This window comes from Lynx rufus, unplaced genomic scaffold (genome assembly GCF_022079265.1).
Source record: "Lynx rufus isolate CCGP_SWC_20201006 ecotype Redwood Valley unplaced genomic scaffold, mLynRuf1.p SCAF_10, whole genome shotgun sequence".
In the NCBI taxonomy this organism is placed as follows: domain Eukaryota; kingdom Metazoa; phylum Chordata; class Mammalia; order Carnivora; family Felidae; genus Lynx; species Lynx rufus.
The window spans coordinates 10,266,017-10,509,809 of NW_025814824.1; the positions used below are offsets into that span (position 1 = coordinate 10,266,017).

The window sequence follows — 243,793 nt, forward strand, 5'->3', positions numbered from 1 at the left end:
ATAGATAAGGAAACAGAATCCAGAGAGATTATAGGACTCACCCAAGGTCATTTAACTAGCTAATATTTACAAGTTTTGTGTTCGCGCTGTTTTTTTTTTTTTTTTTTTAAGAAATCCAACATTATTTCCTTTGTTTATAAATCAGCTTTGTGTTGAACAAAAGCAGGTTCATGCTGGCAGATTTCAACGACCCACTCAACCATTTGTTCTAGAAATAAGGCAAAGATATCTATTGGGAGTTGAATTGTGTCCCCCAAGAGCTCATGTGTTGAATTCCTAACCCCCAGGGCCTTGGAACGTGGCCTGCTTTGAAAGTGCGGTCAATGCAGGTGTAATTAGTCAACTTGAGATGAAATCGAGCTGGCGCAGGCTGGGCCCCTAATCCAGTACGACTGGTGTCCTTATCAAACGGGGAAATTTGCATACAGACATGCACTCAGGGATTAGGCCGTGTGAAAATGAAGGCGGAGATCACGATGATGCGTCTACAAGCCAAGGAACAGGTAAGATTGCCTGCAAACCGCCAGAAGCTAAGTAAGAAGCTTGGGCCAAGATCCCCCCCCTCCCAGCCTCAGGAGGAACCCCCCCCCCAGCCTCCAGCACCGTGAGCCAGTATGTTTCTGTAGCCTAGGCCCCCTACTTAGAGGTACTTTGTTTGCAGCCCAGCAAACGAATACAATACCCAAGACTGCCGGGTATCTAATGAATTTGGGAGGCCACAAATAATGTGATCACGTCTTCGGAAAAGGTAGGAGAACCTCCCTGAGCCCACAGACACCAACTATTAATATGACAGCAATTTGTGGCTGTGGACCTGAGTGCCACTGATTGCCAAACTACCAATTATGAAGGTTTCCTAAAATCCAATGTAATATCAGCCTGCGGGGTTTCTAGAGACCTCCGATTGCCTGGTCTGCCCAACCGTGGGGGTGTTACAGATCAGCTGTGCTGCCCCATATAAAGCCGTTGCAGAAAACCAGGGATGAATTTAAGCATCCCGATTTCTACGTAGTACGGCATAGGATGATGATGTTACGTTTTGTTCCTTTTCTTTCTTGAGAGCCATGCCCTTGTATTATGGGAAAAGCCATATTCCCGTTCAGTTTAAAATCCTTCTCTCCTAAGTTGTCATTTCCGTTAGCATGTCCCCAGCATGTCACTGCAAAATCGAGGGAGAGGACAGGTGGACGGCAAGGGGAGGGGGACGTTTATCTCCTTTTAGGTCCAATCACAACTGGACGGAGGAAAGCATAGGATGTACGAGCAGATATAACCACCCTTCTCTTCCCAAAAGTACCGCCGGGAGGTGAGCCTAGGGGAGCGGTGACGCTTGGCTTATATGACAAAATCGCTCTGAGGAGGGCTCAACATGAAAATACACAGTCTCAGCACAAAGGCAGGTACGGTATAACCTTTCGAAGCCTTTGTCCCGTTAAAGACTATTTACCTGAGCTGGCAGGTAAAATTATGGCCTGGAGGTGAAACTCTGGAGGGCAGCAAATGAAAGAAATTAGTGCACTGTTAAAATTAGATTTGCCTTTGAAGCAGGGAAACCTTTGCCCGCTGGGGCTGCTGAGGGCACCCTCCCAGGTCTCTGGCCAAGGACACTGCCACGGCCACGGAGGAGGGGATTTTTAGCCCATTTGAGCGAGGGCCCTTCCAGAGTCCACTGCCATGTTCTAGCTCAGGAAGGGCTGGATTCTCGGAGAGCGAGAGCGCTGCCCAAGTCCCCGGGCCCATTTCCTCACCTTTTTTTTGTTCTGTTTTGTTTTCCTGTTTGGCTCCCATAATGATTCTGCTTATCAGACCACTTCAGGTTTTGCCCCCTGGAATGCTTTTTTGCCTTTCAGAAAGCGAGGAAATTACCAAGAATTACAAAAAGGCAAGTCAGAACCATGGCATTTAGAAAACAACCATATTACTCTGCCCCGCATGGCCTTCGGAGAGGGAAAAATAATCGAGTCGGCGACTTTGAATCCTGAGCCGCTTTGCATGACTCATTAAACTGCCATTTTGAACACTTTTGCCTCATGCTGTAAGAATGATAGAATCCTGGAACAATCTGTACGTTTAAACTCTTTTATATCTGAAAAGCCTCATGGCACAAGTGCCTTCAGACGTGAGCACAGACATCAATTGAAATACAAGACAATCATAATAGACCTAAATTTGATAAGCCATCCGAGCATGACCCAGGCAGTGCGGACTCTTAAATCAGGATGCACAATTAATTGCTATTCTTTTATTTATTATCTTTAATCCCTCCTTGGATACAGTTGACTTGCTATTTCCTGGGATGAAGCCACAGCATAGGTGGGAATGAATAATTTTAAAATTACGAAGCAATTTCTTTGTTACAAACCTGGGTTCAGACAATGTCAATTTCCAGTGGCTTCCTTTTCCCAGTGCCCTTTGAACTTGGGAAGGGCATTCATTTTTCCTTCCTTCTACCTCCAGTGGGCAGAAAGTCAGGTTCTTGGAGGCCAGTTCTTGGAGGCCACTGGTGTTTTCCTTACCCTCACTAAGGACTTTGCATCATTTCCCAGAATCTCCTTCTCGACACCCTACAGGCTCGTTAAAGACTGATATTATATTCAAAAGAGTAAAACTCTCTCCTGGGTGAACTTGCCCTTTCTACAGCCCTCTTCCACCCCACCTCCAACCTGGTGTATTCACTCCTAGTAACTAGGAGATGAGGATTTTGCACTTTGAACCTTTGGTGGTTTTGAGCTGAGTCAGCCTAATGAATCACCAGGATGTGATTTCAGAAGCATTAGGAAACCACTTTCCCTCCTGCTTATTTAACAGTATTCTCCACTGTCTAGAGGTGTCTAAAATTCTACTGTTAGGGATGTCATCCTTTGCCTTTGTTCCCTGGTGAAACATATTGTCGCGGGTAGCATCACATGTTAAGCATTAACAGTCTTTGACAGTTGAGCCTGAGTAAATGACTTCATAGACTCCTACCTTGAAAGGAAGCCAAGTAAGGGAGAAAGGAAGCAAGTGACAAGACAGTGGTTCGGGAAGGGCCACACACAGTGGGGACACCAAGAGAACAAACAACCCTCGAACCCCCACTTTGGAGTAGCATTGGCGCTAATGTTGGGAGAAAAGGATTAGGATTGTTTGATACGTATCCATATTTCAAGATCCTTTTGTATTAAAAAAAAACTATTGATTCCTGATCATAAAAGTCATTGATTCTTATTATAGAAAACCTCATAAAATATGTAAAAATATAAAAATGCTCGGGTGCCTGGGGGGCTCAGTCGGTTAAGCATCTGACTTCAGCTCAGGTCATGAGCTGACGGTTCATGAGTTCCAGTGCCGCATCGGGCTCTGTGCTGACAGCTCAGAGCCTGGAGCCTGCTTGGGATTCTGTGTCTCCCTCTCTGTCTTCCCCTCTCCCATTTGTGCTCTCTCTCTCTCTCAGAAATAAAATAAACATTAAAAAATTTTTTTAAATATAAAAATGCTTGGGGCGCCTGGGTGGCGCAGTCGGTTAAGCGTCCGACTTCAGCCGGGTCGCGATCTTGCGGTCCGTGAGTTCGAGCCCCGCGTCAGGCTCTGGGCTGATGGCTCAGAGCCTGGAGCCTGTTTCCGATTCTGTGTCTCTCTCTCTCTCTGCCCCTCCCCCGTTCATGCTCTGTCTCTCTCTGTCCCAAAAAATAAATAAACGTTGAAAAAAAAAATTAAAATATAAAAATGCTCATAATCTTATAATCTGGACATATCTAATATTTTGTTGTCATTTTTGTGTCATTAATAGCATACATTATGTACACTTGTTTTTGATTCTTTCTCAATTAACACTATGTTGTGAGCATTTTCTCACGGTGATTTTTTCATGGCTACGTAATATTCCATTGTTTATTTCACAGTTCCTCTATCCATCTCTGCTGTTAAATACGACAACGGCCAACATTTACAAAGCTTTCTCGGTCCTTGTCTACATGGCTTACGTGGGTTAATTCACCTCATCTTCACAAGACCTTAGTGAGGAAGTCCAAGTATTATTCGTATTTTAGAGATGAGGAAACAGGCGCGGAGAGGTATCTTTGTCCAGAGTCACAGGCCAGGAAAACCCTGGTGCAAGTAGGACCTCCAGGGCCGGGGCTCCTAATATTTCTGCACAGGTGTGATCATTTCTTTAGTAGAATCTCCAGGTCAGAGTTTCCCTTTTTAAGGCTCTTGAAACATTGCTAAATTGCTTTCTGCACAATCCACTCTTTGACAATGAGTTTCTATTTCCCTTCCTTCCTTGATGTTTAAAAACAAAAGTGAAAGACAAAAACACCTGTGTTGCTATGGCTGAATGGTTCTATTTATATCCTGCCCCACCCCCCAAACCCCATCCCTGAGCTGGCAGCAGGAGGAGGGACCCAGGAAACAGCAGTTAGTCTGCACAGGAGACCCACAGTCCTTGAATTCTGGCAGCTTTGGGGATTTCTGAAAGCACATGCAGATCAGATGCTTCCTGGGCCCCGCCCTCCCTGTTCTTTGAGTTGCCTTGGAAACGAGGCAAATTATCAGTGTCCCTCCTTGTGGGCTGCTTTTCTAAGCACGGGTCGGGGAGTCAACCACAGGAGACTTTCCAGCCCTCTGTCTGCAGAGTACACAGTGTGCCTGGGAGACCTGCATCCGAGTGGGCAGGGCAGCTTGGAGGGGGCAGCTGGGTGAGCCGCAGCTGCAGCTGGGAAGCCCTGACATTCACACCGTTAGGTGTTTGTTTACGTGCTTGATGTTTTTGATAGAAAAGGCTTCTAAATGTTTCCATAGAAGATGGGTTAAATAAATTATGGCATACCCACTTAATGGCATAGTGTGAATGAAATAATCAGTATGTAGGGACGTGGAAAGATGCCCAAAGCATTTAGTTAGGGGGAAAAAAGGAAAAAAAAAAAAGAACAAATTACAGAATTGTACCCGTTATCCATTCCCATTTCAGCATATATACAGAAAAAAAAGATTTCTTCTAGCAACTGGGATGGGAAGGGTTTAGGGCCTTCTATTTTCTATCTTACATATGTTTATATTCCTTGAAATTTTCAGTGAACATCTATTATTTTTAAAATTAATTTAAAACCAGAGCATCTGGGTGGCTCAGTAGATTAAATGTCCAACTCTTGATTTCGGCTCAGGTCATGATCTCACAGTTTGTGAGTCCCAGCCCCACATCAGGCTCTGCGCTGACAGCACGGAGCCTGCTTAGGACTCTCTCTCTCTCTCTCCCGATAAACGTAAAGAAAATAATTAATTTAAAACCAATAGAGAATTTGCAGTAAGGTAGAATACCCGGGGTATGAAATTTTAAAATACACAAACATATAAACTCACATTTACAAGGAAGGGAAATACATAAAGAAGAAACCGAGATCTAAGGCTATCTGGTACAATTAATACAAAAGGACTCATTGATCTGGTATTTGGAAAATGGAAGTATGTTTTTCCTCATTGTGTTTTCTAAATGTTTGCTTGGTGTAATTATATAACTACTTTACACACCATTTATATAGTTGCAACGTGGATGTAATGGAAGAAAGCACAAAACTGTATTAAAAGTAAACCAAAAAGGCAACTCTACACGGAAAAGAGAGAGTATACAGGAGCAGCAAGAGTGAAGCCTAGGATCCAGATACCTACGTCTCCCCCAGGCTTGCTGTGTGGCCTTGGGCAAGTCACTTGGCCTCTCTGGGCTTTGGATTCTTTATCTTAAAATTTTTTTTTTTTTTTCAACGTTTATTTACCTTTGGGACAGAGAGAGACAGAGCATGAACGGGGGAGGGGCAGAGAGAGAGGGAGACACAGAATCGGAAACAGGCTCCAGGCTCTGAGCCATCAGCCCAGAGCCCGACGCGGGGCTCGAACTCACGGACCGCGAGACCGTGACCTGGCTGAAGTCGGACGCTCAACCGACTGCGCCACCCAGGCGCCCCTGGATTCTTTATCTTAAGCCTGGCGGTTCTCAACCCTGACTGCACATCAGAACCCCCTGGGTAGGTTTTAGAACCGTGTCCTAGGCTTTTCGGGGTGGGATCTGGATAGGCCTCTTGGTGATTCTGGTGAGCACACAAGGGTGAGAACCCCGATAAGCCCGTGCTCAGGGAAGGTCGGTTCACTCGTACTGGGGAGCCTCTTGACCCAGACCCAGAAGCGAGGAGCAGTCATTTAAATACGTAAATAAGTAGATGTTTACGCAGCTCTCGGAGAAGAAAGTTTTGAAAGGCATCATTTGGCTGGATCACCTCTTGGGTTTGAAAAGTGGCCGCTCTTTGCGCATAATGACCACTTTCTGTTGGGATTTTCACTCGGCATTTGGGTGTAAAGAGTATGCATTTTTAAAGCTGTCCAAATGCCTATTTATGCAATAGACCATAACTCCTCTCTGGATAAGCTGCTATGCTTTATCAAATAAATGATACACATTTAAAAAACTGTCTGAAGGGGCATTTACCTGAGGGAGTGTTATTGTGTTGGGATTTTTTTTTTTTTTTTGAGCCCTTACGGTTCATTGGTTAAATAATACCTTTTAACCAATTTTTAAACAGATGTGTCTAAGCAAGATGCCATTGAATCAATCTTACCCACTCTCATACTCTTCAAAGAGGGATCTTTTAGGTTGTTTTTATTTTACCTATTTATTAAAAATGTTTATTTTTTTTTGAGACAGCACATGTCGGGGAGGGGTAGGGAGAGGGGGACAGAGGATCTAAAGCAGGCTCTGACCCCATGTGGAGCTCGAACTCATGAACTGCAAGATTACAACCCTGAGCTTAGGTTGGATGCTCAACCAACTGAGCCACCGAGATGCCCCTAGGTGGTTTTTATTTTAAATTTTACATTAAGATACTTTACCAAAAAAAAAAAAAAAAAAAAAAAAGGAAGAAAACAAGAAAAAGGATCAGGTCTTTAAAAACTGAGTATTACGGACTCCTGGCTGGCTCAGTCAGCTGAGTGTCCGACTTCAGGTCATGGTCTGACAGTTTGTGAGTTCAAGTCCTGTGTCAGGCTCTGTGCTGACAGCTCGGAGCCGGGAGCCTGCTTCAGATTCTGTGTCTTCCTCTCTCTCTCTGCCCCTCCCCCGCTTGCACTCTGTCTCTCTGTATCAAAAATGAATAAACATAAAAAAAACACTAAAAAAAAAAACTGAGCATGAAGAAGGCACCTGGCCTTGGACTTTTCTCCCTTCTGGTAGATAAAAAGACTTTCTTATAAGTTTATTTTTTTTCTTCAATTTTTGGAGAAAGTGGGGGGATTGGAACTGTTCCAGAACGAGAGGGAGTTATTGAGCTCTGATTGTCGAACGAAGAACATTTGGTGGGGCGGGGTTTGCATCAGCATGAGTCACGGGACTTGTGCAAGCAACAGAGCCAGGGACGGAGCACTGCCCTGCAGACCCCCAGCGAGGAGACGGGAGGATTCGCTAGAGAAATACAAGAAGGCTTCGAGCATCCGTGCAGAGGACCAATAGCCTTCTACGGATCAGGGCTCTTAGTGGCAGACAATAGGAGCCACTCGAGCTCGTTCCAGCAGAAAGGGGTTTACCAAAGGATATTAGCTGATGCACAGAACCTCCAGCAAGGCCACACAGGCTTTTATACACACGGGAAATTACACAAAGTAACAAGGCAGCCGGCAGGAGAAAGGAGGAATCAGACCTTAAAAGGGTAATGGGGGGGGGGTGGAGGGCCTGGGTGGCTCAGTCGGTTAAGCATTTGACTCTAAAAAAAAATTTTTTTTTAATGTTTATTTACTTTTGAGAGAGGGAGAGAGAGAATGAGCAGGGGAGGGGCAGAGAGAGACAGAGACACAAAATCAAAGCAGGCTCCAGACTCTGTGCTGGCAGCACAGAAGTTGGATGCTCAACCGACTGAGCCACCCAGGCGCCCCTAAAAGCACATCTGTTTGAACACATTCCATTTGCAGTCAGAGCGAGAGCTTCATACACACACCTTTATACTTAATTTACACCTGTCCTATTAGGTGACATTGCTGTGGCCGTACCGACTGTAAAGTCTAGCAGGGCGCTGAGCCGCAGCGGGGACGTCTGTGCCCTTGGCGGGATCCGCGAGCCCCCAAGATCCAGGTGGCCGGGAGGATGTCCCTTCAGTCCCGCTCTGGCTGACAAACGCTTCCCCTCTCGCCGTTCAGCTCTCAGTTCAAACATCATCTCCTTACGGAAGCCCTTCGCCAGGGCCCCAAACTCGTGTTGCTCACCCCGGAGGTCACTCCCCACCACCAGTGTCATTGTCTCCTCAGTCCATCTCACTCTTTGCAATGAGCTCATTGATTTGTTCAATGCCCTTCTCCCCACCAGAACATAAGTGGGAAAGTGACTCGCCCACCTTGTCACCGTGGCGTCTCCCTGCCTTCCCTACCCGCTGCCCAGCAGGCTCCAATGACTATTTGGAATAAGTGACGAGGCACCGTTAGGCAGCCCCAGGACCACAGTGCCCGCGTCACAGCTGTGGCCGGTGAGAGAGGCAGTGTCAGGGAACGTGGTTTCTCTAAAACGTGTGGGGGTGCTCCGTCTCTCCAGAGATAGCCTGATGGACTCGCAGGGACAGAGGAGAGGGAGGCGCCCCATGGAAGGGCCATCTTAGTCACTCAGTTAGAGAGGAGTTGATTAGGGCCAGAACGGTTGTCCCTTCTTCCGGGCTGCTGCTGAAGGTGGAGATCGGCTGCTGTCACAGTCACGGAGACCACACAGGTGGCACCTTTCTGACACGATGCTCATCACTTTTGCGGAAAACCTAGCTCATAGCGCTCAGGTGTCCAACCCCGGGACTTGGTTTAAGTTAGCTGGACACAGCCGATTGGAAGATATTTGTGCTGTCTTCTTCATAGGCAGGCTTCTGTGTTCTCATCCCTAGATGGTTGTTCGCGTTATCTCGGTTAATTCACTTTTCAAATCTATGATTTAAAAAACTTGGACATTGATGTACTCTTTCTCAATGGAATTAAAGTTTTACCTTTCTTAGAAATACAAAAAGCAAACCTTGTCCACACCGAAATGCTCTGCGCAGAGGTGGTCTGGTGCCTCTGTGGGGGTCCGTCTACGATGCACTCACCTTCTCAGCACCTTTAGTGTCCTTTGCCAAACGAGGAAGATGAGAGTCAGCCTATTGGGCTTTGTGTGACAATAATGAGCTACTGCACAGAAAACTATATAAAGCCTGGCCCAGAGTAAGTGTTCAACTGTGATGGCCACCTTGGGGCAGACCAGAGGCCAAGGTAAAGGTGTTGCACGGGAGGGAGAACGGAGCAGCCACTCTGGGACACGCCCCTGATGCCCAGGCAGACTTGCATTCCTGTGATTAGTCACTGCGGTGTCCCCAGGTTGACTACTGTCCCCTAAAAGCCATGTGCACCTAGAACCTCACCATGTGACCTCATTCAGAAATAGGGTCTTTGCAGAAATAATCAGACGAGTTAAAGCGAGGTCACAATGGCCGGTGTCCCTGTCAGAAGACGGAAATGTGGACGCGGACCCACAGAGAGGAAGGTCTGGAGTAACTCGTCGGCGAGTCAGACTGCCGGCACCCACCGGAAGCGACAAGAGACAAGGATCCTCCCCTAGAGCCTTGAGAGAGAGCGTGACCCCGACCACACCTTGATTTTGGACATCTAGCCTCCAGAACAGCTAGAGAATACATTTCTGTTGTTGCAAGCCCCTCCTGGCGGTGTGTGTGCCTTCCTGTATTTGCTCGCCACTCGGCCGCTGGGCGCCACGGAATGATGACATCACATTTGGAATAAGATCCACTTCCGAAAGCAAGCTGGGGTGGCCGAGTGAGAGACAGGTGCTCCAGGGACAGAGAAATCCAGAGATGGAGAAGGAGGCAGACTTGACCGTGGTGTAGACGATTGGAGAGTCTCAGTCTTTTTTCAGGGGTGAAAAGCCAAGCACGTCTCCTTCGATGATCACATCAAGCTTCCGGTCAGGGCTGCTAAGTGTCACGGGAGGAAGCGCACCTATCCCGGAGGTCACCTACCTCCTTCTGGGCTCTTCCAAAGACTTAGGCTTCCTGATTACAAAGGCCTTTTCTCTTTGAATTCTGTGGCAGAAACCAAGGCGCCTGCCCGTAGGAGGAGCTAGGATGGCCTTGAACAGCATTGCTGCCCTTCTGTGTGGTGGTGGTCTGACTGACTCATTCACCTTGCCTAATTCCTTTGGGATCCGTGGTGGCCGTGGACCCATCACCACTGTCTTAAGTCACGGTAACACCCTCCTCCCCACCACCTCTCCCACCCCAGCAGAAGAGCTTTAAAATTCCAAGTCCCAGGGTTGGGCAATTTTTTAAAAATTACATAAATTGGGGCGCCTGGGTGGCGCAGTCGGTTAAGCGTCCGACTTCAGCCAGGTTACGATCTCACGGTCCGTGGATTCGAGCCCCGCGTCGGGCTCTGGGCTGATGGCTCAGAGCCCGGAGCCTGTTTCCGATTCTGTGTCTCCCTCTCTCTCTGCCCCTCCCCCGTTCATGCTCTGTCTTTCTCTGTCCCAAAAATAAATAAACGTTGAAAAAAAAAATTAAAAAAAAAAAAAAAAAAAGAATGTAAAAATTACATAAATTGGAGCACGTGGGTGGTTCAGTCAGCTGAGTGTCCGACTTTGGCTCAGGTCACGATCTCACAGTTCGTGGGTTCGGGCCCCACATCAGGCTTTATGCTGATAGCACAGAACCTGCTTCAGACCCTCTGTCTCCCTCCCTATCTGCCCCTCCCCCGGCTCGTGCGCTCTCTTTCTCAAAAATAAATAAACATGAAAATAATTTTTAATTACGTAAATAAAACGAAATTGCAAATCCCCATAAAACCCTCTCAATATGTTTCTGTCGCTGGTCTGGATGCTTATAACCAATTATATCTGAGTGCTGGCCAACGGATCCTTCCAATGGGCCTTTTCCTCCCGGAAAAGCTGCCAGGTGTGGGATTCCGTGCTAGATTGGAGTTAGCAAGCCAGTGGCGCCAACCCCACATTATGGAAGATACAAAGTCTGGCCTTAATGTCATGCCCAAGAACACACTTCGCTCGAGATGTGATTCCTCTGTAATCTCCACGCGGGTTGCTGGGAGTCAGCGATGGGCTGGAAACCCCAGTACTGAGCCGATAAATGAACCAAAGCACCTCAGTCCACCAGCTCTCATCAAGTTGCCAGTCATGGGGGCCCAAGTCGCCCTCTTCCTATGTAGTGCCACTGTTGGCCCCTCTTCTCTTAATATTCCCCCGTCTGCTTATCTAAGCTCTTATTGTACCCATAATTTGTTTACGTCTTTCTTTCTTTCTTTCTTTCTTTCTTTCTTTCTTTCTTTCTTTCTTTCTTTCTTTCTTCTTTCTTTCTTTCTCTTTCTTTCTTTCTTTTTCTTTCTCCTTTCTTCTTTCTTTCTTTCTTTCTCTTTCTTTCTTTCTCCTTTCTTTTCTTTCTTTCTTTCTTTCTTTCCTTTCTTTCTTCTTTCTTTCTTTCTTTCTTTCTTTCTTTCTTTCTTTCCTTTCTTTCTTCTTTCTTTCTTTCTCCTTTCTTTCTTCTTTCTTTCTTTCTTTCTTTCTTTCTTTCTTCTTTCTTTCTTGGTTTAATTCAAACCTGTACTTGTACTTTTTAATATGTTGATTCGCAGACTACCTTCTTGGTGCACATGTATCAGCAGTGAGAACAAAAGGCGAAAAACTGCACTAGTATAACTCAGTCCTTCCTATCACAAAGGATGGAAGTAGAGAGAAGTTTCTACTTTCGGGGGCCAGAAGTGCAACCTTACTCTGTACCCAGAACAGAAGAAAATCAGAGTGCTTAGTGAGCGAACATCATCAGCGGTCCCCACACTCTGACTACCTGGCGGCCCAGTGCCCGGCTCACCCTCCCGCTGGGCGCAGAATATACTCATCCCTCTCTCCCGCCCCTTGGAGCCCAGATGTCCCATCCATTTTCAGTCTCCAGTTCACAATTCGGGGTCTCAGGACAGCCTGTACTTTAGTGAATGAGGTGCAGTCTTATCTACCTGGAAACCAGTGAGCAGGAAAGCTGGGCTAGCTGTGTCCCCCACCCCGTACGCAATGGCTGTGTCACGACAGGATCCGTGCACTAACCACTCCTTCGGGAAAGGAAAATAGGAAGTGCACCGCAGTCCCCGGTCAAGAGGAAGACTGAGGGCGCACAGACATTCTGAGAAGCCCCCACTCCTCCACCTCGGCAGGGAGAGCGTCGTTCTTGAAGGGCCCTGATTCAGCTCCCTGGAGCCAGTTCCCTGTCTGTGCTGCCCCTGGCCTGCGGTTCGGCTTTGCTGTTTGATCACTCTCCTAGATGTCATTTGAATAGGGCACTAGTAGAGGCCATTCTTGGGGGAGGGACAGCTTTGTCAGTCTGCTTGCTCCTCAAAGGTGGTGGAGAGGACCAACGGTCATTTAAAGTCTCAAGCAGGGTGCCTGGGTGGCTCAGTCAGTTAAGCGACAGACTCTTGATTTCAGCTCAGGTCATGATCTTGCGGTTCGTGAGTTCGAGCCCCGCGTCAGGCTCTGTGCTGACAGCTCAGAGCCTGGAGCCTGCTTTGGATTCTGCGTCTCCCTCTCTCTGCCCCTCCCCTGCACTCTCTCTCTCAAAATAAATAAAACATTAAAGCAAAGAGGATGGGTGAATATTCTTCCTGGGTTCCCCAAACAAGCCCTCAGCCTTGGGGCACCTGACTCAGTCCCCAGAGAGAAGGTCTGGCGCCCCGCAAGCTTGCACCCTCCAGTTAATCAGACACCCCTGCCTTAGCAAAGTTTTCTTCCCTCCCTCCTCCATCCTCTCTACTTCATCTTTCATGCTCTCCTTCCAGCCAAATGATTATTAACATTTATGTTTTTATCTCTAGTGCCTGGCAATATGGTTGAAATATACCTACAATTTCTCCCCTACTATCAAGGATTTTCCTGGGCACTAGGGATGTAAATCTTAAATGAGGGTTGTTCTGGGCCCACGGGACATAAATATTAAATGGGACACACTCCGTGCTGGATAGCTCCCCTTGCCCAGCCAGATCGGCTCTCCACCTCCCCTCCCTGCTCTCTGCCAGAAGTGTGCTTGATTCTGTGGACCATCTCCCTGGACTCCTTGCCCTCTGGCATCGGTTCAGCCCATGGGGAGCCTTGGTAGAGACCAGAGGGCAGGAGGGGGGTGAGGCTGGGGTATGGATTCCCCTGGACTGTCCTTTCCTGTCCCTGTATGCTTGGCTCGGGCTGTTTATGTCCCTCCTGTAAAGGAGACCCTTTTCCACTTGATTGTCTCCTTCTGGCTTTACTGGCTCTGGGTACTGTGGCATCCTCTGTGGTTCCCCCTCTGCCCGCCTTTGTCTTGCTGAATTGTCCCTTATTAAGTTCCCATGGACTTTCCCAACTTGGCAGTGGCACCTGTTTCCTACTGAGACTGGTCCATGGCTCTGTCCTAATTGGACATGAAAGTGACAGACAGGTAAACATATGCAATACTATGTTGTGACGATAACTCTAATACAAGGAGCTGGGGGAGTTAGTGTGGGTGAGTACGGGTAAGAGAAAGCTTTTTTTTTTTTTAATGTTTATTTTTGAGGGGGTGGGGTAGGGGCAGAGAGAGACGGGGGCAGAGGATCCGAAGCAGGCTCCATGCTGACAACAGACAGCTCGACGCGGGGCTTGATCTCACGAACTGCGAGATCATGACCTGAACCAAAGTTGGATGCTTAACGGACTGAGCCACCCAGGCGCCCCTAAATTATGATTTTTCAAAGATTATGTATTAATTTTACTCCAGAAAATATCCACGAAACCGTGAACAATGGTAATCTCTGGGTAGTGAGGATATAAATATTTTTTCATATTTTTATTATCTAGTTGTATTCGCTACCTATTGCTACAGAGCAAAGTCACCACAAACTCTGTGGCTTAAAACAACACACAGTCATGACGCCACAGTTTCTATAGATCAGGAGTCCAGGCACAGCTGAGCTGTGTCTGCTGCAAGGCTGTAATCAAGGTGATCACTGGGGCCGTGGTCTCATCTGGGGCGAGAGTGGGAAAGGATATACTTCCTTGCTCACGTGGTTGTCAGGAGCATTCTGTTTCTTGTGGGTTGACAGACTGAGGGCCTCGGTGTCTTGGAGGCTGCTGTCCAGAGGCCACCCTCAGCTCCTTGCCACGTGGGTCTTGCCAACATGACCACTGCTTCCTCAAAGCCAGCAAGGAAAAGAGTCTCCTTGTAAGACAGGCATTACAACCTTATGCAACGTGATCACAGAAGAGACATTCTATCGCCTTTGCATTCATGTATGGGTAGAAGCAAGTCACAGGTCCCACCCACACTCAAGGGGGGGGGCATCACAAAGGGGTGAACATCAGGAGATGATGGGGACAATCACAGTGTCTCTGTCACAATTGTTTCCTGATAACAATTTACAGTAAACCTATAGTTTCTGTAATCATGTACTATTTTTAAAATACTGTATTTTAAAATTTAAAAAGCAACAGAAAAAAAGATTATTTATAAACAAGCTAAAAGGTATTAACTTAAGTTAGGCTCTGTTCCGATTATGTTTCCTAAAGTTGAAATCTGTTTAATGAAGTTAATATAAAGGATAAGACCACTGTTTTTTTGTTTTTTGGTGTGTTTTTGTTTTTGTTCTTACAGAAAGACCCCTGAACCCTTATTTCAAATTGGAAGGTCATCGAGGATTAAAGGGCATACAGTAACATACCAACTGCCCATGGGGCCGCATCTGGAAGATGACGCCTCCTGTCCAGCTCATCAGAACTTCCTGGGGGTTGGTCTTCTCAAAAAATCTGACCGTTTCCTCTAAAGGCTGCTCTTTACCTGGGGCCGTCGTGCTGTGTTGGAAGAAAACCTCAACCAGAATGTGGAGAGCTCAGGTTCTAGCTTAGAACACATTATTTCTGTAACGTCCACTGAGAAACCTAATTTCTCTGGGTTTCCATTTTTGTCCATTTGAAGGGGAATAAAAATGATACTTGTATCAGCTGACTCCTTAGAGGCAGATGGATGAGATAAATCAGTCCACACCCATCTGGCTTTCTAGAAGCTCATTGGTTAGAGTCTGGCAATTCCAGCCTAGGCGTTTCCTGTTGAAGACCTAACTCGGTATCAGGAGGGTCCTCCCCACCCATAGCCTGTTGCCACTGCTACCTGGTTCAGACTCTCTTGTGTGCAGTAAGCACCCTCCGGAATGTCAATCCAGTTGACACGGACCAACCCCTTCCTGGTCTTCCTTAACCCACAAGCAGACCCTTGGCCGGATGTCTGGACGAGGGACGGGCTCAAACCCAGCTAGGCCAATTGGTTTTGTATCTTTAGGAATTTGCAATGGGATTTCCTGCCCTTCATCTCACTGGGTCCCTCAGAAGAGGGACTTAAGTTGGACAGATGGACCCATCTTCTTCCCAGGTTTGTTCCGTCTGCCGTTCTACTCATTCTTTCATCTGTTCAGGAAGCATTCGTTGTTGTGTGATTTGCAGGCACTTTACCCCATTTCATTTAATCTGTGCAACAGCATCGCACCCATTTGGCATTCTAGAAGTTCAGTGGCCACGAGTCTGAAGGCAGGCATTATTACCACCCGCATTCTACGGGTGCATAAGCGAAGTCTCACAAAGGTAAAATAACTTGCTCACAGTGCCAGGTGTAAAGGGGGAAACCGGGAGCCTAGGTGAGGTGTGGTTCCAGAGTTCCTGCACTTTCCCCCTGGAGCCTTGAAGGTACTTGCCAAGTCCCATGGAGCGGGCTCGGGCTGGGGTTGGGTGTCTGGTGGTGGACAGGAGGGAGAACTCCACCCTTCTCAGACCACACTGGGGACAGTGCAGTATCCAGATGGAGACACAAGGTGGCAGAGAGCCATAGGACACGCAGCTCCCCAGGCCAGGGCTGGGACTGGTTCTTGCTTCTGCGTTCACGCATTCTTTTACATTAAGGAAAGGATATGTGCAACTATTCCATATATACCCAAACTATAAATGTTTCATAATTCACTACAAGAAATAGAGGGAGAATCATAGAAGGAAAAACAAACGTAGGGAGAAAAAAAAAAAGCAAAAACACCAGTAGTGACAGGTATCAGCATTGTAACAGGCAAAGATTCACTTAAAATTGCTTTTTTTAAAAAAAATATGGTTGTTTAGATGAAACCTAGCAAGAATTTATTATTAAATGGTATATTAATTCCTACCTAATTTTTGAGACAATAATAGACCTCTTTAAATTCTCTTTTCCTTAGTTTTACTGAAGGGAAGAATATCTTTCTTTTTTTTTTTTTTTTTAAGAGAGTGAGCATGAATGCGAGAGCAGGGGAGAGACAGAGAGAGAGAGAGAGAGAGAGAGAGAGTGAGAGAGAGAGAGAGAGAGAGAGAGAGAATCCCAAGCAGAGAGAAAATCCCCACTGACAGAGTAGGGGCAGACGTGGAGTTCAATTTCACAACTGGGAGATCATGACCTGAGCCGAAATCAGAAGTCAGATGCTCAACTGACTGAGCCACCCAGGTGCCTCAAGAGTTTCTTTCTTCTAATTATGGAGCGGGAAGGGCATCTGATCTCATTTTCTAGGAAAGAAGTCTACTCAGATGGTGTTTTATTTTAGTCTTACAGGGTTTTACAACGTTAGTACGGAGACTTGAAATCACGTTCTATTTCTACGACTGCAGGTGGAAATGGGCCCACAGAGCAGGTGAGGTAAAGGGGAGATTTGGTTTAGCTGGTCCAGGGAGCCCTCTTCGGGCCCTCACCTTACTTGATGTGAGGTACGGCACGTCCAGAGGCCTACAAGGGGAGAGAGTTTTGCCTTTTTCCAAAGTAGTGGAGGGCACGCTTTCAGAGATGAAGACTTTCTACTTTTTTTTTCTTTTCTTTTAATTTTTTAAAAATAATTTATATCCAAATTAGTTAGCAGATCATGCAACAATGATTTCAGGAGTAGATTCCTTAGTGCGCCTTACCCAGTTAGCCCATCCCCCCTCCCACAACCCCTCCCGTAACCCTCAGTTTGTTCTCCATATTTATGGGTCTCTTCTGTTATGTTCCCGTCCCTGTTTTTATATTATGTTTGTCTCCCTTCCCTTATGTTCATTTGTTTTGTCTCTTAAAGTCCTCCTATGAGTGAAGTCATAGGATATTTCTTTCTCTGGCTAATTTCACTCCAGTTCCATCCACGTAGTTGCAAATGGCAAGATGTCATCTTTTTTGATTGCCGAAGGCTCTCCCACTTTTAGCCATAATGAGATCCGAAGCCTTCTTCCCTGCGTGCCGCCATGTCTGGTCACGAAGCTCCACCGGTGGATAGAAACACTCAGCATTGCAGGTGTTAAGCGTCTGGTGTGTGAGAAATGAGGGACCACAGCTGTCAGCCTCAGAACGGAAGCAGGGAGGCCCTGGAACAGGACCAAAACTGGACTAGTGTCTACTGACCGCCTTCCCTCCAGATGAGTGGACATGAAAGGCGTGCACTGTTCCGGTCCATTCTGATTGTCTACTAATACGCCCAGGGGTACGGAGAAGGCCACCCCTCAGAACCTTGGCGGGGCCGTGCTTCTCCTCGTGGCACAGACACGTTTGCTTGGCAAACAGACCAGCGTTTGGGGCTCAGAAGCGCGAGAGAAGCCAAGGAACATCAGCTCTTTGTCGAACACGCTGGGGAAAGGTCATGAGTAACGTAACTTTGTGAAGGTGGGTGACATGTGTGCCTAAGTTTGAGGACCCTGTGGCAGCTTGGTCTGGCAGAGTTGGGGGCTCTGGGGATGCCTGAAACAGGGAATAATAGGACCATCAAGAGGGACAAGACTGGAGGTGGAGACACCAATTCAGACACTCTCCTTGCAATCCAGGCCGTCGGGGGCCCTGCGTCAGGGGCCAGCGGTGGGGGCAGGGGACGCACACATAAGCTGCTAGGTAGGTCGAACGGGTGAGCTTGCTGAGGACCTAGCTCAGGGGATTTGATGAGGTGATGCCCGGGAAGTGCTTAACACAGTGTCAGCCTCGAGGAAGGGACCAGGGACCGGCAGACATCAGCTGCTGCCTTACGGGAGGAGGGGTGAGTGCGTCGTTACAGAGCGGGGACCTGAACACTGCAGTGCATCCGGGGAGGGGGGAGTGTGGAATCAGTTTGTCCGACATCGAGAGGAACACGGGAATGAGGGCCCCCCTTCCTCCTCGTGCCCCACAGACAGGCTGCAGGTTCCACAGAGAAACCTTCTCGCTGCCCAGTGTGGGCTTTTTTTTTTGTCCGAGACCAGCCTGCCTGGGGTCAGCGCTGCAGAGGGCTCTCCAGACGGAACATGGGCATCTATAGTTTATTCGTTTATTTTTTTAATTGTTTTAAATGTTTTTATTTATTTTTGAGAGAGAAAGACACACACACACACAGAATCCAAAGCAGGTCACAGGCTCTGAGCTGTCAGCATAGAGCCCGATGCAGGGCTCGAACTCACGAACTGCAAGATCATGACCTGAGCCGAAGTCGGACGCTTAACCGACTGAGCCACCCAGGCGCCCCTGGACATCGATAGTTTAAATGATTGCCCAGCTGCTGTCCATGCTCACGGGGTAACTGGGAAGACATTGTCTTTGGGTGAGTGCCTGGGTGCTCTGGGGAGGAATGCCAGTGACTGAAACTTGAAATGCAAAGCAACCCAACCTTGGGGAAAAAATGCCCTTCCCCTCAGTGAAATAGCTGACCAACTGCTGCAGCGCTCGGCCACGTCTACAAAACACCCTCACAAGCATGACCTCATGTGATTCCTTGTCCCTTGTTTTTCCAGGTGTAAGAGGCTTGGAGCAAAGCAGCTACAGAGTCTTTTTGGCTTTCCTTCCAGAAGTTTCTCTCCTCCTGGCCAAGTCACATGACCTGAACGTAACTAGGGGAGGCTGTCAGGTGCGCGCGTGGCTCTTCTGGGGTCTGCGCGTCACTGGCAGGGTGCTGTCGCTCACAGGCGTTTCCTACTTTCATGAATCCTTTCTTGGTCTAGCTCTGGACAGGGCTTAGGCTCCATGAGGACTCACAGGGACCGGTCTGTGAAGGCCTCTGGGCAAGAGGGGGGCTGGAGTGGGGCTGGAAGGTGTTTGAGCTCCAGAGAGCGGTTCTGGAACTGCAGTGTCCAACCCGTGGCAGGAGACACAGTTCCCTCTCCTTGACTGTCTCACCCTGATTTCTGTGGCACCTTACCTCTGACGTAGGAGACGTTGGCTAACACTGTTGGGTGGGGAAGGTTGAAGGGAAAAATCTCAAAATGGCTAGACACATGAAGGAACAGGGCACGCGTGCCCTGTCTTGCTGTTTTCACAGTCTGTGCCGCAAAGGAAATGGCAGAGGCCAGCAGACTGGTTGCTTTCGAAGGGCACCTTGAAGGAGCCTTATCAAAGCTACAGCCTGATGCTCTGTGGCGGGTAAGGAAGTTCTGTTCTTGTTGACTGATCAGCTGAAGTCCTTAGACTACTGGCGGAAACCACCCACAACCTGGAGCACTGAGAGAGCCACACTGCAAGGGCACGGAGTCCCCTGGGGCTTGGACCTTCTAATGATACATTCTCTCAGCAGTGCCTGGAAATAAACGTCCTTGCTTATTTTGCTGGACACAGCAGGCCTCCCTCCTCTAGTCTCCCTCCTTGGGGTGGGAGCGCTTTCCCTCATCGCCTGCTTTTCCAAGTAGAACAGACTTGGAGAAAGCCGCCGTGCTTTCGCTCTTCGTTCTAGAAAGGTCTGTCTTCCTACTCGACAGGTCACGTGATCTAAAAAGAACTGGGACAGGGTTGTGGGTGCTTGTGGGACTTTTCTGGGGTCTGCAGATTACTGGCCCAGCCCTAATTATAGTGGCTAGGGTAGGCTGGAGCGTGAGACCCGGACACGTGGAAAACCAAGTAATTGTACTTACTAGGAGCAATCACATCCCCAGAATGAGACTTCTGTGTCTTTAAGTGAGCAAAGTCTAGAATTTTTTCAGGAACCAATTTTGGGCCCGAAGGATTTTCACCTGCCCTGTAGTTCCTCGGTCATTTGGTCAAGGGAGGAGACTTTCCTCCGAGACCCATGCAGAGTTTGGGGCCACAGACATTTGCTGAAAAAAGTGAGGTGTAACTCAATTTGTAATCTTTTCCCTGGAATAAATTTGCCCTCCCCAGTTAATCTCAGAGGGCAGCTTGACTGATTTCCTCTCTGGAATTCAGGTCTCTAACACTAGAAATGTAATCCCACTGCATGTACTGTTTTGGTGAAGAATGCTTTTCTCTCTGTAACAGGGATAGGGATTCTGGAACTGGGTTCTGGGCCCAGCTTTGTCACTTAATAGCTATGTGATGTTGGGCAAGCTGCTCTCTGCTTGTTTCCTCATCTGTAGAAAAGGGGACGGTTTCCAGTAAGGAGAAAATGAGTCAATATGCCTAAAGCACTCAGAACAAAACCTAGTATGCATTGGTATATAAGAAATTGTTATTTTTCACCATATGAAACCAGAGCAGAATGTGAAATGAAGGGATGTCGTGTTGGTAACTTTAAGTAGTGACAGTCTCGGCCTAGGAGGCAAGAGGCCTGGAACTCTCTAATCAGGCTTCCCATTAAGAAATGGGGGAATTCTGAGCTACTCAGTTCCTTTTTTTTTTTCATTAAGAAAATATTTTTAACGTTTATTTATTTTTGAGAGAGTGAGCGAGAGAGGAGGGGAGGGGCAGAGAGAGGGAGGGAGGGAGAGAGAGAGAGAGAGAGAGGAGGGGAGGGGCAGAGAGAGAGGGAGACAGAGAATCTGAAGCAGGCTCCGAGCTGAGCTGTAAGCACAGAGCCTGATGCAGGGCTCGAACTCATGAGCTGTGAGATCAGGACTTGAACCAAAGTCAGACGCTTAACCGACTGAGCCACCCAGGCGCCCCCAGTTCCTGCATTTTAAAGGGAGGTGGTGGCAACAAGCCCATCAAGAGATAATGGATAAACATACAATGCACCATCACTCAGCCATAAAAATGTAGTGCTGACTCTCGCCACAACATGGATGAAATTTAGACCTTATGCTAAGTGATATAAACCAGACACAAGCAGACAAATTGGTTGCGCTTATGTGAGATATCTAGAAAGACAAATTCACAGAAATAGAAAGTAGAACCGGGGCTACCGGAGGCGAGCGGGAACGGGAGGTGGGTAGTTAATGCTCAACGGTTAGCTCCTGTTTTGGGTGATGAGGAAGGTTCTGGAGATGGGGGGTGCCAATGGTTATTCAACCGTGTGAATGTACTTAAATGCCCCTGAATTATACGCTTAAAAAGAATGAAAATGGCAAACTTTGTATGACGCGTTATTTTACCACCGTGAAAAAAAAAAATCAAACAAAAGAAGCCAAAATAAGAGAGGGAGAGAGAAGCTTTGAAAGAGAAAGGCACTTGCTATCAACTTTGAACTTGTATAGTCCGTGAGGCCACAAATATGGGCTACCAGGGGAAAACATGAGGTGGTGACATTAGCCCCAAAGCCCTTTCCAGCCTGAGCCTGCTGTGGGCAAACTCCCTTCCTTTCGGGCACTTTCAGGCCCTTTGCTTCCTTCGGGACACAAGTCTGGACAAATCTTCCCAGCCCCCGTTCTCTGTCCCGGGAGCTCCCCTACCTACTCTGGGCTCCACCAACCTGCCATCCCTTCCCAGTTGCCCGCTGCTCCATAACTTGCTTTTCTTTACTTGTGTGCGGCTGTTTGCCAACTATATTGTTAGCCCCTCCATGGGGAGGGGCTGGTCTTCCCCTACGCAGGGCTGTGCCCCAACCCCAGTCCCCAGTCCCTGACTCAGAATGAGTCACAATGGGTGCTTGACAGGGTTCCTCCCTGCATTCCTTGTCGGGAGGAACTACAACTACGACGGCCTGGCTGCATCAGGTTTTGGACCTGGTTTTTGCAAATTCTTAGACTTCCGTTCTACCCTCTGTAACCAAGACCTCTTACCTTGTGACCCAGAACATATGTGTGTGTGCACACACACGTATGTATATAGTTTCATGAACTATTACTAACCATTGCTCTATGTGGTACAAACTGAAATTCTGGATTTATTCGATTTTTTAAAGGGCTTATAGTAACAGGGATTTTGCCACCATGACTGCGTGTGTTGGAAAACACGATCCGGGGAGACTGGCGAACGCTTGGGCGTGTCCACCACTGGCCGCTAGGGGGAGCTGACAGGCCAGGCAGTGCAGGGCACGAAGGGACAGCGTTGGTGGCTTAGACTGAGCAGTCTCAGTGCTGGTGGGACCTCAGGATGCCCACGCGAGCTCTCACACCCCTTCACGCCAGCGGAGCACATTCTGACTTCGGTTGACTTAGCTGAAAGAGCGGTGTCCTGTTTCACCCTCTCCTGGGGGGAGCCATTTAAATGTGTACCGTGCTGGGAGTAGGATTTTTGGCTTAGCGTTGGGACCGTCCTTCTCTGGGAGGACGGAACCCCTCTTTCTCCCTTTTTGCCCAACTGCCCTTTAGATGTGTGACTGGCCGCCTTGGGCTCTCCACGAACACCCTGCAGAATCTGCCTCACGGGGCGGGTTCTGAACCATACTCGGGCACCCTCCTCCAGACTGCGGCCAACAAGGCCTCTCCTGATTGCCGTTTTGGCTGTGGGGACACCTGGCCTGGTCTGGGCTCTCTCCCTGAAGCAGCCACGAGAAGTCCACCTTAGCCACAGGCCATGGGACGTTCCAGCCTTCCTCTGTGAGGGCCAGGAGGGTCAGGGCATCGTCATCAATGGGGTGCCCGGGGTGTGTGAGTTACACGGTTCTACTTGTCTATGAGGGTGTTTCTTATGCTCGATCAAAGTTTTGATGCAGGCGGCTCGACCTTCCCAGTGGAACCCGGGAACACGTGCCTCCATGTTTTGAACAGATTCAGCAGACATTTTAGACACAGAGTAGCCAGAAGGGTTAGAAGGTGTGTAGGCAGTGAGGGATTCCTTTCACATCACTGGCAAGTGGTAAAGCTCTTCTCTCTGCCCACCGCCTCTCCCCCAGCCTCCACATGCACACCCCCTCAGTCGGCACAGCCAACGCCCCAGCAGCGTGGGGTACGTTAGGCTGGGAGCAGCCCCCAAAGAGCGAGGGTAATGCCCTTCAGGAGCTGCCCCGACCCTGAGCCAGACTTACCTGGTAAGGCCTCAGAACAATCCCACGGACAAGAATTCAGAAAGGATTGCGGAGCCCCTTCTGTTGGCCACAGGAGGTAGCCATGGCCTAGGGTAAAAATAATGCTCTCGGCTAGGACCTGAAAGCCATGACTCATGCCAGTCCCCTCTTTGTTTGTGTCAGCAGGAAGCCAAAGGCTGTGGAGATCAGACTCCCCTACCGATTCCCCATGCAGGCGCCTGGATGAGGACGTGCGGGAGCTGTTGAGTTCCTTCCTCAGTCATGTCTCACCTTGACTGATCCTTCTCAAAAACAGCATTTGAAACCGGCTCCCGAGACTCTTAGGACAAGTCCTCCCTTCCGGCTGCTGCTGGGTTGCCAGCCCCATCATGTCCGAGCTACCGCTTTCTGCCTACTGCTGGAAGTTCACAGTCACTGGACGCTTTCGGCGGGTGAGTCTAGTTAGGGGCTCCCCTAGGGCGATGCTCATGGTAGAGATGATGATATGGCTGAGAAGTGACAAAGGCATCCACCGTGGAAAGGACTCTACAAACATCAGTTAGCCTCAAGGAGGGACCAGATTTATGGTCTCCACCCTTTCTCACAGGTGTTTAAAGGGGACCAATAGGTCTCCAAATCCTGGCCAGAACCACTTAGGGGAAGGATCTCACTGTGAAAAATGTATTGCATTTGATGGTTCCAAGTCCTTCATTCCTTCTATAGCCAAACATTCTGACTGTAGCATCGAGTGCTACTCTCTAAAGAGGCAGGACCTGTTTCCCAATCTCTTTGAACCTGGGCTGCTCTTGTGACTTGTTTGGGCCAAGAGAATGTCATGGAAACGATGGGGAACCAGCAGTGAGCCTGAGCCTGAAGAAGCCTTGTCTGCTTGTTTGTCTTGCTTCGTTGTCATGGCCCCCAGAACGTTCTTGGGCTATTCAGCCAGAAGATACGAGTCACAGGGCTGAAGTCACCTTCTGTCAGCTGACAGGTACAAGGTGAGACTGGCCAAGGTCAGCAGAGCTGATGGTCAGTGGACCACTCAGACACTCAAGCAATAAATGCTCATGGTTGGGGCGCCTGGGTGGCTCAGTCGGTTGAGCGGCCGACTTCAGCTCAGGTCATGATCTCATGGTTTGTGAGTTCAAGCCCCGCATCGGGCTCTGTGCTGACAGCTCAGAGCCTGGAGCCTGCTTCCGATTCTGTGTCTCCCTCTCTCTGCCCCTCCCCTGCTCGTGCTCTGTTTCTCTCTCTCTCAAAAATAAATAAACACTAAGAAATTTTTTAATAAAAAAATGCTCATGGTTTTATGCCATGGGGGCTTTGAGGGCTGTGTGTTACACAGCATTACTGTGGCCACAATAACTGACATGCCCACTTATAAACCAGAGAAAGATGCACCCTTGGAAGAATTATTAGCAGCAACTTTCGCCTTTCGCTGGTCTTCAAGTCTATAGATGTGTTTAATATCTTCGTAGAGACCACAGAACGAGCACAAGAAGCGAAAAATCATTCTTTATTAGGCATCAGATCGACAGAGGTAGGAGTAAAGCCAAGAAAAGTGACATTGCATTTCTGCTGCTTCTGGATAATACGGGATGTCCCTATCCAGACGGCGTGGTTGCTTGTAGCAGTTACTATTCTTCATGTTGGCATCTGGATAAAAACTCCTCTTCGTGTAGAGGTCAGTGTGTGCACAGATCATTGAAAGGTAGCCTTTATGAGACTTACTGGGAGGCAGTGGCAGTGTTTGGCTTCCTGAATTTCAACGTGGATCAGACGCACAGATAAGAATCTGGCCACACAAATTCATGAATCCAAGTCTGTTGTTCCAGCAATCGTAGGATTATTGGCTTCCTGAGCTGGAGTCCCCAAACTCTTAACACAGAAAGATAAATTGAAGTACTCTGTCCTACCTTTTGAAATATTATGCAGACCAGAAAACACCGCAGGGTTTTTAAGATCAACATCAAGCTTCTGGCTATTTGGTTATATATCTGATCATGTATCCTGACAGTGATTGAATGGGGCATATGGAGGAACTTCATTAACGTTCTCTGGTCATTCAAGGCCTGCCATCAGTCAGTGTCAGCAAATGCACTTTCCGAGAGTGAGTCTTGTCTCTCAGGGATTAATTTATAGATGGGGGAGGATAGAAACGAGTTGCCTCCAGTTTCCCTGGGAAACACTAATTTCTCCTCCCTCTTCTTACTCATCTCTACTCGATCTCCGACCCCAGAGCCGTGGACACGCAGGACACGTGCCTCTGGGTGGGGAGATGCCTCGAGTCGGCCCCAGGGGCCCCAGGGGCTTTCCCTCACAGATGTCCCTGTCTCTCAGACCTTGGCGTGAATGACCACAGCCCTGGCTCTGAGAAGGGAAACCATTGTGTGTCTCTGCCCACTGCAGACCAGCAACAGAGGGAGGAATTCAGGGACAGCAGCTGGAGGCACCAACACAGCACAGCCTGTCCCTGGTGCCTCGCTGGCGTTTCAGCGGGAGACGGTAGTTTTGAAATGAGCATTCACGAGGGAGCCGACACAGAGACTCAGGGGGATCAGCGCGAATAAAGATTTCTTTCTCTCTAAGTGTAATGTGTGCATCATTTTTCTCGCAAGACTGCAGTGATTCAAGTCAAGACCTCTGGCCGTATTCTAAAACCCAGTTCTGCAAGAACACCGGATTTATAAACCCTCAATATATCCCACAAGCTCTACAAAGAAAGATCTGCCATTAGGCAAATGCAACTTTGTAAAATTTGTGAGCAAAAGGTCCACGGTGAACAAGCTAAGTGCTATGTCTCAGTCACGGGAAATCACGAATATTACCGAGATTAAAGAATATGGACACTTCGGAAGCCTATCCAGCAAGTACTTGTGGTTGAGATAAGAGAGTCTACTTATAACACTCCCTGCCCCTGAGGAGTGGTTCTCAGGGTGTGGTCTCCAGACCAGCAAAATCAGCATCAGTGGGGAACCGGTTTAAAACGCTCATTCTCGGGCCTCTTCCCAGACCCACCGAATCAGCAGCTCTGGGCTGGGGCCCGACAATCTGAGTTGTCACAAGTCCTACCCGGGATTCTGATGTGTGCTCAAGTTTGAGAAGTACACGTTTATGAGATACCATCTGCCTCACGAGGTACACGGGATGATGGCTTTCCTTCCCAGACATCTAGTCCTTAGTGCCCTAAGGCATCTGTGTAACGGGTCACCTTCTCCCTGTGCATCTAGAAGCCTACTGGCACGTAGTAGCTTTGGGAAAATAAGGAAAAGTGTCGAATACGTTGCTGTGTTCTTGACTGAGTCCACAATGCGAGTGTTCTTATTGTCCACAACTCATCTACCAAGCCATTCGGTTAGAGCAGCATCTACCTCCCTGAACCAATTTCTGTATCAACAAAGAAAACTTCAGTCATGCTGTGGTGACAAATCGCCTGCAAACTCCCCTCATGTAACGTCATAAAGGTTCACTGATGGTCACAACACACCTGCAATCAGGTCGGCAAGGACACTGTACCCCACGCGACACTAGGGGACCCAGGTGACACTTATTGCCATGGACACCATGATGGGAGAAGGGGGCACAGTGAACCACGCACTGGCTTTTCGAGCTCCCACCTGGAACTGACACGTCACCTCCGCAAATGTGTCATTGCCAAAGCAATCACGTGACTGAGCCTAACTTCAGAAAGAGGCAGGGAGTACCCAGAAAAAGAAGGGGAACATCTGAGATCGGCCCAAGTGATGACAATCCAGGGTTATGAGTGGGCCACAACCCCCATGTTGTGCAAAGCTGTGTTTTAACATTAAAGAAACGGTCGGGGGTGGGGGGTAGCACTTGGGTGGCTCAGTCAGTTAAGCGTTTCACTTCAGCTTGGGTCATGATCTCATGGGTTCGAGCCCCGCGTCAGGCTCTACGCTGACAGCTCGGAGCCTGGAGCCTGCTTCGGATTCTATGTCTCCCTCTCTCTCTGCCCCTGTCCTACTCACATTCTGTCTCTGTCCCTCTCAAAAATAAATAAACATTAAAGAATAAATAAATAAATAAAGCATAGGTTAATTTCGTACTTAATAGTGAATACAGAGTAATTTTTAAAAATAGGATTTGTTTCTGGGGCGCCTGGGTGGCTCAGTCAGTTGAGCCTCCGACTTCGGCTTGGGTCATGATCTCATGGTCTGTGAGTTCAAGCCCCACATCGGGCTCTGTGCTGACAGCTCGGAGCCTGGAGCCTGTTTCAGATTTTGTGTCTCCCTCTCTCGCTGACCCTCCACCGTTCATGCTCTGTCTCTGTCTCAAAAATAAATAAACATTAAAAAAAAAAGAAAGAAAAAAGGTGTTTTTGAGAGTGCACACATGTGCACATGTGGGGGAGGGGCAGAGAGTAAAAGGGAGAGAGAGAGAATCCCTCTGTGGTATTAGCACTGGGCCCAATGTGGGGCTCAAGCTCACAAACCGTGGGATCGTGACCTGAGCCGAAATGAAGAGTGGGACGCTTTACCCACTGAGCCACCCAGGTGCCCCTGAAGGGTGACGTATTTTAGATAGGATTGAGGGACTGGAGTCCTCTGAAGTCACAGGGATCCCATCCAATTAGCGACTTGTCTTTATCACCTGTTTATTCAGGCACATGATTACACAGCGAGGTGGATGGATCACAGCCAGAGTCCCTCTGCTGCCTGACACGTGAGAAGCGAGTGGCCCCCCCCGGGCGGCACTTGGTGTGGAGCCGCCTGACGACACTGGTGACAGAGCGGCACCTGACAGTCTGGGCTCAGGGGTCTCCTCTTGCTCTCCACCACACAGCCTCGTCCTTGCAGGTAGTTCTAAGGCGGGACGAGCTGGATCCTTCCGGATTGGGGAACGGGGAGCAAGTATAAAATTTATTTTGGCTCAAACACAGGACTGGTTGTTTGCTCTTTGGAATACCTCCTATGCGACTTCTGTCATCGGAAAGTGAGGGATACGGTTCCCATCCCTATTCAATTGCTAGGGCAGCTGGTTGCCTCAAACGCCAGCTCCTCCCCCGATGTCCAATCGGACGCCTCTGTACCAGCACGTGGTATTTTGCGCTCTAGCCGCTCCACAGAATCCTTGCTGGAATTCAGGCCGCGGGTCCCAGGGACACGACTCTAAGTGCTAATTCCACCTTTCACACTTCCAGAGCTGACTGTGACTTCCCAATTCCCAGCCCCCCTCCGCACCCCGGAGAACCACCGGTGACTTTGGCGGGGAGGGAGCGTGAGCACGTGCGGCCCTGGAACACTGTGGCCACCGGCTCGGCCACATCCTTTTGTGGTAATCGTCTTTGGCAAAACGGACTGTAAATATATTTTTATAATCAGCTGGCTTCTAAATTACAGCCGTGTGGCGTAATGGCAGAGTAAACATATGATTAGTAATTTCCTTATGGCAGAAAGTAGAACAGTCTCGGGCTGAGTCTCTGGCTAAGGCCCAGGGCTTAAAAAGAATTGTTCTTTCAGTACAAGAGAAAAGAGAAAACTCTCTTTCTTCCAAAGCCAAAGCAACGGGTCACGGCCTTCTTCCTGTGTGGAAACAGTTCTCCTTCCCGAGGAAGAGGGCAAGAGCAAGATGAACTTGGGAAAATACTCCAAGTGCGGTCTGCACGTTCAACCTCTGTCCCTGAAGTACTGCCTTCCCCATGGCAGCCATGGTTCCTGGCCTTCTAGAAACGACTGCTCCGGAGTTACAGAAATGCCATCCAACACGGACACACACAGACTACCATGGCTCCTTATACACCCAAGATAAAAGATGCAGCATAATGCTTCTTGTTTTGTTACTGTTGTCTCTGCCCCCTCCAACTTGTATACAAAAGAACTACGGTAGTTCTCCTAATTTGGGACGAAAACAATTCTCAGTGTGGACCAAAGGCTGTGTTGAGAAACTCTTGGGCTGCTGCTGCTTCGGGTGAAGCTCAGAATGGGCATTTTCCCCAGGTCCTGCAACCATTTCTGACGCGTGCCATGGACGCGGAAGTTCCCACCAAACAGGCAAAAAATTACTCATTAGGACCTGATCCCATCTGCGAGGGTTACCATACACCTGCACACCCGCGAATCTTCCCGCCACAGGACTGGCAAGTTACATGCCAGAGCCCCAGAGCCCAGCACTCCACTTATTTGGGGGGGGGGGAGGGCTGGTCTAGAACGCACACTCCCCGTAACTTTCTCCAGCAGCAAGGCTCCCCCGGCCCTCCCCACCCCCACACAGGGTTTAGTCCATTAAGCCACGGTGGAGCAGGACAAGTTGTATTCAACGTTTTTGTTGTGTGTTTTTTTTTTTAATGTTTTAAATTTATTTTTGAGAGAAAGAGAGAGAAAGCATGCGTGTGAGTGGGGGAGGGGCAGAGAGAGAGGGAGACACAGAATCTGTCAGAATCAGGCTCCAGGATCTGAGCTGTCAGCACAGAGCCCGACTGGGGGCTTGAACCCACAAACCCTGACATCATGACCTTAGCCACAGTCAGACGCTCAACTGACTGAGCCACCCAGGCGTCTCTTTGTTTCCTAATGTTAAAGTCTCAAAGTTCCCACTGATCTACCCTTTTGTCTAGGGGTGTCTTCAGCTTCTAATTTTCCAGGGTAAGAAAACAGAGGCTGTCACTTACAGGTTTAGGCTTCTCGTCACATCTGCCAGAAAACAAGATCGGGAGTCTCCAGCCCTAGGCCGGCCTCCCGTGGGGGAACCTGCCCCAGTGTCCTGTCACACATTCCTTCATAGCCTTGTGGCTCAAGAAACTGCAGCTACACCAATGGGGGACAATTAGGCTGGTTTATATAATGTGCCAAGATCCCAAGATAAAAAGCCTTGTAAGTGCCCAGTGTTAGCAGAGCAAACAAGGCACAAAGCAGAGCTCCCGGCAGCTAGATTCTGTATTGAGTTAAGACCACACTCCATGATAAAACACTCACTCGTTTTCTTTTGCAAAATTTAGCATAAGAAATCTGCAATGAAGCACAGACGTAGGAATTTGTTTTCTCATGCACTGACATTATTAATGACTTCTCTTGTCAAACAGAACAAAACTCCCAGGACCACGAACCAGCAGAGACGCAGCCCTCCCTGCTCAAAAGGCACGTCATGCCATTAAAGGGTACCGAACTCGCAGCGCCACTTTTCTTCACACACACAACCTTCTGCTTTCATTTATTGTGCTCTTTCAGGGCTGAAGGAGCTTGAATAACTGTGCGAACTGAAATTTAGGGCCAATCCCTGAGCTGGCAGATCTACCCCGGGATGGACAAAGATGTTCGCGTCCCCAGGCAGCTGTGACTTCACTTCCACGGTTCATGGAAGAGGACGGTCCTTCTGCCCTAGATGTCCCGGCATGGGACTTGGGGGCCATCACATACGGCCCCAAGTTGGCCTCAATTCCCAGTGCTACTTTTCAGAGCTCCTCTGAGTTGTTCTCTAAACAACCACACCTCTAAGCCTGTGAAACAACAGGCTTTCTAGGACAGGCATCGTGGTGCACACCTGCTGGGAAAATCTGTTCTCTGGTCTCTTTCTCAAGCCCAGCAATGAATGAGCAGAAGAGAAGAAGGAAAGAGGAAGAAGGGAAAGAAACGTGCAAGAACCCGCGATGATTCTCCGGTACACGTGACTCTCATAAATGGCCTGGGGTAAAATTCACCGCTGGCAACCGGGCCCAAGTACCTCATTTGCATTTTGGCGGCCACACTTCTTCATTGAAACGAGACAGACTGGATCCCCTTCACTTTGCAGAAAAGGCTACAAGGCAGGTGCAGTCACCCAGCAGCTGTACCCGAAACCAGGACCAGAGGCCTGACAAGAGCTAACTCGTCGCCTCCGCTCGGAAGTTACCTGTCTGATGAGCTGTGTGCCTACTAAGGCCTTAAATTTCCGACTCCCGACGTGCAACCTGAGTAACGGGCAGAGCCATGCAAACGCAGTGCTCTCAGAAGGTGTCTCGTCTCGTCCAAGTGCAAGACCAGCGGGCCAGCAGTCCCTGCCGGCACAATCCGTCACCTTTTGCTGCCACTGCTGTAAGTCAATAGGATCGGGCAGACAGCTGTCAGAGATGAAGCCGGGACAAGCAAGAGCACTTAATGAAACTTTATTTTGAAAATATGGCAAGAGTCTAAGGCACTTCAAACATTTAAATACATTTAAGACCAAAGTAAACGTGACATGGTATAAAGGAATCCATAAATACCTGGAGAACTACGCTATGTTTCTCTAGAGGCAAATATATAGCCAATTCCTCTAACGTGATTCAACCCTGGACATTAGGTACAGATTTGTGCAATTATTAATTAAAAACATGGTAATGTTACACGTACTTCTTCATGTCTCAAGGACGACGGAATATAAAAGGTGAAAATACTGTGTCAATTTTATATAGATGCCTTTTATATAAAAAGTCATATAATACACCCACCCAGATAAACCCAACCGAAAAGCTTTCTTTTCATTAAGTTTTGTACTTTCTGAGAGTTCTGTCTTCTATTTTTAAACCAGGAATCTACCAGGCCAGGCCCAAGGTGCTGACGATTGGTCATCTCCACTCCCTCACTTTCCAACGGTGAAGACAAAAGGAAAATCAACAAAACCCTCCCGGAATGGGATTTTCAGAGCTTTCCAATGGCTCCACAAGGGGTAAATATAAATACTTGCGGACAATTGTAAGACCGCCAAGCCAGTGAGAACCTGACGCTTCTTGGCAGTGGCGAGGGCGGGAGAAGGGAGTAGGGGCTGCCCGCTCAGGTCAGGTCACCGTATCCTACGACTGTACATAACGGAGCAGAGACTCGACAGCAACAGAGACGGGGGTGGGCGCGCCCCCGCGCACAGGGAAGGCGGCCAGGTGGGAGGCGGGGTGTGCCGGGCGGCACGCCCCTGCTGGCTCCGCCCCCACCGTGCAGCTCCAGGCTTCCGCCCTGGCTTACCCGTTCTGTTTGCTGGTGAGCTCAGGCACAGCACGCATACATTCAGTATCTGTCACCCCAAGAGGAACAATTAGCAGCTTAGTGGTGGCATGTAAATGGACGGCTATTTGCATATAATCAGTCAAATGAACTCCGGTGGGTGGGGCCAGGAGATGTCTTCCTTCCAAGCCTGGGGGTGCCCTAGAGACCAGGAAAGGAAAAAAAAAAAAAGGAGGGGGGCAGTTAATGAGTGACCTCAAGCAGATGTGTCCTCTATAACAGGGGCTGTGCCCGCCACAGCTGACAACCACCTGTGAGCCAGCGTGAGGGCAGCTGGGACAGGGGACACAGACCCACCAGCGGGAGCTGCTCTGAGCAGCTGTCCGGCTGTCCTGGGAAGTCGCTGTCCCGCTAAGAGTGGGCTCTGGGAACAGAGGTTGCCGCTCACTGTCTGCTTTAGGAAAAATGCCAGGAACGTAGCAATATGTACTCACGGGCACACGATGTGCCACTTGGATAATTCTGTCCAGAAATAAACCCTTCACGTGAAGAGGGCATAAGCGAATGTTTGTTTCCCAAGGACAAGCAGGTGCCCAGCCTCTGTGCTGCTAACCATCAGCACTCCTGGCCTTGTGGGCGGGGCAAAAATCATGAACTCTCAAGTTCCAGACTAAAACTCCCATTTTCAGAATCCTCAGAAAACCCGCACTGCCTGCTAGCTCCCGAAGAGGGGGGCCGGCCAGCCTGCTGGATTTCGGCCTGTTCACAAATGTCAAATGCACAACACTGACCGGAGACTGGGCCTTCGCGAAGTTGACATGGGCGTAGAGGAGAACGGCGATGTCCTTGTGTCCCGCCTCCAGGGCTATCGAGAGAGCCGTGCTGCCGTCCTTGAGGAAAGAACAAGCCAGGCTGGGTTTCTCACACTTACGGACAGCCAAATGGGAGCAAAACAAATACTTCCCAAGAATTGATAAAGTTCCCCAAATTTGTTCAGTTCTTCAGGAGACTTTTCTGGACCTCTGTGTGCTAAGCCCTAAGGACGAATGGGGCACAGCGTCCACAATGGGGAAGTCCCAGTTGGAGAAGAATCACCTCATCCCCTCTGGCTCACGGTGGTTAGAGTGTAGATGTGTGCACAGTACGTGCTCAACAAATGCAGGCTGCCTGCGAAGAAATTTCTCAACTATTCTTCCCACCAGCTGGGGGCTCTAGGGGAAGATGTGGGTGGAAACATAGTTTCTTTTTTCCTTATATTTCCAAGGGAGCAGGCAATACCACAGTGTGTTCTGACACCGTGCAATTTGTCAAAGATCTTTTAGCTTTCCTCTTCCGGGAAGGAGTCCCTCCTCCAGCCCTGATCACCCCCAATCGAATGCTGTGAATCCTGCTGCCTTGCAGAAATACATCTTATGAAAACATGGGGGTGGGGTGCCTGGGGGGGGGGCTCAGTTGGCTAAGCTTCCGACTCCCGCTCAGGTCACAGTCTCCCGGTTCCTGAGTTCGATGCCCGCATCTGGCTCTGGCCTCAGAGCCAGGCTCAGAGTCTGGAGCCTGCTTTGGATTCTATGCCTCCCTATCCCTCTGCCCCCCGCCCACTTGCACTCTGTGTCTCTCAAAAATAAACATTAAAAAGAATTTTAAAAGAAAAGTATGGGGGGAAACACTAAATATGGAAAAGTTAAAAAGTTTCCAGTTAAATGTTTGGTTCCCATTAAATTGCAGGCATTTAGAGGATGTAAAGGAGGAATACAGCAAAAAACCAAAAAACAAACAAACAAAAAAACCAACACAAATTATTTTCCGTCTGATCTTGGCATAAGGATTCCCTTATGGTCCCTAGCAGCAGGAAACAATTCCCATGTGGCTGGCATCTATGGTCCTTCCCTCCCACCCAGAATACTCGGAGCGACTTGTCCAGGGGAGGCCAGCTGCACACCCTCGTCTTCCATTAAGCATAAGGAAGCAGACAATTAGTTGAGGTGGCCAGCATTTCCGGAAGCCACTGCGGTTCTCTGGCCTCTTCTTACCACATTTACAGGCTGTTCTTTGCTAAGCGAAGAGTAAAGTAAAAGCAAACGAAAAACAAGACACATGAAACACAAACTGCTCTTGAGGAAAGGGGAGGTGGAAGCTGTCTCCCTGCTCCAGCGGAAGGCGTTCACTCCCAGGGAAGTGCGCGCATCTGCGGAAGCCCGTCAGCCCTTGGTACCAGTAAATACCTGCACGGGTTTGCTCTTCCTGCTGACTTGGGCCCACAGGAACCCGACATTAAGTGCAAAAAAGGATATTTTCCTTCTAATGTTTTAGTGTTTTGAACTGAAGGAAGCTCTGGTCCAAACCTGTGCTCCACAGAGACAAACTTTCCAAAACAGAACCAATCCAGCCTGACCTCTGTGACCTTTGCACTTGGAACCACATCACCACCCAAATATTAGTTCCTGTGCCTTCACCTGTTGGTACTCCTCCCCTTTGATCCGGAGACATCCAGAAGCTGCAACTTTCCTTATGACGTGTCCTGGGCAAGGGGTTATCTCGAACAGGGACAGCTCAGGAACCGGGAGAACGGATCGGATGGGGAAGATGGAAAAGCAGAGCAGGAGTGGGGGAGATGTGCTCAAAGGAGCCGGGATGGTCTGGAGGGCCTATAGCTGAGGAGCTGCATGAATCAGCCACTCTGACGGGCCCCAGGGAAGGGCAGGCTTGCCTTCATTTCACGGGTGGGAAAGCGTTTCAGTGTGCTAACAAGTGGTTCAAGGCATGCAATAACCCAGCCCGGAACAACTCGCAGTCCAGATTTCCAGGACTGGGGACCTGGTCCTCTCTTCTTCGTGGGCCTGCAAGTTGCCCACGCTGGCTCTATTCTGTGTTGTAAATCTGTTTATGGCCCTTCGGCAAGCTGGTTCTCATCCATGCCCGTCACCCCTCCTCCTGTAATGAATGAGGGGGCCGAGGCCCGCTGACCTTCCTGCCTTCTGCTCTGGTTGAATCAAGTGTCAGTTTGCACACGGTAAACGGTGCCAAGCCAGACAGGGAAAGGAGGTGGCCCGGACCACAACAGAAATCCCCAAGGGGCATCAGGGAGGATGTGCTCTTTCCCTTCCCCGTGGCCCCTGCAGGGCCCGTGGGAGCCACTTACGTTGTCTTCCAGGTGGCCGTTGCAGCCCGGCTGGGCCAGCAGCAGCTTGACGATCTCCACGTGCCCGTGCTCACTGGCACACATGAGGGCGGTGGAGCCCTCGTCGTCCTGGATGTTGACGTCGGCCCCACAGGCCAGCAGGCCCTTCACCATGTCGATCCGCCCGTGACTGACCGCCAGCATGAGGGCTGTCTGTCCCGCCTGTGGGGAGGCACGGCGGGGCGCTTCAGCAGCACATGCTGGCAGAGGGGGGGGGTGGGGGGGGTGGTGCCGGACTGGGGCGGGAGGTGGGGGGATGGCATGACGACACAGGGAACGAAGCACATGTGGGATTAACGTGGGGCTGTGCGGTGGCAGGCACGGAGGGAGAAAGAGTTTCTCACTCTGAGCTACGAGCTAAGCAACGTCAAGTAATGGGTCAGTTTTCGCCTGTCGCTTGCAGGATCTATCTGGTTACAGCAAGAAGCTGGCAAGTTCAAAGGTGCTTCAAAGTCCAACTGTGAACACATCTGCACCGCGCACGCTCTGCTTACGATATGGAGACAGTTGGGAAGCAACTGTCGCTGAGCAGACGGTGGAGACTCCCGGGCCCCCAGATGCAGGCTGACCTACGGTTTACATGCACATGCTCCCAACAGAGGCAGCGCCAAGGCCGGGGAGTGGGGAGCCTGCAAGGTGAAGCTGAAGCCAGTACCTCACAGCTCTGCCCAGTCGCTATGGACCGCCAGGCAGCCACGCGGACACGAGGCCAGGCCCCAAAGCGCGTGTTCAGTGACGGGAAGCACGGCCATGGCCCGCAGAGGTCAGAGCTGCGGAAGCGCATGCTCAGCAGCGGCAGCGCGGCACGGTCTGGAGCGCATGCTCAGTGTTGGGAAGCAGGGCCCCGGGCCGGCACGGGTCTAGAGCTGCGGGAGCGCATGCTCAGCGGTGGAAGGTGCGGGTCAGAGCTGCGCAAGCGCGGGCCCGGGACGCACGCGCGCTCACCTGGCTGGCTTTGGCATTGACGTCCCCGCAGCCGAAGAGCTCTTCCACGACACGCATGTCCTTCTCTGCTTCCACCGCGGCAAGGGCTGCCAGCATGATGGGGGTGTATCCCGCCTTGTTCTGGTGGTCCACGTTACACACGTCTGCAAAGACACGTGTCCCTTTAGGGAGAAGCCTTCCAACAGCGTCCCTTCTCCCCAGCACCTGAAGGAACGGGGTTTGGAGGAGGCCAGTGAAATGGCCTCAGGTGCTCCAAGTCCCAGAGTGACTCAGACGGAAATGCAAAATACGTTTTCACGTCAAACCAAGAAAAAAGGTCTCTTTGGTACTGTGTGAGGCCAGAAGCAGCAGAAGTGACAGTAAGCTTCCACGGCACCTCTTGTTCCCAACTACTGGCTGACCTTCAGAAGCTCTGAAGTCAGGGGGCTTGGTCTAGGAAATGGTTGCTTTGAAGGGTCAACAAAGATGTTGGGATGTGGATATTAATCTATGTTAAGGGGACCCCTGTTTTGCAATGAAGAAGGCAGTGAAAGCTACAAATACTTAGGAGGGACTTGTAAAGGCTTATGCAGAGAACACCATGGTGTTACCTGCTCAGCCATCAGTACCTGTTCTGACACCCTGATTTTGCTACCCTGACTTGTTGGGGCCCTTGGAAGCCGGACTCCAACCCCACGACACCTATCAAGCTGTTCTAGGAACTTGGTCTGAGAGCAAATGCAGTTAAGAAACCGTGAGGACTGAGAGACACAATAAACCAGACCGTTTCCGTTCCTGTAATTCTTTTTTTTTTTTTAATATATATATTTTTAATGTTTATTTATTTTTGAGACAGAGAGAGACAGAGCATGAACAGGGGAGGGTCAGAGAGAGAGGGAGACACAGAATCTGAAGCAGGCTCCAGGCTCTGAGCTGTCAGCACAGAGCCCGACGCAGGGCTCGAACTCACGGACCACGAGATCATGACCTGAGCCGAAGTCGGACGCTTAACCGACTGGGCCACCCAGGCGCCCCAGCCATTCCTGTAATTCTTAAGGAGGCTTTGGGGGCTCAATTACCCTTAGGAAATTCCTTTAGCACTTTCTAATAAAATGAAAGGAATGGAGAATGCAGGAAAGCAGCTTTCACATGTGACCAAATATAGTTAAAATGTTCAGGATGTTTCATCGTTAAGGGGTGAAAAGAGAAGGTACTACCACAAAACGTCCCTTGAGTTCTAAAATAACTGCATACCAGGAACATGATGGTATTTACACAAGGGCATGTTTTTGTATGTAGAAAGGGAAAAAGAAAAGAAAATGCTGGGTGATGGAGAAGCACGTGGGCAAACATGCTCTCAGAGGCTCCTCATCTGTGATGTTCACTCCCTCACAGATGGTTGCCGGTCACCCACATTCACCAACACACCGTATGGAGCCCCAATCACAGCCCGTAATGGTGACCAGTACAAAGCTAAGTAAACCCAGAAGGGTGACTAACCAAAGCCATCCAACAATGGAGTTGAAATCATTTGGTTTACCAAAATATCTCATCCACACAAATTTTCCAAGGGTAGATTAAACTGTTGCTTTCAAGAGCAAAAAATCTGTTTAGCTTTTCTGGATATTAACCACTTTTCTGTTGAGACAACAACGTGGCCTGACAGGACCAGCAGCTCTGTTTATCCTCTGGGAAGGAGGCTTGGAATTCCTTCTCATTAGATGGAAGCAGTTTTAGCCTCACATAGCCCCATTTGCTGGGAATAAGCAAACTTAGAAAAGACGATAAATCTGCCCAGTTACTTCTCTGCATTAATTCAATTTCCCCAAAACAGAGTAGAAGAAATTGGAGAGTTGAATCAAGAAACAGTACATGAAAACTGGACAATTTTATTGCATACTCTAAGTCAAATGTTCACACTGTTCTCACTAATTAGACCAAGGTACTAGAAGTTCTGTATCAGTCACATACTAAAAGTAAAAATACGTATTTCAAAAATAAATCAGAGTCACTTGGGGACTAGGTGAACCACTGGCTGCTCTATTTGAACAAAAAGTTGGAAGCTCCCAATTTTCCAAGGGGACCCCTTCTATCTAGCACACCCTCGCTTCATGTTTAATACACGTCAGAGGCTATATTCTGGGATGGGATATTCCAGTTATAAACAAGATTTGTCACTGTCCTCATTACTATGGCTCAGAGAGAAGAATAACAATTTCTTCACTCTATGCTGAGTTGTCAATAACAAGGTATATTTTGGTGGGAATATACCATTGGTGATGATTCTACTATAATCTGGTATAGTGGCTTTGCATGGTCCCCGTCTCGGCTAACTGTACATATCTGTGAGGCAGTTGGATGGGGTCGGGGAGCCAGGACAGGAAGAGCAGCCTGGGGACACCAAAGCTGTGACTCTGGCCCTACGAGCAGTGATCTGTCTCCTGAGAGCGCACCCGCCCAGCCTGCATGACTCAGCTCAGGAGGGACCCTGAGTCATGTTCACCTCCAGGGATATACCTCGCCTGAACGCAGCGGAACTGCAGCAACACTATCCTTAAAACCTCCCCTCCAAACAGACCTGGAATCTGTGCCACCCTGCTTTGTTTCCATTTCACGCCTCCCCTCAGTGACTCAAGGATGACATTCTTGGCCACATCATGCGGAAAAGCAATGGAAAGGGTGTTAGGGTGGTCACAGAACTGAGGTGTGGCTCAACCAGCCTCTCTGAGATGAGTCACACCCCAAGTGCTGAGGGGAAGAGACCAGGACGGCCAACGCACCGGCGTCCAAGAGCAGCTTCACGATCTCGAAATTGGAATGTGACACGCTGTAATGGAGGGCCGTGTTGCCGTTGCCATCCGCCATGTTGATGATGTGGCGCAGGACGTCCGGGGAGACGGCCTCAAAAGCAGCTATGTAGTCCCCCACCATGGCCGGGCAGGCCGACTTCTGACTGGATACGCGGAACCACTCGTGCTGCAGGGTGTTCAGACAGGACCGCTGCCAAGACACCAGCAAGGGGCATTAGTTCTGCTATTTATAGACCTTTCCGAGACCCAGCTGCAAGCCCAAGAAATGAGGCCTTTTATAGTCAGGGTGCGTGCAGTGAGAATTTGCTCTCAAAGAATGACTAATGAAACGCAGAGCCCTAAGAGAAGCCTCAAACTCCAAACTGGAGCGTCCCTCCTGCTTTTCAACGACGGACACGTTCTAACTTCTAAAGAAGAGGTCAGACAGCAACACTCAGGAGCTCCACCAGCAAGGTTCAAAATCTGGCTCTGCTACTTGTGGGCCGTACAATCCTGGGAAAGACACTCATTCTGTGCCTAAGTTTACTCATCTGCAAAACGGGGATGGTAAGAATACCTTTGCCCCACAGCACTCGCCAGGAGGACAAACGAGGCAATACACATGAAAACGCTCAGGCCTGGCTCCATTGATTACCGAACTATTAATATTACGTAATTGTGCTGGCCCTGCACCTGATTTTCAGAGTAGTCAGGACAGAAGAAGTGACCTCACCCACACTTGATGATGCTGCTTTCTTCCTATACAGACCAACCTCAACTCCTTCAACATCCCCACAGCACTGGGCTGGGAGACTGTAAGCGTGTAGTCAGTTCATTGTCACTCCAATCCCAGATACAAACGTTCAACCACGGAAAGGGCTTAAAAAGCAGGTCCCAAACAAATGACATTTCTCATTTAGGATCCTCTGCATCTGATCACGAGCCCCAGGCGCCCTCCCTTGGGCTGCGGACACATGAACATGGCGTTTGTTTCCTGGGCAATCGGGTCAATCCCAGACCGTATGAAGTTCAGTGCAGACTGTGGGTAGCCACTGCTGGTGATGGAAAGAGCTACAACACTTCTTCCATGAGCCCTCTTTTACATGAGTTTACCATCCATTCATTTGTGCTTTGCTTCTTCTTCTTTTTTTTTTTTTTTAAAGTGAGTTCTGTGCCCAATGTGGGGCTTGGACTTGGGACTCGTGATCTCACGATCCCAAGATCAAAAGTCACGTGCTGTACTGACTGAATCAGCCAGGTGCCCCTTGTTGCTCACTCTTTAAAGACTTCAAAATATATCAGAGAAAGATGGACCGCCTCTGTCAAAAGCACCAGAACCCAGGAAGTCCCCTTTCTACAGAGGCTGGAGCTGGAATTGTACAGCTTCCGTATCTTTATCATCCTGCTACTGATTATTCAGTTTTAGCCCATTCAGTCGTACTCTGGGCCACCTGGTAAAAAGGGTACTGGGCTGGAAAAAATGCATCACGTGTTTCTTCTGCTCACTCTTTTACGTATTCAGATTTCCATTTCTCTGGAGTCCATCATCACGCAGAGGGAAGGGAACTGTGTCGTCTGGGTGGCGACGTCTGTTACGGATATGCACGTGCTGTCCTGTGATGGTTACCTGGCCCCGGCCATGTCATCATTCAGGTGTCTCCCACTTTTCACAGAACAATGCTTTAAACACTTTTTCACCAAGTGAGTTCAACTTAACCAAAAAGGTACTGAGCACAGAGTGTGCATGTGACAACATGCTTGGCAACCTGGGGCCGCAGCACCAGTATTTTGGGAATGGTAGAAGAAAAAGTCTATTATGGCTATAAGACCTAGGGTCCAGAAGCACCAGTTTTTAAGTTTAGGTTAAACCTTGTGGGAAATATTAACACTGCAGTGACGTTTCCTGGTTTTGCTATTTGTAACTGAAGCACAGACAGGGATTTAGTTTATGCTGATGGAGTTTAACATGTGGTTCTGTGATCCCTCTAGGTCAGGGGTTTTATTTAGTATTTCCTTCTGTAAACATCACCGCCGTGCTCCTTCCTCAGCACACTAATTCAATGTCAAGACACAGCTGGCTCTGATAAATTTAAGTTTCTATAGCAATATAAACAAATGGGTGAAGAAAACATAATTTAACAAAAAGGATTCAGAGAGGAGAAATAAAACACGGACCAGGACTTGAGACAGGTAAAATCTAGCCCCAGTACTAACTAGTAGCTAGTTAACTAGCTCTAGACGAATCTCATAATCTTTAGGGCCTCAGTTAAGACAGGATAGACCAGAATACAGTGGCCTCACGGGTGTGCACGCCCAGGGACCTCTCATGCCTGTGATGGCTGTCACCAGGTCTTCTTCAGATTGTGTGTGTTGTAACATGATGAAAACTGTGCCTTTCCAGGATTAGGCAGCCCCTGAAGTCCCTTCTTGTTCTAACATTTTGGTTTCATAACTTTATAATCCTCTGAAACTTAGAAATCAACTTTCTCACTGGCTGCTGACAGACGCAGCATAAAACTTCACATGAACAAGATGCAAATATTCAAATGCAAACTGTATCTAACGTAACTGAGAATTTACATTTTTCTCACTGTGCTGCGAGAAGCGTCCATCAGAGGGCCAGTCTGACTGCGAGAGGAGCTGCACCTCCAAACGTCACCAACACACGAGGGAGCGACGAGCTCGGCCGTGGTATCAGAGGCACCATCGCCACGGAAACGCTCACCTGTCCTGCGCTGGGCCATTCATGTGCCCAAAGCGACCCCCAGCTTCTCTGCCACGTGTTTCCAAGTCTCTCAAAGTGTGCGACAATGACAAGTACAGTCACTCCTAAGTTTAAAAATAGTGGCTGCCTGCATTCCGCATCAGAACTTAATACGCAGTTTCATAATTGAAAGGAATGCTGACCTCGGCCCAGAGAGGTTGCTTTGAAAAACACACGCCAACTTGAAAAAAAAAAAAAAAATTCTGGTGACTCTTCTCCCTGGATGACAAGGTTCTGTGAGCAGAAGCAGAACCTGTAGAAAGCTGACGCCTGACTGCAGTTCGCCTTCCGTTCCATGGGCGTGAGGCCCACTCTGCATACACGAGTGAGAAATAGTTCGGGGAAAGGCACACGAGTGACAACAGCTCAGGGCAGGCTAGAGGCACCCTCACAATGGGGTCCACTCGGGTCCTTTGTACGGACTGGGGACAGTGTCTGTAGGGAAGACTCACCATGTCCTTGCTGGTCAAAGCTTTGGGGTCATTTATGTTATTTTTCAGTAAGTTGCATGCAGATAACATCTTTTCACTTAATTCATACCTAAAAGGGGACAAGACAAAAGAGAGCTTATGTTTGGCCACAAAAGGAAAGGCATTTTTATTTCCAACTCTACAGTCCTTTAAAACACAAGAGGCCCCAAGTTGACCTGGAGCAGGTCGTGGTGGTATAAGGTGCTTGCCTGGAGGTCACACAGGCGTCCCCAGGCATCCAAGCATCGAAGCCACTGCACAGAGCCAGTGTGTCTAGCCAGAGCTCAGCTCTGGCCATACGGGTAGCTTTCGGCTTCACCTGTTTGGCCTTTATGATAGTGTGGACTAACATCTGGAGATTTTTCCCTCCTTCTGTTCTAAGTTCTCAAAAATATTTTCAATCGTAAGAGGTTGATGCAGTCTGTGTTACCAATATCCGTTATGCTGACCAGTAAACCACGCCTGTGAACTCTGCAAGTGTGGAACCCTCCTGAAAATATCAACTTAAAAATTGCATGACACATGGTACACAAATTATATCTCAATAAAGCTGTTAAAAAAAAATCTAGATGATAAGATCCTGAGCCACGTGAAAATACTTGGAAATATAAACTAGAAACACTTACCTCGTATTCATGTAGTCAAACTTCCATTTGCACGATTAAATAGAAGTTTAATGAAATGTTCTATTTATACCTCACACAGTGGAAAAACCATCTTGAAATTCCCATCTGTTCTAGTCTCTCCTGTTTTATAAGCATTGATTCTCTATTTGCTAACAATCTATAAAATCTGCTGCATCGTTAGATACATTTCAATCAGAGTATCTATTTGATATTTTAGCTGCTGTTCGGGATATTCCCAAACCCATTCTTGTGGTGTTCCTTATCACTCACTGAGCAACAAAATATAGACATGTGACTGATTACATCATCTTTACGGTGAATGTGGTCCCTGAGGCTAAAACACTGTTCCTCTTATGCACAGAGATGTTACCATAACAATACTGACACCAGTATCCAGAAAAATGGCTAATGATATAATCTGAAACCTTGAGAGAAATGTGCTGGCCACACAAAATTCTGATATGCCTTTAAATATAAGGTGGGTGGTCCAAACAATGGAAACCTCAGTGGCACTTAATAGTTCTGTGGACAGTGGCTCCACATATAAAATTAGATCGCGAATAGGTTTAATTTTTTTTTTTTTCAACGTTTATTTATTTTTGGGACAGAGAGAGACAGAGCATGAACGGGGGAGGGGCAGAGAGAGAGGGAGACACAGAATCGGAAACAGGCTCCAGGCTCTGAGCCATCAGCCCAGAGCCTGACGCGGGGCTCGAACTCACAGACCGCGAGATCGTGACCTGGCTGAAGTCGGACGCTTAACCGACTGCGCCACCCAGGCGCCCCAGATCGCGAATAGGTTTAAAGGAAACAAAGGTGACAGGCTGAGGAGTCCTTCCCTTTGCCGCTCCTCTGAGAGACCTAGAACTTATCCCCCTCCACCTATATTTATGAGCAGCAGACGCGATGGTCGTACCTCTGAGGATGAAGTTTAGCTTTCCTTTGGGGGTCAGAAAGACCAAACCAATAGTTATAATGGCAAAATCTCCTAACTGGACAGCTCTTCTGCCCAAGCACATTGAACGTGGGAAAGGTTAGGGAGGGGAGGGGAGTGTACCACACCTCTCTCTGATTTCCACCTTCTCAGGTTCACGTTCTGGAACCTGCATTTCATCTTCCACCCTGGCGGACTTGAAACCTTCCATATTAACTGCATGGTGCCCTTCCGCCATTCCCCGAGTGTCTTCGTCCTCCTCTTCCTCCTCCTCTTCCTCAGGAGGATACTCAATGACGTCACACTCGTCATCTGACTCGGAGGAAGAGCTTTCATCTGAGCTGGAATCATCACTTGAAGTTGTTTCATACCTAGGTGGCAATTGGGAGTTCAGGAGATGCAAGGCGTGCCGGGAAAGACCCCGTGACAGAAGTTTTTATGCAGGGAAAGCTAACTGACTCCGGACATTTCACCAGTGGTTTTAGACCCTGCATTTAGAAGTTCAAAGTAAGTTCTATTTAAAAATCTGGTGGTTTTGAATGGGCTCTGACTTAAAAGGGATAACTTGGGTTCCCAATCGGTATCATTATACACTTGTAGGAAAAAATATGTATGAATACAGCACCTCTGGCTTAGCAGAAATCAAAGGAAACTTAACTTCATGAAAGAAGTTAAGGTCTGCAGTGGTTCATTTTTTTCTGTGCCTTTTCTTCTCCCTTACATTCTTCCTGTTTTGCTTCATTAACTGTACCAGTGTTACGGTGAACCGATTATGTAAGTAACCCATAGTTTCTCTGGTCCATATGTCCTCCAAGACCTCCTGGGCCACATCACCCAATACGACTTCAAAGATTCAGAAAACAGGCCTCATTAAGTTAAATCTCTACGGTACACTTTGCTATAAATATTACCTCCAATAACTGCCCTACTGCTTTCTTGTCGAGGCCATATATGGATTCATAGATTAGCTGCTCTGATTCAACTGTAGGAAGACAAATTGGCTGCACTACTTATCTGGCTCAATGAGAAACAAAAGAATAAACAGCTAATAAACACTCTATTTAGAGAGTCAAGAAGTGACGCACGGCTGGATTACTCATCAAGTGAAAGGCCCTACAATTTTGTTTGTATGCACGGAGAGCTAACAGCCCATTCTCAACGAGTGGACGGCCATCACCGGCCCGTGGAGTGATGCTCTCTCGCCTCTTTCTGTGTGTTTCTGAGTCTCATACAGGTAAGCACAAGTTGGCCAACACCGCGGGACACCTGCTGCCTGCTGCTTTTGTTGAAGACTACCGGTTTCAGATCAGAGGTGAGAAGATGTCAATAGCTCAGCTCCGTCAGGTGTCCTTTCAAGAGTGAGTGGCATATCCTTAAAGAGAGCGAGAAGAGGAGAGGACAGAAGCCCAACTGCACCTTTCTGAGGGGATCTTCCATCACCAAAATGTGGCAGCAGCCCAGACTAGCCACCTTTGAATGGGACTCGAGGAGGCAGGAGGCAAAGTAGACAGACAGACCATGGAGAGACGCTCGGACCGCCATCTTCCTTACCCTCCGTTAATGCCAACAAACTGCAGATTCTTCTTTGCTCCATTTGAATCTCTGTTGCCATCCTTCTTCTTCATGATCGACTTCAGCGTGCTTTCACTGTTGGTACATACTGTGAAAAAAGGAATCGAGGCGATCGAAATTAACATAACTCATATGCGCACAAGTTAAGTGAGCGAGAAATCTCTCCTCACGTATGTTTGGTTTTTCACCACATTTATGTCAATCTAGATCTTGGCATGTACATATGAGAAACTTGCACAGAATCCAATGGAAAAAATGTATGCACACAAAGAAAATAATTTCAAGTTTTTTAAATGGAAAAAAAAAAACCCATTAGTACTTCCAGACATAACAAAAGCAATGACAACTAGCATTTGTATCAGGTTTCACTGTATAAAGTGACGCTGTATCTCATGTGGGCCTCAAAAATCACTTAGGCACTAAAATAGGGATTGTTATTATTCTTTTCCTTCAGCTGAGATGATCTGGGAAAAGTTGCTGCCTGCCAGACTGTGGAAGAATGAAATGGTGTTTAAAATATTTCATAATTCACAAAATTAGATGAGTTTTCTTTGGGGATAGCACACCTCTTTCTTTGGTAAGTCTTCGTAAAAGATATTCTAGGCCTACCTTCCTAACGTTTGGTTCTTAGGTCAGTGGTTATTCCAGGCCAATCTAGAAGGCACACTGACACCAGACTGGAACGCAGGCAATGCCGGTCCCAAAAGCCTGCGGCTGAGAGGGACCAAGTGAGGGGAATTACCATAGAGGCCGGCGGCTATCTGGTCGTCGGTCAGGTTCACGGGAGACAGCGCGCTTTCCTGAGAGGGGAAGGCGTCCTGGCCGCCGAGGGGTCTCCCTTCCGTGGTCCCCGCTTCTTGCTCATGCCGGGATGTCTGGGTGTTGAACGGTCCTCCTGACTGAAGGCCTCCGCACTTACAGGGGTATTCCAGACTACTGCCTGTCAGGAAGGAGACGGGTGCACGAGTGTGTGATGTTAGGACCAAACGAAGTGGGTTCAATTTTTTTTTTTTTTTTTGAAGATTTATGCAACTCATCATCTTCTCAAGGGCTTTTCTCCCTACATTTTCTTTCTGCATATATGGCAGTACCGTGCAAGCTGCCAAACTCAAACCCCAAGGCCGCCTTCACCCTCAACCTTCCCTTTGTCACCACATCCGGGTCCGCCCGGGCCTGTCCTTCCACCTCCCTCCCTTCTTCCTGGCCTGGCTGCTACCACCCAGCCCGGGTAGAACCAGCAGCGTAGGATCCTGACTGCCCTCTTGCTCCGCCACGCGCCTCGGGCACACTGCTACAGAGCAACAGCCCGGCCCCTGGAGTCCCGGTGGCATTCCGGCTCAAATGCACCTGAGCAAAGCTAAAACACTCCCCTCTGCTCAGGAAACGCGGCCCACCCTGTTTAGCCACATATTCTAGGCCACCCACAAGCTGGCACATCTTATTTCCTCTCCACCTTTGTTTCCCACCATGCCCGGGGTCCCTGTGGAGGTGAGGACTGCAGCCCAGTCACTGGGATGCTGAGAGTGGGCGTCTCTCATTCTCCTGACAGCACTTTGTACCTTAGGAACGCTCCTTCCTCCCCCCTCACAGGGTCAAGCCCTCCATCACCCCCTCTCCTGAGCCTTCCCTGACCTCTCTGAATAAAAATGACGTTCCTTTCTCCGTGACTCGCACAGCCCTCTTACCTCTCGGACTCTCTTACAGGATCTGTAGTAAGACAAGGTGCCAGATAATTCCTGGGACCGTCTAAGACTCCCTTCTAGTCTGTGAGTATTCTGAGGGCACGAAACCATTCAAATCAACTCTCTCTCCTCACATTTACTACACTGCTTTTGTGTAGTTGGAGTGCCTAATATTTGTTCACGGACTCAAGCGGAAGATGTGGTTAAATGACTGCACATAATTAACGTATACAGGCATAGCACAGTATTTTCAATGTGGCTGACAAGGAAAAGATGTTTACAACATATGATTAAATAAGAAAAGCAGATAAAATTCTACATATGTGATTCTATTAAAATACATATAAATACACACATCTGGAAGCTATGCAGATGTTAACTTTTCCCTGTGCTTGCCATTTTTTAGAGTGACTATTAAGTGTGTTCAAAATCTCTTTCTTTCTTTCTTTCTTTCCTTTTCTTTTTTCTTTTCTTTTCTTTTTTCTTTCTCCCTCCCTCCCTCCCTCCCTCCCTTTCTTTCCTTCTTTCCTTACTTATTTATGAGACACACAGCATGAGTGGGCAGAGGAGTAGAGAGACAGAAAGACCGAACTCAAAGCAGGCTCCAGGCTACGAGCCGTCAGCACAAAGCCCAATGTGGGGCTCCAACTCAAGAACCGTGAGATCGTGACTTGAGCTAAAGTCGGACACTCAAGTGACGGAGCCACCCAGGCGTCCCTGTTCAAAATCATTTTAAGAAAAGAGTAAGAAAATGCTTTGCCTAGCAATTTGTTTCTAGAAATTTTATCCTAAGGAGGTACAAAAAGATACAGAAGGATGTTTATTGTCTGCATGAGTAAAACAGTGAAGAGGCAGATACCGCAGTATGCCAGTAAGAAACCAGTGAAATAAGCTGTGGTATGTTGACACGAAGGAATTCTAGGCAGCCATTAAAAATGTTGGTGCAGAGGGGCACCCGGGTGGCTCAGTAGGTTGAGCACCTGACTCTTGGTTTCGGCTCAGGTCATGATCTCATGGTTTGTAGGTTCGAGGCCCACATCGGGCTCTGTGCTGACAGTGCGGAGCCTGTTTGGGATTCTCTCTCCCTTCTCTCTCTGCCCCCCCCCCCACCTCAAATAAACTTAAAACAATTTTTAAAAATGTTGACATGGGTGGACATTTATTAGCACAGAAAGATAAGCATAATGTATTAGCGAAGTTTTTTTTTTTTTTAACTTTATTTATTTTATTTTGAGAGAGAGCACAAGTGAGGAAGGGGCAAGGAGAGAAGCAGACAGAGAATCCCAAGCAGGTTCTACTCTGTCAGTGCTGAGCCCAATGCGGGGCTTGAGTCCACAAACTGAGATCATGACCTGAGCTGAAATCAAGAGTTGAACGTTTAACCAACTGAGCCACCCAGGTGCCCCAGTGTGTTAGTGAGTTTTAAAAATAAGTTATTAAATTGTTCAGAGAAAATAAACTTATTTTGGTGCATGATTATACATATACATATTAGAAGAAGTCTGGAAGGATCTAGAATAAACCTGCTTAACACTTATTTTCCAAGGCCAAAGAATTATAGGTTGTTATAATTTTTTCTTCCTTGTGTTTATTTCCTAAATTATGTGTTGTAAACCTAACTTACTAATACAAATAAAAAATTTAAATCTACCCACAATGTGCTATGGTAAGAATTTGATCACAACTTTCTCTCTTCAAGCTCTGAAATCCCTTAGATCCTTAGAAGAAAAGATATTTAAATACTGATTGTATTCTAAGTCAATTAGGAAAAAAAGAACCATGATAGATTCTACAACTGTTCTCTTCAAACTCCACTGTTGATACCAATCATCTGGGATATCTATTAAAGTGCAGGTTCCCAAGCACCTGCTGCTGTGACATCATTCTGCAGAACTGGGATGGGGCCGAGTGGTGGCCATTTCTGACATCTCCACGGTGCTGTCCCAAGAGACTCTGGTGCAGGTGGCCCACTTTCAAAAGTACTGGTTTAAAGCAATGACCCCCTAATAAAAAAAAGTGGAGGGAGGCAAAATAGTCACAGTGGGGCATTACCACCTCAATTTTAACTGTCATTTATCCAAGCTAAGAATTCTGAAAGCCAGGGACACTTGTTGACTTCAGAGCTGGACCAGAACCCACGTTTCCTAATTCTGTCCGTGAATCAACAGCACCAGTGCCCTCTGCTATAGCTCTGCGGGCATGGGGCCTCCCTCGGGGACTCCACAAACCCACCTTCCTCCCCTGCATACACAGGCAACATTGAATGCAGCCTTCCAAATCATAGTGCCCTTTTGACCTAATGTGCTCCCCCAACATCAAACAGGAAACGTCTAGAGCGCCTCTGACTTACTTTAAGTGAAGTAAACAACGCAGGGCCTTTGCCTCTGTCCCTCCTTCTCCAACCCCACTCATCACTGCTGCGAAATTACTGCAGTCACCTCTCCCACATCTCAGCAGTTATAATCCCCGAGTGCCAGCACACTCTTCCTGGACAAACACTCACTAAGCACGCTCCTATTCAAGAACCAGTGAGGACTTTTACAATGCAAATACACCAACAGTTTTTTATTATTACTGAAACCACAAGCACATATAAAATTAGACGCCAGTAGAACAAATCCTTGCGTGCCCATTAAGGGCTTCAACAACCGTGGGAGCTACCTGGCCCCACCTAGACTCCTCCACCCACACTGAGGATTACTGGGATGCAAAAACTAGAGGGCTTACCACTCTCATCCATAACTATTTTAGTATACGTTCCTAAAATAAAGGGCTCTTAAAAATAATTACAGCATTAAAACTTTCAAATCTGAAATATTTTAAACAAAAGCTTATTGCAGGGGCACCTGGTTGGCTCAGTCAGTTAAGTGTCGGACTTCGGCTCAGGTCATGATCTCACCGTTCATGGGTTCGAGCCCTGCGTCAGGCTCTGTGCTGACAGCTCAGAGCCTGGAGCCTGCTTCGGATTCTGTGTCTCCCTCTCTCTCTGCCCCTCCCTCACTCTCACTCTCTCTCTCAAAAATAAATAAACATTAAAAAAATTTTTTAAAAAGATTATTGCATATTTGCTCAGTATTCAAATTTCTCTGATTGTCTCTCAAAAAACTTTTGTAAGGTATTTGAATTCAAATCTTTGTCATAAATTTCCACTGGCTACTCTGGTTTTTAAGTTTTTGGATCCATAGATTTCTTTCTTCTTTTTAAGCACATCTTTCAAAAAATATTTGTAACGTGAGGTATAATTTCAATAGAAGAAAATGCACCACCGTGTAGTCTGACGAGTTTCGGTACACGCATACACCTGCGTAACCACTTTCCTCCGGAAGATACAGGACATTCCTAACATGGAGAAAATCCACGCTGCCCATGCAGGCTTTTGTGGACAGTCCGCCCACCAGAGGCCATCGCTCCTTCTCACCAGAGCTCAGACGTGTAGACAAGGGCTTCGGAGAACTTCTCCCGTGCAGGGCCAAGCCCTCAGGTGGGCATGTGAGGGTCCTTTGTAATGAACGGGCGGCTTCATCTTGCCTGTGGGAGTTCTACTGCTCAACTACTCCTACCCTCTAGGTGTTCACAGTGCTCGTGTGATGTAATCACTCCCACCTCTGTGCCCTTCTTTACTAGACTATTCTACAGGCCTGGAATTTCAGCGACCTTCACCACCTGAACCCCGACCATACACCTTTCAAGGCTCGCCAGGATTCTATTTCTAGAGCCTCTTTCCTCTGGTGCTATCCCACAGAGGTCTCTTTTCTCCCTCAATGTCCTGCAGCGCTCGACCGTCCAGACCAAAGTATGCCCGTCCTCTGTTTTACACGTGTCTCGTCCACGAGCACGCCAGCTCCTGGCTTCATGCTATCCTCTTAGCTGCGGTCCCATTCAGGGCTGAGAACAATGCTGGGGAAAGGAAAGCCTCCAGCAAGTGCCCGCCTATATCATTTGATGGGAAGTCACGGGGGGTTCTGTTCAGACTAATCAGCAAGCCAAAGAACAACATTAAATGCTAAACTAGTTCTCATTTGCTGAAACCGGAAGGAAGGTGTCACTTCTATGGCCAGAAAACGCTTTTCAGAGAGGGCTGAAAACTCTGGCTGCTCTTGAATGACCCATAAACAACTGTCCGAACTTGATAAGGACCCATGGTAGTTAGAGGGCACACACAAGGACAGGCGCACCGGCACAAGGCCGACAAATGACTGCTGTGTTCAAGTACAACGCAGGAAAGATGCAGCCAAGAAAACCAAAATACAGAGAACAACAAAATGCAACGGCCTCGACCCCGGCTACGCTTCAGAATCACCGAAGTTGTGGATGGGGCTTTAAAAAATGCAGATATAATGAGGGGTGCCTGGGTGGCTCAGTCGGTGAAGCGTCTGACTTCGGCTCAGGTCATGATCTCACGGTTCATGGGTTCAAGCCCCATGTCAGGCTCTGCACTGACGGCTCGGACCCTGGAGCCTGCCTGAGATTCTGTCTCCCTCTCTCTCTCTCTGCCTCTCCCCCACTTGTGTGCTCTCTCACTGTCTCAAAAATACATATTTAAAAATAAATAAGTAAAAAATACACAATGAACTATCTGTAGGTGGGCCCAAGTATTTATTAGTACCTTTTAAAAGCTCCTCAAGTGATTCTAATGTGCGGCCAGGATTGAAAACCACTGAATTAAATTAATGGGTACAAAACCTGAATGCTGAGGGGCACCTGGCTGGCTCAACCCACACAGCATACAACTCATCTCAGGGTCACGAGTTCAAGCCCCACCTTGGGCATAGAGCTTAAACTTAATAAAAACAAACTTGACCGCTGAACACAAGAGTTTAGACTTTCCTCTGGTTAATTTAGTCCATCAAGTTGGACCATGTGAATTCTTAGGAATTAGTGGAGTTTACTTAATAGTTCTGGACCATTAATTGTAGAAGTCCATGACTACCAGTAAATGCTACCCCAACAACATGGGCAAAACGACAGGAGTAACCACAAAACACCTGCAGAATTCCAGCACTGGGGCCTAGATGCTCAAAACTCCCACCAGGTGGCAATGGTTCCTACAGGAGGCACCCCCGGAGAGTTAGGGACCAGGCGGGGAGGTAGCTGGGCTTCAGTCTTTAACTCATAATGACCATCAATGCCAATAATGCATGAACCTCATTTGATGATTTGACCAGAAAAGTGGTAACTAAAACACAGTGAGTCACAGAAGTCTCAAGGTTCTGAAAAACAAGAACACCTGGAAATATTAATTCTAATTCTAAAGTACATGTAGCATTTAATATATGGATAATTCCACTAGCTAAGGCAAACTATAATGAAAACTAAGTCACATTATTAAAGAGAAAACTTTCTGCATGTTCCTGACTTGAGAATGTTTAGAAAGTAACATTTAGAAATGCTGAAAGCAAACAATTTTAAAAGAGAAATCTTTTAATGAAAAACAGAGCTGGAGGAGTGTTGTTTTTTTTTTTAAACAAGATCACCCTCTCCAGTTTCCTCCGTGACATTTCTCCATCTAGAATTTATATTAGTTCTTGGCACATAGCAATGTGTATATTTGTTAGACAACTGATTTTAAAGAATAAAATTGATTTAAAAAGTTGCTGTTAAAATATTCCAATTCTTCTGCATGCCAACCAACATTTTCATTTACAATGCCAAGAGCGTTCTGAAAATGCAACTGTGAACACTGTGGCCAGGTATTAAACATGTTATTTTGCTAAAATTTCAGCTAAACATTCTGATTTGAGCTTATTTGTCAGGAAGAAGGCCTGAAATGTCTGAATCATTATGGAGGCCATGCCATCATCTAGGTATTTTCCCCAAGTAAAACAAAGAATTCAAAGGGATCTGAATATGTCTAGCTTTTCCATAAAGAAAGAAGCTTGAACACAAATTTACCCTTTTCAGCCCACATACTGGTTTGGGGAAATTAGTAGAAATTATTCATGAAGGATCACCTGGGTTTTTGTTTGTTTTTTTGTTTTTGTATATACTACTTTTGGGAGAAGGTATGTATCTTTGATAGAGGAAAAAGGGCAATCCCGTTCTGAATGAGGCTCAATATTCGGAACCCTGCCTACTAAAGACCAATGTATGTGGCTACCAACAAAGTCAACTTGAACTGGAGAGCTTCAAGGATCAGAGCTGCTTAAAAATTTCTAGGGCCATTTTAATATCTCCCTGGGAACATTCCAGACAGCTGTCATGAATGTATCTAAAAGTGGGTACTTAAAATGCTAGAGTGGAGGAAAAATCGGATTCTCCTTCACCACAAGCCCACCCACATTTAATTACACACCATCCCAAGACTTGACCCAGAAAACCCACACTGACAGGCTGCAGTGACTAAACTTGGGTTAAGCATGTGTGTGCTTCTAGATACAGCCAAGGACCTCATCTCCTCCCCCAGCCACAGACGACTTGACTGCAGCTGAACCCTTGGAGCATCTTTCTATTTGAACATTATTTGGTGGCTAACACACAGCGCCATAGGTGATCATTCATATTTCTGGAATACATATCTTGGCTTCCCAACTGGACTGCGAGTTCTTCAAGGCAAAGACCACTTTACACACTTTGCATAGAGCTGGCAATGAATGGATGGCTATCAACTGACCTGAACAGACAAGGGGGCAGGGCAGGCTGTAAGCATCTTTACTGAGATATTAATAACTAGCCGCTTGGAGGAAGTATGAACTAGTAGCTAGTAGCTACTAGTAGCTTGGAGGAAGAATGAACAGCTGTGACGACTGTCCAATATCAACAAATTCACTTCATCGTTTATGACTGAACATCCAAGAACGCACTTCAGGTCTCAAAAACTACCAATCTGCATGCTTGGGCCAGCAATGAACTGCGTATTTTAGGATTCAGAATATAGGCTAAAATAAACTTGTATCTGTTTCAGGAGTTCCCTGTCCATTCCACCAGCACCCGTTTAAAATAATAAAGCATCAGTTTAAGAGGGTAAGATTTTCAAACACGCGTCAGCTGAAGGGTTCACAAAGGTGGTGGACAGATTTTAAACCTTTATAAACGATTTTCCTTAGGGCTGGAGTACTTAAGCGCCAGGTTTGTAACAGATGTCCCAGACCTGCAGTTTCAATTTTTCTGAGCGTAAGCTACCTCTTTTGAGGATCTGAGAAAAATCACGCAGTTTCTTCACAAAAATTCCTAACACAAAACAGTTCATGAAGCAATGGCCCCCAGATTAAGAGGCCTTGCTCTAAGGCTGTTTATTCTAACATTTCCCTGAAACAGGGCCTGGGTGGCCACCACCAGGCGGTGGGTGGTGCTGGTGGGAGGCAGCAGGAAACCCATGAATTTTAGAAAAAAAGGTTCCCAGCTGAATCTGATGGGCAGCCTGGCGAAGAGGTACGTTAAGAGAATAATTCTGCTCAAAGGGCATCAAGCGAGAGAAACCGAATCCAAACTTCTCAAACTTCTCATGACACCGGAGGGTATGGCAGCCTCCTGGCTTCCTCTCTCAACCGATACTTCCAAGTTCGCGAGCAGCCACTTCCGGGTCAGCTCTTCAGACTTCCGGGTCAGCAGGGCCTTCCCTCCATCATGCCATCAGACACCCCAGGGTTTCAGGAACATTTTGTCTGGATTACATGACGCTCTGGTAACGCTTATTTTAAAAAACTGCATTTAAAAAAAACCCCAAGACCTAGGACAAGTAGATGGTGTATTAGTTGAGCTAAGATAAAACCAACTAGAAATAGTTACTTCTGTGACGACTTTATTTCCCCGATTTTGCTTTGGCTCAGATCTCTTCTACAAAATTACTTTCACAGTTATGGGAATGATTTCAAGTTCATACTTTTTTTTTTTTTTAACCCAAGATAACCAAGAGTTCAAATACAAAGCTGATTTCAAAAGCAGTTCTCCCCCTACACAACTCGTGTGCATGTGCTGTCTCTCAAAAATGAATAAACATTAAAAAAATTTTTTTGAAGCAGTTCTTCTGAGTATAAGAGTTGAGTTTTCTGTGAATCGCGGCAGGCAGTTAAGTTCCACTGTTAGAGGTTTGTTTGTATTTGCTCAGAGACAAAATATGAAGTACATGAAACTCACACTACCAGCAATCAAAAAGGACTTTATAGATATACGCACCCTGATGTTCACTGTAGCACTATCAACAGCAGCTAAATTATGCAAACAGCCCAAGGGTCCATCAACTGATGACTGGATAAAGGAGATGTGGCTTATGTACAGCATGTAATATTATTCAGCCATAAAAAGAATGAGATCGTGCCATTTGCAGCAACGTGGATGGAGCTAGAGGGTATAATGCTACGTGAAGTAAGTCAGAGAAACACAAATACCATATGATTTCACTCACACGTGGAATTTAGGGAACAAAACAAATGAACAAACAAACTAAGAGACAGACCAAAAAAACCCAGACTCTTAAATATAGAAAACAGATGGTTCCCAAAGGGGAGGTGGGTGGGAAGATGGTGAAATATGTGAAGCAAATGAAAAATACACTTATTGGGGCACCTGGGTAGCTCAGTCAGTTAAGCATCGGCTCTTGATTTCAGCATAGGTCATGATCTCATGGCTTGTGAGATTGAGCCCTGCACCAGGCTCTGTGCGGACAGCACGGATTCTGCTTGGGATTCTCTGTCTCCCTCTCTCTCTCTCTCTGGCCCCTCCCCTGCTCACTCTCTCTCTCTCAAAAATATAATAAATAAACATTAAAAAAATACACTTATCATGAAGAGCACTGAATAATGTATTGAATTGTTGAATCACTATATTGTACAACTGAAATTACTTGAACACTATATGTTAAGTACACTGGAATTAAAATTTTCAAAAAGACACATTGAGGAAAAATAGTGCTTTACAGAACATCTTGGGTCATCAACAAATGGCGGCTGCGTCAAAATTATGACAAGGTCTCTTGAATCCTAGAAGAATGTTGGTGACCTTCTATGTGAAAAATAGAGTATGTACAATTCAACTTTTGTTATGAAATTACATCTCTAAAATACAGAGCCACACACATACACACCTGTATACACCAACCACACAAGGGGTTACCCCAAGAGAGCACGAGGAGACTTTCCCTTTTTATTTTGTGCTCTTCCTGAACTGTTAATTTGTTACGAGCACATATTTCAGTTATAACTTTAAAAAACTGAATCGGGGTGTTAGGCATTATGGGGCTACAAAAAAGAATGTTCTTTCACTGTGAAAAAGTGATGCCCTCCAATCTCCAACCTAGAAAAATGGAGAAGTCTCTGGACTGGGCACGAATACACAAAATTCAATTTAGGCTTTAGCTTTAGCTTTTATGCAGACTCTGAATGACTCAGAATTGAACACTGATTCTGTTTGTTTTGTGTTTTCCCATTGTTACCGGTATCTTTATCTTGGTAAAACTGTTCGTTGGGGAGGCATAATAATTGAGGGAAGAAGGTGACGGCCAGAATTATGAAGACAAAAACTTGGATTAGAAACAAAAGGCCATTTGTACAATTTGCATTTGGGCCACTTGTTCCGTATCTACATTTCCATTTCTGGAAGTACTAAAACAGCAATGACAGCCAGCATTTATTGATCATTTACACTCTGTGCTGCAGACTATTCCAAAAGCTTTCCTCCTATTGACTCATTAAATCTTCATTTCAACCCCACGAAGGAACAAAGACAAATTGTCCTAGTGGCCGAGAAAAGAATCTGAAGGCAGAATGTCCGGCTTCAGAGCCAAACTTAACTTCTTAAAGTACTAGGTTCATGTAAGGCATCATTTCTATGCTCTTTTGGTGATGTCAAACTCAAATTCCACATTGTTTTCATTGGAGGGAAAAATGCCTATGCTCTACATGAAATGTATTCTAGACTGGGCGTGAATAATATTCTGTATCCTACAGAGCCCGCGGTAAGTCCCAGTGATTCTGACACGTCTTCACTCTTCACAGCCTGCAAGTGCTGAAAAGCTCTACTGTAACAAGCTACTTTAATTTTCAGTCCATATAACAATAACGAGTAACAGAAGCTTAATGCTCTGGGTGAGTCCCTAACCGGACTCCTTCTTCACTAGAACTTTAGAAGACAAATGTGATGTGAATTACAGAAATACTTTATTTTTAAATGTTTTTTAACATTTAATTTATTTTTGAGAGACAGACAGAGACGGAGTGTAGGCAGGAGAGGGGCAGAGAGGGAGACACGGAATCCAAAGCAGGCTCCAGGACCTGAGCTGTCAGACAGAGCCTAAAGTGGGGCTCGAACTCATGAAGTACGACATCACAACCTAAGCCCAAGTCAGATGCTCAACCAACTGAGCCACCAGGCGCCCCCAGAAGCACTTTAAATTTGCTCTTGTGTGCTGGGAGGGAGCTGCCACTATGACCAAATAAGTGCTATTAAAAATATTCATACTTTTGTTCAAATGCTGTAGGTCTCCTGTATTTTAGCTGATCAAATTGGTGTTCGTTTGCGGGGTCAGATCTAAACAGGGATGTCAAAACCTTCTCCCTGTTCCTGATGCTCACGGTGTCAGGCGGGTGACTGCAAGGGTACAACTAAATATTTTTGGCAGGAATGTGAAACAGAAACCCCAGTTTGGGGAGGAGGGAGGAAGCTGGCAGGAAAATGTTCTTATAATGGATGATGCATTGTACCATCTGTGTCTGGAGGTATTTAAGAGTTTTATTTTGACTTCACATCTGACATCATGATTTTTAAAAAGAAGCAGAAACAAACATATTATTAGTTACTTAAGACTACTTCAGTCCACGTATCATTTTAATCCTATTTACTCTAAAATGACCCCTCTGTACATTTACTAGGCTTGATTCTAAAAGGCAAAAACCCCACACATCGGCTGTCATTGCCATGTTCATTTTTTTTCTTCTATGATAAGCTATCTCTTCCACAGAACGTTTACTAGAAACTAACATTAATTCAGGTTTGAGAGTGAAAACCTAGGAACACATAAAAGTAATCTATTTCAGCCTATTTTAATCATTACTCTTTTGACGGTAAAGGGAAACAAAGAATTAAAAATTTTTGTTAATGGTTTACTTACAATTCAGTCTATAATACATGTTTTCATATCAAATTAAATGCACACCATACAGTCCGTTTGAAGCATTAACATTCATTTTACCTGAAGCATTAGTCAGAGTAGAGAGTGTGGGTTTTTTTTTTTAATTTCTTTTTTAATGTTTTATTTCTTTTTGAGAGAGAGAGAAAGAGCATAAACAGGGAAGGGGCAGAGACAGACACACACAGAATCTGAAGCAGGCTCCAGGCTCCAAGCTGTCAGCACAGAGCCCGATGCGGGGCTCGAACCCACAAACTGCATGATCATGACCTAAGCTGAAGCTGGACGCTCTATCGACTGAGCTACCCAGGGGCCCCAAGAGTGTGTTTTTAGTAGCTTTCCAAACCTCAAATACAGTTCAGCATGTCAACAAAAGAAGCCACACAGGACACACACGATTAGCACCATCACCAATGACAATAAAGGCTTATCCCGGGCTCACCGTGTGCCCGCAGTGAATACAGAGGCAGCCTTACAGGATGGGTGTCTGTTCCCATTTTACAAATAAAGGGTAAAGAAGGGTGACTCTGTCTCCCCAGATCATGCTGGTTTGAGAAGGCTGGAGAACCAGGAACAGAACCCTGTCCTACGATGATAAGATGCACAATTAGAGACACATGGCAAAGGGAAGTCCTTCTAACAAGGCCTGCTGGGAAATACCGTATGTCCTAAAACCTTCTGGGGTAATTTCTCAATTAGCTTCAATTTAAAGAAAAGCTGGGGTGAGCAGGAATCCCCCTGAAGAGAGGAGGGGAAAGACAAAAATGTAAGCATCTATCAAAATGAACCATGGGAAAGGCTCTCTTCTCTGAGTTCGGGCTGCGGACGCCCTTATCAGAGCGGCCTTTCTGGACCACCCCATTTCCAAGAGCTCCCCCGCCCCCGGCCCCAACCATCTCCACTCGCTATTCCTATAACTGGAGTTCTTTTCTTCATAGCATGGATCATCACCTGACATCCTTCAGGTCTACTGTTTATTGCCTGTGCCCTCAACAGGAAAGTAAGCATTGTGATGACAGAAGCCTCTAACTGTGCTTGGAATGGAGTAGGAATTCAATCATTACTTGCTGAATTAGCAAGTGAATTCATGGAATCGCTCTCCCTTGGTAGAAGTTTTTAAGCTTTTTTTTTTTTTTTTTTAATGTTTGTTTATTTGAGAGAGAGAACACGCATGCGCGTGATGGGGAGGTGGGGGTGCGGGAGACAGAGAGAGGGAGACCCAGAATCCCAAGCAGGCTCCAGACTCTGAGCTGTCAGCACAGAGCCCGATGTGCAGCTCAAACCCACAAACACGAGATCATGACCTGAGCCAAAGTGGGACACTTAACCGACAGCCACCTAGGCGCTCCATACCTTGGTAAAAGTTTTAACGAGAAACATTTTATGCCAGTATGTGTCATTGATCACATACAGGTAACTATGATTACAAACTGTGGGACTTTTTCAGGTTGTCCTGTATAAAATGAGCAAGTAAGTAACTAGAAGATGTCGTAGCAAACCGGTGCGTCCCAGAAGACAGCCACTAGGCCAGCCAACGCTAGCTTGCTTTTCTGCTCCCGGCCACAGTCCTCAGCCAGAGGCCAGTGAAACCACCAGACAACGAGAATCAGCAGAGCTGTTTCTGGGTTTTGATTCTTGCTGCTTATGGGTGTTCCTGCTACGCACTACCAATCTAAAGCTCTCTCCACGGTTCCAAAAAAAATGGTTCCAGCAATTAAAAAGACCCATACCTCCTGGAAGTACATTATTATTCCCACCCTCCCTCCTCCCTGGCTCCCTCAGAAACCCACCTACCTGTGACTTTACCCAGACTCATCCTTGGGAAGTCAGGGTTCCTCAGCTCCTCCGTACTTGCGGACTTCATGACTGAGTTGATCGAGGACAGGGTGCTAATGAGCTGCGAGTTCAGAGAGCCGATCTGCGAGTGCGGCTCCCCAAAAGCCTCTGCCAGCTCGCTGTAGTTCTCAGCCAGCAGTGTCTGCTGCTCAGCCAGCAACTTCTGGACCCGCTCAATGTAGTGATCCAAGCCGGTCACCATTCCAGCAGGAGCCTGGGGCAGGGGGCTCTCCGCGAACTCGCCAACAGGCCCATCGCCTACGCCGACGCTCCTCCTGCTGGCTGCCAGCCCCAGAGTCAACTGCGGAGGGCCACAGGCGATGGTCCTCATTTTGAGACCAACCAGATAATTGTCATTAATATTTATCTGCCCCACGCCTGACTCTCTGGTCTTCACGGCCGACGGCCTGTCAAACCCAGAAGTGCCAGAGAGCACGGTTCCAACTCCGATGGACCGTGTGTTGGTGGAGGAATTGATATCCTTCACGCGCCCTTCTCCTACGGCCACCGTCCGCATCTCCACGGTCTGAGTGCTGGTCTGCTTGTCCAAAGTGCTGAGGGAAGTGCTGGTGCAGGATTCCACAAGGGTAACCACCTCGGTGTTGGTGCACCGGTCCACCTGCTCCCAAACCGTGCTGGTGTGCCGGCTCGCGGTACGAGGCACCGCCATGACAGCAGCCTCCACCAGGCCAGCGGCCTCCGTGTTCACGCTCCGGGACGTGAGCTCCTTCGGGGGGCAGACAGTCACGTCAACGGAACAATCCCCGCAGCCGATGGATCGCACTTCTTTGAGATTCAGGTTGGTCTTGAGGAGCGACAGATCGTGCACGGACTCCTCCGTGTTGCTGCCCGTTTCGCAGACGCTGATTTCCACACCCACGCTCTTGTCGCACGTCTCCACGGACCTCCCAGTACCCTGCTCGTGCGTTTCCACCCTCTCCTTGACAATCCACCAATTCATGGGCAGCTCGGGCCCCACGAGCCTGCTCTCACAACGGGGCCGGCAGGAGACGCCCAGGCTGTGCATCTGCACGGCGCTCCCGACACAGGCATCCGCCAGGTCCACGTGATGGCCAGCCGTCTGGTCTCTGGTGGCCACCACCGCCTCCACCATCTTGCTGAGAACCAGCGGCTGGGCCGTCACGGCTTTGTCCGCCTTCTTCCTCGACCCCGCGGCCTGCAGCTCTTGCTTGAGTCTAGTCATCTCGCGGTCATGGGTGGTTTCTTTCAGTTGCACTTCCAGGCGGTAGATCTTCTCCTTCAAGGCCTCTATGGTCTGCTGCTGCAGCTCTATTTCCTTGTCCGCTTCCGTGGTCACGCCAAGCATGGCCTCTGTCACGCCGACCCCACAGTTCCTCGACTCGGTGGCCGTCCCGACGGCGGCGTCCTTCCGGGACGCGGAGCCCCTGCGGTACACGACCACGCGGTCCATGGTCTCGTCGGCACCCACAGCCACGGACCGGCACCCCCCGTCCTCCCGGGGCCCCGAGGAGGCCTCGCAGCTGCTGTCCTGGATCTTCCGCTCCAGGGCCTGCATGTCTGCCGCGAGCTGCCGGAACTCCCTGATGCTCTGCGCGCTCTGTTCCACGCGTTCCATCTCGTCCTCCTCGTAGTCGATGTACAGTTCACCTCCGCCGCTACTGCGCCGGGCCCTGGAGAGCCGCTCCAGCTGCGACGCGTTCCCCGCACTGTAGGACCGCTTCCTCACACCGCACGCGTCGTTCTGGGCTGTCGCTCTCTGGTGTTTCAGCTGCGAGGCCAACTGTCTTTTCTCCTCTTGCAAGACGGAGATCTTCACCTGGAGCACGGGGATGGTTTGCACCTGCTCCTCGAGCTCCTTCAGGCGCTTCAGGGCAATGGCCATCTGCTCGCGGATGTGCTGCAGGTGCATGGGGCTCACGTTGGTCACTGGCGTGGAGATCCCTGAGCTCAGGGGGCTGTGGCGGATGGAGCTCCCCATGGACGACGTGGTGGCCACGGCTGGGGCATAGCCGCTGTACTCGCCGTTGCCTTGGTATCCATTCTGAAGCTGGTGCGCGGCAGGATTGTGGTTTCCGGAACCCATGAAGGAGGAGAGCGAGCTCGTGGAGCCCATGCCTCCAAAACTGGCCAGCCTGGGCCTGCGGAACTCACCCGGGGCCACCTGCATGGTGACTCTCTCCTGTTCCAGTCTCCTCCGGGTCTCCATCAGCGTCTTGGTGACATGAAGGTTGTGCTTTGGGAGCTGAGGGGAGGGTGGTGGCAGCTGTCGACTTTCTGGGACGGTAAGGAAAGGGGGTGAGGTCTCCAGAGGGGCAGGGGCCCTTGGGATGGGAGTCGACGTAACGTGGCTTCTGGCTACCAGGAAGTGAGGACACTGCCTGTTGTCATCACTGTTGGAGGACGAGAGGGATTCCGTGGAAGTCCACACAGCCTGCTGACCGGGCACGGCCCTGCTTTCCGGGCATGGCACCGACGGCTTCCGCCTCTTCTGGATGTTGAGTTTCTTGATGGTGTTTCCTTTCTGTATGTCGTCCACGTACTTGAGGAAGTCTAAGTCCAGCTGATAACCATAGGGGGTCTCCACAAAGTAAGGATCTTTCTGTTCCTTGTCAGGATCTCCGTTCAGAACATCATCTGTTTTTCCTAGGAGAGTGAGAAGGGAGTATTATAATGCCATGTGATACACTCAGTGATAAAAACCAATATCTGTATATTCGGCAGTGTGGCAAACTAGTGTGATTTCAGAGTTGACGGACTTCTGTCTGTTCTGATCCTGGATCTACAACCTGACAGTTGGGTGAGTAAGCGAGTATACCCCTGGGAACTTCAGCTTCTCCCTGAGTAAAAATGGAAACAACAAGTATATTTACCTCAAAAGGTTGGTAAAGAATGTAATGAGACTGTGGTTTTAAGGATCCCAGGGTATATGAAGTCCTTACCAACTACTTTTAGTTTTGGAAAGAACATATTGAAAAGACTTGTGTTTTCAGGGAGATCATTTCTTTTGTTGTCTACAGGCCACTGAGGTATAGAGAACAGTCCTTAAGCCTCCTATTTTCGGGGTGCCTGCGTGGCCCAGTTGGTTAAGCGTCTGACTTCGGCTCAGGCCCTGATCTCACGGCTGGTGAGTTTGAGCCCTGCGTGGGGCTCTGTGCTGACAGCTTGGAGCCTGGACCTGCTTCGGGTTCTGTGTGTGTGTGTGTGTGTGTGTCTCTCTCTCACAAATAAAAACATTAAAAAACAATTTTTTTTTAAAGAGTCCTATTTTATAAAGTGAACTATGAGGCACTAAAGGTGAAAACGCTTAGAATAAAGGACCACATCGGTGCAGATCTAGGAAGCCCGGGACGTGAGTTCTCCCCACCACTGGTCTTTTGCAGACACTGCAGCCTTTCTAAATGGTGGCCGAAAGCACCCCAGTGCCTGACCACCACCATAAGATCACAATTTGCCTTGACCCTTTCCTTGCTGAGAAAGCAGGGGGCAATGAGTGATTAACTCTAGCAGCATGTATGTAAGAACACAGAAGGCAGACTTCAACTCTTCATGCCTTCCCATTTAAAAACCACCACCACCACCACCACCACCCCTGTCCCAAACGGAGAACTTTTCTCTCTTGGATTTCTTTTGGACAAAACATTCGATCTCCCAAGAATACCTCCTTTTGTATTTGTAACACGTCCAAACAGATGCAGAAGAGAACGAAAATAAAAGCAAACCTATACTCTAAACACTGGATCATGTGGCATTCAGTAAATGCTACTTGGGGCTAAACCAAACATTTAGAAAAGGAAACACAAGAACTTTTCAAGGCACAGACCTTGCTGCTGACCTGAGCTGGGCATTTCAAATAGAAAAGCAAGGCCGTTTTTGTTTGTTTAAATTGCAGGATTAAGTAATGTGTTTTCCTAGAGTCATAATAACAAACTCTGCTTTTTTTTTTTCTTTTTTTGAGCAGTGGAAAGATCCCAAAACCAATGAGTGAAAATGCAAGCCATGTGTACCCCTGCTCCTATCCTGGGTGTAAAAACCCACCACATTGCCGGACAAGCATTTCCAGTTCACTTTATAAAATTTGGGTTGCCTGCCTGTCCTTCCTAGTCCAATCACTGCTGGGCATTTGCACCTGATAGGGTGAAGGCACTGAGTAAACCTTTTGCCTCCTCTCTCTCTGAAAAGTTGGAAAGAAAAGTACAAAAAGACTGCCAAGCAGTGGAGTAGAAAGGTTATGTATTCTTCGTGTCCTGATTTAAAACAATATTAAGCTGTTCTCCCTGTTCCTATTTAGACACTGGATTTCATTTCTAAAACGTGGAAATTCTATTGGAACCAGGTGCTCAGCTTTAATCCTTTTCTAACCTCGGGGTGAGCTGATGAGGGGCCGGCACCCGAATACTTGGGCTCACGCTAGCAGAATGCTTCCTTCCCTCTTTCTTTCCTTTTTAACTCCACACGGGCAACACCAACACGCTCGCTCAAAATATGCAGCCCGACCTGTTTCCAGAACTGTCTGCGATTCCACAAGCAGAGAGAAGCCGCCGGCTCGGGTGTCCAGAAAAAGCAGGCAGATCTGACCAACGGGATCCGGCGATTCTAAAACCGGGCCACCGCTCCTGCAGGCCACGGGGAGCGGGTGCCCAGGCCGGAGACTGAGCTCCGCGCGCGCATGCCCGCCGCGCTCCGCTCCCCGCCGGGCCCGCTCGCCTGCCCGCCGCCCCGCCACCAGGTGCCCGCGGCGCCGCGCTCCCCGCCGGCCTGAGGCTCGCCGCCCGCCGCCCACCCGCCGGGCGCCCGCTGAGCTCCGCTCCCCGCCGGCCGGCTCCCCTTGTCCCCGCACACCCACAGGCCCGCTCTCCTCTCTCCCCGCCGGCCTGCGCCCCGCCGGCCGCCCCGCTCACCGGCTGGCTCCCAGCGCGCCCGGCCCTGCCTCGGGCGCCCTCGATCGGTCTTCACCCCGTAAGGAAAAGAGGTTCAACATTCGTGCACACTTCGCCGGGCCACGCGCAGACACCATAGGCCCGGTGCTCGCCAATGAAGTCTCCCTCCGGCTCCGGTGACACCGCCCCCCGCACACACTCAGCTGCTCGGCATTCCCTGCTTTCTTAATGAAAACAGGAAACCGGCAGCTTGTGCAAATGTGGGTTCTCCGTTCCAGTCGTTGCCAGGCATAAAAATAAAGCCGGCAATTTAAACCTCTCCACACAGAGGTTCTGTGTCCGCCGGACCAGCCACTTCGTCCCCGAAGAGTTTGTGCGCCGGTGTGGAAACTAAGCAGCCTGGGGCCTGGGTCACCTGAGGAAGTTCCAGGCACAATGGGCGCCACTGTCCCCTGCGGGAAATCTCAGCACTGGGCTCATAACCAGTGACAAGCAGTTATCCTTCGACAGTATTAATCTCAACCGCGCCTTTGCCACTGATGAAAAGCTCTTCAAAAACAAACACCACCCCCCACCTTTTCCCAGCTACAAAAGTAGTCCATGCTTATAGTAAAAAAAGTAATAATAAAAAATAAAAAAATCCCGTACAGGCCATTTAAAGAATGAAAAAAGTCACTCTTCTCTCACCACCTAGTGGTAATATCAATACTTTGGTTTAACTCCTAGATTTTTCTGTGTTATCTCTTAACATGGTTATTTTACCCATCTGCAGTAGAAAAAGGTAATTTTTGTGTTCTTTTCAAAAACGTTTTTCTAAAATGCACTGATTTAATGTCAAGATTTGGAACACAACCAAACACATCACATTTTTCAGCGAAATTTAACTGCCTGGCTCATTTTAGTTGTTTCTTAAATGCACACTGAATTATCCCCCAGATGAACTCTGGACTTCTAAATCTGGGAGTCAGGAAAGGTTAGAATTCAACCACGTTAAGGTTTGATCATTTCCTAATACTGCTTAAATCAGACTACCTTAAGTGACTTCTAATCCAAATTTTATCCTCCAGCAACTAAAAAAAACAACCCGTGTTTCTCAAGGTGTCATTTTTATAACCTACTGTCCACTGTGTATTTCTTCTACAGTTAAATAAAGATACCCAGGGTCATTTTTTGTCTCGTGCTTTCACATACAATACCACAGATATGGCACTTAAAGGACCCTGAATGTTTTCCCAACTTTTCCACACGTGTATATCCTATCCCTCTGTGCTAGACTTTCATGTATCTTGAGCAACAAATTTAAAAAAAATTTTTTAATGTTTTTTTTTATTTTTATTTTTGAGAGAGACAGAATGTGAGCGGGGAGGGGTCAGAGACAGGGAGACACAGAATCCGAAGCAGGCTCCAGGCTCCGAACTGTCAGCACAGGGTCGGACGCGGGACTCAGGAACTGCGAGGTCATGACCTGAGTCGAAGTTGGATGCTTAACTGACTGAGCCACCCAAGTGCCCCAAGAGCAACAAATTTAATTTTAAAAATTTCCTTCACTGCTCCCCCTTGCCAATCATATATATCAATTAGTAAGATGTGGAGAACAACATGGATGTTTAAAAATGTTTACTGAAGGAATCCCTGAATATACAGTATTACTTAATGAATTTTTAAGAACATCTTAATACTCTGTAGACAGAAGTTGTTTGTTCTACATAGCGTTCAAAACAACTCTTCCATGAAGCTGTTTTCGGTGTTTTTTGTTTTTTGTTTTTTTTTTTAAGTTTATTTATTTATTTAGAGAGAGAGCACAAATGGGGAAGGGGCAGAGAGAGAGAGAGGCAGAGAGAAACCCAAGCAGGCTCCGCACCACCAGTGCTGAGCCTGATGGGGGGCTTGAACTCACGAACTGCAAGATCATGACCTGAGCCGAAGCCGGACGCTCAACCGACTGAGCCACCCAGGCGCCCATCAGTGGTTATTTTTACACTGTAGAATCATGAGTGGTTGTATGTTGTTCTTCATATTTTATAAATTTTTACAACACCTACATATTCATCTTTTTAAAAAGAATAATTTATAAGTCACTGTTTGGAAAGCAGGAGAAATATATTGAAATCAACTCCGAGAAAAATCATTTGGGAGGGGGATGAATGGGCAACCATGGCAAAGACAGCTAGGTGTTCCCCAATATGTGTTATTCCATTCTTTGACACTAAAAGAACTCCTGGTTTAGCTAGGCATACATGAAGATTGTACTTCCCTGGCTTCTTTTACTGTTAGTATGTCCATATGCAGAAATGTTATGAAACAGCGCCCCCCCCCCCCCCCGCCCCACCCAGAACCTCCCTTACAGGACACAGGAATAGCTCTTTGCCCTTTCTTGTTACTTCCTCCATCCTGCTGCCTGGAATGCAGATGTGATGACTGGAACACTAGCAGCTTCATTGGACCATGAGTTCACACATGTACAGATGGAAGAACAATGTGCTAGAAAGAACCTGGGTCTCTAAGAGCTTTGTGGATCAGAGCTATTATACCACCCCTGGAAAGCCACCTCTATACTTCTATGTGAAAGACAGATAAACTTCTCTCCTGTTTAGCTATTCGATGTGTTGGGTCTCTGTTACTTGGAGCTAAATGGAATTCTTTTTTTTTTTTTTCCAACGTTTATTTATTTTTGGGACAGAGAGAGACAGAGCATGAACGGGGGAGGGGCAGAGAGAGAGGGAGACACAGAATCGGAAACAGGCTCCAGGCTCTGAGCCATCAGCCCAGAGCCAGACGCGGGGCTCGAACTCACGGACCGCGAGATCGTGACCTGGCTGAAGTCAGACGCTTAACCGACTGCGCCACCCAGGCGCCCCGCTAAATGGAATTCTAATGGATACAGCAGTCTCTCTCCCACAAAAAAATTAAGACCAGGGCAGCTGGGTGGCTCAGTCAGTTAAGCATCCCACTTCAGCTCAGGTCATGATCTTATGGTTCCTGAGTTGAACCCCGTGTTCGGCTCTGTGCTAAGAGCTCAGAGCCTGGAGCCTGCTTCAGATTCTGTGTCTCCTTCTCTCTCTCTCTGTCCCTCCCCTGCTCACACTCTGTCTCTCTCTCTCTCTCTCCCAAGAATAAATAAACATTAAAAAAAAATAACTAAAGGCCAGATCTTGAAAAGAAGAAAAATGTTAAATGATTAACTGGGGAGATGTTATAATAAAACATTTTTATTATAAAAGTTTCGTTAATTCAAGAGTAATTAGGAAAGTATAAAAACAACAGTTTTAAAAAAATCTCTAAGTGGGTTATAAAGAGACTCTTAACTGCCTGAACACTCTTTAGGTGGGGGGTGGGGGGACTAACAGGGTTATGTCTGCTTATATATAGCCAAAAACCACTGTCTATGTCTGCAAATGGAATCCTGAAAGTAACAGTTTCCAGCTAAATATTCTGGAATCAGAGGTCTGTCCCTGGGGTTTACAAGAATTTTCTAAATGTCTGGAAATCCAGTGGTGGAGACTGATCCAGGCACTACCTCTGCCTTCATTATATGGCATTTATTAAAAGCTTAATTGGGTGCAGAAAATGGTCCTATTCAGTGGAAAGAGTAGGAGGAAGGATTGTAAGAAATAAAAGGAGGTATAGTCTCGCTGGGAAATAAATGCCAAACATCCTAAACATAACGCTAATTGAGATCAGTTACAAAAGCATATTATGAACAAGAACAATATGATAGTATGTGAATCATTAATCAAAACAGAATGGAGTTAACCGAGGGCTGAGTCTTTCAGATAAGGTAAGTGATGACAGAGTGTTAAACAACAAGAGGTAGACGATAAAGAGCCAGGGCAGAGGCTGCTGGTGCAGCTGGAGGAAAGGGGTAGTCAGAAAAGAGGAGGATGGCTGGGCACCCAAGAGGCCACCAGACTCAGGCGCCGGACCGGGGCATCTTGTCTACTTATAGTCACCCTTAGTTTGCACACCCAGCCCCGTGCTAATGGTTAAAAGGCATCAGTAAAGATTGTCTTGACGCTGTGTGTGGATTAGACCAAGGTAGGCGCAGAGTTTAAATTTAAGGGGGCCAAGTGGAATGATATAATCCCCAAGTGTGAAATGCGGGCCAACCAAATAAAAAGGTATTCCTACATTCGGCTTACAATATTGATAAATAAAAGCAATCTTAGTCCTATCTATCCATCCACCCGTCCATCCATCTATCTATTGTCACTTACTATTTACCAGGCACTGTTCTAAGAGCTGGGAACACACTGTGATGAAGGCTTACGGTCGGGGCGGGGGGGGGGGGGGGGGAGGTCCATGGGGAAAAAAACAAATGAAATGCAAGGCAGAAATGAAGAGGTAGAAACACCAGAATCTGTACTGTTGTGTCCAGGTAAGCAGATGGGCTGCTAAGAGCAGGTGCCCAGCTTCTTGGGTTCGCATCATCTCTGAGCTGACCTACTTGCTAAACATCAACGGTATCAGAGTCCCTCTTCCCCCTTCTCTCTCACGACCCAGTTTGTACAGTTTGCAATTTAGGGTAACCAAACACCAAATGTGACAGCACCAACTAGAGACAATGAGGCCAAATTCCCTTGTGTTCAGAGAGAAGCTGAAATCATCAAACTAAGGGTAATTCTACTCTTTATTTCTACATTTACCACCTATCAAACTTGGTGCTCCATGAGAGTGGCCCAATTTATGGCCTCCGGAATAATTTAAAATTTCTTTGCAGTTTTTCAGCATTAGTCAAGTGAAATGGAGATACGGATATCTCAAAAATAACTTTTTTTAAAGTAAGCTCTATGCCCAACTTGGGTTTGAACTCAAGACCCTGAGATCAAGAGTCGCATGCTCTACTGACTGAACCAGCCAGGTGCCCCCAAAATAATTTATTTTATTTTTTTATTGAAAACATTTTTTTTAAGTTTATTTATTTTTACGAGACAGAGAAAGACAGAGCGTGAGCAAGGGACGGGTAGGGAGAGAGGGAGACACAGGCTCTAGGCTCTGAGCTGTCAGCATAGAGCCCGACGCGGGGCTCGGACTCTGGAACCATGAGATCATGACCTGAGCTGCAGTCAGATGCTTCACCGACTGAGTCACCCAGGTGCCCCTGAAAATAATTTCTTTTAAATTAAGAAAGAATTATATGACCTTGATTTTTCTTTTCTTTTCTGGTGCAAAAAGGTGATTTTATTGAAGCACGGGGACGGGACCCGTGGGCAGGAAGAGCTGCCCGATCTTGATTTTTCTTTTAAAAATTTTTTTTAACGTTTATTTATTTTTGAGACAGAGAGAGACAGAGCATGAACAGGGGAGGGGCAGAGAGAGAGGGAGACACAGAATCGGAAACAGGCTCCACGAGGACTTCTTTGTGCCAATGTCATTGCTGCACACGCTCAGCCCAATCACCGACTGACGAACCCCACCTTGAGAAATAATTACACCCATGTGCCACCCTTCCACACATTTTATGGATTTTTCTTCACCAGATACTCTAACGTGACGGTTGAAAATGAAGAACTTTGCTAATTCTGGTAACTGTACCGTCTCTCCTCCCACAAAGCATGAAGGCTTTGTCCAAAGAGCTGAGTCAGTCCCCGAAAAGCACATAATTATCCTGGATTCCCGTGTTTAAAAGCAGCAGAGGGGCGCCTGGGTGGCTCAGTCGGTTAAGCGTCCGACTCTTGGTTTCAGCTCAGGTCAGGATCTCACGGTTTGAGAGTTCAAGTTCCCCATCAGGCTCTGTGCTGGCAACCGGGAGCCTGCTTGGGATTCTCTCTCTCTCTCTCTCTCTCTCTCTCTCTCTCTCTCTCTCTCGGCCCCTCCCTTGCTCATGCTCTCTCTCTCAAAAACAAACTAAAAAAAAAAAAAGCAAGCAGGGTTGCAAGCATCCTATTGTTAGAAGCAGTAAAAAGATTCCACGTCAGCCAAGGCTGAGAGGCAGGAAAGAAAACCAGTAGGACGAACTCAGGGAGGGGTGGTGGGCAGTGGGGGAAGTTCTAGCCAAGTTAGTTACTCCTAGCATGAGAGCGACTGAGTTCCAAGTCAACTTTCCTAGGCTCGCATCAGCGGGACAGAGAAGAGAGTGAAGTGGAACAGATCCTTCTGGACGGGTTTAACCGGAAAGTTCTCCAGATGACATTGTTGGCATCAAAACTTTCAGACCCAAGGACCTTCCCTGTACCAAATCCACAAGAAACACTATTGGCAGAGAGAACACAATACAAAGGAGAACAACGTAAGTGTTCCTCATTCTGCTTTAAAATAACGTGTGACAGATGAGATTTCCTCTTGTTCTTTCATTCCCCCCGAAGAGTTACTTTGACACCAACGCTCTGTCCCTCCCAGTTAACAGACCTATCCGTCCTTCCATTCGCACGACGACGAGGACCTGCTAGGAGTCAGAACCTGTTTTGTCAAGCCCGAGTTCCTGTTCCGGGGACCTGCCTGCCTCCGCCCTGCCTTCTCCAGGTTGCAGCTGTTCTGAACAGCCACCCCAAGGCTTCGGGCACACGGGAAATGACAACGGTAAAGAAAGCGAAAGTGTTAAGCCACAAGTTCACAGGAAATCCCAGGCCAAAGTGAGCTGCTGTACAATGAACTGCAAGTGTACAAATTATACAGGCTTGGCTGGGTGAGAGGGCTAGGTTGTGAGATGGTGTGGTTTCTCGTGTCCGTAACTCTTTGCAACTCCTGTTGGCTTCTCCCTCTGAACGTTTAGACTTCCTCTCGCAGCCAATCTCATCTCTGCTTTTTTAACCTGTGCCCGCGGACACATCTTCCACGGTCTCCCATCACCACCGCTTTCCATCCCGGCTCCATAATCCCACACCCCATCAAGGGCAGGCTGATCGAGAGCAAATGCAACAACCAGACTGAAAGAAGGATTTTATGCTTCCGTTTGGCGAATATTTATCAAGTACCTACGATGGGCCAAACCCATGAGCTAAGCACGTTAGACACAGAGCCCGTTTGGGTCAACCTGGGAAGCACCGGCGGAGACGGAAGAGATCGGGGGAGGAGTGTGGCACGAGAACACCAAGGACAGAGCGGGGACCCCACCAGGAGGGAGTCTGGAGCGTTCCGCCACAGCGCTGTGCTGAGGACCCCGTGCAGGGTGTGTGTCTGCAGGGTGGAGGGGAAGGGGGTGGGAGAAACTCTAGATAAAGAAACCGCACACCCACAACCTGCCACTTTCAGGCACTGAACAGAGGGGCTCTGCCCCAAGCGAGGCAGAGAGGGGACTGCGCCCCAGCCGTGCAGGGCCCTGGGAGGCACTCTTTTCCCAAGTGCCCTGGGAAGCTATAGAAGGGTTCTCAACAAGGGAGCGAACTGCTCAGATCTGCATTTTAGTAAGACTGCTCCGGCCACATGCTGGAGTACGGATCGCAATTCCCTTCAGCATCCTGCATCAGGTTTCCGTGGGTGGCTCTCAAGGCCCCCCCGTGAATTTTTCTCTCGGTATCACACGTTCCCTTGCACGGTGTGAGTTTTTTTTTTATTTATTTTTATTTTTTTGCACGGTGTGAGTTTTAAAACAACTCGATGTAAGTGCTCGCCACAGTGTTAAAACCACGAGAACCTACAACGTGCGTGTGGGGACCTGCGGCCTACACCTTCCCCAGAAATCCTGAGGAGGGAACGGAGAGGGTCCGGCAAATCTCAGCCACTCTGGGCTGGGCTGGGCTGGAGACCAGGGTCGGCTCTCGGGGACTCGTCCCCTGGAGCTCTATCCATGACCTCATTATGCTGCTCAAAAAGAAAATATTTTTCTTCAAAGCAGCGGATGACTCACTGTGGAGAAAAATGATAGGATTTCCTTTTCTGAAAGTCACTAAAACATGATAAATCTAACCTGGGGGGGACAGGGGTGGCACGGGGGAGGGTCCGACTTAACTGGCTCTGAGATGCAGGGTACAAACTTGGTGTGTCCTTGAAAATCTAGGACGGGAGCAGCAGGGACTTCAACGTGACTGTGAAGCGAAGACAGCACTGCCCCTGACACCAAGCAAGCGTCTCCGTGCAGGAGGGAGAGCGAGAGAGGAGACAGGGCAGCGTGTTATCACCTCCCCTTAGTGCTCCCGTCCCAGCCGATACTTTACCCACACCTGGCCAGGGGCCGGCTCACCTAACAGGGAAGGCTAACGACAGAGAGGACAGAGTCTGGGAGAACGTAAGCAATGCTCTCCAAAAATCCAAGACTTCCACTCACTAAGCTGGTCTCCGACCAGCTCAACTTCAGGTCCCTTGAATCACCTGTCATAGCCCGCCTGCCCGACAAGGATCTCGCTGCAGGTGGCCCCTCCCTGTGGCCTGAGGTGCGTATAACATCTAGAACTCAGAGAACACGTGCCACCTATCAGTTATTCTCAAATGTCGGTGCACCTCAGATCAGCTATTCATTTATTTATTTTTTATTAAAAAAATTTTTTTTAACGTTTATTTTTGAGAGAGACAGAGACAGAGTGCCAGCTGGGGAGGGGCAGAGAGAGGGAGGGAGACACACAATCAGAAGCAAGGTCCAGGCTCTGAGCTGTCAGCCCAGGGCCCGACGGGGGACTCGAACCCACGAACTGCAAGATCATGACCTGAGCCGAAGTCAGATGCTTAACTGACTGAGCCACCCAGGCGCCCCAGTTATTTATTTATTTTTTTTAATGTTTATTTATTCATTTGAGAGAGAGACAGAGAGAGGCTCAGAGGGAGAGGGAGACAGAGAATCTCAAGCAGGTTCTGTGCAGTCAGCACAGAGCCTGATACGGGGCTCAAACTCACCAACTACGAGATCACGACCTGAACTGATATCAAGAGTTGAATGACTGAGCCACCCAGGTGGCCCTCAGATCAGCAGTTTAGAGACAGCACCCACCTGGCTCAGAAGGTTTCTTCTGGCTTCTCACTGTCCCACTCAGGGAGAATTTCAGCATCAAAATATTGTGATTGATGATACAGCAGATTACACCCTGATGAATAAACCAGGCACCTCCGAGGCCATGATGTTCTAACAAATACACTTGAGTGCCAACTAACGAATAATGGAATTATGAAAACAAAATCATCACTTAACAGCCACTATAACAGTGGCTGATTTGGGAAGGAATCCTCACCACTGGACATAAAGCTTACGAGCAGAGACTCTGTGCTGAAGAACAGGGTATTGGAATGGCCTCTGACTACCTTCCCAGAAAACACTTATCAATCACAAAGGGAAACAATGGTCAGTCTGTGGTGCAGGAAGCTCACAGACAACCTCATGGACCAGGCGGTCGAGGCTGACGTCACGTGACCCTGAGGGCATGCTCTTTCTCCGGTGTTCCTGCCTAGAAGGCATGGTGTGAGTCTGGAAACGTGGATGGATCCTACTTGAAAGGCATCCTGCAGAACAGAAGGTCTTTCTTTAAAACCGTCAAGACGGGGCGCCTGGGTGGCGCAGTCGGTTAAGCGTCCGACTTCAGCCAGGTCACGATCTCGCGGTCCGGGAGTTCGAGCCCCGCGTCAGGCTCTGGGCTGATGGCTCGGAGCCTGGAGCCTGTTTCTGATGCTGTGTCTCCCTCTCTCTCTGCCCCTCCCCCGTTCATGCTCTGTCTCTCTCTGTCCCAAAAATAAATAAAAAACGTTGAAAAAAAAAACAAAACAAAAAAAACCGTCAAGGTCATGCAAGAAAGGAAAAGGCCAAGAACTCTTCCAGGTTGAAGGAGACTTACAGAGACAAGGTATACGCATGACAGACATGGAAAGAGACGAAGCAAATGTGGTAAAAGGCTAACCACTGGGGAATCTGAATCTGGGTTGAAGGAGGAGTGAGAATTGCTTCGTAAATTTTCCATAAGCGTGAAGTCCTTTCAAAGTCAATCACACACATACGTGGCTGCATACGCAGAGTCTAGAGAGGACAGTAAACTCTCTTCGCTTGCGTCTTTAGGGACATGAGTACAGACAGCCAGTCACCTGTCTGTCACCTGCCAAGACTCTGCTCATAGATGCGAATGAGGCAGGCTTGCTTTTTTTGTTATTGTTTGGTTTGCGTTTTTTGTTTTTTTGTTTTTTTTAAATCGGGGCCTGATGCCTCTGCTGTTCTGTATGACATATCCTTTGACCAATTTTACATCTGCTTGAGGTATCCCTGGCAACGCAGAGGGCTTCTCAATGATTAACCTTGCAGACTGATAGGTCAGGAGCCCCATTAGAGGGAAAAACGTCTAAAAGCTCCTTTCTGTGGCGCTGAAGAGTCTTCAACAGTTTGGCCCCAAACCACCACCTCCCAGGTTCCTTCCCACCCTGAACCACAACCCACGGAACAACCTTCGAGCCTAACCGCCTTCGCTCGTTCTGTTCCCTCCACCCGCCCCTGCCCTTCTCATCTGTCAGAATTAGCTGTGCTGTCCTGGCCCAACCCAAACAGCCCATCCTTTGTCGAAGCTTCGCTTATCCCCAACTGCTCTGCCCTGGGAGGAACTGGTCACTTTCTTCCTTCTGTTCTAAAACACTCGGCCTACACATGCGGATTAGCAGGAGGGTCTTCCCCAACCAGACGGTGTCTCGGGCCGTGGAGGGCGGGCGGTGGACAGGAACGCAGAATTTCTTTTTTTTTTATCCCTGAGTGCTTGGCACACAGTGTGATCCATATATGTCGAAATGAAAAACTCCACATCTAGGCATCTACAGATTAATGAGGACCGGTGGAGGAAGAGACGTCACGATTAAGAGCAGGCACTCTGGGGCCAGACTGCCTGGGATTGAATCCTGGTCCTGCCACTCTCCAGCTGTTGGCAAGTTAGATCCTATTTCGGCCATATAATTGGGAAAATAACAGACCTGCTTCACAATGCTGTTGCAGACTGCTTAGATCGATGCCTGTGGTCTGTTATTATTTACTATGACTGATCACCCTCTGTGGCTGGGTGAAGCATCCCAGATGATCCAGAACGCCTCCCCTTCACCCTGCTTCTTCTCTCACACTCCATGAAGCTAGGGTTTGAGGTGTTTAGCCAATGAGTTTGCTAAAACTTTGAGGTCTATGTTGGATCTGGCTTCCGAGAGTGGATAGGGGAGATGTTGGCTGGGTCGTGCAGGGGATGTGTGTGTGGGAGCACAGGGACACGGGGGGCATGGAGAACAGGCACCAGGTAAGGGGGAGAAGTCCTGGGCCAACACCAGTTATGCAGGAAGGAGGTAACATAAAACAGGAGCAAAAGTAGACGAACACCCCCAATCTTCAAAAATAAATTATGGCCAGGGGCACCCGGGGGGTTCAGCAGGATAAGCGTCCGACTTCGGCTCAGGTCCATGAGTTCGAGCCCCACATCGGGCTCTGAGCTGACAGCTGAGAGCCCGGATCCTGCTTCAGATTCTGTGTCTCCCTCTCTCTCTGCCCCTCCCCTGCTCACGCACGCTCTCTCCCTCTAAAATTAATGTTAAAAAATTAAAAAAAAAACAAATAAATTATGGCCAAATTAAAACATTCCTTCCTCCTAAGAAGGGGACATGAGTAGGCACTAATTTTTTTGAACCATCTCGTGCTTCCAGCTCTACGGCAGCCCTAAGAGTAAAGCCCTCTTTAACATGCTGTGCGGAGACGTGTGCTTTCGGACCACGGGGCACATCTCTGTGACGGTCTAGGCTGGCTTGCCTAAATTGGGGAAGATATACTTTTCAATAAAGAGGAACAGGAGCTATAAATATTTCCCAGGTCACTAACAAGCAATGGGCAGCAGGGGCCGGGGACCGCACAGGGCAGAGATAAGCGTTGTATGCGTGAAATGAGAGGGCTGGTAGGACTCTGAGACTCCATGGAAGTTTCTTCCAGACTATGACCCTGTGACCGTACTGCACTCACAATGTCACGACACCGCACGCAAGGTGCTCAAGCGAAGAAAGTGGTTAATGGTGGCAGGTGTCAGACCAGATGAGCCCAGACAGACAGTGCCCGTGGCCTCTTTCTTTGCCCCTTTCATCCCGTAGCACCTTCCCTGATGTGTCACGTCACCCGGCACGGCCCAACCGGCCCCGAACGCAGCCCCCCTTTGCTGCATCTTCAGGTCTGGCCCGGGCATGTCGCCAGAGTCCAGAAGCCAGGCTACAGGTGAGCGGCTGGGTGGGAAGAAAGCGGAAAGGGTTACGTTCCTGGGAACGGAATGGGCTGTGTCTTAATGAAAGGCACTTTGTGTGAAGGGGGCACGTGACACTGCAGGGGCCCTGAGGTTTACACAATGGCCCTCTTCTCCAGTGCTCCGTGCCAGCGCTCAGAGGCGACGACTCGACCCCAAACGGGTCTCGAAGTAGGGCCCTTCACCCACGGAGGCACTGCTCTCTAATGTTCACCACCTAACGTGATGAGACGTTGCTGAAATGCAGCCTGAAATATCTGTCACACATGCACAGGAGAGAAGTAGCCTGGGGACTAAGGGCCGTTTCTTCAGAACTTTCTTCAGAAACAAGCATGTCGTGCTAAGTGTAAATATAGGAAATGTGGCAGTTCAAAGGGTAATTCTGTGGAAAGCAGAGGAGTCACACAAGCCCAAACACTGGGCTTTTCTAACAAAACAGCATGGGTTTGGGGCGTGGGGTGGCGGGGGGACAGAACTGAGGTAAACCATGAATCACAGCCCTTACTTTGTTTTATAGTGTTTATATAAGAACAAGAAGCCAGCTTTAAGGCACCCAGAACGGTTCCCCCTTCGAAACACAGAGCTGAAAACAAATGACCAAAAATGGATTTAGCAACAAAAAAGGAAATTCTGGAATTGAAATACACCATCAATGCAGAAACTCAAACCGTAGCATCTACGTACAACCTTTCACTCCCACGACAATGACATCTTTATGTCGAAGCCACAGCTAGAGCTGAAATGATCAATGAACCTAAAACCAAGTACCGAGTTTTCATTTCCAGCTTGTAATAAAAGCAAATATTTGTCATAACCTCTAGCGCCCCCCCCCCCCAAACTTCACCCTCTCCTCTTTTTTTCTTCTTTTGGGCTTTCTTACTTACCTACCCAGGAACAAAATAACTATGATTTTCAGCAAGCAGGAAGCCAAGCCTCCAGCATACTTCCCTCGTCATTAAAGGAACTATACACATTAGCAGGCAGACGGCCCAGGAGCTGCTGGAGAGAATTTATTTATACCCATTTGGAATTTCCTGACCAACTAACAGCCTGCTGGCTGCGGGGTTTAATTCCAGCACTCCAGGCGTCAGTGAGACAGCAAAAACTACCACCCAACAAAATCGCCAGCGAGGATCTTAACAACAAATAAAGAGGTGGAGACAGACCTCTCCTGTGCCCCTTCCTATTTTTCAAACACGCTATCCTCATGTTCTTTAAACATGTGAAATGCTAACCTAGAAGTATAGCTGCAAATCAACTAATTCTAGGAAGAAGTCAGAGAAGCAGCAAATGTTTTCTGTGCACCACCCCCCACCACCCTAACTTATTCCCTCCCCAAAGCCTCGCTGCTAGAAGAACTTTGAGCTATGGCTCAGTAGCCGTCTGCTGAAGGAAATGATTCAGTCGAATGCTGAGCCCAGGCTGGGCTGGAGGCGAGTGGTTCCCCCGCTTGGTTTATTCTTCTGTAATGCAACATGTAATTTGAAGGCTAAAAACACTCCCGGTTGTAAACCACAGACCCAAGCCTTTTTTTCAAATCGCTTTAGACATTTTTATCCAAAACCAATCATGTGACTTTCAAAGACACAGACTTAGTTCCCAAACAAGTGCATTCTGTCTTAGGATGGTAACATCTCTCAGCAACCTTTTGTTTCTGTTTTAAAACCTAAGAATGATGTGCTCCTCTAATGGAACATTATTTCTGAGAGAGAGAGAGAGCGAGCGAGCAGGGGAGGGACAGAGAGAGAGGGAGACACAGAATCCAAAGCAGGCTCCAGGCTCTGAGCTCTCAGCACAGAGACCGATGCGGAACTTGAACCCACGAACTGTGAGATCATGACCTGAGCCCAAGTTGGATGTTTAACTGAATGAGCCACCCAGGCACCCCAAGAAAAGGTACTTTAAAACCTGCTCTTCATTTGTTCCTAACAGCACTGGATAAATTGACACTAGTAGGGGGCGCCTGGACATCTCAGTCAGTTAAGTGTCTGATTCTTCGTTTCAGTCAGGTTATGATCTCATGGGTCGCAGGTTCGAGCCCCACGTCAGGCTCCACGCTGACAGAGCAGACCCTGCTTGGGATTCTCTCCCTCCCTTTCTTTGTGCCTCTCCTCTGTTCTCTCACTCTCTCACAATAAATAAATACGTTAAAAAAAATAGTGACTCTAGTAGAACAAGATTTACTGAACTCTGTCTATGGGGCAAACAAGCAAAACCCGTTCTAAACAAAAAAGAGAGATTAACAAAGATTAGGGTGACTCCAAATCACCTGCTTTGCAAAATTCCTAACAGCGGACAGCTATGCACAGAAAAGCCAAATTTTTTCAAGAATCCACTGAATTCGCCTCGTGTGACTGGTCCATCTGAGTGCCTGTACACGTCCTGAGTCTCACTCCATTTACCTTCTTGTTCCACCCTCCTGGCACACGGCTGGTGGCTGGATGGTTATCTTTGGGACATACACCTTTCTGTGTGAAGCTACAAGGACTCAACTTTTTTTCAACGTTTATTTATTTTTGGGACAGAGAGAGACAGAGCATGAACGGGGGAGGGGCAGAGAGAGAGGGAGACACAGAATCGGAAACAGGCTCCAGGCTCTGAGCCATCAGCCCAGAGCCCGACGCGGGGCTCGAACTCACGGACCGCGAGATTGTGACCTGGCTGAAGTCGGACGCTTAACCGACTGCGCCACCCAGGCGCCCCATGGACTCAACTTTTTTAAGAGGGTGTGGGACTCATTTGTTGGGCTTGTTTTACGACAAATGAAAAAACGGATTAAAAAAAATGAAGAACAAAGCTTCGAGTGCCAGACAGTCTGAAATATAGGGTCCAAATAATTCCAAATTATTTTATCCAAAAACAGCTACATTAGGTGAAAGATTTGAGTTACGGGGCATCGGGGTGGCTCTGACACGCTCTCTCAAAATAAACTTAAAAAACAATTCTTCCTCTTTGGTGAGCTTCAAAATGAGCTTATTGAGATATTTACATACCATAAAATTTACTGATTTTTAAAAGTGTATATATAGTTTGGTGAGTTTTAGGAAACGTATACAGTGTGGCATCCACACCCACAATCCAGTTTTAGGAAATGTCCATCATCCTAAAAATTCCCTTGGGCTTGTTTTAGCCTTTGCTTTTAACAGAGAGACATTTTTCTCCGGACTTAGGAGAAAATTCTGGTATTATTCAGTCACACTATTATATTCCAAACTAGGTATTATGATCAAAAGCCTTGTTCTTAAGAACTAAATGGATGAATCTGAACGTAGTGATTCTTAATCCTGTGAAAGAGGATTCTGCTCCATTTTTATTCCATAAACGTGTTCTGGTTAAGAATATAGCTTATTCTAGAAGCAGCTGAAGAAGGGAGCCCGGGTGGCTCCGTTGGCTAAGCATTCGACTTCAGCTCAGGTCATGATCTCAGGGTTCTTGAGTTCAAGCCCCACACCCGCTTCAGATCCTCTGTCCCCCACTCTCTCTTTGCCCCTCCCCCGCTTGCGCTCTCTCAGAAGTCAATAGCTGAAAGCAATTATTTCCTATGTGTGCTTCCATTAAGCAGAAAAGTCATAGTATACAGATACATATCTAGTTCTTTATGACGGATGACAGAGGATGGAAACGGTGAACAATAAAAACAGGAATGCTTTCTGCCTGGAAAGTGCCAGTCACACAGGTTCCCTCTGCCGGGAGAGAAACACACCTGTTGGCCTTCACTCTCTTTTAATTTATGTACAAAAGAAGCATCCAAGCGAACCCTGGGAGAACGGGGATGTACTTTCCTCTGATAGGTGGAAAGCAGCCGGAAAGGCTGACGGCCAGCGTGAAGGGAAAGAGACTGTAGACAAAAGCCTTCTGTGACACCAGGCAGGCCGAGGGCACTGACGGTCTTTGTCCCCTGGGTGGCCGCTGCGGGGCACGGAGGCTGCAGTCAAGCATATCTGAACCCACAGTTCTAATGCTTACTTGGCAGGATTACTGCATCGAGACTTTTACCTCTGGGGGGGCCTGACCCCCAGTCTAGAGATAAAACCCGAGTTAAATGAAGTAGGGAGTGGTAATGGGGAATTATACTTCGGACATTTTAAGATGCAGATTTCCTGACACATCCTGCGTATACCTTCCTCCCCCAGTACGTTCCTCTTCTCCCGGTGACTGATTACTAACGCGCTCCCGGCCTCACAGACACGGCACTGCGCCCCCATCTATCCCGACTGTCCAGTGCACACGATTCTTCTGGACCACACTGTTCGAGGCAGTTCATACAAGTGCGAATGCATTTCAACGTCACCACCACCCTGTGAGCTAAGTATGGTTACTGGTATTTTACAGATGCAGCTTACGTCATCTATATTGCTCACTCCTCCACGGCTGTGTGAGTACTACCCAGTACTGAAAAGCCACTTACAAAGTATAGTCTTTTCGATACCCCAGAGGGCAGAGAAAGATGGGGGCGGGAGAAGGGAGCGGGAAACTCTGAAGGGTAGGGAGAAGGAACATGCTTTGGCTTGGACTGTTCCTTCCCCTTCTGTATTTACATTTAAAAACTATATTCCCCCCCCCTTTTTTTAAAAATACTTTTAACGTTTATTTCTTTTTGAGAGACAGATGGACAGATAGACCAGACAGGGAAGGAACAGAGAGAGACGGGGAGACACAGAATCCCAAGCAGGCTCCAGGCTCCGAGATGTCGGCACAGAGCCAGAGTGGGGCTCGAACTCACAAACTGAGATCATGACCTGAGCCGAAGTCAGATGCTTAACTGACTCAGCCACCCAGGTGCCCCTGGATTGTTCCTTCCCCTTTGATGTGTTTTCCCGGCCTCTCAGACAAAGTTCTCCTAGGTTGCACAGACCAGCTGAAGTTATCAGTTCTGTCTGAAGCTGGCCCTTACCCTCCAGCCATGTCTTCTCTGCACGCTTGCAGAAGGCCTGTACCTCCCTCTGCCCCTACTCCTGCACACACCTCACACCTCGACAAACTTAGGGGAGCCATGTCCTCTAAATCTCCATGAAGTGCGTGTCCCCAGAAGGGCAGGCGCCCAGAGCCCAGCAGGCTAATTTCAATCCTTCCAGAGGACCCCAACTCCGCGTGTTACTCTTTCCTTTTAAACAGATGTACGCACCTGTCAGAGATTGAGCCCATGCCCTCATCTTACAGCTGAGTCAGGACTCTGGGCTGGAGCGGTCACGGCGCTAACATCACTTTTAGCTTTCGGGGCAGAAGTACCAACACTGGGACGTCCCAGACCAGCACCCTCCGTGCCAGAAGTTTTCAACCCCACTGCACAATTAAACTGCCTGGGGCTGTTTTCAAAAAACGCTGAGCTGCCCGCCCCCCACCCCAGTGAATCAGAATCTCCTGGAGCAGAGCCAGAGGCATCAGCATTTTTAGAGGTTCCCCAGATGAGTCTATACTGAAGCCAGAAATAAGGTCCTCCGCTTTAAGCCAAACAAGGTCTGCGTCTCAAAGTGTGTCTGGCTGAGGGCCTAATTGGGGGCAGCCCCTTAACCATACAATCACCCTCAGGGTCCAGGCCAGTCACTGAAAGGAGGGGTCCAGGGCAGCTGGGGTGTGTGGGGGGGGACCAGCGAGCACCTGTTCCCTCCAGCTCACTTGGCCTGGGGAAGAACACACCCAGCAGACATCTTTGACCTTTCAAGAGAAGCTGAAGAAATTAGTATTTTTATATGAAATCACCGAATTTTTAAAATCTTGGCAATTAAATTAAAACAAAACCCTGGGTTGGCCAAACAGAACTCACTCCCAGGCTTCAGTGTGACCCAGCACGGGCTTCATGGTATCCACCCGGGATCCAATTTCATCCCTGGTCCCATTCCTTTTCTTTTCCCATTTTCCAGGTGACCAACTATTTTTCTTTCCCATTTGATTATTTTTGAAAGATTTTATTTTTAAGCAACCTCTATACCCAACGCGGGGCTCGAACTCACAACCCCGAGATCAAGAGTCGCACGCTCCACCAAATGAGGCAGCCAGGCGCCCCTTCTTCCCTTAAAAAAAATTTTTTTTTTTACATTTATTTATTTTTGAGAAACAGAGTGAGACAAAGTGTGAGCGGGGAAGGGGCAGAGAGAGAAGGAGACACAGAATCCGAAGCAGGCTCCAGGCTCTGAGCTGTCAGCACGGAGCCCGACGCGGGGCTCGAACCCACAAACTGTGAGATCATGACCTGAGCCGAAGTCAGACGCTCAACTGAACCACCCAGGCGCCCCCTTCTTCCCTTTTTAAATTAACAAGAGTCCTTATTGGAGCAAACCATAAAACAGATTAGAAAAACAATGTTAATTGTGCTGCATATTAATTTAATCACTTTATGTTTCACTTAGCTCTGTTACTATTACAATGTTTCATTAAAAAAAAAAGATACAGGAGTATATGGGGGGCTCAGTGCATTGAGCATCTGACTTCAGCTCAGGTCATGATCTCACAGATCATGGGTTCGAGCCCCATGTCGGGCCCTGTGCTGACAGCTCAGAGCCTGGAGCCTACTTAAGATTCTGTGTCTCTGGCTCTCTCTGCCCCTCCCCTGCTCACATTGTGTCTCTCTCTCAAAAATAAACACACACACACACACACACACACACACACACACACACACAAGATGAAGACAACAGCCTGGGATCCTTACCACCATTCCTCATGAAGGTAAACTTAAGGTGCAGGAGTGCTACGTATAAGAATTCATCTTAAAAAGAGACACACTGAAATCAGGATGCTGTGCTATCACTCTTGAGGAAGGCCGGGGTTATTTCTGCGATACTGTAGATGTGCCTCCCTCCCAATCCCTACAGAATTCAAACTCCTTACCATGCTTCTTCACCCTTCCTGGGCTCTCAGAACGGAGATGGACTGACACACAAGCTGATGTCTAGGCGGACTCCAGGGAGGGAGAGCCGTGGGAGGAGCTCCCTTCCACATCCCTGCCAGCTCCTTCTCCACCCACCTCTGCCACAGCCCTTGAAGGGGATTACAGGACAGGTCCAGCGAGGGCTTCTAGCTCTTTCTAGCCCTGTTAGGTGTGTGCAGCGTTGGGGATTGCAGGAGGGTTCCTCCTTTACATGCCTGGATTTGAAGGATGTGCTCTTTCTAAAACTTACGTGATTTAGAAAGGGGAGATTTTCCAAAGAGAGGCCACAGTCACCATGAGGAGGGTGTGCCCAGCAGAAGTGTGGCATTCTGGCCAGGAGAGTGATATTAGGATGAGGACACTGTGGGTGATGGGCCTATGCAAAAAGGCCCAAAACCAAAAAAAAACAAAAACAAAAAAACCAAAAAACCAATCTTTTGTCTTTGTTATACCTTACTCAACAAAGTGCATTTCCTCGAACACATGTAAGTCTTAACGCCAGAGTCAGAATGATTTTCTACACGACAGGCTTTCTTCACAGTCTGGGGTGCCCCATGATTATTACTTTCCTCAAACTTATACAAGAGACTGTCTCACGATATACTTTCACCTAGGTCTTGAAATCAGCTTTGAAAACAGCCCATGACAAAATGGATTGAGAGGCGTGAAAATAAATAAGGAGATTAAGACTTTAAAATAGATTACCACAAAGACCATAACCACCTCAAACAAGAACAGTCTATTTAATATTCATTTATAATTAAAATTTATAGTTGATAATGATGATAATTTATTAATTATAATTTATTTAATAATTATTTACTATAATTAAAGAACCGTTTATTTCCTGCCACCTAAAAGGGGTCAGAGATCTGTAGACACCTCCCCAAGAGCACCGTGGGAAGAAGGCGGGCCGAATGACCAGCCGTACTCCCAGCCCGAGAGGCCACCAACTCGGTTTCCCAACCATGGTTCCAACCAGCCTGCCAAACCAGACTAGGTAACAAGCCCGGGGCAAAAGGAAGTGACTGGAGCTTAACATCCTCTCTCTGGCTGGATCCTCTCTCTGGCTGGGTCGCTGACAAGAAAGAGGCCATGGAAGCTAGAAAGAACTTTCCAATGGCCTTTGACAATAATCTTCCCTGGACGACCACATTATATCTGCTCACCTTGCCCCGGAACCCAAGGCACTTAACAGACAATATCATTTCACACCGACCTTAGAGCACGTGATGGGGAGAAAGGAGATACGAGAACTTGCACTCAGTGGTGAGGTAAGAGGAGGAAGCCTGTAAACGAGTGTATGCCACAGACTGACAAACAGCCAGGGGCCCAGGCTGGGAGAAAACCGTAAAAGGCGTAACGATGTAAGACGGGCAAACGGCAGGGCTCAGTTCAATCGCACAGAGACGCAAGCAGGCCCTGTGCCCGTGTCTTGCTCTGCATTCGAGGCCCAGTGTCATGCCAGCACAAGACAGGTGCGCTGCAAACAGGTGCTGCTTGAACGTGGAGCCCGAGCAAGCCACAATGGGCACACCTAGCTGCAGATGACGTGGCTCTTGCCTCTGGAGGGCTCCAACCTGACAGACGGGTGAGGCCCACAGCCCTAACTCTTAATGAAAAGACAGGGCTCTCCAGGAATAAAGAAGAGGAAGGGGTGAGGTCCTCCTGGGAGCAACTGAGAACACCTGTTAGAAGAAATAAGTGAGGAAGGTCTTGAGGGAGGAGGAGTAGGGACGGGAAAGAAAGCCAGAGCAAGCCCCTAGGAAGCGAACAGAGCAGGTGGGCAGGAGAGCAGCAGCGGGGACGGTCAGAAGCCCCGGCCTGTTCCACAACTCTGCCCAGAACTGGTCTCTGGCTGCCTGGGGCCCCGGAGGGCTGGGAAGGCGCCCCATGATTTTCCCAGGCATCAGGACCGAAGAAACAGAAACAGATCATGATTTCTATCCAAGGAAGGCCAAAAACAAAAGCCCAGAGTGAAGAGGAGGGAAGAGAGATTAAAGTTCGTGAAAGCTAACATGTTTGGAGAGACAGAAAGAATAATAGAAGTATAGAAAATCCAATGATCCTTAATCTGGCCAGCCATCCTTAACAAAACAGAATCACAAAGAAGGGAGAGTAAGGCAAAGAAAGACCAACTTTCACAGGACCTCAGGGCTGGTCCAGGTCACTAAAAAAGGGAAACAGCCGTCCCTCTGCCAAACGAATTTCTGTGTAGTCATTTAAAAGTGAGCTACTGGGGGTGCCTGGGTGGCTCAGTTGGTTAAGCCTCTAACTGCGGCTCAGGTCATGATCTCGAGGCTCGCAGGTTCACGCCCCGCATCAGGCTCTGGGCCGACAGCTCAGAGCCTGGAGCCTGCTTCGGATTCTGTGTCTCCCTCTCTCTCTGCCCCTACCTTGCTCATGCTCTCTTTCTCTCTCAAAAATAAACATTAAAAAAAAAATTTTTTTAAGTAAAATAAATAAAAGTTCGTTCGACTGAATGAACGAACTCATTGAAGTATTTTTACTCAGTTTTCTATCATTCCTTCTGGTTGTTCCAAAACTGCACCCTGATTTATATTCACCACTGTCTGCGAAGTATTTTTTTCATATGAAGGTGGCCAGAGGACAGAAGAGCAAAGAATAATGCCCCAGAGGGGAAACCCCAGCTTTGAGGCCCCTTTACCTTTAAGGAAGATTTCCTGTCCGGGGTTTCTTCATTGAAAATCAGTTGGCTGAGGGGCCGTAAGTTCGAGGAGCTATTTTCTAGCGCCCCAACAACGTCCAAGCAGCCCTGTTCAGGGAACCCACAGCTGCTGCATGTGTGAGTGATGCATGAGACTGTGGAAGAAGGTGCCCAGGAACTGGTGGGATTCCTTCCCACACGGGGTGACAGGGAGCCAACCACAGAAGCTTAGGATGTGAGGTGACTGCTTCCCCTTCACACTGCCAAGCTGCTGTCCCTGGGACAGACTTGGAACCCGTGTAAAGCGTGGTGCTAATGGAAAAAGTTGGCGGTACAGGGCATCGGTGTTTTGCAATTTTTTTCCTGTAAGCTACATTGTTGGAATGGTTTGACATGCAAACCTCTCCCTCCACCCCTACCGGCCCACAGACTTCCAGGTCTCCACCCTGGTACGCGACAACAATCAGCACATCATCGGGCTGACTCACCACCTACAGGGGCGGGGTCCCGGCTGGGGTCCCCGCGGCATAAAGCCCACAGGTATCGATGCCTCCTTGGCCAGCTCGTGGGAAGACAAATCAGTCTTTGTTCTCCCAGCTGGACGGGAACACGCCAGAATGTGCTGCCTCCAAAAACATCTCCGCGGCGTGTTCCTGAGATGTGTTAATACATCCCAGTCAATCAATTCGGAATGCTGGTGGAAAAGGAAATCAATCAGCCATACGGGGTGGGCGCACGGACGTAGCCGAGGAGGACACTGACAGCAGAGGAAGAAGGAACATTTTCGGCTTTAATCAGAAGAAAGTGAGAGGTGACGCATGTAACTAAAGGTGTAAAGATATTATGCAGCTGGGCTAATCAATGGTTAGAAACATCATCTCTCTCTCTTATATTTCATGAGTCCGGGGACATCCTTTTCCTCTTCTTCTGGGAGACCTGGTGTGCCTGCCGAACAGCAACACTTAAAATGCCTTCACTCTGTGGGCAGTTAATCTGAGAGAAAAAAGGCACTCAGAAGTGGGCAGGGATGGGAAAATCTGACAGCACAAGCTGAACCAATGTTTTCACAAAATGGTTTGCAAAGCTGATGGGATTTATTGACTGAACCAAATATTGTGAGACTAAATTCAGAAAAATCACATGATGACCTCTTGATTCTACCTAAAAGAGAGCATGTCCAAAATACAGAAGATCCCTCTGGGGAGGCAACTTGTTCACTTAGATAAGATCATGAAAAAAGACCTAAAATACACACAGTACGTGTGACTCTTCATAGAAAATTGCTTCCATAAACATCATGCTAAGTAGCACCTCCTTTATTTTTTTAACGTTTGTTCATATTGGGGGAGAGGGGCAGGGAGAGAGAGGGAGAGAGAGAATCCCAAGTCCCAACCCCAAACTGGGTCTCGAACTCACAAACCGTGAGATTATGATCTGAGCTGAAATCAACAGCCAGACACTTAACCCACTGAGCCACCCAGGTGCCCCTAAGCACCGCCTCTGTTAAATAAGGGCTCACGGGGGCACCGGTTAAGTGTCTGACTTCGGCTCAGGTCATGATCTCAGGGTTCGTGGGTTCGAGCCCCACCTTGGGCTCTGTGCTGACAGCTCAGAGCCTGGAGCCTCCTTCAGATCCTTTGTTCCCCTCTCTCTCGGCCCCTCCCCCATTCACGCTCTCTCTCCCTCCCTCTGTCTCAAAAATAAATAAACGTTAAAAAAATTAAAAATAAATGAATAAATACGAACTCACAAGGTGAAACTTTACCATGCCTACAACCTCCAACCCAGCTGGGAGAAAAGTTATGGGTCCCTCAAACCTGGCCCGTCACAAACAAGACAGAGTAAGTGCACACAGATTCAACTTCTGGGATAAGAATGCTTCCTATCAATCCCATAATCTGTCCACTGACCCAGTTTTCATTCATGGTCATAATCTGCTTTTCTTATCTGTTGGTCAGAAAGGCCTTCTGAATATTACAGAATGTTATTTAACCTCATTCCAAGAGCTGCTAAGATTAGAAATCTGGTCAGTATTAAAAAAAGAACCCTCACGAGAGCGGAATACTTATTTTTAAGTAGTGAGATCACTTGTGCACTTAGAACTACCAGCTGAGATCATGAGGAGACACACATGGGCTGCATGTTTAAACATTTCTTGTTGCCAGGATTTACAGCGAACTGCAACCCAAACCAGAACCAGGCTTAGCCTCTAAAACTGCACACTGGGGCACCGTGGTGGCTCAGTCGGTTAGGCGTCCAACTTCAGTTCGGTGGTGATCTCGCGGTTTTTGAGTTCGAGCCCCGCGTTGTGCTGTGTGCAGACAGAGCTTCAGATTCTGTATCTCCCTTTCTCTCTGCTCCTCCCCTACTTGTGCTCTCTCTCTCTCAAAAATAAACATTTATATATATAACATGAGCATACTTTTCCTAAAGCATATGGAAATGAGTAAATCAGCTGCAGCTCATTCCAAAAATATCCGGCAGAGAAGCCAAGAGAGGAAAAACAGAATCAACCAACATTTTTTCCAAGTGAGAATTTCTACAAGGGTTTGAATGAATCCTATCAAATCTGATTTCCCGGTTGGGTCTCCTAGGAGGTTTTGATGAGAAAAGTCTACTCAATGCAATTTTTAGGTATGTTGCCAGGAAACAGCAAGAATTTATAACCTCTGTGAATTCGAGAACCATGCTGATATTCTTTGTGCCAGAGCAAATCAAACAGCCCTGTACAGAGAAGGACCCCAAAGCAGCAACTGCGAGCGGAAGTCGCTCATTTTCCAAGCCCACACAAACCCTTCTCGGGAGCTGCACAAAGGAGATGAACTGGAATTATCTGGGGCACAGAAGGCAAACCTGTGGAAAAGAGGCTAATGAGCTAGACTCTGGATGGGGTGGGCTAGCCCACCCAAGCTCTTCAAGAAAGAGGGAAGTGCAGAATCAGAAATAAACGCCAATACTCACGATGGGAAGTCTGGGGGGTAAGCAAGGCACAGAATATTCAAATCCTGTAGGAAAGGCTGTTTTAATCCTTTGCCTCACTCTGCAGCTTTAGAAAAGAGCAGGAGCTCAAGTTTTTAATGTAGCGCATCTCCCTGCTGGGCTTTTATTTTGTGTGTGTGTGTGTGTGTGTGTGTGTGTGTGTGTGTGTGTGTGTGTTTCCTTTCTTCTTGGCACCCAGAGAGCATCTGGGCAGAAATCTCCAAATGGAGGGTGTATTTGTGCCTGATGCCGGGAAGAGCCGGGATCTACCCTTCCCACATCCACGTGGGCTGTCTCTCGCTGCAAGATAAGGCATCTTTCCTTGGCTTAACCAGAGTTTAATCGCCTGTCTGAAACCTGAATGATGCTTAACCCATTCTGACTCGCTTGAGGTCTGGAACCACAACGACCATAAGGTGAAGCTGGCTGCGGGTTAAAACAGAAGTGTTACGAGGTGAAACAAGCTAGCCCTGAGGAGGGAGGGACCCTTCAGAAGCTCTCTGGGGGCCGGATGAATTCTGCGGTTCTGATTTAACCAGACAGGTGGAACTCTGAAAGGCAAGGCCTCCTATTTGTAGTGATCTCAGCATTTTATTTGTTTATCTTTTCATGTTTATTTAATTATTCTGAGAGAGAGACAGAGCAGGAGCAGGGGAGGGGCGGAGAGAGAGGGAGACAGACAATCCCAAGCAGGCTCCGTGCTGCCACGCACACCCCGATGCAGGGCTCGAACTCACCAACCGTGAGATCTTGACCTGAGCCGAAACCAAAGGTCAGACCCTTAACCAACTGAGCCACCCAGGTGCCCCTCGGCATTTTAAAAATTAGGAAGTTCGAGGGTAACTACTACTTTCTTAAAAAAAAAAATCTTCTGGGGCGCCTGGGTGGCGCAGTCGGTTAAGCGTCCGACTTCAGCCAGGTCACGATCTCGCGGTCCGTGAGTTCGAGCCCCGCGTCAGGCTCTGGGCTGATGGCTCGGAGCCTGGAGCCTGCTTCCGATTCTGTGTCTCCCTCTCTCTCTGCCCCTCCCCCATTCATGCTCTGTCTCTCTCTGTCCCAAAAATAAATAAACGTTGAAAAAAAAAAATTAAAAAAAAAAATCTTCTGAAACACCATCACTATGTAGGAAAATACATTATTTCATTTATAAACTCCAGGGTGAAATTAGCCTTTCATAAGCTAAAAACTAAGTTTCATTTAAAGTTGAAATGTATAAGTAAGATCCAATTATTAAACACACCAGAGGAATGGTGCTGCATGCTATACTAAATACGAATATGCCTGTTACTTTGACTCTTAATTCACAGTAAGAAAAAATACCTTTTCACCATAACCTCTATCAGGGAGGACATTTTACTGGTGACTGGCCTACTTTTGGGTTTCACGTAGTTTTCTCAACTATATACCTTCCCCTTGATCTGTTTAATCAGAACATCACAGACTCTACGCTTCTGATTTTTTAATGCCAACAGAATGCGGGGAACAAGGAAAACCGCTCTCTGTGTTCAGCTTCCGGCTTAGCCATTAACTAACGGTGTGAGTTGGGCAACTTGTGTTCTGTGGTCTGAAAGTGGGGACAAGTGGAATCAAAAAGATCCCCGTTGGCCCTCACCTATGCTTTTATGTCAGACAACTTTGTTTCTTCCCTTTGTTCTTCTGATACACCACTCACAGGAGACCCCAAAGGACTGATCAGAACACGCATTTAATCCTTGTGCCGACTTTTCCAGGATACCCTGAAAGGTCATGGAGGGCAGCCCCAGCCTCTCATCAGCTTCCGTTCTGCCTTCGGAGAACAGGACTAAGACCCAACACCACAGACACACACAACGGGTCTCGCGCTTGACCATCAGCAGGCAATTTCGCTATCGGGTTCACCGCAGTGGGCTCAGAGTTCTGTTTGAGAAATGCTGCTGCCCAGGAAAAATATTTACACAATCGAGTGGGCTGCACGGCACGGCAGTGTTCGACCTGCTCAGCCAGGAGCCTGTCTTATCAGCGGCCTTTGTACCTCATTTAAGATCCACATGGCGACAAAATCTGGAGCCAGGTAACTGACCAGAAGATCAAGGTCTTATGAAACTGATTGTATGAATTTAAAATGACCACCAAATTTTTAACGCAGTTCGGTAAGTATTGTAAATAAGCAAATATATAGCTATCTGGAAAAAATAAAAAAAACAAAGGCAAATGTTAGCAAAAATAAGGCTGGGTGATGGGAGGCATAAAATGCTACTCTCTAATACTCATCTGTTGCTTTCATTTATTTAACTTTCATTAACCGTAATATAAGTCTAGCCTTAAAATCACCGTATCTATGCACCCCAATGTTTAGAGCAGCACTATCAACAATAGCCAAATTATGGAAAGAGCCCAAATGTCCATCAAGTGATGAATGGATAAAGAAGATGTGGTTTATATATACAATGGAATACTACTTGGTGATGAAAAACAATCTTGCCATTTGCAACAACGCGGATGGCACTGGAGGGTATTATGGTAAGTGAAGTCAGTCAGTCAGTCAGTCAGAAAAAGACAGGTATCGTCTGTTTTCACTCATATGGGCAATTTGAGAAACTTAACAGATGACCATAGGGGAGGGGAAGGGAAGGAAAAAATGAGATAAAAACAGAGAAGGAGGCAAACCATAAGAGACTCTTAAATACAGAGAACAAACTGAGGGTTGATGGGATGGGGGGGTAGGGGAGAGTGGCTGATGGGCATTGAGGCGGGCACTTGTTGGGATGAGCACCGGGTGTTATATGTGAGTGATGAATCACGGGAATCCACTCCTGAAGCCAAGACTACCCTGTATGTTAGCTGATGTGATAAATAACACACACACACAGAACAGGAGAATACCTCTGATTATAGGAAAGAAAAAAGGGAAAAAAAATCACCGTATCTGATGGGACCTTGTACAGCGGCACCTGAACAGGTGCCTTTCGGACCAGGAACTCACAAGAGAGTCAGCAGATCAAGAAGGGCAGTGATTTCCCCTGACATCCAACCAGCATTTTATACCGTAAAAAAGTGTTTTTATGGCTATTATTTTATCTCTCCTTCACAACACACCTGTGAAGAAGGTAGGGCAGGTATTCTTATCTTCATCTGACAAATAAGCCACCTGTCATTTAGCTTCTGAAGAGATGCTAAGCTCTAATTAAAGTTTTACAACAGCAATTAGTGTTTACAGAGGTAAACAGTGCGTCCAGTTTACAGCATTGCGTCCAGTTTACAACATGATTTCAGAAACCTGAGAAAGAGCAGACTGTCCCCATCCCCAAAGCGCAGAGACACAGCCATCCTCCTAACCAACGACCCTCACTTCCTTCGTAGCTGGCCCCAAGAAAAGGGGACAGTCACGAGCAATTTATAAAGCTTGTACCTTGTCACGCTGACAGGTGGCCTTAGGGTGTTCTCTGGAATACCATAATAAAGGGGTTTTCGTTAATGAAATCACAACTGGACCAGTCAACAGAAGTAGGACAGAGATCGTGTGGAAAAGAGGTCACACAGAAACAAATGACTGATACGGACAGGGTGGCCTGGAGGAAGATGAGTCTGGAAGGGGTACCCAGGCGAGACTGTCCTGTGTAGCAAGTAAGAACAGAGGACACCCGGCTAAATTTGAATTTCAGATGCACAGTGCATACTTTTTTTAGTGTGAGTCAGTCCTCTACTTTATCCAGAGGCTCTGTCCACAGGAACCCTCAGCTTCCACTAGACGAAAGGTCTTCGAAAGCAGGAGGTGCGTCGACCGAAGGCCTGTTTTGTTCCCTGCTGCATCCGAGTCCCCAGAACAGTGCCTGGCCCGCTGGATGCCCTCCATAATCTTTGCCATGAACTCGTCAAGTTTATTTCTGAAGCCAGGTGCTATGTATGCAGGTGCCTGTCATATCACCTTTATGCATTTTGTACGCCTGGAATTTATTATAATAAATTTACAAATTATAGCATCAGCTAACTGCTCTTATTTTAAAATCAATACCTTTTGGGGTGCTGGGCGGCTTAGTTGGTTAAGGGCCTCTTGATGTCGGCTCAGGTCACGATCTCATAGTGCGTGAGTTCGAGCCCCGTGTCGGGGTCCGTGCTGACAGCTCAGAGCCTGCTTGGGATTCTGTCTCTTCCTCTCTCTGCCCTCCCTGCTTGCACCCTCTCTCCCATTCTCTCTCCTCCCCTCTCTGTCAATATAAATAAAGTTAAGAAACAAAATAAAATAAAATCAGCTTTTATTCTAGCTAACTGAAGGACTCAGTGGGGAAGTCCAAGTGTAAAAGGACTCTGAATAGTCCCTTACTCAGTTTCAAGTCTCAAACAGGGACACGATATATGATGTCAGACCTCAGATGTGCTGGCAGCCAAGGGCACTGCTTGGCCAAGTGGTGTTTTTCTCAGCTGGCTTCTTCTGCTTCTGCTTTGTTCCTAAGACCATGAAAAGCATTTCTCGTGCCAATGCTCTGACTCCAACCTCATATGGGACTTTTCCTCAGGTTTTATGGAAGCCCAAAGCCTTGATTTTTCAGGGGAAGGGGTGGGCCAGACTCCTTTTGGGGCCATAAAGCCCTCTTTAACCCATCTTAATCTGCAGTCTGCAAATGTTTTTATGTTAATTACATTTCAAAACAGTATATTTATAAACAGCATATACTTCTGCATGTTTGAGTTTGGCTTTTTTTTTTTTAAACAATGGGCAGGCATTTCTTTTGCAATACAGAGCAGGAAAACAAAAGGTAAAAATAGTGATTTTTATAAGCATTATCTCAACTGCGTAAAATATTTAAAATTTAAAGACCATACCAAAGGGGCGCCTGGGTGGCTCAGTTAAGCGTCCGAATTCGGCTCAGGTCATGATCCTGTGGTTCCTGAGTTCGAGCTCCACGTCAGGCTCTGTGCTGACAGCTCGGAGCCTGGAGCCTGCTTCGGATTCTGTGTCTCCCTCTCTCTCTGCCCCTCCCCTGCTTGTGCGCTCGCTCGCTCTCTCTCTCTCTCTCTCTCTCTCTCAAAATCATAAAGGACATTAAAATGAATTTTTTAAAAACTTTAAAAAATAAAAATAAAGAAATACCATACAGAAAAGGAGCACAACATGTATTTCTGGGTGGGGGCATTACCAGTAATTCTTGCTCTATTTTTTAAGAAAACGTTAAACTTTTATATCTTAGAATTTTCTAAAATGGGCCTTATATGTATATATGCATGCATATACGTGTGTGTGTGTGTGTGTGTGTGTAACTATAGTAATTATGTATGGCTGAGCCTCTAATCAGATTGCTTACAGAGGTCATGGCGACTAGAAAAAACAAAACTGTCCCTTGCCTGGTGCAGACACCTGTCTGCAGTAACTAATCATACCCTGATAACCCAGAAGTCACAAATCATAGAGCTTCCCTTTGTTTCTGGACTCAGTGCCCAGACCTGCTAGGCAGGGGGAAAGGTTACAGCTGGGTCATCAGACTTTAAGAACCAAAGGAAAAGAGACACTCCAGAAGAGTCAGGCTGGAGAAGGAACTGAGGGCAAATGGGGTAGGTATCTAAACCCTTGAAGACAGGAATGTGCTAGACACGCCAGTGGGTCAAGGTCTAGAGGCACCACTAACTCCAGCCCCCCTTCCTCTGAACGTGTGGGAAGTGGGGGCAGGAGAGGGAAGGGAGGAGCATCACAGGAGATTGAAACTCACTCACAACACTCAAGACATTTCATGTTTCAATCTCCTCCCTCAGCAAGTATTTGACTCGACACGAGGAGTGATCCTGACTTTTCTTACTTAGGTTAAGGGACTGAGGTTCTCTGCCATCACACGGGGCTGATAGCGATGGTGAAGGGGACAGTGTCATCTCACAGGATTACGTACGAACTAGGGATGGGAGTAGAGACAGAGCAGCTTTGGCATCATGGTACGCCGTGAGTGTTCATTTAAAGGCTAGATTTGTGTCGTTTGTATTTTATTTTTAAGCTTATTTATTTTGAGAGAGCAAGCAGGGGAGGGGCAGAGAGAGAGGGAGAGAGAGAGAATCACAAACAGGCCTCGCAGTGGCGGCACGGAGCCCGACGCGGGACTTGAACTCATCAACCGTGACATCATGACCTGAGCCGAAGTTAAGAGTCAGACGCTTAACTGACTGAGCCACCCGGGCGCCCCCAGTTTTCCCTGCCGACAGCAGTCCTGAGCAGAATCTCTACAAGTCCCTGGCAGCTGGCAAGTAGAAGGGACCAACCGAAGAATAAACAGAGAAAGATCGGTCGTCCCAGAATAAACGGAGTTTGGCTGGGTTGGGCCTGGGGCAAGAAAGCTACCGCGTTCTTGTCAGAGGGGATGCTTGCAGCCAGGACTGCTAGAAGGAAAAGTCACACGGGTGGGCTGGGGACACCCCCCACAGAGGGCTCCTCCTGCTGCAGTCCTTACCAGAGCTTGCCGGCTTACCTGGCACTTGTAAGTCCGCTTCGGGTGCTCCCGTGGGTCTCAACCCTGCAGGCAGACACGTTTACTGATACCGCACACACAGAACAACAGTCCTGCCCCCTATTTCATGGTTAGTGCTGGAGCTGGGACTCCAATTCAGGTGTCCTGATTCCAACTCCACATTCCTTCCATGATCCAGTGTTCAGAGCAGCAGAGCCCCGACCCCATTTCAGACACCGCGCGACAGTTCCTGCATACATACACGGTCACCGTTCTCGCACATTCTGCTCTTTGGCTGATCGCTCAAGAGAGGGACGGACGCTCGGCGTACCATTGGGGGCAGGTGGTCGTCTCTCAGGAGGACTTCCTCTGCATTTGTTCTATAAATTTCTCCCACGTCTTATATAGGCAATACCGGACGAGCTATGCAACCTGTGTAGGTCTCTAACGTAACTAGAGTAACAGCGAGAACACAAATCTTTATGATTCGTGATATGGCTTGTTGATTATTCCTCTCTGGGAAAGTTGCTCTAGCAAGCAAGCTCTTCCCTAGCCACTCTGTCCCTTTGTGCAGCAACACGAAACAAACCCTGCTTGGGACCGGAAACTAGGAACTGGTTTTAGGCATCCAAACCTATCTCCTCTCGCATCGCTCAATCCCTCATAAAGAAGGGCAAGAGGAATGCCCATTATCCTTGGATCAGCACTCGGGATTTTACATTGATCTTTCAACACTTCAACAGTATTGACTTGGGTAATAATTTACCTAACTGATTTCTGCACATAAAGACTCTAAAGATAAAAGCAAATTCTCTAAGAGATTTTGGAAAAAACAAAAACGAAAACAAAAAAATTAAAAAAAACCAACCTAGCTTCGATGGATAGAAAATTGCTTTCAAAGTCCAGTTACCTAGGCAACCTGCTATTATCTACCCATTACTGAAAAAGACATAAGAAATCAGTTTGAGCAAAGGCATACACACACACACACACACACACACACACACTCTCTCTCTCTCTCTCTCTTTCCAGAGTTGAGTTACCTGAGGCACAGCCGTTAACCTTTGTGGCGTGAGCCATGCTGGCTGGAGTCCAATGACAGATCCAGAAAGGAGTGAGGAATCATGCAAATTTTATGCATCAAGTTCCCAAACGCGATCAACCTGAAACAATGAAGACAGCCTCATCAAAATGGATCATTTAAAAATATGTACAACACTAAATCTTAGACGTCTGTTTACAAAGATGGCTGCTAATGGAGAGAGCAAATCGGGAGTCGGGGAGAGATGGCCTGTGGATGGGGGTGATGACGGCCTGGCCCCGCCACTCGGTGCTGAGATTCATGTACCCGCAGATGTGCCTGTGGACGGGCACCCAGAGCAGGGCTCTAGACACGATACTCTTACCAGAGATGGAAATGGTTCTCCAGAAACGTGACATTTTTAGGAAGGTGGCCTTCAAATACCAAGGGCCTCCTCAGGGGCATCATTCCCTAGCCTACCGCAAATCCACTACAAGCCATTTTTGGTACTTTACAAAAAAATTTATTTATTTTTGAGAGAGAGACAGAGAGAGAGCGAGTGCACAAGCAGGGAAGGGGCAGAGAATCCAAAGCAGGCTCCAGGCTCTGAGCTATCAGTACAGAGCTTGATGCGGGGCTTGAACATGCAAACCTAGAGATCATGACGTGAGCTGACGTCGGATGCTTAACCGACTGAGCCACCCAGATGCCCTGACTATTTGTGGTTCTTAAACGTAACGTCTTTTCCAGATGCTGGCTCAACACCTTCAAGGTAGTTGCTGTTGTAGCAAGCCTTCACATTTTTAAAGGATTGATTCACGGGAACCCTTCTGAGGTATCTCACAGTCTTTTGCCTACTCGGTCTTTTAAAACATAAATCTGAGCCGGTCAGCTCCCCTCTTACAAAAGTCTTCAATATCTCCCACTGTCCTGTCAGATATCCTTCAAATGACAGCATGGCACATGGTTCGGAAACATTAGGGGTCACGATGGGCACCATATTTCTTACTTTATATTGATCCTCTATTTAAAAGTTAACTGAGATTACTACTATAAGACATAGTAGAAACACAAAATTTAAAACAAAAAAGAAACAAGAATAGTAACAGGAAGGGAACATTGCTCTAACCTCTGCTTTTTCAAAACGCCTTTTGAAAAATGCTGGTAAGGAAAGCAAACAATGGTATAGAGGAAAATAGTCCATTTCCACTGTGCCCAGATCCTAACTCTAGACCCACAAAACCCGAAGAAACCGATCTAACAAATTCCAAGTTGGGAATTCACGTGTCGGTTCAGAAACCCGCAGTGACCTCCCCAAAAGAACAAAATGCTGGGGCGTAGGGTGGCTTAGGGGGTTAAGCGTCCGACGTCGGCTCAGGTCACGATCTCACGGTTTGTGGGTCCGAGCCCTGCGTCGGGCTCTGTGCTGACAGCTAGGAGCCTGCTTTGGTTTCTGTCTCCTGCTCTCTCTGTCCCTCCCCACGTGTGCTCTGTTTCTCTGTCTCTCAAAAATAAATAAATGTAAAAAAAATAATAAAATAAAAAAAAGAACAAAATGCTAATACATACGCATATACACGTCTAATGCAGCCAGTGAAATCACTTAAGAGCTTTCAATAATGTAGTAAAACACTCAAAGAACATCGATAAAAATTGTATTCTGTCATAAACCCAATTTTGTGAAAAATATGTATTTACACATTGATTTAAAACCCCAAGAAATAGGGGCGCCTGAGTGGCGCAGTCGGTTAAGCGTCCGACTTCAGCCAGGTCACGATCTCGCGGTCCGGGAGTTCGAGCCCCGCGTCAGGCTCTGGGCTGATGGCTCGGAGCCTGGAGCCTGTTTCCGATCTGTGTCTCCCTCTCTCTCTGCCCCTCCCCCGTTCATGCTGTGTCTCTCTCTGTCCCAAAAATAAATAAAAACGTTGAAAAAAAAAATTTAAAACCCCGAGAAATAAATACACCAAAATGTTCCTTATGGTTGCCCCTGGCTGATGCAATTAGGGAGGAACTTAGCTCCTTTGTTAGATTTGTAATAGTAACTATTAAAAAAATAATAAAGATTGGAGACTTCCCGTCTCTGGTTTTATTTGCTTTCAAGTGCACGGGAGAAAGAAGAAAGAATTTTCAAAACGCAACGTGAAAGGGAACTATGAGGCCACGGTCATGGACAGTGTAAGAAGTGAGAAATCCAAGTACACAGAAGGCAGGCACAGGAATTGGCTGATCTCTGTGATCACACAGTGACAGTCACTAGCTGAAGAGCTAGTGAAACTGTCTTCGCTGCCTGAATGGGTTTTCGCTTGTAGTTCAAGGCGAACTATTTACTGTTCCCTTGCTTGGCTTTTCCAGCTTTGGGGACTGCCACTCCGCCGGCAGAGACCGGATTCTCAGCCTCCCCCGAGAAGCTCCCTGCTGGTCCCCACTTGGTGTGTGACAGCACACCAGGAGGAAAGGATGGCTCTAATCTCTCTGCAGTCACCTGACATTCTGTTGGAAACAGGCACTGGTCCGGGTCCATGGCATTGAGCTTGGGAAGCAGTAACCTCCGTGCGGGCAGAGCTGGCTTTAGGGATACAATGAGCATTACCTTTAAGAATAGGAATGACGACACAGGTCTGGCAAATGTAGCTTGGTTAAAAAAAAAAAAAATGTGGGGACTGGGAGAGAAGAAGGAAGAGAGGGAACAGGGAGATAAGGGGACAGAGGACTTCCTGTCCAGCTTCTGAAATTCTTCAACTGATTACACTTTTGAAAGCCAACAAAAGCAAATCTAAGCTGATTCGTGACCCCTTTCTAGATCGGTGCGCTGGGCTGGTGCTCTTGCTTCAGAATGGCTTGTAAATACCACCCCTTAAACTCGTGAGGGCAAACAGAAGGCAAGAAGAAACAGGCTGCATGTGTTATGGGTGCATGAAGTAGGTGTCAAGGTATTTGGATGGAGATATGCCCAGAATCTCCTGAGTGAAGCTTCATAAACTTTGGTCCAAGGTCCCCTCCTGTTAGTGAACACCCTTCGCCTGGCAGAAAATCTTTATGTCCGATCCAAACTGGTCTCTCCCACCCTCCCCCAAACCGAACGATAAAATCAAAAGGAAGGAGAAACCTCAAAAAGGGAACAAGCATGCCACTGGTAATATAATAAGATATGTGTCACCGGGTGTGGATCCGGGTAGTGTCTATGCAAAAACAACAGTTTCATATGGTGTATTGATTTTTCCCAGTTATTGTTCATGCCTGACAGGTGGCCTCAAACTGTGAGGACTTAGTCTTCTTAATGATATGCAGATTCTTATGTCAGTGCATTATATAAACCAGAAAAGGGTTGGCCATGTTCCATTCTCTGTTACAGATCAATAAACTGCTTCTTTTCTTCCCCAGAGAAGGCTGCAAACCAGTAAATCTTAAGCGGTACAATGGTGGCTTAGTTGAGCTCACTAAGAAAAAGCACTCCTTTGAAAGCCTCTAGGGAAATACATCAATACAGAAAATAAAGAATTTGTCGTCTTCTCTATTTCAAGCGACAAATCTGAAGAACATTTTAGTAGCTCCCCGAGCGCAGCGCAGAGAATAATGTAGACGTTGCATGAATTTATCCCATAAACGCATGACATTAGTTCAATATGAAACCAACGGGAGGAACAGCCCACTGGGTCTTCTCTAAGAAAGCATTAGTGAAAACAGATAGATGAACTTGAGATTTGACATATGCCCTAGACTGGCTCTGGCAACCAACCAAATGCCACTGCCTTGGTTAGAGCCCAGATAATGACCACGAGGACACTGCTGATGACCAAGCAGATGACAGCTGGTATTCACAGAGCTCTTACTCTTATCAGTTATTGAGATACAAATGGTATCCATTCTATGGTGCACCATTACTTTAAGTAGCACTGATTAAAAACTAATGTTGCTAATTAAACAGTCTTAAAATGCTTATTAAGATTATATTAATTGTAGGATATATCCTCATCTCAGAAATGTTAGAATAGGGGCGCCTGGGTGGCGCAGTCGGTTAAGCGTCCGACTTCAGCCGGGTCACGATCTCGCGTTCCGTGAGTTCGAGCCCCACGTCAGGCTCTGGGCTGATGGCTCGGAGCCTGGAGCCTGTTTCCGATTCTGTGTCTCCCTCTCTCTCTGCCCCTCGCCCGTTCATGCTCTGTCTCTCTCTGTCCCAAAAATAAATAAACGTTGAAAAAAAAAAAAAAAAGAAATGTTAGAATGTGAAAAATGTGTGTCTTAGAATTTGTGAACTTATGTTACATTCAGGGCATTTAGGTTTTTTAAAAATTTATTTGGGGGGGCATGAGTGGGAGAGGGACAGAGAGAGAGAGAGAGAGAGAGAGAGAGAGAGAAAGGTGGGGAGGGGGCAGAGAAAGAGAGAGAGAGAGAGAGAGAGAGAGAGGTGGGGGAGGGGGCAGAGAGAGAGAGAGAGAGAGAGAGAGAGAGAGAATCCCAAGCAGGCTCTGAGCTGTCAGCACAGAGCCCGATGCGGGGCTCGAACTCACAAACTGCAAGATCGTGACCCGAGCTGAAGTCAGACACTCAACCGACTGAGCCACTCAGGCGCCCCCCTGAGGTTCTTTCTCTTCAACATGTGAGGACTCTATGTGTATTTTTGTCAATTCAACACGTTTTAAAGACCTGCAACTCTTAGAATTGGTACCAGCCACTCTTCCTTTTCTACTTGGAGGCAGCAGATAAACGAAAGCTCTGCATCATTCTCAGAGGCTGACGCACTAGTGCCGGAGGCAGACAGACACACAAAGCACAAAGCACTCGAACTGCAGTGTACACGCAGTTAATTCTAATCCACAGCAAGATGGTCTTACCTTGCCCAAACAGGCTGTGAATGGCCAAAAATGTATTCATAAGAGACCACGTGGCCAAAGTCTTAAAGGATGAATGAATGTTTTCCAGGGTGACAAAGAAGGGCATTCTCGACAGAAGGAACAGAGTATGCAAAGTCAAGAGATAAGGAAGTGCATGGTGGGGTGCCTGCCTGGCTCAGTCGGTGGAACATGCAACTCTTAGTCTTGGGGTTGTGACTTTGAGCCCTACGGTGGGTGTAGAGATTACTTAAAAAATTTGGGGGCACCTGGGCAGCTCAGTCAGTTAAGTGTACAACTCTTGGCTTCAGCTCAGGTCATGATCTCACAACTTGTGAGTGTGAGCCCCGCTCGGGGCTCTGTGCTGACAGCTCCGAGCCTGCTTAGGATGTTCTGTCTCCCTCTTGCTCTGCCCCTCCCCTGCTCTCCCACACTCTCAAAAATAAATAAATAAAATAAAATAAAACCTTGAAAAAAAAAAAAGAATAGAGTACATAAAAAGTAGGGCTGTGGCTAGAGCAATGTCTGTTTCCATAGGGGCTCAGTTATGGTAAAACAAAGAGGACTAAGGCCTGAGTGCTCAAGAGAAAGCTAAAAACAATACAGTCTACAAGCCAAAGTCCACACACACACACACCCCTTTACCCTAATAAAACATGCAAAGCTCATTTATTTCTTTAAATAAGGCAGTCTTTCAAACAACCATCCAAAAACCTGTCTAACTTATTATACACCCTCGATGACTGCCCAGATATTTCTGTCCAGAGTTTAATTAAAAGTAACTTAATTAAAAGTACTTTTGAGTGCAAACTTTGGCCATCGTTCATTATCAGATTATCTTCTGGGGGTTTCTAGTATTGGCTCCTACCACAAGAGTTGTGGCGGTAATGTTAACCAGCTCTTGGTCACTTTCCAACCAAATTACCTAATTATGACCCAACCCCATTTACTCTTCTCAAATACAGGGGATAATTTTCTTGGTATGGGGTTGGGGGTGGGGGGAGGGTTTGCCGGAAGGAAATCTCAATTATCAATCAAGATCTAAATCAGAGTCCTGAATGCTAGTTTCATTTATAACATAGAAAGGCAATTGCGTTCTCCCCATTATAAAAATTTTATGCTACCCTTGTTCAAACAGTTATATTTACAATCTTATTCTCTGGGGTGATATTTAAGAGGCCAGAAGAAGTGTTTCTGTCTCAGGAACAAGTTGAAATGCAGACATTAAAGAGAATGTATGGAGGAAGCAATAATAAACACATTCATTTATTCATTTAACAAGTGCCCTGTCATGTGCCAGTCACTGTTGTTGGCACAAAGGATACAGCAAGGAGCAAACAAGACACCCACCTGCCCCCATGCCCCAAACAGTCTAACTGGATCTGTGCTTTGGGTTGAAAGAGACTTTAGATTTCAGAGTATGTTTAACAGATGAGCTGTACGAACAGCCAATTCCTGACTCCTCTTTTCCGCGTTATTTGAAAAGAATTCCCGTGTTAAGACCTGCCTCCTTGTGCCCCAAAGTGGGTATAGGCGTGTCCAGCCCTCGCCCAGACCCCCCCCCCATCCACATCCACTTTCTGCGAGTGTGTTTACAAACAATGCTCCTCCAACAGGTTAAAGGCACCTCAGAGCCTGCAGACGCTCAGAGCCCAGCCTGCTCCAGCCGGGTTGCTGGAATCCACACAGCTTCCCGAACACTTGAAGAAAATGAAGGTAAATTTTCTTTCCAGGAAATTTTCAGTGATCAGAGTTTATCAGATCATAACCACCTAGGCTGAAAACTAGCTGTTTTTCTCTGCAAAACAACGGGGCAACGGACGGGCAGACAAATCAGAATCAGAAGTGTTGAAGCTGTTTTTTTTTTTTTTTAATTTTTTTTAACGTTTTATTTATTTTTGAGACAGAGCATGAATGGGGGAGGGGCAGAGAGAGAGGGAGACACAGAATCGGAAACAGGCTCCAGGCTCCGAGCCATCAGCCCAGAGCCCGACGCGGGGCTCGAACTCACGGACCGCGAGATCGTGACCTGGCTGAAGTCGGACGCTTAACCGACTGCGCCACCCAGGCGCCCTGAAGCTGTTTTTTTAAAGCTTATCACCTTTATGTTTTTTGTTGACTTCAGAGGAAACTGCTTTTATGACTCCGCATAGGCACACGAAATAGAACTTAACCGATTTGCTGTGGTTCATCTCTAAAGGGTGTAGGGAAAACAGACCACAGCAGAGACCTAACCCTTTCATTTATAAATTTGTTCTCATCAGTGAAATCTTGCTCTTACTTAGCAAGCATCTCCACTGCTACTGGTTTTGAGTTAAAATGTCAGTGCTTTTGCCGATTCAAATATTAAAGGACCCACATGTGATGGCCACAGCTGTAAGAGAATTAGTTTACTGTCAATCAAAAGGATTTTGTTCATTTCCTATTTTAATTTTTTTTTAATGTGAAATTCTCATTTATTTACTGCTGTAGCAGGCATGTTGCCTCGAACTCCTCTGGGATTGGATTCTTACAGGACATTCTCTGTGATTACTCTGAAACTGATCAAAAGTAATTGAATGGTGAGTTTAAGGGTGCCTGGGACTGTCACTAGGCCAACGGGGATAACGCATCTTTAGTTGCTTCATCTTCAAGCAAAAGGCTCTCAAAGTGTGGTTCCTTGGCAGCAGGATTAGCTTGGATGTTCTGGGAACTTCTTGGAAATGCATCCCAGACCTACTGAATCACAATCTTTGGTGGGGTCTGCATCTTAACCAGTCCTCCAGGTGATTCTGTTTCAGGCCTAAGGTTCTCAAAACCACTGCCTTAAAAGGTGGGTTAACTGAGAAAAAATAAATCCTAAGGCTCCAAGAGCCAGGAACGTCCACTGATTTAATTTTTTAATTTTATTTTGAGAGAGGGAGAGGGCAAGAGCAGGGGAGGGGCAAAGAGGGAGGACAGAGTGAATCCCAAGAGAGCTTCATGCTGTCAGTGCAGAGCCTGATGTGGGGCTCAAATACATGAACCGCAAGATCATGACCCGAGCCGAGATCAAGAGTAAGACGCTCAACTGACTGAGCCACCCAGGCGCCCCAAGAATGCCCACTGATTTTAAGAAAATGGCACCCACTGATTTAGAAAACATCCCCCAAGGGGCACCTAGATGACTCAGTCAGTTAAGCATCCGACTTCGGCTCAGGTCGTGATCTCATGATTGCTGAGTTCAAGCACCACATCGGGCTCTCTGCCGTCAGCACAGAGCCTGCTTCGGATCCTCTGTCTCCCTCTCTCTGCCCCTCTCCCACTTGTGCCCTCTCAAAATAAACATTAATGAAAATAAAAATAAAACATCCCCAAGAGGCCTAACTTTTTGCCATTCATTTACCCCAAAAATAACGATTGGGCGCTCAGCATGGAAGAGGCACACTGCTGGAACTTGAGGGGTCAACAAAATAAACCCAGTTCCTGCCTTCTTGGGGCTTCGAGGCAGGAATTTCACACACAGTGACACACACACACACGAGGAAATTATTAACATTACGCTAAATACCACAAGGGAGGAAAAAAGTAGGTGTTGAGTGAGAATACGAAGGCCAACGTTTTTAGGGTTGAAGATGAGGACAATGGAGCCGGGTGGGATGGGCGGTCCTCAGAAGCATCTCTAGGGAAACGTCACTGAAGGTGAGGAGTGAACAACAGGTAAGGGCCAGCTGGAGGAGTATGGGAAATGAGGACAGGGCCCAGAAGCAGCCAGACACATCAGTGCTCCCACCAAGTCCCACGATGGCGTATCAAACAACTCCGTAAAGGAAGGAAAATCTTTTCAAAGAACAGCAAATGGCCACTTAGAGGTAAAACAAAAAACCCTGACCTCAACGTTTCACCTCACACCAAAATCAATTTGACAGGACCCACAGTCTTGAATGTAAAACAAAAAACACCTTCTAAAACCTTTAGAAGAAAACGCCGAAGATCTTCAAGACCTAGGGCTTGGAGAGGAGTTTCCAGAGGACGATGAAAGGTCCATAAAAGTAAAAACTGATGAAGTGATCTTCATTAAAATTAAAATCCGCCCCCCCCTTTTTTCCGTGTAAAAGCATGGTCCAAAGGCACTTGGGGAAAGAAAAAGCTCTATAGATTTGAGCAACTGAGTTTATTTAAGAAAGGTAAAGAGCAGAGAGGTGAACAGAGGCTAAATGAGAGGACATTTGTTGGGCCTTGCTGGACATGGGAAGGAGAAGACGTTTTATTTTTTTCAAAGTTTATTTTGAAAGAGAGTGCACACGCACGCGTGCATGCACACACACACACACGCACTCACACAGACATAAGTGGGGGAGGGGCAGAGAGGGAGAGAGAGAATCCCAAGCAGGCTCTGCACTGTCAGCCCAGAGTCTGATTCAAGGCTTCATCTTAAAAACCTTGAGACCTGGGGCGCCTGGGTGGCGCAGTCGGTTAAGCGTCCGACTTCAGCCAGGTCACGATCTCGCGGTCCGTGAGTTTGAGCCCCGCGTCGGGCTCTGGGCTGATGGCTCAGAGCCTGGAGCCTGTTTCTGATTCTGTGTCTCCCTCTCTCTCTGCCCCTCCCCCGTTCATGCTCTGTCTCTCTCTGTCCCAAAAATAAATAAACGTTGAAAAAAAAATTAAAAAAAAAAAAAAAAAGAAAAAAAAAAAAACCTTGAGACCTGAGCCAAAACCAAGACATGAACATTTAACTGACTGAGCCACCCAGGCGCCCCAAAGTCACTGAGCATTTTAATCCCAATGAGTAACACAAAATAAATTATCTTACTTTCAAGTATTTTGCTTAGGCTTCTTACCATTTTAAGGAATGGTAGGTTGGGTCTTCTATTATTCTTATTCTTATTCTTATTCTTATTCTTATTCTTATTCTTATTCTTATTCTTATTCTTATTCTTATTCCTACTACTATTGAGAGAAGACAAGAGATGTTCCAGGAATGGTTTTTTCAGCCTTCACAGAAAATTTCCTCTCTGAGTATACTTTGACTTTGAAAATTTTTACTTCAGACTCTTTCACAGAGAGGCACAGCCATGCCAAGCAGACATTTCCCAGAAGTTCTTGCGGTCTTCTCCAGAACATACAAGTTCCTACTTATTTTAGAGAAACTTAAAAGATGACAAGTACACAGCCCACAATGGTACATTGTGTTATCAATAGAGCATATGCACTTCAATTAAAAATGGTTACAGGAAAAGCTGGAACCAGAAACTAAACCTAGAGACTTGGGAAAAACCAGCTTCTGCTGTGCCCCCGGACACCCTCAAAGTTGCCCTTATATGTCCTACAAACTGTTCCGGCAGGTCTTAGATGTTGTTTTCTTTAGCTGAAACAAACCTCACTTAAGCTTTTCCCTTTTGAATGCAGGAGACTCAAAACATTCACTGCTCTTTTATCGTCTCAGGCTTTCATGCCGGGACAAGCACACTGCTTTCGTGACTCTGCAAAGGTCCTGCTCACGTTCATCTACCCATGGTAGGTGAGTAAACACCAGGGTGTAGGGTGGGGGCGCTGGCACCGGCCGAAGCGGAGAATGGAAACGCTTGGATCTAGCCAGCATCTCATTCCACTGAGGGATGCTTTGGATAGGAGCAACAGAGTGAAAGCCTGACCAATGACAGGCCACACCTGAGCCTTGTCTCCTGGTCATCAAGGGAAGGGCAGACCCCTGGCGTCATTCCCACCAATTTCAAATGGTCAGAGGGCACAGACACGTCCTCTGGGGGCGCGTTCGAATGCCATCACTCAACCTGTTCAGCTGGGAAAGGCAACAGGCCTGGGGAAGGCGACTCAGCAGCGGGACTTCAATCCCTGCCTCCTTGTGCACAGGTCCTGCCTCCTCCAGGCCCTGCCTCTCTGTTCCTTCTTCTAGAAGGCTCTGATAGCAACGGCTCAACTCTCCCACACCTGGAAAAGTGCGAGAGGAGGGAGCCTGTCCGAGACAGGCTTCACCCCTAACCCAGGACAAAAACGCTGGGCTTGAGTCAGAAACACAGGCTGAACTCATGTCCCCAGAAGGGCAGCTTTGGAGGATGAGAGCGGCCATCTGCTCCCCTGGGGGCCTTACTGAACATTTGGCCTCCTGGGTATTAACACCTCGCGGGTAGGAGCGGAGACAGCCGGGAGGCGAGAAGGCAAGGTCCCAAACTCAGAAAGGCAGCGAACACTGAGATCCAGCTACAGGGGGGTAGAAAGGTCTGTTAGGGCATGTGTATCACACCGAAGCAAAATTAATTCACAAACATTTTCGTGAACCTACAGGAAGGGGGTAGGGAGAAGCCCAAACAAGAATTTCTAGCCATCAAGGGAAGATAAATGTTCATTAATGGCAAAGTATCTATTATTTCTAATTTAAGACGTCTAACATCTCAGGGACATGTTTTTATTAGGGTTACGCTGTTTAATAAAATAAATATAGGGGTATCTGGGTGGTTCGGATGGCTGAGCGTCCAATTTGGGCTCAGATCATGATCTCCCAGTTCATGATTTCGAGCCCCACATCGGGCTCTGTGCTGACAGTGTAGAGCCTGCTTGAGATTCTCGCCCTCTCCTCTCTTCTCTGCCTGTCTCCTGCTCATGATTTATCTCTCAAATAAATACACTTAGAAATAAATAAATATAAATTACAGGTTGATAGGCAGTTACAGGTGTTGGCTAACAGCTTCTAAGCCCCCGTGCTGTTCCAACATGTTCCGGGTCTATATTGCTTGTAACACAGTAAACACAACACCAAAAACTACGCATCCGAAATCTCTCTGCACACAACTGATGTGTTTTCAGGAAGTTTGAAATTAACATGACAATTTTCACTGTTCACTAGGGGATTCTCTGCTTATTCTTCAATCTTGGCTCAAAGTAACTCAGGTTTTATAAACTCAGTTCCTACATAGGGTATTAATGTTGTCGCTGGGGGTAAATTTATCAAAAATGTTTAATTCTTTCATCCGGAAGTCCAGGAAAGAGAAATCCTTGATTGACTTACAGTGGCTCATTACCTACTACATTATAAGAGGCTTGATGTGTAACTGACTGGTCAGAACAGAGATGGGAGTAAATTCTAGATTCCTGTCCTAAGACTGAAGAAGTCGCTGTAGTCAAGTACATACACTTGGAACATGCGTACCTTCTGGAATAGGCTCTCAATTATCCTTTTAAGGAGGTATCTAATGCACATGTCCACACCCAGAATAATCAGATGGTTCGAGAAAGTGCTGGTAAACCACAGAAGAAAATTTAGCTATTGCTGCCCTTGTGAAGTCAGAATCTTTAAGTTAGTCTCATGGAAGGTGAATTTAATACAGTCAACTATGAATTCCGTAAAATTTTTTTGAAGCTACGAAACAAAGATGTTTTGATGTGTTTTGTTTTTTCTTATTTTGGAAAGAGGGGCAGAGGAAGAGAGAGAAAAAGAAGGAGAGACTCCCAAGCAGGCTCCACGCTTAGGGAGGAGCCCAACACGGGGCTCAATCCCACAACCCTGGGACAGTGGCCTGGGCTGAAATCAGGAGTCAGACACTCAATTAACTGAGTTACCCAGGTGCCCCCAAAGGTTTTTTCTTTTTTTTTAAAGAGAGCCGAGACTGTAGGCAAAAATAGAAAATATATATGTTGACACTCAAACATATTTTGGAGGTGCCCTTATAGAAATAAAACCACACACAGCAAGTGAAAACATGTGAATAGATTACATATATAATGCTGTGTGACCACGAAACTCTTGGTTGCTATGGCTTAACAACCAAAAGGGCTCTGAAGATCACCTACATTAAGATCCCGTTTGCTTTTGTAGAGGAGAACGTTCTGTGAAGTAACAGAGGCGAAGAGGCAGAATAGAGTCGGAGAAACCAGTGAACGGTGGCCCCGCGTCCTTACGGGTAAAGAGAGGAACAGCTTCTCTCCTAGAATGGAAGCAAGAGGGGATGGAACTTTCCTTTCTGAACTTCCTCTAGTTTCCTATTCATTTCCTTAGACTTCTGTCCTCCCAGCCCTCCACTGATGTAAAAGGAGCCCGTGTTTGGAATTCTAAGCCCACAAAATGTGCATGTCTGTATTTTATTGGCAGGAACACTGGGCCTCTGTACAGGACACGTTATTTAAGAGTTTCGAAGACACTGGGAACCAGAGGTAAGGTGCCACTGGACGGTTCTTCCTGCTCTAGCCTCTGCAAAGCACAGCAGCTCGAGACAGTCCAGGGTTTCCCCCCCACCCCTCACCCCCCCCATGTCACTCTAACTTGCCTGCAGTGCAACAGCGACATCCAGAGTCAGAACCAGCTGAAGCACCCGTGTCCTGACTCCCCGCGGAGCCGGTCAGAAAGCAGTCTGGGGCTCCCCGTCCCAGCCCGAGGACATCGGAATCTGCATCTCCACAAGAGCTCACATTCAAGTGTGAGCAACACTGTTGTTTTTTTTTTAAATTTTTTTTTTAACATTTATTTTTGAGACAGAGAGAGACAGAGCATGAACGGGGTCAGAGAGGGTCAGAGAGAAAGAGGGAGACACAGAATCTGAAACAGGCTCCAGGCTCTGAGCGGTCAGCACAGAGCCCGACGTGGGGCTCGAACCCACAGACCGCGAGATCATGACCTGAGCCAAGGTCGGCCGCTCAACCGACTGAGCCACCCAGGCACCCCAACACTGGTTTTAACAGAGATCTTTATACCACGTCTGACCTCTCTGAAGAGTGGGCTCTCTGGGGAGAGCACCACATTGACTGTCCCATCGGTTTTTCTTTCTTTTCTGACCTTGTGCTTTCGCTTTTCAAGACTTAATTCCTACATATTTCTTTAGGGCTCATGAGCAAAGAGGCCAAGCCCAAACTCCAGTACAGCTGTCAATGGAGAAGGGCGGTTATGCATTGCTTTTAACCAACCACAACGTGCACTGAACTTTTCGGTCAAGTGCTCTGCTATGAAAATACTAGGATCACAGATACTAAGATAGTAGGGGAGCCTCTTGACCTTTTAACAAATTCCACATGATTGGTGGTTGGTAGGAAGGGACAATTTCACTCTGTTACAGTGAGGGTCGCAGGGGGGGGACGCAGAAAGTGGCACCCACCCCCTTGCACAATTTTCTCTTTAGGCTACTGCACCTTACGGTCCTACCTTCTCATTCGGAGAGGAGCAGGAGGATGTGGGGGACACGCCGCCTTGCAGGCCCACCCCTGGGAGCCGCCTCCCACTCACACCCACCCCCTGGAGTTATGCCACGAGAGCTGCAGGCACTAGACCTGCTTCCTAAACCACCCCCCCACCCCGGCTGGCTGCCATGGGTGAACAATGGTCAAAACCGAGATGGAAACGGGGGCTCCCTCCTGGCTCAGGCGGTAGAACACGAGACTGCTGATCTCACTCATGGTCCTGAGTTCAAGCCCCACAGTGGGTGCAGACGTAACTTAAAAAATACCAAGATGAATACGATCTTAATGCAAATCCTCACATCAATGAACACCTGGGGAGGCCTTTAAGAAGGAATGTGAGCCGGGGGTGCCTGGGTGGCTTCACGGTTTGTGAGTTCAAGCCCCGTGTCAGGCTCTGTGCTGTCAGCTCAGAGCCTGGAGCCTGCTTTGCCTTCTGTGTGTGGGTCTCTCTCTCTCTCTGCCCCTCCTTCCCTCCCCCTCTCTCTCAAAAATAAACATTAAAAAATTTAAAAAAACAAGAAAAGAAGGAATGTGAGCCTTCAAGCTCCAACAAGCCAAGCTAGTATGGAAACTGACACGGAGGGTGTCAAGGCTACCGTTCTGAGCCACGGGGCACAAACACACGTTCTTGTCTGAACAGCTCTCAGTAGGGAACCTGCTGCGATGTGTGTGGAGGACCAGGCTCTCTGGACTTTCACCTGCAAACTGCATTCCAGGACGTTATGGGACCAAATCCACACTCCCGGTCAGTGCAGTGACTGAGGTCAGTTCTCACAGATCTTTACAATTCCACTAATTTCATTTTTTTAAATGCCTTGAACCAAGGCATTGAAATTTCCTCCAAATTTCGTATTTCTTTTCTCTTTTCCTTCCTTCCTTCCTTCCTTCCTTCCTTCCTTCCTTCCTTCCTTCCATGCCTTGAACCAAGGTGACCATATATAGCTTATGGCCCAACTCAGGGCACTTTTGAGAGTGCGAACACGTCGAGTAGATGGGGTGTTGGAACAACAGACATCAACTAGGATGGTCCCGGGCAAACTGAGACATGTAATCTCCAGGCCTTTAAAGAACTAAAAGAAGGAGAAGGAGGGGAATACCAATACGTAGAAACACTGAGAGACTGCTATAAAGACCCTAGAACTCAACCATAAAACAGGCACCTTGTTCAGATCCCAGGGCTGCGAGGCTCTGTACGTTCTTATTTGTGGGTAGAGTGAAAATACACCGTGGGTGCCGAGAAAGGCCGACGGCAGCCAGTGATATCCAACAAAGCCGCACTGTTCTTGCCGTCCTCACCACTGGGCCTCACGTCGATAATATGATTTTCTAGAGTGAGCGGCTCTGAATAATACAACCTCTAATGTTCTCCGGGGAACTGCACTCGACACTGATGTGCATTGTTTCCCCTTAACTCACAATCTCAGAGCTGGATTATCTAAATGGTGTCAGGACAGAAAGTCTCCCACCTTCTATTTTAAACCACACCTGACAACAGATGGGGTCCACGCCGTACAATTTTACAAGGTTTTCACACGCGTTATCTTAGCCGAGCTGCAAAACAGCTTCGTGAGATTTGTCCCCCTCCCACACTCCCCGTAATAGATAAGGAGACTGGGTTCAGAGAAGCGAGCTCCCCTTGGCGCCTGCCCCCGCAAGGGCACTTGCCAGCAGGGTGCTCACGGTCAGGGTCCCGCTGCTCCTCCCCACTGGGCTGTAAGCTTTCCAAGTGCCATGATTAAATCGTCCATGTTTTCTGAGTATCTAGCACTCAGAGCCTAGGACAGCCAATGTCCAAAATTATTCTTAGTTAGCTAATTAAAAATTATTTTTTGAGGTAATGAATCAATTGCATAGGAAAACGAATTGGTACATTTCGATTCTTGTGTCTGTGTTCTCATTTTATGACCTAAAGAAGGCAAATACTGTATACATACAATATATTTTTTAAGTTTATTGATTTGAGGGGGGGGGGGAGAGAGAGAGAGAGAGAGAGTGGGAAGGGGCAGAGAGAGAGGGGAAGGGAGAGAGAATCCCAAGCAGGGTCTGCACTATGAGCACAGAGCCTGACACAGGGCTCAAACTCACGAACCGTGGGATTGTGACCTGAACTGAAATCAAGAGTTGTATGCTTAACTGACTGAGCCACCTAGGCGCCTCTATAGGTAGAATATTTTTAAAGAAATATGGAGATGATCCTGTTAAAGAGAAAAGAGGGGTACCTGGGTGGCTCAGTCAGTTAACTGTCTGACTTCAGCCGAGGTCATGATCTCACAGTTTGTGAGTTTGAGCCCCGCGTCGGGCTCTGTGCTGACAGCTCAAGAGCCTGGAGCCTGCTTCGGATTCTGTGTCTCCCTCTCTCTCTCTCTGCCAATCCCCCGCTGTCTCCCTCTCTCTCTCTCTCTCTGCCACTGCCCCGCTCACACTCTCTCAAAAAAGAATAAACATTAAAAAAATTAAAGGAAAAGAAAGAAAAGAAACACAGGACTTACTACTATGTAGTTAACATGGTTTACAGGAGAAGGAGCGTCGGAAATGGCACCTGGAAGCAGAAGGCTGAAATGTCTTAGATCAATCAGATCCTTTAGCTCTGCCCTGATTTCCACGGACTTCAACAACAGTCCCATGTAAAACATTTTTCCCAAGCTGCCCACTGAAGGTTTTGGATCGGGGCTGCTGTTTCCGGTCTCTGCTATAATAAGTATGGGCCAGAAGAAAACCTGAGGTCATTCAGTGCCTTCTTTAGTGTTTGTTCTGAGTCAACAAGGAAAAAATAGTGTGGAACACTTTAGGAGATTATGGTGAGATCCTAACATTTCCCGTTTCAGTGCTTCTCCTTAGCTGACACCAGGGGTGCCCACAACTGTATTAAGAGCTTTTTCTGCAATACCACTCCCATAAAGCAAACTGGAATGATTTAAGAGAGGAAGGAAGGAAGGAAGGAAGGAAGGAAGGAAGGAAGGAAGGACGGACGGACAAAGAACCCCCAAACAAGACATAGAGTGGGGATTAAACACACATTTAATGGAGAAAGCGTGTGGACGCTAAAAACCTACACTTGTTTTCTGTAGTTTTAGCTACCTTGAGACCTGACCAGTGCCAAAATCAATACGTACAATGGATTAAGTTTCGTGGAATGTCAGAGGAAAACACACAGATGTCAAAGTGACAGTCCTCTTATATTTAAGCTTCTGTAAACTGCTCGTCATATTTCATCAATATAGTGAGAGTACATTACAACATCTGTATGTAGGACACCACGAAATATTGTAAAGCATCCTTATGTGATAATGACATACCTACCCAGAATTTAGGTGTCTGCTTGGAACCCTAATGAGAATAGAAAATAACCAAATAAACAATAAAAAATAAATCGATGAACTTTGCTTACACCGAAACCTTAAACCCATGGCCAATTTACTCTTTTTCACGGGGGATTCTATTAAATTTGGCTGTGTGCCCTCCTTCCCCCACAGCCCAGATCAGATTACAAATTCGGGGGATTGCTTCAGAAAGTCATAGTAACTCAAAGGCAAATCCCAACAGCAAGGGAAGAGATGGTAAAATGATGTTGAGAAAAAGCAGAGGAGCGCCTGGGTGGCTCAGCTGGTTAAGCATTGACTTTGGCTCAGGTCATGATTTCGTGGTTGGTGAGCTGGAGCCCCGTGTCAGACTCCGTGCTGACAGCTCCGAGCCTGGGGCCTGCTTCAGATTCTGTGTCTCCCTCTCTCTCTGTCTCAAAAATAAATGAACATTAAAAAATATGGGGCGCCTGGGTGGCGCAGTCGGTTAAGCGTCCGACTTCAGCCAGGTCACGATCTCGCGGTCCGGGAGTTCGAGCCCCGCGTCGGGCTCTGGGCTGATGGCTCAGAGCCTGGAGCCTGCTTCCGATTCTGTGTCTCCCTCTCTCTCTGCGCCTCCCCCGTTCATGCTCTGTCTCTCTCTGTCCCAAAAATAAATAAACGTTGAAAAAAAAAAATTAAAAAAAAAATATGAAGAGAAAAAAAGAAAAAGCAGAAATTCTGGCACAAAGCCCTGTAAGCTGTAAGGTCCCCAGTGACATTGCTATTATTACAGCACAACATACTAATTATGACTTATGGCAACAGACCTAACTTACTAACAGAAGCTTAGATCACGCTCAACAGATTGCTAAAGAATGTGTCTAAACAGGTCATCAATTTCAGAAAGTTTTCAAACCATAACGGTCCGAGTGAGAGAAGACACCATCACAGGGACAAATTCTGAGCCATTTGGAAAAGCTCAGTGACATTCACATTTTCCCAAGGGACGTATGACTGGTAAAATAGCCATCCCAAGCGAATGGAGAAAACCATGAAAGTAAAACAAAGCCTGAAGCGATGGCATTATTAGGCTACTGTCGTGCCCTGAATTGTTAGCCCCAGGGGATCTACCACGATGCTTCAGTCTTCTTCACTCCTGCAGTGGTAGCCTGGCTGGGGCTCAGCACCTGGTAAGGGTTCAGTAACTGGCTGTTGAAATCCCTATCGTAATTCTGTAGCCAAATCAGATCATTAAGGCCAAAAATGTAATCTGTGGTCAAATCATGAAATGCTCTCTTTAAAAACAACAACACAAAACCCTCTTAACCCTTTACCTTTTCTTTTTGTTGCCAAGACCAAGGTGCACGTATGAGTTTTTAAACATTAGAGATTCCATTTCTTAAAAATGTGACCTCTTTTATTTCTCTGATTAACTTAAGACCTAATTCTTAAGCTCCTAAAAATGCCAGAGGAGAACTCAATTCCTTTTTACCCAGGTTAATGGGTAACGATGCTTGTTCTCAAAACAGCAGCACACACACAAAACTCACAGGTACCTATCACCTTGAGTCAAACCACAGTGACCACGTAGATTTTAAAATAAAATCTGTGCTTCCTTGAACTGCTTTCCCAGAAGACGATACAACCTAGTCTCCAGACCCACCAGGCCAGGATCCTCTCTAGTACATTATCAAGGTTAAGAAAGCCTGGTTTTACCACAGACACTGCATGGACAGGCACAATACAATTGTGGTAAAGAACATTCCATGGTCTACAGAGCATGCATCACAGACTGCCCTTAAATACCCATTTTCCCACATGCAAAACACATCAAATCCAAGTCTCATCCGTTTCTATTAAAATCCCTTGCTTTAAAAAAACATACTCATGGGAGAAGCCCCCTAGAAGAATGCAGATTAAAATTTTAAGTGGACAGTAAATTAAACCAAACAAAAGATGAATATATTGCAAAAAAGGATTTTATTCTGCAAAGGAAGCATTTAAAGAGTTAACTAATATCGGAAGTCGTTTTTTTAATAGGGAAGAGCAGATCTCAAAACAAATATGTTAAAAACTTATCGTCAAAAAGGTATTTTAAAGCAGTGGCTTTGAAAAGCTTATGAAAATTACAGACCTTATCACCAGAAAGTGCAGATATGCGTACACACACCCACATACACACACACGCGCGTGCGTGAGATTTCAAAGGAAGATGGAGACAAAACATGCAAGACTGTCACCCTCACCCTCAATGAATTCACGGTTCCAAACTTTGGTTCCGAAGTATGAGATCTTCCCAAATTGAGAGCTAAGCAGACACTTAAAAATGACCTTCCCTTCACTCTTTGTTTCTAGAAAGGCTCTCCTCTCCTCTTTTTTTGTTTTGTTTATAAAGAGGTTCTTAACATATTAAATATGGGACTGTAAAGTAGGACAAAGAAGATAAATTTACTCGGGCATAAACTGCATCAAAAAAATCTTCTACAACACCGGAACACTTACCCGCACCATCATTTCGACACTGGCTTACGGACAGGAAAGTCTGCCAATCGGAGGCACAAAAATAAAACTTTCAAAATACCACAAGGAAGCACTAACTTTCTTCCGGCTACAGAAACTTACCAGATTTAAGAGAAAAAAAAGAAAGGTAACGAGTACCTATTTACCTTGAAGGACGTACAAAGAAACAAATTTGTCTTCAGAAATTCAAATAAATTTCAAATAATAATTACCTGCCATAAAAGTTCTTGTCTAGCTTGAATTCTTCTCCCCCGCAAAGAAGGTGAACTCTATCAGTTGGCCCTTCATGGAAATACAAACCACTACTCAGTTCTGGTGGGTGAGTATGTCCATGATCCCAGAATTTGGGGTATGAAATGGACAAAAGCAAGTCTGTGCATTGCTGGGATTAGCAAAATCCCAGCAAAACCAGACCTGCCCCTCAACACCACTCTCCTCAGTTTTTGTTTGCCCAAATGTAAATTAATTCAGAGAAGTTGCTGGAAAAATAATGTCTGTTGTTTTAAGGGCAGAGAAGAGAAGCAAATGGGTCTTTACATGTTACCCTCCAAGAGAAACGCCATTCTCTCCCCCTCCCTTTGTGAAACACAAACGGAGGGGCCCGAGGACGCCTCTGTTCCAAGTTCTTTCAGTGTGGCGCCATGGGCGTCAAAAATCTTTGTGACCCCAATGCTTGAATTCCATGAACACTGCTCCATTTACGCTTATGATGGTGGTGGTGATGATCTCATTAGTCATTTCATGGACTAAACCCATCGCTTGGTAAGCACACATAGGGTACCAAGGAAAAAGGATTACCAGGATGGATGTCCTCCTTTACTTCCAAAAACCAAAGCAAACATGTGACAAGGTGGATTCTAACACAGGAAATAATTTACTTAAGTAAAAGACTTTCATTTGTTTATCTGATACAGACAGAGTAGATACATACATGCCCAGACCACCTCTGGACATACTGTGCACGTCTAATTGCATTAATTATCACTTCCGTGGGGAACCTGGTTTCTTACAGCTCAAGTCCTCACTCTGGCAGGGGTTTTCCCCACGCAGAGCTACATTTGCAGGCTCGAAGCATCACTGGTTGTAAACGGGAAATTGGTTTAGGCAATCAATACGGCTCTCGACAACATCTATGTAAAAAATGACATCAGAATTGAGCACGCCCTTCTACAAAACATCATTATAGCCCAGGCAGACATTTTTAAATGCTGGTGCGTACCCCAAAAAGGAACTTCCATTCAAGCAGACTGCACCTGCCTGAGTAGTTAGGATGAAGGTGAGTGGCCGAGAGTCGTGCATTTCACAAAGCACAGGACTGGGGAGGAGAGTCGTTGGGTCCTTAACTCGGGTGTAGAATGAATTCTAAACCGGAGCTGTGTGCAATGAGATCTAGAGACCTTACTACAGGCTGAAACAGACACACAAACACTCTCTCTCAAGAAAAGCAGAAGGGTGTGGCGCTGTGTGGTAAAATCATCCAAGATCAAATCTCCAAATGGAAAGAAGGTGGGTTCTTGAGAAACTGGATACGGCCAAAGATATGAATGAGATAAAATTAAAAGGGAGGTACATATTCAACTAAAATGGAGAGAATGTAATCTTAAAGTACAACGACAGCTAGAAGAGAGCTGGTGGACGCTGGTGAAGCCAAGTGTTTAACATCACGTCTGTGGGGAAAAGTGCATCCTAAGAAGGCTTTTATGAGGCTCCGTAAGGAAGGCAGAACTTCTATCGAGATACGGTTTTGTTTTGTTTTGTTTTTTAACATACCACGCACTTTTATGAAGCTTCTAAATCATTAACCTTGTTTAGATGAATGTTTTAAAACACACAAAAACAGGGGCGCCTGGGTGGCGCAGTCGGTTAAGCGTCTGACTTCAGCCAGGTCACAATCTCGCGGTCCGTGAGTTCGAGCCCCGCATCAGGCTCTGGGGTGATGGCTCAGAGCCTGGAGCCTGCTTCGGATTCTGTGTCTCCCTCTCTCTCTGCCCCTCCCCCGTTCATGCTCTGTCTCTCTCTGTCCCAAAAATAAACATTGAAAAAAAAATTAAAAAAAAAAAAAACACACAAAAATAGGCACCCCTGGGTGGCTCAGCCGGTTACGGGTCCGACTTCGGCTCAGGTCATGATCTCACCGTGCGTGAGTTCGAGCCGCTCCAGGATCTGTACCCTCTCTCCCTCTCTCTCTGCCCCTTCCTCACTCATGCTCTCTCTCAAAAATGAATGAATGAATGAATGACACAAAAATAAATGTAGTCAAAACTACTTGCTCAGCCTTGGGTTAAAAGAAGCAAGCTGTCTCTGAATTGCGGACATCATTATGCCCCTTTTTTTTTTTATTTTTTTTTTATTAATGTTTTTTATTTATTTTTGAGACAGAGAGAGATAGAGCATGAACGAGGGAGAGGCAGAGAGAGAGGGAGACACAGAATCGGAAGCAGGCTCCAGGCTCTGAGCTGTCAGACCAGAGCCCGATGCGGGGCCTGAACTCACGGACCGCGAGATCGTGACCTGAGCCGAAGTCGGACGCTCAACCGACTGAGCCACCCAGGCGCCCCTCGTTATGCCCCTTTTTATACCTGTTCCTGCCAGTGGCACGAGGTGAATGGTAGTGGAGAAATCAGAAGAGGAAACGTCACGACTCTCGTCGGTTTGGGGAGCAGAGAAACCTACAGAGGAGAATTACAAGAAACCAAGGGCTCCCTCAATGACAGACGTCAAGTTCATCACGTTTACAGAGGCCAACAAAGTCAATCAAGTTTGAAAGGACAGACAGCTGCCAGTCTGCCCAGTGGCATAGACGGCCCCCCACTATGCTTGCCAAGTATTCTGCCTCTAGCTGACAAGACACCCTGGGGACGCTTCGCGGAGCTGGTGGCAACAAGGTAATCTGAGCCCCAACGGTTAGGAAATATTTATGTGAGGCTCTGTTTACCCGCACATCCTAAGTAAAACCAGCACAGCCCCGACACAGCAGAGGGGCCCCATCACAGCTACCTTCGTGAAGCGCCAGACTGTGGCCGAGGGAGGACAACCTCAGGAAAGGTGCAGGAGAGGAGAAAACAGAAGTGGCTTCTAGGGTACAAGATCTGAGCCGTGGGGGCTCTAGCGGCACCACGGGTAGGGAAGGCAGCAGAAGCAGGGGGCTTCTGAGCAAGGTTCCCATTTGGTCAAGTCCTGTTTGCAACTAGCCTCTGGCACAGAGGGCGGCTTCGTCTGCAGTTTCCTGCTGTCATTTTGGACAAGCCAGGGTTCCAGGCAGTGACAGAAGCCTGGCGTCTTTCTTCGTGATACTGGTCTTCCCAAAGAATCACTGGAACCGGAAAATTCTGCGATATACCTTGAAAGTACAGAAATGTTTAAGAAAAGCCTCAAATAATTACAGTGCAGGGGGAGAAAGAACCACAAGGGTATACTTCTTGAACGACCAATGTCTCCATCTGCCACTGATGATGGAGAGCACAGAGCTAAATTAACGTGGCCCTCGGGATGCCTGGGTGGCTCAGTCGGTTGAGCGTCCGACTTCAGCTCAGGTCATGATCTCACGGTCTGTGAGTTTGAGCCCCGTGTCGGGCTCTGTGCAGACAGCTCGGAGCCTGGAGCCTGCTTTGGATTCTGCGTCTCCCTCTCTCTCTGACCCTCCCTCATTCATGCTCTGTCTCTCTCTGTCTCAAAAATAAACAAACATTAAAAAATTTAAAATAAATAAATAAATTAATTAACTCGGCCCTCAGTGACTGCTGTGCTCGTACCTTAATCACAATACTTGATAAGAACCCCTGGATCTTCCATTTCAGTTTCCCCAACAGTCACCACCGCTACATACATCAGCTAGGCTACAGAATAGTGTGTATCTGGGTATGATCTGGATGTGATGCTCGGCACTTCTGCAGCCGTTTTGCCACCATGCAGAGCAAGCCTGAGGACCAGGAGCATGTGGTAGAAAGCAGAGTGGAATGACAGTAAGAACCTGGGTCTTTGCTGGTATCACCGAATCCCACGTGAAAAGAGATGGTCCTCAACTTATGATGGTTCGGCTTGTGATTTTTCAACTTTACGCTGGTATGAAAATGATACGCATTCAGGAGAAGCCACACTTCGAACTTTTAGTTTTCATCTTTTTCTAGGCTAGCCACGTGTGGTACAATATTGTGGGTTTTTTTTTTTAACGTTTATTTATTTCTGAGACAGAGAGAGACATAGCATGAACGGGGGAGGGTCAGAGAGAGAGGGAGACACAGAATCGGAAACAGGCTCCAGGCTCCGAGCTATCAGCCCAGAGCCCGACGCGGGGCTCGAACCCACGGACCGCGGGATCATGACCTGAGCTGAAGTCGGACGCTCAACCGACTGAGCCACCCAGGCGCCCCACAATATTCTTTTGACTCTGGGCAGCAGCAGCAAAAGCCACCAACCCAGGCAGCCACGTGATCGTGGGGGGAAACAGCTGATATACTGACACCCGTCTGTACCCTCCAACCTTTCTGCACATTATTCAATAAATTACAGGAGATACTCCACACTTCATTACAAAATGGCTTTGTGTGAGATGATTTTGCCCCACTGTAGGCTAATGTAAGTTTTCTGAGTACATCTAAGTGGGCTGGGCTAAGTGGTGATGTTTGGTAGATTAAATGTACTACATGCGTTTTTGAATTACGGTATCTTCAACTTACGATGGGTTTATCAGAACGTAACCCCATTTCAAGTCAAGGAAGACCTGCCCACTTATTCCTGGCTCATTTCTTGGTCCCACAGGACAGTGATTCTCAAAGTATGGTCCCCAGATAAGTAAAAGAACCACCACTGGGGAATCTGATACAAATGCCAATTTTCAAGCCTCACCCCAGACTTACTGATCCACAAGCCGGAGGGTAGGGCCCACCAATCTGTGTGTCAATACGGACTCCTAGTGATTTGGATGCACTCTGACACTTACGAACCACTGCCATAGGAAACACTACTTATGATATCAGGTATTAGTCACTGTTAGATACAATCAAATGCATGTTGAACCATACAAAGTGGGTTAAAGACGTACAGTTCTGGGGCACCTGGGTGACTCAGTCAGTTGAGCATCTGACTTTCGATTTCAGCTCAGGTCAGGATCTCAGGGTCATGGGACTGAGCCCTGCATTGGCCTTCATGCTGGCCGTGGAACCTGCTTAAGATGGTCTCTTCCTCTCCCTTTCCTTCTTCTCCCCCCAGTCATGCTCTCTTTCTCGCTCGCTCTCTCTCAAAAAAAAAAAAAAAAAAAAGTATCGTTTTAGCCTCCGTTTTCTCAACAAAGAACATACTACAGGTGGCGAAGAAAGGTGAGAGACAAATGGACATTCAACAAATTCTCAAACGAAAGCTTTCACATCGTTATTGTAGAGAGGGAATAAGAATCTTTGCTGGCTTCCGAAGAAAGCAGAAGTCCCACAAAGAGCAGATATGAGAAAGAATGGGGCTGGGAGGAACAGTTATTGCGATTAGCCAGGACAAGCCTTCTTCCCGATGAGAGAGAGACTCAAGAGTTGCTGGAGGAGGGGAATACAGAAGTTGTCAAAAAAAAAAAAAAAAAGGGCATACAACTGGATTAAATAAACATAAATACTCGATAATCGGACACGAAGCACACCAAAAAAAGTAAGCACATATGCCTTGTGTGATCAGACATGTGAAAAGAAATAATAAAATGTGGCAGCAATCTGGGCAAGAACTCTGAAAAGTTTGAAATTATTCTGATAATTCTCACCATGAAGGGTTTTGCCAATGGACATGTAACTGTAGAGTTCTCAGCCCAGCTGCCCAGTACAACCTCTTGGGAAATTCTTAGATCCCATTTTATGAAGCTACATCAAGCCCTATCCCGGAACTGGCAATGAATCTTTGAGGATGATTTCAGATGTGCATATTTTAAAATTTTTTTAATGTTTATTTTTGAGAGAGAGAGAGAGGGAGACAGAGACAGAGCATGAGTGGGGAAGGGGTGGAGAGAGAGGGAGACACAGAATCCAAAGCAGACTCCAGGCTCCGAGCTGTCAGCACAGAGCCTGACGCGGGGCTTGAACCCACAAACCGTGAGATCATGACCTGAGCCAAGGTCAGACCCTTCACTGACTGAGCCACCCAAGTGCCCTTAGATATGCATTATTTTTAAAAACCTCCTCCAATAATGATGATGTATACTGAAGACTAAGAAGCACTGTCTGAGAACATCAGAAAAACAGTAAAATTTTAAAAATCTGAAGCCTGTTACACCATCGCAGAACTGGGTTACAACTGTCCCTTACAAAAGAGACAAAAATCAAAACGAGTGGAGGAAGAATATGAACATATTGTGAATGTTACTTTCACGTCTTCTTGTTCTACTAATATGGAATTCTTACTTATCTAATAATGGAAAGGGATGACTGTTCTATTTTAAGGACTGGCTCCAGTCTCAAAGAGGCTAAGATGTTAAGAACACTTCCTTCTGTGGGTTATGTTAGAATTAGTAACATTTTGGGGAAAGGGTTTGCACAAATAAAGTCAGGGTTTGTGGTTCTCTGAAAAGTACACTAGGGAATAGAGACAACCACAGACATGCCCCCAGGATCTCAGAATCCAGCTGGAGATGTGACCTTCACACAAGTGCAAAGTGAGCAGAAGAGAGGGAGGGCAAAGAACGGTTCACGGAGCAGAGGGAGCTTAGGTGAGGACCTAGGGGGTGCCTAGGATCTGGAGGTGCGGCGGTAGGCAGGCACAACTTTGTAAAGCCACCAAGGGGAGGCCAAAAGGGCAGGGGGTGGTTTTGGTGGGTTTGGGGAGGAGGGATATACAATAGGAAGGAGGAAAGCCCCTGAGTCCTCATGGTGGACTTTCCACCTCTGTTCTGGCCAGGATGGTTACCACAGTAACCTCCTTGTCCTTGCCGGTGATTGGTTTAGGAATGGACATGTGGCTCCACTCTGGTCAGTGAGATGCAGAGACATTCTCCAGGGCACTTCTGGGCAAAGATTCCTCCACTCCTTAAACACACCCACAATGCCCTATCTGGAGGTGAGGCTTCATGCTTCTGCAGCCATTTTGCCACCACCAGGGGACGCATCAACCGATGGCAGACAGTGCGGCAGAGGGCCACCAATCACCGGAGCCTTTGAATCAACCAACCTCAAGAGCTGTGCTGTAGACTTAGGTCATGAAAAAGACTAATCTTCCTTATCACACAAGGCACTATTGACTTGGAGTTTTCTTGGGTTTTTAGTTGTACCTAAAACTTACTCAAATAGTACGAAACTGGAAAGAGGAGTTAGGATGAACTCTTGAGGGCTCATAGGCTGGGTTCAGTACCCTGGATCTTGTGCCGTGGGCAGAGAGATTTTACTAATTTGGAGTCTCGTAAGAGGGTCACTGTTGGTAGTGAACGGCATGAAAAAGAGCAGGGTTACTTATTAACAGTTCATAAAATATCTCATTCCCTCATTTTCTTATGGGACGCTAAACGTGTATACAAATTCAAGGTTGGGCAGAAAATGGTATAGAAGCTGTAAAAAAAAAAAAAAATCCAGCTGCTTGATTTTGCCTGAAACCTCCATCTATATCGGTTATGATACACGTAATAAGCAATTATCTTCTCAATGTTCCCAATAATTATCTTCTCTAACCGGCTTTTAAAATATTTCCCATTCAACTTTTAAGAGGAACAACATAATTACCAAACCATTGATTCCCTTAACTTCTCTTAGACACCCAAGGCAAAAGTGCAATTATCTTGACAAATAGGGACACGCAATGGATAGGCGTCATCCCAGAGATCACAATCAGGGAGCGTGGAATTTCAGGAATATTTTTGGTCATGAAAATCTAGAAAAGCTATCTGCTAATACCTGAAGTCAAAGGAAAATATGAAATCTGACTTAGAAGCTCACTGCTACCTTGTATTGCTTGGTCAAGTCTTGGTTATCCTTAAGTAGACCATCAAATGTCACCACCTTTTCATTCCCATCTTCCAGAGACTGTTAAGGGCCAGACACAGTGTTTGTCTTAGGGAGACGGGGATTAGTGGTACAGCCGTGGTCCTCATCGAGCATGGAGTAAGAGAAGGGAAGTTATTATGACATATTTCAATTTAACCTCATGATAAGTACTTACCCGAAAGGTGTGAGCGGAGGGCTACAGGAACACAGGGGCGTAGTCGATAATCCAAACTGAGATGTGGGAATGGGTTATCAGAGGGCATCACCCTTGGAGGAAGTCTTCCAGATCAGTGAGTTGACCCTCAAGGGGAGGAAGTATAGTCTTCTAAGAAGGCGGGCACGCAGCAGACGTAGAGGCAAGGAGAGCCCACAGGACGGGGTGTGCATGACAGAGTTGTGGGAAACCAAAAACCCCCAGGCTGGATGACGAAAGGCTTGATGTGTCAAGCCAAGGAGTTTAGATTTTGTTTTGAAAGTAACGGGAGTCAGTGAATGTCACATGAGCTCAGAAGCCACAGGACTGGGTTCATTCTTAGGAACTACTGCTCTGGCTGAGCTCAAGAAAAAGGCCTGCCTAGGAGAGGAGCAAGGACACTCCTTCGGAGCTGTTCCATCGTGGAAGTATAGAGCAATGATGGCATCTACAGAAGTGATGGAGGCAGGAGCGAAGTCTGGGCTGGAGCCTGGTGGTATGGGGCAGTGGGGCCCAAGGGTATAGTTGATGGACCCCTGAGAGAAGGAAGTGGTCTTGGATCTTGGAGGGTAAATCCATGAAGCAGAACCCTGGTTAGGGTTACCCAGGGGAAGCCCCAGTGATCCTGGGATGTTAATGAGGCCATACAGCATTTCATTTGTGTGTGGACCACGTAACTTTCACAGATAATTCTGTTTGCTGGGCATGCACTGCATAATTAATCTGTTTCCGGCTCAAATTCTCATTTCATGCCCTTTATCTCAAGGACAGAGGCATAAAAATCTTATGTGTGGGTGGGTGGGATTCAAAACATGGGATCAGAAGCAACAACAAAGGGTCCATATCGCTCTCAGAACTGCTTACAAAGCTCCCATCAACCAGTCACGCCTTGACTTTGCCTTGACTTTGCCTTTCGGGCAGAAACCCTTCAACCACCAGATTTAGGACAAGCTCTCTGCAGCCTCTCTCACTTCCCGTTTCTCACCTTCACCTGAAATGTGTTGATGCTCCCGATTGCTACCTTTTCATTCCCTTTGTTTATTCCCTTTGTTCTTAAAATGAGCACTCCTAGTCCACTGACAGATGAGCTAATAATAATATACACCAAGAGCCTAGTGCAGGGCTTGACTTATAGAGAGAGGGCACTCGCCAAGTTGTCTGCTGGCTACAACACTCTCCCTTCTCCAAACACAAGCCTTGAGTCCAAGTGCCCTCTTTGTCACCCGCCTCTCTCTCTAGACGGTACAGCATTGTATCGGAGACCGCAGCTATGAACCTGTCGCCGAGAGAGAATGGGGTATCTATTCGGCACCTTCACCAGGAGAAGGGAGAATCAGCTATTTGTTACTCATGTTTGCTCCAGAGACCAATGCATTTTCTCTCCAAACACATGTTTGGATATTTATAATTTGTTTGGCTCCTACCCACCCTAAGGGAGGCAGGAGAGCAGTTAAGTTACTGAATCAGAAAATGTCATCACTTTTCCTAGCAACGCATCCGAGCAGATGGCAAACGGCTATTTTTACAGCTTGTTTCTCTATTGCACGTAGAAATATTGGTTAACATTGTATTTCTGTCCTATGTGGGCAACAAGCAAGAACCTAAGTTAGGCGGCCGCCAGGAAGGCTGGGGGGGAGGCTCAGTGAATGGTGGTGATACATTCCAGCTTTACCGTGGCAAATAAGCAAGCCTCAGCCTGTGCCAGGCCGGGGAGCTGGGAGCGCCCACTTCTCCCGAAGCCAAGCAATGCCAAGCAAGGCAGCACCAACAGCCACCCAGAGTGACTCTCACCGCCTAACACCACACCACGTTCCATCAAATGTGCGATGTCACCATCACAAGATGGGCATTATTCTATGGACCACCGACAAAAGAAAGGCACCCAAAGTGGAGAGTTTAGGAGGAGAGCCCCACGTGAAGCGAGGGTACCAAAAAGCCACAGAGAGGTAAGCCCACCATGCTGAAAGGGAACTGCAGAGAGACCTTGGAACCGAGCGTGGAGGAAGGGGGACTCTCCCCTGAGGATGTGAACTGCAACCAAGTGCTCCGAGCGTTTGCCTTCTGAATTCCCATTACCAGCGTGGTCCAAACATCCTCAGGCAGGGATTGCAAACCTTGGCCTGAGTTTGGTCGCGCCCCCAGTGACCTGTAGACACAGACTCTCAGGAAGAGGACGTCAAGGGGGACCGGAAGGTGCACCTCATTTCAGATGCGTGAACGCCCAAGACCATGTGCACCTGGGAACAAAACTACAAGAACCTCCCCCCACGATGAGGGTCATCCCGGGAGCTATTCAGAATCGGCAGCTGAGAACACCGCAACCAGGAAGAGGGAAGGCTGAAACCGAAGTCCAAAAAGCAAGACCAAGGTTGAACAGGCGACCAAGGGCAGGGAAAGGCAGCACACGGGAGGCAGGCCGGCCGGCCAGGTCGGCGGCTAGGAGCAGGTCCTCAAGAGCGGGCTGGGGTCTGGGGCTAAGCCCCCGTCCGCTGGCTGTTCTCCAGGCCTCAGGAGCCAGGAAAGAAGCTCTCCCAGCTTCAATTCACGGTCAGGAAAAGGCAGAAAATACCTTCTCTAGGATGAGTGAGGACATGAAACAAGTGACTGTATTTTAGAAGTGTTTTGTACACCATAAAAGCACCGTGCCCGTAAAAGTTTATGGTTTTCTCCTCCTCGGATGAGCGTTCTGAGGGGCTCCTTCAGTCACAACCCACATTTTCTAAAAAAATGAAAAATATTTTGTTGGAAACTTTCACTTAGCAGAGGGCTGTGAATAAAGCAGGGCCTTAACAAATCCTTATGAAGTGAATAAATAAGTACTGTGAACATCTGGCCCCAGCCCTATTCAGCCCCAGTTCCTGAGGGTCCGTTGCTGTGGTGGCTGCAAGCAGAAAAGAGAGGGAAAAAATAAAACCCACTCGCCTGGGATATGAGGTCTTTGTGCCGAAACAAGGATCCCACACACTCACCTCTGGCCTCCCTGAAACTCACAACGAAACCAAAACACTAGCCGGGAGGACAGCGGTGACTGAAGGCAGGTTCCAGGAGCCAGCTTTACAAGGGGGTCAATCAGGAGAGACGACAGGGAGCTTTCAGAATGGCAGGGTTGCTCACCGCTGGCAAAAAACACCCTCAGCGTCATCAAAAAGCCCTTTTGGCGGGGGTTGGGGGGGGGGCCTGGGTGGCTTAGTCTGTTGAGCATCTGATTCTTGATTTGGGCTCAGGTCATGATCTCATGATTGTGACAGCACTCAGCCCAGAGCCTGCCTGGGATTCTCTCTCTCCCTCTCTCTTTCTGCCCCTCCCTGGCCTCCTCTCGTTTAAAAAACAAAAAAAGGCCCTTTAGGAGATGAGACCAATGACTAGGTGCCTTAGAACATGCTGGCATCAGCCTGTCAAGCTTATTAACAGGGACCAACAGAGAAAGGAGGTCCTTGCACAGCTGGAATTGGGGGGGGGGAAGGTAGGCTGAGAGTGAGAAACCCAAGGTCAAAGGCATGGGTTTCGATTTCCACCGTGAGTGGTCCTGAGTGTTCCAAGGGCCTGTGCTTTAGGAAAGTAGGAGCACTCTAGAAATAGGGCCAAATTCTCAGTCTTCACATACAGAGCATTATGCTCAAGACAACATTCAGAAGACTGACCATTTTTTATTGATCTTATTTTTAAGTAATCTCCACACCCAACATGGGGCTTGAACACATGACCCTGAGACCAAGAGTTGTGTGCTCCACTGAGCTAGCCAGCCAAGCACCCGGGAAGACCAATCATCTTATTTATTTATTTATTCATTCATGTTTAAAAAAAATTTTTTTTTTACATTTTATTTTTGATAGAGACAGAGCACAAGTGGGGGAGGGGCAGAGAGAGTCAGAGACACAGAATCCGAAGCAGGCTCCAGGCTCTGAGCTGTCAGCACAGAGCCCAACATGGGGCTTGAACTCACAAACTGCGAGATCGGGACCTGAGCCGAAGTTGGAAGCTTACCTGACTGAGCCACCCAGGCGCCCCTCACTCATTCATTTTTAAATGTTTGTTTTTGAGAGAAAGACAGAGCGTGAGTGGGGGAGGGGCAGAAAGACAGACGGAGACACAGAATCTGAAGCAGGCTCCAGGCTCTGAACTGTCAGCACAGAGCCCGACGTGGGGCTCGAAATCATGAAAACGTGAGATCATGACCTGAGCCAAAACCAAGAGCTGGACGCTTAACTGACTGAGCCCCCAGATGCCCTTTTAAGTTTACTTATTTATTTGAGAGAGAGAGAACACGATCAGGGATCAGGGGAGGAGAAGAGAAAGAGAATCCCAAGCAGGCTCTGGGCCCTCAGTGCCAAGACAAACGCAGGGCTCAAACTCAGGAACCTGAGGCAAAACCAAGAGTCAGACGCTTAACCCATGGAACCACCCAGGCGCTCCAGGAGACTGATCATTTTAAACCATGGTCCGTGTTTGGTACAGGATGCCTGAAACTTCTTTGCATTCATTTTATTCTGAACACTTGTTTCAGCAATGATTTTAGAACATTTCTAAGGGGGCTATTTTATTTATTTTTTATCAACTTTATTTTATTTTTTTGGTATTTATTTTTTTTTTTTTGAGAGCGAGAGAGAGACCACGCACAAGCAGGAGAGGGGCAAAGAGAGGGGGAAACGAAATCCAAAGCAGGCTCCAGGCTTTGAGCTGTCAGCACAGAGTGGGGCTCAAAACCACAAACCATGAGATCATGACCTGAGCCAATGTCGGACGCTTAACTGACTGAACCACCCAGGTGACCCAAAGGGGGCTATTTTAGTTAATAAACCAGGAAAAAGGCACAGAGCTGTTCAAAACACTAATTTAAAAAAGGGACTAGACAGTCTCACATTCTGGCCTTTTCCAGACATTCCTTACAGAATCAGGTATACAGAAATACAGAACTTTTAACAATGGACAACTATCACAAGACCCAACCTACAAGTTTCCTGTGGATTAAAAGAGGACACGGACACACACACACACACACACACACACACACACACACACACACGCAAGCACGCCTGCACAAAGGCCTGAGCTGAGCGCAGTAGAAAACAATTTTTCTGGGAAACTTGGGAACAAGGTTTATTTCACCTCAGGCTGTCAGCCAGCATTTTTGTTGGACTCAAGTTCTTACAGATTTAAATAGTTCCTGTTCTCAATCGCTGGCTTGGGGCTAAATACTTAAGGGTTCTTATCTAGGTGCCCTACTTGATAAGGACTTAGGAAAACATACTAAAAAAAAAAAAGTTTTAGTCAACTTTTTCATGACAGTAGCTGTCTTTTCCTCCCTGAGGAAATCTGGCTCTTATCTACAGGAATTTGCTGCCAAAGAAGGGACGCCTCTGCGAGCTTAGGGGGTCTGTACAGACATTAACAATCCTAAATGCCATATACCCTTGGTGGGACACTTCTGATCCCTGAGCACCTTAGAGACGCCAATTTTATAGACTCTGATGATAGGTTCTGCTGCCATTTTATAATTTAGAAATTAAGGGAGAAAAAAATTAAGTAGTTTGCCCAAAAGCATAAAGTTAAGTCTGTGTCAAGATCGAAGCATCAGACTCAAGACTGTCTGGGTGCACACCTCTTTTTTTTTTAATTTTTATTTTTTTAACATTTATTCATTTTTGAGAGACTGAGAGAAACAGAGCACAAGCAGGGGTGGGGCAGAGAGAGAGGGAGACACAGACTTTGAAGCCGGCTCCAGGCTCCGAGCTGTCAGCACAGAGCCCAAGGCGGGGCTGGAACCCACAACCCCGTGAGATCATGACCTGAGCTGAAGCCAGATGCTTAACCGACTGAGCCACCTAGGCACCTCTGGATACACACCTCCTGACTCATACTTGAGAGGTAAGACGGGCTTGGTAAGAACATTTTCTGTATTTTTATTAAGTTATTTTTATTTTTTTTTTTAAATTTTTTTTTCAACGTTTATTTATTTTTGGGACAGAGAGATACAGAGCATGAACGGGGGAGGGGCAGAGAGAGAGGGAGACACAGAATCGGAAACAGGCTCCAGGCTCCGAGCCATCAGCCCAGAGCCTGACGCGGGGCTCGAACTCACGGACCGCGAGATCGTGACCTGGCTGAAGTCGGACGCTTAACCGACTGCGCCACCCAGGCGCCCCTATTAAGTTATTTTTAAAAGGAGATTTGGTTTGTTGTTATTTTTTAATGCAAGTGTTCAGATGCTTCTGTGCAGCTCACCAGGTACACACGAGATCCATTTGAAATTAAGCGATTATTTACGCATTTATTGTTTGCTTCCGTTCGAGTGTAAGCTTCTTCCTGAGTAGGATTCATGCCTTACTTTTCCACGTGGCCATCTCTCCCTACACCTAGTGCACTGTGCCACCACACAGAGCCCGAGAGGGGCATGAAGTAATGAGATGCAAACGCGGCCGCCTTCGTTTTGCTGCAAGACAAGTCTTACCTAGACATTGACAACCCGAGTCATCAATATCAGATACATATAATCAGGCTTTAGGTATCCAGCTTGACTGGCCCAAATCACACTACTGCTCCCTTCTTCCCTTCTCATCTTCATCCCTGGTAAAGTCCCATGACCCAGCAGGGCAACGGAAGCTCTAAAAGCACACTGTATCTAGAAGCTTAAAGAAGGGTCGAAGACAATTGTAATGAAAAACAAACTTCATATTAAAAAAAGGAAAATGAGTACATTCCAATCTTTAAAGTCATGATTCAGCGTGTCTCTGAACATCATGTAAGATTTGCATGGTCTTTCTCTATCATAATACGGAGCTTATGTGTATAAGTTTATATGCGTAATATGAAGCCTTAATATGTAGTTTCTGCACAGCATGTAGAACAGTGAGTCATGAATCCAAAAACCCCAGTTATACGGTCTGAGCTCTGTCAGTAGTAATCTATGCATTACTCAGCGTCTCAACTTGTAGAAACCCCTTACCTCTTTTTTTTTTTTGCTTTTCTATTTGAAAAGACACATTCCTTTTGTCTTTCACTTCACAGGACTAGTGGAAAAAATACCTCAATCTACATTATGCTTCAAAACATGAAATTTTTACACAGATTCTTATACTAGTAAAATGAGTATGATTGGTAGACTAGGCTTTTACAGCTGAGATGTTACTACCCAGACGTAACCATCCAAGAATCCAATAGAAGTCCAGAATTGTTTTTTCAAATTCCCTTCTCTGTTGTTCTGTACCAGTGAAATCTGTTCACATGTACATGTATCATTCTTGCCAAACTGATAGGTCTATTTTTTAGATGCAGATTTTCCGGGAAAAGAAAAAATGGTGCAAAGAGATTGGAGACAAATTAAGAATCTCAGGATACTGAAAAACGGGCTGACAGTATCCATGGGGACAGGGATTCAAACCAGGTGGGCTAGAAAGGGGGAGGGGCAGAGCCTTGCACGACTCAGAGTCCCTGGGGCCGAAAGGAGCTTCAAGACATCCACGGGCTTGGAGGTTGGGCCGTCCAGTGTTTGCCCCTCAGCGCTGTCACTTGCTGCGTGCTTAAACTTCTCTGAGGTTTCCTTCTCCGCAAAACAGTGACTAAAAGCATACTCCGCACGGTGATGATAAAACACAAAGTCATATACACAGCACCACGTACCCGGGGAATGTTCTGTGAACGGCCGTGGCTTAAATACGAGCAGAAAGAAGCCGGGGCTTCCTAGAGCATTTATAATGCCAGGTGGTAACTGATGTCTACGCTGCTGCCTCCACCAGGCCGTGTAAGCTCCTGGAGGGCCGGCATCCATGCACCAGGTCGGCTGCAAATTCAGGACACTCTGATTCCATAGGTCTGGGGTGACGCCCCGGCAAGCAGATTTGAAATGAGCTCAGGGGTTCTGATGATACACGGCCGGGGTTTAGACACACTAACCAAATCCAATATGAAATCCCTGTCTGCTCGGGACTGAAGAGGCAAGGTGGTACCCAACAAATGGGTTTACGGTTCCACGGTGGGGAGAGAAATCAGTCAATAACTAGGCTAAGTTTACCAGCTATGGAATCACGCAAAGCCCTGTTATACGCTGAGTGGAAGCCGCAGAAGCTTCCCCATGCCTGGGGAAAGACAAACACACACCTAGAAAACCTCTCCCCAAAATCTTTCACCCCTTCCCTTACAGGCTTTCCCTCCAAACAGGTGAGGAGATTCACTATTAGCCTGACATGCTTTGAAATGGGTACAAAGCCAAAGAACCCAATAAGTAAGAATTTTTAGCTGGAACCTGCCTGTCCCAGTAGGGACAGCCTGTCAGTTATTCTTTTCTGAGGTTTCTGAAGGCAGCTTTGTGGGTGTGTTCTCTCTCTCTCTTCCCAGGAGGCTCGGGCAATACAAGAGGTCCCCAGCGCAAACCAACGCTATCTGGCAGAGGATTTGGGTTCCTCATCCCCTGTGTCTGGACTGCATCCTCTCCGCCGGGAAGGTCACCAGCAAGATGCCACAATGGGCAGTGGAGGGACAATCAGGGGGAGCCCGCGTGGCTGGAACGTGGGATGGGAGCACCCACGGCAGGGTCCGCTTCGGAAAGAAGAGGGGACCCAGGCTCTCACTGAGAGAAGAAGGAAGAAACCCACTCCGGCTGCAGGAAGGTCTGGCAGCCATGGGAAAGGACGGGATGGGTTACCGCGGGGCTGGGACATTTCATCTGCAGCTGCGTGGGAAACGCCGCTCCTTGAGGATTTGATGGCAGAGATTTACCAGATGAAATGAAGGAGGCCCGAGGCCTGGGAGTAATGGTTTCCGTGGTCTGCGACCCCTGTGTGGACTCAGATCCCTTTGTGTCATGATGACTTAAGAATTTCCACACCTGCTAAGTCAGTATTACGTGGAACTCAAACCTGACTCAAATGCACCTTGAAGCCTTTGCTGACACTTGTTTTACTGTATTGTCAGTAATGCTTCATAAAGCTCAAGTTTAATGACAGAAGTTTGGCAGAACTGATATATATAGTTCAAAATGATTAATTTATCTTTGATCGCAAGGACTATTCAGGCTGCTAATGCATTATCCCTAAAGTAAAATTCTTAGCCAAATACACTAGGTTCCCCAAAGGGTCTGGCGGATTTCAGGTAAGGAGAGAGAGAGAGACTGAATTAAATACCTTAGATTTCTGGTATTGAGCACTCTGGAAATATTCGTGCAGTTTAGCCCTTAAATGAGGACTGAGACAGAACAGATGAGAGACAGCAAATTACAGAATTTGACCCAAAAGGCTTACCTGGGGTAAATCAAATGACGACTCATTTCCAACATGGAATTAAATCAATTCAATTAGGGGGCGCCTGGGTGGCGCAGTCGGTTAAGCGTCCGACTTCAGCCAGGTCACGATCTCGCGGTCCGTGAGTTCGAGCCCCGCGTCAGGCTCTGGGCTGATGGCTCAGAGCCTGGAGCCTGTTTCCGATTCTGTGTCTCCCTCTCTCTCTGCCCCTCCCCCGTTCATGCTCTGTCTCTCTCTGTCCCAAAAATAAATAAAAAACGTTGAAAAAAAAATTAAAAAAAAATCAATTCAATTAGCAAACGGGTATCCTATCTTTAGATCCAGAGCAAAACTGTTAATAGGGCTGTGCTCACTGAAAAAAGACACGACACTTTTTCTTCCTTCAAACCTTATATTGCTAATTCTATGCCTCCCGGATCATTTTTTTTAACTATGTTTTCTCGCAAAGAATTGCTTGTTGCTCTCCCTGGCCTCTGAGATCAGGTTTCAGATGAAGGGTAGTCAAAGAGTTAAGGATCCATTCCAAGACAGGAGTGGGATGTGGTTAATGACCCTGAGTAATACGGAGGAAAAGCATTTCAGAAGACACCAGGGCCCGCAGAAAGTCCTCCGGCCTACCCAGACCTGACGTAGGTAAACAGGCGCACAGCAGGAGACATTAAACCAGCTAGATAAACGCAGCGAAACGATCCCACCTGAGGGAGAGTCTCTTTAAACTATTTTCAAGTTATGGCAAATTGCTAATATTTTAACATGGGAATCTACTGTATCCAAAACCTTTGAAACTCCCAGCAAGGCTGGCTTGAAGCAATCTGTGATGTGTACTCTGTGTGCACCCTACAAACCAAAGGCAAACTTACTTGTGGATCCAGAAAGGTCTTCCTCGACTCTGTCCCTAGCTGAAAGGTGGAAAGCTACTATGATTCCAGAGCGGTTCATGTGATTCTAAAAGAATGGCCCATTTAGCTATTCTAAACTCACATCACCTCTTCTGTGTGTAAATACTCATACATTTTCTTTCAAATAATTTTTTTAATCTTTATTTATTTTTGAGAGGGGCGGGAGGAGAGGGAAAGAACAGGAGCTGGGAGGAACAGGGAGAGAGGGAGACACAGAATCTGAGGCAGGCTCCAGGTTCCGAGCTGTCAGCACAGAGCCCGACGCGGGGCTCGAACTCACGAACCGCGAGTTCATGACCTGAGTTGAAGTCAGACGCTTAACCGACTGAGCCACTCAGGCGCCCCAATACTCATAAAACTTCAAAGCATAAAGGCAACTGGGCTCACCCAAATTTGATGATATGCAAAGGACCAATTACACCTAGCATTAGAACCAAGGAAGAAGTTGCTATGACACCAGCCGGCTAATACTGTGGCTATGAAGCCTACCTCATTCTTTCCCCACCCCCAACCTTCCAGCCAACAAGTGAGATTAAGCATTGTGCCTCTAAGTACTGGATGGTTTGAAAAATAATTCATAGAAACTATTCTCAAGGCATAGATAAGACACCCTCCCACCCCCACCAAGCCCCCAAATTCAAAAGTACTCTAAGTCTCTCCTACTCCTTTGAGACAAGTATTGATTCTAAAGAAAGAACTGAGGAGTCAGCTCTGCAAGGGAACTTTTAATGGACAGGGTAAGCGTTTCTTTATAAACTTGCACTTAGTTACGGCCATTTTTTCTCCCAAGGGTGCTGTGGATTTTTATCAACAGCTGCTGGACATAGGTTCGGAAAAGGTGAGATCGCGTTTAAAAAGGCTCTAAGTCACAGGGAGAAAAGTTTGGCCATTAATTCCCTACTTCTTTTCTGGAACAAATTCACTCTCTGTTTCCAGGTGACACATTAAGTTTGTTCAAAGTACTAGAAGCAGCAGAAAGTACTTGGGATAATAGGCTGGAGCCAATTTTGCCTCAGGACAGACAAGAGCTGGGAGGAACCAGAAGAAAAGGTCTGCCTCCGACCCAGGGTGCACAAGCTTTCCTACAGAACCAAAGCAGCTCTTCCTGGAGGACAGATCTGGGTGTTGCGGTTGACAATTTTTTTTTTTTTAAACTGAGCAAGCTTGGGGCGCCTGGGTGGCTCAGTCGGTTGAGCGCCCGACTTCAGCTCAGATTATGATCTCATAGTCTGTGGGTTCGAGCCCCGCATCAGGCTGTGTGCGGACAGCTCAGAGCCTGGAGCCTGCTTCCGATTCTATGTCTCCCTCTTTCTCTGCTCCTCCCCTGCTAGCTCTCTCTCTCTCTCTCAAAAATAAATTAAAACATTGAAAAAAATATGTGGCCTGGAACTGAGAACACTCTGCCTTTCTCAAAGAATGCCACATATTTACAGCACAGGAGGTCTAGAAATGCCCATTTCATTCCTGGGAATGTTCTTTACCCAGAGGAAGCTGAGCTCCGGGAGTAATGTTAGTAGAAACAGGCTTGAGGATGAGGTCTTCCGTGCAGGGTGGATAAAAGCAGGAGGCAGGCGGGCCAAACACATTTCTTTGATAACCGCCCACAACCAGCTCAGCATCCGGAGGGTGGTTCCATAAACACCACTGACTGACAACAGCCAGGATTCACTTCTTCCTCCACTCTGCCCACACCCTCTTTCCGTAAGATATTCCACTATATAAATATGTGTTGTCATTTTGGCCAAAGTGATGTCTTTTTTTTTTTTTAACATGTATTTATTATTGAGAGAGAGACACAGAGCATGAGCAGGGGAGGGGTAGAGAGACGGGGAGACACAGAATCCGAAGCAGGCTCCAGGCTCCGAGCTGTCAGCACAGAGCCCGACGCGGGGCTCGAACTCATGAAGCGTGAGATCATGATCTGAGCCGAAGTCGGACGCTCAACCCATTGAACCACCCAGGCGCCCCAACAAAAGTGGTAAGTCTTAAGCGGGACCTACTCTGAGGGAAACCTGAGCAGGAAAGTAAAAAACAGGGGAGTCTGGGTGGCTCAGTCAGTTAAGCCTCTAACTCCTGATTTAGGCTCAGGTCACAATCTTCCTATCGTGAGATTGGGCCCTGCGTCCGGCTCTGTGCGGATAGTGCCAAGACTGCTTGGGATTCCGTCTCCCTCTATCTCTTAAAAATCAATAAATAAACATTAAGAAAAATAAAACATCTGCTAAAAAAAAAAAAAAAAAAAGGAAAGCAGAAAAGAGAACAAGCAATTCTCACTGCCTATAGGTACATGTCCAGAGCTGGCTTGTTTGGTTGAGGTTTCGACAGAGAACATAGGTACAGAACATCAGCCCATCTGCCCTAAGTTGGTGGTGGGAAAAATTCAGCCCAGGAAGCGATTTTGTTCTACCAGCCCATTTTGCTTGTGCCTCTCCCATGGCCAGATGGAAAAAGAATCACTATAAAGGTGACCTGGGGCCCCTCCTGCCAGGCTGGCTTCTGGCCCAGCGCAGAAGTAACTTCTCAGACTAAACAGATAGACCCACAGAAGCAAGGGCTGACAACTTTGAGAAAATTAGTAAGGAAATAAAATCCAAGATATGAGACACCTGCCATCCCATCTCTTCTTCCTGATACCTCCCCTCAACTGACTCCATTTGCCTTGTGAAGACAGTAGACACGTTTGGTTTTTGAAAAATAAATGTTTAACAGAAAAGTCAACAAGTGACAGTTGTAGAATACAAACTGTTAAGCCACTGATAAAGAACTGGACAAAGTAAAATAACTTCGATGTTAGGGTCGCCTGGGTAGCTCAGTTGGTTGAACATCCGTCCGACTTCGGCACAGGTCATGATCTCACGGTTTGTGAGTTCGAGTCCTGCATCAGGCTCTGTGCTGTCAGTACAGAGCCTGGAGCCCGCTTCAGATTCTGTGTCTTCCTCTCTCCCTGCTCCTCCCCCACTCATGCTCAGTCTCTGTCTCTCAAAAAATGAATAAACGTTAAAAAAAATTTTTTTAAATAATAACCTTAATGTTAAAGATAGCTCAAACACATAACTTTTAAATTATACTTTATTAGATTTAACAGATTGTTTGCAGGAATGGAAAAAAAATCAACCTAAATGACCCACCATTCACTTATGAAAGTATATTTGAAACATGAAACAAAAACTACTCTCTTAGAATATTATGACCTTGTAGGGTAGGAATTGCATTTTTAGATATGTGGTGGTGGCATTACTCTTCGTCAAAATTTCCCACCCCTTCCTAAGGAGGTCACATGATTTGCTCCTGGCAATGACCATGTATCACTTGCAGGAGAAAACATGAAAAACTGGTGTGAACCTTCCTTCACCTTGCTCTCTCTTCCTCCTGCTCTGAAGAGTGACAATGATGTAGACAGAGACTGTCCCATCAACAGACTGGGGTCAACATTGAGGACAGTTGCAGCTAACCCACAACGAACGTGGAACACGAATGAGAAATCAACACGAAAGCCACTGAGATTTGAGGTCATGCAGAATAATTACTGTCTTGATTGACTTTGAGTGCTACTTACATAGGGCTCTTCATAAAGCTTGGGTGGATGTCTGGAAGACAGGAAGAATTCGGAAACTCAATGGTGAAATTTGGTAGGTGTCAGGTGAACAGAAATCAAATATTTCTTTACAGGGTGTGGAGACAAGAAGCTTTAAGCGACAGCTACAGGAGGAGCAAAGATTTTGTGAACTGCGATTAAAACCTGGGTTATGCAGTGTGACAGCAATTTGAGCAGCACTATCTAGTCTAGCAATCAGCACAAGATCTGCCATTTTAATCCAGCGGCTCCAGACAGGAGCAGACCGAATATCAAGCAGCTCCTGACAAGTCACCGAAAAAACCGCCAAAATAGCTTCACTTTAGTCCCCGTGGATTTAAATTTCTAATATGGTCATTCCAGGGAATGGATCAAAGATTGCCTAAACCTTAAACACACTCAGTGCTGGAAGAGCCTCGTCGGGCCAAGATGATCAACTGGGGCACAGAACTTGGGTCATCAGTTGGCACAGCCTTCAGAACTTGGCACCCCATGGACCAGAAGCAGGCTCATAATCTTTCCTTGGATTTGGCAGTTCTCTCCTCCTCGCTTTTATGACTCCCTTGGGATCCCCTCTACCCCTGTCTTCTGTCTTCAGACGTCAACCGCAAGATACAAAATTTGCTCCTGATGTCTCAGCCATACCCTATGGTGCCCTAACCGACATCCAGAATCTGGTATTGACTGGATCAATGCGAAGACCAAGCAGGGAACACAGCCACTAGTCAAGCCTTTACCAAGAGGACTGGCCTGGTGGTAGGCACCATGAGAACATTTAGGAATCCTCAAGTCCAGGTCTTAAGCTCACAGGGGCAGTTTTTAATCTAGTTGAGGAGAAAAGAAAGAAAAAAGAAAGGAAACACACCCTTCTCAACTAGCCCAGTTTACAAATGAATACCCTGTGGGTAGCAAACCATCACTCAAGGGCAGATGAGATCAGAGAGAGGGAGAGAACACAGGCAAGCCTTCCTCTCACCCAATGAAACACTCAAAGGAGGGAAAAAGACTAGCAAAAATGGAAGAATCTAGGATGTCAGGACTAAAATAGCGAAGAATAGAATTCACCCTTAAGTTATTTGTGTGTTAAAAGTTTCAATTGAAAATGCAAAAAGACACTTCCTAGTTCTTTTTTTTTTTTTTTTTTAACGTTTATTTATTTTTGGGACAGAGAGAGACAGAGCATGAATGGGGGAGGGGCAGAGAGAGAGGGAGACACAGAATCGGAAACAGGCTCCAGGCTCTGAGCCATCAGCCCAGAGCCCGACGCGGGGCTCGAACTCACGGACCGCAAGATCGTGACCTGGCTGAAGTCGGACGCTTAACCGACTGCGCCACCCAGGCGCCCCATGACACTTCCTAGTTCTTAAGAAAAGGATACTAAAATTCACCTGAGGGAAAAATAAATGCTTGGAACTTAATTTTTTTTAATGTTTATTTATTTTTAGAGAGTGACAGAACATGAGTGGGGGAGGGTTAGAAAGGGGGGGGGCGGGGAGGGAGACACAGAATACAAAGCAGTGCGGTCAGCACAGAGCCCGACATGGAGCTCAAACTCATGAACCATGAGATCATCACCCAAGCTGAAGTCAGACACTCAACCCATGGAGCCACCCAGGGGCCCCATGGTTGGAAATTTAAAAGTGGAGGTGGGGGAGGGGGGAAGCAGGGCAGAGGAGAATGAATTATCTGGATGTGATGCATGGGCTAAACAGAAAAACAAAGGGTCCAAGCAAAGTACACGCTGAGGTTATAGGGAAAGCATACCAAAAAATGATACATGTACAATTTTATACTATATAAAAACTGTGCTCATGTACAATGGGCATGACAACCCATAAATAATGCAAACGAGTAGAAGTTAAGGTGACATGGTTGTTGGTTGTGGGGTTTTTTTTAATATAAAAGTTATTTATTTCGTTAAAAGAGCATGCCCAGTGAATTCCACAAACCCCACAACTTTCCCAGAACCCTCCAGTCTGCAGCTCCCCCCACCACCCCAGGCGATACCACCTCCCCGGCCTTGCCCCCTTAGGGAGGCACAGGGACGTGTATGTTACCAGGTGGTCACAGCGGCTACGGACGCTCCTGGCATTTCATGGACAACGGCCAGGGACACGGATCACCCTACAACACATGGGACGGTCCCACACAACGCACGACTGTCTTACTCAGGACACCAGCAGAGTTGCTATAAATAAAATACCCCAAGGAATAAGACAAAGACCAGTCTTTCTAACACTTGCTACGTGAGATACACTATAATAAAATCCCAAACATCAACCAAGGGCCTTTAACTTCCTATCATTATGATTTTTTTTTTAATTTTTTTTTCAACGTTTATTTATTTTTGGGACAGAGAGAGACAGAGCATGAACGGGGGAGGGGCAGAGAGAGAGGGAGACACAGAATCGGAAACAGGCTCCAGGCTCTGAGCCATCAGCCCAGAGCCCGATGCGGGGCTCGAACTCACGGACCGCGAGATCGTGACCTGAAGTCAGACGCTTAACCGACTGAGCCACCCAGGCGCCCCTATCATTATGATTTTAAAACAATGCTACCTTTTTCATTAAAAAAAAAACCATAAAAACCTGAGAATATAATCTCTCGTCAAGCAAATGGGCGACAGAGTTTTACATCATTAGAAAACAAAATTACATTTCCTGAGAGAGATTATATTGCAGTGACGCTAGATACGATGTAAGAGTAAGCACTGAGGGTCTAACAATTATCCCCGTGTGCTAAACACATTACTGCACCCTTTCGGGAACCATTAGCCCGCAGCTGGTCCAGAACTACTGGGACTACTGGCCTGTGACATGCGGGGGTCCAAGCCGGACAACGGCTGGAAACCGGAGCTGACCGCACTGGTGAGCAATTTGCTTCTTGCCAAAGGTGCTCCTCTGGGCCGCCCGGATGTGCCTGCAGTAGTAAAGACGGCACCTTCTCTCTGGCCAAAAAGAAGAGAGGAGGAGGAAACAGAGAAATTCCTTCTCACCAAGGGTGTAGAAAGGAGATCCTGAATGTTCAATGAAAAGGCTTTCCTACCTTTATGATTTTCAGTCCTCGGGGAGACTCCTGGGGAGAATCAACTTCCCAAAGGGCTGCTGACACTGCCATCTAGTGAGCACAGTCCTTTTTACACCAGAAAGTTGGAAAAATTTAAGAGCTCACAGACCCATGCTTTCTTAAGGTCAGGTACAGGAAGTAGAAATAGCTTGTTCCTAAAAACATTTAAAGTATCACTTATTTTATGGGGCCCCCGGGGGGCTCAGTCAGTTAAGCCTCCGACTTCAGCTCAGGTCACGATCTCGCGGTTCATGAGCTCGAGCCCCACATCAGGCTCTCTGCTGTCAGCACAGAGCCCACTTCGGATCCTCTGTCCACCCCCTCCCACCCCTCCTCAACTCCCTTCCTCCCTCCCTCTCTCTCTCAAAAATAAATATGAAAAAATAAATAAAAATGAGCAAAGAGGCATAGAGGCAAATTCCGTTTTCCCCATAAAGTATGCAGGCTCGGCTCTCTGCCCAGCAGTGGCTGTCCAGGTCCGCATGTCAACAGCACGGCCACTGACCCCTGTGTGGGCGGCACCTGCACTCTTCCCAAGTAGTATGCTACGTATCTGCTCATCGGCTGTTAGGCACCCGGGAGCCCAGTCCGTTCCGAGCCTATTTACAAGACAGAACATGCTGTCCCTACCTTCCTTCCTCACTCCCTCTTCTTGTTATTCCCCTCTGTCCCAAGATCCTCACCCACGGATTTCTAATTTTATTTTGCATGCCTTTTTAAGTCCCCATGAAGTGTTTTCTACAACAAGACTGGGGAGGTACATAAACGAAGTCCGCTAGTGTTGCCGTTCTGGGTACCACGCGCTGCTGGGTCCACGGGTCAGCAAAGGGAAGGGCAACTTCACAGGGCCCCCGGGGTTCCTGCCTTCTGGGACCCTTGGGGCTCCCTTCCCTCTTGTTCATTCATTAGCAGAACTGCTGACGGGCTAAGGCGGGGTTCACACTAAGTGCCATCATCCAAGACGCTGCTCGCTTATAAGTGCCATTCTCTTCACATTCCAGGATGGTCTTGTAAGGTGTCTTCACCTTGGGATTTCAGGCTAAATTCCCACAGTTTCTTCAACTGAAGGCACTGCCTTAATTCCCATCCCACAAATCGACCATGTCTCACCGTGTTCGCACCTTGCCCCTTCCCTAAGTAAATGGTCTATGTATTCCAACTTAGAGCGTTTATATGAAAGGGTTTTTGTTTTAGTTTTAAATGCAAAAGCTTGTTGGGAGGCAGAATAGAAACTGTTATGTGCATGAAGCAATGTGCATGAAGATAATCCCCAATCCCAAAGGCTTTCCCTCCTCTCTCAAGAACCACATTGGAGGGACTGGCTAGCTTATCACCGCCCAGGCGTATACGGTACTTATCTCCAACTCTGGCCTACGTGCTGCTGAACTGCATTCCAACGCTGTTGCCTCCACACTGATACCCCGTGAGCGTTCATCACTGGGACATCTCAGACTTGGTACTGAAATTCCCTTTCTTATTTCTAATAATTGGCTTGTAAAAAAAACCAAACAAACCAAACCAACAACAACAGAGACTGTAAAAATTACATTCTCCATCCTACACCCAAGAGTTACAACATCTGGCTGTGTATTTTCTCGAGAACTTCCCAAAGCACAACACAACGCCTGATATCCTGTTAGCAAAGCAGAGCGTAGGGGGTGGGGGGTGGGGGGTGGGGGAGGGAGGTAGTATAGGCAATATGTGTGTTTGTTAAACAAATAAAGGCAGGTGTTATTTTCCAACATCGTAGTTTTCTATGGACAGGTGCACACCAAGTTAGATGGTAAAGATGATGGGGATAAACGAAAAATTACTGCGAAGATAAACTATCAAAAATGCCTCAGAAAGGGAATCTGAAGGTCAGAGAATCAGTATCCAAGGTTCTGAATTTGAGACTTGACTCCTATCTGATGAGATAGACTCTCTCTTTCATTAAAAGCTGAAGGGAAGAACTTTTTCGTGGCTTCTGTTTGCAATTCAGCCTCTGTGTAGGCTGAGGACAGAGGACACAATGTCTCATGGCTTTTATTCCAATTTTAGTCATCACCTGAAGCCCCCACCTCTTCCTCTCTATGTCCTAGATAGAATCTGGAAGGTAAGTCCAGACACCCAGTTTTACGAGTTGGAAACTAAGGCAGAGGGGGTGAGGAAGCCGGCCCAGGAAGCAGGACTTGGTTCAGTAACAGCTGTCTTACTAAAAGATTCTCTAGTTTACCTACTGTTTTTACAGGTAGAAAGCTGTGGATTGGGCCCAGTGCTAGCAAATCAAACGCTGGGGACTGACAGCCAACATCTCCAAAGGCCAAAAAACCACCACACATGTCAGGCCAACCTTCCCTTCAGGTGTGGGGATGGAGACAGGGCTGGGGGACAGAGTGGCAGTAACCTACTTATACTCAGGCCAGGGTAGCAAAGTAAGCGAACACATACGGGACACGGAAGATACCTCGTTTCAAAGGCAAAAGATCCAAAACAATTCAACAAAAAGAAAAAGAAAGAAAAACAAATGGGAGAACACCACGGTACTATTTTCCTGTAAGCAGACAGAGGAAATGAACACAGTTGTAAAAAGCAGTCTTATATATTGGTTTCTTTCCCTTTGCTCAGCCACATTTCCTAGAAAGGTGGAAAAGACGTCAAACGTGATTTCTACCTATGGGTCCAGAAGATGCAATCAAATGTCAAAGACACCAGGGTCACGGACGTGTAGCCAGGAGCATGTTTTTCCCTAAACACAACTGAACTGCTCCCCTCACACCCACCCCCCAGCTTTCTGTCCGGTCAGTGCTCTTGGGCCTTGGGTATCCAATTCCTCTCTTATCTGAAGGGATTCTTCAATGGCCCTTACACCCAGGAGCGCTGGGGCCTGCTGCCTCCAGCCACCTCTTGAACACAGTCAAGTGGGCATCAACACCACGAATACAGGAAACTGCACTGTGTCCAACCAGCAGCTACAGAAAACCAACAATGGGTAACGTCTCCGAAGAGGGAACTGCCTGGATTCCGTTTTCTGAAATCGGACAAACCGGTACTTTAGTTTTTAAATACCTCCCACGGTCACCACTTCTTGATCATTCCACTCATCAGGACCATCTTTTCTCGCCGCACATAACCTTTGCTTAAGGGCTCACCGTGGCTCCCTTTGGAAGCATCTTAACTGTATATACGTCTCTACCATTCTACCTTATTAGGGTGATCCTGTAACTGCTTTGATAATCTAGAAACCGTCTTTGGATAATTATAAACACCTTAACTAATTCAAATCACGTTCGTACTTTTGACCTAGTTATTTCTGTGAATTTATCCCAAGGAAATAAGGTTTTACTGTCATGGTGTCTAAAGTATCAAAGAATTAGACATAATTAACATTTTTAACATTAGGAAGATGGTTCACAAATTATAGCACATTAATGTGATTCAACATTATTTATTATTACCGTAGAGGCTTTGTCAAAGAGTCGGTAAACTGGGGCACCTTAAGTAAAAGGAGTATTCGAAATACGCCACATAAATAAAATGAAAACTAAAACACGTAAGATGAAAACACGTTTACGTGAGAGACAAAATCTGTAAGTAATTTGAAAAGATCTTGTTGGTTTTAACAAATAAATACAAAATACTTGCTAACCAGGAGTGTGAGGAAAATTAATTTTGCCCCGATTCCAAACTAAGATATGGACCTACTTCTCCTTCATTTAGAGTTAACCCAAGTGGAATTTATAAGCTTTCCTAAATTTTACGGGAGTCTACTAAAAGAAATGAAAGTACCACCAATGGGTTAAAAGACAAAAATGGCAGCAGCATCAATATCTACTCAATCTCTTTAAAATGGACTTGAGGGGCGCCTGGGTGGCTCAGTCGGTTGAGCCTCTGACTTCAGCTCAGGTCATGATCTCACGGTTCATGAGTTCGAGCCCCACGTCAGGCTCCGTGCTGACGGCTCAGAGCCTGGAGCCTGCTTCAGATTCTGTGCCTCCCTGTCTCTCTGCCCCTCCCCTGTTCATGCTCTGTCTCTGTCTCTCTCAAAAAGAAATAAAAACATTAAAAAAAGTTAAAAATAAATAAAAAGTAAAATGGACTTGAGATTGCAAGGATTCACAAACACACCCCTAAAATGCATAAGCCATAAACTTATCAAAGTACTTCCCAAATTAAAACACTGCAGTGGCATCATAACATCACCCTAATTATCAGTTTAATAACATGGTGAATTTCCTCTGGTCAAGACCAAATGCTGTATGTGTGGACAGTCCATTTTTTAAATTTTAATTCACTGTTGCGGCCAACTTTCTGAAGGGGTAGGAGTCAAGTTTTCTTCCCTTTGGGTTTTCAGAACATAAACATTTTCAACCATCTTAAAAAGGCTCAGGTCACGAAAGGTAGCTGGGCAAGGACAGCGGGAGGCCAGCCGTGACCCAGAAAGCTAACAAGAAGCGTGAGTGTGTGCTCATGTGTTCTTTCCCATGGTTCCATCCAAGAAAACGCTGAACTGAAGCGAAGGGTATGAATGCATCCATTATCCCACTGAACATCTTAACACCAGTGCAGTTCACTCCCTTGGAGACAATCTGGGCCATCAACTGGGGTGGAGGCCCTTGAGTAACTTGACGAGTTGGCTTCATCTAGGGAGCTTCTCAGGTGTGGTTCAACAGCCACACCCTAAAGACTGATAACCTTTTGTGAATTATTTATCATGTCTGTTTACCCCTTTGGCTTGAACCAAGACAGAGGACCCAGTCGGCCTGGGTGATGTCCTAGTCCTGAAGGAGACACTTGCAGACAGAGCCCGCCTCATTCACGTCAACCGTCTTGATGGTGCCCTCATGCACACGCTCTCACGCTGACCTTCCTGATCTCTTGTGCTCGGAAACAATGACATTTTTCTACATGTAACATGGGTCAACAAAGGTATTTCTTTTACGTCTTGAAGAGAATACATACATATTAATAAAGGAAAATTGTTCTACGGTCACAAGATAACCATCAAATAAAGTCACTCACGTGACAATCCTGAAAGTTTATGCTCTCTCCTTCAAAGGTTCCATGGTAGTGAATAAGTTACGAGCACACATACCCAGACGCAAACACAGGTTTCCAGAAGGAAAACAAATGTGGCATACACACAAGCCGGAGAGGGTGGCAAGAACGTGAAAGAGGGTTTTCCTGGTGTTTTCTAGAGATCAGCCTCATTTCAACCCTACGCCCATTTCAGTGCTGCTTCTTGGCCTAAATATCCTTGAAACCCCTACCGTGACATTCTGTTCCTGCCCTCTAAGTTGGGAGAACAAGGAGAGCAAGAAGTTTACGGAGGTTCTTACAGCACTATTTTTCTAGAACTCTGCTTCTGGGCTCGGTGAAGACAACAAGGCTGGCCTCCTGGACGGGGGTGAGGCAGGTATGTGCAGCTGGCCTTGGAACTGGGTGGAAGCAGGAATCTGTACAAGAACCAACAAGCCCAGGAGAGAGGTACCCAATCGAGCCTGTGTTGAGTGCTTAGCCATCTGTCTTCACATGGGTTATGAAATGCCAGATGTAACCCTCAGTGCCATTCCGAATGACCCAACAGCATGCAGAGGAATTAAGGAAGGCGAAAGAGGGTGTCATTCCTTCATGAACGACCAGTCCAAGAGCCAGTTTTAGAGGATGACCCAGGAAAACTCATAAAATTGGAATGTATGTGGTAGCCCCCAAGTGTTCCGTGGGCATAAAACGTTCCAAAACGAAAATAGGAGCGAACCACCGCATTTCACTAGTTTCTTCTGAAGTTTCTAAAACCACGCAAAAGCAGGTTGTAGGTCGTCCAAATCCACCAGAACATCAACACCGCGAGAGCAGGTGCTCGACATACGTGTGCTGAGTTCAACGAACACACGTTAAGCCCTGACTAATTCTGGTTCTCCTTTCCAGCTGCTGTGGTCACATGAAAGCAATAACTTACTTTTGCCTCTGACATTTTTAGTTTTCAAACTTTTTAGACAACGTGTTTAAATCCATTCAAACATATTTCAATTAAACATTCCGCATAGGAGATTCAATATGACATATGTGGGGGGTGGGGGGAAGCAACGAGGTTTTTTTTTCCCTCCCATTCTGGTCTTTTCAAGAGGAAAACACGCTCGTGCTAGTTTGATAAAATCGGCTGAGTGGTAAAAGCCAGAGCTGGAATCCAGCATACGGCAAAGCTGGTTTAACGAGCACCCGCTTTACAGGAAGGGTGCGAGGACACAGGGCCATGTAGCACAGACAGACCTGGTGCTGCCCCAAGTGTCATCTGGGGCATGGAGACAAGTTGATCTCCTTACCACTTCTCTCTCATCCTAGTCACTGCCTACCCCTTAATAAAATCACTCCCACCAGGAATTCACCCACTCACCAAACCGTTCTGGGCACAGCGGCTCTCTTGAGTAAGAGAGCTCATTTCCCCATATTTCAAAGCACTAAGGGAGAGGTGGCCACCAGCGAGACTCCTTTCCCACCCCTTCCTTTCCCCTGTCACTATGCTCACCATCACTAGACCGCACCATCCCAATCACTTCCTTGGTAAATCTGATCCCTTTTTTTTTTTTTAACTCCAGAGTTTTCCTATGGCCTGGCATTCCCAGGTATGCATTATCTGGTCTCTCCCCCCACCTCCAGCTTTTGTTCCATTAATGGCCCATCTAGCACTTAACATCTTTGGCCAAGATGCTTGGTCTAAGCATGAATAAATCAACGAGCTGCAGTTCGCTTGTACATCTGTTGATGACTTCCTGTATTTTGTGGGGAAGAGCACACTTCAGTGCCTCCCTTTCCTCACCTGGAAATCAGATATTAAGACGCCCTCCTATGACTGGTCTACAGAATCGCCATTAGGGAAGATCAAAAAGTGATCGGCAAATAGGAGTTAAGCCTCTAGCGACCTACTTTCCTACAAAAATAAAAAAATAGTAATATATACTTTTTTCCAAAGCATATTAGGACACATACGTGTAACTGAGTATTTTCTTGTGAAATGTATTTTGGACTCTAGCAGATGGATCCAACACACTTCTGCCCTAACACTCTGAAATTGCTCTCCCTGCTACTTGGGAGTTCAATTTCCCTAGATTGACCATTCTCACTACTGCCTGTTGTTCAAGACCCAGGATCAAATGTCCCTCCTTCCATGCAGCCTTCCTTGATCACACTGGACAGAAAGCATCCCTCACGCCTCTCATCTCCTACGGCTCCCTGTGCCCCACTGGTCTTTGTTTCACTTGCCAAAGTGTCTGATGTCATGTTGGGCACAGACTGGGGCAGACACGTCACGATTACCATAGCAAGAACGGCCCTTTCTATACGTCCCTTCGTATTTATAAGAGAGAAAACTAGAAACAGACTGAACACCCAATATCAGGGGACAGCTTCGCAAGAACCACAGTGCATCAACACAGTGGGGTATTATGTTCCTCATAAAGACGACCGCTAGATGACATCTGCCCGTTTGTGGAAATGTTCAGATCGTACAATACTTTATAGAAAAAAAAATACACAAACAGAATATGAACCATGCCTCCAATTCTAAAAATGTCTGGATGCACCTTTACAAGGCAATTTGAAGTTAAATAAGTAAATTTGACAAGAAGTAGCATTTTTAGCCTACATTCATAGTATCACATGACATCTTAAATTCTCCAGCGTTAAATATGTCGCCAAAAGAGCCTTAGTACGTTAGACATCATCAAATAGCACTCCCAATGCCTGGGAACCTTCTTCACTCTAATGTAACATTGTTGTTTTAGTCCCAATTCTTGAAAACAGACTTAGAGAAGCTTTGCTAGCTGTTCGTACCTGGTGAAACACACCCTTTCTGAAACCAAGTCAAACCATCCAGAAAGCCTTACCCTCAAAGCTGACCTCTGTGACCCTGGATTTGTGAAAAGGAGTGGATTTAGTAAATAGGAATGAGAGGTCAAGTCAAGGAGCACCAACAAGTCAAAGGAACAGGGAGGAGAGCCACAAGAGGGTGGAGGGAAAGTGGTCTCTGTCATTCCACAAGTGCCCATTCTCTGGGCCCCCTCCCCCCGTCCCTGCATGGGGAAAGGAGCACAATCTAGTCTCCTTCCACCATCACGGGGATGTCTCACTGCACCGGGGTCAGGGCACCCAAATGTGCTCAAACAACGAAATTCTGGGACACCTGGGTGGCTCAGTTGGCTGAGGGTCCAGATCTTGGTTTTGACTCAGATCGTGATCTCGTGGTTTGCGGGTTTGAGCCCCACATTGGGTTCTGTGCTAATAGTGTGGAGCCTGCTTCTTGGGCTTCCCTTTCCCCCTCTCTGTCCCTCCCCAGCTCGCACTGTCTCTGTCTCTCTCAAAATAAATACACTGTGAGTGAGTGAATGAATGAATGAATGAAAGAAGGAAGGAAAGAAGGAAGGAAAAAAGGAAGGAAGGAAGGGAGGCAGGGAGGAAGGAAATACTAGTGACAAGAGGTCTCCCATGTCAGAATGCCTCTGACTTCAGGAAAGCTGACTCCAGTGTTTTTCCCCACCCCCCCAAATTTTAAGAGTCTGCACATAGCGAATATATCATTATAACCATCTTTCTCCCGCAATTTCTAGTCACTTCCTGAAGCGTGATTTAAGAGACAAGGTGGTAACAAAATAACTTCCCATCAGCAACAAAAGAGACCAGGACCTTACTGCTTCTTACCATCACAGCCTTTTCTTCAGTGGTTAGAATAACAGAGTAACAAAACATCAGTTGTGAGTGGCCCTGTTACCCACTTCGGAGGCATGCACATTAAATTTAGAGAACGCTGACAGTTTTCTGTCACGTTGTCTAAGCCATCACTCACACGAAAGCCACATGGTTACTTTATACTCAAACCCAATAGCCAAATGGTGTCTTTTAGTGCTCAAGTTATCTGTGGTTGCTGTGTTAATAATTTCCACCGTGTCTCTTTTTAGCCTAAGAAGGGAACTTTCAGACTACAGAAGCTGGATAGCTCCTTGAAGCCCCAAATCATCCATTCGTTACCCAGCAAAACCCTAATACATCTTAAGCCCAACACCTATGACCCCAACTTTTCCTGAACTTGTAAAGCAGGTTTTTAATTACCTCCTGGATGAAAATCCACCCTCCTCCTTTCTCAGGACTTCCTTCTTCCAAGGATGATCTCATCATGAGCCCAGTATAATCACAAGCTCACATCTTAGAGACGTAGGAAGGGTAGATACAAGGGAGGTTCAAGTTAGGGCTTTTTATTTCTTCCAGCTAAGATCCCACTTGCACTATCTGCCAGGCTTCCTGAATCCAAACTCCACACACTGTTGCCGGGTGCGGGTGAAGTGGGAGCACCGGCACGAAAGGTCAAGGCAGCTTCCAGTGACTCACCCCCAAGGTCTATACACTGTGAAGTTTAGTGTTTAAGTGCTTATCTTTTCTGCTGTTAAATATACTCCACCAGCCCAAAGCCTCAAGCTTCTACTCACAGTAAAGCAAGAAAGCCTAAGAGAGAAGTTGTATTCAGCTTCAAGAAAAGGCATGATGGCACCATCTGGGAGCAATTTCCTCTCCTCCTATCTCGAATTTTATGTCCAGAAACCAAAGGTGTGACAATAGCTGAACCCCCAAAAAACTAACCTTAAAAGTCATTTTTTTCAAAATCATCTGAAATGTTTTTCAAAATTTAAAGAGACTTTGAGGGGCACGTGGGTAGCTCAGTCTGATGAGCGTCGGACTTGGGCTCACGTCATGATCTCATACTTTGTGGGTTCGAGCCCCGCCTCGGGCTCTGCGCTGACAGCTCAGAGCCTGGAGCCTGCTTCCCATTCTGTGTCTCCCTCTCTCTGCCCCTCCTCCGCTTGGTCTCTCTCGCTCACACACGCTCTCTCTCTCTAAGAAAAAAAAAGAGGGGCGCCTGGGTGGCTCAGTTGGTGAAGCGTCCGACTTCGGCTCAGGTCATGATCTCACGATCCGTGAGTTCGAGACCTGCATCGGGCTCTGTGCTGACAGCTCAGAGCCTGGAGCCTGCTTTGGATTCTGTGTCTCTCTCTCTCTCTCTCTGCCCCTCCCCTGCTCGTTCGCACGTGCTTGCTTGCTCTCTCTCTCTCTCTCTCTCTCTCTCGAAAATAAACAAACATTAAAAAAATTAACAATGCTTTGAGCAAATGGCAACCCTGAAGGCATTCTCCTCTTTAGCGACATGAGGACAGTCACAGAATGCTGTGTGGGATGAGCAGTGACCTGAGACAATAATCCAAACCGTTCTCAGGTCTACTCACTATGTAATCCTGGATGAGTCATTTCATGTTTCAAGCACTGGGTTCTGTTTCTGAAATATTGGGAGGTTTCTAGTAAGAGCAAATGAGATGCTATTTGAAAACTACCCCCCCCCACACTGCCTGGCACACAGTGCCGGTTCAATAAATGGTTATGAATGACTGACATCACTATTAATATTCCCCATGTCTCCAGGGAAGAGAGGGAATCAAGAACCAGAGAACATGTTTCGTGCTTTGAATGTTAGCTCTGTTACTCTAGGCACTAGAGCATCTATGAATTGGTACCTGAAAGTCAAGATCCTATAGGAGAAAGCTTTTTGCGAAACTCAAAGGGCCAGTCACATGCTGCTCACCTCAACCATGACTTAATGAATAAAAAAAAAAAATGAAAGAAAAATTAAGCATAATAAGGTGGAATTTTTAAAAGAGAAAGTTTAGTCCACTTTTTATTTTAATTAATAGTAGGACACAGAAAAATTATTAATATGGTAGGTAAAATATTCCTGTTCTAGAATGAGGGAAAGGTAAAGACGATTAATGCAGCAACTATAAAGAGTAAATGTGAATGTGGCGTCTCTCCACACAACTAGGGCTACAGTTACAATCTTACGCTCCTAACCTTTCAACTGGATGCAAAACAAGGGCGCCCGGGTGGCTCGGTCCATTAAGCATCTGACTTCTGCTCAGGTCATGATCTCACAGTTTGTGAGTTCGAGCCCCATGTCGGGCTCTGTGCTGACAGCTCGAAGCCTGGAGCCTCTGCTTCTGATTCTATGTCTCCTTCTCTCTCTGCCCCTCCCCCGCTTGTGCTCTGTCTCTGTCTCTCTCTCTCTCAAAAATAAACATTAAAAAATATTTTTAATAAATAAACAAACAAACAAACAAACAAACAAACTGGATGCAAGGCACACGAGCTATTCTTAGCAAAATGTTCTGGCTGAAGAATGTAATGATTAGTTATCAAAACTACTTGAAGCTCTTCAAGATATCTTATTGCTGCAAAGATAATCTGCACATTTAGAGATCAGAGTCAGCCAGGCATATTTTCAAAACGTTACCACACTGGGCTTTAACTGGCCAGCTGGGGTTTGTACCAAATCGCACCTAACCCCGCTCCCAAATTCAAGGGTGTCAGGGGTGAGAAGAATACGGAAATTTCTTACAAAAGGTCCAGGTCGAAAGGCAAAAGCCCTTGAAAAAGAATGACCTTCTTAAATCCTGATAGACAGCCACTCTTCTTCCAACTCTATTTCGAAAGAGGAACATACATACAAGAAACAGGCGGTAAGACCCAAGAATGAGCTTTGAACTAGAGCAAAATGTTCAGGCAGATCCTTATCGCTGGAGATGAATACACTTTGTAACTATTATAATCCCACCAATCACCTGTGGAATGTGCTTTGACTTCATGCTTTGTTTTCACAGACACTGCTGGCCACAAGAGCTGGGATGTGGTCACAGAAATATGAAAAATTACAGAGGAAAACAGGAGTCACTCTGGAATCTCATCTAGGCGAGCTCTATTTTGAAAGAATTAAAAGCAGCCGAGAAAGTATACTGGCTCTCCAAGGAAAAGAGGCCCTCAAAGCTCGTGAGTAATAAAGATATTTTATCAATGGCTTCTGACTATAAGATTTCATAAATAACATTACAAGGACATAACTAACTTATCAAAAGTTTTGTGCCACATAATGTGTATGCAAAAATAACTTCTTATAGGACGATCAATCTGCACTTAGACATTGAGGAAAACACTCATTAATAAGAATACATTAAGTAGCATTTACTCTCTATAATTAACAGAAGGACCAAAAGTTATTCTTATTAACCTTAAAATATGGCATGGGCTAAAAGTGAGAGTCCAAAATCCTTGAGAGATTATTTGAGGAATGTTAGGAATGTTAGGACACTAACACCGGCCTTTCAATGTTAGAATGTTTTTCCACAAAAAAAGTTAACCTGTTCCATTTACAGGCAAAATCCCTACTTGTCTACAGGTCTCTATGTGCAGTGATTTTAATGACCCACCATTAAATGATCCGGTCAAAATGATTTGACACCGAAATGACTAACTGCCCCGCGGAGTCAAGATCAGGTTTCAGGCCTGCCACAACCACAACCGTGCTCACGAGGGAAGAGCTCATTTTAAAACAGATGAAAGAGGGGTGCCTGGGTGGCTCAGTCAGTTAAGGTCCGACTCAGGATCTACGATGGATGCTAAAGTCAGTGACAGGAAGCTTGAGGAGAAGCAAGGCCTTTGCACAGTCTCAAAGGAGCTGACCCCCAAGGTATTTATTACTTACAAAAAGACTAATTTACCAATTATAACAGCAACTTTAGAATGGAGAAACCCAGGAGACACCTGAATCAAGTGGTCAAGATTATCATCACCACCAATAAGGAAAAGGGACATCAAGTAACCACTCACTGGAAAGGAAGCATCATCACTGGTGTGGTCTTCTTCCCCAAAATGCATAGCCTCACAAGCAAATATTAGAAGACATCAGAAAACCCCCAAATTTAGGAAATTTCGTTCAACAAAACAAGTGACCGGGGGCTCTTGGGTGGCTCAGTCAGTCAAGCGTCTGACTTCGGCTCAGGTCATGATGTCACGGTTCGTGAGTTCGAGCCCTGTGTCAGGCTCTGTGCTGACAGCTTTGAGACTGGAACCTGCTTTGGATTCTGTCTCTCTCTCTCTCTCTCTCTCTCTCTCTCTCTCTCTCTCTCTCTCTGTCTCTCTCTCTCTCTGCCTCTCCCCTGCTTGCTCTCTGTTCCTCTCTCCCCCCAAAATAAACATTAAAATAATAATAATAATGACCAGTACTGTTCAAAAATACCAAGATCATGAAAAACAGGGTAAGACTGGCGAACTGTAGAAATCTAAGGAGGCAGAACAACTAAATCCAATGTGGATCCTGGACTGAATCCTAGGAAAGAAACAGGATAGGAGTAGAAAACTGGGTGGGAAGCTGACAAAGCCTATAGCATAGCTGCAAGTAGGGTAACAACTTAGAAGTCCTGATTGTCATCATACATTCTAGTCATACATTCAAAGAAGCTGGCTGAAAGGCACACGTGAACTCTGTACTAACTTTGCAACTTTTCTCCAAGTCTAAAATTATTTCAAAATAAAACCTGTTTGAAAAACAGATGGAAAAGGAAAGCAACTGAGGTTACTCTTATTCCTCACTTCCATTTGACTTCCTTTGTCTAAAAAAATTTTTAACGTTTATTTTATTTTTGAGAGAGAGAGAGAGACAGAGCACGAGTAGGGGAGGGGCAGAGAGAGAGCGGGAGACGCAGAATCCGAAGCAGGCTCCAGGCTCTGAGCTGTCAGCACAGAGCCCGACGTGGGGCTCGAACCCTCAAACCGCGAGATCACGACCTGAGCCAAGTCAGATGCTGAACCGACTGGACCACCCAGGTGCCCCTATTTGACTTCTTTTTCTTTGGGGCTTTTACAGAAGCATCTTCCTCTGCTTTTCTTAGTCAACCACAGCAAAGCACAGGAAGGTGTAAGACGGGACACTGAGACACCGAAGAACAGGTAACCCTACCCCAAAATGGATGTGGTCTGCCTTCTGGGGTTTAGCTAAACTTTCCAGTTAGACTTGAACAAAACAAAGTCTCTACCTTCGGAACATGTGAGCAAATTCTCAAGCTGGTCTTTCTTGGACAGTGCCAGAAAAGAGAACATTGGGTGTTCATAGTATCTGTCACCAAGCAAAAGAACTTTTGGAGTGATTGCCAGCAATTGGGGGGAGGGGTGTGGATAATGAAAGATAGATTAGGAGGGGGGTGAGGTGTACAGCAGGCAGGAGAGAGAAAAGCCCAGAAGGCACGTATGTGCTATCAGTTGCTTTCTTCCCTAACAACATTAAGCTGGGCTAACAACGCATTTAAAAACACCTTGTTTACATAGCTCATACCCAAAAGGATTTTATTATTTACATTTTATTTAGATGATAGGTTACCAGGTAGCGCTAGAAAGAAGACCGGTTAGACGCACCCTCATTTTTACATTTTTCTCCAAGCATTTACTCACTGTGATGTTCTTAGATAAGAGTAGGTAGCATCTATGCCCATAATAAACACTATAGAAACAAAATCTCTCCCTGTCCACCAAAAGATACTATGTGCCTATTTTTTGCTTCAGCAATTCTACTTATGGGAAACTACCTTCAAAACATACTCACATAAGTATGTATGGATACAGGCACAAGACTTAATTGCTACATTGTTTATAATAGAAAACATCACACCATCTGCTGACGTCACACTGACATCTCACCAAATGTTCATTAAAAGAACCTTCTTGGGGTACCTGGATGGCTCGGCAGGTTAAACGTCTGACTTTGGCTCAGGTCATGATCTCACGGTTTGTGGGTTAGAGCTCCACGTCAGGCTCTGCGCTGACAGCTCGGAGCCTGGAACCTGCTTCAGATTCTCTATCTCCCTCGCTCTCTCTGCCCCTCCCCTGCTCGTGCTATGTCTCTCTCAAAAATGAACAAACATTAAAAAAAATTACAAGAACACTCTTAAAGCACAGATCATCTGTACAACAGGATACTCTGCGGCATTTGAAAGGAAAACTGTAAATCTAGATGTAGTGACGTAGAAAGATATTCATCATCTATATGTAAGTTCAAATGGAGGCAAAGTATATTATGAGTCTACTCAAAGGAACAAAGTTTATTTGCATGTATATGTACAGAAAATATATGGAAGGATGTCCATCAAACTAAACAGGAATATATAGGGGGATACTGGGGTTCTTACTTCATTTTTAAAAGAACCAGAAGAGATTTTTTTTATTTTTTTATTTAAAACCTTTTTTAAAAATTTAATGTTTATTTATTTTTGAGACAGAGACAGAGCATGAACGGGGGAGGGGCAGAGAGAGAGGGAGACACAGAATTGGAAGCAGGCTCCAGGCTCTGAGCCGTCAGCCCAGAGCCCGATGCGGGGCTCGAACTCACGGACCACGAGATCGTGACCTGAGCTGAAGTCGGACGCTTAACCGACTGAGCCACCCAGGCGCCCCCAGAAGAGATTTTTTTAATGTTAAATATTTTCTAAATAAAAATAACATATAGGCAGCTGTGTTTCTATATACCAGGAAGAGACAATCTGAAAAGGAAATCAAAGAGACAATTTCATTTGCAGCTGCACCCAAAGAATAAAATACCTAAGAATAAATTTAATGGAGGCAAAACACTTATATCCTGAAACTATATACCAATGCTGAAATAAGTTAGGACAGATATAACTGAATGGCAAGACATCATGTGTTCACAAATTGGAAAACTTAATATTGTCAAGATGACAATACTATGAAAAATCATCTACAGATTCTGTGCAATCTCTATCAAAATTCCAATAGCCTATTTCTTCTTCTTCTTCTTTTTTTTTTTTTTTTTGCGCAGAAATAGAAAAGTTGATCTTTAAGTTCATATGGAACTACAAGGGGCCCTGACTATTCAAAGCGATGTTGAAAAAGAAAAAATTTGGAAGATTCACATTTTCCAATTTCAAAACTTACTACAAGCTACAGTAACCATAACAGTATAAATGGACACAAGGATAGACACACAGACTAATGGAAAAAAACCTAAGGGGTCCAAAAATAAACCCGACGTGACCAATTCATTTTTTTTTTTAAGTGTGAAAAGGCCACTCAATCGGGGATAGAGAATCCTTTCAATAAATGGAACTAGATACCCACATACAAGAGAATCAAATTGGACTCTGACCTCTCACCTTATGAAAATTAAATCAAAATGGATTAATAGACTGAATTTAGAGAGAAAAACATAAAATTCATAGATGAAAATACAGGGATCAGGAAGTCGGCATGAACAACCGAAGAAAAAATAAATAACTTGAACTTCATCAAAATATAAAAACTTGTGTGTGTCCAAAGGACATCACCAAGAGAGTGCAAAGAAAAGAATGGAAGAAAATACCTGCAAATCATGTATCCGAGAAGGGTCTAGCATCCAGGATATATAAAGAACTCTTACAACTCAACAACAAAAAGACAACTCAATTTATTTTAAAGACAGACCAAATTAAAAATGGGCCAAAGATCCCACTGGGGGATGGGAAGGAGAAATGGACATTTTTCCAAAGAAGATACACAAATGGTCAGTAAGTACACGAAAAGATGACCAATGTCATTTGTCATTGGGGAAATGAAAATCACAACCACAATGAAGTGCTACTTCCTAATCACAAGGATGGCTAAAGAAAAAGAAGGAAAAACAGCACGTGTTGGTAAGGAAGTGAAACAACTTAAAGTTATGCACTGTTGGTGGGAATGTAAATGGTTCAGTTTCTGGGGAAAAACAGTTTGACAGTTTCCCAAAAAAGTCAAAAAGAATTTGCCTATGACCCAGCAATTCCACCAAAGGACTGAAAATGGGGACCCAAATGCTTATATAGCCGTGTTCACAGCAACATTATTCACAGGCATCAAAAGATGGAAAAAACCCAAATGTCCAGCAGCTGAATGAATTGAAAAAAATTGTGGCACGTCCACAGAAGAGAATACTATTCAGCCACACGGTACAGCACGGATGAGCCTTGAAAACATGCTACGTGAGAGAGGCCAGACACAAAAGGTCACATATTCTAGGATCCCATTTATAGGACATATCCAGAATCCGTCAACTCAAAGACAAAGCAGATGAATGCTTGCCAGAGGCTGAGGGAGGCGAGTTAATGGGTACAGGGTTTCTTCTTGGGGCAATAAAATGTTTTGAAACTAGAGAAGACAGCGATGCAACACTGTGAATGTACTAAAATGCCACTGAACTGCTCGTTTTTATTCTTTATTTTCATTTTTTAAAGTTTATTTGAGAGAGAGGGAGAGCGCAAGAGAAGGGGAGGAGCAAAGAGAGAGGAAGAGACAGAATCCCAAGGAGGCTCCGAGCTGTCAGCACACAGCCTGATGCGGGGCTCAAACTCACGAACCGTGAAGATCACGACCTGAGCCGAAACCAAGAGTAGGATGCTCAACCGACTGAGCCACCCAGGTGCCCCTGTTCATTTTTAAATGATTCACTTCTCTGTTATGAGCATTTGAAGTCATTAAAAACAAATAGAGTTGAAAAGAAATAATACACAGCTAAGACCCAAACACTAATTCCCCAGTGAGTTACCTTTCCCCGGAAGAATGAGCGGCACCAGGGCAGATGGGCGTTTTCTGTATCCAGACACCCACCCCTGCCACACTCTGGATGGATAAAGGACTGTTGCCGGGGCAACGACACATACAAACCAGCGGCTGTTAACGAGCACCGGCCCTGGGGTGGCAAAATGACCCAGTGACTGACAATTAGCTCCCCCCCACCCCCAAGAGCCGAGAGGTCAGATACGGACATCCAAAGAGGTCTCACTCCCTCCTCTATTTACAGGGACAGGAAATGAACTTGGTGCTTCACCATCCACACACAGGACCCTGGGCAGGGACTTGGAAGAGATGTAGTGAGCTGCGAGAAAAGCCGCGTGTTACCCTTTTACCGAGGTCTAGAAATGAACACTCCCCCGTTCCCTCCGTACAAATCTTCCTGGGAGTCCTCTATCAGGAGGCCCACCCTCAACGGAAACGGGATGGCTCCAATGCTTTTTTAGGGGGGTGATGCGGGGTGGGGGGAGGGTGGGGGGTGGGATGGGACAGGGGTGCTCCCGAGAAGGCAAGAAGTCTCCCCTTCAGAGCGCTCTCCCGGCAAGATGAATTCACACCAGAAAAAGCGCTGGCCCTTCAGCCCCTCATTTTCTGGGTCAGAGAAATTAACTCTGAGTCAAATTACTCTTTCTCTCACCAGGGACCGAGGACTGCATTTTAATTTAAGCTATTTTCTTTGGCCATTTCAGTGGGGTTATTAGGAAACAAGAGAACTTCGGATCAAAAAGCAGCTTTCAAAACTCCTTAAAGTCAAAATGTTTCAAGAATAAGAAAGAAGGACAACTTCAACGCATGTACCTTTACTTGTCCAGTCTCTTGATTAGAATAAAGAGGTTATCAGCAATAAAAAGTGGCTAAATCAAGAGTTTCTTTTATATGTTGGAGGATGCTGGGATAAAGGCACAGGGGGTCTCAACTCTCCATGCTTTTTTAATTTATTTGTAATGTTTATTTATTTTAGAGAGAGAGAGAGAGAGAGACAGAGTATGAGCAGGGTAGAGGCAGAGAGAGAGGGAAACACAGAATCGGAAGCAGGCTCCAGGCTCTGAGCTGTCAGCACAGAGCCCCACGTGGGGCTCGAACTCACGAACTGTAACATCATGACCTGAGCCGAAGTCGGACGCTTAACCGACTGAGCCACCCAGGTGCCCTTCCATATTTTTATGTTCAATTGTCCACATTCTTGCTCAGTTTAAATGTCATGATTAAATATTACTAATGCTATTGTTTAATGTTTATTTATTTTTGAGAGACAGACTGTGAGTGGGGGAGGGGCAGAGAGAAGGAGACACAGGATCTGAAGCAGGCTCCAGGCTCCGAGCTGTCAGCACAGAGCCCGACACAGGGTTAGAACCCACAAACTGCGAGATCTTGACCTGAACCAAAGTCAAACGCTTAACCGACTGAGCCACCCAGGTGCCCCTACTAATGCTATTTTAAAAACTCCAGACACTCATGGATGAAACCCCATTCGATATTTTTAAAAATCCAAAAATATCTACCCTTGTGGATCTGAGTTGAAGGGATAAAAAAAGAAAAAGGCTCGTGAATTCTCTACTGCATTTCACTGGATCTTAAGACATTTCATAAAATATAAACAAGCTCGAGCTTATTAGCAATGAGAGATTTTTACAGTGTTTCTGCTTCACCTCAATCCTTGGCCGAGTGGTTTCCATCACTTCCTCGAGAGCTCCTAAAATGAGAACTCCACGTTAAGGTTTAGATTTAGAGACTTACAAAGTCAAAAAGAAATCATAACTCCTGCACTTTTAATCATCTACCCTCCTGGTCGATGATTTACCCCATACTTCCCACCAGGAAATGAAGAAAGTTTTGAGGAACGAGTTATTCCCAATGTAAATCTCCAGTCAGCCTCTGTCAATCATGTTGGCCTTTCCCCCAGTTAGCCTCTCTCCACCTCCTGCCTGAAAACTACACTACTATTTAATTGCTTTGTGACTTCACATTTTATTAAGAGGCAGAAAAACATAAAGAGTGAAAACAAGGAGATAAGCCCATGGCCGTAAATTGTTCCCTTATGCAATGAAACTTGCCTTTCTGGTGCAATAAGGTGGGCACTGTGCAAAACCCTGGCAGGGGCCATTCTGCACAAGCCCGGCGTCCCCATCACTTACAGAAACCCCTCCGGCTCTCTGGGGGGATGCAGTGCCATAGATCAGAGGCCGGGGTGGTCAGCGGCTCACTTTGGCCTGCCCGTGTGAAGGGCAGAGGCCTGTGACTCACTGTGCTCTCTGCCCCAGGCCACCCTACACTGATTTCTATTCTCACGACAAAAAAAAAAAGGCAGAAGAGAACGACAGAATGGTGAAAAAATTTAGAACCCGACAGCACCCCAATCTGTGAGCCCCTTTCCCCAGAAAGCAACCTGTGTGTTCTATCAGCCAGTGAAAACGTTTTTGCTTAATGTTCACTCCCACGGACGGAGAATTTCTCCTTTCCCCCCCGCCCCACTGGCTTCTAAGTCCCTGTTTCTTCCTTTGCAGTGAGAACGAAGTCATTATCAGATGACACCACATTCCTGAGGGTGCCCGGACCCCTGCCCTCTGGAAGATTACATCCAGTGACTCACACAAACTAAGCAGGACCTGGTGTTTAAAGCCCTGGGAAAAGATCAATTAGTAATTTCTCTAACGTGCTGCCAGCTAGAAAACAAAGGCTTCAAGTGTTTTTGAAGCCCACTGATGTGCATAAGAAAGTGCGTTCATGACATTGTTCAGAAAAAGTATGCAAATTATTTGTGGGGGATGGGGGAGAGACAAAGAGAGAGAGACAGAGAGAGAGAGACAGAGAGAGAGAATGTGTCAAGATCAAACATTAATGAAGAATGAAAAAGCCTGGGAGCGCCTGGGTGGCTCAGCTAGTTAAGCATCCAACTTCGGCTCAGGTCATCATCTCGCAGTTTGTGAATTCAAGTCCCACGTCAGGCTCTGTGCTGACAGTTCAGAGCCTGGAGTCTGCTTCAGATTCTGGGTCTCCCTCTCTCTCTGCCCCTCCCCCGCTTGCACTCTGTCTCTCTCTTAAAAATAAACTTCCAAAAAAATTTTTAAAAAATAGCTGTGTACTGATAGTCTTAAGGGGGAAAAGGGGGTAAGGAGATGGAGAATGCCCAAGGGGATGACAAAACCTGGACAGGACAGCACCTTCTCAGGTGCAGGGTGCGCTGAAAACTGGTGAATGACAATGACAGTGAACCAATGATGTGCACTTCTGCGCATGGGGTCGATCTCCAAGAACTTTGCATAAATTCGCCCATGTACTCCTCCCAAGGACTCTGAGATTAGTAAGGACTATTATGATGAAGATTGTAGCATTACAGGTGAGGAAGAGGTGACTGTGTCCAAGGACACAGAGGTGGTGAATGGAGAAGCCGGGTGACCCCAAGCAGCCAGGTCCGGGGCTCTCTCTCGGGAACTGCCTCTCTGAACCAGATGGAGTCAGGTCCAAGAGATGTGTGTGAGCACACGTGTATGTGCGTGTCTGCCTGTGTGTGTGCGTATGTTCAACAAGCACAAGCACACGGTCCTAGCAAAGGGGCAGCGCCTACAGAATTCTGGGGGCAGGAAAGAGCTCGGCAGGCTCCACGAATTGACGGAAGGCCAGGGATGCTGGAACACAGGGTTCCACAGACAGTGACAGAGGTGAGGCTGGACAGCAGGCAGAGACACATCGCGTGGAGCCTTGAGGCCTTTGTAAGCAGACAGCCGTGGCCCCCGGGGCAGGGGAGCGCCAAGAGGCGACACTCAGAACAGGTCATTGTGCTACAAGAAGGGGGAATAATTAAAGGCATTCCTGCCTCCTAAGTGAATCTATATGGAAACCACAGGGAAAAGATCTCACTACCTAAATTAAATATTGACTTACTTTTAAAACCGCCAGACAGAGGGCGCCTGGGTGGCTCACTGGGTGAAGCGTCTGACTCTCCATTTCAGCTCAAGTCTCGATCTCACAGTTTGTGGGATCGGGCCCTGTGTTCGGCTCTGCACAGACAGGGTGGAGCCTGCTTGGGATTCTCTCTCTCTGCCCTTCCCCTGTGCACTCACCTCACAAAATAAATAAATAAACATTTAATTTTTTTTTTTCAACGTTTTTATTTATTTTTGGGACAGAGAGAGACAGAGCATGAACAGGGGAGGGGCAGAGAGAGAGGGAGACACAGAATCGGAAACAGGCTCCGAGCCATCAGCCCAGAGCCTGACGCGGGGCTCGAACTCATGGACCGCGAGATCGTGACCTGGCTGAAGTCGGACGCTTAACCGACTGCGCCACCCAGGCGCCCCAATAAATAAACATTTAAAAAAAACCACCATAAAAGTCAAAGGCAAAGGACATAAAAGCTAACAATATTTTTATAATAAAAGAAATTTTACAATAAAAACACTCCTGCAGGGGTCCCTGGGTGGCTCAGTTGGTTAAGCATCTGACTTTGGCTCAGGTCATGATCTCATGGTCTGTGGGTTCCAACCCCAGGTCGGGCTCTGTGCTGACAGCTCAGAGCCTGGACCCTGTTTTGGATTCTGTGTCTCCCTCTTTCTCTGCCCCTCCCTCCCTCCCTCCCTCCCTCCCTCCCTCTCAGTCTCTCTCAAAATAAATAAACATAATAAAAAAATTTTTTTAAACACTCATGCAAATCAGTAACAAAAAAGCAAACGTCCCTTTGGAGATACGGGCAAAGGACATGAACAGAGAATTCACATTAGGAGAAATATAACTGATTCATAAATATATGACCAACGTTCACTTGTCCAGAAAACTGGATAAAGTTTTTTTTTTTTTTTCTAATTCTATACTCTAATGTTAAGAAGAGTATGGGAAAGATATCTCTTGCTACTGTCAGTGAAATTTGTAAACCGGTTCAGATCTTTCAGGTAATATACATCAAAAATCTCTTTTCTGAACTTATATTAAATATTATTAAAAAAGTTTTTTTTAATGTTTATTTTTGAGAGAGTGAGAGAGAGCACGAGCAAGGGAGGGGCAGAGACAGAGGGAGACACCGAATCCAAAGCAGGCTCCAGGCTCTGAGCTGTCAGCACAGAGCCCGACCTGGGGTTGGAACCCACAGACCATGAGATCATGACCTGAGCCGAAGTCAGAAGCTCAACCAACTGAGCCACCCAGGTGCCCCTTATATTAAATATTATTAAGAGCAGCCTCAAAACTAGTTAGGAGGGTATGCATTGACACGTATGTCCAGAGGAAATTTCATTAAGCACATTCCTAAACTAGAATCTTCAGCAACTTTAACTAATTATGTTGACAAAGACACCACCAAAAAAGAAAACTACAGACCGGTATCTCTGATGAACACACATGCAAAAATCTTCAAAACATTAACTGAATTCATCAATACATCAAAAAGATGTTTTACCATGATCAATGAGGATTTATTCTGAGGATTCCAGGTTGGTTCAATATTCACAATCCCATCAATATGATACATCATCATATTAACAAGAGGAAGAATAAAAACCCTCTGATGATGTCAACAGGTACAGAATAAAGAATATGACAAATTAACAACATCCGTTCATGATCAAAACACTCAACAAAGTGGGTTTAGAGGGAACATGTCTCAACATAATAAAGGCCATATATCAAAACCCCACAGCTAATATCATATTCAATGGTGAAACACTGAGGGCAGCTTTTCCTCTGAGATTATGTACAAGACAAGAATGTCCACTCTCACCACTTTTATTCAATGGAGTACTGGAATTCCTAGCCACAGCAATCAGACAAGAAATACAAGGCATCCAAGTTGGTAAGGAAGAAGTAAAACTGTCACTATTTGCAGATGACACGACACTCTATGTAGAAAACCTAAAAGACTCCACCAAAAAAACTATTAAAATAAATCAAATCAGTAAAGTTATAGAATATGAAATCAATACACAGAAATCTGGTGCATTTCTATAAACTAATAATGAAGCAGCAGAAAGAGAAATTAAGGAAACAATCCCATTTATAATTGTACTGAAAAGAATGAAATACCTAAGAATAAATCTAACTGAGGAGGTGAAAGTCCTGTACTGTGAAAATGGTAAGATACTGAATCAAAGAAACTGAACACAACACAAATGGAAAGATGAGAAGAATATGATTAAAATGTCCATACTACCCAAAGCAGTCTACAGAGTCCATGCAATTCCTATCAAAACATGAACTGCATTTTTCATAGAACTCAAACAATCCCAAAATTTGTACAGAACCACAAAAGACCTTGCATAGCTGAAGCAATCTTGAAGAAGAAGAACACAACTGGAGGTATCACAATCCCACATTTCAAGACACGCTACCAAGCTGTAATAATCCAAACAGTATTGGAATGGTAGAAAAACAGACACATAGATCAATGAAACAGGACTGAGAGCCCAGAAATAAATCCACGTCTATATGGCCAAATACTATATGACAAAGGAGGCAAGAATATACGATGGGGAAAAGATAGTCTCTTCAATAAATGCGTCAAGCACATGAATGAAACTAGACCACTTTCTCACTCCATACACAAAAATAAACTCAAAATGGATGAAAGACCTAAATGTGAGACCTCAAACCATAAAACTCCTAAATGAAAACATAGGCAGTCACCTCTCTGACCTGTCTTACAGCAACATATTTATGGAGATGTCTCTCAGGAAGGGAAACACAAGCAACAATAAACTACTGGGACCACACCAAAATCAAAAGCTTCTCCACAGTGAAGGAAAACATCAACAAAACATAACCTACTGAATGGGAGAAGGTATCTGCAAATGACATAACCCATAAGAGGTTATTATTCAAAATATATAAACAACTTATATACAACTCCCCCCCCCCCCAAATAATAATAATCTGATTAAGAAAGGAGAAGACCTGGGGCGCCTGGGTGGCTCGGTCGGTTGAGCGTCCGACTTCAGCTCAGGTCATGATCTCGCGGTCTGTGAGTTCTAGCCCCGCGTCGGGCTCTGTGCTGACCGCTCAGAGCCTGGAGCCTGTTTCAGATTCTGTGTCTCCCTCTCTCTCTGCCCCTCCCCTGTTCATGCTCTGTCTCTGTCTCAAAAATAAATAAATGTTAAAAAAAAAAAATTTAAAAAAAAAAAAAAAGAAAGGAGAAGACCTGAGTAGACATTTTCCCAAAGAAGACATTCAGATGGCCAACAGATACTGTGTAGATACGTATGTGTGCGTATGTATGTGTGTGTATACACATAAAATATAAACTTTTGAGACCATCAGCAAGGTCAATAAAAAACCCCAACGTTCCCACATCCCCACAGACTGCCAAGCTGCCTGTAGCAGTATGTCCTTGGGAAATAATGGATGTGCTCAAAAGTCACACGTAAGGAGGCAGGGAAGGGACATCGTTCTATCGCCATGTAACTGAACAACATATGCTGTAGAGAAAAAGGAATAAGCATCTTCTTAAGGAGGAGAAGTAGGTGGAAAAAAGCCCACTGGTATGGTCTGAGTGGGTTTACCAGCCGTGTGAGAGGTTTATTTATCAAGTCATGTATCTGCACCTCAATTTTCTTACGATGGGGATAAGAAAAAACCCACTTCACAGGGTGATGAGAATTCACACATTGATATAAATGCTTAGGATAGAGCCTGGCCTAGGGCAGACATGTGATAAACGTTACTCGTTTGCACATATCTAGCAACTTAACATGCAACACACACACATCATTACCAACATTTGTAATATGAATACTACAAGTCATGCACTAAAATTTTAATAGGCATTATCCCTGCAAGTGAAACAACAGCCTTTTTTCTTTTAAATTCTCTGTTTTCTAGATTCTCTTTAGTTGAATAAAGCCAGCAATATATTAGTATTTAAATATCTCCATTTTTTCCCAAGTAGCCTTAATAATACTCCTTTCCATCTATTACGTTTCTCTAATATAATCCACTTTCTGCAGAGTGTGTTTATGGAAATAGGGTACTTCTGTTGATTTAATCTGAAGAGTAATACATTTCCCCTTTATTCTTCAGAGCCAAACAGTTTGCTCATATTTCTTCCGATAAAGTCCTTTCTGCCCTCTAATACATTTGCAGATGAAGAGTACCCCGAAAGGATTTTAGAGCATAAAAGGTAGGGAGAAAGAAGGGATTAATGTCTCCACAAAGCAAAGTTAAAGGACACAACGTGGCAAGTTAAGGACAGCCATACGGAAAAAGGACACCTCACCTCGATTATGTAAGGCCGGAAAACTACCGCAATCAATATTTCAACTCCATTCCCCTAGTGTGGTCAAAAGATGGAGACAATTTGATAGCTCAGCAGTCCGTCCGGTGCCGCGACAATCATTCTGGAAGAAAAGGAATCTCGTTGAGGAGAACGTGATGGCAAAATACGCTTGATTACTGGAGACAGCTATAGAGTTGAGAAATGAGCAGAGTTAAGCCATTTTCCGTGATTGTGGGGCGAGGTGGGGGTGGGAGGGACGGGCCAGAATGGCAGAGAGCCTACGAGCTCATGCAGGCCTGGGTCCCCCTCGCTCTTGGTACAAGCCGGGTTGCTTGCTCTTTTGGGATCTCCCCATCGCTTCAAAGACAAGGGCTGTTTCTCCCAGCCTCTCACTGGCACTTCCAACGCTGTTCAGGCGTTTGTCGGCGGGTCTAGAAGCCGGCTCAAGAATACCATTCATTTTCATATTTTGGTATCTCTGTCATTTCAGAGTCAGACTACTCCGTAAGAAGCACATGGCCTTTCCCCGAAAACCAGCTCCACCGAGGATTTTTCTCGGCATGTGGCAGTTCCCTGGGATTAAAACCTTGGGATTATGCGCAAGCCATCCCCCATCCCAGAGCAGTCCAGCACCACTTTCCCTTGAACATCCCACTGTTCTGTGCCCCGTCTTTCTCACTCCGGTCCACCGCGCCTGGCGAATACCGGGGCACCCCCAGCCGCCGACAGCAGCGGCCTTGACCCTGCCCTCTCTCTGCAGACCTCCGCCCGCTCACTCTCTTGCAGACCCGGTGTCCCTGTCCTCTAACCTCTGCCACCCTCAACAGCCCCCTCTCTCCTGGGCCTCATCTTTCTGGGCTATAAAATGAAGAACGGATTAAAATGTCCTCCCTCGATCTTCATTGTGCTTTGAGGTCAGATGTCCCTGTGCTTACATCCCGCCCCAGCCGCTTGGCAAAATTTACACAAGTCCTCACAAAGGGGACCAGTTGACATCTACCCCTAAGGTTGCTGTAACAAGAAAGACTATGAGATCCAGGGCATGGTTTACAACACATGCTTGAGAAATACTGGTCGTTCCCACCCCACCTTATAGGAGATCTCCAACTCTCGACTTCTCTGGTCTCCTCATTTCGAAATCCAGCATTCCTTACATGAGGATCCTGGGTGGCAACAATATTCTCTTCCATCAAATATCAACTCCTCCACGGACTTTCAGAGGCTTCCATAACCTAGCTCTAATTTATCTTATCTTCCTCCAGCTTACAACAAATAATTCCGGTCCTAGTCAGGCTAAGTCTTACTATGTTCCAAAGAACACACCCTTGACCCTTCCTTTGTTTCGTTCCTCATGCAAGATACTGCTTTTCTTATTCCTTCTGTCAAAGCCCAGCTGAGCCTGTGGCCCCAGTAATGCCCATGTTCCAGACACTTGAACCCTCACACAGTGTCTTAGTGGCAATGTCCGTTGTTTTGTGTTTATTAAGTATAGTGGTCCGGCTGGAAAGGGACCGCTCGGATCATTTTAACTTAGTTTTACAGGTTAGCATGGACCACAAACCAACCCAGCATTTTTTGGGTCAGCTTTGTGAACGCTTTGTGAAATTTATACACCTTTGTGCCTTGAGGTAATGAGACTTTTTTTTTTTTAATTAACTCCACTTTCATTTGCCTAGAGAGGTTCACACAGGAGCCTGTTTCATCAGCGATGAGGAAACCGCGCACAGACCATCCAGGGGCCTCCTCGCGGAGCCAGGAGAGGAGCTCTAAGTGCGTCCGATGCCTGTGGATTTTGTGTTGAAGCCAATGTGTTCGGATTTGAAAAGCCATCTTGTGATAACACTCTCGGCAACAACAGGACTCACGGTGGAGAGAAAGAGGATTGGCCGCTAGGCTTTTACCTCCAGAAACACGACAGCTGAAGTTCCAGGACTAAAGGAAGCGTGATGACAGAAGACACAGTGAAGGATCAAGGGAGACACAGGAGGAAGAACTTAAGGAGGAGACAAAGAGCGAGGGGATACAGAGGCAGAAGAAACAGCGTGCAGATGCCGAGACCGCTAGCCCAGGGAAAGATGAGCTGCGGATGGGGACGAACATGATGTCACGGAGTTGAGCGCCTAGTAAGGCAGCCACAGGTGACCCCTGAGGACAATTTGTCGAAGGGGCTGGTTCAGGATGCAGACCACAGGGGACTGAGGACAAACCAGGAGGGCAGACGGAGACCAGCAGAGACACTGTTATCAAGAAGTGTGCTAATCAAGCCACCGAAACAGCTGCTTATCTCGTATCCTGAAGTTCACCGGACTTAAACCAATAAAAACGCCTCCCCCCATGCATGCCCTCACTCCTCGCTTCTCCACGGGCACAGAGCTCAGTGACCAAAAATAACCGACGACAGACCCTTCCAACCTCTCTCTCCCAACACCCCCCGCGGTGCCTGGTTTTGGCTCTCTAAGACACCTTCTAGAACTAGTCAACAGCCACCTGCTATCAACGCTCAGCATCTAAATTCGATTGTCCCGCCTCAGGTAAATGCCAGTTACCTGTTTATCAGAGGGAAAAATGAAACCAGACGCTAAAATGTGTCAGCTGAACAGGAACAGAAGCGCAGACTCAGGTCAGATACCTTTGGGTGAACTATATCATTGATCCTCAACTGTCAGAAAGAGAACTTTCAACTTCTACTTCCTTCAAAAGCATGCTTGTTCTTTACTGTAAGTTTAAAAAACAAATATGAATAAAGAAAAAAACGATCAGCATTAGCCTGTTTTTAATCTTCTACTTTGTTACGTGTGCATGATGCAGCTATAAACACAATACACGAATGTGTCTCTATTGACCTAAAAAGAGACTCCCTAGCAGAAGGATTTCCAGCTGTGTTTTTAGTAACATTTCTCTCTTAACACCAGGGACTACTCCCGTCTCCCTGCCAATACTAAGCCAGGTTAACAGCTTCTGCTCCATTGGTTCCTCTGGTCCTTCTACGTTCTGTGTTAGTCAACTCCCCTCTCTCTCCTCTGTCACATGTCTTTGCTGAAGAGCCATTCTGGTCAAGAGATAAATATTTCTGTTTAGGAACCAAGGCTACTTTATCAGCCACTACAAATGTAACCGGTGACAGCTGACTTTCCAACATTCCCAATACCCTCGAAGGGTCCTCTGCTGGTTATAGGTTAGCGACAGCTAGGGTAACAGTATACATGTGAACCTATGCTTTTGGCGGGGGTTAAGAAGCACTGTGGCATAAATATTTTAAGTAGAGCCTGTACTGAAATTCTAGATGAAGAGCCATTCACCGATCCTCTGTGACATGCTGGGGGCCCAAGGTAGCAAATTTTTATTGACGCTGTGAGCAAGCCTTGCCATCTGCTAGGGGGGTCTCCAAGATTTCACCCTAAATGCGTCCCCCTCCACACCAAATGTTTCTTTTTTTTTTTTTAATTCATTAGCTGCACTGTGGGCCAGGTAGTGCGTGACACAACGGCCAAGGACGGTGGGAGCTCGGTGAAGCTGTCTGCAGTCACAATTACTCGTCGCTTTGGGAGCCCAAGGGCACAAGTGCACAGTGCATGTGCACCAGGCGGGTGAGTTTCCCTGCAGCAATATCACCACAACCAAGTCATTCATCGCCAGAGAAGGGAAAAAGAAACCTCTCCCCAGGCTTTCACGCATGCACTGAAGATTTATGGAAACTGCTTCGGGATGTGAAGGCTACTTCTCCAGAAGAAGCAGGTTTCCGGACTGCCCTGGGAAACAGCCCAACGATAGATGCCTCTGTCCCCCTTGCTGGTGTGGGGCAGGTACAGCCACCCACAAATCTGGAGCCCTGAGGAAGAGCGGGAGACGCCCCCAAAGTGGGGACCCGACCGTGGGTGACCGCAGCTCTAGGAGCGCAGGGGAGACAGAGCCTAGCCTCTGCCCGGCTGCGGCCAGCATGGGGACAGTCCCCCTGTGGCAGGAGGCTCCTATATTTGTCTCTCCCCACTGCCCTCATTGCTGTGGCTGGAGGGCTCTAACTTCTCTGCTTCGGGGAGGCTGCAGCCAGATTTTGTCAGGAGAATAGGGCTGGAGAGGAAAGCAATTGTCCCCCAAGGAGAGTCTTGCGGGAGGGCTGAGTGGGAGACGTGGAGGAGCACAGGACTGCACCTGCTCGGTCGGGGTGGCAGACACGCAGGAGGACGGAGGGAACGGCAGGACTCCTGCTGTGACAAAGTACCCTCCCCAGCCTCAACTCTCACCCAGAAGCAGCAGGGACCAGTGCGGAGAGATGAGCCAAGGGTGGGGGGATGGGTCTTCCAGACCTCATGACATATCATAAGAATGTCGAAGTCTGGGGGTCACATGGGTGGCTCAGTCCAGTGAGCATCTGACTGCGGCTCAGGTCATGATTTCGCGGTTCATGGGTTCGAGCCCACGAGCTGTGCTGACAGCTCAGAGCCTGGAGCCTGCTCTGGACTCTGTGTCTCCCTCTCTCTCTGCCCCTCCCCTGCTTCCACGCTCTCTCTCAAAAATAAAATAAACATTAAGAAAATAAAAATAAATTAAAAAAAAAAGAACTTGGAACCCTGGCACAACCTTGCTGGGGTGTGTGGGAAAGAGACCCAACGTTAACCTTTCTGCTACCACCCTGGAGTAGAAGATGAGTGGATTGAGAAAAATACAGTATTTTTTTGCACCCTTGAGTCTGTGGACCAAGATTCATTCTCAACTTGAATTAACAACTCAATGAGCAAATGAGCTCATGATGAAGGTAAACGGCTTAACAGCTAGTAACCTACATATTTTTCTGACACTATCAGTTGAAATGCACCGATCTCCATCAGATCAGGATGCCATTCAGAGTAAAGGACCCTTTGAGAGCAGAGGCTCATGAGGCTTTTGCATCACACAGACATTTACCGTGAATTTTGGCCTTGCTCGTCACCAGAGCTGTTTTTAAAGGCGCAGCACTGACAGAGACAGGTGTCACTGGAGGCATCACCTGCTGGCATTGACGAGGCCTCATGGGGTGGAGTCACTTCGGAAAATTCACTGTCATCCTTGACCTTGATTCCCAGTCTAGCCCAAGGTTTCTTAGGTCCAACACTGAGCTTTTCTTGGAGCCAGAGGATTCCTCCCCTAGAGCGTGAAGTTAATGAATAAATCCACAGCAACACGTTCATGGTATGCGTGGGGGGGATGCTTCGGTCCCCTCCACATGAACTACTCCCTTCTTTGGAATTTTCTGATCCAGCTACAGGGTCAGAGGGGACTCTCCCGTACTGCCTCCCGGTACACACACATCTCACCCAGCCAAGGCCTCGATGGGCCCCACGGAGGCATCAGACCCATGCTAAGCAAGATGCTTCCTTCCTCGGGTTTTCAGCCAGGCTGCAGATGCAGGTGGCTCTGCCCACAGAAAGAGCTGATGTGCAGAAAGGTGGGGTGCAGCTGAGGGCAGTCGAGACAACAGAGCTCTCCATGTTCCCTGCGCTTTCCCTTTGACCCTAGGTTTTCTCTGAGGGTCCTGGATTCCTTGGGGGTACTTTGGTATCCTGAGAAAGCCCTCCTTAAGTTGGTTTTGATTCTCACAGCCAAAGACGCCCAGCTGAATACCATCCTTTCCCTGTTACTGTGTTCTCCAGTGAATAATCAGATGTGCTGGGTGAGCACTGGACCAGTGGAGGGGAGAGGTGGGGGTGCCTGCTGTAGGCCATGTTTTGAACCTGGAACACCTCCAGGTCTAGGCCTCTCGTCCATTTTCAGTGTGCCTCCCTTGCCCATTTGTGCCTCCCTGAATCCTATTTTTCTAGGCTTGCATGCTGACTATTCTACTTTAGCTGACGTTTTCCTTACGTACACACATACATACATATATACATTCCATTTTTCCTCCTGTATTCAGCTGTACTATTTCCAGCTGTAGACATTCTATGAAGTCAAGATACAAAGATAAACCCCCAAGAGGGACATGAGTGCTCTGCTCAGTGCCCACTCCTGGTACAGGCTTGTCATCTCAAAGGTGGAATTTTTACCACAAATTGAGCCTACGTAACAAAGACAAGTTAAACATTAGACAGAGATGGGAGAAAACGGTCGTCTACAGTTAACATCAGGTTTTTTTTCATAGAAAACTGGTAGGGTCTGGTACCTTCTCCCATAAACATGCACGTACAATTTCTTTCTTTCTTTTTTTAAGTTTATTCATGTATTTTGAGAAAAGAGAGAGCATGCACATGTGTGAGCAGTGGGCGGGGTGGGGGGGTGGTTAGGGAGAGAGAGAAAGAGAGAGTGAGAATCCCAAACCTACTCCATGTTGTCAGCATGGAGCCCGACATGGGGCTTGAACCCACAAACTGTGAGATCATGACCTGAACCCAAATCAAGAGTCAGAAGCTTAACTGACTGAGCCACCCAGGCATCCCTACAATTTCTTGAGCTGGTAAAGAAGAGTCCAACTTGGTCATGGGTATTTTTTTTTTTCAATTGTCATACTTGATTTTATTCCTTAAAAACTTGCAATGATGTTGTAACAAAGTATAAATCTTGCTGTTTATTATGTATGTATTTAAGAAAAATCAATGGTGAGAAACACTTTTTTTCTTTTTTTTTAAAGTAGGTTTCACGCCAAGTGTGGAGCCCAACGTGGGGACCGAACTCAATACCCTAAGATCAAGGCCTGAGCTGAGATCAACATTCAGATACTTAACCCATAGAGCCACCTGGCACCCCTGGTGAGATATATTCTCCAACTGTCCGGGGGGGGCGGGGAATTAAAATATATTTAATTTTTAAAATTTTAAAGAGAGGGTTCAATAAAAAAAGCTTTTCTCTTTTAAGATTAATCAATCAGAAATGAAATCATTAACTGACATGTAAACTATTTGGTTTTTTTTTTACCCTTCGTGGCTTGACAAATGCAAAAAAAGAAGAAGAAGGAGAAGGAGAAGGAGAAGGAGAAGGAGAAGGAGAAGGAGAAGAAGAAAGGAAAATGTTACACTCAAGAGACTGCACAGGATAAAAGGGCATTCAGTCATCCAAAGTATAGTTCCTTACCTGGTATCTACATTTTATAAAGGAGGAAGAACATTTCCACTTAGGGCAAAGAAAACAAAATTACTTGTACGTGTGTGACCCTATCAAAAAGTGCTTTCTCTCTGATGGGGTTACCAAACTTGGCTCGATTCTGCCATTTAAACTGTAAGCCCCAGGATGGAAAGTTCCAGACCTTCCAGCACTTCTCTCCTTTTTCAGTTCTCTGTGGAGGAAATGACTACTTCTGGGAGTGACCGGGGGGGGGGGGGGGTGAGTGGCAAGAGACCCCTTCATCGGACTGAAGGAGGGGTGTGCAAGGAGGTAACCATTAGCTATAGGCACTCTGTCAGGCACCCTGGAGAATGCCACATGTCAAACATCTTTACTTCCCGAGAAAATTATAACAAAAGGTACCATTAAAAGAAACCCCAGGGGTGCCTGGGGGGCTCAGCTGGTGGAGCATCAGACTCTTGACTTCGGCTCAGGTTATGACCTCAGGGCTGTGGGATCGAGTCCTGTGTCGGGCTCTGCGCTGACACCGTGAAGCCTGCTTGGGATTCTCTCTCCCGCTCTCTCTGCCCCTCCCCCCTCTCAAAACAAAAACAAAACCCCCCAAAACCCCCAACACCGAAAACCACTGGTTCTCAAATCGAAGCATAAATCAAAATTGAAAGCATAAATCTATTAAAGCACAGACTTCTGGTCCTCACCTCAGAGTCTCAGAGTCACCAGGTCTGGGGTGAGTCCTGAGGACCAACATTTCTAACTAGTTCCCAGTTGATGTTGCACCACTGCTGATGGTGAGGTTTGGGGGGGGGGGAGGGGCGGGGCAGAGAACCACTGTCTTAGAAAGAGGAGCAAATGAAGGACATGAGCTCTTTAGCTAAGGATACAATCTTTGTGTTAGTAGCCATTGTGTCAATATCCACTGATAGGGAAATTCACTCAACAGCAGTTTACCAAACCCCTTAGCTACAGGGAATCTAATGCTTTAGGAGAAGGGCAGGGTCCCTCCTGCCCTCCTCCACACACCCAAGTAAAACGACTACTCCAGGAACCTCTTTATCTCCAACGCACAGCCTCCAGAAGGAACCGAAACAGAACTCCCGGTGGTTATCCATCAAAGGACCAAAGCGAATGTCTGGAGCTGCCGTTGAGAGTGAGAGCCCAACTAGAAAATGATGAATAAGCCATGAGGCATGGGGAGCAGAGTGATGGCACACAGTAAGGGCACAGGAGAGAGACGCAATCCAGGAGACCTCTGCTTCCTGAGCTACCCTTTCTCTGCACCTTCATCAGTCAGGTCCAGGGAGCCTGTAAGGGTTTTCTGTGCCAGGGCCACCAAAAGTGCTGTCCTACTGCCTGAGACCCCAAGCAGGTCTATCACCCTGACGACTCCATGCACCTAGAACTGCATAGACAATGACAGAGAGACAATGCACCAAACTCGGGCTTTCCAGACTCAAGAATGTGTCACAAATACATCAAGGGCGGGGCGCCTGGGTGGCTCAGTCGGTTAAGCGTCCGACTTCGGCTCAGGTCATGGTCTCGCGGTCTGTGAGTTCGAGCCCCACGTCGGGCTCTGTGCTGACAGCTCAGAGCCCGGAGCCTGCATGGGATTCTTTCTCTCTCAAAGTAAGTAAAATAAACTTTAAGAAAAAAAGATTAAAAAAAAAGCCAAACCCAGGTTACCCTGGCAGACACCCTTGGAAGCACACAGCAGAAGTGGAGGGGTACAAACTCCTAGCTGAGCCTCTCATTAAAGCTAATTAAAGCGACCACAAAAACCGGAAGTGTGTTGTTCATCTAAAGTCAGCCCAGCCTCACATGAGACATTCACACAGCGAGTATGTATCTCCATTACCTCGTCCTGTAGGCAGCCTGGCCTTCCTCCATCAGTCACTCTCACCCCAAGGGGGTAATTCCTCCAACTCTTCACTCAGGATTTCCAAAGCAAACATCCATCCGTCTCGGGGGAGGGGGGTGAGTCACAACTCTGTCAATTAGGTTAGCACTTTCTTTAAAATACAAACAAAACAGTGCTGTGACTTCTATATTCATCGTTACCCTTGCCACCGAGAGTACTCTCTCCTGACCATGACTTAGGTTACTTCCAACTTGAACCAACAAAGAAACAAAAAAAAATCCTGGTTTTTAATTTATGAGGTAAATCTACAGACTGGTAAGGTAGCAATTTTAAGTGACTGATCTTGGCTGTCCACCTTTCCAAGTTACCTTTCATTCTTTGACTGTCAAGAGTGTCCTTTGGTAATGGCATGAACTCATTTAGGACATAAGACTAATCACAGTGTTGTCGGCATCATGAATTCTCCAAGTCGGACTCCCTTCTACCTTGTCAGGAACTATCATTTATACCGGCTCAAATATTTTTCTCAAAACGTGGGAGAAAGAAAAGTTAATTTCCTGTTAAACCTAACCTTCACTGTATTAGGACATATATTATAATGTTCAATGAAACTGCACAGAATAAAAAACCAACTCCTGGGGCCCCTGGCTGGCTCAGTCAGTAGAGCAAGCAACTCTTGAGTTTGAGCCCTTCATTCAGCACAAAGGTTACAGGTGGGGGGGGGGGGCACAAAGATTCTTCTGCCAGCAACAGCCATTGTCACCTCATCCAGTAAAATGTACTTATGCAAAGAAAGCCCTGGTATATTAAGAATTCCCACTTGAGGGGTGCCCGGGTGGCTCAGTCAGTTAAACATCCGACTCCTGATTTGGGCTCAGGTCATGATCTCAACGGTTTGTGAGATCCAGCCCCACAAAGGCCTCCACACCAAAAGCATGGAGCCTGCTTGGGATTCTGTCTCTCTCTCTCCCTCTCTCTCTGCCCCTCCCCCGCATGTATTCTCTCTCAAAATAAATAAAACTTTGTAAAAAAATAATAATAAAAATTCCCACTTGATTTGTGATAAAGGAAGCAAGAATATACAATGGAGAAAAATAGTCCCTTCAATAAATGGCGCTAGGAAAACTGGACCACCACATGCCCAAGAATGAAACTGGACCCCTATCTTACAGCCTACACAGAATCAACTCAAAACACATTCAAGACCTGAACGTAAGACCTACAACCACGAAACTCCTGATGTTGGTTTTGGAGATGACGGTTTTGAATCGGACACCCAAAGCAAAAGCAACAAAAGCAAAAATAAATAAATAAATAACCAGAACGACGTCAAACTAAAAAGCTTCTCCTGACAAAGGAGACCATCAATAAAATGAAAAGGCAACCTACTGAATGGGAGAAAATCAGTACCAATATTTCTCTGATAAGGCTCAAGGTCCGAATTACATAAAGAACTCCTACAACTCAATAGCAAACAACACAAAACAAACAAAAAACACCACAATCCCATTAAAAAATGAGAAGATCTGAACACTTTTCCAAAGACAGAGACGCCAAGAGGTACAAGAAGAGATGCTCTACAACATTGATCATCAGGGAAATGCAAACCAAAGCCCCAAGGAGATGTCACCGCACACCTGGGAGAAAGGCTCGCCTCAAAAGGACAAGAAGTAACAAGGGCTGAGGAGGATGTGGAGCAAGGGAAGCCCTAGGCACCGCTGACAGGAAAGAAAGTGGTGTAGCCCCTGCAGCAAACAGTAGGAAGGTTCCTCAAGTGATTAGAAGTAGAGCTTCCGTCTGATCTGTTGCCACCACGTGACCCAGCAATTCTACTTCTGGATATTTATCTGCACAAAACGAAGATGCTACTTTGCATGAGCAAGCGTGAGTTGGGGAAAGGGGCAAGGGGGGGGGGAGGGAGGCAGAGGGAGGGAGAAGGGGAGAGAGAGACAGAGGAATCTTAAGCAGGCTCCAGGCTCAGCAGGGAGCGTGACACGGGGCTCATGACCTGGGCCACCGTCAAGAGTCAGATGATCAACCGACTGAGCCACCCAGGTGCCCTGTCCAGAATTTTCATCGAAAGCGCTCCTACCTTAGAGCTAATCCACTAACACGCGCAGCCAAAGGAACGCGATGTAACTGCTGCATTACCACAACCTGCGGCGACCGTCAACGGTGCCTCCGGTCCCTCCGGCGAAGCTTTTCTCTGGCTCTGGCGCGTCCGTAGCTGTACCCAGTGCCACTGTCTGCCTTGGTAACAATGCCTTTTCTTGTAGAGAAGACACGGGACGCCGCCTTGTCACACAAACACCCCAGAGCAGGAGCTGGTCCTGGGGGGAGCCCGACAACCCCACCCCCCAGTGCTCCTGGATGGAGCACGGAGACCACCCCCCGGGGGGCTAGATGGGAGGCAGGCACGCACATCCCACCACGGGGTGCACACTGGTCTCATTTGAAAGAAACCAATTTTGGGGTGCCTGGGTGGCTCGGTCGGTTAAGCGGCCGACTTCGGCTCGCGTCATGATCTCGCGGTCCGTGAGTTCGAGCCCCGCGTCGGGCTCTGTGCTGACAGCTCAGAGCCTGGAGCCTGTTTCGGATTCTGTGTCTCCCTCTCTCTGACCCTCCCCCGTTCATGCTCTGTCTCAAAAATAAATAAATGTTAAAAAAAATTTTTTTTTAATAAATAAATAAATAAATAAATAAATAAATAAATGAAACCAATTTGGCAAAACACATCATGAGTCTTTGGAGAGGTTACAGTTATTTAGTATTATTTCTATATATACACACATAAACACACACAACTTTGTGATTTCCAACCCAGTCCCTTTGCTTCCAATAACATAGATTAAGGAAATAATGTTCCAAAAAATCTGACAAAGATTTAGGCCCAAATACAGTTACTGCCCCCACCACAATCACAATAAAACATCAGAAACTCAAATTACTATTAAACATTATGCAGACAGGAAACGTGTATGAAGCCAAGGAGTCTTAAATAATTTTATTAGCATGAAAGGCAACATAATTTAGTCTCTGTATATCCTAAAAACTTGCAAAATATACAAATTTTCAATTGCTCATTATATGTGACTATAATGGTTTTGGAAAATAAATTAAGAGCCACCTGGGTGGCTCAGTCAGTTGAGCATCTGACTCTTGATTTCAGCTCAGATTATGATGTCACAGTTCGTGGGATCGAGCCCTGAGTTGGGCTCTGAGCTGACAGCAGGGAGGCTGCTTGGGATTCTGTCTCTCCTCTCTCTCTGCCCCTCCTGTGCACGTGTTCTCCCTCTCTCCCTTCATCCCTCTCTCTCCCTCTCCCCTTCCCTCCCTCAAAATAAATATATACATTAAACACTTAAAAATATAATAAATTAAGTGTCCCATGTTCAGTTTCCATAATAAATAGGGTGAAGCAGGATGCATACAGATTTTATCAAAAGCATTAAGAAAATAATTTCTGCCTTTTATAGGGATGAAAGTTCCTCTAACAGGTTAGCTTTCTGATCAGAACCCCTCGTGGACAGGGTCTAGGTCACAGATCAGGTTTCGGGGGACCTGGGTCTTGATTTCTTCCCATATGACAGGGGTACTCCCAGCTGGGCCCACTGAGTAACAGCATAGACAGGCAGTGGACTCTTGCACTCCTGAAACTGTGAACCCCACTAGAAAAACAACTCTTCATGGTCAGACCACACCCAAGACATCTCATTTTCATGGTAATTAAAATACAAGTGCAGATTTCAAAAATGAAGTGTAAGTGAAGTTTATGGAGATACGTCTTTTCCAAATGTCCATAATTTTATATATTTATACCAAATATATTATTTGGTATATAGTATACCAAATACTATATACTATATACCAAATATAGTATATACTATATATATACCAAATATATATATACTATATATATAATATATAGTATATACTATATATATACCAAATATATATATACTATATATATAATATATTTGGTATATAGTATATAGCATAGTATATAAATACTATATATAGTGTTTAGTGTCATATGCCAAAGAATCCAAAAAATACTTCAAAGTAGCAGACCACACTCCAAGCACAGATTAAAACAAAACCATGATAGAAATAACAGGCATTTCAGCAGGAAAGCCAGGGGCATCCAGGTGGCTCAGTCAAGTTAAGCATCCAACTCTTAATCTCAGCTCAGGTCATGATCTCACGGTTTCTGAACTCAAGTCCCAAGTAGGGCTCTGTGCGAACAATGTGGGGCCTGCTTGGGATTCTCTCTCTCGCCCCTCCCTCACTTGCACTCTGTTTTCTCCCTCTCAAAATAAACTTAAAAAAAATCCCAATAGATAAACTATTTTCCTAAAAGTTATTGCTTCAAGGAAATATACATCATAAATAAAATTGTTTTAAAAATAATAGAAACACTTGGGGCTGGGGAATGTGGAGATTAACAAAAACAGAAGTCCTATATATCAAATTTTATAGATCTGGCCAAAGTCAGCACAAAGATAAATTCAAGCCGTGAGTAATGACAATAAAGTACATATCCGATGAGGAAAAATGCTCAACTCCATTTGTTAGTAAAATTACTACAAAAATAGCTCAGCAACAGTGAACACATAAAAGAGAAAAGAAATAAATCCAAAAGCTTATTTAAAACCCAAGAAAAAGGGGGCCTGGGTGGCTCAGTCAGTTGAGCGACTGACTTCGGCTCAGGCCATGATCTCACAGTTCATGGGTCTGAAACCCAAGTTGGGTTCTGTGCTGACAGCTCGGAGCCTGGAGCCCGCTTCGGATTTTGTGTCTCCCACTCTCTCTGCCCCTCCCCGACTCACACTCTGTCTCTCAACATAAAAAAAATTTTTTTTAATCCAAGAAAATATAATAAAATCCCATCAAAGAAGTGTACCTAAGTGAACACAATTAGAAGAAGAAAAGCACTAGGACACACTAAGGGGATACAAGGAAGAATGATGTATAATAAACAGATACAAAGTTATGTTTTTCAAAACGACTTGACAGAACAGGACGGAAGGGCGGCATGAAGACTAGTAGCAGGAAAAACAGCTGGGTGTCAGGTGGACTGAGGTGAGGTCTCTGCTCCAACAGCCTCCGATGTCACCTGTGTCCCACAGAGGGGACAGTCCCGGATGGAGCATCACAGCTGGGTCGAACAGCACTGAGACCACCCATCCCACCCCAGGGGCTAGGTCCACAGGGAGATGGGCACTCACAACACGGCCATGGGCGTGGGTGGTGGTCCCATAGTTAAATGAAATCAATTAGGGAAAAATGTATCAAGGTCTTTTAAAGTGGTTACAATTTCAAAAATAAATGTAACTTTTGATCCTACAATTTTGCGTCTAATAACACACATTAAGAAAAAAAGGTTTTAGGGGCATCTGGGTGGCTCAGTTAGTTAAGTGTCTGACTTCAGCTCAGGTTATGATCTCACAGTTCATGAGTTCGAGCCCCACACTGGGCTCCTCGCTGATGGTGTGGAACCTGCTAGGGATTCTCTCTCTCTCCTCCAAAATAAATAAACTTAAAAAACAATTTTAATATTTATTGTGAGAGAGAGACAGAGAGCACTTGTGCAAGCACATGATCAGCAGAGGGGTAGAGAGGGAGAGAGAGAAAGAGAGAGAGAGAAAGAGAGAGAGAGAAAGAGAGAGAGAGAAAGAGAAAGAGAGAGAGAAAGAGAAAGAGAGAGAGAGAATAAGAGAAAGAAAGAGAAAGAAAAAGAGAAAGAGAGAGAAAAAGAGAGAAAGAGAAAGAGAGAGAAAAAGAGAAAGAGAAAGAGAGAGAGAGAGAAAAAGAGAGAGAGAGAGAAAAAGAGAGACAGAGAAAGAAAGAGAGAGAGAGAAAGAGAGAGAAAGAGAAAGAAAAAGAGAAACAAAGAGAAAAAGAGAAAGAGAAAGAGAGAGAAAAAGAGAGAAAGAGAGAGAGAAAGAGAGAGAAAAAGAGAGAGAGAGAGAAAAAGAGAGAGAGAGAGAAAGAAAAAGAGACAGAAAGAGAAAGAAAAAGAGAAATAGAGAAAAAGAGAGAGAAAGAAAGAGAGAGAGAAAGAGAAAGAGAAAGAGAGAGAAAAAGAGAGAAAGAGAAAGAGAGAAAGAGAGAGAAAGAGAGAAAGAGAGAGAGAGAGAGAAAAAGAGAGAGAGAAAAAGAGAGACAGACAAAGAGAGAGAAAGAAAGAGAAAGAGAGAGAAAGAGAAAGAAAAAGAGAAACAAAGAGAAAAAGAGAGAGAAAGAGAGAGAAAGAGAAAGAGAAAGAGAGAGAGAGAGAAAGAAAGAGACAGAGAGAAAGAGAAAGAGAGAGAGAGAAAAAGAGTGAGAAAGAATAAGAGAAAGAAAGAGAAAGAGAAAGAGAGAGAAAGAGAGAAAGAGAAAGAGAGAGAGAGAAAAAGAGAAAGAGAAAGAGAAAGAGAGAGAGAGAGAAAGAGAAAGAAAAAGAGAAAGGAAGAGAAAAAGAGAAAGACAGAGAGAGAAAGAGAAAAAGAAAGAAAGAGAGAAAGAGAGAGAAAGAGAGAGAGAGAGAAAGAAAGAGTGAGAAAGAATAAGAGAAAGAAAGAGAAAGAAAGAGAGAGAAAGAGAAAGAGAGAGAAAGAAAGAGAGAAAGAGAAAGAAAAAGAGAAAGAAAGAGAAAAAGAGACAGAGAAAGAGAAAAAGAAAGAGAAAGAGAGAGAAAGAGAGAGAGAGAGAGAGAGAGAGAGAGAGAGAGAATCCCAAGCAGGCTCCACACTGTCAGTGCAGAGCCCGACACAGGGCTCGATCCCACAAGCTGTGAGATCATTACCTGAGCTGAAGCCCGATGCTTATGCTTAACCAACAGAGTCACCCAGGAGCCCTGTGATTCTCATTTTTAAAAAGGAGGGGGAAAAAACGAACCTCTCCCTAGCAAGGCACATATAAACATAATTCTGGACTCAGTGTCACTGACACTTCTCACCTAAAGCCCAAGGATAAGACACTGATTCTCTACCACCTACTTGCAAATACAGAAACATATATAGGATCATATAATCCTAAACTGAAAGATTCTATGTTTCAACAATGCCAAGTACTTCTGAGGTTTATTCACGGGCTTATCTTGTCAATAACATGACATTAGTGAGTGGCAAAGAGAGAAGTCCCATCAGAAATAAAACAGCACGCTTACTCTCGAACACAATGCACGGGCCTGACACAGAGAGGACATCACTCCAGTCACACAATGGCTATTCAGAGCTCCCCGTTAATGGAATATTCACAGTTTAAGACCGAAACACAATGCACAAAGAACAGAAATACAGACAACGTTGCCACATTAGAGATGTGGATGACAGAATTAGCTTCCTGGCCACAGAGACTTCAGCGAGGGCTATACATAAGCCAAAAAATTATTTTCTATTAACGGTCAGGCAATGAATATAAAGTTGGACACAACAGTTCATCGGGTTGAAGTGATTTTATACAACACCGCTCCCGGTCAGCGGGCTTGTTCATCTTTTCTCTTCGACCATCAAAGAAAGTAGTCCTTTTCCAAGCACCACCCTCTACCAGCCGTGGGATCTGCTGGGTTGCGGCCTCTGATATGCCTCCTCTTTTCAGTGATTTCTACAGTGTATTGTTGTTGTTGAAGTCAGCTCCGTGCCCAACACGGAGCCCAATGTGGGGCTCAAACTCACAAACGTTAAGATCAAGCCCCGGGCAGAGGTCAAGAGTCGGATGCTGAACGGATTGAGCCCCCGAGGCGCCCCTCTACAGGGCTCTGTGATGAGAAATCTGCACTGCTTTCCTCACAGACTCTTAACACTGAAACACGACACGTCTAGAGAAAACCATCACCTGGTCGTATGCAAAAACTTTCACGACCTTTGTGAAGGGATCTTAGATCTCTGTCCAACAAACGCTGAACTCACTGCCAAAATCCCCAATGCACGCCTCTGGCTTGGGGCCATCCCAATTCTTTAATACATCTATTTCTATTGGTAAGGCTGTTTGGTGAGAAATATCCAAGCCTTAGGGGGAAAAAAGAAGAAAAACAAAAAACAAAACGAGAGTAACTTTGAGCAAGCTATTTTGTTTCTGAGAATTTGTCTTCAGGAAGTAACTCGACAAGAACACAGTGATGGGAAAATCTCAACAATATTCTTCACAGTGCCATTGCTTACGATGCTAAAAACAAACAAAAACCCAAAAAACAACAACAAAAAAACAGCAACCCAGCAAAATGGCGATCAGTGAGAGATGGCTTTAATAAAGTAAAGGTGTGTTTATATAGTCAAATACATGCAGCCATTAGAAAGAATATAAACATAAAATGATGTATATGTGGTATTTGGTGGAAGGAAGCAATTACCAATGAGTACAAACACAATCTCTATTTTCTGTGTCAATGCATGGAAAAAATGCTTGAATTAACTGACATAGATGAGAATGTTCTTAAGTCTATCCACAAGCTCCCCTTCTGAGAAGTTTGCTCTCCTTTCTACCCCACAGCCTGTCAACGCTGCCTGGTACCTGGTGGGAGGTACTTTCTAGGCCATTTGTCTCCCTGGTTTACCTCTTAAAATGTGGAGCTCAGAACCCAAAGCAAACACTCAGAGGCTGCCCGGCCAAGTACAGGAAACAATGGGATGATTACCTCCTTTGTTCTGAATACCCCATCATTAATGCTGCTGGAGATGGCCGACCACATCCCAACGGTTGGCTAAACCCTTACATCTTTTTAACGAGAGCTGCTATGGACCCAGGTCGCTCCATTCCACAAACATGCAACTTTTTTTTTTTTCTATCCCAGGGATAAGGAAGTTGCATTCAGTAGAGCTTAACTGTATATTTGTTCATGTTGGTCGCCTTTGGCTGGTAGAAACCTTTTTCTGTCCTGATTTCGGACTCCCTAACGTGGAGACAGGCACATGCATGACCCACCTTTATCAAAGGTCACTTTCTTAAACCAGGACACCATGTCTTTTTAGAAGGATACACAAACTATTTATCTTATGACAACTTAAAATGTTTTTATGTCAAAACGAAAACAGCCAAGTTAAAAAATCAAATACAAAGTGGATTCATCTTTGTGCAAAAGCATCCAATGCCAAAGACGCATGGCTCTTGTTTTGCTTCCAACTCACCCTGCACTCCCACCTACAATCGACCCTGTACCTTCCACCCCTTCACGCCTTCCCCTAAAAAGTATAAACCCTCCTCTTCGTAAATAGTACTTTGATGGGAAAATGAGAATAGCACTGGCAAGGCAGCGAGCCGCGCTAAGTCAAACGGTTTATCAACCCGCAACACGTCTATAGTTAAGCCCTCGTTTTTCTAACTTATCCATAAAAGGACCCTAAGAAACTTAGTCAAACACCTGGTCTTATTCTGATATCCCCTAACAACGACACTACTCAAACTCTCTCTCAGACAACTAACTGATTTAAAGAGGAGGAAGGGGAGGAAGAGGAAGAGGAGGAGGAGGAGGAGGAGAGGAGAAGAAAGAAAAAGTTAGTTCAAGAGAGGCTTGTCCTTGGGAAAGCCATGCTAACTTCTTGTAACCACTATGCCTCTTTCCTAGGTAATCCCAAACTGTCCCTTCTTCCCTCTCTTTATTCCATTCCAAAATCATTTCACACCTATTCTTTTGAAAGCACTGAACTAGTCTAGGAGAGATGATACAGTAAGACAGGGAGGCAGAGAGAGAGAGGACACAAAGGCCAACAACTCCAACGCAAGGTAAAAATGCTTCAGGAAAGTTCCAGAACAGGGAAGCACTAGCATGCAGGAGGGAAGACCTCTATCTGGTGGGATGGCGGTAGGCATGAAGGGTGGGAATAAAGGTAAGAATGGGGCCACAAACATTCTTAACGTGAAAAGATTCTGATTTTGCTAGGGAATCGCTTTAAAGCTTTCCGAGCCACACTTGGAAAAATCTATGGTGTTCTATTTCAGGTAATTCAAATGCTTTCAATTTCTCAAGAACACCTGCCCATCTTCTCTTTTTGGCCTTTCTCCTGTCCTCCGAGATTGCCAACACAAGTGTACAAATCAGAAAATGTTAGGCCCTTAGACTTTTGACAGCATTTTTAAGGTAACAAAGCATTTGCAGGTGGATTACTTCTGGAAGGACTTATTAAGGTCCTAAGATATGAAGACACCGGGCCTGGAGCCTCAAACTCAACTTTGGTCATCTCCCCCAGCATGGGCACCCCCTCCACTTTCATCTATGTTTTGCTCTCTCCAATTGAAACTCATCATCTTTGAGTATCCTAAGCTGAGACAAAAATGAAAGGGATCCCCCAAGTGACTAACAGTGTTGACTATATGGTCAAAAAATCTGAGGCACAAATCAACTGAATGGATGACCACCACAAAAAACATGTGCAAGAAATTCGAAGTGGCTACTACCTTTGACATTTAGAGTTCAGAATAAATCTAAGACTATGTCTAAGAAAGAAAGCCGTAGTTCCTTCTTTTTGCCAAATATGTGGCAACAATATTCAGTGCCTCTGGGCAAACTACCCAAAACAGGCTTGCAGAACTAGAGTGGGTCCTCACGACTCCGTATTTGCCAAGCGGCCTGCTCCGCGAAATCTGTAACCCCCAAGTCGGTACTCACAGCCACTCGCGGGCACGGGCTGCGGGACGGGGAGATATTTGAGTCACTTTATACACACATTCCCTGCTGAGGTCAAACAAGGGGACACGGTGCCTTCTTCTCTCGGCTCTCCTGCTGTCAACAAGGGCTCGTCCCACAGTCACTTAGTGCCCCGTTGTTTTTGCATTTTTGTGCTTTCTGTTGGTCATTTTGTTGTTGCAAATGGCCCCCAGGCCTAGCGCTCCGGTGCTGTGTGACATTCCTACGTGCAAGAAGGCTGCCGTGTGCCTTGTAGAGAAAGCATACGTGGTAAGATAAGCTTCGTTCAGGCCTGAGTTATGGCGCTGGTGGTCCCGAGCTCAGGTCAGTGAGTCACCAACAGGACAAGGGGTCTTTGAAACAGAAACACACATGAGACAAGGCCACCCATTCAACTGCTGGTGAAAATGTTAACGATCAAAAGCTCCCAGGGACCTAAGCTAGTAACTTTTTCCTTTAGGAACAACGGTGTAGTATTTACTAATGGGGTGCTCATAGCACTTTACGGAACCGAACAGCCACACATAATTAGCACGGACTGTGCGACAGTTCGGGGGGGGGGGGTTCCACATTCCCTGTCTCTCCTACGGTGAGCAGTTTCAGTTACCTCCGGGTCTCCTGTGATATCACAGAACAACCCCAAGTCCTAGGTGTATTCTTTCTTACTCTTCTCTGCCTGAAAGAGAACGCTGTTTTTTAACATCACCACATGCCCTAATCGAACCCTAACACAATTAATACTGGTCTTATCACTGAGAACTCAGTCCACATTGAAATGTTTGTCATTACCTCAAAGGTGGCTTTTTGTAGATGGTTTGTTGAAATAACAATCTAAGTAAGATTACACACTGCTTTCTCATCTGCAGAGACTGGATGGAGGCTACAGCAGAGAGAGGAGTCTTAAGTGGGTTTGGAACGAGATAGAAGATGCTCCTACAACTGAAAGAATTAAAGTAGAAGGCGAACCCACAAAAATGGACAAAATAAACAAATCTAACGCTTCGCTGGCAAGTAAAAAATAGGGCAGTAGCCAGAGATAAAGCACCAAGGGGCTTTGTAAAGAGAGTAAATGGATAAATTATTGAATTATCTTAATGGAACAGGGACATTAGATTTTAAAATCCCACTTTAGATCAGTAGAGAAATGGAAAACTAGCTATTAAAAAGGAAAACCTGAGCATGTGAGTGGCTTAGTTGGTTGAGCATCTGACTCCCGATTTTAGCCCAGGTCATGATCCCAGGATCATAGGAGGGAGCCCCACATGAGGTTCCACACTGAACGTGGAGCCTGCTTAAAATTCTCTCTCCCTCTCTCTCTCTGCCTCTCCCCTGTTCACACACACACACACACACACACACACACACACTCGAGAGAGAGAGAGAGAGAGAGAGGAAGGAAAGAGAGAGAAAGAAAGAAAAAGAACAAAAGAAAAGCTTACCATTACTGTCTCTAATTTATTTCACTTCCCATTTCTTAGTTTCACACAAGCATTTTTTTTTTTTTTACATCATGGCACCTTACGAATTACACCAGTAGCTTAAAATGATCTTCCATAGAAACTCGTATTTTATCTCACAGGGACCAAATTAAGTGTAAAATACCATGTGAGGTAGTGACATTGGTGTAACTACTTCCAGTTCCTGGGTTCTTATCCAAATCACTCAGCAAATTCAGCATGTTTACTTTATTTTTTGCAAAAAGGAAATGAAATCTAGTCATGCAATTTCTCAGGATGATAGCTAACCTTACCGGTCATTTACCAAGCCAGGCACCCCACAGCAGCATAAGGTTGATAATATAATTCTATCTAAGAGATGTGGAAAATGAGACTTCATGGTTAAACGATACTGTTAGGGTCACATGTGGAAACTGAAAGCTTTGGGACTGTTAAGCCAGCCTGGCCAACTCTGGAGCTTAAGACTCCAGCAGCACTCAATGAGAGGAGAGCACAAGGGAGAAACCAGGGTTCCCAAATGCTTCACCAGCAATCGCTAAACACACACGGAACTGCTCTCTGTGCAGCAGATACGTACACAAATGAGGAGTTTGTTTGCTTAAGCAATACATCCATGTTCATGAATTTAAAAGAAAATCAAGCAAGATAAACTAGTAATTCTAACAAGAAACAAGTGTTGACAAGGATATAAAGACAAAGGAACCCTCATGTACAGGTCATGCAAATGGGTGAGGCCACTGTGGAAAACAGAATGGACGTTCCCCCAAAAACTACCAGCAGAATTCCCGTATGATACAGTAATTAACTCCACTATGGGTATTTACCCAAAGAATACGAAAACACGAATTCAAAAAGATATAAGCACTCCTATGTTTACAGAAGCATCCTTTACAAGAGCCAAATTATGGAAGCAACCCAGTGTCCATCAATAGATGAATGGATATGGAAGATGGGGTGTATATATGCAAACGGAGTATTACTCAACCACAAAAAAGAATGAAAGATTGCCATTTGCAACAACATGGATGGATCTAGACAGTGTTGTGCTAAGTGAAGTCACTCAGAGAAAGACAAATACCCTATGATTTCATTTCTATGTGGACTTTAAGAAACCAAATGGACAAAGAAAAAAAAAAAAAAAGACAAACCAAAACCAGACTCTTAACTAAAGAAAACGGATGGTTACCAGAGGGGAGGTGGGTGGGGGGATGGGTGAAATGGGTGATGGGGATTAGGGGCAGACTTTTGGGATGAGCACTGAGTAATGTGTAGAAATGCTTAATCATACTCTACACCTGAAATGAATCTAACACTGTATGTTAACTCTACTGCAATTAAAAAAAATTCTAATATATCTCATTTTTTTGAGGTTCATTATCAGAAGTGGCTCCAAACTTTCTCCGACTCTTTAAAACAAGATTTTCTGAAATCTCTTTGTATTTAGTGTTAATTTTGATTTTCCTCCTCAAACTGAAACAAAACAGACTCTAAAGAATAAAGAAGAAATATAACTTAGCACCTCCCCCATCAACTTTCAAATGTTAAAAAAAAATTTTTTAATCTTTATTTATTTTTGAGAGAGAGAGACAGGGTGTGAGCAGGGGAGGAGGAGAGAGAGAGGGAAACACAGAATCTGAAGCAGGCTCCGGGCTCTGAGCTGTCAACACAGAGCCCGACGCGAGGCTCGAACCCACGGACTCTGAGATCATGACCTGAGCCGAAGTCAGATGCTCAACCGAATGAGCCACCCAGGTGCCCCTGAAATATTTTAATTAGAGAAGGATGATGTAAAAAGTAGTTGTCTCTAGAACACCTGTGACAAAGTTTGATATTTTAAATATGATCAGTGATGTCTGTCTATACACAAATTAATGCTGTGACTGTAACATCACAAAGGTTAAAACTTTTTTATTTCTTGTATGTTTATTCATTTTTGAGAGACAGAGAAGGAGAACAAGAACGAGAACGAGTGAGGGGAGGGGCAGAGAAAGAGGGAGACACAGAATCCGAAGCAGGCTCCAGGCTCTGAGCTGTCAGCACAAAGCCCGACGCAAGGCTCGAACTCACAAGTCGTGAGACCATGACCTGAGCCAAAGTCAGACGCTAAACCCACTGAGCCACCCAGGTGCCCGTTGTTTTATTTCTTAATAGAAGAGTTGACAGCATTTTTATCACCACTAGAAGGTAATTTTTGCATTCCAAAAGAATTTTCTTCTAATTGTATTTTGAGAGACACAGTTTCAAAAACATTTATGCACTGGTCTTAAATCAAGTATTTCATATTCCAATACAAGTCTGGACACATCCAATCTGAAAGAATTTCTTCAGGCTTACTAAACCAGCCTATGTGATTTCATTTCCAGCCAAATAGGAATCATAAACCTTTTGGTTACTGCCGACAGTTCTCACATCACTGCAAAGAGGGAAGGAAAAGCCAGAAAGCCTTTGGCACTAAAACATCCCCAAGTAAGGATCATCTCCATAATCTACAAAGTAGAATATTGTACCTATTGGGTTTCTGAATCTTGATTTACATTTACTCATTTGACTCAACCGTATCAGCAGTACGGACAATTATGCAGACTCTGGTAGACAGGAGGATGCCACTCTGATTCGGCTTGTGGCTACTGTCTGAGGCTGGAAAATGGCTCTCGGGGACGAGCTCTTGGCTCATCTAACTTCATTAGCATTTATTACTGTCCCCATCCTCGTGGTTCTCAAACTGTGGCCCGCAGACCCGCAGCAGCAGCACCTGGAAACCTGTCAGAAATCTCAACGCTCAGTCCAGTCCCACGCCTTCTGAATCACAAAGTCTAGGAGTGGGGACCAGCAACCTGTGTTTTCCTTTTTCTTCCCTTTTTTTACAATGTTTATTTATTTTTAATTTTTTTTTAACGTTTATTTATTTTTGGGACAGAGAGAGACAGAGCATGAACGGGGGAGGGGCAGAGAGAGAGGGAGACACAGAATCTGAAACAGGCTCCAGGCTCTGAGCCGTCAGCACAGAGCCTGATGCGGGGCTTGAACTCACGGACTGCGAGATCATGATCTGAGCCGAAGTCGGACGCTTAACCGACTGAGCCACCCAGGCGCCCCTGATGTTTATTTATTTTTGAGGGAGAGCACAAGTAGGGGACGGGTAGAGAGAGAGCAAGGGACAGAGGATCCAAAGCGAAATCCGCGCTGACAGCAGCGAGCCTGATGCGGGGCTCGAACCCATGACCCGCGAGATCACGACTTGAGCTGAAGTCAGATGCTCAATCGACTGAGCCACCCAGGCGCCCCATCAATCTGTGTTTTAATATAGCCTTCAGGGGATTCAGGTGAGAATTACAATTTGAGAACTACTCGACAAAAGATTTTTTTTTTTTTTCAAGTGGTGATGGAGACTGCCATTATATTTGGGTTCAATTCCCACTAAACCATGAAGAACATTTACTGATCTTCCAACAGTCCTATTCAAGTACATGAGAACACAGGGAGGCTTTGAATTTACCACAACTTTTGTGTTAGCGACTCGCATCAAAAGGCCTTTTTCTCATCTGTGGTCCTTCCCATAGTAAGAAAAAGTCATTACTTGACTCAGATTTCCTCAATCTGCCGTCACTCTAGTTGCCAGCATTTGCGGGAACTCCCAGCAACTGCCTAAAATAAACCAGAACGGCACGGGGGCTGAAGAACAGGGACCCTGAGAGGGCCTGAGGTCAGGTCTTAGCTCTGCCATATTTCAGCCTCAGTTTCCCCAAAGGTACAGTATACCTTCATCACAGGGAAGTCATCAGAACCAGAGAGATTCCAAGCACAATAACTTTGCACGAGGGGGCCCTGCATGCACGAGAGTCATTTTATTATTTCCTAACAGAACTAGTCCATTTTAAATTTTGCCTCTGAACATGCTTATGTCTCTGGAGAATAAAAGATGCCAACACCTAAACCACTTTCTCTGGAAAAGCACCCGATTAATGATTTTTTTTTTTTTTTAACAAAGGTGACAAATTACAACCACGTGCATTCCTAACAAAGAAAACCCCATCAGGGAAAAACAGCTCATTCTGCACTGCGAGCAGCGTATGTGGGGATCTGAGCGCAAACACCCTGATCAAGAGAAAACATTTCAAAAGATTTTCCTTAGAGAACCTGAAGCTGTTATGGGGGCGAAGCCAAGGCCCAGTACGGACTCGCGCAGATTCGCCAAGAATGCGATTGGATGAATTAAATAAAGTGCACTTTGGCAAGGCTGAAGCCGAAGGCGGGCCTAACTCCAACTTTCCGCTGGGTGATCCAAGTAAGTCCTCCTCTCCTTTCTGCAGCCGATAACTTAATAGTAAAACACAGGTTAGGTTATAAATGAAAAGGCCAATAAGCCATATGGAAAGAAAGCTTTCACTTCAGAACCTTTTCAATAGTCTGTGGGTTGAGGTGACCATCATTGCTGCATATTGTTTAACAAAGCGCTCAGGAAAGGATGGCTTTAATCTTCATACAGTTTTGGATTTGAGTCCTGGCTTGGCCACTTCACCAGCCAATGGACCTCGGGCAAGTCCCTGAGCTTCTGAATTGATCTTCTGCTTCTACTTTTGCTCTCATCCTGCCCATTCTTCATCCGTCACAATCCTAATCTGTTCCTCAAGCAAGCTAAACACCCCTTCTACCCCAGGGCCTTTGCACATGCTGTACCATCACCGTTCCCCCGCTTCACCCTCTGGAGCATCCACTCCCAACCTGCACCCAGCCCATCCTCTCAGTCCTCAGGTCTCAAGTCACTTCTAGGGAAAGCTCTCCTAGCTGATACTAGATTCCATCTTCCCGTTACACACTCCTTTTCCTTACTTTAATTCCTGTCACAATTATAACTGCACTATTTTTAATTCTCTGTTGAATGTCAGTCTACACTACTGGACTGCAAGATCCGTGCAGGCAGGGATCACATCTGCTCACCGCTGTATCCCTAACACCAAGAGCAAGGTCTAGAACACAGCTGAGAGACAACATTGTTAACAGTTCCTAAGCATGGTTTCAGGAAACAGAGGGACCATCTAACTTCACAGAGTTCAGGGGTAAACGCAATTCTGAATCAGATGGGTTTTTAGACATGCAATACGGTCTGATGAGAAAGTAATTTCTTTCAACACCTTTCTCATTTCCAAAAGTGGAATCAGGAAAAACAAACAACAAACTGAAAAGCAACTTTGCACCCTCTGAGTTCAGACAGACAGCTAACTTCACATTCATCATTCTGGGAATCATTCTTATAAAGCCAAATAGCCTTGTCTACCGAAATTGGTATTAAATGCCATCATGGGTCACGACCGTGTCTCCCATCCAGTCTGTCTGCGTGAAAGAGGGAAACAGGCAAATTCCTCTGTTTTCCCTTTGCCCCCATGGCTCATCTGTGTTCTCCCCACCTTATCTTTTCACCTTTATTGGAACGGAGAGAAGCCTGAGGCAGGGAGAGAGGCTTCTCCATCTTCTGATCAGAACACCTGCGGCTGGTGCCACACAGGTGACATCAGTAAGTAATCATGACCCGCCACCCCACTTCGGGTCATGTTCTTCATCGGCCTCCTTCAATTCTGCAGGCGGGCTTGCCTCCTTGGAGGAGCCTCCTTGGAGAGGCTTTCCTCCTTGGAGAGCACCTGTTCTAGTGCTCGCCCTTCCTGTCCCGTGTTCAGCTCCTCCCAAGATACAAAGACACAATGCCACAGCAGCAGGAGCGCTGGCCCTAAGGACTCCTTGAGCCACATGACCTTGGAGAAACTGAGCATATGGTAGGAAATGAATCTGGAGTCCCGGAAAAGGGGGGAAAGGGTTTGATCAAGTCCAGGGACAGTTCAGGGGAAGAAAAAAAAGGCACCTGGATAAAACAGAGTGATTACAGAGATTTCTCCACCACTGCTGGTCCCTTTTCTCTTGAGCCCCTCCCTCCCCCACCCCAAAGACCTAGAAGCTCAGACCCAGCAGACCAGGCTGCCCATGGCCTCTCACTCCTGAAAGAATTTGCGGATAGAGGAGTCCAGGTTCCTTTAGGTTGGTGGAGTTTGAAAAGGACTTATCTGTTCCCGCTGCTTAGCCCAAAGGGGTACAGTCAGGCTTGTGAATGGATGTGGAAGGAGTGGTAAACACCACCATGTTATTCAGGTAACATGAACGAGTGGGTTTTTGGGGGGGTGCCTGGGCGGCTCGGTCATTTCAGCCTGTGACTCTTGATTTGGGCTCAGGTCATGATCTCATGGTGCGTGAGTTCAAGCCCCACGTCGGGCTCTGTGCTGGCAGTGCAGAGCCTGCTTGGGATTCTCTCTCTCTCTCTCTCTCTCTCTCTCTCTCTCTCTCTCTCTGCCCCTCCTCCCCTAGCACACGCATGCACACTCTCTCTCAAAACAAACAAACGGGGGCGCCTGGGTGGCGCAGTCGGTTAAGCGTCCGACTTCAGCCAGGTCACGATCTCGCGCTCTGTGAGTTCGAGCCCCGCGTCAGGCTCTGGGCTGATGGCTCGGAGCCTGGAGCCTGTTTCCGATGCTGTGTCTCCCTCTCTCTCTGCCCCTCCCCCGTTCATGCTCTGTCTCTCTCTGTCCCAAAAATAAATAAAAAACGTTGAAAAAAAAAAAAAACAAAAAAAAACAAACAAAAGGAATGAGTAGCTTTTTTTAACTGACATCCTAATGGTTTCCATAAAACCCAAAGATCAGAGCTTCTCCTTAGAATTACCGATATCTAAAAAGGAACTAAAAATTACAAGAGAATTTACCACAGATTAAGGCTGCATATTTTTCCTACCTGCAGTATGATGGTTTTTTTTTTTTTTTCCAATTTGAAACTTATTTTCTGAATATCTGCCTTCAACCCAGTGGTCCCGAGACTGCTGACATTTCAGACATGTCCACATGGAAAGCAAGTCCTCACCCCAGAGGGTCTCAGAGTGACGGGGCTAGAGAGAAAAGACCCCAGTCCACCACGGAGGTCTTCCCTAGGGAATGTTCCGACTCACCCCCAGACTGTGTATGTACAATCCCCCAGTCCTACTGAACAATCATTTTCCCCTCTAGAAGCTATCAAAAGATGAAAGCCGTCCCAGGAAGGACCAGGGTCACTTCCTCCACACAGACAATAGGCGGCCACCTGCTCGGGGATTTATTCACCAGCTTCCGAGTTCCTATGTCATGGAGACACTGCTGCTCACACCCCCGATGACAAGGAGGAGAAAGAAACAAAGGAGCCAGGTGGCTGGGGCACTGGGAGGAGTGGGGTGGCTTCTCTCTCACACCCCCACAATGCAGCCAGGGGGCTTGTGGGAGCCAGGTTGCTCCCATCTCAAACTGTGTGCAGAGACAGCTGTCTGAGCCACAACAGAAAAAGGAAGGGAAAACAGGCCTTTCTAAGGACTGACCTGGTCTTTTATTCTAAAGGAACAAAAACTGGTAAGCACGAGACACAGACTATCTCGAAACGCCATAGAGATTTCCCCCACCAGTCAGGTTCGATCTGTCACCAACAACTCCCTGGCAATTCTCTTCACTAACAAGAAGCTTCTAACGAACCAAGTTAGTTGTAGAATGAAGTACCCCTGCTGTTTACTAGGTGAAATGTTCTCTCCCACAGGGAGGAGTGGGATCACACCCACTGTAGGAAGTCAGGGGACAGACCTTGCAGAAGGGTCTTGACCGGGGACTCTCCACTCTCCCTACTAGAAGGTTCTGGAATAAGAGGTCTGGAAGAAGAACTATCAAAGTGAGCATGAAGAAGAAATAAAATCAGAAGCAAAGTTGAAAATTCATATATGCTTTCTTCCCCTCTTGTTTTCCTGTGGAGTAAGTGGAAAAGAAAGTAAGCGTCTTTGCAAATACTGGTGATACTAAAATGAAAATAAAAGGAGCACCTGGGTGGCTCAGTTGGTTAAGCGTCTGACTTCGGCTCAGGTCATGATCTCATGGTTCACCAGTTCAAGCCCTGCATCAGGCTCTGTGCTGACAGCCTGGAACCTGCTTCGGATTCTGTGTCTCCCTCTTTCTCTGTCCCTCCCCTGCTGACTGTCTCTGTCTCTCAAAAATAAATGAATTAAAACAGATTTTTTAATGAAAAAAATTGCAATTAAATTAGTATAATTCAAAAAAAAAACCTGTCACTACTGTGAACATTTAAGGATACCCTTTTATGTTTTTTTCTACACAAATGCAGACATACAAATACATGGTGAGTTAGTTGGGGGGGGCGGATATTTGTTGACAAAAATCTCCCTCTACCTATTGGATTTTTTTTTCACACAAGTCATGAATATCTGTTTGTTCAAATAAATACAGATTTGCTTGTATTCTCTTTGCAAACGTTCTTGGTAAATATCCCTGCTATTTACTGTTAACGCAGTCCTAGAAAGCAAACGGGCATTTGCACACACTGCCAGAGATTAACAGCCTAGAGATACCCCAGATTCATCAGGAATCCTCCACATAGACCTTTAGAAAGCCTTCCTGGGTCAGTAACTCAAGTAACACTGAGAAAGCAGTTTGATTCCTTCCCTAGAGAATCTTCTGCTGGTTGTCCCAAGTGAGAAAAACCATTAATCATTTCCACGGAGGGTTTGCAATATGGTTTCGAATGACTATGGATATCACACAAGGGTAAGGATTCCCCTCATTACTTTCCCTTAATTACTGATCCATAAAAAATACCCTTTCCTCCAAGGAATTACCATAGAGAATTTTGAGCACACAAAATAAAAGGAACTGGGCAAACCAAAAGGCAAATCGTTTTTCCCCTTTTCCCACCCATCATCACTTTCCCCTTACGCAGCATGGGCTGGTACAACAAAGAAAGTGAAAAGCCACAGTGTGTGTTACTATTTTGTGGGGTTGTAGACGGAGTGCGACTTGAGAAGCTGATACAGAAAAGGCATGCCTGTGTCACTGGTCTTGTGACCCTCAGTGTGCAGGAAGAGAATTCTTATCAGCCCCATCTCTTTAAATTACATGAAAGACAATTTAATGGAAAGGGGCCTGAAACCCATCTGTACATAGAGCAATTAATTCAGAAAGGACTCGCCCACAACCAAGGCTTATGGTGCATTCACTGTGGCCAGCTCTCAGTGTGATCCCTCTCCTTCACCCCATTTTAAAACGAAGATGCTACAGATGCCTAACCCACATGTTCCCTCCGTCTTGAGAACTCTTGGCCAACACTCGATATTGAGCTTGTTTGCAATTCTTTCCGTGGCTGCAGATCGGCCCGCTGTGGCCGGGTACAACACTCCTGGACACAGAAAAGACAACTTTCCTCCTCAAACTCACCCCGGACTCTCCAAGGCTGTTCTGTGAACTAAAGAACATGGACAGTAAGTTGGAACCAGGCCGCCGCCAGCCTCACATCAGGGGGGCTCACAAAATGCAGCCGGCAACCTTCCCTACCGTGCAGCACACGGATTATCAGAGTAGCCAGAGTGTCTCAGGAACTCTGCGTTGCAATCGGAGAAGGCTGCAAGGGGAGAGCAGGAGAGGGAGAGCTCACGCAGTGCCGCGCTCCTCCACAACCCCAAACATTTCAGTAACAACCAACCTGGGAAAGCAGCCTCCACGTAGTTGGGATAACAACTTGATTTGTTCCCCCCAGGGCTGGGAGAGCTGCTGCAACCCCATCTGGTGAGAACCACTTGAACTCTTTTCTTCCCTGAAGCCAAAGCGAGGCTTGCTTCCAAAGACCAGGAATACTTCCTGTCCTTCCCCAAGCCTGACGGTCCAGGGGTCGATGGACCTCGCATTAAAGCCTCATCACCCCGACCATGAATTACGGGCAGCAACACCGGTCTCTCTGGTGCCAAAGCAGATTCTCCTGGCCACATGGCATCAAAATACAAATGCCCTACAAGTTGCCCAGAAACAGAAATGAGGACCGAAGAACACCTTGCATCGCAGTAATGGGAAGGGGTGGGGGGCAGGCAGTGAAAATGGCCACAGCGGAGGAACTAGTTGAAAAACTACATCCTGATGAGGAAGGTGACACGGTTAAGGCAGGGAGACCAGCGAAAGGCCACCACACGTGAGGCCGGAGCGGGGGACGGAACGACACTGTTCCCACATCCACCTTCGGCCACCGCCCTCCCCTTCCTTCCTCTTCAAAGAGGATCCTCGAAGATTCACCTCCCCCCAGGTTTCTCAGCCTTCGTACAAGTGACATTTGTGGCCAGGCGACCCCGCGATGTGGGGGCTGGCCTGAGCACGGCAGGGGGGTCAGTGGCATCCCAGGCTCCCACCCACCAGATGCCGGGAGCACCCACCCCTCCCTTGTTCAGTGGCAACAACCACAAATGTCTTACCGATTGCCCGATATCCTCCTCCCCCCACCCCGGCAAACTGCCCCAGGCGGAGAACTGCGGCCGCACCCTGAGCACCGGCTAAGGGGGCCCGTGGGTGCAGCAGACTCACCCCCGGTCCGCTCACTGAGCCTCACCTCCGGCGACTGCGCCCACCCCTCGGGGACAACACACCTTGTCCTAACGCCCTCCGAGGCCAGCGGAGACCCTACATCTACACAGGCTGTCGTCCCTTCCTCACGTCCCACCCGTGCCGCCACCCTCGTGTCTGGGCCCAGCAGGCCTGACACTCCGGAAATGTTCCTGCTGCCAGATCCCACAGACGACCCCGTTCTCACGGCTCCACAGGACGGGACGCCAGTAACTGCGCCCTCCTTGCCATGCATCCCGGCAGGTCTCCTCTGACCCTCTGGACGCCCGTCCTCCGTCTCCTTCCCGGGCTGCTGCTCTTTGGGATTTGGCCCCAAGCCCCCTTCTCCCGCCCTGAGCCTCCACCCCTCGGCGGGCGCTCTTACTCCGTCTACACGCGGAGCCCCGCGGAACTTGACTCACGGGGCACATTCTTTGCCGAACGTGGAAAGCACAGTTCCAAAGGAGCCTTCCCTCAGACGTCCCGCAGACCCTAGGACTCAGTCTGCCCCAAACTGAGCTCGTCTCCCTCTCCCACGGCCTCCCAGGCTTGCCCTCCCCGAGGAGCGAGCAGCTGGGCCTCCCAGAAACCTGGGCACCTGACTCGTCCCTCTCCCACCCGGTCAGCTCCCACAGTCCCTCCTCCCCCCCGACTCCACCCTGTCCACCTCTCTCTGGCCAGGGGCCCCCCGCCAGGCTAGGTGTCGCTCACCTGGGCACTGCTACGGGTGCCTCGGCTCTCAGCCATCCTCCTCTCGCCAGGCTGGGGGGCATTTCTACTTACACCACTCACCCGGCTTCACGCTCTTGAGTGATTTGCCCCCACCCTCGAGATCAAGTTTCAAATTCCTTAACGTGGCTTACCAGGCCCTTTAAGACCTTATCCCCAACTCAGCACACCCCCCTACCCCACCCCACCCCACCCTCCAATTCAAAATGGAACTCTCTTGGGCTGTGAATAAAGGATGCCTTCCCACCTCCGTCTGGAACAGCCAGCCTCTTTCCCCAATCGGCCACCTTACCCGGCTAACTGCACCTCACGTAAGAGGTTTCACGGCTGGAACCTCTCTGCCCACCACCCCCACCGTCCCCGGGACCGTGTGTCCCCAACAGCCTGTACTTCCCTTCCCGCATCCTCTGCCTGTGCGTGCCCCCCCCCCCCCCGGCCAAACACGCCCCATCTCCCCTTCCCACCACCTATCAGCTCCTGCCTGTCTCTACCACACAGTGTTGGCTGGTCCTTCTGCTACTCAGGCGAGGGAAAGACTGAGACTCAGCTTCTCAAAGTGGCCAGGGGCAAACTGACAGGCCGAGAAATTAACTAGAAAAATGGCAAATTTTGCAACGATCAACCACTTTTCTTAATTTCTTTGCTTATCTGAGAGACAGAGAGAGAAGGGGCATAGAGAGACAGACAGACAGACACAGAATCCCAAGAGGCCCCAGGCTTGAGCCATCAGCACAGAGCCTGACGTGGGGCTCGATCCCATGGCTGTGAAATCATGACCTGTGCGGAAATCAAAGGCTGGATGCTTAACCAACTGAGCCACCCAGGAGCCCCAAGTGCCAGATGTCTTAAAATACGCTTTCCCTCGATTCTTACAGCCATCCTCTGAGGCAAATAGTATTAGGTCCACTTGACTAATGGGAAACTCCAGACCTGAATCGAAAGGAGACCGATTTCTCTGTCAAATCTGACGCCTCACCCTTTGTTCTAAGCTGTTCTCAACCAAGTAAATGACCAAGGAACAACCCAACTGCTGAAACCCACCTGTGGGAAGGTATCTATAATTTTTTTTTAATTTTTTTTAACATTTATTTATTTTTGAGACAGAGAGAGACAGAGCATGAACGGGGGAGGAGCAGAGAGAGAGGGAGACACAGAATCGGAAGCAGGCTCCAGGCTCCGAGCTGTCAGCACAGAGCCCGACGCGGGGCTCGAACTCACTGCGAGATCGTGACCTGAGCCAAAGTCAGACGCTCAACTGACTGAGCCACCCAGGCGCCCCTGCAGGTATCTATAATTAAATCAGGTATGTTCCAACTTGAACTAGTTGCGGTCGTTTTCCTTTTAAAATTAGCTCTGGCCTGAGGCAAAACGGGTCTCTTAAGTGCCTCAGATTGTTTTGTCAATCACAGAGTCATCTTTACTAAAAAGCTATACATTCTTTCCATCTCCTTCCTGGACAATTGAGAAAAAAAAATCCCCTTAAGGGCTTAAGATTCCTACCCCTCCTGGGATGCCTGGGTGGCTCAGTTGGTTAAGTATCCAACTTCAGGTCATGATTTCATGGTTTGTGAGTTCAAGCCCTGCGACAGGCTCTGTGCCCGGAACCTGCTTTAGGTCCTCTGTCTCCCTCTCTCTGTCCCCTCCCCTGCTAGCACTCTCTCAAGAATAAATCAAAAACATTCAAAAAAAAAAAAAAGATTTCTGGGTCACCTGGATGGCTCAATCAGCTAAGTGTCCGACTCTGGCTCAGGTCATGATCTCACCACTCATGGGTTCAAACCCCAAGTCAGCTGTGCTGACAGCTCAGAGCCCGGAGCCTGCTCCGGATTCTGTGTCTCCCTCTCTCTCTGCTCCTTCCCTGCTCGTGCTCTGTCTCTCTCTGGCTCAAAAATAAACAAACATTAAAAAAAAAATTTTTTTAGGGGCGCCTGGGTGGCTCGGTCGGTTAAGCGTCCGACTTCGGCTCAGGTCATGATCTCACAGTCCGTGAGTTCGAGCCCCGCATCGGGCTCTGTGCTGACAGCTCGGAGCCTGGAGCCTGTTTCAGATTCTGTGTCTCCCTCTCTCTCTGCCCCTCCCCTGTTCATGCTCTGTCTCTGTCTCAAAAATAAACGTTAAAAAAAAAAAATTTTTTTTTTAATTTTTTTAAATGAATAAATGTTAAAAAAATTTTCTTAAAAAAACAAAAAGATTTCTGCCTCTCCTTTATATGCAATGTTTTACCCCAAAAAGGGGACCCTAGGATGCTTGGACTTTGCACACAGTCTCCTGATGAACTGCCTGGGGGGAAAAAGACCTTTACTCTGTCCTTACTACAGGTCAAACATTTTCCAACACCGTCTCTCTTGAATACAACCATCCTAAATTGGGTGCTCTGAATCCCTCCAAGCTCCATGTAGGAGAGCAGAGGCTGAGAGAAGTCCAAACCCTGTGTTCTTTCCACTCTGGGGACGGTGCTGACGGCACCACAAGCTCTCCTCTGAGACCAACAAAGATGAAGATCTTAACACGGATGACGGACTCTAAGCCTCCTGAGGACAAGATGCTGTGGTGAGCGAGAAAATAAAAGGAGCAGACCCTCAGAGTGAAATTCCACCTACGTGTAGTGTTAAAGGCCCATCTGGAAAAGAGAAGGAAAAGAGAAGCGGAGAAGAGAAGACCATCCCTCTAAAGGTTTGTCAGCTTCACGCTACTGACCTTTCTGGCTGCGTAACAGGGATGCCCCGGGCTTTGTAAGGTGTTCGAGCAGCATCCCTGGCCTCAAACCACCAGACGCTGGGAGCACGCACGCCTCCCCTGAATCGTGATAATCAACTGTCTCCAGACAGTGCCAAATGGCCGGCAAGGGGCAAATCCACACCCCCACCCCCACCCCCACCACCAGCACCGAAGGCCCTTGAGAAGCCCTGTTCTAAATGAGGCGCTGAAACGTACACTAAGAACTGGTCCTTTCAAGGCCTTCTCTTAGTGAGGCACAAGGTTTTCGGAGTCCCTTTTCAGCATCCTAAGATGTGAACCCACCCAATGCATCATTGCAATCTTAATAGAAAACAAGAGCGCTCCAAATTACTCGTTCAACAAGGAAGGACGTTAGCAGCACTTAACAGACAGTATTTACATTCTCCCAGACCTGGGCTGTGTCGAAAAATTAATCTACCCCATCTGTGCTTTGATCTTCGAGCAAATTATCTCCTGAGACAAGATTTAACTTGTGAGGACCCTACAGGCTAACCAGCTGTCAGTGCGGAACGGGCATCCAACTCCAGGTGGCAAGGGGAGAGGACGCTTCCCGACCCCCCAAGGGGACCCTGCTCAGTCACACAACCAGATGCCAGCAAGGGGTCCGATTTTCCCAGGAAACTGCGATACGGCTCAGCTTTGGGTTCAAAGGGGACAGAGCCTTTTAGGAGGTGGGCCAGTTTTACACACCAGCACTTCTTTTTCTGTTATGGAAGGCTTCTGTTGTTTTAGTTTTTGTTCTTATTTTCACAGCAAAGAGCAGAGTCCCAACCCGAGGGGTCTCCTTGCTTCCGTTGCTTGGTTCCACTACAAGAGGAAAGGACGAAGTTTCCAGTCTTCCAAAGGCTCTTACTCATCTCGCACCTGTTCTGCAAGGTAAATGCTGCCACCCAGACGGAAGACAGGAGCCCTGAATGAAATGCTTGTTGTATTGGCAACCAGACGTGTGGCCTATAGGAATGCTGGTCGCAAAGGATGAGCAGAGACTTAATTTTGCAAAGTGTTTATACCTTCCTTTGTGTGGTGGGCAGAATAATGCCCCCCTGCCTTACCACCAAAGACATCCAAGTCCTAATTCCTGAACCTGAGAGTGGCATCAAAAAGAACTTTGAAGAAGGGCTTAAGGTTAAGGACCAGCGAGCTGAGGAAGGTCACCTGCGTCATCCAGGTGGGCCCGATGTCATCAGGAGCCCTTGAGAGCGGACAGACTTTTCTGGCTACGGTCAAAGAGACAGAGACGGGACAATGTAAGAAGTAGTGGGAGAAATGTGAAGTGTGAAAGGGGCTCAATTTGCCACTGGTGGCTTTGAAGACGAAGCTAGGGGGTCTTGCTTGGGGCAACGAGTGCATGGGGGTCTCTAGAAGCTGGGGCAATGAGGAAACAGATTCTCTCCCAGAACCAGACCTGCCCACCCCTTGATTTGATTCCAGTGAGTCCTGTGTTGACCTTCTAACCTACAGAGCTGTAAGATAATATACCTGTACCACTCTAAGCATTAAATCTAAGGACTTTTGTCATGGTAGGGATAGAATTCTAATATAGTTCTTGGTTGCCCCGAGTAGGGGGGGGTGTTGTAACAAAAATCAAAAAACGTGGCAATGGCTTTGGAATTAGGCAGTGGGTGGGTCTGGAGGAATTCTGCAGAGCCTGCTCGCAAAAAGTCCAGACAGCCTTGAACAGACGTGTTAGTAGACGTTAAGGAGAGCTAGGGAGGGCTCAGAAGGAAGTGAAGGCCAGGGGACAGGAAACCTAAGTTGCGTTGGAGCCATCTACACCGCCAAGAGCAGAGGAAATCCCAAATATACATTCTAACATCTGCTGCCTACTGCGGACTAAGAAAGAAAGTGAAGCCCCAAAGTGGGGAAAGGCCTCTGACCATCAGAGGAGCAATCCTGCTGCCCCACCACGTGACCTGGGGCAGACCTTTCTGAACCACATTCAGGGGGCGCCTGGGTGGCTCAGTCGGTTAGGCGTCCAACTTCAGCTCAGGTCACGATCTTGCGGTCTGTGGGTCCAAGCCCCGCATAGGGCTCTGTGCCGACAGCTCAGAGCCTGGAGCCTGCTTTGGATTCTGTGTCTCCCTCTCTCCCTGCCCCTCCCCTACTTGTGCGCATGCGTTCTCTCTCTCAAAAATAAACAAACTTAAAAAAACACTCAGGGATGACCACCGTGCCCACCTTCCAGGGCTACAGGGATGAAATGAGGTCATGCACGCAGAGCCCTCACACCACTGTGCCCAGCACAGAGCAGGCACTGGAAAATGGGAACGGTTTCTCTGAGTCTACAAAGAACAAGGGCTGGAGAGGAATGCATTCTTCCTTTCTCCCACAGGAAAGCATGTGATGAGTCCTCCCTAGGGAGGACAGAGGGTCTAAGTAAGCATCAAAGGAAAAAGCAGGGGCAAACCTGGATGCCCAGGAAGCCGGTGCTCCATTAATCAAAGGCACGATCTAGGAGTTCTATGGGACTATTCCAAAACGCAAGAGACAGATGGACTGAGGCCTCGGCAAGACAAAAAGGGGGCTGAGTGCTTCTCCGGGTGACTCTATTACTGGAAACTTGCCAACTACAGTTTGAGAACACTGGGCAGAGATACTGTGCCCCACTCCGTGCCAACTTGGACAGGAAGTGATGCGACCGGGTCCCACGGTCGAGAAGCCAGCGGGAGGGGGTGATGGGGACCTCCTCAAAGAAAGACATCATTTTTAATTCTTCAGCCTGGCTTCCTACTCCAGCCAGCCTCCCACCCGTTTCCATCCATGAAATTACAGTACACAACAAAAATCACAAGACCACAGTTGTTCCTACATGGGCATATGGCAAGGCAAAATTCTGCAGAAACCCCGAAAATTCTCTATGGGAGGAGGAATGACAGGTGTCTTCCTATTGTAACAATTTTGTTTAGCTTTGGTGCTTTCAAAAGGTTTCTGGGAGAAGACATCATGGGAAAGAAAGAAAAAAAAGGCCCTGAAACCATCTGAATATCCCTTCTGTCTCTTTACATCTGTCCCCTGGCCTATAAATTACAGGAGTTCATTTCCTCAGGATTAACAGTCGAGAGTTCAATGTCAGCCAGCAGGCTACTGCATAACTAAGAGGGAGGAAAAGTCGCCTTAGGAATGATTAAGATAAAACCGAGAGGCGAGGAACGAAATCAGTCTCCCCTAGTAAGTTCGTGAGACGTGTGTCCACTGACACACTCCTCATTTTCTGCGTTAAGAGTCACGTTTTCTTTCTTCCAAGAAAACCTCCTAGCACCTGCAGGGAAGACACCACTCGTGACGCGCCTTTCTGTTGCGAGTGAAAGCCACAGCCCTCCCGGGCACTGTGATTAAGGCACCCATGTTGATGAGCCAAGCACATGTACCCACCGAACACAAAGATGCTTTGAAAAAAGAACTAGTTTCAAGACGTCTGCCAACAATCCCATTGTTCTGGATTCACCAACTGGAAAAGCCTACATTTCTGCACTACATTTTCTGAATTTCGTCAAGTGGGGTGGATCTGAAGGCTCATTCTTCACACTCCCACTACGTATCTCTCAATGCCCTTTCCAAGGAAACCCAGAGAGGCAGTTATCAGAGCAGAGGCATTATTTGGGTGCACAGGACAACAGAACTGGACCTTATCTCTGCCCACCCCTTGTGCTCTGCTCTTCAGGCTGCAAACCTCTGCTAACCCCTGGGGATTTAAATTAAAAAAAAAAAAAAAGGGTAGTCAAGAGGCTGGGGGACTTACATTCTCCTTATCTCAACCCACATCTGTAGACTCTGGGAGTGTCCCAGATGTGTCCCCAGACCCTCCTAAAAGTAGGATGTGAGTAGCATGCCCAGGGATTTTGTTTGGCTTTTCATAAACTGGGGGAAAGGAGATATGGCTCTGAGAAGGTAAGATAATGAACCTAGCTACTGAAAACAAGTTCCAGCCCACTGTTTGGGGAGGAAAAGGGCATAATGGGTAGGAGCTGTGCAAAATTCCCATGACCTCTGCATCTGCCTCACTCCCTCCCATCAGGAGCAAGCAGTGCTGCCCCAGGTGTTTTTGTCCTTTTTTTTTTTTTTTTGGTTTTTTTGAGAGGGAGAGAACATGCCAGTGGGTGAGGAGCAGAGAGAGAGAGATGGAGACAGAGAAGGAAGGAGGGAGGGAGGGAGTCCCAAGCAGGCTCCACAATGCCAGCACAGAGCCCCACACAGGGCTTGATCTCATGAACCGTGAGATCACGGCCTTAGCCGAGATCAAGGGTCCAACGCTCATCCGACTGAGCCACTCTGGCGCCCATGCGACCCCCGTGTTGGCTGAGCTGGAAGAAACAGCCTCCATTACCCGGGACTTCTCACCAGGAAGAACCAAACACCTGACCGTGTTCCTGTAAAAGGGATTCGCAATTCAAATGAGTCCAAGAGTTCACGATTGGGAGATCTTAACAGTGTGTCGGGGAGGATAAAAATACACATGTATGTAACGTTCCATTTGCAGGCCTCTTCCAGGAGCCTAAGAGCTCTCCTAAGCATTTAGACTGTGCCAGACCCTTTAAATGCATCGTGCATTACTTGGTCTGTTCCTTACAAAGAACCACCAACAAAATCTGTGTTCATTCTTCACTTGAGTCGATGGAGGCTCGGAAATGTTAAACAACATGCCCGAAGTCACAAATTGGCAGACCCAACCTCCGAACCCAGATTTATGCTCTTACCCCAGGGTTAACGCCTAAGACATACCGTGATCGGCCACCGACTCTGAGAGCAGCAAGGGTTCCTACAAAGTGCCTGCAGGTTCAACAAATTTTGCCGAAAGAATTAATGATTATCTCCCTTTTTCAACAACCTTTGTCCCAGCATGTGAAAACCTCACACCCCCAGCTTTGCCCCTGCCGGACAAGAAGTCACAATATCTCCCTGGCAGCCGGCTTCAAAGCAATGCAAATATTGCAAAATGCCTTCCTCTTGAGGAGTCACCGCTCCTGCCTGACAAACTCCCAATTCCAAACTTGCTCGGGGCAGCAACTGCACGGTGCTGGGTGCCTGGTGCATTCTGTTCCAGGGGTCACCCAGCCTTCCCCATCACAGCTAATGCCCAGCACACTCCTACAACTGTGTACACAGGGTTTATTGCACCAGCACAGTCAGCTCTGCTCTCTGGCCAAGAGATAAGAAAAACGAAGTTGATTCGGATGCTACCGTTTGTAAGGAAATTCCTGATCCACTCCCGAAATCTGGGAGTGCCTCTCTTCAGAATAAACTCGGGCAGTTTTACCTACTTTCAGCATGTTTCTAAGGGACTGATGAAGACTACATTTTCGTCCCCAGCTCAACTAGCCAACTGTAGGCTCAAGCCAAGTAGATTGGTGAAGTCTTGTGGATAAGTCATGTTTTGCTTCAGAGTATCAATTCTATATTAAAAAAATTTTTTTTTAATTTTTTTTTAACGTTTATTTATTTTTGAGACAGAGAGAGACTGAGCATGAACGGGGGAGGGGCAGAGAGAGAGGGAGACACAGAATCCAAAACAGGCTCCAGGCTCCGAGCTGTCAGCCCAGAGCCCGATGCGGGGCTCAAACTCACGGACTGCGAGATCGTGACCTGAGTTGAAGTCGGACGCGCCACCCAGGCGCCCCCCAAAAAATTTTTTTTAAATTGCAAAGTAGAATGGTGGTTGCCAGGTGCCAGGAGGAGGGGCAAATGGGGAGTTAGTGTCTAATGGGTATAGAGTTTCTGATTGGGAAAATGAAAAAGTTCTGGAGATGGATGGTGGTGATGGTGGCACACCAGTGTGGCTGTACTTAATACCGCTGAAATGGCCACTTAGAAATGGTTAAAATGGGGGCGCTCCTGGGTGGCTCAGTCGGTTAAGACTCTTGATTTCAGCTCAGATCATGGTCTCCCGGTTTGAGCCCCACATCAGGTTCTGTGCTGGCAGTAAGAGCCTGCTCGGGATTCTGTCTTTCTTGCCCTCCCTCACTTGCTCGCTCTCAAAATAAATAAAAATAAACTTTAAAAAAATGGTTAAAATGGTAAAATACAAACAAAAACTACACTGACATTCAAGTGAGTGCTTCTTTTTGAAACCCCTCACTTGCAAAAGCAAAGGAGGCCATAGCTCCTTTTTTTTTTTTTTAATGTTTTATTTATTTTTGAGACAGAGAGAGACAGAGCGTGAGCAGGGGAGGGGCAGAGAGAGAGTGAGACACAGAATCCAAAGCAGGCTCCAGGCTCCGAGCTGTCAGCACAGAGCCCGACGCGGGGCTCGAACCCACAGATCGTGAGATCATGACCTGAGCCGAAGTCAGACGCTCAACCGACTGAACCACCCAGGCGCCCCAGCCATAGCTCCTTTTAAAACAAATCATGGAGGGGCGCCTGGGTGGCTCAGTCGGTTGGGCGTCCGACTTTGGGTCAGGTCATGATCTCACGATCCGTGAGTTCGAGCCCCGCGTCGGGCTCTGTGCTGACAGCTCGGAGCCTGGAGCCTGCTTCGGATTCTGTGTCTCCCTCTCTCTCTGCCCCTCCCCTGTTCATGCTCTGTCTCTCTCTGTCTCAAAAATAAATAAACGTTAAAAAAAAAAAAGTTTTTAAATAAAAATAAAAAAAATAAAAAAAAATCATGGAAACACCCTGGGCCCACGCCAGGCGTGACTGGAAGAAGTGTAAGTGAGTTTTAGCCCAGAGCTCCTAAAGAAAAATAGGATGAATGTTCTTGATTTACTTTTTTCTTTTTTTTGAGAGAAAGAGAGAGAATGAGAACATGAGTGGGGGAGGGGCAGGAGGTAGAGGGGAAGAGAAAATCCAAGAAGGTTCCGTGCTGTCAGAAGAGAGCCTGATGTGGGCCTCGATCCCACGAACCGTGAGATCATGACTTAAGTCAGACACTCAACCAACTGAGCCACCCAGGCACCCCAGGAGTTACTTTTTACTCTGCATACACTAAGTGAAACTAAAGTGGTCTTTGAGTCCTCTGAGGAAAGGACTGAGCACAGGGGCTCAGAGCAGCCCAGACCTTATTCGACAGTCTTCTATGGACGGAATGTTTGTGCCTCTTGGCAAATTCCTATGCTGAAGCCTTAACCCCCAGTGGGAGGGTGCCTGGAGGCAAGGCTTGAGGGGAGGTCACAAGGGATCAGTGTCCTAAGAAGAAGAGCAAGAGTGACCAGAGCCCTTCCTCCCTCCACCAGGTGAGGACAGAGCAGGAAGGCAGTCTTCCCCCAGCCAGGAAGCACACTCGGGCCGGACCCAAACACGCAGCATGGTGACCCTGGACTTAAGCTTCCACGACTGTGAGAAACACATGGCCGTTAGGCCACGCTCTCTGGGGGACTGCTCCACAGCTGTGAGACCAGGCTCCCTGGGAGACTGTGTTACAGAAGCCGGAACTAAGACAGGTCTCCTCCATACTCTACCTGTGTTTGCACTCACGTTCCGGTAATGGTTGAAACTTCACCGTCGGGAGAAAACCGGTTTCCACGACGACTCAGTGATGTGCCTGCACTTTGGGCACCGGCACTGAGGTGGGCATCCGGATGAGTTCTCTTCTCTTTCCAGGTATCACCGTGCAATATGGCAACAGCGTGGCTCACACAGGGACACACACACACACACACACACACACACACACACACACACACACAGAAGTGCTGGAGTGGTGACTGTTTTTTTTTCCACTATAGGGGCTATTTCAGAGTAACAGGGAGGAGAGATGCCAAAACGCTGTCACGATTCACAATGAAAGGTGTCTGGTTCATTACAGTCTTTTTTTTTTTTCCATCTCAAAGCCTCTTCACCAGGAAAATCACCAAGGCCGCTGCACCCCAGGTGACTACTGACACGGTATTTCCGACACGTGGAGAATGAACTCGAAAGACTCAGAGTCCCAGCCATCGAGCCTCTTTGCCCAACTCTCCAACTGAAGAATTTTGCGTTATAATTATCGACCTATTGCATCACGTTTTTCTTCCCTCGAGACTGAATGCTAACTCATAAACCAATCTTGATCCCAAAAGTGGATAATTAAGTACTTTTTACTCATTTTGGTATCTGGTTTGCCCCCACTGGAAAAACAAAACAAAACAAAACTAAGGCTTACATTAGAAAACTCTGAGCTGTACCAACCTAGGTCAGCGTACTTCCGAGTTACATGAGATGCTGGTTTCCGTTAAATTTTGCATAATTCACCTTTAAATGTCACTGCAAAATTGGGTGTTAACATCCACACCAACAAAATAATAAAGAATAAAAAGCTAATCCTAATACCAAAATGTGTTAGAAAACCCTTAATACTTAGAAGTGTTACAATGAAGACGTGAAGAGGGAGGCTGATCAAGGGAACAGTCAGGAAATGGACACAAGCATGTGGGATTTAACAGACGATAAAGGTGGCATTTCCAATCAAAGGAGATAAATGTATTAATATGTAAATGGCTGGGAAAAGCAAGAGCCTTCTAAAAAAAGTAAACTGGGATCCCTACGTTCTAACATAAATTCAAGGTGAATGAATAATATAAAAACTGAAAGCAAAGCGGTAATGAAAGCAGGCCTGGACAATTAAAAATAATAATTTTAGAGTAGGGAAGGCCTTTTTCTCTTTACAGTGTTAAATTCCAAGGCCTTCAAGTTAGCAGCTGATAAAACGGTCCACAGGGAGAAATGCAACATAACCCAAGAGAAAAGATGAACAGGAAACTAGGAACACTTCTAACTTGCAACACACAAAAGGGGCTCATTTCCCTTGTACATCAAGTGACACAAGTTGGTAACCGGCAGCTGACTAGTCAAGGAGAGAACATTCCACAGGAAGGTAGGTGAATACAAAGGGCTCCTACATACAGATGTATGAAAGGACGCTCGCCCTCCCCTCCGAAGTGAAATGCAAATTAAAACCACGTGATATCCTCCTTTTCACTTATCAGATTGGCAAAGATTAACAAGTTTCATAACATACCACGCTGGCACCCATGTAAAGAAACAGGTACTTTCAACCCTTGCTAGTGACAGTATAGATAACTGCGCAGCTTCTACGGAAGACATTTGGGGCAGTATCTACCCCACATACAAATGCCATGGGACCTTTCACCCGGTGATCCCATATTTAGGATCTCATCACATGCGAGCGAAACAAGTAGGTGCAAAGTTATCTCTTGCAGCATTGCTGCAAACAGCAAAATCAAAAGGAAACCAATTTAAAACAGTATCTGTAAGAAGAAAGAAACTATGCTGCCGTCTTTAAAACTGTGAAAGTAAAGCTCTACCTATCCAGAGGAATTTCAAGATGTCTGGTTACATGACAAGAGCAAGGTGCACAACAATGCGTAAAGTCTGTTATTATTTGTGATGTCAAAAGCGGGGGGTAGGATATGACAACACATGTACAATTTAATTTTTTTTTTTTTTACACATGAGTATCTTTAGATACATAGCACATTATTGTCTCTGAGAAGGGAATATGATGGTTAGTGGCAGGTATTAGGTGGCTTTTCGTTTTACCCTTCTATGTATTTTAAATTTAAGCCACGTATATTTGAAGAATGTTTTTCAAAAATTCTTGTTTATTTTTGTGAGAGAGAGAGCAAGCGGGCACAAAGGGGGTAGGGCAGAGGGAAAGGGAGACAGGGGATCCGAAGCAGGCTCCACGCTGACAGCAGAGAGCCCAGTATGAGCCTTGAACTCACAAACCATGAGATCGTGATCTGACCAGAAGGCTGATGCTTAAATGACCGAGCCACTCAGGTGCCCCAAGGGAGCAATCTTTTTAAAGATATGAGAGAACAGACTATCCAAGCTGGAAGTGTATACCTAGCTAAACTATCAGGTGTAGGGTGGGACCCAAGACAATTTAGATGTGCCAAATCTCCAGAAATATCTCTCCTGTATAACCTTTCTCAGAAACTGTTGGCCAATGTCCTCTTAAAGAAAGACCACAAGGAAAGAGGACAACATAGAATCGAGGAGAGAGAAATGCAGGGCATCTCTAGGTTGATGAGGACATACACTCACAAGGAATGCTTTTAGGGGCGCCTGGGTGGCTCAGTCGGTTGAGCATCTGACTTCAGCTCAGGTCATGGTCTCACAGTTCCTGAGTTCGAGCCCCATGTTGGGTTCTGTGCTAACAAACAGCTCAGAGCCTGGAGCCTGCTTCCAATTCTGTGTCTCCCTCACTCTCTCCCCCTCCCCTGCTCATGCTCTGTCTCTCTTTGTTTCACAAAAATAAATAAATGATAGCAAAAAAAAATTTTTTTAAAGGAATGCTTTTAGGAGCAATAGATCAAAGAGATAGTTACTCTCAGATTTTCAAACATAAAAAGGTTAGGTTTCCATTTGGGGGTAAATCAATGAGAGGTACATATAGCTCACAAACAAAACAATTATTGATTCTGGGTAAGAACAAACTGTATGAGGAAGGAAACGTTCAAATTATACATCTCAGCTATGAGTTATTTTCATACATTAATCAAACCAAAAACTCTATTAAGATGATTTGAGAAAAGAGAGTTCCAAGAAATTATAAGAAATACATTCTCATCTTCCACAGTATGAAGACAGTAAATCATTTCCAAAATTGGCTTTATCCAATTAAATAAATAAAATAACAATGGCTCAGTCAGTGAAGCATGCAATTCTTAATCATGGGGCTTGCAAATTCGAGTCCCAGGTCGGGTGTAGAGATTACTTTAAAATGAAATCTTGCAGCACCTGGGTGGCTCAGTCGGTTAAGCGCTGTGAGATCAGGCCCCGTGTCAGACTCCAGGCTGGGGGTGGAGCCTGCTTAAGAGTCTCTCTCTCCCCCTGCCTCTCCCCCACTCACATGCACACTCTTGCTCTCTAAAAAAAATAAAAAATAAACAGAAACAAAAAAATAACATTCTTAGTATCTAATTTTTATTTTAAAATGATGAAGATTGCAAAATAAAATCAAAATCCCTTGCACGTCTCTGTTTTGTGACACCTTGTTCTTGTGAGAGGTGGAACCAGGGAGATGTGTGGGTCTCAAGTATAATCAACTTGAACAGGAAATGGAACTCATCTGTAAGAACCAATGGCTGTAGGTAATCTCATTTTATAAAACAAACTAAAGCGATAGCTCCTTCGAGCAACAATTTCAATTTGTTTAAAAACTAGTCGTGTGGGGGGGGCACATGGGTGGCTCAGTCGGTTAAGCATCTGGCATCGGCTCAGGTCATGATCTCACGGTTCACGAATTTGAGCCCCGCGTCAGGCTCTGTGCTGACAGCGCAGAGCCTGCTTGGGATTCTCTCCCTTTCCCTCTCTCTCTGCCTCTCCCCAACTCGTGCTTTCTTTCTCTAATAAACTTGAAAATTTTTTAAAATAAATAACAAAACAACTAGTTGTGTGGCTTCCAAGGAGTCACTAGGCAATCGCCCATCTGTTTGAACAATGAGCAGCGGCCAGAGGAGCAGGGAAATCGATACAACCCTGGTGTTCACTCTCCTAGAGAACAGTGCCCCTACCACTTAAAGCGCAACACCTACTGGCATCATTAACTCAAATGTGGCCAACTCAGAAATAGGAAATTCCACAGCTTTCTGTTAAGGGTCTGTGTGACGGAATTTGCTAAGACTGCCCAAAAGAAAAAGGGATTTCCCCAACACTTTTAAGCAAAGGTGAAGTTCCAAGAAGACACTTAAGCCACAGCTTTGGATGCCCGATAAAACCGCCCCCGTTTAGAAGGCACGCACCAGGACATCAGTGCTTCTGTGTCCAGACCGAAGAGCCCACCATCAATTTAATCCTCTGGAGTTGTAGCCAGCCATTCCCTTTATCGAACTGGGGCAAGAAATTCTTCAAAGGTTCTTCTGTCAGAAATTAGGATCCCTGGATTTAAGAAGCAAGAGGTTGCGGGGCGCCTGGGTGGCGCAGTCGGTTAAGCGTCCGACTTCGGCCAGGTCACGATCTTGCGGTCCGTGAGTTCGAGCCCAGCGTCGGGCTCTGGGCTGATGGCTCCGAGCCTGGAGCCTGTTTCCGATTCTGTGTCTCCCTCTCTCTCTGCCCCTCCCCCGTTCATGCTCTGTCTCTCTCTGTCCCAAAAATAAATAAACGTTGAAAAAAAAAATTTAAAAAAAAAGAAGCAAGAGGTTGGGATGGACAAGAGCTTACAATATATTCATAGTTGGAGACGTGCAATTCAATCAAATAAAAACTGAAAGATGGCATACCATCTGAAAACTATGGTTTCAGAACACTCATCGAACCCAAAGCGCTCACTACCTGATGCAGGGGCGCCAACCTGAAGTCCAAAAGTAAGCCAGCTATCAGCTAAGAGAAACAAATCTCTTCTGTAAACTACTTCTCCTTGGCAGAGTGGATCTGAATTCTTATACGCCACTGGCATCCAAAGAGGACTTGAAGGGTCTACCAGTAAAAGGCACAGTTATTGTCAATAAATAAAATGAACTCCAAGACAGTTTCACCAACTTCTCCCCTTTCCAGGGGAAAGGGGAAGATGGTCTGTAGTATTTTATCTACATACTGGGGCTGAACCAAGCATAAAACTGGATTCCTGGCATCCTGTGGCCAGAGCAAAAAAGTATGATGAGGTGTACAATTTTCCTAATTGTGGAAAAAAATTAAAAGTCCCTGTTCATCAGGGAAATGGATGTCTTTTTCCTAACAGGAAGTGAAACATACATTTCCTTATACGAGGGATTCACAGTGAACCCTATTAGCAGCTCATTCAACAAATACCTATTACGCGCCTTCTGTGTTTCCTGGGTTTAAGAGTTTGGTATACGTGAGCCAACAAACCAGATAAAGAGCCCTACCCTGGGGAAGGCCATATTCCGCTGTGGTAGATAGACAATAAACAGTAAACCTAAGAGGCAAGTTACATAATCTGTTATTACGCTGTGGGAAAAAATATAAGGAAGGGCTCCGTCACGGAGAACGAAGGATGGCAAGAGAGGGCCGATTTCAAATCGCAACCCACAGTCAAGGTCCTGAGATGGTAACATTGGAGCAAGGACCCAGCACGAGCAGGCAAGGGCATGAGAAGAACACTGCAGGGGCAGAGGAGGCAGCCAGGACACGGGCCCTAAGGAGACATACACAAGCAAGCTGGAGGAAGACCACGGGGCCAGCACTGTCAGGCCAGGGCAGGGAGTGGTACGGGACAGAAAGTTAGACAGTACCAAGAGACCGGGTCAAAAGAGGCCTGAAGTGCACTGTAAAAACTTTTCCTCTTATGGAAACAGGAAGCCAACAGAGGGTTAGAGCAGAGAAGCACCACCATCTGACCTTTGTTTTTCAAGAACCACTGTTGGGGGCACCTGGGTGGCTCATTTGGTTAAGCATCTCATTTCAGCTCAGGTCACGATCTTGCAGACCGTGAGATCAAGCCCCGTGTCAGGCTCCGTGTTGACAGCTCAGAGCCTGGAGTTGCCTCTGATCCTGTCTCTCTCTCTGTCAGAAATAAAATAAACATTAAAAATTAAAGCAAAAAGAACTACTGAAAAAAAGGGGGTCTACTGAGAGAGGCCACAGAGATCTTACACTATTTCCTAATCCTCAATAATGTGACCTAAGGACAGAACACGTGCCAGGTCAATGAGAGAAATTAGAGTGAAAGGAAAAGCAGCATCACAACTACCCAGTATTTTGAGGAGACTGATGTATAACATCCTGTAGAATTTCAGAAATGGACACGATTTCTCAAGTTTTCGTTGATACTTAGGGCCACTTAAGTGTTACTCACTTCAGGTTGGCCCACTTACCTTAAAAGCCAACCAATTATGGTTAGTAATACTATGTATGTGAAAGTTGAGGAGAGCAGATCTCAAAAGTTCTCATCACCCCAAAGGACACATGACAAGATGCTAACATCATTCATCATCCAGGAAATGCAAATCAAAACTACAGTAGCCCCTCACACCTGTCAGAATGGCTAAAATCAAAAATACAAGAAAACAAGTGTTGGTGAGTATGTAAAGAAAAAGGAACCCTCTTGCACTGTTGGTGGGAACGCAAATGGTGCAGCCACCCTGGAACAGTCTGGAGGTTCCTCAAAAAGTTAAAAATATAACTACCCTAGATCTGGTAATCGCATTAATGGGTATTTACCCAAAGGATACAGAAAAGCTAATTCAAAGGGACACAAACACCCCCATGTTTATGGCAGCATTATGGACAATAGCCAAATTATGGAAGCAGCCCAAGTGCCAATCCATAGATGAATGGATAAAGAAGATGTGGTACACACACACACACACACACACACACACACACACGAGTATTACTCAGCCATAAAAAGAATGAGACCTTGCCATTTGCAACAACATGGATGGATCTACAGAGTATGATGCTAAGTGAAGTAAGTCAGAGAAAGAGAAATACCTTATGATTTCGTTCCAACGTGGAATTTAAGAGACAAATGCACAAAGGAAAAAAGAGAAAGAGACAAACCAAGAAAACAGACTCTTAACTCTAGAGAACAAACAGATGGTTAGCAGAGGGAGGGTTGGGGCCGGGGCAGGGCTGGGGGTGGGAGGGGGGGAGGGGGGGATAGGTGATGGGGATTAAAGAGTGTGTGTGTGTGTGTGTATATATATATATATATATACACACACACACACATCATGACGAGCACAGACTAATGTATGGGACTGCTGAATCACTATGCTGTACACCTGAAACTCATCTCACATGTATGTTAACTAATTAAAAAACTTAAAAAAAATAGAAGTTCTCATCATATGGAAAAGAAATTTGTAGCTACATGTGGTGATGGAGGTCAGTTAAACTTAGTGTAGTGATAATTTGGCAAAATATACAAATATTGAGTCATTCTATTACACAGCTAAAATTAATGTATGTCGATTACATCTCATGTTTTTTAAAAATCAACCAATCAGGGGCGCCTGGGTGGGTCAGTGGGTTGAGCATCTGACTTCCGCTCAGGTCACGATCTCACAGCTTGTGAGTTTGAGCCCAGCTTCGGGCTCTGTGCTAGCTCGGAGCCTGGAGCCTGCTTCGGATTCTGTGTCTCCCTCTCTCTCTGCCCCTAACCCACTGGCATTCTGTCTCTCTTTCAAAAATAAACAAACATTAAAAAAATAAAATAAAAATCAACCCATCAGAAGACACTTCAGCATTCTAATAAAAATTATAGGAACTATGCATGACTCTTGCCTACATAGACAGCCCCTACTCCATAAGAAGGCTGTGACCAAAATCCCCTGCCCACCCCCCAAAAAGGGTTCTAAATCTCCCCAATATGTGGATGGAGCATGACCACTCAAGGCACTGAAGTTTTATACCTCGCAGTGAGTTCAATTATAATTTGCAATCTTTCTTCAAAGGTTTCCGATTTTGTCCTTTTTAAACGCTAAGACAGACATTCCCCAGTAAGGGTATTAGCAACAGCTCAGCAGTTTCACTTTTGAAAGAAAAATACCAGGACAGATTCACTAAGCCCTCATAAATTTTAGTTTCTCCAAAAGGCTCATCTCTATTATTCTCTTTACAGCATCATCCACCTTTGAGCGGCTGCCAAAACTGTATTAATTCAGGCAATTAAACAAAACACAATCGACCAGTAAGATAGCAGTAACACATAGAAAAACATCCAGAGATGAAAGTCAAGAGTAATTTACAGAGTAAAATACGGATGTAGACCCTCGAGAAAGTGAGTGGAAAGTTACCAAATTGTGGGTACAGCTCTCCAACTCATAAAAGATTAATCTGTCCTGTATAAAAACTAGACCCAGTTTTCCATATGTAGGCAGATCTCTGAAGCAGAACTTTTTCAAAACCAACCCCAAATACAGATGTAATCAATTCTAAACACTGTTTCAGAATCAGCAGACAGGCCATTAAACCTCTTAGAATTAAATATAGTTTTCCATGGTGGTAGATTATGTTGTTGTTTCAATTATCTGCTGCCCTTCCTATAAAAGGATACACTTCCCATTGTCAAGTCACTTATAGTGTCTCCAGATGGAAGAATTAATTATACTTCCCAAACACACTGTTGGTAGGTTTAGCCATGTGACTTGCTAGAGACACCTGAATGTGAGAATGGACACATCAACACAATCATTAATAGTTATGAATGGATTGTTCATTCTCTTTCTCACCCTCTACCATGAGATAACATCCCAGAGTGGAGTGGCTCATTGAGCCCAGATCTAGAGCTAGAATAAATGAGACCTGTGGAGCAGAGCCATCGCTGTCATATAATGTGAACAAGAAATTAAAATATGTTTAAGGGTGGCTTAGTTAAGTGTCCGACTTTGGCTCAGGTCTTGATCTTGCAGTTCGTGGGTTCGAGCCCCACGTTGGGCTCTGTGCCGACAGCTCAGAGCCTGGAGCCTGCTTCGGATTCTGTGTCTCCCTCTCTGCTCACCCCCCGCCCACACACACACTCTGTCTGTCTGTCTCTCAAAAATAAACATTAAAAAAAATTTTACATAGGTTGTTTTAAGTTACTGAGCATCATGTAGCCTAAGCTGAGAGATGAAACTATTTTTTTTTTAAAAAAATGTTTTAATTGGGGCACCTGGGTGGCTCAGTCAGTCAGTCAAACATCCAACTTGATTTTGGCTCAGGTCATGATCCCAGTTTGTGAGATCAAGCCCTGGGTTGGGCTCCTCACTGACAGAGCAGAGCCTGCTTAGGATTCTCTCTCCCCCCTCTCTCTGCCCTTCCCCTGGCTTGTGTTCTCTCTCTCTCGCTCTCAAAATAAACTTAAAAAAAATAAAAAAATTAAAAAGTAGTGTTTTAATGATCAATGGAATAATTAATACCTAGGGCGACCTAATCAAAGTAGCAAGACACTTAAGCCTTACTGCCAATGAATTTCCATGGTAACCACCTACCTCATATAATAAACTGAAAATCCTGTCTTTTCTAATTAAAGTTTTTACCTTTTAAATATGTGCTTTAGAGAGGGGGAAGGAAACTTAAGTTACTTGTTTGACTAACCTTTAGAACACCTTATTGAGAACAATGGGAGATTCAGGGAAGATTACCGTCAACGGCACACCCTTCCACAGGCAGGTAATTAATCTCTAGCTGATAAAAGAATCAAGGCTATAAACTCAACCGGCAAATCAGCGGCCCAGCAAAGCAAGGAAGTGTAACTGTCCATGATTTTATGGGATGCAAAAATCATTCCCCAAAAAGTCCACGTCCACTTTAGCTTTTCTGTACTAGGCTCTGCCCGCAAATCTTACCAATATGAGTAAGACTCGATGATGACCGTAGTTTTTAAAATCATTAAAACAGGACTTGATGAAAATTAGATCTCTCAAACTTTCTTCCAGAAGCCCAAGAAAAAGCTTCAAGACTGCTCTCACAGGTACTCTGATGACAAGATGCATAAATTCACTTAAAAGCTTCCTTGCTGAAGGAAAAATATTCAACACCTTCTCTTGCAAATTCATGATGGGGTTTTGGCAAGGTGGACACCCAGAGAAACTCAGAACACTTACTGTGAGTAAGCTGACCCCGGAGAGTGGGAGAGACATAATGCTGTACTCTGCCTTGAAAAGTCCTGAATCTGGGGGCCGCTGTTCACTCTATCACCGTTAGCACGTCCATAGTAGATATCAGGAAGGCTATTTGCATTACTAATTTCAAATCAAGTTAGGATCACGGTTTGCTACAACTGGATAAAAGTTATATCCACAAGGTATGGATCTTCAATCCATTTGGGCAACTATTCTATAGTCCCTAAATGATACAAGGCAACAGGTCCTTCTGCAAGGCTAGTTTGTGGGAGACCTTGGTAAAGCTTAGCTCAGGAAGACTTTGCAAAAATCAGGATCAAACTGCTGGGGTTCCTGCTTCCAGTCAGGAAACAAACACAAGAGTCTGATTTGGTTGTAAGGCAGTGAAGAATTTCCTGGGGACTCTTTTTCCCTGCTCTTGAACAACTGGGGCAGGAGAATGCATACAAGATGGCACCCATTTTCTTCCCACACACATTTCCCTTAAAAAAAAAAAAAAATCCACCCTTCCTTAGCCTTGGTGACTCTTTCCTATGCGATCCCAGCCCCCCTGGCCACAGCTGACTGGACCACAACGACTCCTATTCCCAGGGAGAAAAAAGGAGGCAGAGGCCAAGCCCATCAGCACGGAGGGAGAGAGGGCTAGAAGCAGAGAAAGGTGGTCTGTACGCTGGAGACCAGCTCCCCCGAGTGCCCAACAGGAATCAACTTCCTAAGCCCCCCGGTTCCCAGGAGGGCTGGCTGGACTACTACGTTTTGTGGTTTTACTGGGTTCCCTCCAACAAACTCCTTACTGCTGATGCTGCTTTAAGCCAGTTTAAGTGAGTTTCTCTCTTTTTGTAGCCAATAAGCCTAGCTGGTTTGCTGTAAATCTTGTTTTTTTTTTTGTTTTTTTGTTTTTTAATTTGTAAGTGTTAGATCTCAGGGAGCTTTTACAATGAAGGACTAACACGCATACAGTAAAATTATAAACCTTAAATATTAATCATGATGAATTCTTACAAATGAACACATTCATGTCATCAACAACCACACATCAAGAGAGGCATCATCAGGATCCCAGAAGCCCCCGCTGTCCTTCCCTAGTCAGTACATCCCCATGCACCTCCCCCCCACCCTATTCTTCTATTCAGCATTGATTATGCCTCTTCATATAAAAGCAATCACACAATGTGTACATTTATGGCTTCCTTTATTCAATATAGTAACGAAGTTACTCAATATAGGGGCGCCTGGGTGGCTCAGTCAGCTAAGCATCTGACTTCAGCTCAAGTCATGGGTTTGGGCCCCTTATCAGGCTCTGTGCTGACAGCTCAGAGCCTGAAGCCTGCTTCGGATTCTGGGTCTCCCTCTGTCTCTGCCCCTCCCCAACTCACATTGTCTGTCTGTCTGTCTCTCTCTCTCTCAAAAATCAATGTTAAAATTTTTTTTAATTACTCAATATAATGTATCAACATTCATCATGTTGTTCTGTATAGCAGTCATTTATTCATTTTCATTGCTGTGTAATATTTTACTACATAACCGTGCCACAATTTATCTACCTGTCCATGGGCATTTGGACAGTTTTTATCTTACTATCCTTCTATTATGAACCTTTCGCAAGTGCTTCTGGAGCACAGCTGCACTCATTCCTGGTGGGCATATGTATCTAGGAATATAATTACTGAGTCACAGAACATGTCTTTGTCTAGCTTTCCAGTAGGTCCAAAGTGGTCAAACCAATTTGTACTTCTATCAGAAGTTCTTGAGAGTTTGAGCTCTTCCATACCTCCATTAAGATTTGGCTATCAGGGTTTTGGGGGGGGGGTTGTTTTGTTTTTCTTAATTTTTTTTAACATTTATTTTTGAGACAAAGAGAGACACAGCATGAGTGGGGGAGGGGCAGAGAGAGAGGGAGACAGAATCTGAAGCAGGCTCCAGGCTTTGAGCTGTCAGCACAGAGCCCGACGAGGGGCCTGAACCCACAAACTGTGAGATCATGACCTGAGCCGAAGCCGGATGCTCAACCGACTGAGCCACCCAGGCACCCCTGGTTTGTTTTTTTTACTTCAGTCTTTTGACTATGTGTTGGTATTTTACAGCAGTTTTAACTTGCATTTTCCTGTTTAAATTTTTTATTATTTTTGAGAGAGAGCGCGCACACATGCGTGCAAGCCAGGGAAGGGCAGAGAGAGAGGGAGACAAAGAATCCAAAGCAGGCTCCAGGCACCGAGCTGTCCGCACAGAGCCCAACGCGGGGCTCGAACCCACGAACAGCGAGATCGTGACCTGGACCAAAGTTGGACGCTCAACTGACTGAGCCACCCAGGCACCCCTAACATGCATTTTCCTGATGACCACTTACACAGAATGCCCTTCTGCTCATTTTTAAAATTAGGTTTTTTTGGGGCGCCTGGGTGGCGCAGTCGGTTAAGCGTCCAACTTCAGCCAGGTCACGATCTCGCGGTCCGTGAGTTCGAGCCCCGCGTCGGGCTATGGGCTGATGGCTCAGAGCCTGGAGCCTGTTTCCCATTCTGTGTCTCCCTCTCTCTCTGCCCCTCCCCCGTTCATGCTCTGTCTCTCTCTGTCCCAAAAATAAATAAACGTTAAAAAAAAATTTAAAAAAAAAATTAAAAAAAAAATAATAAAATAAAATTAGGTTTTGTTTTTCTTGTTGATTTGTAGCTGCTCCTGACACATTCCGGACAAGCTACTTGTTGGATATGACAAATATCGTCTACCTTATGACTTATCTTTCCCCTCTTCCTTGTACTGCTAAATCAAAGTTCTTGATTTTAACGAACACGAGAACAGGCAAAAGAGTACACGTTGCTGTGAGAAAAAGACCCAATCGTCTGGGCTCCATATAGTCACCTGATTTGAGAAAAGTTAACTAGTAGGGGCACCTGGGTGTTTTAGTCAGTTAAGCTTCCTCCTTCAGCTCAGGTCAATCTCACGGTTGGTGGGTTCGAGCCCCACATCGGGCTCTGTGCTAACAGCTCAGAGCCTGGAACCTACTTCACATTCTGTGTCTCCCCCTCCTTCTGCCCCTCCCCTGTTCACACACTCTCTCTCTCTCAAAAATAAACATTACAGGGGCGCCTGGGTGGCGCAGTCGGTTAAGCGTCCGACTTCAGCCAGGCCACGATCTCGCGGTCCGTGGGTTCGAGCCCCGCGTCCGGCTCTGGGCTGATGGCTCAGAGCCTGGAGCCTGTTTCCGATTCTGTGTCTCCCTCTCTCTCTGCCCCTCCCCCGTTCATGCTCTGTTTCTCTCTGTCCCAAAAATAAATAAACGTTGAAAAAAAAATAATTTAAAATAAAAAAAAATAAACATTACAAAATTAAAAAAAAAAAAAAAGAAGAAGGAAAAGTTCACTAGTTAACTCAATGGACCCAGCCTTTACACAGGCCTGGGACTCTCAACACAATGTTACTAACTTCATTCCCCTTCATTACTATCTTCATTCACGCTATCTTCAGATACAATCGATCACCAGTTTAACAACCAGTAGTGGGCGCATTTATGTGTGTTTATCAAGTGTATTTACGCATTCTATCCTAGAAGCATGATTATAAATGGCGAGTGGTTTGCACCACCACCCCTTAGTAGTCCCAGAACATGCTTCCAGCACTGCTCTGCGTAAGCAGCATCCTTCCCAGAAGCGATGCACAGAGCGCCAACCTGGGGCCCCAGGACCGGATCTCATTTGTTGCCTTCCCGGGGCCTCCAGACACAAGCACCCCAACCTCAGGGACCAACAGCAATTACCCGGAATCCCGTTATCCTAAACAACCTGCAAAAAGTTTCCCAGGCTGTGGCAGCAGGCAGGGCAACAGGCTTCTCGAGTGATTCAGATTTTAACAAAGCTCAGCCTGCCTCACAAGGCTACCACCTTGCTGATCATCTGGGCTCCTCGGCCCCGAACCTCTCCTCACCCCCAAGTCACAGGCAGAGACACATGATCTGGCTTGGCCACAATCCTGCAAGACCCTGCAGAGAGAGAAGGGTGGTGGCACTTCTCAGAGTTGGGGGCTCCTGCGGGATCCGGGTCTCTCCCTTTTACTCGTTCCCAGGGTTCTTCTTTGATCCACTGTGTGCCACAATGGCCCTTTCTCTGCTCCTCTGGCCATAAGCAAACAGGATGGCTTTTTTGAGATGTTATTCCAGGGGGGGGGTTTACAGTCAGGAAATACCATATCCTAGACGTTTCTTCCCTTATCTACCCTCCCCGCTTCCTCCCCTCCCCACCAAGCTACATACACTTCAACACCAGGGCAGAATTATATTGTTTCTTTTCAGACACACGGAGGCAAAGGAAATATACACCTGACAGGAAGCTTAAGAACTGAGACTCTAGGGGCGCCTGGGTGGCTTAGTCGATTGAGCATCTGACTTCTGCTCAGGTCAAGATCTCAAGGTTTGTCGGTTTGAGCCCCGCATCGGGCTCTGTGCTGACAGCTCAGAGTGTGGATCATGTTTCAGATTCTGTGTCCTCCTCTCTCTGCTCCTCCCCCACTCATGCGGTCTCTCGGAAATAAACATCTAATTGAGACTCCAGAGCCCAGGCTCTTGACCACTGCCCTGTATTGAATCAGACCCATTTAACCTCACCAGTCCAAAAATAAAGGTCAAAACCAGGGAAGAAAGTGAGAAAGAAAAGGCTGTCCTGGGCCACGGAGGGTCGAGGAGAGAAAGGGAGCTAATGGGAATGAGGCACATTTTCCACGGATTCTGCACCCCTAGCCAGCCTGGAACCCAGGCTAAAATGGACATCAACTGTGAACAACAGCTGAGGTCAGGACTCAGATCAGATAAACAGGTGAGCACCGTTATTTGGTCAAACTGGATGTGACGCCCAAGGTTCACAACACTTTTTCTTGGAAAGAGCAAGTTCCCAAGAAAATGATTCATCAACTATATACATGTCAAGCCCTTAAGCAGTATTTCCTCCTCTTGCTCGCAAAGCTGATGAACAGCTGATGAAGTAGTAAAGCTGCTTTAGTTACTGGTTCTGGGCTAGTTCAGAGATCTCAAGCTTCTTATTCACCCCTGACTTCAAGAGGTAAACCTCTGGCCGCCCTTCCCAGCAGCAGGCAGAACCGAGCCCAGATGCCGGAGCACCGATTCTGAGTGGGCAATACTGTTCTCTGGAAGGTGTGCACGAACTTTATGAGCATAAGGGATTTCATTAAAGGAAAACGAAGGTCTTCCCATCAGGTTCCCCTGGTTTCTCATGATTATCCCCAACAGTAGCCTCTCCTTTCCGGAGGTTGGCTAAAATAAACCTAAAAAACAAGCAACAAGAGACCATTCACTTTCTCTATTAAATACAACTCTCCCGGAAAGAAAGGGACAAATAATGTGTGGAAAGTTGTGTCCTGCCGCCTAAACATTTGAGTCTTTCCCCAGAAGTGAAGGGACAGGAGGAGGTCTTCGGGCACCTCACCTCTTTCTTCCATTTGCTACTGCCTTTTTCCCGTACCTTGGTCCTGCCCTGTTCTACACTTCCAATTTTTTTTAACTTTATTTTTTAGTTTTTAAAATTTACATCCAAATTAGTTAGCATATAGTGCAACAATGATTTCAGGAGTAGACTCCTTAGTGGCCCTTACCCATTTATCCCATCCCCCCTCCCACAACCCCTCCAGCAACCCTCAGCTTGTTCTCCATGAGTCTCTTTTGTTTTGCCCCCTTCCCTGTTTTTATATTATTTTTGTTGCCCTTCCCTTATGTTCACCTGTTTTGTCTCTTAAAGTCTTCATATGAGTGAAGTCATATGATTTTTGTCTTTCTCTAATTTCACTTAGCATAATACCCTCTGGGTTCCATCCACGTAGTTGCAAATGGCAAGATTGCATTCTTTTCGATCGCTGAGTAATACTCCACTGTATGTATATACCACATTTTCTTTATCCATTCATCCATTGGCTCTTTCCATACCGTGGCTATTGTTGATAGTGCTGCTATAAACATGGGGGTGCAGGTGTCCCTGTATCCCTTGGATAAATGCCTAGTAGTACAATTGCTGGGTCATAGCACAGTTCTATTTTTAGTTTTTTGAGAAACCTCCATACTGTTTTCCAGAGTGGATGCACCAGCTTGCATTCCCACCAACCATGCAAAAGAGATCCTCTTTCTCCTCATCCTCGCCAACATCTGTTGTCGCCTGAGTTGTTCATGTTAGCCATTCTGACAGGGGTGAGGTGGTATCTCATTGTGGTTTTGATTTGTATTTCCCTGGCGATGAGTGATGTTGAGCATTTTTTCATGTGTCGGTTGGCCATCTGGATGTCTTCTATTCATGTCTTTTGCCCATTTCTTCACTGGATGATTTGTTTTTTGGGTGTTGAGTTTGATAAGTTCTTTGTAGATTTTTGGATACTAACCCTTTATCTGGTATGTCAATTTGCAAATATCTTCTCCCATTCTGTCAGTTGCCTTTTAGTTTTGTTGATTATTTCCTGCTTTGTGCAGAAGCTTTTTATTTTGATGAGGTCCCAATAGTTCATTTTTGCTTTTGTTTCCCTTGCCTCTGGAGACGTGTTGAGTAAGAACTTGCTGTGGCCAAGGTCAAAGAGGTTTTTGCCTGCTTTCTCTTCAAGGATTTTGATGGCTTCCTGTCTTACATTGAGGTCTTTCATCCATTTTGAGTTTATTTTTGTGTCTGGTGTAAGAAAGTGGTCCATGTTCATTTTTCTGCATGTTGCTGTCCAGTTTTCCCAGCACCACTTGCTGAAGAGACTGTCTTTATTCCATTGGATATTCCTTCCTGCTTTGTCAAAGATTAGTTGGCCATACATTTGTGGGTCCATTTCTGGGTTCTCTATTCTGTTTCATTCATCTGAGTGTCTGTTTTTGTGCCAGTACCTACACTTCTGATTTGTATATAGTGTTGAAGTTGCTGCTTTGTTTTCATACTGAAGAGATCACATTGCCCCAAGAGCCACAAACAAATGGGAACTGAATTAAAAAAATAACACTTCTGACAAAACAGAGTCCATTGAACTTGGGAAGAGTAACTTAAGAGTACCCTCATGGCTCCAAGTTCACACACACACACACACACACACACACACACACAAGGCTGTAGGGAACAAAACGGGACTCAGATGCGTGCCTGGCAGTTGGGGGGGGGCGGTGTGTGTGTGTCCCAAATCTTGTTATGACAAATCTCTTCAACCCAAATGTTTCAACTTCAGTGGATGGAAACACAGAATTCCTGATCGAGTAAAGGATAAAAAAGTTACCACACAGCGAGTACCTAAACCATGGTGATGCCCGATCCACTGACACCTTTCAGACCTTTGCGCAGATCTGGTGGCCTTTGGATGTTAGGGATATAATGATGCATATGCATGCCGCAAATACTTCTGAATGCCCACAAAGCACAAGCTAGCCAGTCCCCTTCTATTTGATCACTCCCTAACAAGCCCCCGCTGTTCCTCTGGCCAGTGCCTCCCACTCACCCACACCTCGGTCATTCTCAGCATCGCCAACAATTCTCCCTTCCCTTCCCCCCAACGAAAACCTATCAGAACACAAGTTCACATGACTTCATGAGAGGATTAGTCTGGAATTCCCTCAACTTAAAAAAAAAAACAAAATTTTTTAAACAATATACAGCAACTTCCATAGCAGTGAATATTTGCACTGCTTCTCCCAACTGTTACTAAAACCCTGCCTCGATTAAGAAACGGAGTTGTAGGAAGTAAACTCCAATCATTGCTGGCCTGACCTCCTCTCCCAGATCTGGATTGAGTCAACTCCCCCCTGACTCTTGAACTGTTAACTCTGAAAGGAGATCAAAGGGTGGGGTGTCTCTGGAGGCAGAGAAGTCTTACTCAGCTCTCAAGGTCAGAAGCCTGGGTTTCCCAAAGACACTCGGCTAAGCCACCCAGGATTTCATCTTGCCACCAAGATGCCACACAGTCTCAAATACCTTAAAGGTCCTGAAGACAAATAGTGCCTACCCCCTGACCAGCAACACCCCCCACCCCATGATACTTAAAAGGAGAAAACATTTGCACTGAATAACTACAAGGGGGGGGGGGAGGCTGCATTCCTAAGGACACAATCCTCACAAAGAAACAATGGAAAAGATAAAACAGGCACCTTGAGTAGAGGCTGAGGGATGAAGTTTCAAAAGGCCAACAAGAAGTAAATCGCAACAAAGTCTAGCACATCAAATCACATGTTACCTTTCATCAAAAGGAACTCGTTTTGTTTTTCTAAAGAAATGACAACAACTTAGCATGCCACTGACGTTACACAATATCCAATGTCTCCCTGGGTTGACAACCCCTTTCTTTTTTTTTGTTACCTTTTAAAATTCTGCACCAAGAGCTCAAGTTTTGTTTTGCTTTTCCTTGTGGAAGTTTAATTCCCGGCCAACTCCAGAATTCTCCTACAAATATGTCGTGGTCAGTGGCAGACATCAGTAGCTCAACTTAACCAGAAAAGTTCGAAGGCTATCATGAGGTGAGCAAAATCTCGGTCTTCAAATATACCGAATGCCTTAATTCTCCTGCAGAGTTTATTTGTAAAGTTTTGTTTACTTCTATTAATAGTGAATCCCTTGACCTGCATCTCCTACCAAATTAAAAGAGAAAAATCCCACGAGAACCGAATTTTATAGCATGGAGAAACAGAACAGCTAGAGCAGTTAAAAAGTGGACATGAAATCTCTAGGTGAATTTTTTTTTAATGTTTATTTTTGAGACACAGAGAACGAGCGAGTGAGCGAGCGAGAGGGGGGCTGAGTGGGGGAGGGGCAGGAAGAGAGGGAGACACAGAATTCTGAAGCAGGCTCCAAGCTGTCCACACAGAGCCCAGCGCCGGGCTCGAACCCATGAACTGAGAGATCGTGACCTGAGCCAAGTCGGATGCTTAAATGACTGAGCCACCGAGGAGCCCCTCTAGATGAATTCTGTAACTCGCCTAATCTCTTCTCTCTCACTATGCTGTAACATAAAATCCTACGAGCGCTTTTTTGAGGTGCTCACCTTACTAGTCTGGGGGATTCAATAATGCATATTTACAACTGGCTAAAATAAGACAATGGAGAAGAAGAAGCTTTAGAACAACTAGAACTCACAACTGCTGGGCGTTTAAATGAATGCAACCATCCCGGCAATCTCCACTACAGAATTGTGCAGCCCAGCAACCCCACTCCCAGACGTGCATCCGACAGAAATGTATACATACGTTCACCAGAACACACGCACAAATCTGTTTATGACAGTGCTGTCCATGCTGGTCCCGAAGTGGAAACAAATGACCCAACGCACGTCTCCTGGAGGATGGATTCAACAGTGGCATAGGCACACGAGAGAACACAATGAAACCACGAAAAGCACAATCCACAGCCACACAAAACAACGCGGATCAATCTTACGAACACAACATGCAGTGAACGAAGCCAGACACAGAGGACACACTCTGTGAGCCCATGTACTGAAGTCCAAACACTGACCAGAGGAGTCTTTGATATTAGATGGATACTGCAGGGCCATGAGTAGGGACTTGAAAGCCAAGGGATACCAAGAGGAGAGGCTTGGGTCCGTGGCTCTGTTTGGGGAAAGGGAAATGCGCAAGTATTTGGCAGCCAACTGGCAAATAGCATCGTATAATACAGACAATCACCACCCCTAAAAAGGGCTGCTCTTAAGCTGTTTTTATTTTATTTAACTCATCTAGAGAGACAGAGAGCGCGCGCATGGGGGAGGCAGAGAGAGGGAGATAGAGTATCTGAAGCAGACTCCAGGCACAGAGCCCAATGCAGGGATCAAACTCACCAACTGTGAGATCATGACCTGAGCCGATGCCCAATGGACTGAGCCAGCCAGGCGCCCCTTTGTTTTATTTTATTTTATTTTATTTTATTTTATTTTATTTTATTTTATTTACAGAACAAGCAGGGGTTAAGTAGTTATTTTTATAGCAGAGAGCAGTTCTGTTGACGAGGAGGAGGGGGGAGAGAAGTGGGAGGGAGAGGAGGAAGAAGGGAGGGAGAGGGAGAAAGAGGGAGGGTGAAGTCAGCTTCATTTCTACCCTTACTCTAATTATTTTTTCATATTTTCCCCAAGGTCAATGGGTGAAACCAGTCAGAATTACCAACAGGAAGCTAAACAAATTTAGCCAAAAATGTAATGCAGGCATCCACACATTTACATTCTTACCTATAATCAAGCCAAAAACTATATAAAAAAGGAGTTTTATCTGCAACACACAATAAATGTGAACCCTCAACAATAGAAGTTCCTGAGTGCTTCTCTGGGGACCAGGTAATTATAAAAAGGGATTAGTATGTCTTCTGAGTGTTAAACTAAGCCCCATTGCTCAATTCCATTAACTAATTAAAAAAAAAAAAAAAAGAAAACAACTTCCAACAGAGCTACAGGGTTCCTGACATTACCAGAAATACATAACTGTTCCCAATTAACTGATTGCCTCTGTAATGAAAAAAGCATGAGGATATTTAGTTCTAATAGGTTTTTCTGGTCTGTATATCCGTACACAAACACACAACTCAACCACGTACATGTTTCAAGATTCTTCATCAGTGAGAATATAATTTGCTTTCATCATTCAGACTTTAAACATAAAGCTCAAGGAAGAAAAAGGCAAACAGGTATCAGAGTTTAAAGGCCAAAGCTAGAAAATAAAAACAGTTGGATTAGGTCACCTGCTATGCTCACCGGGGGACACACTGACGAGCAATTCACACGTCTAGTGCCTGGAGTGTTTTAATAAGAGCCCCACTGTTAGGCCTTCCTCCTAGACAGTTTTGTTCTTTTCCATTGCTGAAATACACACACACACACACACACACACACACACACTCAACAAACCTTAGTTTTCCATTTCTCCATGGCCTTGTCAAGTATGGAATGCTTTATTTAAAATCATAAAGGTAAATGGAAAAAAAGAGAAAAATCACTAGATAAAAATTAGGGAATATCTAATAAAATTGGGAGGCAGAGGGGAGACGAAGAGAAGAGAGGTAAGGGGTATTATTAATTCCCTTTTTTCAAATTTGTTGAAATCACGTGTAGATTGTGGCAGTTTAAAAAGGTTCCAAACTTGTCGACACTCTTCCCATCGAGTGGCACATCCATGTTTCCTCCCCTTCCAGTCTGAGCAGGCTTCTGACTGATCCAATGGATACAGTTTGGTGAAAGGAAAGTCATGTAACTTCTAAGGCTAGGTAGCTTCCAACTGGTTCTCTTGAGGCATTCTAGCTCAAGTTAATTGCATTTGTCCATCTGGAGAGTATTTTTAGATGAGATTAACGTTTTAATCAGTGAACATTAGGTAAAGCAGACTGCTCTCTATAACGTGGGTGGGCCACACCCAATCAGTTGATGGCCTGAATGGAAGAAAAAGATCAGCTTCCCCAAACAGGAGAGCATTCTCCAGTAGACTGCACCACCTGCTCTTCTGGGTCTCCAGTCTGCTGGTCCACACTGCAGATTTTGGCCTCAGCAGCTCCCATAACCCTGTCAGCCAAACTCCTTAAAATGCATCTCTTTTTTAAGAAATAGATGCACGTCCTATCTGTTCAGTTTCTCCGAGGAACACTGATTAACACATGAAGGAAGCTGGTGGCCAGGCCACCAGTCCGACTACCTGGGGCCACCATGCTGAAGTCCCCATGTGTAGTAATACTCTGGCCAACAGTCAACACGGAGCCTGGTCTCCTGGCCATCCCGGCCAAGGCCTGGGGCATTGGAGCAAAACCTCCTTGGACCCTCCAAGACCAGCCAATTTGCCAGTGGAGTGCCACACAGAGACCTCCATCAACACCACAAGCAGCAGCCAAGCCCTGCCTGACTCTATAACCCACGGAATCCCAAACACCATTAAAATAATTGTTTAAGGTAATTTGCTACACAACAATCACCAAAAGAACTAAAAACAGGACTTAACAGGAACACCTGAGACTGGAGCTGAACAGGCACCCAAGAGTGAAGGGTTTTTGTTTTCATTTTAAATGTCTTTGTTGTTTGGGGCGCCTGGGTGGCTCAGTCGGTTGAGCGTCCGACTTTGCTCAGGTCACGATCTCACGGTCCGTGAGTTCGAGCCCCGCATTGGGCTCTGTGCTGACAGCTCAGAGCCTGGAGCCTGTTTCAGATTCTGTGTCGCCCTCTCTCTGACCCTCCCCTGTACATGCTCTGTCTCTCCCTGTCTCAAAAATAAATAAAACGTTAAAAAATAAAAATTAAAAAAAAATGTCTTTGTTGTTTGCATTATTTTATGTACAAATACAACTTCAGAAAGGTATGAAAAACTAAAACGACCGCAAATGTGTTTAGTCTTCACAGTGTACCAGGTAGCTTTCCAAATGCTCCGTAAGGTTTTTAACTCATTTAATCTTCAAATAACCACACGAGGGGAGGGCTTTTATTACCCCCTTCTTATGGACGGGAAACTGAACCACAGAGAGGTTCAGTTTACCGTGCCAAAGGCCACACGGCAGAGAGGTCTGTAGGATTTTGAAGGAGGCTGGGCCTTGAAAAACGAATACAGGTGGGGAGTAAAGCAAAGGGCATTGCAATGCAGGCCACAGCTTTTGAATAAGCGAGGCAGTCTGGTAGTGCTTAACAGGTCACATGCTTAGGTCACAGAGTGAGGCCACTCAGGTGAATGGCACCTTGAGATTATACTCTTTGTCCAGCGGCTTGTAACTGCTGAGCCAGCCTGGTTGTCTTTCCGCCCCTTACGCCACCAGAATGAGCCATGAGTATCAGAAAATCCCACCCTTCTGCCCTCCTACTACAACTCTGTATCTATCTCCCCACTTGCCATGAACTCTGGGAGGGTCTAAGCGGCTGACTTTCCCCACTAGGGCCTTGCAGAAAATAGAAACATAATTTTTACTAAAGGTAAATGGATACTGGCTTATTCTATGTGCAAGTTGGTGGAGTGGTCTTCACCTCAGAGCAATTTTTGCTGCATTCTGAGAGCCAAGAGGAGGGAAGAGCCATCAATCAGGCAAAGAAATGCTCACTGGACAAAAAAATCTGTGACACATGTTCACCATCGAACCCCACCATACGGACTTTAAAGTAAAAATATATTCTCCCAGGGGCACCTGGGTGGCTGGCTCAGTTGGTTACGCACCTGACTTTGGCGCAGGTGATGATTTTGTGGTCCGTGGGTTCAAGCCCTGCACCCGGCTCTGTGCGGACAGGCTCCGGAACCTGGAGCCTGCTTCAGATTCTTTATCTCCCTCTCTCTCTCTCTGCCTCTCCCCAACTTGAACTCTCTCTCTCTCTCTCTCTTAAACAAAAAAATTTTAAGTTTTTTTTCCCCAAAAAGCTCTAATCTTTTTTTCTGCCTTTGTATTATTTCACCAATTTTCATGATCTTCCAGAGAAAGAATGGTAGGAAACCAGCATCATCCCCACTGTCCAGAACGGCCTGTGCCCTGTTAATCTCTCTTCTTCAAATGGCTTGGTGGTATTTTCTTCAGAGATATCTGCTCCCTTGTCAATTTCTAAGGCTCCCTTACAGCTCAGCTCAAGTAGTACCTTTCAGGAAAGCCAATCCTAATCATCCAGGCAAAAAAGATCTCTTGACTCAGAGCTCATAGAAGCATTCACTATTTGTTAAGTGAACTAAACACTCCTGTGTTTCCTATAAGGATTCTGCCTAGTGTTTTTAATTCTTACATAGAATTTCTGAACAACCAGCTACTTAATGGTATGATTCCTCTTGTATCCCCTAAAACTCCTAGCTCAGTACCTTTGCAAAAAGCATCATATAAAGAAAAATTGTACGTGACTGGCCAATGAAATTACAACAATAGTTGCATTTACACTATTGAATAAGGTTATCAGGGTCAAAGTCACCATTACTTTGAGAATTACATTACAAACCAATGAGATACCTTTTTGTAGGTAACGTATTAGTAATTTAAAGATTTCTCTCATCAACTGTGTACTAGATGCAAGAACAGCTCGATTCTGCAGGAAGTAGGTGAACTACATGTAGCCACAGTCATGAAAAAAAAAGTCTCTAGTTTGTGAAATAATCCAAAAGGGGGGGAAAAACTATATGCATAAAGATGATTTCTGCAGTAATATATACCAGTACAAGTCCAAAAAATTAACAATCATTGCCAGTTATGGGGGGATTATTAACTGGAAACCTGTCCATGGGGTTGTGGATGTGTGCAGGAATTAGAAAGTCATGGAGACTAAAGCAACATGGAGATATACTTTAAGAGAAAATACAAAATCGAGCAGACATGGAAATGCACTGGAAGGAAACACAGCTGAAATAATCCAGCTCCTGGAATGGGGTAAATATGGGTCACCTTTTGTCCATTTGCAAAACTCTCTGTAGATTTAATGCTTTTGCAATTTACAACAGGACAGAACTCTCACACACTGCTAGTGGAAATACAAACCATACGATCGCTTGGGCTTCTGTTCAGCAGTGTCTGCTAAACTTAACAGTTTAGAACTCAACAATTCTAAGTATACACTCAAACCCAATGTGTACATGTGCTAAAACGTTCACAGCCAGGCTACGGGCCATAGACAGACAGAATCTGGAAACTACCAAAACACCCATCAATCCCAGGACGGGTAAGTAATTTGGGGTATAATCACGATGGAATATTGCACAGCAAAGATGAGTGAATTATAGCCACTTGCAACATCAGTAAAATTCACCAACATCATTTTGAAAGAAGACAGATTAAAAACAAACAACAACAACAAAAAGCAACGTATTAGATGATACCATGCATAGAGAGCATGACAACAGGCAAAACTGATCTGTAGTGGCAACAGTAGGTACCCTGGGAAGAAAAAATGACCTGAACAGAGCAGGAGTCCCCCACAATATGGCAACACTCTCTCTTGATCTCAGCGTGCATTCTAGGTTTAGGTTCACTGTGAAAATTCACCAAATTGGTATGTTACAGTTTAACGATTCCTTCAACAATTGGCATTAAGCCGAGCCACCCATGCAACATGCAAGGTGCAACAGAAGCATAAAATGTCCCCCAACATTTGAAACCAACTTGACTTCTTGGTTTGACTGCAGGGCAGAAGAGAAGTGGGGAGGCTGCTGGGTAGCTTAGACAGCTTCACCTCTGCTCCCTGAAATCCGATTTTTAAAACATGCACAAATAATCCAACAAATGCCCGAGGGACAAGTCTGTGATTTTCACGGACATCTCCCATCTCCTCTCGCGGCTTCTGAACCTGCTCACCCTACAGGCCTCAGCTGCCAAATGCACCGCCCCTTTAGCTTTGCTCCTGCCCCCTCCCCATTGCCTTGATTTTTCTCCCACTACACCCCCTCCGCTCCTCCTCCGAACTAGGTGGTTAACACAAGAGCACATCAGCTCATGAAACTATTTGTGAGTAAATGCTGACATCACAAAATGAACCCAAGTCTTGACTGTATCGATTCCAGGGGCCATTTGCCTGTGGTTTCTTTCCTTGGGGCCAATTTAGATGATTTAAAAGAAAACTATTTTTAAAACTGCACTCCTCTTTTGTTCTACCACCTTTCCCCCCAAAACACACACACAGACAGAACTCACTTTTGCTGAGGTGGAGCCTCAACTAGAGTTTCACAAAGTGCGCTAAAGCATCCTTGTGCCCCCAGGGGGAAAAACGCATCCCTCCAGAGTGTCTTCAAAGGAGGCCACCATTCTGCCAATGGCCTGAGGCTCTCTTGCATCTTTAGACACTAATCCCACCACAAGACAGCCCCTACTATTAACAGCCCCAAATCTATTAAAAAAGAAGCCAAGTTTCTAATTCAATCTCTACCTTGGGAAAACCTCACCTTAACAGGAGAGAGGGAGGCTGAGGGAAGGTGAAATGAAAAGTGCTCATGGGGATGGGGTTTCTTTGGGGGGTGATGAAAACTGTTCTGGAATTAGTGATAACGGTAGAACTTGGTGAATATACTAAATAAAAACCACGGAACTGTACATTTTTTTTAAAAGAGTGTATTTATGGCCTGCTTATTAGATCTCGATTTTTTTTTTAAATAACTAAAACATGGGAGTGCCCCACTTTTTACTAGAGAAGGTTGGATGAAATGAGCAATTAGTAGATGAACAGCTAAGCACCACCTAAGAATCAAACTGACTAAATCCGTGAATTAAAGACGAAACAGGTCCTGATTTCCATCCAACTCAGAGGTGCCAGGAGGGGTGGGGATGGGGGGGCGGAATGGAGGCGGGACAAGAAACTGCACAATTACACGTTTGGAGGATTACCCCTCCTTGTTCGTTGGGTTCTCCTGCAGATAGATTTCATTAATTAATTCGACGAGACGAACCTTGTAGAGAGGAGGTGCAGGCAGCGAGCGCTGGGGGACGCCACAGATTGTTTTTAACGCTAACTCGGCCCAAGCCGTCACCCATCACCCCGGGGCAGCTCGGCTCCCACTAACCCGCAGGACCCACCACCAGGAGCTGTCTCCCAAAGTTCCCCGGGAACCCAGATGGGGGGTGCGGGGGAGAGTGGGCAAGGGGTGGTGGCTGCCCAGAGCGCAGGATGCGCGGGTTTGCTCAAGCGGCCGGGGAGAGGGGGCGTCGGGGACCAACTCCGCTCGCACCCTCCCTGACCTGACGCCCCGGATCGCCCAGGAGCCCGCGCCGCGCTGGCCAGGGTCCGGCCCCGGCGGCCCCGGGCTCTCCCGCCCTTCCCCCACCTCCCGACCCCTCCGACCCCGGCCGGAGCCATCTCGGAGTCGGCTGAGCGCGGCCGAGACCACCTGCCGCTCTGGGATACACAGAGAAAAGGGTCCACCGCCACTCCCCCTGCGGAGCGGAACCGCGAACTTCACACGCTGACGCCGCGGGGAGGGTCCCGCACCCCGTCCCGGGCTCGCACAGGACCCGAGGGTACCCCAGCGCCGTGCGTCCGCACCCTCCCGTCCCCGTCCCGGACTTCCCCGCTGCCCCGACCGACCGAGCCCCCCCCCCCCAACCGCGGCCGCAGCGCGCGCCAAAGCCGGGCGGCCGCGCAGCCCCAGCCACCCTCTCGGACCCCGTCCCTAGGCCCGCCCCAGGGCCGCGGGGGGAGGCAGGGCGAGCGCGAGCCCGCGGGGCTGCCCTCCACCCCCGCCGCCGCCGGGCGCCCCGGGGCGCGCGCCAAGTTTGCGGGGCCGCCGCGGGGGTCAGGGCCCGCACCCCCCTCGCCCACCCGGCCGGGCACCGGGCCCCGCGCAGCGCCGGCTCACTCACCTCCAGGCGCGCTCCCCAACCTGCGGCGCCCGGCCGGCCGCGGCTCCGGGACCTCGGAGGAGGGGGCGGGGCGCGGAGGGCGGAGCCGGCGCCGGCGAGCAAGCGCCAGAATTAAACCCCGAAACGGACTGCAGCCGCCGCAGGGACGGAGGAGTCGCGGGAGGCCGGCCAGCCTCCGTCCCCAGGCGGGAAGCGACGGCGGCTGCGTCCCGGCGCGGGGCGGGAGGGAGCCCCGGGCGGCTCCGGAGACCGCCGGGGACCCCTGCCCTGCGCGGCGCTTCTTTGTACCCCGGGGACCCGGCCGGCGGGCGGGCCCCAGTGCGCCTGCGCGCCGCGGCCACTCCACTCGGCCCACGAGGCACCTTCGCGCACCTCCGCCTCACCCCTGCCCGCTGGCCCCTGTCCGGCGAGCGGCGTGCGGGGGAGCTCCCGCCTCCCGGCACGCACCTGCCGCCCACGGCTGTTTGCGCTTCTCCCGGAGGCCGCGAAGGTTCCACCCGCGGTGAAACTTGAGTCGGTTCCCACCTACCGTCCCCGACGGGGAGGGATCCCGGCTAACACCCTCCCACCCCTCCGCCCAGACCTTGCTCGGGCGCCTGCGGGTTGTTTTCTGGCCCCAGGTGAACGTGCGGGGCTCTCGCTTCCCGCAGGTGCGTGGTGAGTCCCCGGGGCGACCAGGAACCTCCCGCCGCCGAGCCCACGACCGGCCCTGCGTCCTCCGTGCGTTCGCCCCGGCTCGACTGCGGGGCAGAGTCCTCGGTGGAAAAGAAACACGCGTGTCCAGAAGCGCGCGTGTGTTCGGAGGACTCCAGAGAAGGCGCAGTGCCTGCCTCGGGGGCTGAGGGCCCACCAGGAAGTCAGACGCTCATTTCAGAGCCGTCGCAGTGGGTGCGAGAGAGACGGACGAGTGGCGATTGAGAGACCGTGACTCCAGTCTTTGAAATGAAAATGGTTTGAACAAACAGGACTGGAGAGGGCCAACTTTATGGAAACCAAGTGTTACTAACACAAAACACACATGCACACACACACAGGCATTAATGCCAGCTCCCCAGTCAGGGCTTTTAACGGGGGTAGGGCCCTCCCCCTGAGCTCAGCAGAGCATACACCCAGCGGAGCCCTACACTTGTCACGGGTATTTTTCTAAGTGGGTAAAAGTGAGAAATCATCAAACCTCAAAAGACGAAATGCGGGCCTCTGGGGCGAAGAAGCTGTGAAATCAGTGCCTCTCTATGTGTTCGGGCACAGCGCACCTGCTAATTCCTGACAGTGATGGCCCTGCCTATTAAATCTCATCAGCGCCCCTGCAGCTCATCAGGTGGCCTTTCCTTCTTCTGGGCCTCAGTTTCTTCACCTGTAGAATGGGGTGAATGGGTTCAGTAGATCTTCTCCACCCTGTCTCTGCCTAACGTCCATAATTCTATGAAAAGAATCCTCGTCACCTGGGGGACAAGTGGGGGCGCTGCATACACACGGCGCTCTCTACCCTTTGTTTTCCCTTCATTACGTTTAGTCCGTGAATACCTCTTTCACAAACCCTCAAACGTTGTCACGCCGAATCGATCAAAAGGATGGCAGGTTCTGAATCTTTTTGGTGGGTGTCTATTTGAAATTTCACTTCATTTTTAGTCATTTACCCGTTGCGATGCAACCAACATACCATAAAAGTTAAACTTTACAATATGGTGATTTGAACATATTCAAAGTTAAGCAACCATTGCCACTAATTCCAGAACACTTTGATTATTCCAATAAGAACCCCCACACTGGGCAGTCACTCCTCAGTGTCCCCGACACTGATCCCCAATCAACCTCTACTCTACTTTCTGGCTCTGTGAATTTGCCTATTCTGGGTATTTCTGGATATAAATAGAAACATACAATATGTAACCTTTGTGTGTGGCTTCCTAAAGTTTACCTAATATTTGCAGAGTTCATTCATGCTATAGCTTTTATCAATACTTTATTCCTTTTTGGGGTACCTGGGTGGCTGAGTCAGTTCGCCGTCTGACTTCAGCTCAGGTCATGATCTCATGGTTCCTGAGTTCGAGCCCCACATCAGGCTCTGTGCTCACAGCTCGGAGCCTGGAGCCTGCTTTGGATTCTGTGTCTCCTTCTCTCTCTGCCCCTCCCCTGTTCATGCTCTTTCTCTCCTCTCTCTCAAAAATAAATAAACATTAAAAAAAACTTGATTCCTTTTTACAGCTGAATGATATTCCATTGTATGGATAGGCCCACACCTTATTTATCTATTCGCCATTTGATGGACATTTCGGATTGTTTCCACCTTTTGGCTCTATGCTGCCCTGTGATCGAGGAGGGAAACTTCTTAGCTATTTGGTAACTCTATGATTAACTTTTCCAGGAACTAACAAACTTTTCCCAAGTGGCTGTACTATTTACATTCCCATCATAAGAGTTCTAGTGTCTCCAAACCCTTGCCCATAGTTGTTATTATTATTATTATGTATATATTCTAATGGGAGTGGATTGGTTTTAATTTGCATTTCCCAAATGACTAATGATGTGGAGCATCTTTCTTTTCATATCCTTATTGGCCATCTGCATATCTGCCCTGGAGAAATGTCAACTCAAATCCTTTGCCCATTTTTACATTGGGTTATGTATCTTTTTATGGTTTTTTTTAATGTTTATTTATTGTTTTGAGAGAGAAAAAAAGAGAGAGAGAGCATGGGGGAAGGGCCGAGAGGGAGACCCAGAATCCGGAGCAGGCTCCAGGCTGTCAGCGCACAGCCTGACGCGGGGCTCAGACTCACAAGCTGAGAGATCATGACCTGAACTGAAGTCTGACGCTTAACCTACTGAGCCACCCAGGGGTCCCTCACTTTATTGTTGAGTTGCAAGTGGTCTTTGCTTATATCTAATAAGTAATAGTAGTTCTTTATCAGACAGATGATTGGTAAATATTTTCTCCCATTCTGTGAGTTGTCTTTTCACTTTCCTGAGAGTGTCCTTTGAAACACATACATTTTTAATTTGATAGGGATATGTTTTTACAGCATGACATGAGCTAACACTTATGTTATAAGCTAATACTTCACAGGTTTTCAGACTGTAAAAGTAATGCATGCCCATTATCAGAAATAAACTTTGGGTGGGGCGCCTGGGTGGCTCAGTCGGTTGAGCATCCGACTTTGGCTCAGGTCATGATCTCATGGTTCATGGGTTCAAGCCCCGCATCAGGCTCTGTGCTGACAGCTCAGAACCTGGAACCTGCTTTGGATTCTGTGCCTCCCTCTTTCTCTGTCCTTCCCCCACTAGTGCTCTGTCTCTCTCTCTCTCCAAAAAATAAATAAACATTAAAAACTTTTTGAAAAAGAAAGAAACTTTGGGAAAATATAAAAAGGATAAATAAAAATTAACAATCACTTATGGCTCCGTCACCTGCATATGGTCACTGCTCAGATTGTGGCTTATTTCTTGCAGGGCCTTTTCAAACACACATTTATTTATTTGCTATCACCCCAATGACATCACACGGCCCACGCTCTGCACTTGGGGTCATGATGAGGACTCCCTGACAGCATCCCCAGGTTTAGAACTTCCTCCTTTCCCATCAAAACCAATGCTTCTGTGCCCATTCCTTCAGGTTCAGTTAAACCATCTAGTACAAAGGGGCACCTGGGTGGTTCAGTCAGTTAAGCGTCCGCCTTTGGCTCAGGTCATCATCTCATGGTTCATGGGTTCAAGCCCTGCATCGGGCTCTTTGCTGTCAACACGGGGCCAATTCAGATCCTCTGTCCCCCTCGCTGTCTGCCCCTCCTCTGTTTGCACAGGCACATGCTCTCTCTCTCTCTCTCTCTCTCTGAAAAATAAACGTTAAAAAGCTATCTAGGACATTAATAATGCACATGACCGTAAGTTACAGAAGCTTCGCAGTTAAAGGTCATCTGGCCTGGTTCTGGGATATATACCCCGTCAGACCATTTGCATAGTGGACTTTCATGTCACATAATTAGTCAGTCATCTGCCACATATTAGGGATTTTGTGCAAGTAGCAACTGCTAACTGTTTTACCTCCCTGAGCCTCAAGCTCCTTGTCTGTACAATGGAAATAATACCAACCTTGAGGGGCAGTGAGAATCAAATCTCACAGAGTGAGTTGGACCAGACTGGGCCTTGGGTATGCTGCAGGTAGGAATCTGGGACCCGTATGTCCCATGCATTCGAGCCCAATAAGGTACACGGCAGCACGGAGATGAATCAGGAAAAAGCAAGGAAGACACGCAGGCAAGAGGTCGCCAAAGTCATACTAGTCCTTTGGGACACGTTAGAATTGGGGCAGGCCCTGGGAGTGATTTCCTTTCTCACATTCTTCTTCATTTCATTTTTTTTTTTTACAATAGGTATATACCACTCTTATCGTTGAGATGGTTTTAAAGTTTTTGTTATTCTCAAATATTTTATGGGGCGCCTGGGTGGCGCAGTCGGTTAAGCGTCCGACTTCCGCCAGGTCACAATCTCACGGTCCGTGAGTTCGAGCCCCGCGTTGGGCTCTGGGCTGATGGCTCAGAGCCTGGAGCCTGTTTCTGATTCTGTGTCTCCCTCTCTCTCTGCCCCTCCCCTGTTCATGCTCTGTCTCTCTCTGTCCCAAAAATAAATAAACGTTGAAAAAAATATATTTTATAGATGTGAGGGGAAGGGTTTTGTCTGTTTTCACGCCAGAGCATTAAAGAGAAGTCCTGGTGGTAAGAATGTGTGTGTGTGTGTGTGTGTGTGTGTGTGTCCATATGTGTGTGTGTGACGGAGCGTGTGTGTGCAGTGCAAGCCTGGACACAAGTGAGACTCTCTCAAAGAAAAGGTAAACTGAGGCACAGGGTGGGGGACTGTGAAGTTGAGACAGCTGGATCCACCCATGTAGATCTTTTCCCAAGGCCGACGTCAGAGGTTCTAGATTTTACTAAGGGAAGCTATGTGTTCCTCACCCCTGCTCGGGTCTTAACTGCTGCTAAGGAGTCTTCTTTCTGAATAACGTTTATTAATATTACAAAACCCTAGTCCCTGACTCACCACCAGTGGCTCTGTGGTTCCCTCTTCCAAAATAGCACTTCGACCTCCGTCACCGGAGAAAGCTAAAATATAGCAGCAGAAGGGAACGGCCCACATTGCTGGCTCTGGCTTCTTTCCAAATCCCAAGCTCACAACTCAGACTTCACCCTTTCATTTGTCACTGACTTAGAACCATTACAAAGCTTAGAAATTAATGTAAAATAATCGAGTTGCTGACTGCATCAGAAAACATACAGTTACTACCTAAATCTACAAAGAAAAGAGGACCTAATTTATTTCAACCTATAACCAGATAGCCCCACACTCCTGGTTCCTGGAAATGAGCGTCTCAAAAGTAAAGGACTCACTGATTCATTTGCTTTAGTTATTTTGCAAAGTAACTTAGGGTTTAGTCTGCATGAGGCTGAAACACTGTACGAATACGTTTTACATATCGTTGAAGGATATAAGCCTAGTTCAGGATATTTGAGCTAAGAATAATTTTTACTCATAATTAGAATCATCAATGTATCATCGTTACTAATATAAAATATTAATACAGTACTCAAAAGGTACATGACATTCTCAGAGATTCCTAAGTAGAGGGATTATATATACAAGCTTGTCCCTGCAAACCCACTATATTTAGGACATTTACTTATTTAACAAATATTTATCGGGGACCTACTGTGCCCAAAGCACTGGGTTAAGCTTTATAAAGGACACAGAGACAAAGAATCCCAAGAAACTACCTGTAGTTTAGAGGAGTTAACACGTGTACAAAATTCACTGTCACATAAAAGGCTCTGGCTTGAAAGAGGCATGAAGTATCATTATAATCAAAACAATAGAATGTTAATAATTGATAACACTTACTGAGGGCCTCATTGTCCTGCGAGCTCGTCATGACGATTATTCACGTTGCAGAAATGAAGACAGAGCTTCAGGGAGGGTCGAGTACGTACCAGAAGCCACAATGCTTAGCGGTGGAGGGAGGATTCGAACCCAGGTCGCAGAGCTGCTGAGCCAGAATTCACCACCCATCACTTTCAGCTAGCCCAGTGTGTGCATTGTGTTGGAGGTATTTTGTTTTGTTTGTTTTTGTTTTCATCGTATTGGTGATAACTTCGCACTGAGTCATTGTCACTGAAGCATTTTCTCCCTTGGCAAGGAGCCCCTGCCCCGGTGATCTTTTGACCTCGACCTCATAGCACCATTCTCTAACCTGGTAGTTTTCGAAACAACCCGGCGGTCCTTTGAGCCTCGGTGACTTTTCATCGAACAGACCTTCAGTGGAGGATAAACATGAAGGTTCTCTGAACACAGCTGAACAGGGAGGGCATCTTCTGTGGGCTCCAGGGGCATGGGGGGTTGGTGGGTTGGGAAGGAGGCTGCCCCACATTCAGTGGAGGCTTAGCACAGCTGAAACCCAGTAAGGAACACTGATGTCAATCCAACCTCGGTCTTGTCACTAAAGAAGCGTTCACTTTCCCTGCACTGGCAGGGCTGCATCTAGTTCAACAGATGGATGGGCGTGAACCTGATGAGGTCTTAGAGTTGGTCGTACTGAATGTTCCTTGTGACATGAAGAGCAGCTTCCTTTAATCGGGAGTTATCTTGTAAAGGTCAAAGATGACTTCCTGACCTGGTGGTCCACACCTGGTCAGGAAGGTTGGGAAAGTCAAACGCTGAGCACCAGAACCGACCGAGGTGGAAAAATGGTGGCTCTTGCTGGAAGGGATCTGGTTACATAAGAGCCTTTTAACGAATGCCTTATTCAAAAGATTCCTGGTATGTGTAACATGGCAGTAAGGTTCAACAAAGAAGGGCTTAGTCAACTTGTTTCTTCCGGCCACAATGGTGGAGTCTGACAAAGCCCAGCCAGAGGAGGGGAGGAGAATGCTGGGGAGGGGGCGGGGAGGGGAGGGGAGGCAGTCACACAGAGTTGGTGGACAATGGCTTTAGTTCAGGGATACCCTCCCTGAAATCCTGCTTTGAGACCTGAAGTCAAGGCAAGGATTTTTTTTTCCCCTAAGGTTTTCTTGTTTACTGTCCTTCCTGTTTCTCTCCAGGAAACACAGAGAACTCTAGAAAGCTATTATTATTATCCTAACAAAGAAACTAACCCAATTCCTTTGCACCTTCTGTCTCAGGTCAGCCTAAAGGGCACTTCACTTACCTAATCAATGCAAGGGCTTGCTGTCTGTGGTAGTCTGTGTGCCTTGGCTGACTTGTCCCCTCCGTGTGGTCGGTCTT

The 243,793-nt window shown here is 46.5% G+C and overlaps 1 protein-coding gene across 2 annotated transcripts; it reads right to left on the bottom strand.

The window, feature by feature from the left end:
• Window positions 1–31,164: 31,164 nt before the first annotated feature.
• Window positions 31,165–243,352, bottom strand: KANK1 (KN motif and ankyrin repeat domains 1). Of its 2 annotated transcripts, XM_047101577.1 has the most exons (13): window positions 242,414–243,352; window positions 167,032–167,152; window positions 96,742–96,861; window positions 59,784–62,450; window positions 45,991–46,188; window positions 45,228–45,336; window positions 43,805–44,047; window positions 42,099–42,186; window positions 38,874–39,093; window positions 36,115–36,257; window positions 35,131–35,331; window positions 32,783–32,881; window positions 31,165–32,192 (listed from the first exon to the last, which is right to left on the bottom strand). In XM_047101577.1, the coding sequence occupies exons 3-13, from the start codon at window positions 96,776–96,778 to the stop codon at window positions 32,130–32,132; spliced, it is 4,068 nt and encodes a 1,355-aa protein (XP_046957533.1). In that variant the 5' UTR covers window positions 96,779–96,861; window positions 167,032–167,152; window positions 242,414–243,352; the 3' UTR covers window positions 31,165–32,129. The 2 variants fall into 2 exon arrangements, with proteins under 2 accessions (XP_046957533.1, XP_046957541.1); XM_047101585.1 differs by lacking the exons at window positions 96,742–96,861; window positions 167,032–167,152; window positions 242,414–243,352 and adding an exon at window positions 64,706–64,778.
• Between the last annotated feature and the right edge of the window lie 441 nt (window positions 243,353–243,793).

Coding starts and splice junctions, on each gene's coding strand:
- KANK1 (XM_047101577.1), bottom strand. CDS start 96,778: ATGGCTCACGCCACAAAGGTTAACGGCTGTGCCTCAG. Junction 45,337..45,990: donor GATAGCCGCCGGCCTCTATG/GTAATTCCCCTC, acceptor CTTTTTTCACAG/TATGTACCAACAGTGAAAGC. Junction 36,258..38,873: donor GAAGCTGCTCTTGGACGCCG/GTGCGTTGGCCG, acceptor GTGTCTTTGCAG/ACGTGTGTAACGTGGACCAC.